Genomic DNA, 288,358 nt, shown 5'->3' on the forward strand with positions numbered 1-288,358 from the left:
ACTCCCAGAGAAGAAAATGACCAGAGGGCTCTGAACTCCAGTTCCATCAAGACCATGAAAATAAACAGAGTGGGGAATTAAGAAAACTTGGATGTAGCAGGTGAGACTTAGAAAGAAAGAGAAGGCAAAACTGTAGGAAAAAATGGACAACTATATATATATACAAATATAGATAGATAGTTATCGAAGTAATAGTCAACCCATATCTATGATCTTGAGAGAAGTAATGGAATTTCTAATGGAATCTGGTGGTGGAATTATACCCCTATTATTATAATTCTGTAAATAAATATTAAATCACTAATAAAAAAAGAATCAAGACAGACTATTTATATCATCTTGGATTGTGACACATACCCAGAAGCCACTAATAAAAAGAGCAAAACATTTGCCAACATAAAATCAGTAAAGCTCATGAGGCAGAAATCACCATCTGCCAAGTAAAACCACTGAGAGAAAACATTCGCAACTTCTATCAAAACCAAAGGGTTCATTGTCCTGTTCTAGAGACAAGTCCCATAAACCGCCATGGAAGGCTCGACAGAAACTTCCATAGTCTCTACACCTGCAGTCAGCCCTTCCCCAAATGTGTCATTCCTACAGAAACTGGTTGAATGAGTACTGACTAGGGATTGCTTTTCTTTGTCTTTTTTTTTTCCTATTGTCTTTATTTATTGAATAGAGACATCCAGAAATCAAGAAGTGAGGGGGATGTACAGAGGGAGAGAGATACCTGCAGCACTGCTTCACCACTAGCAAAACTTTCCTCCTGTAGGTGGGGAGCAGGGGCTCGAACCCGGGTGCTTGTGCACTAAAATGTGTGTGCTCAGCCAGGTGCGCCACCACCCGGCCCCTGGGATCACTGTTCTTCACAGCAGGTATGTACATTTAGAGTTTCAAGATCGTCTGACTGTCCCCACTTCTAGTTTGTAGAGCTCTCTGGATTTTTGTTTTGTTTTCCTTCCTTGATTTTTTCCCTTTTTGCTTGCTTGTTTTGTAATTGGCAGGGATTCACTGCTCTGGAATGGTTGTTTTTTTTTTTCCCTCAGATGGAGGCAGAGAAACCATAGCACTGAATCATCCTCCATTATGGTGGTGGCTGGGCTCAAACCTGGGTTGTGTATATAACAAAGCAGCACACTATCCAAGCAAACTTTCTTTTTCTTTTCTTTCTTTCTTTTTTTTTTTTTTTTTTTTTTTTTGCCAGCCCAGGGTTCCCTGTGTTCTCCAGCAAAAGTTTCTTGAACTTGTTTTCAATCTTGGAAAATCTACTTGGTGAACAAGATGTCTCAGTGTAGATTCCAAGCTTTACTTCTTTGTGGATCAAAATGAGTATCTGTTCACATTCTTTTTTTCTAAATTTTTATATTTATTTATTTTCCCTGTTTCCTTTTTTTTTTTATTGTTGTTATTTATGTCATCGTTGCCGGAAAGGACAGAGAGAAATGGAGAGAGGAGGGGAAGACAGAGAGGGGGAGATAAAGAGAGACACCTGCAGACCTGCTTCACCGCCTGTGAAGCCAGGGAGCCAGGGGTTTGAACCAGGATCCTTAAGCCGGTCCTAGCGCTTTGCACCACGTGTGCTTAACCTGCTGCACTACCACCCAACCCCCTGTTCACATTTTTATAGAGAGATGTTTCAGAGTTTCTTTTCAGTGAATTGATCTGAGAACCAAAGCCAATGACCTTGAGACAAAGCATAGACCTCAGGCGGAAACCACCCACATGGCTCTCTGTCACTGTGGAGTCCATGAAATCACGACTTTCTGTTCCATTGTCTTGCCTTGAGTGAGTCCAGCCCTCACTCACCACACTGAAGGAGGCTTCCGTGCTGTGGTCTCTTTCACTCTGTCAGGCTATCAAGAAAACAAAAAGAACTGGATTATTCATCATAGGAAGTTCCCTGAAATATCTATCAATTCACTGATAGAAATCACCAAAATGTTCATCCCTTCCAGCAAAAAAAGCTTTTATTTCCAAATCCTCACTTGGTTGCTCTCATCAATCCAAACTCTGTTAACTCCTTTTTCGCATTCTTCTTCTCCTCCTGTTAAACAACTTTTTTTTTTTTTTGCCACCAGGGTTATCACTGGGGCTCGGTGCCTATATAAGAAATCTACTGCTCCCTGAGACCATTCCCGCCCCCCCCTTTCTATTTTATTTGCTAGGACAGAGAAATTTAGAGAGCAGGGGAGATATAGATATAGATATAGATATAGATATAGAGATAGAGATAGAGATAGAGATAGAGATATAGATAGATATAGATAGACAGGCAGACAGACAGACAGACAGATAGACAGAGATAGACACCTATAGAGACGATTCACAGCTCATGAAACATCCCTGCCACAGGTGGGTAGTGGCAGCTTGAACTTGAGTCCTTGTGCATAGCATGTATGAGCTCAACCAGGTGTACCACTGCCCAGCCCCTGCCTCCTACTTAACCAGTCGTGCATCCCCCTCTATTGATGGACCTGCAGGAAACTCAACTTCCAGTTCTGGCAGGTTCTGCCCCACCCTGCTGAGCAAGACTCTCTGCCTTGGGGCCTCCACCTAGCTTTCTTTTTCTTTCTTTTTTTTTTTTTTTATTTTCCCTTTTGTTGCCCTTGTTTTATTGTTGTAGCTATTGTTGTTGTTGTTGACGTCATTGTTGTTGGATAGGACAGAGAGAAATGGAGAGAGGAGGGGAAGACAGAGAGGGGGAGACAAAGACAAACACCTGCAGACCTGCTTCACTGCCTGTGAAGCGACTCCCCTGCAGGTGGGGAGCCGGGAGCTTGAACCAGGATTCTTACGCCGGTCCTTGTGCTTTGTGCCACCTGCACTTTACCAGCTGTGCTACCACCCAGTTTTCCTCCACCTAGCTTTCTATGGTGCTGTTAGTTGCTTTGTTACTGATATGACAGAGCTCACTCATGAAGCTGAGCTATGACTCATCCCAGTGCACAAACCAGAGGAACAATTTGGGGCCTGGATTCATTTTTTCCTCCAGTGGAGAAGCTGGTGAATGGCAGCAAGGAGTTGACTTTCCAGAAGCTGTCACTGGTTCACTGGATGAAGGGAAGTGATGGAGGCAGATGGACCAAGGGTGAGGAGAAGCAGACACACTGGGGACGCATTTAGGAAGCAGACATAGATGTCTTCTCCTTATGTCTGTCATCCCACGGGGTTTGATCAAAAAGGAGGAGCCTCATAGGGCCTCATGTTCTTGGGTCCAGTTGAATAAATGGAGCTGAGATGGAGAGAACAGTGTGTGTGTGTGTGTGTGTGTGTGTGTGTGTGTGTTGGGGGGGTGTTTGTTGTTGAGGTAGAGGAGTGGGCGCTCTAGTGGTGGGTACAGCGCACTGCTACAGGTGCAGGTGAGTGAGAGGTGGTGGAGCCAAATAAGGACCAAGAGTGGTCCAGAAGAGACTGAATTGATGCTAAAATACCAGGTGTATTTCAGATGCTAAGGCTGGCAAGGTGACTCACCTGAGGGAGAGCCTGCTTTGCCACACACACGTGCCCCACCCTCCACATTCAATGCCCCCAGTATAACAGGGGGAGACTGGGGCACAGGGGGGAGGCTTCAGTGCTGTGGTATCTCTCCTCTCTCTCTTTTAAAGATTTTATTTATTTATTCATGAGAAAGATAGGAGGAGAGAAAGAAAGAACCAGACACCACTCTGGTACATGTGCTGCTGGGTGGGGATGGAACTTGGGACCTCACGCTTGAGAGTACAATGCTTTTTATTTTTTATTTTACTTTTTATTTTTGTGTCTCCAGGGTTTTTGCTGGGGCTCGGTGCTGGCACTACGAATCCACTGCTCCTGGAGGCAATTTTTTCCATTTTGTTGCCATTGTTGTTGTTATTGTTGGATAGGGCAGAGAGAAATCGAGAGAGGAGGGGGAGATAGAAAGGGGAGAGAAAGACACCTGCAGACCTGCTTCACTGCCTATGAAGCGACCGCTTGCAAGTGAGGAGCTGGGGGCTCAAACCAGGATCCTTAGGCCTGTCTTTGCACTTCATGCCATGTGCACTTAACCTGCTGTACTGCTGTGCTACTGCCCAGCCCCCATTCCAATGCTTTTTCCACAACACCACCTCCTGGACCACATTTGTTTGGTGTTTTTTTTTTTTAAATATAGATATTTGTTTTATTATATTATATTTTATTTATTTGTCAGATAGGGACAGAGAGAAACTTAGAGGGTGGGGGAGATAGAGAGGGAAAGAGACAGAGACACCTACAGCCCTACTCTATCACTCATGGAGCTTTCTCCCTGCAGGTAGAGACCAGGGACTTGAACCCGGGTCCTTGTGCACTATAATGTGTGTGCTTAACCAGTGTGCCACTGCCTGGCTCCCCCCCCCCACACACACACACACACTTTTCTAGCTGAAAAATTTACCCGAGTAAGATGACAAAACAAGAAAGAAAGTCTTCAGATTCTATACAGAGCTTGTGAGTCCCTTCCAAAGACATTGTCAGTATGGCATCCACCCAAGTTGCTGCTCTGAATCTAGAGATTGTACTTTATTTTGTGTGGCACTTGGGGCGCCCTCCTGCGGTACATTTCCCGAACCAGTACTGCTGGCTGCCTTCCTGTTCTGGCTCAAGGAGGCTCAGGCAGTGCTGCATATCTGTCATACATCTCTGCACACGGGATGAATAAGACAAGAAGAGACAGGTTGCAGAAAGGATTGAGGAGGGGTGGGCGGTAGGACCCAAGTTCAGGAGTGGTGGAGCAGGGCTGCTGGTGTCTCTTTTCCTCTCTCTCTGTGTCCCCCTTCCCTATAAATTTCTCTATCCAACAAATAAATATATTAATTAGTTAAATTAAGAGAGAAAGAAAGAGAGAGGGAGGGAGGTAGAGAGGGGAGAAAGAAGGAAGGGAGGACGGGAAGACGGGAGGAAGGTTGTAGACAGCACTGGGCAGAAGTGATCCCTGGTTAAAGCCAGGAAGTGCAGGGCTGCAGGTGTTTCTCTGTCTCTCTCCTTCCCCTCTCTCATTTTCTGTCTCTATCTAATAATAAATAATTAAATGAATAAATAAATAAGTTAGTCTAAAAAAAGCCAGGAAGTGGGAAGGCAGTTTGTGGGGAGTTTCCCGCTTTTTCTTGGCAGCCTGATTTTTGGAGCCAGGAGGCAAGATGGGAGCGCACCTGCCACATAGGACAGCAGCATCACAAGGCATCCTGATGCCTGGGGGACCCATCCACGACCAGCAGGCCTCTGATGCAGCCAGGGGGGCCAGAGCTCGTCCAAGCTGCTGGGTAGGTGGCATTCCTTTCACTGGCTGCTAGGATGGAAATGAACAGACACCATAATGACATCTGTGCCCGAGTGGCAGCTCCTCAGGGCAGGAGGCTGGTGCTCGGTCCCTTGTCTGAAGACACAGCCCGAGCCCAGGTGAGTCCCTCCTGCTCCACACACCATTGACAGGAGCCTCCTCAGTCCTCTCTCTGCTCTGTGACAGGCTTAAGTGACCAGCTTTGTGGGACACTGTCATCACCTGCCATGGATTTTGGAACTCCCGTGTTCAGGAATGCTTCTTACGTAATCTAGGAAGCACACAGTATATAATTTTTCTTTTCATTTATCTTTATTTTGCCTCCAGAGTTATCGCTAGGGCTTGGTGCCTGAACTATGAATCCACTGCTCCTGGAGGCCTTCTTTTTTGTTTTTCATTTTATTGGACAGGACAGAGAAATTGAGAGATGAGGGGGAGAGAAAGACAGACACCTGCAGACCTGCTTCACTGCTTGTGAACTGACCCCCCCTACAGGTGGGGGGCTGGAGGCTTGAACCAGGATCCTTGCACTTCATAATATGTGTGCTTAACCCAGTGTGCTGCCACCTGACCCCCCTTTTATTTTCTGTCTTTAATTTTAATATTTTAAATATTTTATTTATTTTTTATTTAAGAAAGGATAAATTAACAAAACCATAGGGTAGGAGGGGTACAACTCCACACAATTCCCACCACCTGATCTCCATATCCCACCCCCTCCCCTGATAGCTTTCCCATTCTCTATCCCTCTTGGAGCATGGACCCAGGGTCGTTGTGGGTTGCAGAAGGTGGAAGGTCTGGCTTCTGTAATTGCTTCCCCGCTGAACATGGGTGTTGACTGGTCGGTCCATACTCCCAGTCTGCCTCTCTCTTTCCCTAGTAGGGTGGGTCTCTGGGGAAGTGGAGCTCCAGGACATATTGGTGGGGTCTTCAATCCAGGGAAGCCTGGCCAGCATCCTGGTGGCATCTGGAACCTGGTGATTGAAAAGAGAGTTAACATACAAAGCCAAACAAATTGTTGAGCAATCATGGACCCAAAGGTTGGAATAGTGGAGAGGAAGTGTTAGGGGGGTACTCACTGCAAACTCTAGTGTACTTCTGCTTTCAGGTATATGTTTTGCACTAGTTTATGGATAAGTGTGAACATATGCACTTATTTATTAATGAGAAACACAGGAGAGAGAAAGAGCCAGACATCACTCTGGTACATGTGCTGTCAGGAATTGAACTCAGGACCTCATGCTTGAGAGTCCGATGCTTTATCCACTGCGCCACCTCCTGAACCACACTATTTATTTTTAAAGTTTATTTATGAGAAACATTGGAACCAGACATCACTCTGGTACATCTGGATTGAACTCAGGGCCTCATGATTGAGAGTCTAATGCTTTATCCACTGTGCCACATCTTGGACCACTCTTTTATCTTTAAGGATTTGTCTGGGATATGGACAAAGAACTTGAGAGAGGTGAGGTGAGGACAAAACGGGGGGTGGGTGAGACACATGCAGACATGGGGGTCTGGGGGCTTGAGAACCAGGATCCTTGCCCAGGTCTTTGTGCTTCACACTATGTGCCACCTGCCCCCACCTCTTGTTTTCTTCCTCTGTCATCACTGAGGCTTCACTGCTCTGGGCCACTTTTTTTTTTCTCTTGCCTCCAGGGTTATTGCTGGGGCTCAGTGCCTGCACCACAAATCCACTGCTCCTGGAGGCTATTTTTTCCCCTTTTGTTGCCCTTGTTTTATCATTGTTGTAGTTATTATTATTGTTGTTATTGATGTCATTGTTGGATAGGACAGAGTGAAATGGAGAAAGGAGGGGAAGACAGAGAGGGGCAGAGAATAGACACCTGCAGACCTGCTTCACTGCTCATGAATCGATCACCCCTCCCCCGCAGGCGGAGAGTCGAGGGCTCAAACCGGGATCCTAAGGAAGGTCTTCGCACTTTGCGCCATGTGTGCTTAACCCGCTGTGCTACCGCCCGACCCCCTCTGGGCTACTTTTTTCAGATAGAAAAAAATGAGATAGGGCCAGACAGTGACACACCTGGTAAAGTACACACATTACCACTGTGAGGGCCAGGGCTCAAGCACTGGTGTCCACCTGTGGGTGGGGCTAAGGGGGAGAAGCTTCATGAGCAGTGGAACAGTGCTGTAGGTTTCTCTCTCTCTCTCTCTCCCTCCCTCTTCCACTGACTACATTCTGGGAAGGAGCCCCAAAATGCCCTGGTAGTTCCTGCTCACACAGCAGACCTCACTAATCTAGCAGGCTCCTTTTCACTCTCTGTGGTAAAACCTGGAGCCGGCCTCACAGTGACCTAGTTATCTGGTGTCTTTTTGTGATGGGGGCACCTTCTGAATCCATTTGTCACCTACTTACACAACCACCTCGGGGGTCCTTTCAACAGAATATGTATGGTCACAGGACACAGCTTCCTCACTGGGCATCAGGCAGTAGGGAGTCAGGAGTTGGCTTGGTGCCTCTGTCCTCCCTCAGAGTGATCTTCTTAGCAGCCCGCAGAGCATGGGGTCCCGGCCTGGGAACTGCAAAGGCTTGGCAAAGCCCTGACAGCGGATTGGCTGTCTGTCCTCCTGCCCAGGAGCCTTTGCAGCGGTTAAGACTCTGCTGGACACACAACACCCTGAGCTCTTGGGCGTGTGCCTACTCACTGCCCTGGGGTACACTTGACAAGAAGTGAAGCAGGACTGCAGGTGTTTCTGTTTCTTACTATACCTCCCCCCCTCCATTCTCTCTGCTTTATCAAATAAAAAAAGTAGATGGCTGTTGATCATCTTCTGCATAGCCATTATGCTATCTTGCCAGCCTTCAATACAATTTCTAAAATTAGTCTCAGCAAACACATTAGGATTCTGACTCCAAACCATCCAGTAGGTTTGCTCCTCGGTCTCTGTATTTTGGGTGTATGAGGCAAAGTACTGTGCTGCTTTTAGCTGCTAAGTTTTGTGATTTATTGCACAGCAGTGTCTCACCACCACAGCTTCCCAGTGATCAGGAGAGTTCACACCTCATAGTGCCAGCCTAGGAGAGACAAGAAGCGGGATTTAAAAAAAAGAATTATTTATACATCAGAGAGGAAAAGGGAGAAGGGGGAGAGGGTGAGGATGTTGGAGTATCACTGGCTCATGATGCCAGAGATCCAGTTGATCCAATTCAGGGCCTCATGCTTGAGAATACAATGTTTCACTCATGGCACCACCTCCTAGGTCTCGGTTCCCTCCCTTCTTACTTTCTCCTTTTTCTCCCTCTTTCCTTTTCTTTCTCCTTCCTTCTTATAATGTTGGTTGATTGAAACCGGAAGGAACAGAAAAGAGTGAACAATCATAGAACAAGAGTTTTGTGGCAGGCAGGGGTGGATAGCCTAATGGTTATGCAAACACACTCATGCCTGAGGCTCCGAATTCCAAGTTTCAATCCCCATGCACCACCATAAGCCAGAGCTGAGTAGTGCTCTGGTAGGGGAAAAAAAAAAAAATTGTGGCAATCTTCAGAGAGCAATTGATTTCAACGCAGGAACATTTCCTCTGAAAGCAAAAACTCTCTGCAGTCATGCAATGCTCACCCCATCCTGGGTGTATGTGAACAAGAAAAGCAGCCTCGTCCAGCAGGGGAATCCACAATTAAACTGAATTTATTCAGTTGCTTGTCTGGCCTGGTAAAAGTGGAAAAAAAGGGGGGAGGGGGACACATTTGGAGGGTGTCTCTGCAGTTTCCATGGAAAACTGAGGACCAAGCACTGGGGGGGTGAGGTGGGGTAGGAAATGGGGTAGGGTGAGTGGTTTATCAAGATCCATCCTAATTTAATCCTCCTCACATCCTGTTCTCTCTCCAGTCTACAAACTGGTCACCTTTTGATTTATTTGCTGTGGCAGATACATTGTTTCCTCACTGATGTAAAATGCTTGCTCTGCATTAACAAGGCATGGATTCAAGTAACCCCATCAGCCAGAAATGTGATATTACAATTCTTCAAGCATGATTGTTGGGGTGGCCTTCGTTGTTGGTGACTCAGTCACCTTACAGACAAGATGCATCATAGGGGAAGAGTGCTTAGGGTTTAAAGCAGGACTGTTAGCTTAAGGCAAGTCGTGGGCAGGGCTGCAGTTCCTGGGCCTTCTAGCACACCACACCACTTGACAGTTATTAGCACTTGGGGAGCTTCTGGACATAAGACCGTGACCTCTGGGGCTGAGGAGAAAGTACTGTGGTTCGTGCACCAACCTTTGCTGCACCGTGGCCCCAGAGATCCCAGGTTCAATGCCCAGTAGTATCAGTAACTGAGCAGTGCTCTGGCCTTTCATTAAAAGAAAATATTAACAATGAATGGTACTGCCCTCTGAGGAATGAACCCTGTGGAGAGGACAGCCTGTGGGCATACTTGAGGGTGACAGTATAACAGTACTCCACCACCAGATCCCCGTATACCAACCCCTCCCGATAGCTCTCCTATTCTTCAACCCTCTGGGAGTATGGGCCCAAGATCATTGTGAGATGCAGAAGGTTGAAAGTCTGGCTTCTGTAATTGCTTCTCCGCTGAACATGGGCATTGACAGGTCGATCCATACTCCCAGCCTGTCTGTCTCTTTCCCTAGTGGGGAAGGGATCTGAGAAAGTGGAGCTCCAAGGCACATTGGTGGGGTTGTCTGAACAGGAACATTTCAAGACCAGTGTAGGCTGCATTACCCAGACACCAGGGTGTGAACTCATGACATTTCAAGATTCTACGCATCCCCTCCTTCAGCTTCCTTGTTCCCCTGCAAGGCCTGGTAGAGAGCAAACCTTATAGGCCAAGGAAAGACCCACAATCACACACTGAAGCTAGGCGGCTTAAAATCCCGCTGGAGGGCTGCCATCTTGGGAATCTGTAGTTGATGGTCTGGAACTCCCTGCGCCAAGCAGGTTGAACCTGCTTCCGGTTAAGCCCAGCTCTTTTGTCAGCTTCTGTACTGCCACTTGGTTGCAGGATCTATGTAGGAGGTTGTGGATTGAGTACCTGTATACATACTTTATTCACTTTTTTTTTTTTTTTGCCTCCAGGGTTATTGCTGGGGCTCAGTGCCTGCACCATGAATCCACTGCTCCTGGAGGCCATTTCCCCTCCTTTTGTTGCCCTTGTAGCCTTGTTGTGGTTATTGTTGTTGTTGATGTCGTTCATTGTTGGACAGGACAGAAATGGAGAGGGGAAGACAGGGAGGGGGAGACACACCTGCAGACCTGCTTCACCGCCTGTGAAGTGACTCCCCTGCAGGTGGGGAGCCGGGGGCTCGAACCAGGGTCCTTCGCCAGTCCTTGCGCTTTGCGCCATGTGCACTTAACCCGCTGCACTACCGCCCTACCCTCTTATTCACTTATTCTATTGTGAATAGTATCACAGCACAATCAGACATTCTCCTAAAATAAGTTGTAAAAGCTTCCAACTCCCTTTAGTTTTCTGAATCAGTGCTACTTTGTTTCTGTGGACTAGACTTGGACATATGTCAAGAGCAGAGCAGTCATGAAAACTAAAATGGTGATGTCCCAGTGCCCAGAGCACTCAAACAAGAGTAAGCAATTCTCTTCAACACTGAAGGACTAGGGCCATCTCTTTAAAAAATCTATTCTCTTAACACCACTCACCACCATCTGCCTCTACTAAGAAAATAGTACTATGCTACTTACCCCAAACAGGAAGCTTTCCAAAGTCACTCATACATGTATGCCACCGCTGAGAAGATCCCTCTAGTTGTATATGATTTAATAAAACTGACCATGTAGGATAATGCTGTTTTATTAAAAATATATTCAGGGAGAAGGAAGTCAGTGCATTTATGCAATTTTACATACATAACTGTAGTTTGAGGTTCCATTATTCCAACAGTTCATATAAATCACTGTTTTCAGATAAAAGAAAAAATGGTTTACACAGGATATCAGTAATTGGTTATAGGTTTGGTAATGAGTAGACTTGTAAAAATAAAACCACCTCTTCCATTATTAAAGAATGTCTCCGTTATGCAGAACAAGTGTGTAGAGTTAAGAACTTTTTCTTGCATAAATCTTGGAAAACAGCCAATCTTCTGTTTTCTATAAATATAAACACTGTGTTTTGTCTGGAATTTGTATGAGGTAACAAAGGTAACAAAAATCATTTTCAGTGGTTTGTTACCACGTCGCCTTTCCTGTGTATGCCAATACTAAGACATCAAATCTAAGATTCACACAAAAGCACTTCTCAGAATTAGAAATACTAGAGTATGACATTTCCAAACAATGTTCTCAAACTGAAAATAATGGGTTTTTAAAAAAAAGGAAACAAAAAAGCCTAAGACAAATTAATTCAAGGCTTTGATAATCTTTGCTACTGGAGAATCAACAATTGCATTCAGAACCCTCCATAAAGTACATACTTTTTCTGAATGCACTATCTTTTCCCAGAAAGTCTCTTTTCTTAATGACCTTTTTCTTGGAATCTCAGTGGCATTCTCATTTCCTGAGTTTGTACTCATGGACAGGGATCAGGTACCTAGCCTCAGTACCTGAGGAACCAGAAGAAAGACAAACTTACAAAATGCTCACAAGAACCCTCGTGGCAAATCAAGGTCTGGGTCTAGTATTTGGACGTGTACATTGGGGTTTTGCCTCTCAGCCTCACTATAGTCTTTATGCCATCAAGATGCCATGGGGAGGCAACTCCAGAAGTGACTAGTCACATCTGGTTACATGGGCCACTGCTTCTTCACATGATGCCCCCAACTTACAAGGGCAATTGCATGTCAAATAAAAGGATACTAGTTTAAGATACCACTTCTTTATAGACCAGAATGCTAAGATAAAGTTCTATATGCTACAAACACAGAGCTGAAGTCCAAGAAGAGAGGAATCTGTATCCTGATGAGCAGCTAGCTGTGTGAAAGTTCTGTTGGGTCTGGCTAAGGCATCTATAACTCTGTATGTCTGTCCCAATCCAGACTAGCTAGAACTCAACACTTTTTTTTTTTTTGGGGGGGGTGTTAGCTATGAAATGGTCACAACTACCTCTTCTTTCCTTGTAGTCAAAACAGTTAAAAAAACATGTTCTCATATACAAAGTGAATCAAATTAGCAATTGGTAAAGCCATACCTGGGACTCATCCGATTCCACCTCAGCAAAAATGCAAGGACAACTAAATCACCACCACTACCTGACTGTGTATAAATCACACTTTACGAAGTAGTGCTGGACGGCATTAGAAAGCAACTAAATTTAAGGCATAACTGGAGTGATAACAAATGAAATGTCTGCTTTTCCCGTGATGCACTATTAAGGCTTCTGCCAAAAAGAGTTTGCTTTGAAATGGGAAAAGTCTTCTCGTCCCTGGCTAACCAAGGGTCCCACATTATGGAGGGAAGGAGTTAAGCTAAAGACAAAGTGTTTAAATAGGCAATTGTTAACTTTGAAACACTCAAACTTGAGTTTCATTCAAAACCATCTTATGTATGTACTCATTAGATGCTGAAATGAATGAAGCCAAATCTGCCAGGGCCACAACATGGATAAAATGTCAAATACATATCTTTAATATGAAACATTACTTCGTTTATACAAGTCTACATTTAACAAAGAACCCTTTAAAAAATGAGGAACAAAAGTTATGTTCACACAAAAAAGTCTTTGTGCTTAGTTTGTTAAAAATTATCAACATTAAAAGAAACTGGTTCATTCTTGAATACTCATGTCACTTGATCCAACCACTCTGGTCCTAGTTAGGCCTTCAGAAAGGCAACTTCCTTCTTCAATCTCAAAGTGAGGCTGCCTGTGTGAAAAGTCAGGGCGACGGGTCCCTGACCTGAAGCCCTCTCACAGCTGCTCCATCCCAGTGCATGGATAGAGGTCCCTGGCCAAATTTACCATGCAGAAGGGGTACTTCCAGATAAGGCTATTCATTCACATGGAAACTGACAAAGTGACCAAACAAATCCCTAGGGTTTCTTTGGGGTGTTGGGGGGGGGGGGAGAAACACAGGGGCTTCTACACCAATTCAGTAAGACTTTGGAACAGTCAGTAAAAGACAGTTGATTTCTCAAAGTTCAATAAGAAATGAGCTCATCTATCATTTCTGATAAAGATGAGTTGCGGAAATTCTCAACGTTGTGAAACAGGTGCAATTTTGAACCAATGGAAGGAAGGAATCACCTCCCATTTTCTCTCATTTTCATATTCCTCAAGTTGCTATCAGAAAGTCTCTTAATAGTGAAATCAGCCATGAGGTGAGTCATGGAGATGTGATGATTTGCTTGCAGTGAAATACATCTAACACAATAGAAAGTTATGCATACAGCACAAAACTATAAACAAAAAGGTGAAGCAAACTTTTATTTATTTTCAGGTAAAAACATTTAGCCTGATGGATTATTGCAGATTTGAGAAATCAGCACATAAAACAACTGGACAGTGCATGGCTTACAGGTGCTTTTATCCGTGGAGACAAAGCTGAACTGTCTGTCCCAAGTCAGCATGGGGTGGAGGTGAGGGTGGGGGTGGGGAGGAAAGCAGCATAAAGCAAGGAGACTATGGACAAAAACTTCAAACAAGAACATGGGAGGAAAAAACTTGTACTCCAACAGGGAACGAAAATGGCTATTTTAAAACTTTACATCAATTCAAGATGCTCTGGCCACAGAGTAATAAATACTGGCCAGCCCAAGCTGCAGACTTTGCTACCTACACAAAGGAAAAGAATAAGCCTTCCTGGCCTCCATTCTGGAGGCTGTTGCTGCCAATTCACCATGTAAACAGTTCTAGTGTGTCACTGGGGAAGGCCAGTAAGACCCTACGACTATGTAAAACTAAGCTGTAAGAAAAGCCTACCTAGTCACAAAGGCTGAATTATATTGACAATAATTTCAATTTAATGAATTTTAAATTATATCTTAAATCTTAAAGAGAACGTGAAACAACAAAAGCCCGTGGCTAAGGAAAATGTAACAACTGAGTACTTATACAAAACAAAAACAAAAGTGCATAAACTGCACAGACAATACATGAATCAGGGCAAGAAAATTAGAGGGAAGTGAAAAGCACATAAAGCTAATCTACTAAACTGTATTTGTCAAATACATGTGAACTTTAATTTCTGTACTTATGTACAAGAGTTGTCTTTGGAGGAAACAGAACTGCAGACTTAGCTAGATGGATACACACAGCCCAGAATTAAACTGCACAGCGACATTTATTGTTTCAGCCTGGAAAAACATCCCTTTTTAAATTTCACACAGCAAAGCAAGTTAAAAACTTCACTCATCAAATAAATGATAATTTAAACAGAACTTGCTAAAGAAACCTCATCACAACAACATTTTAGGGCCTGATCACATTAAGTCCATAGGGCCATTAATGAATATCAACCAAGTGTCTCTTTTATAATCTGCAAGCCATTTTTCCTACAAGAAGGCGTAACATGTTTCCTTGACTCAGGTGATACATTTAGAAAAGAAATCATGATTTTTTTTCTTTTGCTGTAACAGGCAGATACTGCATTTCTCATGGTGATCAGGAGAGATGAAACGACTGCTGCCCCTCTCTTGCTGCTATTAACAGTTTCTCACGCATTATCTCAATGCTTGAATAGTCCGGTAGTTTAAGATAGTTCACACAAGTCATTACAGAGGGCAAGAAGTCATCTGGGTTTTCTGTGGACTCAAATGTCTTCCGAACAATTGTTAATGGTGGATTCAAACTCCGGAAACCTGGTTAAGGAAGAAGGAAGGAAGGTCAAAGAATTTAGTGTGTTTGTAGGGTGCCTCTTGGCTAGTTCAGAGAAAATATTTCTTAAACCCACAAGATCAGTTAGCTGGAATTACAAGTATACTTTCCCCTTTTTTATGCTGCCACCACCATTAAAAACAGTGCCCTGATGCACACTATCATCACATGTAAGACAACTAGACCTGCGAATTTAGTATCTCCTTTATTTACCATAAAGTCACTACAGAACAAGAGGGCAAGCCACTTTTTTTTTTTTTGCCTCCAGGGTTATTGCTGGGCTCAGTGCCTGCACCATGAATCCACCGCTCCTGGAGGCCATTTCCCCGCCCCCTTTCGTTGCCCTTGTTGTTGTAGCCTTGTTGTGATTACTACTGTTGTTGATATCGTTCGTTGTTGGATAGGACAGAGAGAAATGGAGAGAGGAGGGGAAGACAGAGAGGGGAGAGAAAGACAGACACCTGCAGACCTGCTTCACCGCCTGTGAAGCGACTCCCCTGCAGGTGGGGAGCCAGTGGCTTGAACTGAGATTCTCAGGCCGATCCTTGCGCTTTGCACCACATGCGCTTAACCTGCTGCGCTACCACCCAACCCCAGCAAAACACTCTTTATTTAGGCCTTTTCACTTTTTAAAGAAATTTTTAAAATATTTATTTTCCCTTTTGTTGTCCTTTTTTTTTTTTATTGTTGTTGTAGTTATTATTGTTGTTATTAATGTCATCGTTGTTAGATAGGAAAGAGAGAAATGGAGAGAGGAGGGGAAGATGGGTGGGGGAGACTTGAACCGAGATCCTTACACCGGTCCTTGCGCTTCGCTAAACCTGCTGCGCTACTCTCCGACTCCCAGGCCTTCTCACTTTTAAACAGTACCGAGGGGGCCAGGTGGCAGTGCAGCAGGTTCAGCGCACATGGCCCAAAATGCACAGACCGGTGTCAGGATCCCGGTTCAAGCCCCTGGCTCTCCACCTACAGGGGGGTTGATTCATAAGCAGTGATGCAGGTCTGCAAGTGTCTATCTCCCCGTCTTCCCCTGCTCTCTATTTCTCTATCTTATCCAACAATAACAGCAGCAATAACAACAACAAGGGCAACAAAAATGGGAAAAAATGGCCTCCAGGAGCAGTGGATTCATAGTGCAGGCACTGAGCCCCAGCAATAATCCTGGAGGCAAAATAAATAAAAAACAACATCAAAAACAAAACAAAAATAAAAAAACAGTAGCAAGTCAGGCTGGGGAGGCTGCATAGTAGTTGAAGCAACAGCCTTACACACCTGAGGTTCAATCCCTGGCATCAATGTGTCCTGGAGCTCTGATTCCCCAGAACCCCGCCCCACTAGGGAGAGAGACAGGCTGGGAGTATGGATCGACCTGTCAACACCCATGTTCAGTGGAGAAGCAATTATAGAAGCCAGACCTCCTACCTTCTGAGCCCCACAATGATCCTGGGTCCATACTCCCAGAGGGTTAAAGAATAGGAAAGCTATCAAGGGAGGCGGTGGGATACAGAGTTCTGGTGGTGGGAATTATGTGGAGTGGTATCCCTCTTATCCTATGGTTTTGCCAGTGTTTCCATTTTATAAATAAAATTTAAAACAACAACAAAACAAAAATAAAATAGCAGTAGCAAGTCAGGCCGGGGAGGCTGCATAGTAGTTGAAGCAACGGCCTTACACACTTGAGGTTCAGAGACCTCCCGTCCAATCCCTGGCACCACCAGAGTTCTCTGGTTAAAACAAGCAAGCAAACAACAACAAAAAAATACAAACAGTATCAACTCATTTCTAAAAAATTGAACTTCCGAACATATTCTCATGTACACATCTATAGTGTAGAGCTGAGCACTGAAACTCCTCTAGAAAAGCAGATCACATGTGCACTAGTAATCCAACTTCTGTGCTGCACAGAAATAAGAGGCACTGAGAGTTAAATGAAGAAGCTGCGGTTAGTGGGGTTTTGCACTCCCCCCGCCCCCCCCACACTCACTCACTCCCACAGCTTCAACAAACGCCGAGTACCAGCATTCTACTCACCTCCAACAGGCAATCTTGGGCTACCTGTCACAAACTGAAGAAATAATCTCTGCTGCTCATTATCAAAACTACTGAGAATCTCAAATAAGAACTTCACAGCCCGACTAAAACAGAAATAAAAAACACCCAAATTATTTCATATTATAGTTCTGAAACATACTACATTGCTGGCTCTCATGATTAGGCAGAGATAAATTTCAATGACTGAATGTGAATTCACATTCAAATGTACTTAGAAATCAAACGGGTGTCTGTAACAACTGGCATTGAAATGGAACTACTATTGCAGTAAATGAGGCTCGGCAGGGACTGTAGAGACGTTGCCACTTCCTGTAAATAGTGATGGGGTTACACTTCCTCTCCCACCCCCCGCCCTCCTTTCACCGCTCATTTTCACAGAATAGAAAGAACCATTTGCACCCTGAACTACTACGTTAAGAGAAGCCCAAAATTTAAGAGACCAGCCTGTCAACAGGTAGGCAATTAAAAGGTGAACCCCTCTATGGATTGACACGCCAACATCCATGTCCAGTGAAGAAGCAATTACAGAAACTAGACCTTCCACCTTTGGCACCCCAGAAAGATCTTTGATCCAAACTCCTAGAGGGATAAAGAATATGGAACCTTCCAATGGAGGGGATGGGATACAGAACGCTGGTGGTGGGAACTGTATGGAATTGTACCCCTCTTAGCCCACAATTTTGCCAGTCATTATTAAAATCAATCAATAATAAGAAAGCAAACCCCTCTACTTTTGTTGTTTACAATACCACCCCCCCACATTCCCAGTGTATGTAAACCGAGAAGCCAGCAGACCCCACCACTTGCCTGTCGTGTGTATAACCGTGATCAGGCCTGCAACATTCCATTAGTGTTTTTGCATCCCAAGTGTCTGCTTTGCTGCCGCACAGGAGCTGATCTAGCTGTTAAAAAATTGCCAACAAGTTACTAAAGATGAATCTGCATGACTGATCCAAAGCACATACAATGTCGGTTCTATTTAATTTCAATATAAACAGCACCCTACACGTGCCAAAAGAGTACAGGCTTTTTAATACAAAAAAAAAATGGCCTATGAGAGGTTGGGAGACAGCATAATGGTTATGCAAAGACTTTCATGCCTGAGGCTGCAAATGTCCCAAGTTCAATCCTCAGCGCCACCGTAAGCCAGAGCTGAGCAGTGTCTAGTAAAATAAACCAGAAAATGAAGAAAGCAAGTGAGCACTGAGAGAGAGAGAGACAGATGGGGGTGGGGGAGGCAGGCAAGTGAGAACTGTGTTAGGACAGGGGTTGCTCTATATGACTTTAAGGTCACTCATTTGAACAGCACAGGTCTTAGCTCACACAGACGCTCTGCTCACTCATTATACAGCCCCTACTCAAACAGGAAACATCTTCATTCTATCTTGCTCAGGAAATGATCTTGTCCTTCCCAGATTCTAACTTTGCTTCAAGCTCACGTTTTCCTGGCTTGCTTTTGCAGCAATGGGGTACTTGACTTGACAACACTGATATCATAAAGATGACTTCAATAAGACATATGCTACTTACTTCTTCTGGGTAGAAGTACTGGAGATGGCTAAGTGGAAAGACTGATTCAAACCCATCTCTGAATGAATCAAATTGTCTGGAAACACCTTCATTTAATGCCCAGAATATAACCAGCTGCAGAAAAAAAAAAAATCTTTTACTTTATAAGAACTATGGTACTTATTATAAGAACTATGGTGGTTATTATTCAAGGGAGAAGGCAAGAAACTTTGGTTGTGGGTACCGTGAGGAACTAAACTTCTGTAACTTTACAAACCATTATGAAATTACTAATAAAAACCACACTAAGCTTTAAGGCCTTTCAAAAATTGTACATAGCTGCAAATGTGCTTCCCACTCAGTTTATGAGACAGACTTTATTTTTTAAGGTTATGAAAAATCAGGTTAGGGGAGAAAGCACAATGGTCATTCCAAGTCCTTAAGATTTATTATGGGGAGTTGGGCAGAAAATGTCACAAGTGGTGAAGCAGGTTATCTTATCTGTCTCCTTTGCTATCTCACACTCTCCTCTCAAATTCTCTGTCCTAATAAGATGAAGAAAAAAGTAAAAAGATTTAGTATGTTAAAAAAAAAAATTTTTTTTTGCATAAAATTTCTACAGTACCAGGTTAGCAGGCAGGAATTTCTCAAGAACTAAAAATGTTTCCAGATTTACAATTACTAGCTCTTCAAACTTTATAATAAAGTTTTTATTTCTGATCCTGTTAAATCTTACAACCAAATCCTGCAGTATATGCTCCTTTTTAGAAAAAGGCAAACCAGGAGTCGGGTGGTAGCACAACGGGTTAAGTGCACATGGCGCAAAGCACAAGGACTGGCATAAGGATCTCGGTTCGAGCCCCTGGCTCCCCACCTGCAGGGGAGTCGCTTCACAGGCGGTGAAGCAGGTCTGCAGGTGTCCCTTATTCACTAACTTCTTTTGAAACTAAGAACATTTAACATTGTTCTTATTCTAAGGCTCATAAAGTATACAGTATGGTCAAAAACAAAGTAAAGGTATGGCCTAAAAAGTGGCTTTCATTGTAGTGGCCCCGAATGTTCAAAGTGTTGACCCAGACCATGCAGGAAGCTACCGGACATACAGCCCTGCTTTACTGGGCAGACCATCCACCTCCCTCAGGGCAGCACCAACAGGCAAAGCCTTATATATAATCAATCAAAGGACAACACATGACGTACTCTTAGATACTCCTCTAAATTGTGTATAGTGACTGGTATATCCTTTCCTCCTTTCTTCAGTTCGATGTTGGGAAACCCTGGTAGAGTGAAATCCAATCCTAGATCTTCAACAGAGCAGCCATTCATAGTCAGGGTCTCTAATGCATACTGTAGACTCTCTTTGGTCTAAAAAAAAAAAAAAAAAAAAACCACACACAATGAAGAGTGTCTTAAAAATACCTCAGAAACCAACCATTTTTATATGGGGGAAAAGATCGCCTGAGTTTCCCCATAAGATGCTTCTACTCAGTCTGGTTACATATCACACAATCAATTTTACAGAATGTGTGTGTAACTGTGCACAACGATTAACTTAGTAGGACTAATATAATTAGTCATCAAGAGCAGGGGTGGAGAACATCTGGCCTTTAGGTTGTACTACTTAGTCTAGTCCTACACCAATGTAACCACAAGTGGGAATCAAAACTTCAGTCATAAATCTGTAAGCTTTTTTCCTATCAACATTAAATGCTAATTTTAAACAGATGGTTTTGTAAGGCCCAGGAATAACTTTCTTACTTTGAAAATCTAAAATCTAAAGAGGGACCGGGTGGTGGTGCGCCTGGTTGAATGCACGTTACAGTGCTCAAGGACCTGGGTTTGAGCCCCCGGTCCCCACCTGCAGAGGGAAAGCTTTGCAAGTGGTGAAGCAAGGCTGCAAGTGTCTCTCTCTTTCCCTCTCTATCTCCCTTACCCACTTGATTTCTGGCTGTCTCTATCCAATAAATAAATAAAGACAATAAAAAAAAAATTAAAAAAAATCTAAAGAATACCTTGTCACCCCAGGAAGCAGGGTAGTGGTGAGCAGTGTTGCTGGACTCTCACGCACGAGGTCCTGGATTCGGTCCCTGACACTACATATGTCAAAGTGATGCCCTAGGTTTCTTCTACAAACACTACATATGTCAAAGTGATGCCCTAGGTTTCTTCTACAAACACTACATATGTCAAAGTGATGCCCTAGGTTTCTTCTACAAACACTACATATGTCAAAGTGATGCCCTAGGTTTCTTCTACAAACACTACATATGTCAAAGTGATGCCCTAGGTTTCTTCTACAAACACTACATATGTCAAAGCGATGCCCTAGGTTTCTTCTACAAACACTACATATGTCAAAGTGATGCCCTAGGTTTCTTCTACAAACACTACATATGTCAAAGTGATGCCCTAGGTTTCTTCTACAAACAATCCCCTGAAGACTCATCCTTTAAGACCCCAGAAGATAACAATTTTTTATTTCTATAATCATACTTAGATTTAAAAAAAAAAATCCAAAGAAGCCCCATGACATATACTGCAAGGATAAATTTTAAAAAATTACTTTGTATTATTCACTTAAACGTTTAGGATTATGAGGGCATTAAAAAGAATCACCACTGTTTCCTGTGCCAATGCCCAGCCCATTTTTAAACAACATGCAAAACTGTAAATTCTACCTGAAAATGAAAAGTACCCAGTAAGAGAAAGAAGGCAAATGGTTTTCCCATTCAGAGATGTTTTTATATATGAAATTCCTAGAAGCCCAATAGTACATTAATTTAGTCATTTAAAAAAAAAAGAAAAAAGGCTAGGTTTTGATTCCAGAAAATCCAAAATAGAGAAGATGCTGGTATCATTTAATATAAAGATTTTAGTGTTATAGTTACTGGGTATTATTCCTGTTTTATTTCTCTTCAAAAACCCATGGCCGAAGGTCTGTTTGAAGTCCATCTTTTGAAGACACCCACAAGGAAATTGTCACTAAACAGTAGAAAGGATCTTCAACAGAAAGATTAAACATAAATGAAAGCACTCCATGAAAATGTTCTCAATGCTACAACGATGGGAGATCTCTTCTCTCATAGTTGCTTGTTTGCAAAGGTTTGCATTAGAAAATGCTACTATTATTGACAAGAACCTAGAAATACAATATGTTCCTGTGATAAAAAAAAAAAAAGGTTGAACTGGGAGAGTCAGGCGGTAGCGCAACGGGTTAAGCACAGGTGGCACAAGAAGCAAGGACTGGTGTAAGGATCCTGGTTCGAGCCCCCAGTTCTGCACCTGCAGGTGAGTCGCTTCATAAGCGATGAAGCAGGTCTTCAGGTGTCTATCTTTCTCTCCCCATCTTCCCCTCCTCTCTCCATTTATCTCTGTCCTATCCAACAACAACAACATCAATAACAATAACTACAAAAGAGAATAAATAAATTTTTTTTTAAAAAGGTTGAACTATTGATTTTGCTAGACCTTATACATTAAAGCAAAAGCTAGATTTCAGCCAATTTCCCATGTATAAGAATTTAAGCTACCAAGCAGAATCTCAGTCAGGACAACTTGCTCCAATCAAGTGAGATGGTTCAGAACAGCACCAAACTTTACTCTGGTTGGAAGTTGGCTAATAATCAGGCATATACTTTACATGGTAATCAAGCTGTTTCTTCATCACCTGTTAGGACAGATTCTACCCAAAGGATTATGTTGCAGCCTTTATAAGAAAATTAATTATTCTAAAAGAAGATATTCATATAGTATAACAATTGAGTCAAATACAAACCACTTAAAGATCTCATCTTTATAAAATAGAGTTATATCCATTTGACTGTCTCCTCATCTTCTAGACCTACCTGGGATTTATCTTGTTCAAGTCTTTTCTTCTGTCTTACAATGTCTTCAAGGTGATATACTGATCTTGCTACAACCGGGTCAATATCAAATAAATCATGGGACGTCAGTGAAGTTTCCTGTCGTAGCATCCACTTATAAAAGGGTAAGCCAAGGGGAAGATCAACCTGAAAGAGCATACGCAGATATTTTCAATATTCACACTCAACTTTTTAATCCAATGAAATTGTATTACAAAGTATCTCAGAAGATGTGAGAAGAGGAAACAAGAGAAAATTTAGGATTATCCAAATATCTGTGAATACTGATACCGCTTGAGTCATTTTCATCCAATCACTCTAATGGCAATTTATTCCACTTTAGTTATGTGCTCTTCTTTTCCTATCTGAATTGCAAATCCATTAACAAAGAAAAATACATTATCCAAACTATTCTTGAGAGCTTGTTTGGACGTTCTAGCAGGGGAACCCAGCTAACTTGTATACCCTCGACCAAAGACCAAAGAATAGGTGTGGGTATGACTTACAGAGAGAAGGCAGGACCATAGAAAAAAAGTGCAACGGATAGTTAACAGAAATAATAGTCAGGGGCTGGGTGGTAGCACAGTGGGTTAAGCCCACATGGCACAAAGTGCAAGGACTAGCGTTAAGGATCCCAGTTCAAGCCCATTGTCTCTCCACCTGCGGGGGTGGGGGGTGGGGGGGATCACCTCACCACTGGTGAGGCGGGTCTGCAAGTGTCTTTCTCTCAATTTCTCTGTCTTTGTCATCTCTCTCAATTTCTCTGTCTTTGTCATCTCTCTCAATTTCTCTGTCCTATTCAACAACAATACTAATAACAACAACAATAAACAAAAAGGACAACAAAGAAGGGGGAAAAAATAGCTTCCAAGAGGGGGAAAAAAAAAAAGAAATAATATGAGTAGATTACTCATATCTGCAACCTGGAAGAACTGCTATAGTTTTCCATGGAAAGAATGGGACATAGAACTCTGGTGGTAGCCTACTAGGGAAAGAGAGAGGCAGACTGGGAGTATGGACCGACCAGTCAACGCCCATGTTCAGCGAGGAAGCAATTACAGAAGCCAGACCTTCTACTTTCTGCAACCCTCAATGACCCTGGGTCCATGCTCCCAGAGGGATAAAGAATGGGAAAGCTATCGGGGGAGGGGGTGGGATATGGAGATTGGGTGGTGGGAATTGTGTGGAGTTGTACCCCTCCTACCCTATGGTTTTGTTAATTAATCCTTTCTTAAATAAAAAAAAAAAAAAAAAAAAAAGAACTCTGGTGGTAGGAAAGGTGTGGAATTATACCCATTATCTTATGATTTTGTAAACCATATTAAAACACTAAAAATATTCTCCAAGAAATTTATACACATACACTAAGGTGTAAATTTTAAATATAGTATTAAGGTAAAGAAAAAAAGTGTGTGTAAGTTTTAAATATAGTATTAAGGTAGAGAAAAGCAAATAGTTCTGAACTTACCAATCTGAAATCCATGATAGCCTTGGCCATTAACTTTCCTAAGAAGCGAAATTTCATCTTAACCTTTGCAATGTGAGCTGGCTTTGCTGTTCTACCAAAGGGAAGTGCAAACAGGCCCTGGAGATTTTGGATGTACTTGATCCCTTCTTGGCTTCCTATAAAGGAAGCAATTAAGTCGGTTAAAATTGGTGCCACTCTCTCCAAGCTAAATTAAAAACAACAACAAAGGAAAAAAAAAAATCTGGTAACTGAGAACATTTTAAATATTCAGAATTTTCAACGTTCAATCATAAAATGAAGTCCATTAGAGGAGAACCTAGAAGTTAAATGTAGCTAATATTCAATAAGGGCCTTTTCATTGACTTGAATAGCACACAAATGACTAACTTATAGATTAATCTTACCTTTTGGATTGCTAAGAGTCACTTCTTCACCTCTCCAGAGACCTAAGTCAGCTCTCTGCAGTTCCTGAGATACAAGTGCATAAAACTCCAGTGTAGGCCCAAGACCAGTACCAACCTACAGAAGAAAAGAAGCAGAGAGGTTTCCAATTTTAGCATACTGGTGCTTTCCACTCCCCACCTCCACTTGTCAATCTCTTGGCGATGTGAATATAAAAGGCACTGTTAAAATGCAAGAGATTCCTTCCCCCTCAAACTGTCCTGATTGTACTTTGGTCATGGTCACTATAATTGGACACATTTTAAGCTGTCTGGATTTTCCAGTTTATATGCTGATGAAAGTGCAGGTGCAGCTGTCTTATTTATTTGCCCTCAGGAAAAAAGATGCCTATTAGTCCTGGTTTCTTGATGGTCTATTACCTTCAGTTCCCTTCTATAGTCTCTAGTGCCTGAGGTACATACATCAGCCATTTAAAGGAGGATTACTGGGGGCCGGGGGTAGCACATGGCGCGAAAGGTAAAGACCAACATAGGGATCTTGGTTCGAGCCCTCCATCTCCCCACCTGCATGGGGGGGTACTTCACAAGTGGTGAAGTATGTCTGCAGTTGTCTTTTTCCGTCTTCCCCTCCTCTCTCAATTTCTCTGTCCTATCTAACAACAACGTCATCAATAACAATAACAACCACAGCAACGATGAAATAAGGACAATAAAGGGGGGAGGGAGTGGCCTCCAGGAGCAAAGGATTCGTGCTGCAGGCACTGAGCTCCAGCAATAAACCTGGAGGTTAAAAAAAAAAAAACTAATAAGGGAGAGTTGAACTCACACAAGCACCCACAGGACTAACAGAGTCAGAGTATACTAGAGCGTTGGTATCTTGAGAGCTGAATCAACATGCACACCTTACGGACTTAGGTTTAGAGACCAGGTAATAGTATTTCTAATAAGTACCAAAGAAGTGGGGATGAAGTTTGTGTGTTGACCTCCAAAATGATTGAAACATTTTTGAATTTCCTGTTCTCCACTATATCTAGAATTCTGGAGCTCAGGGATGAACAGAGAAGCAAAGGGGAAAGTTGTAATAACACCTGGCATCCAGTAGGTGGTGCTTTAAGGCCAGTTCATTTGCATTCAAGCTGACAGAAATCACAAACCATATCAGTCTATTTTCTTCACACAAATACAGTTCTATTAACAGTAAGAGAGTTAAGTTAAAATATCCAATGGTAGGAGTCGGGCTGTAGCACAGCGGGTTAAGCACAGGTGGCGCAAAGCACAAGGACCGGCATAAGGATCCCGGTTCGAACCCCGGCTCCTCACCTGCAGGGGAGTCGCTTCACAGGTGGTGAAGCAGGTCTGCAGATGTCTATCTTTCTCTCCTCCTGTCTTGCCCTCCTCTCTCCATTTCTCTCTGTCCTATCCAACAACGACGAAAACAACAATAATAACTACAACAATAAAAAAAAAACAAGGGCAACAAAAGGGAATAAATAAATAAAATAAAATATTAAAAAAAAAATCCAATGGCATGGGTATCACTGTGAACACTTTCATCGCAGCAAAGTGTCAGGCTAAGAGCATCAGGGCCAATCTGTTCTGCTAATTTACTCACCAGCCCTAGGCTGCTCAGTGACAGATCACCCTGATCATTTTGAAGGCAAATGAGGGCCTTGTGCTAGGTGCCACAGAGTCAAAGGGTCACACCCAGCTTTTACAAAAAGGGAAAGCTGCTTTACTGCCATTTGAACCTGCAATCAGAAGTTAGAGCATATTACTCAAATCCATCTCCCCCAGCCCTTTTATATAAGTGGAAGAGGGCAGGAATACCAGAATCTGGCATTGCAGACCATCAGGAATGAATCTAAGATAGCCTCCAAATGTTCCCACCTCAGGACAATGGTCCCTCAAATGTCCCCCCTAGATCAAAGCCTACGTTTCTATAATCTCGCTTTCACAAGGGCAAGGGCAGCAAGATCTGAGTCCCTCGGTCTGTCCTGTTTCCAGACTTGCCTTTAGTATTTTAACTTCTGGAGTTAAGTTCAATCCAATTTACCAATCTCAGACCATCATCTCCCACCACACGTCATATCCAAGTCTAGTCCAAGTCCAAGCCCAGTCCTTCTGGGGCTTGGTTTCAGTTACAAAGAACTTTGTTCTACCTAGTCACTCCAATAAAAAAGTAAGCAATTATGTTGTGCTTTATTTCTGTCTTTAAATGGGAAGCATAAAGTTCTAGAAACAAAACCATGAAAAGGACTAAGTACAGCTTGTCTTACTTAGCACTTTGAAAGTTTATATATAGTTTACCTGTTCAATATAGCTTTAAGTCCATGACACTATCCCTTCACCATCCAGAAGCCTGAGCATTTATGGCCCCAATCCCTGGGGCCTTGAGACTTTGAGCCCAGAAACTGGTTTACCAGTCATCCCTACTCAGATGGAGCCCCCACTCTGATCATTTTGGATTAGGATTCTTCTGGAGCTAGACAGACATTGTTCCTCCATGGTTATCAACACTTGTGTGGTTGAATCTGATTAGTAACCTGAGGTCTTTATACATGTTTAGATAACACCCTCATCCCCTGCCCCAATGAAGGTAGCTCCTGGAATAGAAATCAGCAGAAATGATCATTGTGGATTCAAAAGAATATCCAACTTTCTAATCCAGCAGCCAAGACCTCCATTCCATACAGCCTCCCATGTTGTTTCTATCATCTTACAGAACAGTTTCTTACTTCAGTCTCTCCCCACCAAGCCAAACTTCAGTCTTTTTTGCTCTATACCATATACAAAAAAATCAACTCAAAACCAAAATAGGTCTAAAATATCAGAGCTAAAGATAGAAAAATGCATAAGAGAAATACTTAGAGAGCACAGAATAAAGAAAATGTCTTAATTTACAAATAAATGAGAAAAAAAATCATGAACTACTTTAGAATATTAGACATAAAAAGTGTGTTATGGCTTTTTTGATAACCCAATATTTGGGAGGAGCCAAGTGGTGGTACACCAGGTACAGCACACATATTACTGTCCTGAAAGATGGACGTTCAAGCCCCTAGTCCGGCCCTGCCTCCCCAGCAGGGGAGATGCTTCACAGCAGTCCTCTCACTTCTATTAAAAAAGGGGAGGGGGCTGGGAGTTGTAACAAAGGCACTAAGCCCCAGCAATAACCCTGGTGGCAATAAATAGAAGGAGGAAATGAAAAAACTATTCAAGGTCAGCAAGACAGCTCACTAGGATAATGCACTTGTTTTATCAAGGACATGACCCAAGTCTGTGGCATCTTTCCCTCTACATGTAAAAAATTTGGTCCGGGGGCCAAGTGACAAGGGAAAGAAAAACTGTACTTAAATATTTGATGAAACAAAGTTAACCAATCAAAATGTGGGCAGAATTACTGGACATTTCTTCAAAGATAAAACCAGTGGTTTTGAGTAATAAAAACAATTCATGTAAATATTCATCTGACATATAAACTAAAACTTAAAATACCTGTAGGCATTTTATATTTTTTGCCTCCAGGGTTATTACTGGGGCTCAGTGCCTATACTACGAATCCAATGCTCCTGGAGGCTCCCCTCCTTTTGTTGCCCTTGTTATTTTATCATTGTTGTGGTTATTATTGTTACTGATGTCACTATTGTTGGATAGGACAAAGAGAAATCAAGAGAGGTGGGTAAGATAGAGAGGGGAGAGAAAGATATAGATACCTGCGGACCTGCTTCACCGCTTGTGAAGTGACTCTCCTGCAGGTGGGGAGACAGTGGGCTCGAACCGGGATCTTTATGCTGGTCCTTGTACTTGGCGCCATGTGCGCTTTACCTGCTGCACTACCTCCTGAATCCCTCTAGTGGCACTTTTATTAAGAGCACAAGCCAAGCTAAAATTCAAGACTCAAGTTCTCTTCAAATATGTTCATAATAAAATAACACTGAGTCTACAGTCAGTAACTGACAATACCAAATGTTAATTAACACATGAAATAACTGAAAAGCACACAAGTGTGTGGAAATGAAAAATAGGCAAGTTACACCTGGAAAGGAGTTTAGGGTTTCAATAACGTTCAACTAAATATTGTCAAAAATTTAGCAATCCAGCCTCAAAGTATTTACTTAAGAGAAATAATATATCTATGTAAAAGCTTGTACCCAAGTACTTATAACAGGTTGGTTATTCATGAATGTCAATAGAGGAGATAAGTCAATATGCATCTACAGATTAGGAGAATCTACTGTGCTATATCCGAAGGGGGGAGTGGAAGACGCTAACTATCTAGTGGTCTAAAAGAATCTGTGGTGATGGAATTATTCTGCATGTTTCATATAAGCTATACTTCAGAGCACACTTGTTTCTTTACTTTTTACATCTTCTGACTTGAAAGAGTAGGAGAAAAACCTTTCTCATATATAACTGAGCCTAGAAAAAAAGGAGAGAAGCTCAGGATAGTTCAGAAGAAAACAGCTAATCTTGAGTTCTTAAATACATTTCCCAAGTGTCTTCTGTAATTTCACAGGATCAGGAATTCCTAACAACATCTTATTAAAAGCTAAAAACCATCAGTATCAAGAAGCTCACCTCATTTTCATACTGGATTTCCAACATGGCCCTTGAACTGCCAAGGTCCTGCATTACAGACTCGGCTTGTTTCAGCAATTCCTCTCTGTTCACCGTTCGCTACAAAACAAAAGTAAAATGTAAGGAAACTATGCTCATTCTATACTTGAGTAAGCAAGTGGCATATATTAAAATACAAACAAACACTCAATTGATAAGAAATGTATTTTTTCTTTTGTTTTATTTACCTATTTACTGGATAGAGATAGAAACTGAAATGGAAGGGATGACAGAAAGAGACACCTGCATATAGCACTGCTTCCCTGCTCATGAACCAGGGGGGCTTGAACCTGCTTCCTTGGGCACTGTAATGTGAGTGTTGCCACCACCTGACTCCAGAAAGTTTTTTCATTAAAAGAAAACCTGAGAAAAGTTTAAGAAGTAGCTACCTTGTTACCAAACAGTAGCCTCAGTGAACTATAATAATGCTGGATAGTAGCTCTAAGTGTAATTGGTATCTTGAACCTTTGGAAAGTTCACAGAACTCTCAACAAACATCAGTGAAGCATTATGAAATTTCCCTGGGTCTACCAACAATTACATGACGGGAGAATAGGTATGGAGGTGGCAGGTGAGACAGGCAAACTGAAAGCTCACAGGGCTCTGACCCACAGAACTGCTACAAGCATGCTACAAACACCCTTTAAATGACAGGATTTTGTTATGTCTTATAAAAAAAAGATTCATGAGAGAAGAAAGGTGGGAGGAGGGGAGAGAGGGAGGGAGAAAGCCAGAGGATTAATCTAGCATACAACGATGCCAGGGATTGAACTCTGGACCTCATGCTTGTGACTCAAACACTCCCTGCTTCACATCTCCTCTCAGGCCACTGTTTTACCTATTATTACTTCAGTAAGTATCAAATCCATCTTTTAATCTCATTGCTAAGGGTACTCATAAGAGTTTTAGGGACAAAGGATTATTTAGTCCTGAGTAAGTATCCTTAGGAAGAAAGATGCAGATGAGCAGAAGTCCTAAATGAAAAAGAAATTCAGGGCCAGGAGGTGGTGCGCTTTGTCCATGTACAAGGACCTGGGTTCAAGCCCCTGGTCACCACCTGCATGGGGAAAGCTTTGGGTGGTGAAGCATGGCTATAGGTGTCTCTCACCTTCTCTATCATCCCTTTTCCTCTCGATTTCTGGCCGTGTCTATCCAATAAATAAATAAAGACTAAAAAAGCAGTGCAGTGTCAGAAGTGCCTCAGATGGAAATGGCTCACTGGACAGTATGGGTAAGAGCTATGAACACAGAGCCCATATTAAAAGCATACAAAGATGAACTCAGCCAACACAGTGGCTGGCCAAGAGATGTAAAATTTATCAAGAATTTGCTTTCAGCATCTTCTGATTTCAGTTATCGGCTAAGACATGGAAGTAGATCTGACTAAATCCACCTATTTGCAAGTTATAAGTCAAAAGCTGATTTGAGCTGTTAATTTTGGGTTGTTGGTGGTGAAGGATACAGGAAATTTCTGTATTAAGAAGACAAAATTATTTTTTGGCACCCCTAGAGTTATGACAAGACGGGGGATGGTGGTGGTGGTGGTGGGTGGAGTAAGAACAGCCAGACACTCTTACTGAAAGATGAACAATGTATATAGCCAAGTTCCAAGAGATTGGTAGGAATATGTAGCTATCACAGTCAGTAAGCAAGATAAGCAGAGATGAGTGAAAGGAAGGTAGAACTCAAATCCAATTTACACAATTCTAGTTTTCCTATTCATTAGGAAAGCTTGGCTTAATTTATTTGTAAATGTTTTGGGGAAAGACTTACTTTTTTCCTATCCAGTCTAGGTGCAACTCTGCTATCTTGAGAATCAGACTGGTTGATTTCTGGGTTGGTATCAAGTAATCGTTGCATTGCACGGTCCCGATCAAATGCAGTTACATAAAACAGCATTTGTCGGGTATCAAAGGGGAAGAAAAATGGACTGTAAAGAAAATATAATAAAAATTTACTATTTGAATTAAAAAGAATCATTTAAAAAACCCTGTAAGAAACAACTTTAGAGATGATGCAGAACAAACACTAAATATAACACATAAAAATTACTAGGCAAACTAATTTTCATGACTTATATGAAATTTCTATGATAAAGTCATTATGCACTATGAAGTTTTTCACTGTGAATTCTAAAATTCAACTATCCAAATCCTTTACTTGAGATTAAATCTTACGAGAATAGTTTTAATCTACCTAGACCTTTAGGAATATGATAAGTGAAGGCTAAATCTTAAGATACAATTACCACTTCTTGAGACTACAAAGTCATCCCCAAACCAAGTATATGCAAGTAAAAGCTTCACAGTTGATGATTTTCCTCCCAATTCTGGCATTTCTAGGCCATTCAAACTGCCCGAGGAAAGGTTCTGATTTCCAAAGGACAAAACCTGTAGCAACATAGATCCTACTGCTTGTGGTATCTTGGTTTAGATCTGCCACGGGCACTTTCTGTCATCATCCAAACACTCCATTATTTGTATTATCAAATATTGTCAGTCAGGCAGAGATATGGCTTAATCGACTAAAAATCAGTATTTAATGACTGTAAATAGTCACACTGTAATGATAGCTACTGTATTCACCTCTTGAGGATATACATATGGAGTGAGGGAAATAATCAACCACACATTTGGATTCCAACTTATGGTAGAGGATATGAATCTACACAAGTCAAATATCCTTGCATCTTTTCTCATTTCATATGCAAAGACAAATATTATCAACTATATCTAAAAACCAGACCCAACTATCTGGTCTGCATGATGGTAAAACTACACTATTAAGCAAGCTGTGGTCAAATATGACAATGTTACTGAACAGATTTAAATAGACATATAAAGACTGTGTCTTTGTGATGACAGTACTGCCAAGGACAGTATAACAGAAGCAATTGTCTTACCAGGTTTTTCCTAGTTCAGTAAGCCATGTTGGGATGTTTCCTGTCATGATTACTAAAGGATCTTGAAGCTGTCTATTTGCTTTTGCTGTCAACTTACTATTAATAAATTCACTAGTTGTAATAATTTCCTTGCACATTGCATTCTGTAAAATGTAAAAAATAAATGGGGCATGTGAAACATTAGAATTGTACTGATTATATCTTTTATTTATCCCAAATATGTATCCAGAAAATATGAATTTCACCAGCTGGTTTTCACTCCATAGTAGTGTGTCCAGTCTAAATGGCAATACCTACACTGCACAGCTGAAATATCCCAACAGGTCACTAGAACTGTGCTCACTGATACCAGCAGCTACTGCTATATGCAAGGCTAAGGCCCTTCATCCAGCTTTCATCCAAGTGTTTCTTAATATACAACTTATACAAATCAGTATTTGGCAAATTTACCTGAAGAAAGTCATGTTCAATTCTCATGCAGTTGTTTAATAAATTTATAGATAGAGAGTATTTTATAAGTCTACAAAGACTATTTACCAAAATCTGTATCAAAATGGCTAGGAACCCTGCATTAAGTGGAATCATCACTTCTGTCCTGTAACAACAGGAAGTTCACCAACCATAAGGTAGAAATGAGGTAGCAAATCATAAATAGCACACATTACAGAAAACATTATAAGGAAGCAACATTACTCACATCATACAAGTAATACCAGTAACGACTGATGGCATGTAAAACTCTTAAAAGAAGAATCACATCTAATGATGGGTCTTCAAAGGTTATATTTTCAGGCGGTGTGGGTATGAGGTAAACTTCTAAAGGATTTGATACTGATGGACACACTCCATCTAGAGAGCAAAAGATAAAACTTACACTTTAACAAGTTATACAGCTTACGTCAGTCTTAATCATGCTTAAAATAGTAGCTACAAGTTAAGATTTAGTGTTTGGTATTTGATCAATAGAGTACTGATAACAAGTTTGTTTTTTTATCGTAAATAAATACGGCAATTACGAAAAATGCTTTTCACTCACATTTCCAAATAAACGTAAGAGGAAGCCAGACTCACGCAATTCCTTATAACATACAAGTCTTCCTGCTATACTATTATAATAACTGACAAAACTAAAGAGATAACCTACCAATGATCATATATTTACTTACTTACTGATTGGCTAGAGACAGAAACTGAGAGGGCAGGGAAATAGAGAGGGAGAGACAGAGAAACACCTATCTCCACCACTTGTAAAGATATTTCCCCCTGTAAGTGGGGACCAGGGGCTTGCACCCAGGTCCTTGCGCACTGTAATGTGTACACTTAAGCAGGTGCGAACCACCTGTTCCCTTGATCTTACATTTTTTTAACTGAAAGACACAAGAACCTACCACCCAAACCCAAGTCTCTGCACACAAAAAAACACTGCACTCTAAGGCTGCCACCTGCCAGCCCCAGCGTCCGCTTCAGTGAATGTACTCTACTAATGAAACTTATTTTTGTCTTTATGACTTCTTCAAGACATAAATTCTTCAAGAAGAGAAAATTACGTTAATAGTTTTGTCCCAATTTTCCTTTTCAAACAGTATTTCTTTTTCGTTTTTTAAAATTTCTTTATTGGGGAATTAGTGTTTTACATTCAACAGTAAATACAATAGCTTGTACATGCATAACATTTCTCAGTTTTCCACCTAACAATACAACCCCCACTAGGTCCTCTGTCATCCTTTTTGGACCTGTATTCTCCCCCCTACCCCCACCCCAGAGTCTTTTACTTTGGTGCATTACACCCACTCTCCAGTTCAGGTTCTACTTGTGCTTTCTCTTCTGATCTTGTTTTTCAACTTCTGCCTGAGAGTGAGATCATCCCATATTCATCCTTCTGTTTCTGACTTATTTCACTTAACATGAGTTTTTCAAGGTCCATCCAAGATCAGCTGAAAACGGTGAAGTCACCGTTTTTAATAGCTGAGTAGTATTCCATTGTGCATATATACCACAACTTGCTCAGCCACTCATCTGACACCTGGATTGCTTCCAGATTTTGGCTATTACAAATTGTGTTGCTAAGAACATAGGTGTACACATATCTTTTTGGATGGGTGTGTAGTGTCCTTAGGATATATCCCCAGGAGAGGAATGAATATCAGGATCATTGGGTAGGTCCACTTTGTAGCCTTCCAAGTTCTCTCTATACTGCTCTCCACAGAGGATGAAACAATTTATATTCTCCTAAGCAGTGCAGGAGGGTTCCTTTGACACCCAACCTCTCCAGCATTTGCTGCTGCTACCTTTTCTTGTTTTTTAAATGTTTTATTTTTTAAGTATTGATTTATTTATTATGTGGAAAAGAGTTCTGCCAATATTTTCCTCCAAGTATCTGATAGTTTCTGGTCTAACATCCAAGTCCTTGATCCAACTGGAATTTACTTTTGTGTTTGGTGAAATAAAGTGGTTCAATTACATTCTTTTGCATGCTTCAACCCATTTTTTCCAACACCATTTGTTGAAAGAGACTCTCCTTTCCCCATTTAATAGACTGGGCACCTTCGTCAAAGATGAGATGTCCATAGGTGTGGGGGCTTACTTCTGGGCTCTCAATTCTATTCCACTGGTCAGTGTGTCTATTCATGTTCCATTACCAAGCAATTTTGATTACAATACCCTATAATACAATTTGAGATCTGGGAGTGTGATGCCTCCAGTTCTGTTCTTTCTTCTCAAGATTGTTTTGGCAATTCTAGGTCTTTTCTGGTTCCAGATAAAACATTTGTAGCATTTGTTCTAGTCTACTAAAAGATGTCGTTGGGATAGTGATGGGGATAGCATTAAATTTGTATACGGCTCTGGGTAGTATATTCATCTTAATGATGTTAATTCTTCCAATTTATGAACATGGAATATCTATCCACTTCTTCTATTTCCTTGAGTAGTGACTCATAATTTTCAGTATACAAGTATACATTTTTCAGTATAAAAATCTTTCACTTCTTTGGTTAGGCTTATTCCTAGATATTTTATTGTTTTTGTTGCTATAGTAAAAGGAATTGATTTCTGGATTTCATCTTCTTCTAACTTAGTTCAAATAGTTTTTTCATTGTTTAGACCAAATTAAGTCAAGGGGTTGAGTCAAAGCAATAAAATGTTTTGTCTTAACTTTATTTTTTCTAAAAATCGTATTAAACGATTCTATTTCTGCCCCACCTGCAAGAGAGTTGCTTCGCGATGAAGCAGGTCTACAGGTGTCTATCTTTCTCTCCCCGTCTTCCCCTCCTCTCTGTTTCTCTGTCCTAGCTAACAACGAGGATATCAATAACAATAATAACAACAAAAACAAGGGCAACAAAAGGAATAAATTTAAAAAAAAAAAAAAAAGATTCTATTTCTGCATATTAGGCACTCCCCTTTGACCCATGATAACAGGAAGACTGCAGCCTGTGGTTATGGATTTCCTAATGGATCTTAACTTACCATGCCATAACTCATCATGCTTTTTTGCATTTCTAGGAGAAGTTTTTGTTGGAGCTGTTTGGGCTCTCCCTCTTTTACCACCAACACAATCTTTACTACTTTCTTCATCTTCTCTCACAGGCTTGTACCTAAAATGATAGAGAGCGTAAGCCAGAAGTAGAACTTAGAGATTCTTCTACAATGTGAAAGTGCAAGTCAAGACATCACAGCTCCCAAAACAACTATCTGGAGGTCTATTCTATCTCCCTCTTTCTGCAGTGGGAGAACCAGCACTGAATGGCTCCTAGAGAGGTGCACTGTCCTAGCAGACGCCACTGGAGAAATTCAGAGGTGGTTCTAAAGAAACACAAGCAAGTCATGATTTTGCCCATTAACATATGCTTTCTAGAAAACTTAATTAGGAAGAATACTACACAGGTGTATGCACACACCAAATTAAAATATTTGAAGTGACTTTTAGTAATAAAATGAAGGATTTAGGTTCCCATCTCCTATGAAAGTCAGTCACTAACATGGATTCCATAACACACAAATAACATCCAAGTTGTGAAAAAAGCAAACAGGATCATTTTTAGACTTGCCATATTGTATGAGTCTTTGTCCAGATACCAGCTCTTCCTAGAGGATTGCTCTCATCATCTGTGGATTCCCTCTCATCGTCAGCCTGTATACTGAACTGCCGTACAGCCTGGTACACAGTCATGTTATATGGTAGCAAATGTTCTCCAATGTAAAACTGCAGCCTGTGTCTTACATTTCCTGAATTTAAGAACTGAGCAGCCTGAAGGAGGGAGAGAGAGAGAAAAGAAAAAAAAAAAAAAAAAAGCCAAAATCCACTTATGTTATAGGCCCTGAACTTTATACAACACAACAAGGTGGGAATAATACCTTACCAGAGACTCATCTATTTCCTCATCAGAGCCATCATCATCGCTGTCTTCATCATCTTCTCTCACTCTTCCATACCCTAGAGATTCAAGAAGGTTGTTAATCAAATTATTTTGGTGGCACAGAAAAGTCTATATATTGCTTAAGTAAATACGATCTTAAGAGAAAAATGTGTGCATTATACTTTGATTTACAAAAGTAGAAATGTCTAAGAAAGTGCTAAAAATGAAATGTCACTTCTACAACATTCCAACAAGATTAAGGCAAACAAACAGCCCCTACAAAGTTTAACATTTCTTCATACTAACTATAAATGGCAGGAGCAAATTCCTCCTAAGCTTTTAACAAACAAAGCAACAATCACAGATGATGCATATATCCCTTAATCTTAACTGCTTTAAGTACACATGTTCACAAATAATATATATATATATATGTATATGTATGGAAAGTACCTCTAACTACTAAATATCTCTCGATAGCTTGTACCAAAGCCAAGGGGTCAATCTTGACAGGCCCACCCTTCCACTGTTTCACATTTGCACAGTCTGGATGTCTTTGTAACTGGCATTTTAACTGGTGTGTGTTGAAAAACTTTAAAGCCTGTGATCCTCTGTTGAGAGAAAAGCTCAAGATAATTTATGAAAAAAAGTTATTCTATTATTTTCAAGATCAATACAATAATTCAAATACAAGTACTTATACAAATTATATTTTAATTAGACATAAATTAACCAATTTCTTATTGCATATGTAAATAAGTACAGTGAACACGTCAGGTTACTTGGTATAAAAGACACTGGGACACTACGCAGTTATAAAAATTGATGAAATCATGTCATTTGTGAGAACATGGATGAACTTGAGGGTACTGTGTCATACAAGAAGGTAAGACAAAGACAAATAACATGATCTTATCTGCATGATAAAGAAATAAGGCAAAGGAACAAACAATTCTTACACATACTAGATTAGTGGTTGTCAGAACACCACAAGGTGAAATAGATGAAGAAGGCCAACTGTTTTGGTGATGAGCATGATGTAGTGTACATAGGTGATGAATTATGTTAGACATCGAAAAGTACATGTGATGAAACAATGCTATCTAAATAAAAATATTAAGACAAACTGTTCATGAATGCATATGAAAATATTAAATCAGTAGCCTGGGAAGTAGCACAGTACAGTGTTGGACTCTCAATCATAAGGTTCCAGGGTTTGATCGCCAGCATCACATGTCAAGAGTGATGGCTCTGATTCTCTCTCCCTCAAGAAATAAATCTTAACAGAATATAAATAAGCCAATAGCTGTTGCCTTTTTCATATACAAAGATTTCAAGTACAAAAGTACTTTAAAAAATATTGAAATTTACTTATATTCTTTTAAATGAAGTTACGTCGGCTTAAACCTAGTATTGATAGTTAATCAGCTTAAACCTAGTAATGATAGTTCATCAACTGCTTCTGAAATAAGATTCCAAATAACATGCAAACAAAGAAATAAGAAGACACCATGATATTGATACATACACCTCTAAACCATATACATTTTATACAAGAAAGCTTCATGATTTTCTCAGTCTTAGTTGAAAATGTCTTTCTTTCAATAAAGCTTTCACTCTACTACAATTATCAAAATTGTACACCGAGTATGCAGTCTATTCCAAAGTAAGCCAAGGAAAAAGGCAGAACAAAGCGATCACTTTATCAAAGAGAGCAAATTTTAATTCAACCAAGTTTTTAGATGTTTTAAAATGTTAAGATTGTATATTTAATACCAAACTAATTTCTGTATTTCTACACTACACACATTAAAAACAAATTCTGTATTGTTGAAAAAGTTTTATTAAGCAGTAAAAACAGTAAAACTTAAAAACATTCATTTCAACTATCAAAATAAGTTGGGAGTCGGGCGGTAGCGCAGTGGGTTAAGCACAGGTGGCGCAAAGCTCAAGGACCGGCGTAAGGATCCGGGTTCCAGCCTCCGGCTCCCCACCTGCAGGGGAGTGGCTTCACAGGCGGTGAAGCAGGTCTGTAGGTGTCTATCTTTCTCTCCCCCCTATCTTCCCCTCCCCTCTCCATTTCTCTCTGTCCTATCCAATAACAACCACATCAATAACAACAACAATAATAACTACAACAACAATAAAAAAAAGACAAGGGCAACAAAAGGGAAAATAAATAAAATTTAAAAAAAAATCTTTTTAAAATAAGTTATAGCCACTTAGAATATATATGAAGTCACATTACTGCAAATATTTAATATGTATGCAAGACGTTATAAAATTTATGTGTAGTATATAGTGAGAAATATTATTAATTTAAGAAAAATCAAACCTACTAAGGCTGTCAACACAGTTATGAGCTTATATATATTTTTAATAACAGTATGTTAAAGGTGATATAATTTAATAAGAGAAAACATTTGATTCACTCTTTAGAGTACCCAATTTCATGAACTAGATAAACACCTTACCAGATCTCTTGCCACTTTACCACAACAAAATTACACATCACGTCCAATGGCAAGAGCACAACCAGGCAATGATCCTTACCTGCCGCCTGTCCCATTTCCACTGGGAAAGTCATGCACTTTGACTGGAAATTGTTCCATCTGGCTAAGGCAGTTGTTCATCTTGTGAACTAGTGCTAACAAAGGTGCATGACCCACTGGTTCTACTCTTCCAATGGGCTCTTCTCCAGGAAGCTAAAGTTATAAATAAACAAATAGTTAGGCTGTCTAAAATGTAGTAGGTAACTTTACAAAGGAAAAATCATTCACGTCTTTTTATCTTACTGACAAATTCAGATGCTTTCCCCAGTGAATATAAAGTGAATATATACACTTTATATATAAGCCTACAAATTAATCCCATATGCCCTAAGTGTGAAAAGTTTGAAATCAACTCATTTGATGACAAAAACCCAAGTTAGAGAGCCATGGGACTATTTGTGTCCCTTATTCAGTAGGATTCTTTCTTTTTCTCTGAAGTAAGTTTTTACTGTGCATGTGGTGTTCTTTTAAATCTACTCAGGATTTTAGAGGTAAGGAAGGTACTACAGGGCTGGGGAAATAATAGCTCAGCCTGTTAGGAGTGCTAACTTGTATGCCTGAGACCCTAGAGGTCCCAGGTTTGATCCCAGGCACTACCTTAAGTCAGAGCTAAGCTGTGCTCTGGTCCTCCCTGATTTTCTCCTTTTCATAATAAAGAAATCATAAATAAATAAATAAATAAATAAGAAGGTATTACACACCTTTTGTAAGCTATAAAGCCCTAAGGAGTTTCACTTTAGAAAGTACATGCTTACACATAATCAAATGTAGGTGGGGTATATACATGCTACAGTTGATAATGTTACATCTAGCCCAGTCTCTAATAAAGATCAGTTGTTTTGGGGGCTGGGTGATAGTGCAGTGGGTTAAGGGCACATGGCATGAAGTGCAAGGACCGGTGTTAAGGATCCCAGTTCAAGCCCCTGGCTCCCTACCTGCAGGGGAGTTGTTTCACAGGTGGTGAAGCAGGTCTGCAGGTGTCTTTCTCTCCCTCCCTCTCGATTTCTCTCTGTGCTAACCAGCAACAACAGCAATGGCAACAATAAAGGGGGGGGGGCAACAACAATGGGAAAGGTCTTCAGGAGCAGTGGATTTATAGTGTAGGCACTGAACTCCAGCAATAACCCTGGATGGGCGGAGGAATATCAACTGTCTTAGGTGGTCTGACAAGTTAGTAGAGTGGTCTGGGAGGTGGTACAGCTGGAAGAACACCCAAATTACAAGCATGAATTCTGTCCCCAGACTACACATGCCAAAGTAATACTCTAGGTTCTTTCTTTCTCTTCCAACTCTTATTAACAAGCAAACAGTAGTCTGCCAGCATTGAAAAGGCATGAAGAAATAGTCACAAACACATAGGAAAGTTCTCTTTGGCCTGATTACAGATGATCCAGAAAGAAACTTCCCTAGATACCTTCTCTTAAACTGCTGTAAACAAATGACATGGTGTCAAGTGCATATTGTCCAATGAAGATGGTTACTTTCTTGCTGTCACTCACTGATGGAGAGACACTGGCTTTTATTGCGATCCACATTAAGAATGGTAAATAAGCCCCCCTGGATGACCGTGGTAACATGTATGTTTTTACAAACAAAAAGCTCTTTCTACTCTCTCTTAGATCTGTTAAGCTATAATCAAGATATTCCAATCTTAGAAAACTGTTATGGGTTTGTCAAACTATTGGCTGATATATATACTACATATAATGAAATCATGAAATTCAACTGTTTATAGGCAAGTAGTTTGAATCTTTAGATCTTGAGCAAGACTTAGGATTAGCACACACACAGGCCATGTTTTTATAAGAGGCATAACATCATTTGATAACTTACTGGAGAAGAAAAAAACACATGAAGGAATCTCTTTAATCTGATCTCTCTGCTGACTGCATCCTTTTCACTTTTAGATGTCAAATAAAGTAACAGTTGCTTCACAAATCCACTATGCTGAATCTCAAATGATGAAACATCTGACTCTGAGACTATGCTACGGATTTCTACAAGGCACTCAGCTCCACCATCCACCTGTAAGAGAGTTGGAAACACAATTTCTATATTGCTTTACACAATTCCCATTACAACAAAAGGCATGAAAACAGATTTTCACTTTTAAAAGAAGGTGCAATCTATGTTGATAGTTCCCTTAGACACACACATTCACAAAATGCAGTAAGACCAGAAAGTGTGGCTTTAAATTAGTTGTTTTAAAATCTTTAAACAAACCAAACAATTTCTCAAAGACAAGTCCTTTTCAATTTGCTCAAAGTGCATCAGAAGATAAAGACTAAACACCAAATGAAATAGAAAAGGCTTAATATCATGCTGGAAAGTGAGTCCCACCCTAGAGGTTCCCCCTAGAATAGGGGGAAATTTGGGCTTTATAGAGGAAGTGGGAGGTTCCTGCTGCCTTAGGGTTTAAGAAAGCAATAGATGTGGTTCTCTCTCTCCTTTCTTTCTCATCATTAAATAATAAAAAAAAAAATCTTTAAAAAAAAGGAAAAAAAGAAACCAAATAAATAATATTTAAAAACAAAAACAAAAAAAATCTCTCATGCTTCGAGGAAGCAATTACAGAAGCCAGACCTTCCACCTTCTGCATCCCACAATGATCTTGGATCCATACTCCCAGAGGGTTAAAGAATACAAAAGCTAACAGTGGAAGGGATGGTGTACAGAGGTCTGGTAGACAGAACTGTGCAAAGCTGTACCCCTCTTATCCTATGGTTTTGTCAATGTTTCCTTTTTATAAATAAAAAATTTAAAAAAAGGCTTATTAAAATTCTGTTGTTTCTAATTATTATCAGGCCAGAGGTACAGAATGTAGTTGAAGGTTTAAACAGGAGACATGAGAGAAAACTCTTAAGTCTCTTCATTAGTCAATAAATAGGGTATATGGAGTGGGGGGTATATAACATAATGGTTATGCAAAGAGATTCTCGTGCCTCAAGTTCCGAAGTCCCAGGTTCAATCCCCCATACCACCTTAAGCCAGAGCTGAGCAGTGCTCTGCTATGTGTGTCTGTGTGTGCGTGTGCATGTGCATGTGCATGTGGTGGGAGGGAGGGAGTTTGGGGGGGGGGAGGGTGTATGAAAGTCAAAGATGAGACTTCTAGTACATCTAGAAGTGATGAGCCATAGTAGTCCTAACAGACGAGTTAGAGAAATGTCAGTGCTAAAGATCTGGTTCAAAAGTTGATCTACAGCATTCCAGGTGACATGGTAGAGGAAGTATTGTGCCTGCAAGCACTAGGTCCCAAGTTTGATTCCAGATGGCACATATGTCAAAATGATACTCAGATTTTCCCTCTCTAGTCATTAATGGCTTTTTTGTTTCTAAATTGGGGGGGGGGTGTTCTCTTTATGGTAGCTAAGCCTGGGGAAAGCTAACGATGAAAGAGATGCCAAAGGAGACTGGCAGGATGCACCAACGCTGTACCTGGAGGTTGAGTTGTTCAGTTGCAGCACAAAGTCTCTGAAGGACATTCAGGGCAGGGTTGCTTCCATCCATGTTTTCAGAACTGAAGTAGCGCTCTACAAATTGATGTGCCTGTTCCTTAATCCAACCTTTAATCTTTTCTCTGAAACAAAAAAGGGAGAAGATATTAAAATTTCAACTATAACTTGTGACCAAAAGCAGTAGTTGCTATACTTTAAATTAATCCTTTTGGTTTCTACTTGTATAAAACTTCAGGTTTCACATTAAGTTTCGTCTTGAAAATGTGACAAAATAATTATGAGAAATATACAAGAAAATACATTTCAAGAGAGAAATGAAGAGTAAACAGAATATACTAACTTCTTGAGACTCTATAACCTAACAGTTCCCCCATCATGTTCAAATAAAACCAATTTCATAGCATTAGGCTGAATTACAAACACATCTGTATTAAGAGGTACCTGGAGATCTGATAGAAAGCATTACAGGGATGAGCCATGCATAACCTTTCCATCCCAAATGTAAACAACTGCCATTATGACATAGCATTAAATTTTCTTATTTGCAAAGTAGGTAATGTATGTTTTTGAAGTTTTAAGGGAATAGTTTTTTAGAGCCCTACCCTACCTTGATATGAAATAGTTTAGACCTAAGTAACTAGAAAAGGGGATAAAATGATTCCTGTTCTAAAACCCTCATTCCACTGTAATGGGTAAAGAAAGCAAATGATTTAATAGAGTAATGCAGGCTGGGCAAGCAGTGGTGTACCTAGTTGAGTACACATGCACAAGAATTCAGGTTCAAACCCACCAGTTTCCCAGCTCCACAAGGTAGTGAGGCAGTGCTGCAGGTGTCTCTGTCTCTCTTTTTCCCTATTTCTTCTCCCCCTTTTAATTTTCCTTTGTCCTACCAAATAAAAAGTGTACAGACCTTAAATAAAAAATAAAACAAAATAAGAGAACTTAGGATGAACCCTTAAGCAAAAAAAAAAAAAAAAAGTGGTCTGGGAGGTGGCGCAGTGGATAAAGCATCGGGCTTTCAAGCATGAGGCCCTGAGTTCAATCCCCAGCAGCACATGTACCAGAGTGATGTCTGGTTGTTTCTCTCTCTCTCCTCATATCTAATAAATAAAATCTTTAATAACAAACAAACGAACAAAAACCTACTTCACTTTAACTGTGCCATGTCTCAGCACAAAAGTTAGAAAACATTGCTGCAACATTTTAATTAGTGAGTATTCAATTCCAATTTTGTGCTTATCATGTATCACAAAGCAGATACAGGTAGAGGAAAGTTGAAAAATAGCTTGTTGTCCAGTTATATTACAGTACTAAACATCAAGTGTACAGCTTATACAATGATCAGATTGACTGATACAGTATCTTTCTAATCTGAAGATAAGACAATAAAGAACTATTCTACTTTACCTATTATTGGATATGGTGTCTTTTGAGGCAGCCCTGGCAAGACCACTAACTCCTGCAGTTCTTGCTGGTTCGATATTGTTGCTATTGGACTGTGCACTTAATCTTCCCCATGTTTTTGGATTCAAACTTGCCAGGAAAGAGGATTTAGGTGACTGAGTAGTGGTAGGGCTTTTAGCTGAAAGGAAATGACAGTTTAATCACTTTAGCATAGTTGACAGAAACCAGTGAATTTTTAAAAGATATGCATTTTTAATTGATTATCAGAAGAAGACAGAACATGGGGCATTCACGAAACTCAATTGCATTTCAATGCCCTTAGCTGTCTCAGTGCAGTGCTTTATATTTGTAGCTGTTTTTCATTTTTCCCTTTACTCTCCCCCACCCCCCACTTTCAGTAAAGGAGTCACCTTGATTGTCTACTTTGTCATCATCTCTTGGAGGTGAATACTTTGGCCTTCGTGGCCCTCGCTTTGGCAATCTTTTTCTCTTGAGAACATCACTCAATCGACTATCACATGGAAAGAGAAGGGGTCAGTTGAGCAATTACTACAATTATCATCACTCAACAAGACTACAATTATCATCACTCAAAAAATTCTAGCAGTAATGGCAGAAACACTGTGTTAGAAAACATAGCTATGACAAGGTATTTTTTAATTTAGTGAGTATTCAATGCTAAAGACATCAGTCATGTACTATGGGAACAGACACAGAAAATAGTTGAAAAATAATTAGTTGCTTAACTCTGCTGAGCCATTAAAAGATCAAACCAACTAGAATATCTGAATCATCATATGTTAAACACGACTACAAAATAAGGGCAGAGGGCTAGCATAATGGATATGTAGAAGACTCTCATGCCTGAGACACCAAAAGTAATAAATTCAGTTCCCTATACTACCATAACTAGTGCTATAGTTTAAAAAAAGAAACTATTATATAGTACAGAGAAGTTATTAAGAAAACTATATATTGCAAAGACTAAATAATTAGAGTGTGATTAATAATAATAAACAAATGTGAGACTGAATCGGTTTCCCCTTATTTAAAAAAAGTGATAGCGGGAGCTGGGCGGTAGCGCAGCGGGTTAAGCGCACATGGCGCAAAGCGCAAGGATTGGCTAAGGATCCCGGTTTGAGCCCTCAGCTCCCCACCTGCATGGGAGTCACTTCGAAAGTGGTGAAGCAGGTCTGCAAGTGCTTATCTTTCTCTCCTCTTCTCTGTCTTCCCCTCCTCTCGATTTCTCTTTCCTACCCAACAACAACAACAACAGCTGTAACAATTACAAGGGCAACAAAAATGGGGAAAGATAGCCTCCTCCAGGAGTAGTGGATTTGTAGTGCAGGCACTGAGCCCCAGCAATAATCCTAGAGGCAAAAATAAATAAATAAATAAATAATCCCCCCAAAATATTTTTTAAAAAAGTGATAGCGATTTTTCATTAGAAACCACATTTGAAGGGAATAGAACAATTTAAATTAATAAAGTTAAATAGAAAACTCTAACTTAGACGACAAGTAAACTGTACACAGCATTGAGTATTAATGCTCTTTCTAAACTGCTTATGGTAAAATAGTCAAAATAATTTCAAGGTGTTTTGCAACAGAAAGAAACATCAGTTCTACAGTGATAATTAAAAAGAAAAAACATTAGATTATCTATAGGCAAAGTCTGCAAGCTTCACTGTAAATAACCTGTTTTGAATCCAAACAGGTAAAAATACAACATTAGCTTCACTATTCTATCACTGGGGCTTGGTGCCCGCACTATAAATCCACTGCTCCTGGTGGCCATTTATTCCACTTTGTTGTTGTTTGTTAGTTGTTGGATAAGACAGAGAGAAATTGGGGGGGGGGGGAGACACCAGCAGACCTGCTTCACCACTTGTGAAGTGACCCTCTGCAGGTGGAGAGCAAGGGGATCGAACAAGGATCCTTACTCTGGTCCTTGTGCTTCACACCATATGCGCTTTATCTGGTGTGCCAGAGCCCAGAACCCCCTAGAGTCACTATTCTTAGCAACACTAGACACAGTTTAAAGTAACAAAGCTACAAAGGATAGAAAAAAATGAGAAGGGGACAGACAGTGATGCACCTGGTTAAGCCCCTTGCCCCCATCAGCGGGGAGAAATCTTCATGAGTGTTGAAGTAGGCTGCAGGTATCTCTTTCCCAATGTATCTCCCCCCTTCCCTTCTTAATTTCTCATGGTCTCTATCCAATAATATATTTTAAAAAAATTTAATGAAAAAAATGTTCTGATTCAGGAGGTCTGTGTCTCAAATTAAAATTGAGAAAACTCTAGAAAAAAAAATCAAGTATTCCAGTATTTATTATGTCTAATGAAAACATATTGATATGTTCAAATATGTTTGATAATCAGAAAACTAAACAAATGTAACTGAATCATTTCCTCCCATTTAAAAACAGTGGTAGCAACTTTTCACTAAAAACCCCATTTGAAGGGAATGAAACCATTCAAAACAAAGTATTTTAAGAGAATGAATCTTTCCTCTGGTCTGTACATTGCTAGAGCCTGCTGCACAAACGCTGAACTGATTTGAGCCATCTTATATTTCATGGAGTACTTGTGATGACTCAGTCTATAAAACCTGTAAAACCCTGCAATCATTTTAGGGAGTAAAGAAGGCAAAGCTGAGAGGGAAAATAGCAAACCAATCCAACTGGAGAATGGGGAGGGTGGAGGGTCTTGGTATCCTCAGAATTAATCTGTTTGAATGAGAAACATGACATGATCATTACCTAACCTCAGTGACTCCCTAAAACTAATGGTCATGCTGCCCCAAGTGCCAGACTTATCAACACATCTTTATTAATTAGAGTAGAAAACTGCCACCAGATGGCAGCAAAGCAGCCAGCCCTCAGTTGACTAGCTAGCTAGGTTTCACAGGATAATACCTCCCTGTACTTTGGAAGCTTAAAAGTTGGGCTCCAGCCATTGTGTTACTATGATTTGTCAACATCTACTTTTCAGCTTTAAAAAGAATTATACTGAATATATTGTCACTTACAGACTTGAATGGTTCACTGACCCCTAAACAGATATAAGTTTTCTAACATCAAAGGAAATTTTTTGTTAATACTTCAAGAAAGCACAATGAAACTAGTAGTGTTCTCAACAGTAAAGTATAACTAAGCTGTGAAAAATAGTAGAAATTGAGAATTTTTCTTCAAGAATTCTCACTTGACTAAAAGTTCTCACTGGGCAATTAAAGATAGATGGGAAACTAGATACCCCTCCCTTTTATTCAAGCTCACTGGGACTTCAGTACTCTGGGTCAACATTTTTAGATAAGAGGACAGAGACAGAATGAGAGATAGAAAGATACAATAGCAGTGAAGCTTTCCTCTAGCATAGTGAAGGCCAGACTCGAACCTGGGCTTCAGATATGACAAAGCAGGCACTCTATCCAGATGAGTTATCTTGTTGAAACTTTTTTATACTTTTTCAAAAAAAAATTTATTGATTTATTACTGGATAGAGACAGAGAGATTGAGAGAGGGAGGGAGAGACAGAGAGACACCTGCAGCTCTGCTTCATCACTCGTGAAGATTTCCCCCTGCAGGTGAGGACCAGGGGTTTAAACCTGAGTCCTTGTGCACTGTAATGTGTGCACTTCACAAGGTACACTACTGCCTAGCCCCTTCCTTTTATACTCTAAAACTTCTAATTTTTAATTATCTTCATTGTATCAATACCAGACTATTTCAAAATTCAAACATATCCAGCAATGCAATAAATCATAAGCCATGGGATCAGAAATAGGATTAAAATTCTAAATTTGGAAAAAGTACAAGACACTAAAAAGTCACTTAACATCTCAGATTTAATTCTCCTGCAGTGTCAATGGATGTACTGTCTATGGGTCTTAACATGCCCCACACAGATCTCCAGGAAATGTTTGTTTTCTCCTCATAACATTAAGCATCGAATGAAATACAAAGAGACAAAATACACACTCTGGAATTGGAACAGGATTTTCAGTCTCAGTTAAAGACACTGAACACAGAGTCATTGTGAAAACTCCTACTTACCCTTGAGGGCTCAGATCTAAAGAATCGTCTCTGCTGTGCTGCAAGCTGGGGGATCCCAAGTCAGCAGAAGCATTACTGGCAGCGGTGGCAGCACTGCTAACTGATGTTGTGGATCCCAAGGATCCTGACCCATTAGTACATGCCTTTGGTGGACTTGTCAACACAGACTCTGATTCTGCTAAATGTTTCACTTGATGCATTACACCTTTATAGTAAATGAGAGTCAATAGAATAAATTGTAATCAGGACTGCCAATGTTGTCATTACAAAATCCCTACATGCTAACAATTATTAGGTAAGACTAGAAAAGTGGCTAGCAAAAGACAAAGAAAAAAAAAATTAAGTGTTTTTTCAAACTTTGCCCATTCAGAAAGAGCAGAAAAGCTCAGAAATTAAAGTTCGAAATTAAAGAACGATACTTATACACTATCTTCTAATATTCAAAACCAGACCATATGCAATTTAATTGGGACACAGGTCCTTCTGGAAATTAAAAAATATCTGTTTTATAAAAAAAACAATCAATTACTGAAACACAAGTGCCTAAAATAAGGCCATAGGTGAGAAAAATGGACATAGGGCCATTACTGGCTAGAAGGAAAGTTACATTTTTTGAAACATGATTTACTTTATGAGAAAAGAGTTCTGCTGAATGAATAGAGAAATATTTCAGAATCTAAAGATAAGAAAGTTTTAAGAGTAAGTGAAGTTTAATCAGGAACCTGAAATAGTGAACCTATTCACATGCAAAGCAACAGAACTATTCTAGGTACTTCTATAAATTTTACAATACAGCCAGTAAAATAGGAAGGGGTGCTGCTTCGCCCTGAGTGACCAAGGTCAGAAGTCTGTCCCCCACCCATCACGGAATCCTAGGATTCCCTATAGACATGATGGGTATAGACCTCTAATAGATCCCTCTCTCCATTGTCATTGGTCATATCCATCAGGTGTTAAAAAATAGTGATTTCACCATTTTCAGCCCATCCTGGATACAGCTTGAAGAAATCATGTTAAGTGAAGTAAGTCACAAACAGAAGGATGAATATGGGATGATCTCATTCACAGTCAGAAGTTGAAATACAAGATCAGAAGAGAAAACACTAAGCAGAACTGGAGTTGGTGTATTGCACCAAAGTAAAAGACTCGGGTGGGGGTGGGAGTGTTTCAGCTCCTGGAACATGATGGCAGAGGACCTAGTGGAGACTATAGTTATGTGGAAAAATGAGAAATGTTATGCATGTACAAACTATTATACTTACTGGTAAAACATTAATCCCTCATTAAAAAAAAAGAAAAAAGGTACAAGGTCAATTGCAGACCGAACACTATTCTAAACTCTGAACCATGCAATTATAGCCACAATGGGATATAAAATTACATCTTAAATTTTACAAAGTTCAGGTTTACCACTGGTGTTTACTGGGTAAGAAAGTGACTTCTGACTTGCTGAGCAATCTTTTTTGTGGACCCCAAGTTTCATGAATTCAATGTTAGTGCTCTAGGATGCTCTTTCATTCAGATGGAGAGATACCACAGTACCAGTTTCCCCAGTGTCATAATACCTCCCATGTGGTGTTGGGGCTCATGCCTGCAGTCCAGTGTATGAAAGGGTAGGTACAATGCCCACTGGCTCTAAGAGCAATCTTTATGACTAACCAGCTGGTTCTACATTATCAATTCAAAAGTTTGCTTCTGACCTTGAAACACTCTAGGCAGTAAAACTTAACTATGTATTCACCCACTGAGTGAATTTTATACAACATAGGTTAATGCATTTATAAAGCCGTGCACAATGAGGATGCAGATGACTTTACAAAAGGTAAGTTTAAATTTTTTTCTACAGATTAAAATACTACTGAAATACTGCTTACACTAACATCATGAATGATAAATGATGTTACCTTCTCTTCTGAAGTAAACGCTAAAAATATCAGGTAACTTTTGCATCAAGATTTCTGCCATCTGAAGTGCTCCAACTACTATCTTCAGGTCTTGGCTTGATAGCATGGAAGCAATGTGACTAGAAAAGAAAGTATTTGTATGTAAAACATTTGTCTAGATATGGTTATCAATTCTTGGCCAAACTAATTTAAATCTGTGAGTAAAACACTAGCTGTGAAACCAGTTCATTAAAATATTATTTATGTTGTATAGAGATGGAGATAAATTGAGAGGGAAGAAAGGATGATAGAGGTCTGCAGAGAAACATATGTAGCACTGCTTCACCACTTATAAAGCTTCCCTTATGCGGGTGGGGGTTGGGGGTCCCTACACTTGGATGACTGTGCACTGTAATGTTGCTCTCAGTCAGGCGCACCACCACATAGCCCCTATAATTTTGTTATCAAAGATGTGTGTGTATGTGTGTGAAATCAAAGGGCTCTAGATGCACCAGTGTTCCTCTATCTATTTTCTGAAATTATTTGCTGACTTGAGTTACCAATAGCGTTTTCACTGCTTTCATGAACACACCTCGAGACAGCATGATTTTTGAGGACATCCTTCAGAAGTTCTGCATCCGCAAAATAAATTATCCTAAGAATTGCTCTAAGGCACTTATGTCTGACCGCAGGTCCTGCTGAGGAACTATACACTTCATAAAGAACACCAAATAATGTCTTAATAAAAGACTTAGCCAGTTCCGGATCCTCTTTCATAAGCTGTGCTCGAGCATCATCCTTCTTTAACTCTGCATATCCACCTGGCATTAAAGAAAAAATCTTAAGTTAGTTTTGATAAACTATATATAGTAAAGCACTCAAGCCAATGTAATTATTTTAAAATGTGATCAAATTTCTTTGATTATGTAGCAAGCTGACATCTGTATGTAATCAACCAATTGAGCCAGCTGGAAAAGCAGTGACCATTTCGTCCAGCAGAGGAAAGCAAGATCTCTTGTATGGTTACCTTCTACTTTACTTATTCAATAAGAAGTAGGAGGCTATCTGTTTTAAGCAGATAGGGGTAAGAAGTAAAGTTTAAGAGGGAGTCGGGCGGTAGTGTAGTGGGTTAAGCGCACGTGGCGCAAAGCGCAAGGGCCAGCGTAAGGATCCCAGTTCAAGCCCCCGGCTCCCCACCTGCAGGAGAGTTGCTTTACAAGCGGTGAAGCAGGTCTGCTGATGTCTATCTTTCTCCCCCCCCCCTTTGTCTTTCCCTCCTCTCTCCATTTCTCTGTCCTACCCAACAATGATGACGTCAATAACTACAACAATAAAACAAGGGCAACAAAAGGGAATAAATATTTTTTAAAAATTTAAAATAAAAAAAAAAAGAAATAAAGTTTAAGAAATAAGCAATGAGTATTTAGCAAGAATGTTATGGGAGCCAGGCTATGGTGCAGCTAGTTCAGTGGACATTATTATGTGTGAGGACTCGAGTTAGAGCCTCTGTTCTTCACTTGCAGGGGGGACACTTCACAAGAAGTGAACCAGGCCTGTAGGTGTGATTCTTTGTCTCCTCCTGTTTAACTCCCAACCCCACCCCTCCAATTCTGTCCTATCAAAGAAAACAGAATTAAAAAACAAAAAGGACTGGTGTATTTGTAATACTGGCATCATGACCTAGTGAAAACCCTGGTGGAAACAGAAATATAAAAGAAAACAAAAACAAGGAAAATACAGAGTTATGTGAAAAAGCAAGATAACTGTTGTTGTTTGGAATAAAGTTTAAGGGAAGCTTAATTGATGAAACCAAGCTTTAGATCAGAGGTTGATCCACAGGCCCAAAACACCCCGACTAAATCCCTAAGGAAACAGACAAGTGTCAGAAACTTAAAAAGAAAATTATCATCTAGCAGTCCTCCACTAACTAAAGAGCATATTGGTAGCCAAGTAGAAAATAAAAACCTGGAGAAAACTGGGACAGTGCGTGTGGATGCACCTGAAGTTAAGACTAGGAATAGTGCTAGATTATGGGTCAGCTCTGACTGGAGTCCAGAATATAGAAAATTAAGAAAAACTATGAGAGAAGACTTCATTAAGCAATATTAGCTCATTGGTCAGTTAAAGCACATGATGAGCAAAACAAAGGAAGAAATGACTAGCATGCAACTATCTTAAGCTTAACAAGGGCATCCAACGCAATCACTGGAGATATCATTCTCACAATACATTGTCTTATCTCAAAAAGGTACTTACTAGTGTTAGTATTGGCTAAGGGATTAGGTTTTCTCTGAATGGCACGTGCTGTTCCTGTGTCCTCATTGATTTGCTGCATAGAATTAAAATCAATAGTATAAACTCGTCCCAGAGTGGACAAGCTTATCTCATCCTCACCGACCTGATGGGCTGCCTGAGAGTAAAGAGAGAGAAGTCTTGAATATAAACATGGAGAAATTTCCTTACTTAAGACACAGTGGGGACCCTCTATGAAGTCTCTCTTGCATATTTACTTCACCAGTGGTCAAGTACCAAAATATGGAACACAGAGTGAATATGATGTTACTCATTCATTCAGTTTGATGATCAATAGATCATTTTTACTCAAGACAAAAATATACTGACTTAACAGGTACCCTGAGACAAATATAGGCAAAATCCTGATGAAAACCCAAATCATGTAGTATCATTAATTGACATGGAGACACCATTTCTATTAAGACATTGCTGACAGAAAGAAAATGTAATTCACAAATCTTGGTATCTAGTTCCCAAGTTAAAAGGTTATTATTCACATTATGGATTCTTAGCATTCCATCAAAATCTTCTTTTAAATAAATCAGTTCTATTAAATTGTCTTTAGGTAAACAACAGACTCTATATAAGTTGAGATGACATTAGCTAGATAGAAAATGACATAAATGGAAAAATCTAAGAGAGCTGAGTAATACACAGAATACATCTGAAATGAGACAATTTCATATACATTATTTCCTAAAGTGTTAGATAGCAAAATAAATAAATAAATAAAAGGTGGCCGAATGTTCACTCTTCTAAGAGCCTGACCTACAGAATGTCTAGGTTGACTGAAAAAGGAACTCTTAGGAATAGCAGTGAACATGCAGATAAGGATAAAATGTTAAAAGAAGAATGTCAGAGAGACCATGATTTGTTTATAGACTGAGGCTAACTGCATAAAAGTATAATCTGTTAAGTTCCTGATTAAAGCTGACTCAATACAGATATATTCATTTGAAGTTTTCATTTTAAAGGCAAAAGTTTAAGAACATTCCAGAAAATTCATTTTAGAAAGAAAGTGAAAAGACATCTTTATAAAGACTAATATTGGGTTGGCAGAAAAGTCATGACACATTTTTCTATGACTTTTCTGATAACCCAATATATGTGGTGCTGGGGGATAGGTTACTCAACAGAGTGCATACTACCATGTGAAAGGACTACCACTACATGGGAGCACCATGAAAAGAGGAAGTTTCACAAGTGGTGGAACACTGCTGTGTTATTCCCCCTTCTCTGACTCTCACCCTGTTTCAATAAAGGGGTTGGGGGGAGGCAGGGAAAGGAAGGTCATGTAGGTGTGAAACTAGAGACTGGCAGCAAAAAAATAAATTGGGTTGTATTTCTGATAGTCTTAAATAAAACACTCAAATATCAGAAGTTAAAATTAGGGAGTTGGGCAGTAGCACAGCGAGTTAAGTGCACGTGGCACGAAGCTCAAGGACCAGCATAAGGAACCGGGTTCAAGCCCCCAGCTCTCCACCTGCAGGGGAGTCGCTTCATAAGCGGTGAAGCAGGTCTGCAGGTGTCTTTCTCTCCCCCTTTCTCCATTTCTCTGTCCTATCTAATAAGGACGACACCAATAACAACAGCAATAACTACAATAAAAAAGGGCAACAAAAGGGAAAATAAATAAATATTAAAGAAAAGAAAAAATCTAAGAGTTAAAATTAGAAAATACTTTGACAAGCAATCGAATACATTCAAGGCATTACTCTAACTTGAGCATTTTATATATTTCAGTGAATACTTCCAAACACTTCTAAAACTCAGGCAAATTATTTTCTTAACTGAAAAGATTTTCACAATTTCTATATAAATTTCAAGTAGAAGAATGGAAGTAAGGAGTAGGAGTAAATTGCATAATGGTTAACACAAAGAGACTCTTGTGCCTGAGGCTCCAAAGTCCCAGGTTCAATCCTCTGACACCACCATACGCAAGAGCTGAGCAGTGCTCTGGTTAAAAATAATTTAAAAAATAAGATAAAATAAAAATTAAAAAATGGAAGAACCACAAAATCTTTGCAGAAAATCACTTAAAGATGTGGGTATAGTTCTCTCCTTTGTATTGTCCATGCTTTCTCCAATTTGCTGAGTCTCCGAGAGCCAGAGTTGGTTTATACTGTGTTTTCACTGGTTGCATTCCATCTATACCACTAATTTTATTCCCCTAATGTCTGTGAGCCTGCTTATGAATCTTTCACCTAAAGCTACATTGTGTTTATGTTTTTTTTTTGTCTGAAAGCAGCTCCTTTACATATATAAATTTTAACTTTCATGAGATTCCTTTTGCATTAGAAACAGAAGGGACATCTAGAAACATGGAGCCTATCTCCTTCGAATGTTTCCTTTCAGAAATGAGGAAACTATGGAACAAAGAATTTAAGTTACGTGCTCCAAGTCAATCAGGTAGTAAGCAGCAGAAGCAGGACTAGAACACATGATGTTTTCTGACCTGAACAGAAATGAGGACCTTGTTCTCAGGAGACAAAATGAGAGAATCTTGAGTTAATTCAAAATTGAGCACATTGAAGGACACATACCCACCTCCCACTCCATCCCAAAACCCACTCTCCACCAAAACAGAATTACTTGAATGGTACAATGAAACTACTACCTCAATGATCCGGCTATCAATCCTGTTATAGGGATGCCAAAGGCCCCGATCGTCACGCCACTGCCATATTGCACCATCAGTGTTCTGTGCATTCCCCTTCTTCAGCATGGTATCAACTGCAAAAATGCCTTCTTTTGGTAAGCATGGCATGAGTTCACTAAAAAGAAAAAGTGCAATGTATTAATTGGCTTCTTTATTTAAAAAAACAAAAAACAAAAAACACGTCTCCAAAGTTAGACCACCCCCACCACCTTATATAAACTGGTCTTTATCACCCATCTTTACCAAATTAAAGATGTCAGTTCATATAGTTCTTGAGGACTTCGTGGAACAAGATCAACCTGTTCCTGACAACTTCCATTGGAAGCACCACACAGGAGGAAGTGAAGTGTCTCTGCAATATCTATAAAAGCAGCAGCAAGAAGCACAAGTCTATGAAACTCACATCATCTAATTTAAAAGGCAATCACTCCTTAGGCAGGAAACCAGGATTATTCCCCTTTATTTTATTCTTTGCTCCTTTTTCTACTGCCACGATTATCACTAGGACTTGGTGGCAGCACTGTGCACCCACTGCCCATGGAAAACACCACCCCCCCAACATTGTATTTGTTTTTAGTAGATAAAGACGAAATGAAAGGAGAGGGGAAGAGGAGAGACACCTGCCACACTGTTTCTTTCACCAGTTATGAAGCTTCCAAGTTGCAGGTAGGAAGCTGGCAGGGGTTTGAACTGGGGTCGCTGTGCATGGTAACGTGAGTTCAAACCAGGTATGACACTGCCTAGCTCCTAAATTATTTTCTGATACAACACAGTACCGCAATTATCTCTTTAATTAAAAAGATAATTAAAAACTCTCTATAATAAGTTTCCATTCCCAGAAATCAAAATCAAACTGAGCGCAGGAAACACTGAACCTTATGTAACCACCTAAATAGCTAAAATCTGAATACAGGACTGGGTCTTTGTTGACTGTGCTGAGTTTATGTAAAAAAAAAAAATATATATATATATATATATATACACACACACACACAAACACACAAACACGAAGAATGTCCTAAAATGTTTAGCTAGTGATTTAATTTGTTACAGGAAGTGTCCATTATTCATTGGGCAGAAAGTATAGTTATCTTGTCTTATAGAAATTTCACAAAATGGTAAGATTGGTTACTTTTATTTTGTGAAAAAGTAGTTTAACCAACTTAATCAACAACAATCACATATCGTTCAAATTCTGTGAGTTTAGAGAAAAGAGAATGACAAGGAGAAAAACCAAGAAAGTTCCAGTTTCCTTCATAATATAGTTGTAGCCAAGGAGGTAGTGCAGAAGTTAATACACTGGACCTCTTATGTGAGTCTCTATATTATCACATATACCAGAGTGATACTCTAGTTTTCTCTCAATTCTTTTTCTTAAAAAAAAAAAAAAAAAGCAAAAACTAGTAGTTTTAATGCCTCCAAATGATGCATGTGTGGCAAATGACCAGGAATACACAGAATTAAAAATGGTACTTATGGAATGCTGTGTCAAAAGTACTAAATGATGATTTACATCTGAACTTTCAGAACCTCAGGAAATGTTGAACTAGGTAAAATTCGAAGAGCTCTCCAGTATTTTAACCGACTATATTGAAGAGTTGGCTCATTTACATATCTGTCAAGCAGAGAACTGTTATTTGCATCAGATAAATAGCATTCTCTGAAATACTGAGTATGAAGATGACTCAGTGTTTTAAGAAGAATCATTTTGATAAATCATGTCAGCAACATTCTTCTAATATTATTAATAATATTATTCTAATAATAATAATTATTATTATTATAATTATTATTAGAATAATTATTATTCTAATATTATTCTAATAATATTCCCATGCTGATAGGCTAATTCACAAAATGGGCAACTATATGTTAAAACTGTGATTTAGTCTCTAAATTATATAGTACTTTTTTTTTTTTTGAGGCACTAGGACTCAAGGCTATTTGGTCAGTGAATACCATTGTTGACTTGCAAGGTTAGCATCCTCAGAGAATGGCAGTGTAAAACCACCCACAATTAGAGGTATTCCATACAAAGTGGGCAACATATTTCTGGCAAAAACCATGTCATAAACATCATTTACTGTCTCCTGGTATTAATTTGTAAAAACTAAATGCTAAATATGGGCCACAGATCAAATCAATGGGATTTATAGTTAATAATATTTATATACTTTTCCCATATTTAGGGCTACTCTCTTCCCTGACCCAGCTTTCTAGTCCTTCTCCTGAGACAATAACCTGTGTTCACCTGCATATAACATCAGGCAGAGGGAAAAACTAGTTAAGTCATGGGTCCTTTGGAATATACCTAAAATAGACCTACTAGCTCATTGCAAAATGAAGACCCCAAATTTTCATCTGCAATATTCTTGCCTTTAGGTTCATGATTAGTCAACAACTTGTTTGGCTTTATATCTTAACTCTTTTTCAGCCACCAGGTTCCAGATGCTAAAATGATGCCAGCCAGACCTCCCTGGGCAGACGACCCCACCAATGTGTCCTGAAGTCCCCCTTCCCTAAAGCCCTGCCCTACTAGAGAAAGAGAATAACAGGCTAGGAGTACGGATCGACTTGTCAATGCCCATGTTCAGCAGGAAGTCAGACCTTGGAAATCGGGCAGTAATGCAGCGGCTTAAGTGCAAGTGGCGCAAAGTGCAAGGTCTGGTGTGAGGATCCCAGTTCAAGCCCCCAGATCCCCACCTGCAGGGGAGTTGCTTCACAGGCAGTAAAGCAGGTCTGCAAGGTGTCTTTCTCTCCCCCCCCCCCCCCCCGTCTTCCTCTCCTCTCTCCATTTCTCTCTGTCCTATCCAACAACGATGACATCAATAACAACCACAACTACAATGACAAAACAACAAGGGAATAAATATTTAAAAAAAGGAAGAAGTCAGACCTTCTACCTTCCACACCCTAAAATGATCCTCAGTCCATACTCCCAGAGGGATAAATAGCAAAGGAATCAAGGGAGGGGACTGGGTATGGAGCTCTGGGGGTGGGCATTGTGTGGAAATGTACCCCTTATCCTATAGTTTCGCCAATTATTTCCATCTTATAAATAAAACTTTTAAAAAACAACTAAAATTTAAGAGAATGGTTAACTGCAATAGTAGTGTAATAAAACATTTCTTGCTTGGTAGGGGAGGCACAGAAATTAAGTAGCAAAGATCAAAGTAAATTATCTGTATAATTAAGTGCCAAGTTCTTCAGGAGGAAAAATTTTCTGGAACGAGATAAACTGTTCAAAAATCTAACATGGAAGGAAGAACCACCTGTAAGTGGAAGACAGTAGTCAGAGGTAACACAAAGCTGAGAATTATATGAACACAGGACCATCACAAAACTGGTATTGTGTACAAAGCAATAAATTTAGGTTTTTGGACCAAGACTCATCAAGGGTAAAAATTTTAAAATAGTATAGACCTTAAAAATTACAAGAAAGTAGTAACACACTGTTTCAACACAAATTCATTATATTTTAATATTTTGGTTGTCTTATTTTCAGCATTAATATTTAATCTCTTCTATTTAGCTTATCATGAGCTATGGAAATGAGGTGGTGGTGAAGGGAAGAATCATGTTTCCTGCTTAAAGATAACAAAATAGTACTTACTTTGCTTCATAAGTTGAACAGCTAATGTTGGACAGTTAGAACACATCAGAGAAAACATGCGAACTACCATTATAAACATCCCAGAACTTAAGATTGGTGGAGTCACTACCAATAGCTGTTGAACATTTGTAAGCAGATCTTTGGAGGCAACCTGCTGGAGCAGATTCTATAAAAAATTAAAAAAAAAATTGTGATTCAGCAATTTATAAATGTCACGAAAGTGACACTGAAGGCTAAATGCTTACCTCCTCATGTTGGAAGTTATCCACAAGACGTGCAAAACAAAGGCAAGTGCTTTCCACTGACTTTTTGTCCTGGATTTTTTTTTTTTAAACAAAAACAACAAAAAAAAAAAACCAGAATAGAGTTCATTAATATTTTCCACTGTTACACCTTACTACTGTTTTTCCCAATACCAAATTCTTCCAAGGCTAGCTTATAGACATATGTGACCTTTCAAAACAAAAGTAAACTGCACTGGTGTATTAGAGCCCATTCTCCACTATTAATATCCCAGCAGGTAAATGTAATTTTTGTGTTTCTTATTGCTAACACTTAAGCTAAAAATATAGTTAACATCTCACCCTTCTAGAGTAAAAGCCCTAGCAGAAATGTTTAAAGCACATATACATTAGAAAGTCAAAACAGTTACATGTCCCAGTTTGAAGCAGAAGTTTAATATTGTGAAAAACTAAACACAGATTTGCTACACTCACTATAAAAACAATACAGACCAAATAAGTGTGGTCACACTGTACACACACACACACAAAGAAAAAAAGTCCCAAAACTTAGTATTTTTGATAGTGTTTTTTACTAACTGATAAATAGGCTTAGATTTAAAACCTCAATCTATTTCTTCAAAAATAAGAACAAGGCTGAATTATAAAAGTTCTATAACTTTGTTGCTACTTAAGTATCTATACTGTTTCATTTAACTTCTCTAATTGTCATGCCTTATTTCCAAAATAAGGGGCTAGAATCATAGCTACCCACTAGAAAACATATCTTTAGTACTCAACTACTTTAAATTACTCATTGAAGCTTGAAAAAATAATCTGTACTGTTAATAGCAATCTTAAACTAAACGAGTTGTAAGTATGCAAATATAAATACATATAATACCTATAAATATAAAACTTATTATACTTCTGTATAGTAACGAGGAGTCACTTGCTATCTGTCCTCTACTACTTCATCAGAACATTCTGCTCCTTATACTACATACAAGGTTCACAGATTCTGATTATCTATTTTCAACCTAAGGTACATTTTTCACAGCTATTTGGATAGACTCGAATCTCTTCTGACCCTGATTCATATCCTCTCAGAAGAGGTGATATTTCCACATTGATATTTGGACTACATCAAAGTAAACACTGTTTGCTTAAAGAATAAATTAATTCTGGGGGTAGGTGGTGGCACACCTAGTTAAGCACACGTTACAATGCACAAAGACCTGGGTTCGAGCCCCACCTGCAGGGAGAAAGCTTTGCAAGTGGTGAAGCAGTGTTGCAAGTGTCTCTCTTACTCTCTATCGCCCCTTCCCTCTTGATTTCTGACCGCCTCTATCCAATAAATAAATAAAGTCAAAATAGTTACAGATATCAAATACAGTTCTCTTGGGTAAGTGTATCAAGATTTTGGGAAACAAGTTAATAAAGTATGTGATTGGGTAACAATAAAAAAAATGGGTCAGAATATATATATATATATATAAAATGTTTTTGCCTCCACAGTTAATGCTGTGGCTCAGTGCTTGCACTATGAATCCACTGCTCCTGGAGGCTATTTTTTTCCTTTTGTTGCCCTTGTTTATCACTGTTATTGTTGGTATTATTGTTGTTGGATAGGACAGACAGAAATTGAAAAAGGAGAAGACAGAGAGGAAGAAAGACACCTGCAGACCTGCTTCACCACCTGCAAAGCTGCAGGTGGGGAGCTGTGGGCTTGAACCTGGATCCTTACGTTGGTTCTTGCACTTTGAGCCATGTGTGCTTAACCCGCTGGTCCCCCAGGTCAGAATATTTTAAATGTAAATACCCAGTTGGAAAATTTAAGATGTTAGTTGAAACTGGCAAAAACAAATTTTAAAAAGCCACATACACTTACTAACAATGTTCTGTGATATATAAAATAGGCTCTATATTTTACCTGATGAGTTAGCCTTTGGGTAAGCAATGGGAGGGAATCAGCCACAAAATGGAATTCATCTGGTGTGATACTCTGGCAGCAATTTGCTGCAATCGCCAGTGCATTTCTTTGGGCATTTATGCTGAAGAACTCTAGATATAGTAAGCAGTCTGCCAAACCACCCTAAAAATATAGAAAACTGTTAAGATAAAGAGATAACCTTTTTATCAGAAATCTGAAAAGCAAAAGCCCACTAAAGGGTTCATCTCACCACATTGGAAGGCCTAAATGTGTCACACATACAGAGACTGCACCCTAGGAGCTAGTGGCTCTAAATTTCAACTTTAAAGATATTATTTTCCTACAGAAGTGACTTACCGCCTGTAGAATGGCTTTGCTGTGTCTACGGGATAACATTTCCAGGGCAGTCAGTGCTTGCTCTGCCACATCAATACACTGAATCACTTGCAGCTAGAAACAGGTAAGATCAGGTAACTTAGGTTATCAACAAATTGTTTTTGGGGTGCTTCTCTGGTACATGAACAGTGTTTTCTCTGATTTTTATCATCTTTAACATTAAAACACCCTAGGAAAAACGTAACTTATGAACGTAAATTATCACACAAAGCCAAAAGTTACCCTCTAGCTAATTAGTTGTTTTTAGGACAGAGAAAAATGCTTTATATGAGAATAAACTAATAAGCACAGTTATATTTTACTTTATATTGTTCAATTTTAAACAAATGGATTGCTTAACATGACATATTTTAACATCAGGCTATAAACTTTATACCATATTCCAAGATTCTAAGATAAAGCAAACTATTTTAGCATAAAAAAGGAGGCACCTCAAGACCAAAATTACAAACTGCAACAGATCAAATGCAAAAACTTCTATTCTCCAGACTTACTTTATGACCTTTAACAAGGCATTTTGTTTATCTCAGCCTTCTTTTAATAAAAAGCTATCAACCTCATAAGACTGTTTTCTATAACATTATCTAAAATAGCTTTTAAATTCTTCTCTGAAAGGCCAGTATTAAATAATTGCAACACTGGTTTGATTTAATATTTTATTAGCATCTGCTTTTAAGATACCAGTCTGCCCAATAAATATTTTTCTGGAATCAAGGGTATGAATGCACACATTACCATGTACAGGAACCAAAATTTGAGCCCCCAAGCCTCACCTACAGGAGGGAAGCTTCATGAGTGGGGAAGAACGTCTGCAGATGACTATTTCTCTCCCTTTCTACTTCACCCTTCCTTTATCTCGATTTCCCTGTTATGTCAACTAAAAACAGATGCTGCCAAGAGCAGTGGAAGTGTAGTGTCAGCACCAAGCTAGTGATAACCATGTGGCAATTAAAACAAAGAAACAAAAATAAAACCCTTATTTCTGTCAGTGTAGCCTTGTAATTTGATGTATGCTACTTTAAGGATCAAGAAGAACCAGCATATCAACAATTTTACTGTAAATCATTAACCCTCCCATAAAAAAAAAAAAAATCAAGAAGTCAAGGTGGCTTTTCAATGCTATTTTTTTTAATTGTGGATTAGTGGTTTATAGTAAATAAAGTGATAAATACATGTGTCAATTTTCAGTAAATACGTTTACACCCCCAGCCTAGGTCCTCATCCATTATTATGCACCTCCACTCCTAATACCAGTCCGGGTCTTTAGTGCAATACACTAGAAGTCAAGAATTCTTCTTGGTGGTTCACTTTCTAACAAAGTCCCAAAAGCTATATAGACCAGGTTCTGTGAGAAAGAGCATATGTTCACACGTATCCATAAACAAGTGCAAAATATATACCTGAAAGCAGAAGTACACTAGAGTTTGCAGTGAGTACCCTCCTAACGCTTCCTTTCCACTATTCCAACCTTTGGGTTCATGATTGCTCAACAATTTGTTTGGCTTTGTATGTTAACTCTCTTTTCAGCCACCAGGTTCCAGATGCCATCAGGATACCGGCCAGGCTTCCCTCCAACTGAAGACCCCACCAATGTGTCCTGGAGCTCAGCTTCCCCAGAGACCCACCCTACTAGGGAAAGAGAGAGGCAGACTGGGAGTATGGACCGACCAGTCAACGTCCATGTTCAGCCGGGAAGCAATTACAGAAGGCAGACCTTCTACCTTCTGCAACCCACAACAACCCTGGGTCCGTGCTCCCAGAGGGATAGAGAATGGGAAAGCTATCAGGGGAGGGGATGGGATATGGACTGGGTGGCGGGAATTGTGTGGAGTTGTACCCCTCCTACCCTATAGTTTTATTAATTTATCCTTTCTTAAATAAAAAATGAATTAAAAAAATTCACTAGATTTTCCTATATGTACTTTTGAATGAGTCAGACACAAGTCGAATTACCTTCTCTAAAAAGACAGGAATTGCATCTACTACTACAGCAGATGATCGAGGAAGTGCTTCCATCATGTATGTTAAGGCTCGGCAGGCATGGTTCATCTAGAAAAGATAACAGTTTTATTTTAAAAGAAAATTTAAATTTGAACTTGGGAGTTATTATAAAACTATAGACATACTTACAATATCAAAATTATGCTCCATTTGCAATAACGTTATCTGTTAAAAAAAAAAAAAAAGATTAACAGTATTCTGAGAAGTCCATGTCCAGTGAAGAATCAATTACAGAACCCAGAACTTCCATAAACAAATTTGGTCCAGTAGGAGCAGCAGTTGCAGCAATCTATATAATCTTATGGGGATGAGTCTGCCAGGAAAGGGGAGAAGAAAAGCCCAGAAAGAATCATTTCTTTCTCTATTTCATGTGAAATGGGAAGTAGTATTTTTTTTTCCTCCAGGGTTATTGCTAGGCTCAGTGCCTGCACCATGAATCCATCGATCCTGGAGGCCATTTTTCCCCCTTTTGTTGCCCTTGTTGTTGTAGCCTCGTTGTGGTTATTATTATTTGCCATTGTTGATGCTATTCGTTGTTGGCTAGGACAGAGAGAAATGAAGAGAGATGGGGAAGACAGAGAGGGGGAGAGAAAGACAGACACCTGCAGACCTGCTTCACCGCCTGTGAAGCGACTCCCCAGCAGGTGGGGAGCCAGGGCTTGAACCGGGATCCTTACACAGGTCCTTGCGCTTTGCGCCACATGCTCTTAACCCACTGCGCCACCACCCGACCCCCAGTAGTATTTAAAAAAAACAAAAAAACTTTTTATATTTATTTTTCCTTTTGTTGCCCTTGTTTTTTTTTTTTAGTTGTTATCATAGTTACTGTTGTTGTTATTGATGTCATCGTTATTGGATAGGACAGAGAGAAATGGAGAGAGCAGGGGAAGACAGAGAGGGAGAAAGAAAGACAGACACCTGCAGACCTGCTTCATCACCTGTGAAGCGACTCCCCTGCAGGTGGGGAACCGGGGGCTTGAACCGGGATCCTTATGCCGGTCCTTGCGCTTTGCGCCACCTGCGCTTAACCTGCTGTGCTACCGCCTGACTCCTGGGAAGCAGTATTTATCTAAGACTACTTCCACACAAAAAAACATGTATTATCAAGCTAAACCTTACCTGCACAAATAAATGATTATATGCAGGCTGGTATGACTTACACACTACTGCTCTAACTTGGGAACGTTCCCAGATAGTTATTACCTTGTGATCCAGGTCAGAATCAAAACCCTCTTCTATCAGGGAAGGGGATGGGATATGGACACCGGGTGGTGGGAATTGTGTGGAGTTGTACCCCTCCTATCCTACAGTTTTATTAATGTCTCCTTTCTTAAATAAAAAAAAAAAAAAAAAAAATCAAAGCCCTCCTGATGCTTATAACCCCTGTGAAAGCTCTAACCACCTATTAAGTTATGAAAACCATCAGCTATCAATAAATACTTAAAACATAAATAAACAAAAAACGCACTGCCATTTTGTCAAATTAAATATCAACACACACACATACACACACACAAAAAAAAAATCAAGATTATATCAAACTCTTGTGAATTAATTTCGATAAAAGTTTAACTCAGAAACATACAACCCAGCTATATATAAAAATAATTTACAGATAATTGTGACAAGAACTATTAAAAAGCAAGATAGTGCAATTACTTTACAAATGCACAAGGTGAGTCTTTTTTTTTCTTTTTGGTAGAAAAGGTCCGAGGGGGGCCAGGTGGAGGGACACATGGTTGAGCACACACATCATCATGTGCAATTTCCAGCCCCTACTCCCCCCTTCTGCTGGGGGGAGCTTCACAAGTAGTGAAGCAGGTCCTCAAGTGTCAATTGTTTCATCTCTCCCTTTCCTCTTCTATACCCCCCAATTTATTTGTCCTATCAAACAAAATAGAAATGTGTGTGTGTGTGGGGGGGAACACGACACTTATTCAGTGTAATAGTTTTTCATCACTACAAGTCCAATGCACCACAGAAGCACCTGCAACAGTTTTTCAAAAGAGAAAATGTAAAACTAATAGGGCAAGACTAATGCCATCTCCTGGAAGTGGTCTATAGTTTCAAAAGAAACTAGAAAAGCGGGGAGTCGGGCTGTACCTCAGCAGGTTAAGTGCAGGTGGCACAAAGCACAAGGACCGGCATAAGGATCCCAGTTCGAGCCCTGGCTCCCCACCTGCAGGGGAGTTGCTTCACAGGTGATGAAGCAGGTCTGCAGGTGTCTGTCTTTCTCTCCCCCTCTGTCTTCCCCTCCTCTCTCCATTTCTCTCTGTCCTATCCAACGACGACGACATCAATAATTACAACAATAAAACAACAAGGGCAACAAAAGGGAATAAATATAAAATTAAATTAAAAATTAAAAAAAAAGAAACTAGAAAAGCAATCACTCACTGTTTTCATTGATGTAAAATTTTAAATGTACTCAACTTAAGTTGTAAGATATACTTCAACTAAATGTCTAATCTATATTAAGAGACATTCAGGTATCCTACTACTCATTTAATAAGTGCATTCTCAGCTCTGAAATATGCTGAGTAAAGTGAATCTATATGGCAAGCATCCTGGCATTTTTGCTAACAAACGGTGATGACAAAACATACATGTCCTTGCTTCATTTATGTGTTGGACAGCATTCTGTTGCAAACACCTACAATCAGTCACATAAAACACCCACACAAAATTAAAAAAGGGATGTCATGGTAACAGAAAAAGTAACAATCCTTCCAATCCTTAGGAATGAACCTACACTGTAAAGACCATATGTGAGATGAAAGCTATGAGTAGACTCGTTTTCATCAAAAATGACTATTTTGATTGCAGATGAGTATATGGTGATAGATTCAACTGTCATGAAAAGAAAAACTGGACAACTCATTAACAGCAATAATCAGAAGCATGAGCTGATTTGTACCAGTTTATGAATTAAACTAAATCAACAAGCAGTGAATCAAGTAAATTCAATCATGTTCACATTTCTGCCTCTTTAATAAACAACTAAATTTTAATGGCAGTGTAAGTTGTCTAATTTTCACTGTTATTTATCTTTAACAAAGTCAACAACAGAAAATTTGATCCAGGAAAACAAAGCCTGCTCATAAAAATATCATTATATTGGGGGTCAGGCAGTAGCCCAACATGTTAATTGCACATGGTGAAAAGCACAAGGACCGGTGTAAGGATCCCACTTTGAACCCCAGGCTCCCCACCTGCAAGGGGTTCAGTTCACTTCACAAGTGGTGACGGTGTTTTTCTTTCTCTCCTCCTCTCTTCATTTCTCTCTGTCCTATCCAATAATGACATCAATAACAACAATAACCACAACGTTAAACAACAAGGGTAACAGAAGTGGGGGAAAGGGAGTTGGCGGTAGCGCAGCAGGTTAAGCGCATGTGGTGTGAAGCGCAAGGACCAGCTTAAGAATCCTGTTTTGAGCCCCTGGTTCCCCACCTGGAGGTGAGTCGTTTCACAAGTGGTGAAGCAGGTCTGCAGGTATCTTTCTCTTCCCCTCTCTCAATTTCTCTCTGTCCTATCCAACAACAACAATAATAGTAACCACAAAAGTGATAAAACAAGGGCAACAAAAGGGGAAAAAATGGCCTTGAGAGCAGTAGATTTGTGGTGCAGGCACTGAGCGCCCAACAATAATGCTGGAGACAAAAATAAAATAAAGAAATTTGTGGTCTGAGAGGTGGTGCAGTGGATAAAGCATCAGACTCTCAAGCATGGGTCCTGAGTTCAATCCCTGGCAGCACATGTACCAGAGTGATGTCTGGTTCTCTCTTTCTTTCCTATCTTTCTCATCTTTCTCAGTAATAAACAAATAAAATCTTTAAAATGAACAAACAAACAAAAAACCCCATTATATTAATATTAGCATAAAGGCTAGTATTGTTCCCATTAAAACTTTGGGAAATCTCAAAAGCCTTTTAAAAAACTGTATTTATTTATTTTTAGGAAAGATAAATGAAAGGGAAAGAGGTAAAGGGGGAGAGAGAGAAAGAGAAATACCTGCAGCACTGCTTTGTTGCTTGTGAAACTAACCCCCTACAATTGGGGACCAGGAGTTTGAACCCAGATCCTTGTGCATGGTAACGTGTAGTCAACTGTATGCACCACTGTCCAACCCCTGCAAGCCTTTCTTGGAAAGGAATTCTTAAGAGCTATCTTTCATTACTGAGGGGTCTAAGTGGCAGAATGTCAGATGTATTCATACATGAACATGTCTTAAAAGATTAGCTATCCAATCACTAAGAAGAGGCAAAATAAAGACTATATCCTTTTTCTGTCTTCCCAATAACTGTCACATGAGATAATCTGACATATGAGCCATAACTTGTCAACTTTATTAGGTATTAATGAGATGTGACACATTCATTCATTACAAAAAGTAAAAATATACTTGTTAACTATTAAATATTGGGCTAAGAAAATTAACAAGGCACTATTTAGAGTGCTAGTATGTGGGAACAGCAATTTCTCTTCTATTGTTTTCTCAAAACTTAAGCAGTTAAAATGTTAGTAAGTTCTAAATAGCAACTCATAACACTATTAAATAGAATTCATCTTCACCCTTTCTGTGGGTATCTGGGTTTTGGACTATCATTTCTGTTATTCTTGCTTAACAGAAAACTTTCAAATCGCCCAGATTTATTTGGTATTGTGACTTGATTGCTTTCCCTTGCACATAATTATCAAACATGAAATATTTATGGCACATGAATACAATCCCAGAGTACGCGACTTGTTATTGCATTAAGAGTTTAAAAAGGATCTAGGGGGCCAGGAGGTGATGCACCCGGCTAAGTGCTCACATTACAGTGTGCAAGGACCGGGGTTAAAGCCCCTGATCCCCACCTGAAGGGAGAAAGCTTAAGAAGTGGTGGAGAGCTGCAGGTATCTCCCTCTCTATCTCCCCCTCTCCTCTCAATTTCTGTCTTTACTCAATAATAAATAAATAAGTAAACATACATTAAAAAAGAAGGTATATAAATTTTGGAATAGCTAGTCAAGGTATTACATGATTAAGCAAGCAATATAACATGCAAAGCCTGTCATTTAAGCATGAAGCGGGGTAACCATTCATTAAGAAATGGTTTAAAATATTAGTTCACAATTCATTGTATCTATAACCAGAGAATAAAAGTACTAAGTCACTGCTGAATCCTCATTCTATCATGTTTTAAAACACAAAATGACCACAATCGCTCTTCCAGTGGTGGAGAAAAAATTAGCAGCATTTAGAAGACAAATGAAGTAAAAGGAGGGGACAAACTCTTTTCTTACCAAAGCTGGGACGACACTCTTGACTGGAAACCCTCCCAGAGTCTCCTCATTTCCCATGACCAGTAATTGACACATTTCAATAACAGCCTGTAGTTGCTGACTTTCATCACTGGCTTGCAATCCTTGCAGAAGCTGCTGGGCCTTAGAACCTTCAAAAGGAAAGATATATATTGGTGGTTTAACTTCTTTGGATCCCAATTATAGGCTACATCTCTATCAGGGTTGAGACAGGCTGTTGACATTTTAAGACACTGACCCTTAGAAAATGTTCTGTTTATATAGTACAAAACACCTGCACAGTTGAAAATCTACAGATTACTTCTGATCCTGTTCTCCCACACCAAACTTATTTACTAATAGACTGGTACTGAACAAAGCTGTACCAGTAAGTCAATGGAGACACGTTTTGTATGCTACATACACCACATACTGTATTTTTATATTGAAGAGAAGAAAAAAAAAAAAAACAGCTGAGAATGGGGGGGGGGTTTTTTACTGCTTAATGGTTATGCAGAAAGACTCTCATACCTGAGACTCCAAAAGCCCCAGGTTCAATCTCCTCACCACCATAAGCCAGAGCTGAGCAGTGCTCTAGTTTAAAAAAAAAAAAAAAAAAACTGTTAAGAATGCTGTGGTGAAGTTTGAACCCAGGTCCTTGTGTGTGATAACACACAACTGGGTACAACAATGCACAGTGCCTCAGTTTAAGAAGAGAATGTCATAGGAGTTGGGCAGTAGCACAGCGGGTTGAGCGCAGGTGGTGCCAAGTACAAGGACCAGCGTAAGGATCCCGGTTTGACCCCCCAGGGCCCCACCTGCAGGGGAGTTACTTCACAAGCGGTGAAGCAGGTCTATAGGTGTCTATCTCTCCCCATCTTCCCCTCTCTCCATTTCTCTCTGTCCTATCCAACCAAAACGACATCAACAACAATAGTAACTACAACAATAAAACAACAAGGGCAACAAAAGGGAATAAATAAATAAATAATAAAAAGAGAGAATATCTTGTGGTCCAGAAGATGGTGTAGTAGATAAAGCACTAGACTCTCAAGCATGAGGTCCTGAATTCAATTCCAGGCAACATGTGTACTAGAGTGATGTCTGGTTCTTTCTCTCTTCCTTTCTTATTAATAAAAAGAGCTAATTCTAAGACTAATGCAAGATTTAGAAAATGATAAATTACAAGGGAAAACACAATAAAGGAAGGACATGTACTATATATTTCCAGGGCAAGAAGTATACAATAATGCATGACTGAACAGCTAGAAGAAAATGATTACCTTATGTAATAGGTAATAACTCAACAATTTTATTATAACCTCCTCAGAAATACATGAATTTGTTAAATAAAATCTACCTTCTCTTTAAAAGATAAAAGACCCTAAGGAATGTTACCTGATGACAATGTAAAGGTAACTTAATCATGATTTATCAAGAAATTAATATTTTCTATCTGACTTCAGAACAGATAATAGTCAAGATAATTTATAATAATATTTTCTAAAAGAAAAAAAAAAAGGATGGTCTTACATTTATAACCATAAATTCAAATACATGCAAATGAATGATTCCTAGAAGTAGTTTCAAAATCATCTTTGGAGAAAGGGGAATGGTTGAGGATATAAATAAAAGTACCATGGATTGATAATTATTGATGGGATAATGGAGGTTATCATCCTATTACCACAGTCTCATCTTTTGTCTATGATGTATCATTCTCATAACAGAGACCATGATACTCCCCATTTTCTACTCCTTCAACGGTTCCTGGTGACTTCTGAATCAAACCCCTTATTTGCTGCTGCTTCCAGCAAGTGCTAGCACTTCTCAGAGTCCACCTATACTACTTTCCTCCCACTCTTGCTATTTATGAAATACTGCAAGCTAATTCCTCAGCCTAGTGCTGTACCTCTCCTTTCTCACAGACAGTGCATAGCTAATTTCCATGTTTCATTTGAACTTCTATAAAGCCATCATGCCTCCAGCATTCTCTAACCAACTTATCTGCACCACTACTATCCAACCTGTTTCATGCCCGCTTTGTTTTCTTTCAGTGCACTGACATCACACCACCTGAACTTGTGCTATAGAATACTTACTTATTTCAATGTTATCATCTATTATGGAATCCCTAAATTGGGAGCTACTATCTTGTTCATGATTCACCACACTCCAATATTTATTAAGTGACACTAAAATCTTTATTAAAGAATCTATGAAAGTTATCTGAGAGCTGGAAGCCCAAGCAGAAAACAAAAAGAGAATATCAAATGCTCCTTAGGACTTCTAGTGTAAAGACCAAAAAACTTGAAACAAACTTCAAGTACACATATATGCATATGTTGCTTTTTTTTTTTAACTTGGATTCTTTGGTGAAATTATAGAGCAATTACTAGTGAGGCCAACCTTTACAGCCTTGAGCAACATTTTAGAAATCTGAAGACTTATGTCTACAAATAGTTTGCTGAATCTATAAAACTATCAATTTTCTTAACTCTTAAATTTAAATTTTGATTAATGAAGCTAAGAATGACTTGAATTGTATTTTTTTTTTAACTGAGCAGAAGTTTTCCTTAATCATAAATTGACACTCAGTGGCACACTCAGCTGAGTGCATATATTACAATGCACAAGAGCCTGAGGTTCAAGCCTCCAGTCCCCAACTACAGGGGAAGCTTCATGAGCGGTGAAGCAGTGAGGAAGGTGTCTCTCCCTCTCTTCCTCCCCCTTACACCTCAATTTCTCTAATCTCTATAAACTTATAATTACTACTATATTTACCACATGACAAAATTTCAATTTGATTCAAAGAATTTAGTCACTGGAGATTTAGAGTAACCATTCCTCTCAAGGCACCTATTATAACTGTATACCATTAAAACAAAGACAAGACTCAAATTAATGCATGACATAACCAAATGTTATCTATCACTAAACAATTTATTGTTCCACAGTCCAAACAAAACAAAGAAACAATATTGTTATAAACTTAAGAATGGCTCTAATGGTTCCAAAATGAAAAATAAAAGTACAGAAGACCTTAAGAACTGTTGTATTCAAGTCAACAAAGTCCTATTATAAAAACCTTATATCAACAAATAGCTAGTGAAAATACCACTCAACTAATTATTAAGGGTGGGAGTGCAAACCTTCAAATATTCACTTACTAGCTCCGCTTCCAATTGTTCTATGGAAAAGCTGTGACATCCGCGGACCAAGGGGGCCAAACAGGTGAGGAGGAAGACCTCTGGCCTCTAACAGAGCTAAGGAAAAAAGAAGGGCAGGAATAGTCGAGTTGTTAATGCAACTTGTCTTATCTAAAAATTCAAGACCTTTACTGAACTGCTTAAATGTTATTTCCATTCTAAATTTTAAGAGACACTAAACTTTCAACGACACTCAAGTCTAAATGAAATTATTACAAGTTACAACACCCAGGTGCCAGTGTCAAGGCAAACTAAAGCTTTAAAGATATATTAAGTTTTGTGCCAGCAGGAACTGGGTAAATGGTCCAAGAATGACCCAAAAATAAATATTCATCTGAAGAGGTTTATTAAGCATCCTTGTTCTGTTTTCTCTGATACCGATCAGCTGATTTTCAAAACAAATTATATACATAAAACCACATTATTAAATGCTCAAAAAAAGTGAGCCAAACTAGTCTTTACTCGTGAGAGTTCAGGTTAAAGGGGTCGGTCTTTCAGAACATTAAAGCAATGGGAATCTAGCATATGTATGTACACGTTTTTGTAAATTTTTATTATATAAAACCAACCATCCAAGGATAACAAACACATATTCATACATCTGTTACGAGCATATGAGAGGCTACATTTTAAAAAGGACTTACAATAGTAAGATATGGAGTGTATTAAAAACTTCACAGAAAAAAGCACCCACATACACACATTATATTATTAGGTGCCAGAGAATACTGTACAAGGCATTTTCTTTTTAAAGATCTTCTTTATTAATTCACTCAGTCACATAGGCAACCATAATAAATTTCTTAATGAAAATTCAGTATCTCAGATCCTGTCTGGTTATAAAGTAAAAAAATGTAGTGCCATCCAGACTGTGTTCCAATTCTGTATCTCAATGAATACGAAGTTTTGTACATTTGTATAATTATTGGCTGCCAGGAAAGTCATGACACATTTTGGACCAAAAAAGGGGGGAGGGATTAGGGAGAGCACATAGTGGTTATGTGAGCGAATTTTGAGCCTGAGCCTCTGAGCTCCCAGGTTCAATCACCAGCACCACAAACCAAAGTGCTATGGTAAATAATAAAATAAGTAAAAGATTCAGCAGGGAAGCAATTATAACAGCTAGGCATTCCACCTTCTGTACCCCATAATGATCCTGGGCTCATACTCCCAGAGGAATTAAGAATAGAAAAGCTATCAAGGGAGGGGATTGGATATGGAACTCTGGTGGTGGAAACTGTGGAACCGTATCCCTCTTATCCTATGGTCTTACTGATATTTTATAAGTAAATCATTAACAAAAAAATAAAGAGCGAGAAAGAAAAGAAATACAGAAAGGGGAGGGGAAAAATTCTTGGTTTTCCCTACACCCAAATATATTTCAGGATATTTTTTTCTAAAATAATTTCAGATCAGTCTAATAGGCTGCCACAGTAATAGTTTGTCAGCTCAACAACCATCTTTACCTTGTAATCGTCCCATCTCCGAATCATCTGATTCACTTTCCCCAGAGGTGGTCATGCCCACAGCCCCTGCAACAGAACTAGAGGCTTCAAGGGGAAGGGGTGGGGAGGAGGAGGGAGGTGGAGAAAGTGTGGTTAGGAGAGAACACAACTCATTGGCTTTTTACCTTAAAAAAAAAAAACTTTTTTGCACCACCACCAATAAAAGCAGTAAAGGTGTTTTCCCATTGCACACTCAACTGTTCATAAACAAATCGATGTGATCCTTGTGATTATGTCTGTTTTCTCTACTTTTAAGTGTGCAAAGACATTTATTTTAAGGACAAAACAATTCAGGGTCAGCAACACAATGAACAGGTAACTAGTTTAAATATAACTAGTTTTAAAATATTGGAGTTCAGAAGAACTGAAACAACTATAGACTAAAACTTCAGAGTCAGAAGACGTTTAGCCCAAATTATGACCCGACTGATGATTCAGTCTAAGTCGATAATGATGAAACATCATTCCTATAAAACCAGTACTTTTACTACCCATCCTCTCAGTGTCTGTAGAAATACAATGAATTTTTTGTTGTCTCTGGGGCTATGCCACTCTGGACCAACTGTTATAGACAAAGAGAAGGAGAAACATGATCTGAAGCTTCCTCAGTTTTCTAGTACTCCCATGTGGTGTGGTGAGAACTCAGGCCTGGATTGTGTGCATAGGACCTCCCTGGTAAGCTATCTTACTGGTCTACAGAGCACTTTCTTAAAGATAATTAACCTATGTATGATCACAAAAATCCTATGCATGACAGAATGTGATAGAATGCAAGCCAGGAAGAATATTTTGTTGTTATTTTAAAGAGGTATATAGAAGTAAAATAAGCGTAGTTTTTTTTTTAATGAAATAGGATGCCAGAATCAACTCTTATTCTTTCAAAATACTTTTTCCACAATGTAAGTTTTGTTGTTGTTGTTGTTGTTACTTCACAAGGGATAATCAATTCGTAGGAAAAAGCATAGTTTAGAGTAGGAACCAGCACAATACAAAATTCAGAAGTGGTGGAATTTAGTCCAAGCCTGGCACATCACTTGGTTAATAAAATGCAATCAGAACAGAACCACACTCATTGCTTCATATTGTCTGTGACTGTTTTCATAATAGAAACAGAGCCAAGGAGTTCCAACAGTTTTATGAAAACCTGAAACATTAACTATCTAGCCTTTCAAAGAAAATTGTAGCAATGGCATCATCCAAAGTGAACAGAAATGCTTATGTTAGGGAGTCGGGTGGCCGTGAAGCAGGTTAAGCACAAGTGGCACAAAGCACAAGAACTGACATAAGGATCCCGGTTCGAGCCCCCGGCTCCCCACCTGCAGGGGAGTTGCTTCACAAGCGGTGAAGCAGGTCTGCAGGTGTTTCTCTTTCCCTCTCTATCCCCTTCCCTTCTCAAATTCTGTCTCTATCCAGAATAAGTAAAATAAAATTTTAAAAATTATTATAAAAAAATGCTTATGTTAAATGAGTATCAGACAGGCAAAAATTTACACTTATGGTAAAGAAAAAGAAAACAGGTAACAAGCACTTGAGCACACATTACAATGTGCAAGGACCCAGTACCCAACTGCAGGGTGAAAGTGGTGAGGCAGGGCTATAGGTGTCTTTCTGTCTCTATATCTCTCCCTCTTTCTTTCTTTTTTTTTTTTTTAATATTTATTTATTTATTTATTTATTCCCTTTTGTTGCCCTTGTTGTTTTATTGTTGTAGTTGTTGTTGATGTCGTTGTTGTTGGATAGGACAGAGAGAAATGGAGAGAGGAGGGAAAGACAAAGAAGGGGAGAGAAAGATAGACACCTGCAGTCCTGTTTCACCACTTGTGAAGCGATTCCCCTGTAGGTGGGGAGCCGGGGGCTCAAACCAGGATCCTTACACTGGTCCTTGTGCTTAGCGCCACCTGCGCTTAACCCGCTGTGCTACCGCCCGACTCCCCTCTCTCCCTCTTTCTATCCTCCATGTTGATTTCTAGCTGTCTCTATTATATAAAGATTTTTAAAAATTAACTTTAAAATCCTTCAAATTATACAGAAAGCAAATTCCAAGTTTGACAACTGAAATATTTGTTTTTTATTTTAAAGCAAACTCTAAAAAAATTGTTTTAATTTAAAAAACTTTATAAGGCCATGCTTGGTTTTAAATCTTACAGGACTGTAAGATTTGAAAATCTACATCTGACCTACAATACAGACTATGACATTAATGTTTTAACTTTTAAGTTACTTGTAATATGTACCATTCTAATGGCCTGTTATAGCATGAATAAAGAATATCTCAAACCACATAGAGACATTAAGATAGAAACATTACAAAAACAAAACATTAACAATGCTGTTAAAAAAAAAAATTAAAGACTGTTTAAAAAGATAATAGGGGGGCAGGGGTAGACAGCATAATGGTTATGCAAAGTGACTCTTGAGCCTAAGGCTCCAAAGTCCCAGGTTCAATCCTCTGCATCACCATAAAACAGAGCTGAGTAGTGTTCCCGTAAAAAAAAAAATATATATATATATACACACACACACACACACACTGACTTTTGGGGCCAGGTGGTGGCGCACTTGGTTAAGTGCACACATTATAGTGTGCAAGGATCCAGGTTCAAGCCCCTGGTCCCCATCTGCAGGGGGAAAGCTTCATGAGTGGTGAAGCAGGGTTGTAGGTGTCTCTCTGTTTCTCTCCCTCTCTATCTTCCTCTCTCAATTTCTCTCTGTCTCTATACAATAATAAATAAAACATCAACAACAAAAAAAAAGATAATAAGGCACCAAAGTCAAAAGAGCTAAAGAGCAAGTAAGTATAAAAGGCTGGGTCATTCTGATGTTGAATGCCCACATTACTGTACACAAGGACCTGGTTCAAAATCCCAGTCCGCATCTGCAGGGTGGAAAGCTTCACAAGTGGTGAAGCAGTGCTGTAGGTCCTTGTCTTGCACTCTCTTCCCTGCTTACCTCTCAATTTGTTTTTATTCAAGTAATCTGTTTTTTAAAAAAAGAAGCGATGTTTGAATTTCTGTAGGTGACACAAGGGATGCACTTACTTCAGTGTTTCCACTGCAAATCACATCACAAATTCATCACAATTGAGAATGCAAAACTAATTAGTAGATTAGTAGAATACTAACTGAGACAGAAAAATGAGGAACAAGCACAAAACATGTACAGTTGTGAGCAAAACAAAAGCTGCACTGAAAACTAGGACATGTCATCTGTTTAGTAAGAACCAAACTAGGAACTATTCTAATATGCATGTTCATCTCTATAATGATGAATCATAACCTGTTTATATCTGTTCTTAACATATGCATGTGTTCTATATATGTCAGAAATAAGTTACATTTTTAAATCTGTTGGTTATAAAGAACTAACCTCTAAAGTTAGCAGTTTATCCTTTTGTTACTGGCAAAGAATAGCAATTAAATATGAAAGGGGAGGAGCTTAAGTTTTTGCTGTGCTAAGATATACTTAAACTGTCTTAGACTCAGTAAGTTCTTATTTTTTGGTTACAAAGTAAAAAATCAAACATTGAGCTGTTGGAAAAGTCCTATTTATCTATGCAAAAATGTCATGACTTTTCTAACAACCCAGTATATAGGAGGCAATCCCTTAGCATTACATTTTTTTAAGGATTACAATTTATTCAAACAATGAATGGACAGTTATTCTATGGAGTCATCTTTTTATAGTATTATTCTATGTAATTTATGTAGTTTATGGTGGTGGTGGCAATCTGGGACTTTGGGGCCTCAGGCATGTGTCTTTGCATAACCATTCTGTTATCTACTCTACCCTATTCTATGTAGTTATCGAAGTATAGATGACTTAATCCCTCAAACAAATCCTTTTGAACATAATTAGCACAAACTATTTGTACAAAACTACAAATAAAGAGAAATGAAGGACAAAAAGGAAATAACTAAGTTTGTTGCTAATATCTGGTATGTTTCTGTTTTACCTCTTCCACTATAGCTGATATGCCACAAGGAAATTTATCTCAGTATAAGCCTGTAACACGCAAACATATTTCAGGAGAGAAGAGTCAACATACCTGCAGCTCCTTGGGGAGTTTCATCCGTCCGTGCAGCTGAAGAATTCACTGTCTCCTGGTTGCTCTCAGGGTCTGCCATTTTCTCCTGTCGACGAGCTTCAGCTGCTCCTCTTTTGCCCAGGCCAGAGCCTCGCCGACTGTAACAGAAAAATGCCATCACAGAGAGCACTACCAGTGACCAGGAGCATCTTCCAATTAGCACAAAGTTCTAATACATTAAGCACAAAAGCAATTTTTCTTCTTCTTTTCCTCCTTTCTTAACATAAAAACTACTCCAGATAATCACTATGCATAACAACCAGGACTTTGTATACATAAAATTCTTCCATGTTACATGTCACATTCACAAAACAAGCTTTTGTCTACTAGAGTGTTGTCATCCTTTCAGATAGAAAACACACTTCCCAGCTTCTGCAGACAATTATATTCATTTAAAATTGATTCCTAGGGGCTGGAATATTCCTAAATAGTAGAGCACATGTGTCCTATGTATGAGGCCCTGGGTTCAATCTTCAGCATCCTCCAAATTATCAATTAAGTCTCTCCTTGCAGGATAAATAGTGGATCAATAAAGAAATGTTCAGACTGATAGCTAATGAGGGGTGGGGAGGCACACAGAGGGAAGGAGAACTAAGATGAACAAATTCCCATGACCTAAAAACCAGATTACTTAAATCAACAAAAAACCCCAATTATTCTAATAGTGGCCTATCTTTGAAACCAATTATTTGGGTGCTACTTGGGAGGACACTTGTTTAAAGTTAATGTACAACTTAAAGTACAAAAAAATAAAGATCATTTATTTCTCATGAAGCGAATTAAAATTTATTGATTTCCCCCCCACACATGTATTTTACAGGTCCAGGTCCTGGAAAAGGATGACAGAGGACCTAGAGGGGGTTGTAATATTATGTGGAAAAGTGAGAAATGTTATGTATGTGCAAATTACTGTATTTTCTGTCGAATGGAAAACATTAATCCTCCAATAAAGAGAGAAAAAAAAAAAAAGGTGGCGCAGCAGGTTAAATGCACATGGTGGAAAGCACACAGACCGGCATTGAGATCCTGGTTCGAACCCCCAGTTGCAGGGGGTTCCCTTCACAGGCAGTGAAGCAGGTCTGCAGTTGTCTATCTTTCTCTCTCCCTCTCTGTCTTCCCCTCCTCTCTCAATTTCTCTGTCCTATCCAATAAAAACAAGTCACACACACACACACACACACACACACACACACACACAGGGAGAGAAATGAAGACTTGCTTATAAGTTATTACAACTTGATACTGCTTTTAACACTAATTCCCAACAATTAGGAAATACAAAAACAGAACAAAAAAGGTTTAGAGACCTAAGAGTTCACTCTTTCAAATAGTTTTAAAAAATAAATAAATAAATCCTACCTACATAGGAGTTCACAGAAAATAGCTTATTTCAAGCCCAATTCTCTAAACTATTAAGTTGGTCAGATTCAGATGACTTCATTAACATTTAATCTGCACCAGCCCTGTGAAAAACACTGCCCTCAGAAAGGTGTTAGTCTAAAGAGACTAAGACACACCTATAGTAATACCATTAACACACTAAATCTAAGGAAAAGTATGAGATGAAGAATATCTCAGGCAGGTTTGCTGATACCTATTTTGGGGGAAATAAAAAGTAAAAATGTGGTGACAAATTCTATGAGTGAGCATTTCCTTAAAAAAGCAGTTTAAGGACAGAGAGGATGTAGCTGGTTGAGAGCACATGTTATAAAGCACAAGGTCAAGCCCAGTCCATACCTGCAAGGGTAAAGCCTCACAAGCAGTGAAGCAGTACTGCAGGTATCATTCTCTCTCCCACTATCCTCACTCAATTTCTATCTCTTATCCAATAAAATAAACAAAATATTTAAAAATAAAATAAAGTAGGAGTTTGGTGGTGGTGTGCTTTTTTGAGTGCACATGTTACAATGCATAGGGACGAGGTTCAAGCCCCAGTTCCCCACCTGCAAGGGGAAAGCTTTGCAAGTGGTGAAGCAGTGCTGCAGGTGTGTGTGTTTCTTGCACCTAGGTGCTGAAGGTGGAAGGTTTCTTGCAATCTATCTCCCCATCCCTTCTCGATTTATGACTGTCTCTATCCAATAAAGGTAGAAAACAACAACAAAAAATAAAGCAGTCAAAAAAAAAAAAAATCAGATTGGGGCCGGGTGGTGGCGCACCTGGTTGAGCGCACATGTTACAATGTGCATGCACCAGGGATAAAGAATAGGAAAGCTTTCAAGGGAGGATGTGGGATGCAGGAGTTCTGGTGGTGGGTACTGTATAGAATTGTACCCCTTTTATCCTATGGTTTTGTCAACATTTCCATTTTATAAATAAAAATTTAAAAAAAATAACAGATCCCCTCTAACCTTACTATGCTAATTGCAGATATTTTGAACAAGCCAGCTAAAACTAAAAAAATACTGGAAGTTTTGATCAATGGAAGATTTTCATCTTTAACCCAAGTTTTTTAATCAGTGAATAAATGAAATGTGAAATAATAAATCTTAACTTCAAAAGTAGCAAATTTTCTAGAAATGACGTTTTTTGTTGTTGTTTTTTTGTCTCCAGGATTATCACTGGGGCTTTGTGCCTGCACTTTGAATTCTCTGCCTCCTTGAGGCCATTTACCTGATTTTGTTGCCCTTGTTGGATAGGACAGAGATATATTGAGAGGAGAAGACAGAGAGAGGGAAAGGTAAGACACCCACAGACCTGCTTCAGCACCTGTGAGATGAACCCCCTGCAGGTGGGGAGCTGGGGGCTTGAACCAAATCCATATATTGGTCCTTGTGCTTCACGCCATGTGCATTTAACCTGCTGTGCTACCGCCTGGCCCCCAGAAATGAGATCTGAAACAATGACTTGGAGAAGCAGGGATTAGAGGCATAAAGGTACAGCACAACACCTACATTCTTCCTTGAGGTGCTGCAATACAAAGTGATACCTAAGGACATTTCCCTTTGTATTAAAATCAGCACCTAGAGCCAATATTTGTATTTTTAAAAAGCCATCAAAAATCAGGCACCGTTACATTCATCCCTTTGATCCTATAACACCACCTGTGGGAAATTTGCCACTTTTTAAGAAATAACCTAAATCTATATAAAGGTGCTCATTAGATATTTATTTGGGAGACTTGAACTCTGAAAACCAGATACCCAAGCACTAGCACTAATACGGGAATAATGTAGCAGCAGCAACAACAAAAAGCAGCATAATTAAAACTTAGCAAAAACAAGTAGTGGAACAAAGTCACCAAAACACAGTAGTATGTATACAATATCAAAAAAAAAGTTGTTTAGTCAATTTTAAGCTCTAACAGTTAAAGGTCTTGGTGAAGGATGACAGTGCTGACCACCCACCATGACGTACTGAAGACGTAATATCAACACGTTACCTGGCACTAGCGCAGGAGCCCGTGGTCTTTTGGCGTGTGCTCCGCCTCAAACTGGGGAGCTCAGCAGGCGGGGATTCACTGCGCTTCTTGGTAGATTTTCTTAAGCCTACAAATGTGAAATGTGAAAGTAAAACTTCACAGAGAAGTTCTTGTAAATTAAAAAATTACATGTTTGTTCAGGTCAACATCCACGTCAAAAGGCCATTTTCAAACAGCATCCCAAGCAGTCTGATTTCCACAGTCCTTTGCAGTCTATCACATGGGCAAATTCATATGGGACTTGGCAGACTACGTGAGGATAAATTTTTCACTATGACTATATCTTGCCTGAAAGTATCTCCCCTTTGTTCCCTTGTAAAAGGTTCCCTTTATGGATTGTGTACATAGCATTTACATCTTCTCATTACTTTAAATCAAATTTTGTGTTTGTGTATATATGACTTATTAGTAAGATTGAGAGAATAAAGGTCTTGAACAGTCAATCTGCACAATACAACTATACAACTGTTTTTGGATGGGGGATAAAACAATCAGTGAATGAGATGTTATTCTGGAAGAAAACTATCATCTTTTATGGACAAGAGATTCAAAAGAGGTGGAAGGACCCCAGTTCTAGCCCGCAGCTCCCCACCTGCAGGGGAGTTGCTTCACAGGCAGTGAAGCAGGTCTGCAGGTGTTTATCTTTCTTTCCCCCTGTCTTCTCCTCCTCTCTCCATTTCTCTCTGTCCTCCCCAATAACAATGACATCATTAACAATAATAACAACAACAACAACAAGGGCAACAAAAGGGAAATATTTTTTTAAAAGAGGCATAGCAACTAAGTTTATATAATTTATAAACTGAGAAATCATGAATCTTAAATCAAGTCATCATACACAATGACACACTGGATAGTGTGTTCTACCCAAACTCCTCCAATCTCTATGTAAACATAATTATTTCCATGAAAACTACAGTGTTATTTTAAACAGATGTTAAACTTATTAATAACCACTCCACCAAGTCATTTGTTTTTTGCCACACTACAACAAATTTGTGATTTTGATAATTTGTTTTTTACTCTAGGTAATATGAATAGTACAGGTTGAGAAAGAGGAGATAAAAGAGATTACAACTGGATAAAGAAGTAATGGGATATATATCCAATGGAATACTACCCTGCCAGTAAAAAAGAGTATTATATTATTGATGGCAATATGAATGGAACTTGAGGTGATTATGCTCAGTCAAATAAGAGGTAGTTTTGGGAGTTGGGTGGTAGCACAGCAGATTAAGTGCACTTGGTGCAAAGCGCAAGGATCGGCGAAAGGATCCTGGTTTGAGCCCCGGCTCCCCACCTGCAGAAGAGTCACTTCACAGGCGGGGAAGCAGGTCTGTAGGTGTCTTATCTTTCTCTCCCCCGGCGACTGCCCCTTCTCTCTCCATTTCTCTCTGTCCTATCCAATACTGACAACAATAATAACTACAACAATAAAAAAGGGGGCAACAAAAGGGAAAAAATAATTTTAAAAAAAAGGTAGTTTTACCAAAATAACTTGTAAAATACTATCTGCACTCCTTTAATCTAAGAGTAAAATGAGAAAGAACAAAGACTGCCTCAGATACCATTTAGTCTATCAGGAGATACATCAGATGAACTGAGAGATGCGTATGGCATGAGGACAAGAAGTTTCAGTGTAATTTCTAAAAAAGTATTTCAGAGGTGGCTGGGTACACATGGCGCAAAGTGCAAGGACCGGCATAAGGATCCTGGTTCCAGCCCCTGGCTCCCCACCTGCAGGGCGGTCGCTTCACAAGCGGTGAAGCAGGTCTGCAAGTGTCTATCTTTCTCTCCCCGTCTTCCCTTCCTCTCTCCATTTTTCTCTGTCCTATCCAGAAATGACAGCAATAACAAATGATAAACAACAAGGGCAACAGAAGGAAAAACAGCCTCCAGGAGTAGTGGATTTGTAATGCAGGCACTGAGCCCCAATGATAACACTGGAGGCAAAAAAAAAAAAAAAAAATCAGAAAGTAAACTGTAATATTACATTTGCCTTTCTATCTGAATTTTGCAACTCAGATTAAAAAATGTGCCTGCTTAGTGGAAAGACAAGGAAAATATATATCTGTTACATAAGATGATCCAAAAAGGGATGAATGGGATGGGTAGACAGTATAAGTGGCTATGCAAGGTTTTCATGCCTGAGTCTCGAAAGTCCCAGATTCAATCCCAAGGACCACCATAAGCAAGAGCTGAGCAGTGCTCTGGTCTCAACATGTGTCTCCCTCTGTATCTCTCTCTCTCATTTAAAGACAGTCCAGAAAGTACTTTTACTGTAACTAATGCTATTTATCTCATATAATACTATAGTGTCTTTATGATAAAGGAAGTTTATATAATTATGTAAGGTGTAAAGTTGTATACCCTCCCCAATTAGTCTCATAAACAATATGTAAAAATCAACATAATTTGTTAAACAGTGTAAATATATACAATGATATAGAAATGTCGACCTATCTGTTGACATTCAAAAAAAAATATTCAACTTAATGTATTCATGGGGCTAATCTGAAAAGACCGTGTAATTTTTACCCATTTTTAAAAACTTTTTATACAACGTAACTTTGGCTTAAACTTTGTAAAAACTCCATTAAAATAAAGATTTTAAAATGAGTAAATATATTTGAAATGTATGGGATTCAATGAGTTTGACATATTCATCCATCTAATCACCACCATACCACCAACACCTGATTTACTCTACAATGCACCTGCCTGTCTCTTGCTCTAAGCCCCTAACAATCACTGGTGGACTTTTAAGCACTATATCCTACTGTAAATATCATATAAATGTGACCAGGTCGTGTGTGGAAATAAATTCAAGTTACTACAAGGTTAGTGACCATTCCCTCTTGATGGTGCAGAAGGAATCCTTTGTATGGATGTGACACAATCATTTCTTGCCTAGTGTTCAACTTTAATAGAATCTTCTATTTATTTTATTTTGGACAGAAAGAGATGGGGCGGCAGGGACAAGGGCATGTGAGCATTACAATACATGCACTCTACTGAGTGTGCCATGGCTTTGCCCTTTTGTACCAGAAATGTAAGACACGGGGAAAAAAAATACCACACATGAGAAGTTCAACTTAAAACCATGTAATATTACTTAAAAAATAAAACAAAATTAATGACGGTGAATGTTTTCAGTACTTCTTTCAGTCAGCACAGAATCATGAGAGCTTGATATTATTTAAATGTCTGTCTACATTCAAGTTTATGTATCTTTATTAATGGTAATTTTGCTAAAAATAAATTTAAGAAACAAAGTAGGGAGTCCGGCGGTAGTGCAGTGGGTTAAATGCACATGGCAAAAAGCACAAGGACCAGCTTAAGGATCTCGGTTCGAGCCCCTGGGTCCCCAACTGCATGGGGAGTCGCTTCACAGGCGGTGAAGCAGGTCTGCAGGTGTCTATCTTTCTCCCGCCCCCATCATCCCCATCTCTCTCCATTTCTTTCTGTCCTATACAACAATGATGACAACAATAATCAAACAACAAGGGCAACAAAAGGGAATAAATAAATATTTAAAAAGGCCATATGGTTTATTTAAAAAATACTAAATGCAATTTTAGAAGCTGTTTAATGCACAGCTGATTCATGAAATGACTTGACAATATGAATTAAACATATCAGAAATATTTAATGAGAAAATAGAAGTGTTAACTGTTCAGTAATATGTAATGGTTAAGCAAACATTAATATAGTCACATAAACTGCAGAAGTGCTAGTTAATGATAATACACAGTAGCATTTTTACTTTGTGACAATGTACATTCACATGTTTCTAGGATTAATTACAAACTATACATGAATATTCTAAAGAAACATAATCAGTGGCCTAGCAAGAAAGCTGTCATAAACTAAAACTCACTATCAATTAAAAGTTTAGAATGACATAAATGCCCGTTAGTTTGGGAGTAGGTTAAATTAAGGTATAGCCTTATAATGCACCATATGGCATAATGTACTCTTTAAAAAGAAAAATGAGTATGTATTTAGGCAGATAAAGCACTGACTTAGATTAGCATCTAAAACAAATAATACTTCATCTGCCATCTTAAAAGGGATACTACATGCCATATGTCTAATATGGAGCCTGGTTTATATAATAGGCACTCAAAAACCAATGCCTGCTGCCATAGAGGCCCTACATTTGACAAACTTAAGTGCACATACACAGAAAAGTCCTTGTCTTCTAAGTAAAAATACAAGATTGAATATATGCATTTACTGTTACATTTACTGTTATAAACCCCCACTAAAGTAGCATTAAAAAATGCTGAAGCACAAATCCAAAAGGATGGGAAGAATGGAAGAGATTAGAATTTTAACACAATTTTAGGAGATGAAAAGTAGAAAGCCCTGAGTTAAATGGGCCAGGTAGTCAGAAATCTCAATGTTGAAAACTGAGAAACTGCCAATTTAAATCAATACTGGAGAATCCCACCAAAGCTCAGATGATGGTGACAAATATCTTTGGGATGACTGAGGATTGTCGCTGATGGCCTATTTATGAAGCAATCAGTTCCCCCAGGCTCCCTCCTCCACATGCACAACTGGGTAACTCTCCCTCTCTTGACCAGCAAAACACAAAATTTATTCTTAATACATTATAAAATAAATTCTCAAAGTACACTGCGGCAAATAGGTGCACCACACCAACATTGAGAGGGGGTGGGGATCAAGTATAAATAGACATACTAAATGACACATCACTTTTCTAGGCTTCTTCTCTTAATCTGCCTCCAGAAATCTGGCAGTCAGGGCTTCACCTCCAGGCAGGAGTTTCAAAGAATCTTCCCTGTGGAATTTTACCAGCCAAAGAATAAAAGATCTAAAGATAATGATAGAAGCAGTTTCCTAATGAATTGTCAAACTAGATCACTACATAGTGAGTTGTAGTCAAATTGCATCTATGTGGCTCTGAGCTTACAAATAAAGATTCTTGGTCTCACCTATATTCGAGTATGAAGAGACAACCAAAAATGACCAGAATCTGGAAGTTGCTAGTATGAAAGTCAAAACCAAGTACAAATTAACTCATTGTTCTCCATGAAGTGAAGGAAATAAAAATACTCTCTAACGAACAAGACAATATGAAAAAACAGAAGAATACAAACAGGTTGGGAGAGCATGCTTAACAAATTTACTAGGAAATAGTGCAAAGGAAGCAGAGCAGAATCTTCTATAGCTAACAAACCCCAATCACTGAAACTAGAAAAGAGAAAGAGAAAAGAAGCATGGTCTGTGTGACCAGCAATTCTGATTTGTCTGGGATTATCCTGGCTTTAAGGCTGAAAGTCCTAAATCTTGGAGAAAGTCCTTAGGCCAAGGAAAACCAGTGCTGGCTGGCATTCACCTTCTATCAAGGAATGCAAACAAACCCATAACTGTAGCAACATCAAAACAGTTCTAAATAGTGGAGGTAGATCTGCAAATTTCCAGAAAAAAAACAGTTATAAATACAAGCTATCAGGAATCAGAATCACTGCACTGTATCAAAAACTAAAAGATAATATAATCCTTCAAGATTCTTTAGGAAAACAATTCTGAATCCAGACTCTATTGTCAACCAGTTTTTGGCACATCAAGCTATTTATTTGCAAATATTTAACATCTGAAAAAACAAACTTTTAAAATATGTCCCAACAAAACTAGTAAACCAAGAAAGAAGGTGCAGAGCTGTATCAGGAAGAAGAGCAGGAGAAAAACCACCAAGGATAAGGGGGCTAGGCAGTGGTGCACCTGGTTGACCATTCTTGCTACCACGCTAAGGATCCAGGCTTAAACCCCTGATGCGAATATCTCTGTCTCTTTACCTGTCTATCATCACTCCCCACCACCACTACCACCAATTTCTCTGTACTTTGGGAAGGTGAGGGGGAGGTGGAGGAGGAAGGCTACTTGGAGAAGTGGATTCATTATGCAGGCACCATACCTTTTGGTGGCAATAAAAACAAAGAGAAGAAAGTCAGACACTTAGGTGATATCATGGAGTTGAGTGATAGATTCATAGGAAAGGAAAACAAATAGTTATTAAATTTAAGGTTATGTTGAATGAAGAAAATATTCCTACATGATTCAGTGGACATTTATGTACCCATACAATCTTTGTTCAAGACTGGGAAAAGTAGGCAACATGCCATCTAGTAGGTCAAAAGGTGGAGGCTAACCTTCCATATAGGATGACACAAAAGTGTTATGAATTTATGGGGGGTTGCAAATCGACAAAAAAAGAAATATGAGATAATTTAGACATGTGGAAACACACCAAAAACAATTCTCTATGGGGAAGAGCAGTGTCAGAAGATTAGTGTTTTACAATAAAATTTTAGACTGCACATCCGTTAATACGGGGAAAAAATGTGGGGACACGAACGGACGTACACACACCCTTAGTGGTCTTTAGTAATGAAAAAAATATGATCTTATTTCTTTTTTGTATACCTTGGTATTAGTAGGCATTTGAGAATCAGCCAGAAGTGTCAAAAGATGACAGAGTAAAAGCTGGGAGGCAGTGCAGCGGGTTAAGTGCACATGGCACAAAGTACAAGGGCCCGGCGTAAGGATCCTGGTTCAATCCCCTGGCTCCCCATCTGCAGGGGCGGTTGCTTCACAAGTGGTGAAGCAGGTCTGCAGGTGTCTTTCTCTCCTCCTCTCGTCTTTCCTTCCTCCCTCCATTTCTCTCTGTTCTATCTAATAGCTATGACAACAATAACATGTCAAAAGTGTCAAAAGATGACAGAGTGAAAGTTGGGAGGCAGTACAGTGGGTTAAGCGCATGTGGCACCAAGTACAAGGACTGGTGGAAGGATCCTGGCTTCAGCCCCAGGCCTCACACCTGCAGGAGAGTCACTTCACAGGTGGTAAAGCAGGTCTGCAGATGTCTTTCTTCCCCCCTGTCCATTTCTCTCTATCCTAATCCAGCAACGACGACATCAATAACAACAATAATAAATACAATAAAACAAGGGTGACAAAAGGGAATAAATAAATATTTAAAAAAATAAAAGAAAACCAAGTACGCTAGTATTCATTGTGGGAATTTTCCAGCAGTTACACAGTAGAACTACTGCCAGTTGCTAAATTATTTTAACAGCTGTCTTATAGTATCAAAAATTCTTATTACTACTAAGCCTTCTTCCCTTTACTCTCTTCACCCATGAAGGCAAAAAGAAAATTTCATTTTTTAAACTCAGTAAAGATGACCCTATAGGATCCACCTAGGTGAAGCCATCAGTTTTTATATTCGCCTGTCCTGCTCAGCTCCCCCTTACTTCCACCCATCATGGTAATGGTGGAAGGCGAGGTGTCTTGGGGTAAACTAAAAGAAGGCTTGTCTAAGAACTACCTCCCTGCAACTGCCACCTGCCTGGCTCTTGTTTAGTTCTAATAACAGTCACAGTACATGCACATCACTAAAAGAGCATGAAACTAAAGCCAGAAACAAGCTGGTAACTTCCAGTGGTTATTTTATTAATAATGTGAACATAGTGTCCACTTTAATGCAGAGGAAATTACATCTACAAACAGACACATTGGAATGGAAATATAATTTTAACAGTTTCCTAAAAATAACTTCCATAAGTATCCTGATTTTGATCACAAACTGTTCTATGCCATCCACTGCTTTATGCTATAATGACAGTACCCACTTTGAGATGAACAAGTTAAAAGTCCCAGGTTCAATCCCAAGCACCATCACAAGCTAGAGCTGAAAGGGGAAAATAATAAAAATAATGAAAAGAAACAAGGAAGACAAGAAACAGGGTCAAATTTGGACTAGATTTGGTTTACTGCAATAGAGTCAATGATTCTACAGGGAAGAGTTGGGAAGGCATTCAGTGTTTGGGATAATGTATAATGGTGGAAGATGTCTTGTGGAAGGGGAGTACAGACAGGTTATCACAGGAAAATTGGAAAGTATACTCCTGTAGCAACTGTCTTGCTCCCAATAAAGTGATGTTTATTATACACATACACTCCATTATCTTTTATCACTTGATCTACATTTGCTATATGAATCTGTCAGATCATCTGTTTGCTTAAAGAACATATAGTAAGATAATGTTCTCATGTCTTATTTAAATATCTATTTATAGTATGTGAGGGAGAAACCAGAGCATCAACATGAAGTGCTGGGAATGAACCCAGAGTCTCACCTAAGCAAGCCCTGTCACATAACACTCTCCTTTCTTGAGCATTCTTAAGACCTCTACTGAGGGATAAAGGGTGACCTCTGTCCCAGAGCTATTTTGATCAGTTGCAGCTGGCAAGCCATGGGGTTCAGGAAGCCCATCACAAAAGTAGCTGTTTCACTAGTTCTTCTGTCAGCCCTAGTTCCTCACAAGGAACCACTGCTCTTCATTCAGTCTTTTAACTGTTGCCAAAACAGCACACTGGAAAGGAAAGGTCTTCCTGATTCCCTGTCCTATCTAAATACTACAGTATTGCTTAAAAGAAACTTTTTTTTTCTAACCAGAGCACTGCTCAGTTCTGGCTTATGGTGGTGATTGAACCTGGGACCTTTGGTGCCTCAGATCTGAAAGGCTTTTTGCATAACCATTTTGCTATTTCCCCAGCCCAAGAGAAAGTCTTTATTGAAGTGACATTAAATCGTGTCTAAAGGCAGGGGTAGATAGCATAATGGTTATGCAAAGAGACTCTTGTGCATGAAGTTCCCTAGATTCAATACCCCACCCTACCACAAGCCAGAGCTGAGCAGTGCTCTGGTATTTTTTTTTTTTTTTTTTAAATCATGCCTAAATAATCTTCAAGAAGAAGCCATCCTAGATTTAGTCATCCATTCTATTCAATCCTCTACATCCTATGCTGAGGCTGACTTCTGGAATCATACAAGTCTGGATTTGACTCTTGGCACTGTATCTTTGTGCCTCTGGACAATAAGTGGCCAATGGCTCAAATTTCCCTATATTTAAAGTAGGAATAGTAGTGTCTGTCACTTAAAGCTGTTGTGGAATAACATGTCCATGTAAAAGGTAATCAAGTAATTTTGTGTTTTAATTATTATTTTGAAAAAAAGTATATACTGTAGTGAATGGCTTAATGAGAACCCCAGGGTCAAAGATTATTTACCCCTAAGGATTAGTCAATTATCAACGAAGAACAAATAAAATTGTATCTCTTCCAGTGTCTCAGTAATCCAAATACCCTAAAATAGTTAACACAGAGATCTAATATGAATTTGAAGTGATAGCAAACCCTCAAAATGTCACACATACTGCATTCTTCAAATTCAAACTCTACTATTTGAGACCTTTTTTTTAACGCAGTAAATTATGTCACCTCTTTGAAATAAAATTCCTTTTACTACTAAGTACCATTTGAAGAAAAAAAGAAAAAGAAAGAAAAACACAAATATACTACATATACCAAGTAACAGGCACTGCAGAGGTGCACACAAATACTGGTTTTCCACTTCTTTTACTAAGAGCTTAAGCAATTAAAAGAGTTTAGAAACTATGGTAAGAAACAATAAACATGGAAAAGGGAAATAACGGACACAGAACACACTCAGATTTTCTGGAAGTGAGGATAACAATAGACTGAGCTTAAACTAAACTAATCTGTAACATGTGCATAGTGAGTTTAACAATATCTGAATGGGTTTAGTTATGGTACATGGTGTAGTGTGGCTGAGTCTGTCAGAACTCTCAGTGCTTCCAGACTGAGAACCATAGAAAAAAGGAGACACCATGGATCAGTGCCTGGGGGAGTTAAGGTCATCATACAATCTGCTCTCACTTGATCTTACACCTCCTTCTCCAGAATTAAGATTTCAAAGAGAAAGAAGATGAGGGAAGGAGTGAATCTCTTGCTACAAACTTACCTGGCCCATAGGATAGAGACCATAACAGCGCACACAACACATACACACATTTCTAATTTAACTGAAAAAAGCAGATGAAGTTGCTATTCCTTTTCAAGCTGGCATTTTGACTTTAAAAATATTAATCTTACTTGGTACAGAACCTAACAAACTTTAAAAGAGTTCAAAACTAAGATAAAAGCTGTCTTTCTCAATTGGAAAACTTTACAATTCTGATTATAAATGTTAAACATCCAGTCTATGAAATGTCTATTAGTATCGTGTCAAAGTAAAGTTAGTATTCACTCAGCTGAAAGTAGTTAAAGATGGTAGGGTTAAACAGCAGTTAGATCTTATTCAACATCAGGGTTGACCAATTCAGTATTAGCTAAATTTGGCAGTACGAGAAAGACTCTAGTCCTAAAAAATGTGATCTGAAATTTTCTGTGAGGACCACAGGAGAAAAAGATGGTTTAAAAAAAAAAAAAAAAATCACTTCTTGGTTGAAACTTCCTCAGTTTTCTTTTGGGAGGTAGGGTGGGGGTGTGGAAAGTGGGAATAAGGAGAGGCAAGAAGAAATAACTCCTAAAATTCCTTTTCACCACCTATTAAATAATTTTTTGTTTGTTTGAATGTAATGTTTTTAAAGGTCCACTGTCAGCTTCAACATTAATGCTGGAAGTGGTGCTCTGGTCACTCTCCCATATGAAATAAATCTTTAAGAAAAAAAAAAATTGGAAAAAAAAATTTACCTAGAACCCAGAGCCCAGGATGTGGACTGTCATTTTTCAGAGTAAGCTCTTTAAAGGCTATAAAATAAATGTGAGATTTAGTTTTATACATGAGTACATTTGTTTCTAAAAATGTAACTTCAGCTGTTTCTATACATCAAGAATGGGGGAGGGGAAACCAAGATTTAAAAAAAATTACAACTAGAATTCTGTAGCTGGTGAAAAAGAAAATCCAGACTGATGTCCTAACATTAGTTATTTTCTAACGTAGGAGATATTTCAGTAATAAAAAGTCATGAACACAAAACAGATTCTTTATTACAGGAAGGCAGATTCCTTATCTGTCTCCACAAAATGCTATGTGCTATCAATTATCTACCATTATGTGATACCAGGAAAGGAATAAACCTCAAACTATTTCAAACTGGGGGAAAGAAACACACACTTCACTACTTTGACACATCCAGAAAGACTTTACTTAGGAGAAAAGGAAATTGGCACAAACTTACTTGCTAATTTGGCCTGTAATCCAGAAGGTCCAGGTTTTGATGTTTCTGACTTAGAAGACCCTGGAAGAGACAGTTTTGTTTTAGGAAGGCTAACTTTAGGGCTGAAACGAGCAGCCCAATCAAATTTTGAGGAGCCACCAGTTTTACTCTGTTCCTTTTCCCTGCTACTTCTCCTGGGGCTGGGGCTAGATGCTGAACGAGACCGCCTGGCCTTGTTCTGATCTTTGCCTTGTTTCACTCTGGCACCTGGTGGTACAGTGGAAGAAGCTGAGGCTACAGTAGAAGACGAGGAGGAAGTGGAGGCAGCAGAAGAAGAATCAGTGATGGTGCTACACCCAGCTTTGGCTGAGGCGGCTGATTTTGAAGCCAGCTTGGTGGGTTTTGCAGATCTCTCTTCGGCACCAGTTGACTCAGACACAGAACCACTCTTTATACAAGAACTCTCGGTCCTCTTTCTTTTCTGACTCCGTGAATTCCCACTGGCCCCACTCTTTCTGGTATGAGCCTTGCTTGTTGATGGTGATGGTGCAGACTTCAGCTGTTGCTCCTGGTCTAAATGCCTCTTCTTTGACTTACTATGTGGCTTATTTGCTTCAGAGGAAGATTCAGTATGCTGAAGTGCTTTGGGCTTTTTAGCAGAGCTAGGAGAATTGGTACTGTTGTAGTCTGGACTAGCACTGCGCTTCACTCCTCGAGAATTGTCTTTTTTAGGCACCTGTCCCGTTTTTTGCCTTTCTGAAGTATTGGCTCTGTCTGGATCCTCTGGTTGTGGAACTATGACAGCAGATGATGAACTGCAGCTTCTAAGAGGTAATTAAAGAAAAAAGTTAGTATCGGCCTGCCATGTATGACTTATTTCTTCTCAAATCTTTGAAATCAGTGCTTAAAAGAAATAATACCTCTGGTGGCTCCAGTATTAAATAAAACTAGGCCATAATAAAAGGTAATAGGTATGTTGCTGGATGACAAACTATTAGATGGGCCAATTCTTCAGTCAAAGACTGCTGAAACTAACACCCCTACTCATAAGAATTACAAAGGAAGGTTTAATAATACAGAACCAGATGAAACTAGAGTACTGTCCCTTATTCAAGAAATGTAACTGCTTTATCAAAGCTGAAAATAAAAAAAACCTTAACATACACACTTGCAAAATGAAGATTGGAAATTTGTGTTGTAGTATCATTAAGGATTTCATTCCAAAGACTTCAACCAATTAGAGCTTAAGAAAGCACTGAACTTTAACTGACGGAAGGAGGGAGGGGAGAAGGAGAGAGAGAAAGAATGGGAAAGGGAGAGAGACAGGGAGAAGGAGAGGTGTATTTCAAGTGGTTTGTTAATCAACAGGGAGAACATCAGCTCTCTAAGGAAGGAAACAAAGTCCCTGCTAAGGCACATAACATTGACATCACCATAAAGCCAGTGACTGATAATAAAGTTAGAGTCAAAGCATAACAAAAACACATAGCATGACATTCTGAGATATCCTGTTAGTTTCAGCATTATGCTATGATTCAAATGCAAATAATTTTGCTTTGAAATACATATAAGCAATGAAGATTTACCTTTTAGAAAGGTGTCCCCTTGACAGTTCAGTAGTATTAGACTGCACTTTGGGTGCCTTAGAATTAGATTTTCTACTCTCAGGAGGGCTATATCCCTTATGTTTTGCCTGCCCTAAATGTGACCTGTCAGCAGAAAACCAAAACAGAAATCTATCAGGAAAACGAGATGCAAATACTGAAAGTGAAATGTTTATTCATTAAAAATTTCAGTTCTTTATTATCAACCCTATCCTTTCCCCAGCGTTTATCTTTATAACAAAAATATTAGCCTATCAAATGATCTGGTAAATGAAACTGCCTATTTGAACACCAAGAGTTAAACTAGCATTTGGTTGTTGGAAAAGTAATGTCTTATTTTTCTACATCTTTCTATGTACAAAAATGTACTGAGACTTTTCTGACAGCCCAATGTCTGTATTACCATAGGAGCAGCATGGTCAGTTAAGTAATAATGAACTTTTCACCAATTTTACCGCAAATTTCAAACATAATAACTTTTTGCAAAGTAGATTCAGATTTTAGATCTACTGAAAGATGAATTGCAATGAAGTGAATAGATTAAAAGGCTTACCAAAAAAGGCAATGTGATTCCTAAAATGATGGTGGTTCAACTTTTACATATATTCAGGTTACTACAGTAAATGTAAAAGCAGATTAAATCTTTTTTAAAAACAAGAGATTTAATCGGCATTTACTAGATTATAAGATCACAGAGGCACAGTTCCACACTACTTCCATCTGAAGTGCTGAGTCCTCCACCCTCTCAATCAATTCTCAAATTCTATAAAGGAAATCATTAGAAGCACTAAACAGTAAAAAATTATATGGATTCAAGAGTGGCACATTCACCAGGCATTTAAACTCTTGATCAGTGCAAAGTATACCAAAACATTTCCTAGATATAAAGAAATTACAAGAAAAGTATTCCAAATACAAAGGATTACAACACTGATACCGGGTTGGGTAAGATTTTAATAAACCAAATGTTTATGACAGTACTATTCTAAGTGCAAATTAGAGGTGACTGAAAAAAGCAGTTCTGGTCTGTTAAGATTTTCTTCAAATCTCTGGCAATGGTTACATGAGATTTAGTTCAGCAATAAAAAGAAAGCATGCATCTATATATCTGTCTTAAATAAACTGTTAACAGAAGCGAAATGTTTACTGTCATTTTCAAGTAGCATCCATCCTTCCTGTGAGTAGCATGTTCTAAATAAAACAAAGCTTCATTAGTAACAAAGATGTTTGTCAAACAAGTCATAAAGGATTTCACTTTTACCATCATCTCAAAAGAACTTAGAAATAAGTGATTAGGGAGTCGGGCATAGCGCAGTGGGTTAAGCGCAGGTGGTGCCAAGTGCAAGGACCAGTGTAAGGATCCTGGTTCGAGCCTATGGCTCCCCACCTGCAGGGGGGTTGCTTCACAAGTAGTGAAGCACGTCCGCAGGTGTCTGTCTTTCTCTCCGTCTTCCCCTCCTCTCTCGACTTCTCTGTCCTATTCAGCAACAACGAAAATAACTACAACAATGAAAAACAAGGGCAACAAAAGAGAATGAATAAATAAATATTTAAAAGAAATAAGTGACTAGGGGACAGGTGGTGGTGCACCTAGTTGGGTGCACATGTTACAGTACACAAGGACTCAGGTTTGAGGCCCTGGTCCCCACCTGCAGGGGGAAAGCTTCACAAGTGATAAAGCAGTGCTGCAGTTGTCTGTCTCTCTCCCTATCACCCCCCTTCTCTCTCAATTTCTGACCGTCTCTATCCAACAAATTATAAAGATAAAAAATTAGAAGTGATTAAAAACCCTTAGAAATTAATTCTACTTGAATCTGTAAGGATATAATACAGTTCTTAGACATATAACAATTCTACCTCTAAAATATTGGTCTAAGGTTTTGAATCTCAGTATCTATTTTATTCTTTTTTTTTAGAATGTAACACTGGATTCTTGAAAGAAGTTAGCTTCTTACTAAGTAAATTATTTCTCTTTTCTTTCTTTGTTGGGGGTGGATTTCATTTTTGACTAATGGTTATGCAAAAAGACTCTCATGTTTGGGGTTCTGAGGTCTCAGGTTCAATCCTCTGCACCACCATAAACCAGAGCACTGAGCATTGCTCTGGTTTAAGGGGGAGAGGGAAATGGAGGGGAAGTAGGATGGGAGGGGAGGGGAGGGCCTGGGAGGGTTGGTAAGAAAGGTGGGGAAGGTGAAATGAGTCGCTCTGTGTGCTGTTTTGCCATCTGTGTGGCCCAAGTTTAACCCAGTCCCCCAACCCCTACACTGAAGGAAGCTTTGGTGCTGTGGGTTCTTTCACTTTCCTTGTCTCTATCAGAAAAAAAGGCAAAGAACAGCAACCAGATGGTACTTGGGGACCTAATTTGGTTCTTCCATGGGGTGGGGGGGTGTCTATTAATCATGTCCATTTATAAACTAGTAAAAGCCAGAATCCTGCAAATTAAATCTATACAAAATAATCAGTCAATAATGTTAGTGTTCAGTGCTAAATAAGCCTTTGATGTGTGACAGCATTTTACCAATTCCAATTTTAGAACCTAACACTAATTTTTATTAAAAAGTATAAATTTTTGTTAAGATGAAGTAAAAATCATATCCATTATAAATGAGAGCAGAAAGAAGAATGCAGTGTCCCAGCCTTTAGTCAACAATTTGTTTGGCTTTATATATTAACTTTTTTCAGTCATCAGGTTTCAGATGCTAACATGATGCCATCTGGACCTCCCTGGGCAGATGACCCCATCAATGTGTCCTGGAGGCCCGCTTCCCCAAAACGCCGCCCAATTAGGGAAAGAAAGAGGCAGGCTGGGAGTATGGATTGACCTGTCAATGCCCATGTTCAGCGGGGAAGCAATTACAGAAGCCAGACCTTCCACCTTCTGCACCCCAAAATGACCATGGGTCCATACTCCCAGAGGGTTAAAGAATAGGAAAATTATCAGGGGAGAGGATGGGATGCAGAGTTCTGGTGGTGGAAGCTGTGTGAAGTTGTACCCCTCTTATCTTATGGTTTTTGTCCGTTTCCTTTTTATAAGTAAAAAGGCAAAAAAAAAAATTCCTGGCAAACTAAGTAGAACCAGAATGAGTCCCTTTAGTGAATTACCCCTAAGGATAAGTTGGGTGGGCAGGGAGCTGTGTCTCTCTAGGAGCTACTGCATCATCATCCTATTCTGGGAAATGTATCATACAAGAAAACAACAGTAATAATAGTAAATAGTAAAAATAAGACTGTTCACTCAGTGGTTAAGCCTATGTTATTTTATAATGACAATTTTAACAAATTATACAACTGCAACAAAAAAATAGATTTCTACTAACATTATAGTAATAATCACAGTTGGCTCACTCTTTGGCATTTTATCTTTGTACTTTCTTGATTAATGTAAGCTTCAAAGGAACCCCTCACACACAACATTTCACAGTTCTCTGGCTTATGGTGGTGCTGGGGATTGAAACTGGGACTCCAAAGCCTCAAAGTGCTTTTGTATAACCATTATGCTATCTCCCCTGCCCTTTTTTTTTTCCAGTTTATTTTACAGGGCAAGGAAAAATTGAGAGGGGAAGGAGGAAATAAGAGAGGAAGGGAATAGAGAGAGGAAACAGAAACCTGCACCTCTGCTTCATAGCTCATGAAACTTCCCCCATGAAGGTGGGGACTAGGAGCCTGAACCTGTGTCCCTGAGTATGGTATTATGTGCACTCAGCCAGGCACACCACAACCCAGCCCCAAGGCTTTTTTTTTTTTTAAACCAACTTCAACAAAATTTAAAACACACCTAATTCTCAGTAAGATGTTCCTTTTTTAGTCATTTACCATCCTTATAAATATAAGTTAAATGGCTCTGAGTTTCTATAAACTATGTCAACACAGTGGAACATGGTTCTGACAGATGTTCTTTAAATCATCTGGATGAGTTAGGCTTTGCATAAAATATTCAGACTACCAAATTTCGCTCTTTAATCAAAAGGCCTGGTCATTTCAGCTCTATATTGCAGAGAAAAGTGCCTATTAACCAAAACTACTTCTCATAGCACTGACACAGGTTCCCCACTTACAAATGTATGTAGGACAACTGACAGTAAATGAACTCACGTTACAAAAGGGCAGAATATAATCCAACCCTGGGAATCTATTCTCAAGATTAACTCGAAAGCAAGTCTCAAATGTTCCTTACTGATTTTTAGTCACCACAGTGACTAGTCTAGACATTTAAACTTATTTTCAGGGGCTGGGTGGTGGTGCACCTGGTTGAGCCCCCAGTCCCCACCTGCAGGGGGAAAGCTTTGCGAGTGGTGAAGCAGGGCTGCAGGTGTCTCTCTCCCTCTCTGTCCCCCGCCCCTTCCTCTTGACTTCTGGCTATCTCTATCCAATATATATATAAAGTATTTTCACTGCTATTTATCAAAAATTCTATTAATCAAAAAGGTTAAAAACTTTTTTATTTTTTAGGAGGGAGGGAGTACCTTGCCATGCACAAAGATCTAGGTTAAGAGTCTTCAACTACCACAAGGGGTCATTTACACAGGGGCAATTTCAAGAGCAGTGGAACAGTGCTAGGGTCTCTGCTTTCTCCTGACTCTCAACCTAGATTAAACAAACAAACAAATAAAAATGTTTGCCAGAATGGTGGAATTACACATGTAAACAACTCCCAGCAAGAATCCTGTTGTCTGTGGTAATTGGGAGAACCATACTCAGTGCAGAGAATATCTAAAATAAGCCCTATTTCATTTAAAAGACACATTCTCATTTACTTTATTTATTGCCTCCAGGGTTATCGCTGTGGCTTGGAATCCACTGCTCCTGGAGGCTATTTTTTCCACTTTTGTTGCCCTTGTTTATCATTGCTGTTATTATTGTTATTGCTGTTGTTGTTGGATAAGACAGAGAGAAATCGAGAGAGGAGGGGAAGACAGAGGGAGAAAGATAGACACCTGCAGACCATCACCGCTTGTGAAGCAACTGCCCTGCAGGTGGGGAGCCAGGGACTCGAACTGGGATCCTTGAGCTTCACACCATGTGCCCTTACACAGCCCCCACACATTCTCATCTTAATGTTAGGCAACATAGGAATAGTGACCACACTGATTAGCCTCTATTTTGAGGCACAGCTAGAAATAGATGACAGTAATTTTTGGTTTATAATAAGCTTAAATTAACTCTCCACTTTAATTATTGAAAACTGGTGCTTTATTTAAAACATTCATTTTAACTCTCTAAACAAAACATACAGTATCTGAAAGGTGAGATGTTAATGTCATACCTATATATAAAACGCACACAATCAAAAAAAAAACATGTTTACATGCATCCACATAAACAAAGACATTTGGAGACGCACTTAAGTTCTGGTTTATTTACATTTGCAATAATATACTTTGAGTGGTAAGCATGTTTGACATATAATTAACTTAAATCAAAAGTTAATACCTGCATTATAAAAAACAATGAACTACTTTCAACTGGTCGTTTTCCTTATTTTGTCTAACTTTAAAGCAAGCATGTATGGTACAGCAAGGCAAAATAATCATTCTGACCTCTTGGAGGATAGAGAATAAACTTTGCTTATCTGTATTTTTATTTTGTTGTAACTTGTATATGTCTGAGTCATCTAACATAACAGATCCATTAAAAGAGTAGTTTGATACAAAGGTTCTCAACTGTTATCAAGAGCCTGTGCTCCTACTCCATCATATACAGCACAAATATTTACTATCTTTACATGGATTAAGATATGTAGATAGTTAATTAAGATATGTAGCTATCTTAAGATGTAGATATATGTAGATATGTAGATTAAGATATGTGGGAGGGTACAGGTCCAAAAAGGCAGAGGACCTAGTGGGGGCTGTATTGTTATATAGAAAACAGAAATGTTATGAATGTACAAACTACTGTATTTACTGTCGAATGTAAAACATTAATCCCCCAATAAAGAACTTAACAAAAAAAAGATATGTAGATATCGGCATACACGGTTCAGAAACACCAATATAATGCACAAATATTTTTTCTAACTTACGATTTTGTTTATTTATTTTAATATAAGAGATACAAAGAAACAGTACTGCTCAGCTCTGGCTTAAGGATGATGCTGGGACTTGAATCTGGAACCTCAGAGTCTCAGGAAGTCTTGCACAGGCGTTATGCTGTCTCCCCAGCTCTGCACAAGCATTTTATTTAAATTTATTGAATGTGACAAAAGTGGCATCTGAAATGATTCTGTAACTTCTAAAGAACTTATTTATCTTAAAACACAATTTTCAAAGAAATAAGTTTCATAATCTTTATTTATTGGATAGGGACAGCCAGAAATCGAGAGAGATGGAACAGAGGCATCTGCAACCCTGCTTTACCATTCATGAAGGTTCCCCCTACAGATGGAGGCTGGAGGCTTGAAGCCAGGTCTTTGCGCATTTTAATGCATGTGCTCAACCAGGTGCACTCCCACCTGACCCCTAAACACAGTATTTCTTTAAATATCTGTGGTTCTTCCTCTAGGGAAGATTCTGAAAATATACTGGGGCACAGGGGTGCTGTTTTCATGGCCTATCAAAAATGCCACACAATATAATGGACAGTCAGATACAATGAAAAACTGTCTCCATGAACCATGTATTTCAAAAAGCCATGGTAAAACATGAAGACCAAACACAGAATTTGAAATCTGGTCATAATCTAGATAGAAATTAAGTTAGCTTAGGTTTGCTTTTGCATGGTGTTTATTAATTAGGTATTTTTCACGAGTTCATTGGTTATTTTTCTTTTGTACAGGGAAACTATAGCTTGTTATTTAGCATTAAATCCAAGGCCTCACATACATAAAGCACTGGCCAGATTGACTTTTAAATTTATTAAATTTTTCAATTCACCCTGGTATAACAACAGTCAGCCATGTTTCATACTGAAAACCTACAATTAAAGGTACTGCTTATATAGCATTTACGTCTGTTGTAGATTTCACATTCAGTAAATTCAGATACCAATCATCCAAAGTGCCATCTGTGTAATGCATCTAATTACAATAGGTTTTAAATTTAAATCATTTTTGTTCCTTTCATTTTTATATTATTATTTTATTTGCTGTAATTGATCTGGAAAGTCGGGGTTTTATACATTTGAAGTTTCACAATCTTCTTTCACTCAGAAAGACCAAGGGAGGTTGTAGAAGGGAGTGGGAAAGAAAACTTAGTATACAGAGAAAGACACATGCTGTCCCTGCTGAGCTCTCTCTAGCCCCAGTTTCTTATCTGACATAATACTCATGCATTTTACTTATGTTTTTCAATGGTGTGTGAAGGCATTTATGTTATCTTAATCCATTTAAAAAACAGCAAAGGGATTTCATAGGAAATATATACATTACATGATAAGCACAGTTGAAAACCTTTGTACTAAACTACTAATTTCAATAGATTTCTAAGACTAGATGACTCAAAGGAGTCAGGTGGTAGCACAGCGGGTTAAGCACATATGATGCACGCAAAGCGCAAGGACTGGCGTAAGGATCCTGGTTCGAGCCCCCGGCTCCCAACCTGCAGGGGAATTGCTTCACAAGTCGTGAAGCAGGTCTGTAGGTGTCTATCTTTCTCTCCCCCTCTCTGTCTTCCCCTCTTCTCTCCATTTTCTCTGTCCTATCCAACAACAGTGGCATCAATAACGACAATAAAAATATTAAATAAAATATATTTTAAAAAAGATTAGATGACTCAAACATGCAAGTTACAACAAGACAAAAATATGGATAACAAAACTAGTCCCTGTCCTGAGTTTCACAAGGAAAAAAAAAATCTACTAGGTACTGTAAAGTTCCCAATAAAGAAATTACTTCTAGTAAGAAAGCACACTGATATTTTTAAACCATGTCCTGAAAAATGAAAAACTATGGGAAATAATTTTCCAGTCAAAAGCAGAAGCAGGAAATTGCAAAATATACACAGTACCTGGCAAACAAGAGGAACTTTCCTAAACACAGAGACACAGTAGGAAGCATGGTTAAAAGTTCAAGGTAAGGGGCTGGGGAAACAGCATAATGGTTATGCAAAAGACTTTCATGCCTGAGGCTTTGAGGTTCCAGGTTCAGTCCCCAGCACCACCATAATCCAGAGCTGAGCAATGCTCTGGTATCTTTAAAAAAAAAAAAAAAAAAAAAAAAAAGTTCGAGGTAGGATCTAAATGTCTTATGGAAGGATCTCATCTAGATATTGTTCTTAACAGTTTGCAGTAAAGACTATCAAGAGTTAGAAGCAGTGAGATGAAAGCTAAAATGGCTCTTGGTTAACAATCTGGGTATTTACTGAGAGTGGACAGCAAACTATAATGCTTACTTAACATTACTAAGAGGGTGACAGACTGAATCAGAATCCTGGGAAAAGATGCTCCCACAAAGGGAACGTCACAACTCTTAAGTGCTTTCACCCCTATAAAGGAGCTGGGTGAGGATGATAATTCTGAGATAATCAAAACTAAGTCAATGATTGGTGTTAATTTAGAACTGCAGGACTTACAATTTCATGACTGTACTAGCTTCTCTAAATGACTTAAGATAACAATAAAATAAATATTTTTAAAGGTGTGATATAATTAAAGCATCACAGCAATTCTTTTATTGTGTTTGTTTTGTTGCCTCCTGGGTTATCGCTGGGGCTCTGTGCTTACACTAGGAATCCACTACTCCAGGAGGCCATTTCTTCCATTTTATTGGGTAAGACTGAGATAGGAGATAGAGATAGGAGAGATAGAGAGGAAGAAAGAAAGAGACACCTGCAGACCTGCTTTACTAACGCTTGTGAAGCAACCTCCCCTTGCAAGTGGGGAGCTGAGGGCTCAAACCGGGATCCTTGCACATATCCTTGTGTTTTGTACTATGTACAAAACAGGTCTCCCAGTCCCCTCATAGTAATTCTTTAAAACTCATTATCCAAGTTAGTTCTCAAGCATGTGCACAAGGTTATATTCACTTTTTTTTTTTTTATTGTAGAGGGAGGAAATAGTTCACCAGGTGGAGAGCAAGGGAGCAAAGCCCTAGATTTGAGTTCCAGCACCACATGGGACACAGTACCAGAGGGACTCTAGAGTTGGCAGAGGAGTGCTACGACATAACTACTCTCTTTTTTCCTCCCTTTCCGTCTCTCCCAAGTAGGAATGAAAACCAGCCAGGGGAGGTTGCTCAACAGTGTTATTTTACACATGAGGTCCTATGTTTTTTCCCCCATAACTTCAAAATACAACCCAAAAAGGCCCCCCAAATTAAAAAATGATGCTATCATAAATCTCTAAGTAGTAATGGCCTAGCTGAAGTGACATAGGCAGGACGCCCTAAATCTGAAACTCTGCAGCTATAACTACATGTTAGTGGTTTAAGTAAAAGGTCTGTATTTTCTTTCTTTTTTTCCCCCCCTTATCTAAAGTGATGTTTTTCTCCCTAACTATACATAGGTCAAAAAATAAATGGCTTAAGAGTTTGGACACAATGTGAGAAAAATAGAATGCTGTTTTCAGTCATTCTTCTAGTAAGGAATCTTCTTACATTCTTTTAAAAATATATATATATATATATTCCCTTTTGTTACCCTTGTTGTTTTATTGTTGTAGTTATTGATATCGTCGTTGTTGGACAGGACAGAGAAATGGAGAGAGGAGGGGAAGACAGAGGGGGAAGAGAGAGACACCTGCAGAGCTGCTTCACTACTTGTGAAGTGACTCCCCTGCAGGTGGGGATCCAGGGGCTCAAACCGAGACCCTTATGCCGGTCCTTGCGCTTTGTGCCATGTGCACTTAACCCGCTGTGCTACCGCCCGACTCCCCCTACATTCTTTTATCTGTTTTACAAAACAGCAGCTCCCTATCTGTGGTATTAAAACCTGTTTCTGCTAGCATATAGCATACTGACAGTGTGCTGTTTTGCCATGTGTGTAACCTAGACCTGAGCCCTGTCTCCAACACACTGAAGGAAGTTTCAGAGCTGTGGTGTCTATATATATGGGGGGGGGGGGGGGACCAGTGTCAATGTACAAGTGACTAATTACTGAAGAAGTATCTTGATGTCTCCATTAGTCTTCTCCAGCACTGCCAAAAAAGCACTCTGGATGTGTGAGTGTGTATGCTCATGTTTCCGCTCTAAAGTACAAGATGCAAATGTCAAAGCAGTTTCAGGATGATCATTCCTGAGAGGGACAAGTTCCCTGTACAAGTCTACTTAAAAAAAAAATTTTTTTTTTTGCTCTTTCCCCCCCTTCTTTAGTTGCCCTTGCTGTTTTATTGTTGTTGATGTTGTCATTGTTGGATAGGACAGAGAGAAATGGAGAGAGGAGGAGAGAAAGACAACACCTGCAGACCTGCTTCACTACCTGTGAAGCAGCTCCTTGCAGGTGGGGAGCCAGGGGCTCGAACTGGGATCCTTACGTGGTCCTGGCACCTGGCTCCACATGCACTTAACCCGCTGTGCTACCGCCCAACCCCTAGTACAAAATTTCTAAGTTTTTTCAATTTAACCTTAGGAAACAGTCAAGTCATTTTCACATCATGCCAAGTCTCCCCTTTAACACTCTCTCCTCCCAAAGAAGAGTTTGAACGTCCATCTGATCTAGCTAGAGGTAAGTGACCAAAAAATGCCATATTTATTATTAAAATAGGATAGAGAAAACACAACATATTTATGGCTACGCGACAATAAGTTTAGGGAAACAGCCTGTTATATAAATGATTTATTAAAAAAAAAAAAAAAAAGCAAGGTGGTAAGGTAACTCACCTAGTAGGGTGCCTACCTCACACTGCTGACACCCTAGGTTCGAGCCCATGACACACCACATGGGAATACTATGGAACCTTCGGTGCTGTGGTGCACCTCCCTCACTGATGGTTTCTCTGGTAGTTAAGTCTCGAGCAGTGAAATTACACGTCTGAGTCCCAAGAGTGCCAAAAATAAAATGACTTTAAAGTGTGTAAAAGTTTACAATGTGCTGTTTACAGACATTCTGTTTCTGCTCTTTCCAAACGCATGATACTTGTGTACAAGTACTTAAGTACTTGCCAAACCAGTTGGAAGCTACATGACCAGTTAATTGAAAGTCACAGGAAGTCAAGTAAACTGACTGCTCTGGTCATAGTAATGTGAGTAAAAATGAATTACTTCTGTGCTGCCTTGGAGTAAGAAGGCCAATCCACTTAACCTGCCAGCAAAGATGCCTGAATAGCTGTGTGCAGGCATGGAACAGAGCCTGCAGCTGACCCATAATGGCAGTTTTCTAATAGTGATATTGTCACTACTTAGGAGATGCTGTTACTGCAGCATAATCACCCTGTTTCACAGCTGATTTAATCCATACTCTTGCTCCAATCATGTCAAATGACCATTTTAATCAAAGAAAACCTATTTGTTAATCAATATTAAATGACTGGAGGCAGGGAGGAAGAGAGAAGCTATATAATGTGCAGACAGGAGCAGTTTCTAGAAGAGTAACAACCATTTCAATTTCTGGATGAAAATTTGGCAAATATTATTCCACAAAAAAATATCACTATAACAAAAGTGGGACTAACTATAACCATAAATAAATAAAACTAAGTATTTAACTTATAATAAATAAATAAAACCATTCTATTCAACTTCTCTAAGTTGAAAGAGAATGTGCTGGCATGCAAACTTAGTATATATCAAAAATACTTTCATTCAGTTCTCACTCCTCAAGCCTGTTTTTTCTCATGTATAACCAAATTATTATAGATTAGTGGCCATTTCCCTAACAAATTAGCAGTGAAAAAAAGTGTTAGAACAAATAATGTAGAACAAGAAAAACTTTTGACTAACAATGATCAATTGCAAGGGGAAAAATTATGTGGAATAAGCTGACCATAATAAGCTCCCTTTCAATTTTATTTCTGAAAACCTAAAGAGATACCTGAAAGGAGCAGCTGGGAGGTGGCACAGCAGGTCAAGTTGGACCTGTGAGTTTGATGCCTGGTGAGACAGATCATGACACAAGAAAATACTGAGTGTGAAAGGAGGATCTGATTTTTCCTTTACTAGGCAATCAGCTACATGCTAATTTACTCTAGTAACAAAAACCAAAATATTCAAAGTCTTCTCTTTGAATCATATTTATTTTCTTTGTGTTTTCTCTATATTCCACTTCTTTGAAATAGTTGACCAAAATGATTTTTTTCTTTCTGTATAATTAATACTGGCTTAAAGAAAATCCCTGCTTTAACAATATTAGCAAGCTATTATACAATGGGCAAAATATCTCACTTGGGTAGTTAGCTTGCTTTACCACAAGTGCAATCCAGATTCAAGCCCAGCTTCAGTAGAGTCCCACTGTCTGCTCAACTTTTTTTTTTGTTTTTAAACCAGATCACTGCTCAGTTCTGGCTTATGGTGGTGTGGGGGACTGAACCTGGGACTTTGGAGTCTCAGGTATAAAAATCTCTTCACATAACTATTATGCTATCTACCCCCACCTCAACCTTCTATCATAAACTAACTGGAAAAAACTAGTTTCAAGCAATGACACACTACTGGTAAATTAAAAAATAAAGCTATAAACCTATAAACCTTAGCAGACAAGAAAAATTAATGGAATAGATGGAGCTGATTTAGATTTAAGCATTTACTCAACATTAAAATTTTTGTCAAATTACAATAAAAGAGCCATTAAAGGAAAAAACAAAGTACTGATAGATTTCATCAGTCATACTCAAAATACTGGCATAGTAAAAAAATAGAAATAAAAAGAACAGAGAGAAAACTAGAGGCCAAAGTTTAAACATGGGCATTCAAACCATAGGAAATCTCAGAGCAGAAACAGAAAGCATAAATAATAATAATCATGGTTCCCACCTTTTCCTAAAGCATTCCAATATCATTTTTTTTTTCCTCTGGCAATATCATTTTTTGATAAACACTTTTTTCTTCCTTTCGTAGAAAAGGTCATTATTGCAGTCTTAACCCAAAGTGCTATAAAATTGAATTTGATCCAATCACTGCCATTTCAGAAAAGACAGGAAAAAAGACACACAATAAAAATGAAGATGCTACGGCAAGGTCAAGAGGAAGGGGTAGCCTACAAAAACTTGTGCTAGTAATAGGAAAGGCTGGGAAGTATCCCTGAGAGAAAGCCAATACAGAGAAACAGTGCAAGGGAGTGATTTCTTAAAGAAGAAAAGAACAGAAGAAAGGAAAAAATTATGGAAGAAATGGGAAAGAAAAATAATAGGAAAGCAGTAAGGAGAAAAAGAACAGAGGGTAATAGGAGCGACTACAGATTCAACTTTCTTTAATCTGAATAACTACTCTTTGTAAGTGACCTTGATTTGGGCGAAGGGCAGCAGTGGTCAAAGGAAGGAAACTAAGCATTCAAGTTTAATTCATGTTTGAAGAAAACAGTGGATTAAATGAATGAACTAACCTCTAGGGGAATTTGAAACTGAATTAACACATTTCAATTGTGTTTCACACCTAACTTCCTCTCAGAACTTCAGCATACAGATCAAGTGGTTTCTACACTGACAAGAATCACTCATTTTAGAACAGAAAATCAGACATAAAATCCTAACGACACACTAACTGAATATACTTAAGCAAAGAACCACATATAGAAAACAGCAATTATGCACTTAGCAGTTCTATTTCAATTGAAATAAACATTCAACTAAGGTACAGATGCTATTATTACATTATCTGAATCACTGTATTGCTATGAACACATTTCTGTGATGGCGCTGCTGGTTTTAGCAAACAAATACCATAAAAGCATGTCACATAGGAAACCTAGGCAAATAAGAATTAAAGAAATGTTGTCATTGCTCTCAAATTAGCCTCAATCGTTTCACTTCCAAAAAAGCAAGTAGGTCTCTTAGAAGATGTGATGCATTTTTGTACAGAAAATGCACATAATACAAGGTCTCCAGCAAATTTAGTTTAAAAACAAAATCAAAACAAAAAAAAAAAACTCCCTTCCTGTTCTGATATTTTATCACAATCACAAGAAACTGTCAAATTAAGTGAAATGAAATTCAAGTAACTTCAAATTTGCATTCTAGATAAAATGTTAATATTTAGGAGCTAAAGTTCTGTTTTGATCATAGTTATATCTACCCACATTAAAATAAAAAATCTGTATATTTATAGTTATATGACACTGGATTCCCAAGTACAAGGTTGGGGTTCAATCCCCAACCATGCCAGTGATGCTTCGGTTCTCTCGCCTCCTCTCTTATAGATACATAAATCTTTATTTATTTGACCCCAGCATTAGATCACTGGGGATTGATGCTTACACAACAGCACCACTGTTCCCAGTGGCCTTTTGTTTTTTCCTTTCTTTTCTGCAAAAGATGGAGAACGACAGAGGGACCAGGAACTTGGTGGACCGGTCCTGGTGCTTTGTAAATATGTGTACTTTACTGAGTATACAATCCTCAATCCCTTAAATCTCTTTTTGTTTGTCTGGTCATCACTGGGGCTTTACCACTCCAGGAGAACAACTCATAGAAAGACAGAGACAGAAAGAAGCTATAGCACTGAAGCTTTCTTCAGTGTGATGAAGGCTGTGCTCAAACTAGGGTGGTGTACATAGGCATATTATTATATTAACCAAGAAAGTTATCTTGCTGGCCCTCTTAACAATTGTTTCATAAAAATTGTAAGCAAATTTTAATGATTTGGAAAATGACACTTATGATACTAAGCTGGGCCCCTCCATCCCCTACTCTACTCCCAAGGCCCTATTTCTTGTGCTACTTTTGTAGGACAATAGTGTTAAACATAGGTAAAAGCATAAATTCTGAGAGCTAGTTTATTATTACTGAAGGCAGGGCATTAAAGCTATAAAAACACTAGAAATATTCTGTCTTATATTCTTCAGCATGTTTACCGCTATTCCAGAAACACTTTAAAAATTTATTTTTAGGACCAGGTGGTGGTGTACCTGGTCAAGTATACAAATTATAGTGCACAAGGACCTGGGTTCAAAACCCTAGTCTCAGTCAGGGGGATAGGGGGAAATAGTGTGTGTGTATGTGAGTGTGTGTTTGTGTGTGTGTGTGTCCCTTTCAATTTCCCTGTCTCTACCCAAAATAAATAATATTTTTAAAAAAATTCTTGGGGAAGACACAGAACTTTGGTGGTGGGTATGCAACTATACACCCCCATAATTTTCTAATCTTCTAAACCACTTTTTAATTACTAACAATTTTCTTTATTCTTCTTTTTTAGGCAGAGGAAAATAGGTCAACTTGTTAAATAACAGTAATTATATGCCTAAGGTCCTAGGATCACTCCCTGGTACAGCAAGCCAGAGCTGAACAGTGCTCTGGTGTGTTTTTTTTTTAAAAAAAAAAGGAAAAAAGTCAAAGTCCTACATTTTACCCCACTATACCACCCCCATGCCCCTAAATCAGTGTACATGTATTTATTTTAGATAGAGAAATTGTGAGGGAGAGAGAAATACCTGCGACACTGCTGCACCACTCATGAAGCTTCACCCTTGCAGGTGGGAACAGGGGCTTGAACCCAGGTCTGGCACATTGTACATTTAGGCTTTACTTGATGTGCTACCACCTACCTCAAAACTGACACATCTCAATCACTAGTATTAGTTCCATTTGTTTCCCACTAGTATTTAAAAATACACAACCATGGGAGCCGGGCAGTAGCACAGTGGGTTAAGCACACGTGGCGCAGAGTGCAAGGACTGGTGTAGAGGGTCTCAGTTCCAACCCCCAGCTCCCCACCTGCAGGGGAGCCTCTTCATAAGCAGTGAAGCAGGTCTGCAGGTATCTGTCTTTCTCTCCCTGTCTGTCTTCCCCTCCTCTCTCCATTTCTCTGTCCTATCCGACAACAACGACAACAACTACAACAATAAAACAAGGACATCAAAAGGAAATAAAATTATTTTTTAAAAAAAGAAAACAACCATTATATTATGATTATATAAATCACTAGTAATTATTTTAATACTAGAATGGGAAAAAAGTTAAAATGTATAACCATAATATTCAGTAACTTTACATATACAGTACATATGATTTTGCTGTCACAGAGTAAAGGTAATAGTGCTAAAACACTGTGGACTTTTAGAAGCAACTTTCTGTGGACAGTCCAAAATGTCTGTCAGTTATGTGTCAGATTCCAAATATAACCTGAGGATTAACATGTATAAAACAGCAGTTGTTCAGAGGGTCTGTCATTTATGTGCACACATCTACACACTTGTATTATAAAAATGTATATGCACTACTAAAAGGCCACGGAGAAATAGTCCAGTGTTAACAAGGTAAATTAATGGACTGTGGATTTTTTTTTTCCCACACTCTTCCCTATTTTCAAAATTCTCTAATGCGTAACATTTTATAATGGGAAAGTGAAGTTATTAATGAACACCATAAAAAGTAAGTGCCAGGGGAGACAGCACAATGACTTAAGCAACAGACTTTCTTACCTCAGACACCAGGTCCTAGGTTCAATCCCTGGCACAGCCATAACCTAGAGTATTCTGGTTTGGGGGGGGGGGGGAGACCCAGGTTGGAGCAAAGAAGCCATGGCTAAGATGATATGGGCTCCTTCCATGAATAATCTGAATAGTGAAAAAGCAAAGACCATGGGGCCAGGCGGTCACGCACCAGGTTGAGCACTCTCATTACAGCATGTAATGAACCAAGGTTCAAACCCCTGGTCCCCACCTGCAGGGGGAAAGCTTCACGAGAGGTGAAGTAGGGCTGCAGGTGTCTCTGTTTCACCCTTCCCTCTCAATTTCTGGCTGTCTCTATCGAATAAATAAAAATAATAAAATTAAAAAACGACTAACTTCAGAGCAGAAGTCTGTATTAAGTATTGTGCTAAGAAATAGATATTAATAATGAAGTTAGCCAGTAACCCCTTGAAATAGGTACCCACACCGTGTGGACTAAGAAGCTGAGGTTTCCTGGGGGGGGGGGAAACCGACAAAGACGACAGAGCTAATTAATGACAGAGGCGTTAACTGTATTCACACTGTTTAGACCAAAGTCTAGTCTGACTTATTTCTACTTACTCTTTTCATATGACAATTTAATCTTATAATTCACCAGACCCCACACACACACACATACACACATACACACATACACACATACACACATACACACACACACACACACACATATTCATATAGTCATATGCTGTCAGGTCACAGGGTTAGAATTAAGTCACTGCTTTCTAATGACTAATAGAGAACAAGGCCTTGCAAATAAAGTTCCAATTGTTTCAAAAATAAAATGGTACTTAGTTAAAGCAGACACTGAGTTTTACATTCAAAAGACACAACTGATTCTTCCCACAACCTATACAACTCCAAGTTAAAAACAAACAAAAACGCTGAACGCCAGACTAAGAAGATGAGAATAACTCCAGCAAAATCAGACTGTTTAATCAACCTTACAACATCCATACTGTAAATAAGATGAGGAAAACACCTCAAAAGCTAGGTATCACTCATATTCTGAACATGATGGCAGAGTAGGACTTAGAGGGTGTTAAATTGTTACGTGGAAAACGGCTTGAGAAATGTTACATGTATACAAACTACTACATTTTACTGTTGACTATAAACCATTAATCCCCTCAAAGAAAAAAAAATAAGTTTAGAAAAACTCAAATACTTATAATAGGGCCTGCAAGATAGCTCACCTGGATAGTAAGTTTGTTTTGTCATACCGACAACCCACATTTGAGCCTGGACCCACCACACTGAAGGGAGCTTCAATGCTATTTTGTCTCTGCCTCTTTATCACTTTTTTTCCATCTGGGGAGAGGGTGAAAAGTTGCTCTGTAGCACTGAAGCCCCAGAGACATAAAAAAACACCTAGAACAAGCGGTTTCCTTTCAGTAGTGCAGATGAGATACACATAAAAGGAACACACATGGTTGACACGGCATTGCATATGTACTGAGGTACTGAAAAGGGCAAGCAAGAAACCATTATGTACTAGCAAGCTGTAAAGTACAGTTTCAATAATGCCAATGACTAAGAGCTACTTCATGGGCCTCAAATATTTGGTGGTTGGTTGAAGAACTGCTTTTAATTCAAGCTTTACTTGTATTATTACCTGGTTCAGAAACTAGGAAAAATGACCTATCTATAAAGAGCATTAAAGTTTTAGTTATCATAATGTTGTGTTAAAGTATTTCCTTCTATTTCCAATTTCCTTTCAAGTCATTATGAAATAATACATACCTCCCTCCTATCGTGTCGTCTTGTGGCTGGGCCCCGGCGGTGTTCCTCTGTGAACGTCGCAGTGACCCCCCTGGATTGTTATTAGGCCGGTTGGACATTGGCACCTCTCTCTTGAAGGGACATACCCTTTCTAGACACTACCATTCACTGAAAGAAATAAAGAAAAAAATAAATAAATGAGATATACATACAGCAACATAGAAAAGCAAGGAATAATCCAGATTTTGTGTAGGCAATCTCAATGAATAACTTTAATACATAGTTTAAGGGCTGATTTTTATGTTACTAAAATGTAAAGAAGACAAGTATAGAGAGTGTAGTCTACAAGCTGATTTAAACTTCTTACGGATGACCATAAACTCCCAACTCAAAGAAAATAGCACCTGTATCTGTCATGTCTCCACACTTCTATGGCTGTGTTTGAAAAAGCCCTGGCTCAAATCTAGTAACAGTTACTAAAGGAATCTGCCTTGGTACAAATCAGTTTAAACCTCAGTCCTCAGCCACAAAATTAAAAACAGCAAATGCCATGCCTACTCAGAGCATTGTTGTGAATAAGTGAAATGAAAAATACAAAGTAAATTGTCAAACTGTGACTCAATGGAGAAGTGAGAAAAGCATCTCAAATACAGAAAATTTAGTAAATGGCACTAGATAGCCTGGAATTTCATCAGCAGCTGTTAGCTGTGTGACCTTGAATGAGAGACTATCTAGATTTCTGTTAACATTCACAGAAAGTCAGTATGGTGGGAGTAGATGGCATAATGGTTAAGCAAAGAGACCCTCCTGCCTGAGGCTCCAAAGTCCCAGGTTCAATCTCCCACCACCACCACACCACAAGCCAGAGCTTAAAAAAGTCAGTATGCTACATACCTCACAGGGTTCTTAACTACAAGAAATTGAAAACAAAATCATTTTAACTGATGGGGGGGGGGGATAAGGGTTACAAGCCAATATAAGTATCAAAGAAAGATGTATGGAGCTAGGGAGATAAGATAGCACCATCAGTATCAAACAGTATTTATTAGAGCGGTACTGCAGCTGGTGCCCTGTGCACCAGCAGTTCCAGACTTGCACCCTAATGGCAAAGATGTAAAACAGTCATCTCCAGCAAAGAGGTCAAGAATCCAATCCATGGCAATGCATATGCTAGAATGATGTTCTGATCTTATTCTAGCACCTCCGAGACCACTTAAACAGGGTTTTTAGATTGCAATCAGCTACTTCCTAGATTGAAGTTGTTAAAGTTCTACTGTTTGGTAAAGGGGAGTTGTCATGCAAATAAACATTTGTCAAACAGGTTATCTGACCACAGTAACATTAAGAAAGCTCTCAACACCTTCACAATTTATCAGCCTGCTATCACCCAATAATGCCCATAATTCAGATGACCTCACCAATGAACCCTGGAACCCCACCTCACCAGAGCACTATCCCACTAGGGAAAGATAGAAACAGGCTGGGGGGGGGGGGGGGTAAGAGATGTATGGATCAACCTGCCAATGCCCATGTCCAGTAGAGAAGCAATTACAGAAGCCACACCTTTCACCTTCTGCACCACACAATGATCCTGGGTCCATGTTCCCAGAGAGATAAAGGATAGGTAAGCTTTCAAGGGAAAGGATGGGATATGGAACTCTGATAGTGGCAACTGTGTGGAATTATACCCTTCTTATCCTATGGTCTTGTCCATATTTTTTATTTTATAAATAAAAATAACCCCCCCAAAAAATAGTGCCCATAATTCTTGAAATCTGAAGAATAGCAAATGAAAAGACAGTTGTTTATTGATGTGTTACCATCTGCCTTTAACATATTCATTTATCTCTAAGGCTGGGGCCTTGACTGAGTATATTTTAATAAAACATGCCTACCGTGTTTTTATTAAAATTTGTATTTTGAGTCACTGAAATTTAAAATATACAAAAGTTAAGAAAACATAAAAATAATGCTAGAATTATTTTAACCTAAAGAGAATGTAAGCAGAGTTCAACCTAAAAGACTCTCAGAATGTTTAAACTAGAAACTAAGTCCAGTTAATAATGCTGGACAATCAAGTCCCTAAAATACACTTCTCTTCCATGGATAAACCTGTAATTCTGTGAAAGTAAATGCCAGTGTTTTGCTCCCCCCCATATAAAGCCTTTGAGCAAGAGCATAAAAATGAACATTAAAGTAGAAACCATTAACTCAAGTGTCAATCTGTATCAGAGGTAACTGATTTATGGAAGAAAAAGTCCTCTTCCAGAGAGTCAGCTAACTGCTAAGAGCACATATCTATTTAGGGACACACCTAACAGCTGAACTCAACTCTCCAGAATGTCAAAGGGAAGAATACCTTTCACTATATGATTCTACTCCAAAGCATTAATTCAACCATTCTCTCTGCTTGTTCTGCTGACATCTAATCCTTTTAAAGAAAAAGTTGTAAATAGTTAAGTGAGCAATTAGAGCCTGAACTCTGAATAATTTCTATTTGTATATTTACAAATTTACATTAAAAAAATGAAATGCCTAGAATACTTGATCTTTCAAGTGTCACCCAACACTAAACTTAGTTCAGTACTGAGACTATAAATTGATGCCAGCACTCACTACGTTATCACTGTAACATGCCTTAAGAATCTAGAGTACATGCCATCTGGAAAGAATGAAATCAATTTTGGTATTGTTTTCACAAATTATATTATTCTGTATATGAAACCTAACAGTTACATCTTTACAAATCATGCTGTAACTCTCAGAAATGTCCTTTTTCAACAAAATTTGAAGTTCACAACTGTTTCTGCTAATATGTTTAGTAACAAAACAGAAAAAGACACCAATATTCCTTGAGTATTTGTAGATTTGTAGAAGGTGGGGGCGATAGCATAATGGTTATGCAAACAGACCCTCATGCCTGAGGCTTCCAAATCCCAGGTTCAATCCCCTGCATCACCATAATCCAGAGCTGAGCAGTACTCTGGTGTTTGGTGTTTCTGTGTGTGTGTGTCTCTCTCTCTTTGCATCTCTCTCAAAAATAAAATAAACAAAATATTAAAAAAAAAAAAAAAAAAGATTTGTAGGAGAAATAGAAGAAAGCAAAGACCTTTTTCTCCAGTCAGCAAGAAAGCTCACCTGGAAGGTTGCCTGCTTTGTCATTTGTCCTGAATGTGACCCAAGTTGAAGCTACCATGAGGGAGTGCTCTGGCACTGGTCAGTTTCAGTGCTGTATATCCCTCCCTCCCCCTTGCCCTTCTCTCTAAAGATCAGTAACAAAGTTATAGTGATGACAACCACAACCCCCATGACCACCATTTTTCTCGAATCCATCCTGAAATAAAATAAAACAAAAACTTTAATGCAAAAACATAATCTCATCAAACTAGAGAAAAGTTCTAAACCATACAAGAAGTTTATACTCATGTATAAGCTTAGTACAAAAAAAAGGGGAAACTGAATTTTTAAAAATGAAAAGGCTAAGAAGATAATCCCTTTAAAATTTTATAACTCCTTCCTTGAAAAAAATTCAGAAATGTGGAGCTAGGCCAACAAAGGATTAAAGTACTCCTAGGGCCCAGTACAGGCTCCAGAATGACAAAGTGTGGCTACTAAAAAAAGAAGACAGAAACACCATCTGTACTTAATTCCCTCCCCTGACTAACCTAGAGAGAGAAAGAGAGCGCGGGGGGGGGGGGGGGGGGAGACCCACACAGGAGGAAGCAGGTAAGAGAAACAGCAAACCAAAATTAGATCAGGTGGCAAATAATCATTAAACCAAGCAGAAAGTACAATGACCTGTCATGAAGATGATCTTTTCCACTGAAAGGGAAAATAACCAAAAATTAACTCCAGGGTGCAAAGGGAAAAACTCAAACTGCTGGAAAGTGTTCTAAAACAAATCAAAGGACAAAAGTCAAGGACATGACTAATATACAGAAGGAAAAATTACAATAGAGATGTTAAAGTTATCTACAGTAAGTTTAAAATGCTCTGTTCATTAAAAAAAAAAGTAGCTTGTCAAATTTCATTATGTGAGAAAGCAGACATAAAATCCTGGATACACATTATGAAACAGCTACACATATGAATATATCTCCTTCAAAAATTATTTAAATAATCATGTACATTATAATTTTAATTTAAAAAAAAGGGAACACTTAGCAAAATATCACCAAAATAGCGGTCATTTTTAGTATGCTGTTTTCTCAAATGCATGTTTTATTTATGTGGTCTAATTAATAAGGACTGGAGAAAAACTCAGAAACTAGTTATTAACAAGTGTTGTTCTAACTATTGGGTTATCAGAAAAGTGATGCCACATTTTTGTACAGAAAAAAATGTCAAGAACTTTCCAACAGCCCAATATAATAACCTTGTTTTTTCCTGAGGATATATTTGTGTGTAAGAGAGAAGGAACCAGATCATTCTGGCACACATGACCTCGTGCTATTAAGTCCAAAGCTCTAGTCACTGTGCCACCTTCCAGACTGGTGTAATAATTGTGTAAGTCACCATCATGGATTTATCATAAAACAGCTACAGCCCAAGTCCTGCTACTTCTTTTAAATATAGAGCAACTCATTCATAATATAAATCCTGTCTTAGCTCATATTATCCTTCAGAACATTAATGAAGTTTTTTTCTTCTTAAGGTCTCAAGTATCACAGCCTAGAGTCAGCAACTTTTGGTCCATGTGACAAAGATGGTGCAAAGACCAGGCTTAAATATGCCAATCCTGCTGGCTACCATTAACGACTGGCCAGGCAATAAGAGTAGTAGTTCATCAGGTTCTCTTTAAAATTTTCTTTTAAACCTACCCAGAAATGAAAAGATAAAAGATGTTAAAACTGGCTAGTCTCTAATCTAATCCAGATCTAGACTTTTAAAGACTACAATCTAGTATTTATTCCACTTTTCTTGAATGGATTACTCTGAAAAGTGTTCCTCATGAAGCGGTAATGCTACTGTGATTAACAAAGGGAAAAGGTATCAGGGGAGGGAGAATGGCTAGACAGGACATTCTCTCTCCAGCAAGGGGCAGACCTATAAATCTCAGTTGTGTTCCCTCAGTTGTGTTCGAACCCAGAGATTTTCAGGAACAAATTGTAGAAGATTAAAAACCTAAAGACAAAGTTAGAAAATAAAGACACAGATTAACTTTAACAAGGTCAACAATGCACAGTACTGATGTGGTTTTTTTTTCTCAAAAGATCATGTATGCTATATGAAGTGCAGCAAAATTTAGAAATACGATCAGAAAATATTTTTCAGAAGTTAAAGAAAAACACAGAATACCATGCTCTATAACCAGTGCCCCATTTTGCTACAAATAGCAGTATTTTTAGTAAAAATAAGTAGGTGTAATGAAAGCCTCTATACTAGGCAGGGATATGTACAAAACCATCACTAAGAAAAATACTAGGGAGTCAGGCAGTAGCACAGCAGGTTAAGCGTGTGTGGCGCATCCCAGTTCGAGTCCCAGATCCCCACCTGCAGGGGAGTCGCTTCACAGGCGGTGAAGCAGGTCTACAGGTGTCTCCACTGCTCCTGGTGGCCATTTTTCCTATTTTATTGGATAAGACAGAGAGGAATTGAGAGAAGAGAAGAGGAAGAGAGAGAGAGAGAGAGAGAGACATCTGAAACCCTGCTTGACCACTCGTGAAGCTTTTTCCCTGCAGGTGGGGACTGGGGGCTTGAACCCAGGTCCTTGTGCATCGTATATCTTTCTCTCCCCCTCTGTCTTCTCCTCCTCTCTCCATTTCTCTCTCCATTTCTCTGTCCTATCCAACAACATCATCATCAACAATAACCACAAATAATGTCTTTCTCTCCCCCTCTCTGCCTTCCCATCCTCTGTCCTATCCAGACGTCAACAACAATAATAATAACCACAACAAGGCTACAATAACAAGGGCAACAAAAAGGGGGGGGGGGAATGGCCTCCAGGAGCAGTGGATTCATGGTGCAGGCACTGAATCCCAGCAATAACCTGGGAGGCAAAAAAAAAAAAAAAAAAAAAAACTAAAGTCATTATTTCCAAACCTAGGTTTTTCATTTTTATATACTGCCAGAAGATGAACCCAGGGCCTCACATGTGCAATGTCATTTAGTCATCTCGATTTCTGCTCTGTATTTTACGTAGATCAACTTCTAACCTCTATTTTGGACCAATATCTAGTCTATGTTTGGAGAAAGTGATGTGTTGCCAGAAAGGAGACACCATTCAGAGTCATTGTGGTGCTGTCCACAGTGCTCTCTGCTGATCCCAGGACTGAACTCTCATGAATGCTAAGCCATGCACTTTAGCCACTAGCCAATACGCTAGTCGTTATGACACAGATTCCTGGGCCTGCCAGGATAGGGTTGTGGAGAAGTTAAAATATTTTTTTAAAAAACAATTTACAGAGGACTAGGAGATGGGTACAGTTTTGGATTCTTAAGCATGAGGCTGAGTTTGATACATGAACTCAAGTACCAGAGTAATGTCTAGTTCTCTTTATCTCCTCCTGTTTATTACTTCTTTGTTGTTGTTAATAAGTCTTTAAAAAAATGAACAAAACTCATTTATTTACATCCTTAAAATCCAGTAATTCCACTTCTAGGAATCTAAAGAAACACAAGCATAAATATGCAAGGGTATATGAAATCAAAACAGTTGCTGTGGCATATCAGTGGGAAAACTAGAGAAACCAAATATTTTCAGGAGAATTTAGAGGACCTTAAAGACAAAGCAGGTTTTCAGGTTTTGGTGCTATGCCAATACTGAAGAAAACAGCACTGCTAATTCCTTCAACAAATATGAGTCTACTTGACAAGTATCAAAAACATAACCTTCAGCAGGGAAGCAATTACAGAAGGCAGACCTCCCACCTTCTGTATCCCACAATGACCTTGGGTCCTTACTCCCAGAGGAATCAGGGGGATGGGATGGGATGGGATACGGAGTTCTGGTGGGGGGAATTGTGTACCCTATGGTTTTGTCAATGTTTCCTTTTTATAAATAAATAAATTAAAAAGAAAATAAAGAAAACAAAAAAATTAATAACTGGGGGCTGGGTGGTAGTGCACAGGGTTGAGCACACATAGTGTGAAGTCCAAGGATCCTGGTTGAGCCCCAGGTTCCCCACCTGCAGGGGGGTTGCTTCACAAGCGGTGAAGCAGGTCTGCAGGTATCTTTCTCCCCGTTGTCCCCTCCTCTTTCAATTTCTCTCTGTCCTATCCAGCAACAACAGCAATGGACAAAAGATGGCCAGCTGGAGCAGTGGATTTGCAGTGCAGGCACCGAGCCTCAGCAGTAACCCTGGAGGCAAATGAATGAATAAGTAACCATCAGGAATGGTGGAATTGAAGTACAGGCACTGTGCTCCAGTGATAACTCTGGTGACAGTAACATCAACAAGCTCTTTTTAAAGATATCATATAATAAAAACAGGATAATTCTTTAGTATCAGTATATATGTACATTCAGTGCTTATACATTTCACACTTGCTTTTTGTTGATAGTCTCTTAAAACTTATATCTAGATTCCCCTTTCTCTTTTATTCCCTGTAGTTAGCTTACTATATGTTCTAAATGTTTAGCTTTCAGTTACTTTGCATAACTTAGTGGTGATTTTCTGGGTAAAGAATTTAAGATAAAGTCGGTGTTGTTGGAGCTATTATTTGAACCACCTCTAGAGGTTGGTCCTTTTATCAAGGAAATTTTCTGGAATTTGTGTGTACAGACTTCTGTTTTATTCCTTCTTTTCTTGTCATTTAGGTCTCAGCTTAAAATACCTTTTCAGAGAGGTATTATGATGACTCAGCCAAGAGTAGCCTTTTCCTTCCCTTTCCTGTTCTCTACTTCCCACTTTTCTCCTGGGCCATCAGGGTACTCAGCATCATGTGTTAAATAGCTCAGTCATTTTCTTCCCATTTGAATGTAAGTTTCACTGTGGGCATTGACAGGTTGAGCCATACTCCCAGTCTGTCTGTCTTTCCCTAGTAGGGTGGGGCTCTGGGGAAGTTTGACACATTGGTGGGGTTGTCTGTCCAGGGAAGTCTGGTTTCTTTATTTTTCTAATAGAAGTGGCAAAATAGGGAAAGAGGGAGAGTGGAGGAGACATCTGCAGCACTGTTGGTCCAGTGCTCACGGGGTTCCCCCCCAAAGGTGAGAACCAGGGACTTGAACCTGATTTCTCATTCATGGTAATGATGACACTCTACCAGCTGTGTCCAGCTCTAAGAGCTCAACTTTAAGAGAAGCAGGCTGAAATATTTACCAATAAATTAGCAAATTATGCTTCAAAAGATTGGGGGGAGGGGGTGTGGGTCAAAAAACTGCCATGAATCACTTTCTAACAAAGTCCCATAACCTAGATATACACCAGTTTCTGTGAGAGAGAGCTTATGTGCACACGTATCCATAAACTACTGCAAAATATATACCTGAAAGCAGAAGTACACTAGAGTTTGCAGTGAGTACCTCCCTAACACTTCCTCTCCACTATTCCAAGCTTGGGATCCATGATTGCTCAACAAATTGTTTGGCTTCATATGTTAACTCTCTTTTCAATCACCAGGTTCCAGATGCCACCAGGATGCTGGCTAGGCTTCCCTGGATTGAAGACCCCACCAATGTGTCCTGGAGCTCAGCTTCCCCAGAGACACACCTTACTAGGGAAAGAGAGAGGCAGACTGGGGGTATGGACCAACCAGTCAACGCCCATGTTCAGTGGGGAAGCAATTACAGAAGCCAGACCTTCTACCTTCTGCAACCCTCCATGCTCCCAGAGGGCTAGAGAATGGGAAAGCTACCATGGGAGGGGGTGGGTTATGGGGATTGGGTGGTGGGAATTGTGTGGAGTTGTACCCCTCCTACCTTATGTTTTTGTTCACTAATCCTTTCTTAAATAAAAAACTAAAAAAAAAAAAAAACTGCCATGAATTAAGGATGTCTTTGTTGGGGTATAGTAAGCTTCACAACAGTTCTGTTTCATTGTACATATTTAAAATCCTCCATTACAATGTCTTTTATTTAAAAAAAAAAAAGCATAATTACTGTTATGTCTAGAGGAAGGTGGTTGTTGCTTCTGTTTTCTAAGATATACCATTTGCTTTAAAAAAATGAAAAAACGATGAGCAGAGTTTACATTTATCGGATATAGGTCAAATCATCTGTGACCTGAATGTGTCAGCCTACACTTAATTCATTATTTAAACCCTAGTCTACCAACTCTAACACAGTATAAGATTATTAAGAAAAATACCAGGCCTTTCAAAGAGAGGGTACAAAAGTAAATCCTGCTCCCCACCTCACCCCCACTGGTGGAGTGACCATAGTGACCTAGCCTTCTTATGGCTAGTTCTTGAGCATAGAAATATTTCTCCCTCATACATTAAGAAATTGGACCCAACTCTTCTGATGACAGATGCAACTACTAACGGTGAACTTTAGGACACAGAATCAATCCAACAGTTCACTCCACTCTGCAGTAGAGCTAAACCGCTAATACTCATGCTAATCCTTTACTCCTATCAAAAAGTGAAAGACAACTCTGGCTGGTCTCACTCATTTGTAAAATCAAGACAATTGAGGCAAATGCAACAGCAGAAGGAAACAAACAAACACACACACAAAACAGAAGAGTAACCAAATTGTAATTAAAGTTAGGGGAAGAGAGGAGGTGAGGGGATAATTAGAGAGGAACAGGAAGGAACTTGAGTAGTGGGTGCAGTATGTTGCATGTACACATATAGGTATGAAACTACTCCTGAAATTACAATTTCTGTTTTGTTTTTAAACCAGAACAGTGCTAGGAACTTATAGCCACAGGCATGAAAGTCTTTTTTATAACCATTATGCTATCACCCCAGTCCTACAAATGCTTTAAAAACTCAGTACTAGGTATTAAAAAAAAAAGTGCCTTTATTTGCGATAAAAGGTCCAAAAATACAATAATTTTTAACCAGTCTTTAAGGTCATATAAAATGGGGGGTGGGAGGAGAATTGACAAAACACCGTTATGAGGAGAGTACATGGTTTTGCCATGTGCGTCAGCCAGGCCTCCCACTGCACTAGAGGAAACTTCAGTGGTCTCCTCTCTCTGCCTTTTTCTGGGAGGGAGGAAAAAAAAAAAAAAAAAAAAAAAAAGCCTAGGAACATGAAGCCCTAGTAATGCAAAATAAGAAAAAAAGGTGGTGGTGGTAGTGGTGGTACTACAGAGAATCTTAAAACACCACTCAAAAACTGGTATTAACAAGACAAAAGAAAATAGATTAGTAAGGGTACAAATAATTTGAACATGACTCAACAGACTTAATGGACAAATACTAACACTGGAAATACATATACTTTGTAAACATAATTAGAATATAACTAAAATTAATGTACTATACATACACTCATAAAATGAACAAACTGAACTGAAATACCAAAATGAGGAGTCCCACAGTTGCAAAGCATATTCCTAGAACAGTATCTCTAGTTATCTCTTTACTATACCAGTTACATGGCAGTTAACTCAGTTCATTATCTGTCCACATGAGCTAGTGATTTCCTGACACTACCTCCACACTAGTTTACCTGAAATAAACTACTTCATCTCTCCAAATGTTGTCAAATCTCCATGCCTTAAACTTCTCAAAGTTCCTTCGTATTGTAACCCTAAAAGGCACAGTAGAGTTCTGCAAATGTAAGCATTTCATTAGATACTGCAAGTGTACACCTGCATTACAGAACCATATTTCTTTCACCTCTTTGTAACCGCTGTATTTCCCAGAGATTCCTATACATCGCATGCATGACAGTATCTCATATGCTCAATATCTGCCACCACAAGTTTAATAAAAATTTTGCAAAGACCTTAGATGGGCCAATTCATAGTCCTTACCTAAGACTCAAAATAGGTCAAGTATAAAGTTTGGCACTGTAATAGCTATTTTGAACAAAGAACAGTAGAAGACAGAAATATAGCAATCACAGGGCAGAAACTACAGGTAAGAGTATTAAAACTTAGGGGGCCAGGTGGTGGTGCACCTGATTAAGCGCTCACATTACAGTGCACAGGACCCAGGTTCAAGCCCCTAGCCCCCAACTGCAGAGGGAAAGCTTCAGGAGTGGTGAAGCAGGGCTGCAGGTGTCTCTATCTCACCCTTCCCCAGGTGTCTCTATCTCACCCTTCCCTTTCAATTTCTCTCTCTGTCCAATAATGAATAAATAAAATATCTGGGGGGAAAAAGAATACTGAAACTTACTGGTTTCAGTGTATTGTTCTCTACTGTCCCTAGGGCTGGCCAGCCTAAGTTAAAAGGTTTCATTATACACATAGGACAGTCACTCTCAATGTCCAATTAATGTTCTTTTTAATTCCTACATTTTTATGCCTCAAAATTAAGCTATATTTTCTTTTGTCTAATTCACATATGGTGATTGTGTTTTCACCAGCAAATCCTTGTATGCCATTTTCTATGTAAATACTTATTCTGATTTACTTCTTTAGTACTAACAAGCCCCAAACTATAACAAGATCAAACATTACTCCTATTAACGGGATGAGTTAGGTTCAAAAGAAATTCATACATACTCCATTATTGATTTTTTTTTACATTTTATTTAATAATAAGAAAGATAGGAGGAGAGAGCAAAAGAACCAGCCATTACTCTGTTACATGTGTTGCCAGGGCTCTAACTTGGGACTGAGATCAATGTGCCATCTTCTGGACCACCACACTCCATTACTGATCATTAAAATCAGATTAGAATGGTCTGGTTCTCAGGACAATTTATATTCTTGTTCTTTTTAAAAATATTTTCATTTATTGATTATTGGACAGAGATAGAGAAACAGAGGAGAGGGGAAGATAGAGGGAAGAGACAGACACCTACAGATGTGCTTCACCACTTGTGAAGCCTCCCCCTGTAGGTGAAAACCAAGGTCCTGAACCCAGGTCCTGTGTGTTTATCCAGGTGCACCACTGCCTGGCCCCAGAACTATTTTCTTATACACTGCTGTTTAGATGGATAAATTCATAGCCATCAAACCCAATTTATAACTTTCCACGTATAGTATAGAACCAAAAAAAACTGTATTTAGTGATAACATACATGAATCATTAAAAGATTCCATTCTAAAAACTGTTCCTATAGGCACTGTTGAATACATCAAAGTAAAAAATCAAAACACAGAATTTAGAGTATTCCAACCTTTTACTGAAATATAAGAGGAAAATACTGATAAAGCGTATTTAATGCAGTTCCAAATGTAGTTCCGTCAGGACTTACAAAGCACTACAATCCATAAAGTACTAGCATACCTTTAACAAAAACTAAAGGCTGATATATGTGTGGACCAGAAAAATTTCTTTTTACTCAACAGATGTTGTTGCCTTCCAGCTGTAAGTGTACTAACATCTTACTGGTCTGCAGGTGTCTTATCTTTCTCTCCCCATCTTCCCCATCCCTCTGGATTTCTCTCTGTTCTATCCAACAACAACAGCAACAACAGCAGTAACAACAACAATAAACAACAAGGGCAACAAAGGGGAAAACTTAGCCTCCAGGAGCAGTGGATTCATAGTGCAGGCACCGAGCCCCAGTGGTAACCCTGGAGGCAAAAAAAAAGAGAGAGAGAGAGAAAATAATGGCCACTCATGGGGGGGGGGGGAGATATTGCAGTGGCACCACTATAAAATGTTGATGCCAAGAATGCTTAATGTCCTTAGATTATAGCTCTTTACTGAGAATTATTTTCTTTTTAGTCCTTCCATACCAAAAACAAACACCTTTGCTTTTCGTTTAGAGATACATGCACACACTGGAAAACAGAAAGGAGAACCAAATAAACTCAACCATCATCTAACTATCTACTAAGGAAAAGACATTTGTTCAGCACTGATTTTACAAATACTGTCCTCTCCCACATTCAAGCCTTTATGTCAACTGCACCAGTAGAAGCTGGAAGTGGAGAACAGGGGTTTCCAAGTTCCTGTCTGACTAGCTGGTATTCAGGAGCACATGGTCTCATTCAGTCACTTACTCAATTACTTAGTAGACATTCAATTAAGTATCTGCCCTTGCAGAACTTCTGAACAACTAGACGAAACAAATAATAACAGCACTACAACGGAAGTTAAGTAGTAAAGAGACAGAAGAAACTGAATGGGGGACTACAGACTGGAGAATATAGAAATAAATACCCCCCATGCAAATGTCATCTTCTTGCTGAAAAGAATCCTACCTTATAGAAGCTAGAATCCCTTGAGGTCTAGGGGGTAGGTGAATCAATACTGAGCTAAAGTCAGTATTTTCCCCAGACTGCAAGATTAGAGCCTTGAAATCATTTTAGGTTCATAATCAGGAGTTCAAGAACCTAGATTGAAAAAAAGGGTAATTTCACTAACCTGTGATTAAATTATAACATTTCCATGGCTGGGTGGTGGTGCACCTGGTTGAGAGCACATGTTACAATATGCAAGGACCCAAGCTTAAGCCCCCATTCCCACCTGCAGGAAGAAAGCCTCACAAGTGGTGAAGCAGTGCTGCAGGTATCTCTCTTGTCTCTCTCCCTCTCTATCTTTCCCTTTCCTCTCGATTTCTGGCTGTCTTTATCCAATAAAAAAAAAATTTTAAACAATTTTTTAACATTACCTTCTATCAGCAAACCACAGAATTACTGTCAGTAGGTTTGACACAGCACAGAGAAATCACAGATATCATCCTATCACATTACTATTGTTGTAGATACTTCAAAATATCATTTACAGTCATCACAGCTTTAAACGGCTGCTAGATTCTGTTGTTGAACATGCCAATAAGGAAACATTATGTTACAACAGACTTGTTTAATGGTTTCACTAAGACTAGAGTTCAACATTTTGTCTTGGGCATTCAGAGTTTAAAATTATTTAAGAAGTTCACAACTCAAAGGTGCTGAAGAATGAACACACACAATGGCAGCACACCTTGTTGAGCAGTTACCATGCACAAGGACCAGAGTTCAATCCTAAGAGGTGAAGCAGATCTACAGGTGTCTTGTCTTCATGCAGCTGTCTCTAACTCCCCTCTCAATTTCTATGTCCAAATAAAAAGTAAAAAGAGAGAAAGAAAGGAAGGACAATTGGACACCAGGGAAGAAAGAAAGAAAGAAAGAAAGAAAGAAAGAAAGAAAGAAAGAAAGAAAGAAAGAAAGAAAAATTGGACACCAGGAGGGCTGGATTCATGGTGTTGACACAATGCCCCAGCAATAACCTTGATGGCAAAAAATAAAAGGTTAGAAATCCTGATTTTTTTATATAATGCTATAAGATAAAATATTTAAATTAAATAATGTATAAAAAGCAGGGGGGCAGGCAGTGGTGCATCCAATTAAGTACACACAGTACGAAGCACAAGGAACCACACAGGGATGGGGGTTCAAGCCCCCAGCTCCCCACACTTTACAAGTGGTGAAGCAGGTCTACAGGTGTCTGTTTTTCTCTTTCCATCTCCCCCTCCCCTCAATTTTTCTCTGCCATATCCTATAAAAAGAATGGGAAAAATGGCCTCCAGGAGCAGTTGATTTGTAGTGCCAACACCGAGCCTCAGTGATAACACTGAAGGCAAAAAAAGTAGCTATATGGTATACATAGAACCACAACACATCCAAAGATGAAAGGAAGTGATGAGCAATCACTGTACAAAGCAAGCAAGTTAGTTCCTTAAAAAGCTAATCACTTAAGAGTCCAACCACCAGTGAGGGCATTAAAGATGGCTAACAGTCTGGATCAAACATTACAAGGCTCATGCCGAAAAGTCAACAAGGGTCTGATGACTGTTACAGAGTCACATGAAGGAAAAAAGTTCACTATATTGATCTCTTTTCAATCGATTTACCACATCTACTTCTTTAAAAAAAATCTTTTTCATAGATTCAATTTTTTTAGAGAAAACAAATTTATACTCTAATAACAAAAGAAAATTGACCTTAAAGCTGGGTAAAAGGAATACAGAATATTCCTTAAATGGTTTTTACATTAAAAATCTTTATCAATATAATTAAATTTATTTTTTACTGCCACCAAGCTTATCACTGAGGCTTGGTGCCTGCACAATGAATTCACTGCTCCTGGCTGCCCTTCACCACCCCCCTCTTTATTTGATAGACAGAAATAAATTGAGAGGGGAAGGGGAGAGAAAAAGGAGAGACCTGCAGCACTGCTTCATGACTTCTGTTAAGCTGCCCTTACATTTTTATAATGCCTAACCCTATATCAAAATGATCAAAACAACTTAAGCCACATATTCTTCATTACAAGAAAAATGAAATCTTGTCTATAGCTCTACAAGGATAGAATTCAGAATAATGTTAAGCAAAGTAAGTCACAAGGACAAAGACAAATACTGGATGACCTCATTCAAACCTGGGGTACAAAGAAACAAAGCAGAGAATAGACAAAGCCAAACTAAAACTCTTGCACTCTGACAACAAAATTGAGATTACCAAAAAGGGAGGGAGGAGTCAAAAAGATTGGTCAATGGATACTGGTACTTGTGCTGTGGGTGTGTTTGGCTGCAAATAATCTAAAGAGGTACAAAAATGTTCCCCTAAAATAAGTGGTCTTGTAAGCCAACATCACCTCAGTAAAAGAAAACAACTATAGTACAGTAACTACTTGGCCACTTACAGCAGGTATTATGCTAGCACTCATGGAAAAGTCACAGGAATTCTTTAAAGTGTGTTTTCCTATCATTTATACTAAGTATCTTGCCCAAAATCAAACAACTAGAAAACTAGATTCACCAAATGCATCTTGGTATAGAGGCCACCAGTAGGTTCAGTTCTCTTTCATCATAAAGCTTTATCATACAAGTTATCTCAGATTCTATCAGAGAAATTCCTCTTACCAAGCCATCATGTCAGGTAATAAAAAATAAAAAAGAATGGTTACTAACAATAGCAATTAATAAATACACTGTGTAGTTACCCAGTATCAGGGATAATAATAAAAGTTTTACACAGTGAATTTAGTCCTCGCAACAAACCTTGAATTTGGATGTATTATTATTTTTCTCACTATACACAAGAGAAATTAAAGTCAAAATAAAGTGACTTGACAAGATCACAGTTAATTAACTGCTCTTAGCCACTTAACTCCCTTAGACCTTAAAAGATATATCACTGGTGGTCTGGGAGGTGGCTCAGTGACAAAGCTTTGGACTTTTTTTTTAAATTTCTTTATTGGGGAATTGATGTTTTACATTCAACAGTAAATACAATAGTTTGAACATGCATAACATTTCCCAGTTTTCCATATAACAATACAACCCCCACTAGGTCCTCTGCCATCCTTCATGGATCTGTATTCTCCCCATCCAATCCACCCCAGAGTCTTTCACTTTGGTGCAATATGCCAATTCCAGTTCAGGTTCTACTTGTGATTTCTTTTCTGATCTTGTTTTTCAACTTCTGCCTGAGAGTAAGATCATCCCATACAGTTTTGGACTCTCAAGCATGAGGTCCTAAGTTTGATCCCCGGCAGCACATGTGCCAGAGTGATGTCTGGTTCTTTCTCTCCTCTCCTATCTTTCTCATCAATCAATAAATAAAGTCTTTAATATATATATATATTTAATTAAAAAATGTATCACTGGGCAGGGGTAGATAGCATAATGGTTATGTAAACAGACTGTCATGCCTGAGGCTATGAAGTCCCAGGTTCAATCCCCTGCATCACCAGAGCTGATCAGTGCCCTGGTAAAAAATTAATTAATTAATTAAAGAAAGATATATTATCTAAGATTATATACATATATATGAATGATTTCAAATTCTTGTGAGCAAAGTAAAGTCCAGAGGTAGTACTCTAGAGCAAGGACTGGAAATATATAGTCTACAGGCCAAATATAACACAGATCTCATTTTCTAAAATACTGTTTTACTAGAACACCCTCAGTGGTGGCTAGCACTGCACAACAGGCAGACTAATTAAGACACAAACTGAATAAACGACAAAGTCAAATATATTTATGATCTGGCACTTTGCAAAAAGTTTACTGACCCGTTCTGAAAACTACTACTCTGTAAACCCTCTATCTGCTAGTTTTTTACAATTCTATAACTAAAAACAGCAACAGCTACCATTCAAACACATACCATTAATACAAGACCCTGACAGTCATGCCTTAAGAGAGCTAAAATGACTTGCCCTACATCACGTCTAAAACACAGAGGATCTTGTATAAAATGTCAGACTGCAAAGTCCATGTTCTTTCTATATGAAGTTCATAACCTTAGAAGGGCAGAAATTTCTACACAAACTGACTGAAGTGGCATGATCAAGCACCGAGTTCAAGGAGAATAAAATATTCATAGAAATGTATGCATAGATTAACAGGATCATGTCTGCCTTATTTTTCACATTTATGTTTTCCCTGTTACTATAATTAGATTTGAATAACCCAGAAGTACTCAAAGCACAGAAATAAAATGGCAGATTTTCCTTATGAAAGGCCACAGGGTAAAGAAATCATTAATGTGGGAGTTGGGTGGTAGCACAGCAGTTTAAGAGCACGTGGCGCAAAGAGCAAAGACCAGCTTAACCATCCCGGTTGGAACCCCTGGCTCCCCACCTGCAGGGGTGTTGCTTCACAAGTGGTGAAGCAGGTCTGCAGATGTCTATCTTTCTCTCCCCCTCTCTTGTCTTCCCCATCTCTCTCCATTTCTCTCTGTCCTATCTAACAATGACACCAATAACAATAATAAAAACAACAAGGACAACAAAAGGGAATAAATAAATATTAAAAAAGAAGAAGGAAAAAAGTCATTAAAGTTGGTGGTGTAATGCACCAAAGAAAGACTGGGATAGTGGTGGGGTGTTCAGGTTCTGGAATATGATAGCAGAGAGAACCTGGGGGACCAGGGTTAAGACTGTCATGTGGAAAACTAATGAATTATACATATACAAACTACTGTATTCTACTGTCGAATGTAAACCATTAATCCCATCAATAAAGAAAAATAGGAAGTCAGGCAGTAGCACAGCGGGTGAAGCGCACGTGGTGCAAAGTGCCAAGGACTGGCATGAGGATCCCAGTTGGAGCCCCGGCTCCCCACCTGCAGCAGAGTCGCTTCACAGGCAGTGAAGCAGGTCTGCAGGTGTCTGTCTTTCTCTCCCCGTCTTCCCCTCCTCTCTCCATTTCTCTCTGTCCTATCCAACAATGATATCAATAACAACAACAATAAAAACAAGGGCAACAAAAAGGAAATATTTTTTTTAAATCTTTAATAAAAAAAAGAAAAAAGTTTTAAAAAGAATATAGTTAATTTTGCTCTTTATCAACCTTCTTATGAGACTGGTTATACAAAAAGACTCTCGTGCCTGAGACTCCAAGTCTCAGGTTCAATTCCCTGCACAACCATAAACCAAAGCTGAGCAGAGCTCTGGTAAAATAAAGGTAAACAAAATAGAAAGTTTCTTTTTTTTAGTAATACATATCACTTGTATACTGTTCATATAAATTCTATGTTCAATTTCTGAAGTGATTATTTCTCTAAATTTGGGGGTAGTGCAATTCAAAAATACCTTTAGAGGGAAATGCAGTGTGACCTGGGACAGAGTGCAGTGGTTCAAGTGTTGGGTTTTAAGTATCGGGTCCTGCATTCCATATGCCAGAGTGATATTCTCGCTCTCTTTGTTCCTTTCTCATAAATGTCTTTCTGACAGGAGAGAAAGAGGATAGATAGAAGATAGCATAGCTGTTCATTTACTCCTTTATGTCTGAGGCACCAAAGGTCCCATGTTCAATCCCTGGCAAGAATATAACCAGAGGGGGCTGGGTGGTAGCACATGGCGCAAAGTGCAAGAACCAGCTCAAAGATCCTGGTTCGGGCCCCAGGCTCCCCACCTGCAGGCGATGAAACAGGCCTGCAAGTGTCTTTCTCTCCTTTATCTTTTCCTGTCCTATCCAACAACAGCAACAACAATTATAATGACCACAACGATAAGGGCAACAAAAGGGGAAAAAAGTCTCCAGGAGCAGTGGATTTGAGGATGGATATGTATATGTATAAACACATACATACATACATACATATATATATATATATATATATATATATTATATATGTTGAATAATGCTGGGGGTGGGGTGTCAAAAGAACTGAAATTAGTAATAATTAAAAAGGATACATTTGGGGGAAAAAAGGCATCAGATTTTAAAGAAATTCGACAATTGCAGAAACCCTGCTAGCCAATAGACTAGAAATGCAGAATTTTTTTGTACTGTTTTGCTAAGTCCATGACTTTAGAGTCCTTAAGTATAAGTTAAACTTTTCCTAATTTTTTTAAAATTTAATGACCCCAAGAAAGCCATCTCTTTTTTTTAAATGTGGTATTGGGGGATGAACCAAGGACCTCAACCACATGCAACATCTATGAGCCAGCTTTTTTATTCTATTTACTTAAGAGAAAAGGGGAAAGACACACAAACCACTCCACCATCCCCTCTGATACCAAGAATCAAACCCAGGACCTCATGCACATTAACAGATGTGCCCTACTCACTGAGGTATCTCCCAATTCCTTAAAATTTTTAAATTGAGGTGTAACTGACACATTCTTTTAGTTTTCAATGATTTAGTCTATGTATATATTCTGAAATAACCACCACAATCAGCCTAGTTACAATTTTTTAAAATTTATTTTCCCTTTTGTTGCCCTTGTTTTTTTTTTTCATTGTTGTTGTAGTTATTGTTGTTGTCACTGTTAAGACAGAACAGAGAGAAATGGAGAGAGGAGGGGAAGACAGAACGGGGAGAGAAAGACAGACACCTGCAGACCTGCTTCACCGCCTGTGAAGCAACTCCCTTGCAGGTGGGGAGCTGGGGGCTCGAACCGGGATCCTTTTGCCAGTCCTTGCGCTTTGCACATGTGCTTAACCAGCTGGCTACCACCCGACTCCCAGTTACTTTTTTCCTGTGATAAGAACTTGGAAATTTCTCAAATCCTTTATTTAAACTCGGCATTGATACTTAAACTCAGCAAGCATCCTAGAAAAGTTCTAAGTACTTTTAAGTAAGACTCCCAAAATTCGGCCTTGAAGGTGGCACAATGGATAAAATGTTGAAACCTCAAGCATGAGGTCTTGTGTTGCATTCCTGGCAACACAAGTGCCAGAGATACTCTGTTCTCTTTCCTACTCTCTCATTAAAGAAATTTTTTTTTAATTAAAAAGTCAAACCTTGGGCGGAGGGTAGATAGCATAATGGTTATTTATGCAAAGAGACTCTCATGCCTGAGGCTTCGAAGTCCCTGGTTCAATCCCCCACACCACCATAAGCCAGAGCTGAATAGTGGTGTTAAAAAAATTAAAAATTTTTTTAAAAATCAATCCTCCCCAAAACTCAATTGTGCCATTATGAATCATCTAACTATTACTTTTTGTAACAAGAAACAAATCATTATTAGAAGCTGAGAATTAGTAAATATCCACTAAGTGGAAGGTCCACTCCACAGAAAAGTTGCTATTCCAACAGAGAACATTTACCGATTCTTTAGCTGATTAAAAAAAATGTGAACTAACAAGAAGTTTTACTATAGTTATCAAATGGACAAGTTGATCACAAACCATATGAAATAACAGCACTCAGGACAAGAATTGTGCCTAAAGTCCTTTCGACATTGCTCCCAGCTGTCCTGGTGGTATTCAGTAAGCAGTTGACAAATACGTATTGATCTGTTAAGCCCGAGACTCCAAAGTCCCAGGTTCAATTCCCCACACCACTATAAGCCAGAACTGAACAGTGTTCTGGTTTAAAAAAAAAAAATAAAGAAAGAAAGAAAGAAAGAAAGAAAGAAAGAAAGAAAGAAAGAAAGAAAAAATATATAGATAAATTTTTTTTCTTTTTGCCTCCAGGGTTATCACTGGGTCTCAGCGCCTGCATTTCCAATCCACTGCTCCTGGAGGCCATTCTTCCATTTTGTTGCCCTTTGTAGCGCTTGCTATTACTGTCATTTTTATTGTTGTTATTGTTGGATAGGACAGAGAGAAATCCAGAGAGGAAGGGAAGACAGAGAGGGGGAGAGAAAGATAGACACCTGCAGACCTGCTTCACCCCTTGTGAAGTGACCCACCTGCAAGTGGGGAGCCTGGGGCTCAAACCAGGATCCTTACACCGACCGGTTCTTGCACTTCGCACCATGTATACTTAACCACTGTGCTACCACCCGGCCCCCAGTATTGATAAATTTTGACCCACTCATAAGTATAATCTCTGAGTGTTAAACCTAGGGTGACCAAGTTACTAAAACAACCTAGTGCCTAACAATGTCTTGAAGTAGATGAATTTAATGCGGCCAATTCTAAAAAAATGTGTATTCTAGATTCTACCCTCAGTTATCAAAGCCTGAGAAACATAAGCCAAGTCATAGAAAAAGACAATGGCAAAACTGTATTAATAACATTCATAATATAATTTCTCAATGTTACCAAAACAAACTACCACTACCACGTGTTGACTGCAGACTTGTAGAAGCTACTGTGGAGATAGAATAAGAACTCTATCCAAGCGAAGAAGTCAGAGATTGAGTTAAGAGACCCAAACAACTAATTACAGTGAAAGCCACAATCAAAGCAAACAAAATGTCATAAAAGGAAGTAGAAAGACCAGCGGTTCAAGCCCTTGGCTCCCCACCTACAGGAAGGCCACTTCACAAGTGGTGAAGCAGGTCTGCAAATGTCTTATCTTCCTCTCTCACTCTGTCTTCCCCATTTCTCTTAATTTCTCCCTGTCCTATCCAACAACAGCAGCAATAACAACGGCAATAAAAGGCAACAATAGGGAAAAAATAGCCTCCAGGAGCACCGAGTCCCAGCAATAACCCTGGAGGCAAAAAAAAAAAAAGGGGGGGGGGATAGAAAGGAAGAAAGAAAAAAAATCTTACTAGAGCTATTGGAAGAAAGCTAAGTAAGGTGGCACAGTGCATAAAAGCACTGGTCTCTCAAGCATGACAAGGTCTTGAGTTCAATCCTCGGCAGCACATGTACCAGAGTGAATGTCTGGTTCTTTCTCTCTCCTCCTATCTTCCTCATTAATAAATAAAATATTTTTTTAAAAAAGTAGCTACTAATGGGCTAAGAAGAGATAGTTCATAATGATTATCTATAGTTTCATGCTAGAGGCATCAAAGGTACCAACACCACCATAAACCACAGCTGAGTAGTGCTGGGAGTAGGGGGAGAAAATGCAGCTGCCAGCAACACAAGATGGAAGGCGGAGGATCAGTTCAGGTAGACAAAACAATAAAAACCCAGAAAGGCGCCTTAAACTCTTGGGTATGCACTGAGGGGAACAAGCAGCTCAAACTGTATGCATCCAAGAGGGGGTTGCAAAATACAAAAATTGAGGACATAGCAGAAGCTACTGTATTTTCACAGACTTGCTGTTTATAGGCAACTAAAAATTCAGTGTTTGAGAAAGTTTAAAGGGGGGTGATGCACCTCCATATGCTCTCCATGAACCTGCTCTCTAAGGACACAAAGAAGCTTCAATTACAACTCAACAGTAAATTTTAGATGGGTTGTCTGTAAAAACTTACTTTGGGTTTCCAGAGCATCACATATGTTTGCCAGAGTAAGGACTTCAGATTGAGTTAATTTGACCTTAAGAAGACAACACAAAGTACATCTATTTATTCAGAATGCTGCCCATGGATAGAATGAGTAAGAGTTTAAGTCAGGGAAAAGCTCATTGGTTATGACAGCCAACAAGCTGATTAAAATACACATTGAAATACTGTAACTTCCAGTCTTGAAGGCCTGTTGACAGACACTTCTGCTTATAAATAGCCTTTAAAATCCCTGTATGGACAATAATAAGACATTCATAGAAATAAATATATCCTTTCTAAAAAGAAAACAGATAAACTAAGATGCTTAAGACATATTTAGGCGGGCCAGGGAGATATTTTAGCCTATAGAGCACCAACTTAACATGGAAGCACTAGGGATCTATGGTTCAATCCGTAGCACCACCATACAGCAGAGCTAACTACTGCCCTGCAACTCTCTCCCCTCTGTCATTCTCAAAACAAATCTTTTAAATTTTCTATTTAGGTTTTTAGGCAGGGGTGGATAGCATAATGTTCATGCAAAGAGACTCTCATGCAGGGGTCAGGTGCTGGTGTACCTGGTTGAGTGCATGTTACAGTGTACAAGGACCTAGGTTCAAATCCCTGGTCCCCACCTGCAGGGCGAAAGCTTCATGAGTGGTAAAACAGGGCTGCATGTGTCTGTGTCTTTCCCTATCTTCCCCTTCTCTCTCAATTTTTGTTGTTGTTTCTTTTAAATTATCTTTATTTATTTATTGGATAGAGACAGCCAGAAATTGAGAGGAGGAGGGGAGACAGAGAGGGACAAAAAAAGAGACACAGGCAGACCTGCTTCACCACTCACAAAAGCTTTCCCCCTGCAGGTGAGGACCAGGGGCTCGAACCCAGGTCCTTGTACACTGTACATGCGCTCAATCAGGTGTGCCACCACCCATCCCCTCTTGATTTCTGGTTGTCTCTATCCAATAAATAAATAAAGATAATTTTTAAAAAGTAAAAAACAAACAAAAAACTCATGCCTGAGGCTCTCTGAAGTCCTATGTTCAATCCCCTGCACCACCATAAGCCAGGGCTGAGCAGTGCTCTGGTTTTAAAAAAAAAAAGTCAAGTTTTTGGCCTCACATTTAAGCCATTACCTATTATACTGGGTTGTCAGGAAAATCATAATACGTTAATCTATGCAAAAGTCCATCACGGCTTTTCTGACAACCTAATGTAAAAAAGGAAAAAAAAAAAAAAACACTGCGGAATATAAAATGGCTTCTATTTTTTAATATGACTAAAGTAATCAGTCTCATAATTACATGCCAATGATTTAAGAAATGCATTCAATTTAGCATTAACAAATGCCAAAATGTTTATCAAAATAAAATGGCATCAAACTCTTATAAAGTATCTGTTTTCATTATCATTTGATTTGCACAAGACTTATTTCTTCAATAAACATTTAAAGAATCCCTAATACAGGTCAAGCACTGTGCCATTAGAGACTAGGGATGAAAAAGTGGAATACTGGCTTAGAAATCATAGTAGCTCCCAAATATGGGAAAGGTGTATAAATACTGTTGACTGTAAACCCCATCGATTTGATCTGATCTGGGGCCCATTATCAGCTTAGGAGCCTATGTGACCTCTGCATCCATGTAGATCTGAGCTCACATTCTGTGGTCATCAGTAGGGACATTCCAAGCTGCCCCAATATGGACCCATCTTCCTCAGGTGTAGTAGAATATGTTGTCCAGCCTCCCTTCAGAGGATGGAACATTCTCTACCATTGTTGATCCAAGTTGAGGGCAAGGTCCTGTGAAATCATAGTAGACTAAAGAGTTCAACAACATACTCTATTAACAAACCTGCATATAAATATATATACGTATATATAATAGAGGCAATGTTCAAGGTAGAAGGCAAGGAATGAGGCAATAATCAATCTTGCAAAGAAACACTGGAGAAAGGGTCCAGTGTTCTATCTGACTCTAGGTTAGATAGTAATGACCTTATGAAGGTCCAAGTCTTCCAGTTCCATTATTAGATACTGGGTAAAAAGGTGGTATTCACTAATGAAAGAATAGCAGAGGCAGCTTTTCTTTAATACTAGATATCTACTGATAAGAGTGACTTTTTCTTCTTTTTTTTTTTTTTTGCTTCCAGAGTTATTGCCTGGACTAGGAATGCACAGCTCCTGGAGGCCATCTTTTCCATTTTGTTGCCCTTGTTATTATTGCTGTTGTTGCTGGATAGGACAGAAAGAAATCAAGAAGAGAGGAAAACAGAGACGGGGAGAGAGAAAGACACCTGCAGGCCTGCTTTCACCTCTAGTGAAGTAGCCCCCCCACCCCGCAGGTGGGGTGCTGGGGCTCCAACTGGGATCCTTATGATGGTCCTTGTGCTTCACACCATGTGCGTTTAACCCACTGAGCTAGCTACCTCCCAGCCCAGTAGAATGACTTTTTACACCAACCACTGTCAAACTACTAGCTACAGCTTCTGAACACTCAAGACAAAGCAGCTAAGTCTGGCTGATGGACAAGTTTCTTTTTCTTCAAGTCAGTCCAATTTAGTGAAATGCCAACAATCAAAATCTAAAAGGTCTCAAAGACAAAAATATTGAACAGATTTCCTTGCAATATAGGAAACTATATTTCTGCCAGTATCCTGAAACTATCATATGAATCTACCACCAGTAACAGTATGCACTCTCCATGTAGAGAACCCAGTGGGATAGGTAGAGGATGTAAAGAACAATTTGTTATGGGTTTATGCCTTCAAGGACTCTGTAACACAGCTTGAACTACACACTGGCACTAAAAGAAAACACACCGATGTAAAGCTAGCAATACTTAAGTATCTGCAAGTGCCAAGCTTACATAACAATACCACTTGTATTTACTGTTTATTATCCATCAAACTTTTACTCTACCCAGATACAGATATGCAAAGAGGCTAAGATCATAGAATCAAACAGCATCCTGAAATATTTGCTGTGTCCAAGAACCTCTCCAAGAAAGAATCAGATTCAGCAATCAGGCAGATACTAGTGGCTTGGAGTAGGAAGTTAAATGGTATTATTTCAACCAGGCTTATGAAAGCGCCTTCATGCAAAAAACAGTGATATTAGATAATCCTTGAACTTAGAAAGCCCAAAATCCAGTTGAAGGAATGAAAACAACACCTGTCAACAAATTAACATGTGTAATTCAAAAATTAACACCAGTGAAATGAAACACAAGAAAAACATCTCAAAGCACAAGTTCTTTAGTGATTTGAAGAAAAGAGTTCAAGTGAATCTGAAACTATTTAAGTAAATCAGATGTATTTAACAAGAACTTTAGTGATAAAAATCAATAAGCAAGGTGATTTGTCAACTTGAGTTCACCATGGTAGCTCAAGCCAACAGAAAAATAATGAACTGGTATATTTGCTCAAAGACACCCCCCCACACACACACACACACACACACACTCATCCACTTAAAATAATTAAAAAATTAAAAACCCTCCTTAGATGCTCTAAAGAACAGATCGGGGGCAAGTGGTGGCCCACCTGGTTGAACACTCATGTTACAATGCACAAGGACCAAGGTTCAAGCCCCCACTGCCCACTTGCAGGAGGAAAACCTCACAACTCGTGAAACAGTAATGCAGATGTCTCTCTTCTGCTCTATTTTTCCCAATCCCTCTCAACTTCTTTGTCTCCAATACAGATAAAAATATTTAAAAATAGTAATTATAAAGAAAACAGATAAAGATTTAGAAATGGTTTTTCTTAATTGTAATCTGATTAGAAAAATCAATTTAATAAGTATCATACCCTAGAATTGGTACACATTTTCTTTCTAACAAAAAACTGTCTGAAGTTTCTCTAAACAGTTTTAACAAACTTATTCAGTGGGAAAAAACAAATAAAGAAATGCCTACCATGGGGATGTACGGGGTTGGGGGGCTTGGGGGTGGGTGGGAGGTGTTGGCAACATATTGGACTCTCAGGTTTGGAGGTACTGAGTTTGACCCCTAGCATCAAATGTGCCAGAGTGCTGCTATGGCTCATCTCCTCCTTACTCCACTAATAATCTGTTTTTAGTCATATACCAAGCAAATGGGGGAAAATTGTTAACATAAAATGAGCCTAAATTCTGCTAGCAATTCAGCAGTAATTTCAAGTAATAAAGTGCTATACGTCTGATATAACTAATGTAATATTCTTAAACTAGCATCCTATTGTTACTCAGTTGAGGTTTTGAGTCTGTATACACAGGTTTCACAAACACAGTGAAAGATAAGGATTACCCACTCCCATTTGACAGAGTAACTGGAGACCAGATAAACTAAGTGAACAGCTCAAGGTCACACTGCAAAGTGGCAGAGGTAAATTCCTAAACCAAGGAGTCTTCTTTGCAAGCAAGGTGTCTTTAAAAATAAGATCACAAAACTGTATCAAGCTAACATCCCTACAGTAATCTTAGAAGTCAGAACGAATAGTAAAAATCAGTTTGCCAAATGAAAACGTTACTTTACCCTGGCCTAGAAGCCATGCATTAAAAAACAAAACAAACAAACAAAAAAACCCCACTATTTTAGTGTAGCACCATATGAACTCTAACAGCCAAAAAAGTGCTTGAAAAACTGGAACAAAAAACTTATTGTTCATGGGCACAAACTAAAAGTATCATTGAACAGATTTAAAAAAATACAAAACTCCCGAACAAGCCAGGAAAGAATGGAAACAAGGGTAACCTCAATTACAGTTCTTCAACTCTTCAGGACATTGGCCCATTCAGAAAGGCAGGCAGAGGTGAACAAAGCCAACACACCCCAACCATGTTAATATGCTCTCTTTTAAGCTCCAGATAGCTGAAATGACTTCTAAACGATCTGGCCAGGACAGTGCAAAAGGCGAAGCAGTTCAGACATCTGCGGGGCTGAACAAGGAGCAGGACTACCGAAAGGAAGAATCTGAAATTTCTGCTGACTCAAATCACGTAAATCTGCTCTCTCTGCCGGCTGGGGTCCCGAAAATGGGCCTCCGCACCCGCGCGTGTAGAGCTGCCCCCCCCCCCCCCCCCCGTGAGTGCGACGCGGCCTCACTTGCAGGCCTCTGCCTCTTCCCCAACAACTAGGACCTTTGTTCCCAGCTCGGTTTTACCCCACTCAATAGCTCTTTCAACTTTCTACCCCGTGGTTTTTTGTTGTTTATTTGTCTTGTTTAGAGGAGGAGGAGGAGATAGAGCATTTACTTTCCCAGACAGACAGCGAGTGGGGCGAGCACACCTGGCCCTCGAGAGCGAGCGAGGAGCGGAAAGTTGGGCAGCAGAGGGGCCTAGGCAGCGAGGAGCCCGGGGATCGGGTGATCCGCGGGCCGGGCCGGGCCGGGCCGGGCCGAGCCAGGCGGGGAAGGAAGGAGGCCCAGGTGGCGGACGAGCAGGAGAGGCCTCGGCACTGACCCCCCCCAGCCCCCAGGGGTCGCCGTAGCCCCCCACCCCGCACCGACTCGTCCCTTCCTCGCCCCCAGCACCCCCTCGGACCCCAGGGCGGCCTGAGGCCCAAGTCCCCTCCCCCTCCCCATATCAAAAGCAAACATCTGCCCCAGGGCTTCGGAGCAGCCCCTCCCTCACGCGCCTCTCGCCCCTGGGGGGGCCGCCCCCTCCCAGCCAGAGTCCAAAAGCACCGGGGTTCGCCCCCGATGTGTGTTTATCCAACCTCACTAACGCCCCCCACCCCCAGCAGAAGGTTCTTTATTCTGAAGGGGAAAAAAGGGGGAGGGAGGGAGAGAGAGAGAGATCTAGGCGGAGGGGGCAGGACTGGGGGTGTCTCTCCTCCTCCCCATTCGGAACTAACTTGACTCGGGGCTGGAGCCCCCAGTCGCCCCGCGGGGAGGGGGGGGGCTGCGGCCCCGCGCGCTAATGGGTTTTATGTAATCCACCTGGAGAGGAGTTAATCGCCCTGCTCGCCCCGGGGGCCCCCACGTCGGGGGTGACAGCCGGCGCCCCCCGCCCCCCGGGAGGATGCTCGTTCCCCCGCGTCCCCGGCGTCATCCTCCCTCAGCCTCGGCCAACCCCCCGGGGGAGCTGGAAACAGCTGCCCCCGCGCGGAGCCCCGTCGCCAACCGTCCCCACCCCCACCTCCGCCGGCCAGGGCGCCCCCTTACTGCGCTGCCCAGTCGCTCCGGCCCGGCCAGCCCCTCCTCGGACTCTCGCTCCCCGCCCCCCGCAACTGTTGTCACTCACTCGAGCGCGGCTCCCTACTTTCCATTTCCGGGCCGGCCCCGGGGCCCCCGGAGCCTCCCCGCTCCCGGCTTCCGGGCCCCCCATCCCATTTCCGGGGAACCCGGGACGTCTCCACACACCCCCCACCTGCACTTCCGGCCCCCCACTTTGCTCTTCCTAGACGCCCTCCCGGGCTCCGGGAACCCACTTCCGGCCCCCCCACCAGGACCCCGCCGCCGCGGCTCCCCCGTTCACGGGCCCCGCACCCCTCACCCCAGGGGTTCCAGCGTCCTCGTCGCAGGAGGCCGCAGAGACGCGGCGGCGGACCGACCCCGTCAGGGCCGCCGCCGGGTCTCCCTCAGAGCGCTGCCCCGCCGGCAGGAGCCTGAGGAGAGGCCGAGCGAGGGCCCGCGACCCCGGGACTCTCGGGGACTTGGGGCTCAGCACCCCCCCACCTCCTCACACCCCACTCGGCGCCCCCGGCCGACCCCCGCCCCGGTTACCTAGTCAGGCCCCAAAGTCTGCGGTCCGGACTCGGCGGCGGCGGCGACGCGACGGGCTCCACAGCCGGCGGCGGCGGCGGCTCGTCGGGGCCTCGATTATCAGCTGAGCCGCAGCACCGGCCCAGGTGCGCCTCCGCGCCGCTCCCCGCCTCCCGCCCGCCGCCGCCCGGCCCCCGGGAACTACTTCGCCCCCGGGCAGCGGCCAGCCGCGGGCACGTGCGCGGGACCGGCCCCGCCGCCCCCGGGCTCCGTCTCACATGACCCCCGCAGCCCCCGCAGCCCCAGCCGCCCGCTCCGCTCGCCCCCCGACTCGGCCTGCGCTCGCCCGCCGACCCCTTGGAGGAACCAGGAAGGGGACGGCGCTGCGGCGGCCGGTATCCCTCCGCCGGGGTCACCCCCGCCCCTGCGAGCGAGCAGGAACTGCTTCCCCGACGGGTCACGGGGCTCCGCGGCGCGAGGCCGGACGCCCGGGCTGCCCGGGGAGCCCTGGGGACGCAGAGACTGGGGGGACGGGCCCCCCCACAATGAGAAAAAACCCCCGGGCCGCGCCGAAGCCCGGCTCGATTTCCCCTCCGGCTGCGGCCCCCTGACCCCGGGAAGCCCCGCCCCTTCCTGGTTGTCCTGGCGACGGCGGCGGCGTCCCAAGATGGCGTCGTGGCTGCCGGAGACGCTGTTCGAGATCGTGGGCCAAGGCCCGGCGCCCAGCAAGGACTACTACCAGCTGCTGGTCACCCGGTCCCAGGCAAGTGCCAGCCGCCGCCGCCGCGGCGCACCCTCGCTCCCGGAGCCCCCGGGGAGCCCGTGACGCCCCGACGAGCCGCGCAGCGCCCTGCGCCCAGCCCGGAGGGGCCCCTGGCCACCGCGGAGGCCGCCCGGCCACCCCCGCCCAGGCTCCGGGCCTCCCCCCAGGCCGGCAGCCACCCCGCGGGGCCCGCTCCTCTCGGCGCGCACGGACACGGGCGTGGACGGGAGGCCGAGTCAGGGTCCCGGGGAGAGGCCGGCGGGGGGACGGGGACGGGGTTGGCGTGGCCGCCGGGGAGGGTCGCCCGGAGGCCCCCGGGTGCGGCTCGGTGCCGGCCGGGCGGGAGCGACGGGGAGAGCCCGGCACTTACCTGTGTGGAGCCCCTTCGGTCCCATGGAAAGTGCGCGGGGGGCGGTAACGGAAGGTCTCGGCGGCCGGGCGCGTCAGCCCCACCCATAATGACATCGGCTCGTCCACAATCGGGCCCGGGAAGAGCTGATCGCCCGGGGCCGGGAGCCCGACTCGGGCCTGGGCCTCCCGCCGCCGCCGCTTGTACCCGGAGGAGCCGGGCGGGGGAGCACCGGCTGCGCCCCCGGCGACGCTCGGCCCGAGCAGCCTGCACGTCTCTGCTGCCTGGCGGGGAGCTCCGTGCACCTCGCAGCGCGAAGCGGAGTAGAGGGTCTCCAAAACAAATCTTAAAAAAAAAATTTTTTTTTGTATATACGTCTGCATGCCATTTGGAACTTTGCACCTCTCAGCGTGTGATAGCCCCCAAGGGCTCTTGAAGATAAGGAGAATTTCTAATTTCGTTTCAAAGGCCTCTTTCAAAAAATAAAGATTTCTCTCCAAAAAATAAAGATTATTTAAAAAAAAATTTTTTAAGTCTAAACCTCAGGTGGATAAATATTAACAAACATCTGTGTTAAATGTGCGAGCCCATCTGATTCAGACTGTGTAATTAGATGCTTATTTTTCACACGGTTGCTGTGTGGGGTTGCTGGACCTACTTTTATGTATGATGTTAGGATGATTGGCTTCTTTCCATTTGCTGTAAAGATGTATGATGCTAAAAATCCTAACGAGTGATTAAAAGCACTGTGACCGAATCTGACTTTATTTTCTGTTTATTTATTGTCTGTCTCGTGTCAGGTGGAATGTTCTGTTTGTTTTTGTTGTTTATTGTTTGGTTTTGTCTTTGCTCAGCTCTGACTAGTGGTCATTGGGGGATTTGACCTGGGACCTCAGAGCCTCAGGCATCCATGTCTGTTTGCATAACCATTGTGCTATCTCCAGGCCCCTAGAATGTTCTGGTTTTTATTTTGCAATCTTTCCATAATTTGCCTGTTAGGAGGGGGAAAAATTCTTTGATTTTTTTTGCCTTGAAGGTCTGGTATTATAACTGTAGGGAAATATAATGTAGGCTGTAACAAGTTGAACACTTACTGACCTTTTTATTGTAGTAAATAACCATAAGAAGCTTCTTGACATCAGCTTTCTCCAAGAATGCTATTGTTGATGTTCTTCAGACTTTGATCGCTAGACTTGGGCTCCTTTAGCTACTGTTTTATGAAATCTACCCTCACCAGTATTAGTTATTTCCTTTCCTTCTATTTTTTCCCCCCACAATTCAAAAACTCCCTTGTTACAGCTCTTATTCTGTCAATTGCTACCATATAAAATCTTTTTCACAGTCTAATTCATTTTCTTTTTTAAGCAGAGTTTAAAAAAAAAAAACCTATTACAGTCCTACCAGTGGAGAGATTTCATCTTAAATCTGATTAATTGATTCAGTATTTAAAATAAAATTTCTAGTAAAAAATAATAAGTAAAAAAAAAAAAAATCTTTGCAGTCAGCCATCTTGAGAATATGCTGTTTCCTAACCACAGGATAATTTTCCTCATCTCAGACAGGAAACCAACCAAGCATCCAATAAGAAGTGGCCTGACATAAATAAGTATTCAAGGAAGAGGGTGAAAATGTGTCTTTAAAATTAGATTTTCTGTGGGGAAACTTTCTCTAATTGACTCTTATATTTTGTGTGTGCTTTCTTGCACTTTATGCCTTTATTCCTCTAAATGTTGTTTACCCCCAACACACCCCTGATTTGGATGGATTCTTCTACTACAATATTATTATATTATATTAATTATATTATATTTGTCTTTGAATGTTTTTAATTGTATTGGCTTTAACTTCAATTCCACATTGGACATGAATTTGTAGGCAAATCCCCTCATTAATATCATACAGCCATTACATGCTCCAGAATTTAAATGTTATATGTAAATATTTCCTTTGCCTTCCTCCATATACAGTTGAGTTGAGAAAGAAATTATGCTCAGGGAAGCTAGGTAGTGGTGCACCTGGTTGAGTGCTTGCAATAATGTGCATGGACCCAGGTTCAAGCCCCTAATCCTCACCTGTGTGCTCTTGACTTTCTTCTCTTGCTCTTTCCCTCTCCTTCTCCCCTCCCCCTTTCTCCCTCTCTAATTCTCCCTCCCCTTTCAATTTCTCTCTGTCCTGTCAAATTAATATATATGTGTACATATAGAGAGAGGGAGAGAGGGGCAGACAGACATTCTTAGTTAACGACATGATGCCATTTTGGTTTTGTTTCTTGTGTCAAGACTTGAACTGGGGGTGAGAGGGAAATAGCATAATGATTATGCAAAGACTCTCATGAGGCTCCAAAGTCCCAGGTTCAATCCCCCGTACCACCATGAGCCAGAGCTAATCAGTGCTGTGGTAAAAAAAAAGACTTGAACTCTCATGTTTGAACTTTGTAATGAAGGCTTAAAAAATGTATTTCTTTCTCTCTCTTTCCTTTCCTTTCCTTTTCTTTCTTTTTTTTTTTTTTTTTTTTTTTGCCTCTAGGGTTATTGCTGGGGCTCAGTGCCTGCACTATGAATCCACTGCTCCTGGAGGCCATTTTTCCCATTTTGTTGCCCTTGTTGTTATGATTGTTATTGCTGTTGTTGGATAGGAAAGAGGAGGAGAAGACAGAAACAGGGAGAGAAAGACACCTGCAGACACCGACTGTAAAGCAACACCCCCTACAAGTGGGGAGCCAGGGTTTTGAACCAGGATCCTTATGCCTGTCCTTGTGCACATAACTTGCTATGTTACCACCTGACCCCCTTGTATTGCTTTCTAAGTCAAAATTTACCCAATTATTGATCTTGGGTTTGGTTTTTTTTGCATTATCTTTATTTATTTTAATTGATAGAGACAGCCAGAAATCAAGAGGGAAGGGGGTGATAGAGAGGGAGAGACACCTGCACACTTCACCATTTGCAAAGCTTTCCCCCTGCATGTGGGGAGCAGGGGCTCGAACCTGGGTCCTTGTGTATTGTAACCTGTGCTCAACCAAGTGCACCACCACCTGGTATGTATATTCCCTCGTATTGAATTCTGATCTTTTGAGAACTGATTAAGTTTAGGTTAGGGAGATAATAAAGTGGTCATGTATTAGATTTGGATTCCTGGAACCCCAGAGATCCCAGGTTCAAAACCCACTACTACCATATGTCAGAGCTGAGCAGTGTTCTGGTCTATGTCATGAAAATAAATCAACTAATTATGTCTCTGAGAAAGAGAAAAAGAAAAGAAACAAACCAGCCCAGGAAGTAGTGTAGTAGATAAGATATTGGACTCTCAAGCATCATGTCCTGAATCCAAACCCTAACATCACATGTGCCAGACTGATTCTTTGATGCTCTCTCTTTCCTTCCTTCCTTCCTTCTTTTTTTTCTCTCACTAATAAATACATTATTGGGGTTTTGGGGTTTTTTTTCCAAAAAGAAAAAAAATTCTGATAGGTCCACAGTACGTTAGTGTTGGAAAGGATCAGGAAAATATTTTTTATGCCAGGGCTATTTCACATTTGAATTCAAAAAAAGTGTTAAGTTACTTCCTGAATGAAGACCCTTTCCTTAATTTTAACCAGAAACTTGATATTTACTGTGGATGTGCAAAATAACTCATTCACCAGAGAGATGTGTTGATTAAAGCTTTGTATGCTTCTAGATGCTGACGAAGTATTCGTGAGTCAGTCTCCCCTCTCATGGAGCTTGTAATTGAGTAGGGGGAATATAATTAGTAAGCTTGGTTTATACAAACTTTTTTTTTTTTTGGCATACACAATTTCATATTCTGAGCCTTTTCTTTCCCTTTCAGGTACAGAGAAAGGGAAATATACCCCAGGGTGACAGCTTCCTCTTTTGCTGTAGTGCTTCCTATGTGGTGCCTGGGCTTAAACCTGGGTCATGCACATGGCAGTGCATGCACCCTTCCTGCTGAGCTATCTCTCTGGCAGTATACAAACATTTAAACAATTAACTTTTGTATCTCTTTTTTAATCCAAAGATGTTCCTGAGCAGTTGCTTAATGAATAACACAGACACTTTAGAACCTGAGTTTCACTTTAGGAGATGGGGGTGAGGTGGGGTTTGTGACTGTCATCTGTGGTTTAATCTGGTTTTGTCATCGCTGGGCCCTCACCACTTCAGGGCAACTTTTTCAGACAGAGAGGCAGAGACAGTGATCCAGGAGGTGGCGCAGTGGATAAAGTGTTGGACTCTCAAGCATGAGGTCCTGAGTTCCATCCTTAGCAGCACATATACTAGAGTGATGTCTGGTTCTTTGTCTCCTCCTCCTATTCCTTTCATTAATAAATGAATTTAAAAAATGAAAATATTAAAAAAGGGGAAAGAGAGAGAGTATACTAGCTCCCCCAGTGCCATAGTGCTGCCATGTGCTGTTCCAGGAGCTCAGACCTGGGTTGCACATATGGCAAAGCGGCACCCTCCCAGGTGAACTATCTCACGGGGCCATGTTATCTGTAGTTTCCTCTTGAAATTCTGTCTTCTTTGTCCTCAAAATGGAAGTGTTGCTTTAAGATGGCCAAAACCAGTGACTGAGACAGGAACTGGCAGAGAGGACTCTTGAAGCTAATGACAGGTGGTTGTCCCCAAAGCGCCAACATGTCAGACACTCCGGCAGCTAAGAGGAGGAAGAAGACTGAAACAAAGGATTGGGATGTTGTTTTATCTTTCTTAGCAAGTCCTACTCACAATGTTAATGTTAATCCAGAAATAACCAACCTGAAAATTTAGTCTCTTAGACATACTGTGATCCTGAGATATATATATATATTGTTTAGGGGCTGGTGGTGTCGCACGCACATTGTTAAACACACACATTACCATGCACGAGGATCCAGGTTTAAGACCCTGGCTCCCACTTTCAGCGGAGGGGAGCTTCATGAGTGGTGAAACAGTGCTATGGGTATTTCTCTCTCTCTCAGTTCCTGTCCTATCAAATAACGTTTTTTAAAAAATCTTTAGGGAGTCGGGCGGTAGCAGAGCAGGTTAAGTGCACGTGGCACAAAGCGCAAGGACTGGCATAAGGATCCCGGTTCGAGCCCCCCTCCCCCCGGCTCCCCACCTGCAGGGGAGTCACTTCACAGGCGGTGAAGCAGGTCTGCAGGTGTCTGTCTTTCTCTCCCCCTCTCTGTCTTCCCCTCCTCTCTCCATTTCTCTCTGTCCTGTCCAACAACGACATCAACAATAATAACTACAACAATAAAAAAAGGACAACAAAAAGGAAATAAATAATAATAATAAATTAAAAAAAATATATTTAAAAGATACATGTACACACACATGAACATGCATATGCACACATATACATAGTTTTTATTTTAAATAAATGTGAATGAAAAACAATTCACGCTTAGGAAGAGTTATATAATTGCACTAACTTTCTGCATTACATATTTCTGAAAAATCTGAATATTTCTACAGTGAACACTGTGTGTGGGGGTCGGTGAGCAGAGTTTGCTGCTCTTTCCTTCAGATATAAAGGAGACAGGGAGAGAGACCACAGCATTGGAGTGACCCTTTTTGCCCTCACCTCCCATGTGGTGCCAGGGCTCAAACTTGGAATGCATATGTGGCAAGGAACTCACCTTTCTGTGAATCATTTCTACAGTCCTTATTTTTCTGATCAGAGAAGCGTAGGAAAGACTGAAAGTGCACATGTAAACAGAGGGGGCTTCTTCTAGTCCTGCTTTACCTGGCCACGCCCACCTGAGATGATGGCAGGTAAGGAGCTCAGCATGGGAGACCCTTGCAATTCCACAAGTCCACAAGCCTCAAAAATGGGCTAATGGTTACTTGTGACATTTTAAGGAGGTTTCAGTGTCTAGGAACTCCTGGCGCCTTCTGTTTTTGTTTGGGATGTAAGTAATAATGACTTTAGAGACTGAAGGTGTGCCTGCTCTTGCCTGGTTAGGTGTGAGATAGGAAAGTAATGAGCTTGCCAAAAAGAGACAGAGAGTAGGCTGAGGCATTTACTTAGTAGCCAGGAAAGCTTAGAGAACAGAATTTCACATGGCTGTTGAAATCACATTAAGGGGCCGGGCCGGCGCATCTGGTTGAAAACACACACACACACACACATACACACACACACACACACACTACAATGTACACCTGTAGAGAGGGAAAGCTTCACAAGCGGTGAAGCGGTGCTGCAGGTGCTTCTCTTCCCCTAAATAAATATTTTTCTTTTTTTAAAATCACATTAAATGTACGCTAATTGCACATCTGTGGAGCTGGGTGGGGTAGTGTCAGCTTAATGGTGTGATGACGTTTGCCCCGGGGAACCCAGGACCCCCTAAATCATGTTCCACGCCAGCCCTTCCCCCCCACACACAGTAGGGTTGCACGTGGAGATCCCTCAGGAGACCAAAGGGACCTTGTCACTAAAGAGTGTGCCCATCAAGGGGAATTCAGGCTCCCATGCCCCACCCTGCCACCTGGCTGCCAGTCACCAGCCCCATCCGAGAGAAGCTTCCACCGCACCACAACTGCGCCTCTGAGACCAGTCAGCACAGAGAGTCGCCTTCCTCCCTTCCTCACCGCTCCTCCCCACTTACGGTCCTCCTTTGGCTGCCTCTTTGTCTCCTCCTCCAGGCACAGAGCTCACAATTCCCTTCTTCCATGCACCCTCGACCTTTAGCCTGGCGCCCCAGGCCCTCATCAAGGTGTGTTTGGGTTGCCCTTGCTGCTGTCATCCTGAGCTGTAAACAGCCCCTGCCCTGCCCTACAGGTTCTCCAGGTGTTTCTGCCTCCTGGATCATCCTGTCTCTACCCCTCAGGTCTGACACACCTCTCCATCTCCTGACACCACAGGAGATGCCCGACTAGAGTTGCAGAATCCCTTTTAATCCATTTCAAACCCTTTTCATTCATGAATGGGTGGGGGAGCGGGTCCAAATCTGAAAAGCTGCTTCAGCTCTTCACAGAGAACCACAGTACATACTCAGAGCTTTCCCCTACTTTGTCCCATTTTCCCCGCTGATACCCCGTGGAGTGAGTAGCTCAGCTCCTAGTCCCACAGGTTAGAGGGCAAGACAACCTGACATGATGGAACCCCGGTGTCACCTCTCCCCCAGATAAATGGTTCCTCCAGGACCTCTAAACCTCTTCTGTCTCATCGCCACAGGTTTGCCTCCATATTATGTGGGGGCACTGGAGCACTTAATTGGGAGTCGCTGAGTCTGGCTATTTCTCTTCCTCTTTCCAATCTGCCAGCATTTGACCATGGCAGGGCACTTAATTTATCGAGGCCCTGGTTGCCTCATTGGCATAATAATACCTAAGCTATAACTAAAGTTTATTCTACCTGTAAAGTGCTCTTGAATAGGAAAACTTGTGTTTCACCCAGGAAAAGGCACTGGCATTCTCTTTTTGCTGCTTTTGTAGGAAATTTGAGCTTGCACAAAGATTCTGTTATAGCAGCCATATGATCCAGTATAAATTTTCTCCTGCTTGGGATTCTTTTTTTTTTCCCTGAGATTCCATTTCTTCATGTGTAAAATGGACAGTCCAACAACCCTGGGCTGCATCACAGATCTGCCAAAAACCAAATAAAGATGGGGGGAGCAAGTGGTATTCCTCAAAGACAGGTTATGTGATCAAATCTGGAATTTCTCCAAACCTTTTAAAAAAATCCTGCTGGGGCCAGGTGGTGACGCACCTGGTTAAGCACTCACATTACAGTGCATGAGGAACCAAGTTCAAGCCCCTGGTCCCCACCTGCATGGGGGAAGCTTCACAAGTGATGAAGCAGGGCTGCAGGTCTCTCTCTCTCTCTCTCTCTCTCTCTCTCCTGCTCTATTTCCTCCTCCCCTCTCAGTTTCTCTCTGTCTCTATTCAATAATAATAATAGTAAATAATCCTGTTGAGGACTGGGCAAGTGGTGCCCTCAGGTTCAAGCCCCCAGTCCCCACCTGCAGGGGGAAATCTTGAGTGGTAAAGCAGTCTTGTAAGTCTCTCTCTCTCTCTCTCTCTCTCTCTCTCCATACCCTTCCCCTCTCAATTTCTCGCCTATCCAATAAAAAAATAAAGTAAAAAAAAGTTAATATAAATAAATGCAAAAATTTAAGTTGGCTGTTTTTCTCCAAATCATGAGATCGTTCTGAGCTATTTCTTTTTACTTTTTTTAAATATTTATTTATCTTCCCTTTTGTTGCCCTTATCGCTTTTTATTGTTGTTGTAGTTATTGTTGTTATTGATGTCGTCATTGTTAGATAGGACAGAGAGAAATGGGGGAGGAGACGGGGGGAGAGAAAGACAGACACCTGCAGACCTGCTTCACCATCTGTAAAGCCACCACCACCACCCCCCCGCAGGTGGGGAGCTGGGGGCTCGAACTGGGATCCTTATGCTGGTCCTTTGTGCCACGTGCACTTAACCCGCTGTAATACCGCCCAACTCCAGGTTCTAAACTATTTACTTCCTGATTCCAGACCACCATGCACTCTATACCTTAAGTAACGCCCATCACAGAGGCCTGCAGGTGGCTCATGTGATGAAGTGCACATGTTACCATGTGCAAGGACATGGACCCAGGTTTGAAGCCCCGCTCCCCACCTGCAGTACTTCCTGAGTGGTGAAGCAGGTCTATAGCTATCTCTCTTTCTCTCTCCTCCCCCATTCCCTTTTCACCTTATTTTTGTCCTAGCAAATAAATAAATAATAAAGGCTGTCAGGAGCAGTGGATTTGTCATGCACCGAGCCCCAGCAATAACCGTGGTGGCTACTAAAACTAAAAAAATAAAATAAAACTTGTTTATGTGTCAACTACTGTATTGTAAATATTAACCACCACCTCCCCAGGAAGTAAGAAAAGAATTGCAATACAAAAGAAATACCTACAGCTGTCAATGTGTCATATGTCAGGTAGTCACAGTGTCTTAACTTGTGCTTCCAAAACCTAAGAGAACATGTTTGGGTGCAGGCCACAGGGAATGCCTCTGAGTACAACAGAAGTTCAGACAGATGTGTCATTGTTTGGGAAGGCTGGGCTCAGACCAGCCCTGTTTGGACTCCTGCCTACGCCCGCCAGGTAGCAGCAGAGCAGAGTAGACCTGAATACTAGGAGGCTCACAGAAGTGCTAGCTCAGCACAAAACCGTGGACCAATGAGTGTCTGTTCACAAGAACACACTGACCTCCCTGGAACAGTAGCATCAAGCTTGAGGATTTCATTCCAGAGTAAATCATTGTCTGATGTGTTACCTGCATTAAAGAGACAAGAAATTGGCAGTGATTGTCAATGATCCAACTCAGAAAAGAAAGTCTAAGTAAGACTCGCATTTCTGGATCTTTTGAATCCTTAGAATTGAATAATGTTCCAAGGAGGGCTGGGAGACAGTATACTGGTTCTGTAAAGACTTTCATGCCTGAGGCTCTGAAGTGCCAGGTTCAATCCCCAGCACTGCCATCATAAGCCAGAGCTGAGCAGTGCTCTGATCTCTCACTCACCCTCTCTCATTAAAATAAATTATATATATATAAATTATATATATATTATATAAATATATATATAAATATATATATTTATATATATATATATATAAATTATATATATATATCCCAAAGGCACTGCAAGGTGAATTTTAGCAGCACTGGAGGTGACCCAGTATATAAAGCACTGGGCTCACAGGCATGAGGGCCCAAGTTTGATCCCCAGCATCATATATGCCAGAATGGTACTCTGGTGCACTCTCTCAATAAATATTTGAAATGTGAAGTATAAAAAAATGTCTGTTCGTCCATCCAACAAATGTGTGCATGCCTTCTGCTTTGCCAAGCTTCAAGGACACAACAGTAAACGTACACACATACTCTCACCTCCTCAGAGCTCGATGATGATCAGTTAAATACAGAAGCCAAACCAAGATGGCAGCTGTGATAAATGCTGCCAAGAAGAGACATCCGGATGCTCAAGGTTTTGGCCTGGTCTGAGAGGTCTGGGAATGTTCTCCAGAGAAAGTGAAGCTTGATCTGAGATCAAGAAGATTAACTGGAAAGGAGGCCAATGCAACAGAGTGGTTAGTCCCTGCAGGTGTCTAGAATGCCATCTAGAGCTTTGTCCTGATACTGAGAGAACCAGGAGCTGTTGGATTTTAGGAGGATGATGTGACTGACATGTATCATGCCTGCTACTTTTTTTTTTTCACCTTAAAATCTCCAGAATCAGGACCAGGTAGTGGTGCTCCTGGTTAAGCGCACAAGGACCCAGGTTCAAGCCCCTGGATCCCACCTACAGGGGGAAAGCTTCCCGAGTGGTGAAGCAGGGCTGCAGGTGTCTATCTCCCCCTCCCCTCTCCATTTCTCTCTATCTCTACCCAATAACAAATAAAAATATTTTTTAAAAAATCTCTAGAATCATGATCCAGTAGGTGGCACAGTGGATAAAGCATTGGATTCTCAACCATGAGGTTCTGAGTTCAATCCCCAGCAGCATATGTACCAGAGTGATATCTAGTTCTTTCTTTCTGTTATCTTTCTCATGAATAAATAAATTTTTTTTTAAAAAAATCTCCAGAATTAAAGTTTAATTAGCATTTTCCCTCTGGGCGGTACATAAAATAATAATGCAAATTACTTTCTTGTTTGTTTTACCAGAGCACTGCTGAACTCCAGTTAGTGTGCTGCTAGGGATTGAACCTGAGACATTTGGTACCTCAGGCATGAAAGTCTTTTTGCATTAACCACTATGCTATCTCTCCTTACTTTTTGAGGTATTTTAGAGTTGCTGGAATAGGGAAATCAGACTTTCATTAATGAAAGGTTACTTTGGGTGTAATGAGAAAAAAAGTGATACTGTCTGCATGGATCAGAGTTTTTCTATGTTTTTTGGTTTGTTTTTTACTGGAGCACAGCTCAGTTCTGGTTTATAGTGGTATGGGGATTGAACCTGTGACAAGGCCTCAGAAAGAGTCTAATCATGCTATCTCCCCTGGCCTCTTAAAAAAATTTTTTGTTGTTATCTATTTATTTGATAGAGACAGTCAAATCAAGAGGAAAAGGGGAGATAGAGAGGGAGAGAGACAGACACCTGCAGCCCTGCTTCACCACTGGCTAAGCTTTCCCCCCTGCAGGTGGGGAATGGGGGCTTGAACCTCGCACCCTTGTGCACTCGCACCCTTGTGCACCCTTGTGTGCCACCACCATCCCCCCCCCATAGTATTTTATGATAAAATGCTGAAGTTAACTGACAACAGGTGCTGAGTAATGCTAACGTTAATTTTTAGCCATATCTCACAGACTAACTTCCAAGTTCTCTTTTTATCCAAGTAATTTCTTTATTCTCAATGATTTGATGACAATCTGAACTGATAAAAAATCTGTTTCACAAAATATAGTAAACTGGGTGGGGGTGGATAGCATAATGATTATGCAAAGAGACTTTCATGCCTAAGGCTCCAAAGTCCCAGTTTCAATCCCCTGCACCACCATAAACCAGAGTTGGTTTATGCTGGTTAAAAAAAAAAAAAAAAAAGTGAGTTGGGCAGTAGCGCAGCTGGTTAAGCACAGGTGGTGCAGAGTGCAAGGACTGACGTAAGGATCCAGTTCGAGCCCCCAGCTCCCCACCTGCCGGGGAGTCACTTCACAGGCGGTGAAGCAGGTCTGCAGGTGTCTATCTTTCTCTCCCCCTCTCTGTCTTCCCCTCTTCTCTCCATTTCTCTCTGTCATATCCAACATCGACATCAACAACAATAATAACTACAACAATAAAACAACAAGGGCAACAAAAAGGAAAAAATAAATAAGAAAATTACAAAATATAGTAAGTAGACTTCAACTGATATAAATGATATCTGTGGCAAACTTCCCTTACTAATAGGGTTCTTCTATTAAAAAAAAACTGGAGCCTGGGGAGTGTGGCGGTAGTGCTGCGGGTTAAGTGCAGGTGGCACAAAGCGCAAGGACTGGAGTAGGAATCCCGGTTCGAGTCCCCTGCTCCCCACCTGCAGGGGAGTCGCTTCACAGGCAGTGAAGCAGGTCTGCAGGTGTCTGTCTTTCTCTCCCCCTCTCTGTCTTCCCCTCCTCTCTCCATTTCTGTCTGTCTTATCCAACAACGACACAATAATAACTACAACAATAAAACAACAAGGGCAAAAAAAGGAAATAAATAAATATTAAAAAATTGGAGCCTGGTATTGTAAGTAATGGGAAACTATCAAAGATTTTTGGCAGGCATTTCAACATCTGAAGGAAGGAAGGAAGGATGACATAGAACTATGACTCTGGCCATATCAATAGGAAGATTTGAAGGAGAAGGAACTAGTTTCCAAGAGAATAGAAGAGAGCAAAGAACTTTTACAGTGGTCTTTTTCTCATTAAAAAAAAAAAAAAAAAGCATGGGGATAACATTTCTACCTCTTAAAAAGTACTTGGGATTTTATGAATAATAATTATCAGCACAATTTTTTAAAAGAATTTAATTATTTATTCATGAGAAAGATAGGAGGAGAGAAAGAACCAGACATCACTCTGATACATGTGCTGCAGGGGATCGAACTAGGGACCTCATGGTTAAGAATCCAGTGCTTTATCCACTGTACCATCTCCAAGACCACTCGGCACAAGTTTCTTCCATCTTTTTATTTTGGTACATCTCAGCTGTAGTATATGTTGACACTAGGGATTGAACTTGGGACTTTGGAACCTCAGGCATGAAAGTCTTTTTGCATAACCATTATGCTACTTCCCCATCCCAGACCTTTTTTTTTTAAATTTTTTATTTATAAAAAGGAAACACTGACAAAACCGTAGGATAAGAGGGGTACAACTTTGCACAGTTCCCACCACCAGACCTCCGTATACCAACCCCTCCCCTGATAGCTTTCCTACTCTTTATCCCTCTGGGAGTATGGACCCAAGATCATTGTGGGATGCAAAAGGTTGAAGGTCTGGCTCCTGTAATGCTTCCCCGCTGAACATGGGTGTTGACAGGTCGATCCATACTCCCACCTTGTCTCTCTCTTTCCCTAGTGGGGAAGAGCTCTGGGGAAGTGGAGCTCCAAGGCATATTGGTGGGGTCTTCCAGGGAAGTCTGGTTAGCATCTGGAACCTGGTGGCTGAAAAAGAGAGTTAATATACACAGCCAAACAAACTGTTGGACAATTATGGACCTAAAGGCTGGAATAGTGCAGGTGAAGCGTTGGGGGGGGGTCCTCCATTTTGTAGATAGCTAGTAGGCATATTTTAGTTATATTTCAAAGGGCCTGTAGCTATACTAGTTTTTGTTTTGTTTTGGTTTGGTTTTCTGTCTGTTTTTTTGCCTGAGCCTGAAATCTGTATGCAGGTGAATCCTAATTATTGACTGGGGAGATGATGTCATGGCTGGGAGAAGGACCAGAAAGCTGGATCAGGGAATAGAGTAGCTCCCAATATGGGAAAGGAGTATGAATATTACTGTAAACCCCATCAATTTGATGTGACCTGGGGCCCATAGTTAGCTTATGAGTCTGTGTGACCTCTACATCCCTGTAGATCTGAGCTCACATTCTGTGGTCATGAGTAGGAACATTTCAGGCTGCCCAGTATTGACCCATCTTCCTCAGGTGTAGCATAGAGGATGTTGTCCAGCCTCCCTTCGGAGGACGGAATATTCTCTACCATTGTTGATCCAGGTTGAGGGCAAGGTCCTATGGGGACCCACAAAGGAGTTTATTTTGTTGTTCCTCCCAGACTTTATTTATCAATGGTGGAGGGAGAGAGAACCAGAGCATCACTCTGGCACATGCAATTCAAGGACTGAACTCAGTACTTCATACCTGCAGGTCTAGCATTCTAGTTACTAGGCCACCTCCCAGACTGGGAGGGAGGTTGTTGAACCAGGAATGTTGTATAAATAGCTCAACTAAGAATAGCTGATGAACACACAAAGGCACAATTATCATTTCCTAGTAGTAATACCCACTGCAGTGCTCAGTGCCTTTTTAAAAAACATATCTATTTATTTATTCCCTTTTGTTGCCCTTTGTTGTTGTTATTGATGTCATTGTGTTGGCTAGGACAGAGAGAAATGGAGAGAGGAGGGGAAGGCAGAAAGGGGGAGAGAAAGACAGACACCTGCAGACCTACTTTACCACCTGTGAAGCAACTCCCCTGTGGGGAGCCGGGGGCCCTAACCAGGATCCTTACACCAGACTTTGTGCCACCTGCACTTAACCTGCTGCACTTCCACCCGACTCCTAAGTGTTAGACTCTTAAGCATGAGGTCCAGAGTTCAGTTCCCAGCATTACATATGCTAGAGTGCTGGCTCTGGTTCTCTCTTGCTTAATTTCACTCTCTCACCTCTCTCTACCTCTTTTCTCTCCCATTAATAACTTTTTAAAATAGAAATAAGGTTGTTGTTGTCAATATTATTAATTGAATAAAGTCATCCTAGTGCTGAGTGAACTCCTGGCCCGAGATGACTGGTATATTTATTTATTATTGAATAGACAGAGAAACAGAGTGGAGAGGAAGAGAGAGATAGGGACTGCAGCACTGCTTCACCATCTGTGTTCTGGCCTCCAGAACTCAGAGAGGGTACAGCTCTGTTGCCTGAAGCCTCCTAGTTTGCAGTCATTTGTTAGGACAGTCCCATGAAACTAAGACAGTAGGTGGGATGGACAGCTATGGCCCACTTACTTGATTCGTGCCTCACTGGAAAAAAGCATAGCTTCTGGGTATTCCAATCATGGTGTCCTTTGTATAGGCCCCACCTGAGACAAGTCACCATGCACTGGGTCATACCCCACCCCATTCCGTCCCCTCGCCACAGTTAATGGGGCCAAGATGAACACCGGTCCCTAGGCTGGTGAATTCATTGGCAGGCCAACATCCATAGGATTTGTGTGAACTGGTGTAAAATTCAGGTGAAGAAGGCCGTGGAGACAGCATAATGGTTATGCAAGAGAAATTCATGTCTGAGCCTCTGAGGTCCCAGGTTCAATCCCCAGCACCACCATAAACCAGAGCTGAGCAGTTTCAGGTCTTTCTATTTCTGTACCTTTTTTTTTTTTTTTTTGTATCTCTCACTAAAAAATAAATACAGAGGGACTGGATGGTGGTGCATCTGGTTGAGCACACATGTTACAATGCTCAAGGGCCCAGATTCGAGTCCTGAGCCCCTCCCATTTTTTTTTTGGCCTCCAGTGTTATTTCTGAGGCTCGGTGCCTGCACCATGAATCCACCGTTCCTGGAGGCTGTTTTTTCCCCTTTGTTGCCCTTGTTTTATCATCATTGTAGTTATTATCATTGTTGTTATTGATGTCATTGTTGTTGGATAGGAGAGAGGAGGGGAAGACAGAGGGGGAGAGAAAGATAGACACCTGCAGACCTGCATCACTGCCTGTGCAGCGACTCCCCTGCAAGTGGGGAGCCATCTTGAACCAGGATCCCTACGCGGGTCCTTGCATTTTGCGCCATGTGCTTTTAACCCGCTGCACTACCACCCAACTCCCCCCTTTTTTATGATTTTTTTTTCCTTCAGGGTTATTGCAGGAGTTCTGTGCTGCACTATGAATCCATTGCTCCTGGAGGCCATTTTTTTCCCCATTTTGTTGCCTTTTGTTGTTGTCGTTATTGTTATTGTTGCCATTGATGTTGTTGGATAGGACAGAGAAATCGAGAGAGATAGGGAAACAGGGAGAGAGAAAGATAGACACCTGCAGATCTGCTTCACAGCTTGTGAGGCGACTCCCCTGCAGGTGGAGAGCCAGGGGCTTGAACCGGGGTCCTTACACTGGTCCTTGGGCTTTGTGACACATACGTTTAACCCACTGTGCTACCAACTGATCCCTGAATCAGGCTCCTTCTGTAAGTGGCGGTGATGTAGATGCATACATAGTACTTCCGAGTCACCCATAGAGGTGGGGATGAGACATGACCTTGGAAGGGAGCCAGGATGCTGGCCTTCCAGCTCCTCGTTGCACTCATGCCCATCTCTGTGGAAGATGCAGCCTTCAGTGTGGCAACTCGGGGTACCCCAAACCAGAGCTTTCAGCAGCTGCTAATGGAAGACACACAGAGTTGAAAACAAAGCATTATTCTCCTTATTCCCTACCCTCTCAGCCCCCTCACTGAAATCCCCCTAGGGACAGGGGTTTGCCTGTCTGGCCCAGGATATAGCCCCTGGGCTGTGCAATGTGGCATTAACAAGATACTTTGTGACATCTTAGCCTGCCAAGCACACACTCACCCAATGCAAGCAGAAAACCCCCATCAGTACAACATACTGGTGCTTTGTGAATTTGCAGCCTTTGGATTAAAAACAACACTGCTTCCCTCTGCCATCAAAGAGTGCACAAGAACAACTGCACTGAAAAGGAAGGGGTTTGTTGGCTTGAAAAGCAACTCAAGTTGGGAAGCCTGGTGATAGGCTTCCAAGAAGAGATGGTGGATTCTGGTTTTTCCACCCCGTATAGCTAGGGTGATGTAATTGTCTATGTAGTGTCATTGCCGTTAGATAGGACAGAGAAATGGAGAGAGGAAGGGAAGACAGAGGGGGAGAGAAAGATAGACACCTGCAGACCTGCTTCACCGCCTGTGAAGCGACTCCCCTGCAGGTGGGGAGCTGGGGGCTTAAACCAGGATCCTACATATGTAGTGGTTTTCCGGGAGAAATCATGCATATTTATGAAAGGGAGAGACAGTCATGTGCAGTTGAGTTACACACAATAATAAAACGATGCATGTAGGAAAGTGGTGGCCAAAGCATCATCAGTGGTGTGATTTTTACGATTAAAGATTAGAGTAGGTGTTACTGGACAAACTGGCTCACTGCCCAGTTCTCTCCCATCAAGGGCTTGGTGTCCTGATCCCCACAGAGATACCTACAAGAATCTGGCTTGGTCCAATCAAAGCCAAAAGAATGTCACTGGGAGTTGGTTGGTGGTGCAGTGGGTTAAGCGCAGGTGGCGCAAAGCACAAGGACCGGCGTAAGAATCCAGGTTCGAGCCCCCGGCTCCCCACCTGTAGGGAAGTCGCTTCACAAGTGGTGAAGCAGGTCTGCAGGTGTCTGTCTTTCTCTCCCCCTCTCTGTCTTCCCCTCCTCTCTCCACTTCTTTCTGTTCTATCCAACAACAACATCAATAACTATAACAATGTTAAACAACAAGGGCAACAGAAAAATAAATATTAAAAAAGGGGAAAAAAAAGAATATCACTGTATGACTTCTCCCAAGAAAATGTTGTCACACTTAAACCTGAAGCTTCACACCAGTTGGACATTTCTTTTCTTTTTTTTTTTCATATTTATTTTCCCTTTTCTTGCTCTTTTTTTTAAAATTTACTTATTGGGGAATTAATCTTTTACATTCGACAGTAAATACAATAGTTTGTACATGCATAATATTTCCCAGTTATCCATATAGCCCTTGTTTTTTAAAAATTTTATTTATTTATTTTCCCTTTTGTTGCCCTTGTTGTCTTTTTACTGTTGTTATTGATGTCGTCGTTGTTAGATAGGACAGAGAGAAATGGAGAGAGCAGGGAAGATAGAGAGGGGAAGAGAAAGAGGGACATCTGTAGACCTGCTTCGCCGCTTGTGAAGTGACTCCCTTGCAGGTGGGGAGCCGGGGCTCAAACCAAGATCCTTACGCTGCCCTTGTTTTTTTATGGTTGTTGTAGTCATTACCGTTGTTGCTATTGATGTCATTGCCGTTAGATAGGACAGAGAAATGGAGAGAGGAAGGGAAGACAGGGGGAAAGAAAGACAGACACCTGCAGACCTGCTTCACCGCCTGTGAAGCGACTCCCCTGCAGGTGGGGAGCTGGGGGATCAAACCAGGATCCTTAAGCTGGTCCCTGTGTTTAGAGCCACGTGTGCTCAACCCTCTGTGCTACCATCGGACTCCCAACTTTGCTTTTCCAAGTTAAAGAGTCCACCTCTGTTTTGTTGGGGGAAAAAAAAAAAAAAAGCAAGTGTGCAAAAGTTAGCACTTCTACTATCTGGAAAGGTTCAAGTTTTTGTTATTCCAATGAGTGAGGCAATAAGGCGCTGGACGGGTTTAGCCTGTTTGAGAGATACACATAGGATTTGTGTTCATAGATATGGATTCAGATATTCACGGACAGTGAATGAGTCTGGGCAAGCTTTTCTAGACGTTCTTGATTATTAGTTTATCCATTTGTAAAATGGATACAAAACCTCTGGTGGCTTGCTGGTCACAGAAGGTCAAACACTGTCACACTAGCTTCTGCAGGAAGGGGAAGGCCTTTATTCTGGTTGAAATACAGTGGAGGCTGGTGTCCTGCTCAAACTTATCGTCCCACCCTCTTTTGTTTTCAGGGAATGTTTAGAGTAGAAAGAGGGGCTGGAAAACCAAGAGGTGAATTCCTAGGCAAACAGGATGGGGGCCTGGGACCATCAGGTCATACTTGGGTTTTCTGTGAATTTCTTCCTGAAAAGAAATTTGTAACAGGTTTGAACTCTACTCATTGTTCTCAAGGACCAAAGGCAAGCAGGAACAGGAAGGAGAATGGGCTTCTGGTCAGAGTCCTTTGTGCAGTAAATTCAGATGTAACATTTTAAGTGTTCTTTGCAAAAGAATAGTTTCTGTCAACGCAGTGCCAAGAGTTATCTTCTGCTAAGCCCAAGGGAGCAATCTCAGGTCACCTTGCCCTCTGGAGTCATATTAGAAAGTGACAGCCCTCGAGAATTCTGGAGGGCGCATTGAAGGTACTGTGTTGAACTCTAATGAATGTTGTGTGAAGTTACACCTTCTAGTTCTCAAAACCCAGGAGAGGAAGCAAAGTAATAGCTACCACCTCTGGTGTAAATAACTCAATTAAAATGACAGACACTAATCAGTCACCTCTAACATTTTGATTTCAAGATTTCAGCCCAAAATTATCAATGTTAAATGCATGCCAATCACTGTCTTTCTTTTTTAAATAATCTTTATTTATTTGTTGTATAGAGACAGCCAGAAATCGAGAGGAAAGGGGAGGACAGAGAGGAAGAGATATAGAGAGACACCTGCAGCCCTGCTTCACCACTTGTGAAGCTTCTCCCTGCAGGTGAGGACCAGAGGCTTGAACCTGGGTCTTTGCATATTGTAACATGTGCACTCAACTAGGTATGCCACCACCTGGTCCCAGTGTCAGTCACTGTCAGTGTGGGATTATTCAGATTCCTGTGCCATTTTCTAAAATGACAATGTTTTTGTTATTGCTGTTATTATCATTATTATTTTTACAGATTATTTATTTATTAACGAGAAACATAGGAGGAGAGAGAAAGAACCAGACATCACTCTGGTACATGTGCTGCAGGGGATCGAACTCAGGACCTCATGCTTGAGAGTCCAAAGCTTTATCACTGCACCACCTCCTGGATCACTTATCATCATTATTATTTAGAGGTTATTTTCCAACTCCATTTTGCTCAAGGTATTTTTTCCCCAAAAGTAAGTTGGGAACCATGGTATAAAGGAGAAGCCCCTTCCCACCAGAAGCTAAAGGTAGGTGTTTCTGGTGAGAAAGAGAAAGAGGAGAGAGAGAGAGAGAGAGAGAGAGAGAGAGAGAGAGGAGAGACCTTAAAAACAGGGTGACAGAGCACAAGGGGAGGAAAAGAAGGAGAAAATGACTTTAGCATGCTCCCAAGGATGGAAGAAAATTTAAAAAAGGAAGGCTGGAATCCATCACTGTTCATCAGGCATCTTCCTCCTCCTCATCTTCATCTTCACAATCACTCCATTCTTCATCAACATCTTTTAAAAAAATATTTATTTATTTATTTATTTATTGGATAAGACAGAAATTGAGAGGAGGGGAAGAGAGAGACAGAGACACCTGTAGCACTGCTTCACCACTCGTGAAGTTTCCCTCTGCAGGAGTCAAGACCAGGGGCACCTGGGTCCTTGGACACTGTATGTGCGTGCTTAACCAGGTGCGCCAACGCCTGGCCCCTTGTTTCTGTTCTGGTTTCACAATAATCGGCTTCTTCATTAAATCAGTCTCTTTCCCTTTGTACTTCATCAGTACGTCCAGTTCCTTCTTGTTGCTCTTTTTCTCTGGACCCGGATATTTGGCTGATGCCTCTGCCTAGGGGACAGCAGGCAATCTTGGTTTCTTCATTTCAGTGAAGACTGACACTTGGGGGTCATGTGGTAAGGGAGTCTAAGGTACTGTTATTTTAAATTTTATTTATTGATGGATTATTGGGTAGAGATAAAGAGAAATCGAGAGGGAAGGGGGAAGTAGAGAAGGAGGGAAAGAGACACATATAACACTGCTCCTCGACTCATGAAATGTGGTTCCCTGCAGGTGAGGACAGGGCTTTGAACCCAGGTCCTTGTGCATGGTGATATGTGCTCTCAGTCTGGTGCACCACTACCTGGCCTCCATTATTATTATTATATTATTATTATTTTGACCAATGGACTGTTCTGCTTGGGCTTATGGTGGTGTGGGGGATTGAACCTGGGAATTTAAGAGTCTTGGGCATGAGAGTCATTTTGCATAACCATTATGCCATAACCCCAACCCCTTACTATTTTTAACCAGAACACTGTTCAGTTCTGGTTTATGGCGGTCCTAAGGATTGAACCTGGGGCCTTGGAGCCTCAGGCAGGAAAGTCTTTTTCGTAACCATTATGCTATCTCCCTGATCTTTTATTATTATTTTATTTATTTAAAATATTTATTTATTTCCCCTTTTGTTGCCCTTGTTGTTTTTTATTTTTGTTGTTGTTATTGATGTCATCATTGTTAGATAGGACAGAGAGAAATGGAAAGAAGAAGGGAAGACAGAGAGGGGGAGAGAAAGACATCTGCCCACCTGCTTCACTACCTGTGAATCGACTGCCCTGCAGGTGTGGGGCGGGGGCTCAAACCGGGATCCTTCTGCCGGTCCTTGTGTTTTGTGCCACATGCACTTAACCCGCCCAGCTCCCTATTATTACTTTAAAGGTACTTAAATAACTTTTCTAAAATTTTCTTCTGTTAGTTTTTGCAGACTAGTCCATCTAGATGTTATATTTGAATGTAGTTGGAGGTAGGAACTTACATTTTTTTCAATTAAGTAGATGGTGTATGCTGTTGATGTTACCTTTTAAATAGATTATTCTATTCTTTCCAGATTTAAATAGTTCCGTCACTATTTGATAGTTTCCTATATGCCTCTAATTACTTCTAAACTACACACGAGATAGAGACAGAGAAGGCAGAGAGGTAGAGAGCGAAAGATACCATAGCACTGAAGCCTCAATGCAGTGAAGCCTTAGATCACATAAGTCTTTTTGCTTAATCATTAAGATATCTCCCTGGCCAGAAAGACAGAAGATGTATCTGTGTATCTTGGTCTTTTTTTTTTTTTTTTTTACCAGGGCAGTGCTCAGCTCTGGCTTATGGTGGTACAGAGGATTGAACCTGGGACCACAGAGCCTTCAAAATTCTAGGTTCAATCCTTTCTAAAACCATGATCTAGAACAGAGTAGTGCTCCAGCAACAAAATAGCTTACTAACTACTATAAATAGAGAGAGCTGTTCTGCCTTATCTCATTCTCATGCAGTGCTCTGTCATTTTTTTGTTTACTATAATTTATTTTTAACATTGTTTATATTTATTTTCCCTTTGGTTGAACTTGTTTTTTTTGTTGTTGTTGTAGTTATTATTGTTGTTGTTATTGATGTCGTCATTGTTGGATAGGACAGAGAGAAATGGAGAGAGGAGGGGAAGACAGAGAGGGGGAGAGAAAGACAGACACCTGCAGACCTGCTTCACCACCTGTGAAGCAACTCCCCTGCTGGTGGGGAGCCAGGGGCTCAAACCAGGATCCTTCCACCAGTCCTTGGGCTTTGTACCACGTGCGCTTACCCCACTGCGCTACCACCCGACTCCCTATAATTTATTTTTAAACTGAAATTCATAGAACTAAATCTTTGGGGCTAGGGAGACAGCACAATGGTTATTATATTTCACAGAGAAAACAAGCGAGCAGAGACTGAATTATTCTGGCATATGTGGTGCTAGGTAGGGATCAGACTCCTGGGCCTTGAAAGTCCAGAGCTCCACCCACTGTGTCGCTTCCTGAGCTTTGTTTTTCATCCAGAGCACTGCTCAAGGTTTATGGGGGTGCTGGGCATTGAACCTAAGAACTTGAAGGCTCACGTATGGAAGTCTTTTTGCATAACAAGTATGCTAGCTCCCTAGCTTCCTAACTCAATCTTTTTAAAACTCATTTTTATTTTTATATTAATGGGGGGGGGAGAGAGAGACACACACAGTATTATTCTGGCACTTGAGACTCTATGGGTGGAGCTAAGGATCTCTTGTTGGAAGTTTGACACACCTTTTCCATTGTGCCGCTCTTGGGCTGCCAAAATCAGTCTTTAAACAGTGATTTGAAACTAGTGTGGAGAAAGAGGGACCCTCAGACACTCTTGGGGGGTGGTTGGTTATAAACTGGGCAGCCTCTGTGGAGCACAGTCCTTAGTCCCATTAGGCTAGCAACGTGTGCGGCGGTGGAGTGTGTGTGCTGATGTCTTCAAGGGTTGAACATCAAGCCCTCATGAAGACACGTGCAAACCAAAATTTGCACCAAGAAGCACAGGTTGGTGGGGTCCAGCTGCCAGCCCAGCCTCACATGTCCTCTTGCATATATAAGCAATCCATCGAGGTAGGAAGTGGGGCATTGGTGGTATAGTGGTGAGCACAGCTGCCTTCCAGATAGAAAATGAGCAAAAGATAAGAAACTTCTTAGCAAAGAGAATAGATAGATGGTGGACAAACACACAATGAATATCCAGCTTTTCCGAAGAGCTATACATGGCCCACAGACATATGAAGAAATGCTTTGCTTCACTTATCCTTAGAAAATGCAAAATTACAGGAGTTCTGCAGTAGTGCAGCAGGTTAAGCGCACGTGGCGCAAAGCGCAAGGACCGGCATAAGGTTCCCAGTTTGAGCCCCCGGCTCCCCACCAGCAGGGGAGTCGCTGCACAGGTGGTGAAGCAGGTCTGCAAGTGTCTGTCTTTCTCTCCCCCTCTCTGTCTTCCCCTCCTCTCTCCTATCCGACAATGACGACATCAACAACAATTTTCTCTTCCCCTTCTCTCTGTCCTATCCAACAATGACAACATCATCAACAACAATAATAATAACCACAGCAATGTTGAACAAGGGCAACAAAAGGGAAAATTTAAAAAGTTTGTTTTTTAAAAAAAAGAAAGAAAATGCAATTTATAACTACGCTGGGATTCTACACACCCTGACCTGTGAGAAAGGCCTCTGTCAACAAAACGGAAAATGGCAGGTGTTGGAGGTTGTGGGGAAAAAAGGAGCTCTGCTCCACTGCGAGTGGGGATGCAAAGTGCTGTAGCCCCTTTGGAAGACTGTATGGAGAGTCTTTGAACAAACAAAAATGGAATCGCCTTATGATCTAGCAGTACTGCCCTTAGGCATTTATCGAAAGGACACTCCAAGACTGATTAGAAGATACAGATCTACCTCTGTGTTCATAGCTGAATTATTCACAGTAGCTAAAGAGTGGAAGCAGCCTAAATACTCATCAACAAATGACTGAATAAAGAGGTTATGGGATATATGTTCCATAAAATACTACTCTGCAATAAAAAGGAAAATATTGTGTCCTGTAGGACAAATTGGATGGGGCTGGAGGTGATTATGCTTAGTGAAATAAGTAAGGAGATGAAAGACAACTAGCAGATGGTTTCACTCATGTGGAATCTAGAGAACTTAAACTCGTGGATACAAAAACCAAAACAAAAAATAAGCGGAAGCAAGCAAACAGAATTGTAGTGGTGGTTGTTGGAATGGCGAGGGCATGGAAATGTGGGGGTGGGTGCTTTGTTGAACTATCTACCCCATAGTCTTGCAATCTTGTAACCCACTATTAATCACAAGTAAAAAAAATGGCTTGGAAAAAAAAAGAATTAAAACCATGGTGAAGTGTCACTGAAGGATTGTCACTCAGAATGACTCGAGTAAAAAACAGTGATGAGGGGAGTCGGTCAGTAGTGCAATGGGTTAAGCACACATGGCACGAAGTGTAAGGACCGGCATAAGGATCCCGGTTCTAGCCCCCAGCTCCCTGCCTGAAGGGGTGTCGCTTCACAGACGGTGAAGCAGGTCTGCAGGTGTCTATCTTTCTCTCCCCCTCTCTGTCTTCCACATCTCTCTCCATTTCTCTCTGTCCTATCCAACAATGACAACATCAACAACAACAATAATAACCACAACAACAATAAAAAACAACAAGGGAAAATAAAGAAAAAAAATAAACTGTGATGGGGCAAGGTGGTGTCACACCTAGTTCAAAGCCCCTGGCCGCCACCTGCAGAGGGAAAGCCTCACAAATGGTGAAGCAGTGCTGCAGGTGTCTCTCTCCCTCTCTATTCCCCCCTCCCCTCTCATTTTCTGTCTCTATCAAATAAATCAATAATATTGAAAAATCATTTTTAAAAAGCAGTGACAGGAGTCGGGCGGTAGTGCAGCGGTTAAGTGCAGGTGGCGCAAAGCACAAGGACCAGCATAAGGATCCCGGTTCAAGCCCCTGGCTCCCCACCTGGAGGGGAGTCGCTTCACAGGCGGTGAAGCAGGTCTGCAGGTGTCTGTCTTTCTCTCCCCCCTCTGTATCCCCCTCCTCTCTCCATTTCTCTCTGTCCTATCCAACAACAACGACATCAATAACAACAACAGTAATAACTAAAACAATAAAACAACAAGGGCAAAAACAAAGGGAAAATGAATAAATAATTTTTTTTTAAAGCAGTGACAACGCCAAATTTGAGGAAGAGGGAAACTGGATCACTCATAAGTTGTTGACAGGAGTGTAAAATAGTATTGCCACTTTAAGTGCTAAGATTTTGACAGTTTATTAAAAATTAAACAAACAATGATCATATGACCCAGAAACTGCATTCCTGGGCACCTAGCCCAGAGAAACTCGGACTTATGTTCACACAAAACCCCCAACGGAACTCTTATTCATATTAGCAGAAACCAGAAATGACTTAGAAGATCACAACCAAACAGCAGAGTAGGAAGATAGCTCTGAAGTTTATGCCAGAGATTCTGAGGTCCCAGATTCAGTGCCCAGCACCACCACAAGTCAGAGCTGAGCAATGCCCTTAAAACAAACGAACCTTTAGGAATCACAAGAGAGCATAGCTTTAGTCTAGGACATAGGTGGCAGGCGTAGATCCGAGTCTGCGGTGCTGACAACTGTCCCAAAGTAGCTGCTAGCTCTACAGAAATATAACATCAACTTGAGGACCCCATGCCATATTTTCACATGGTCCTTCTTCTGAGACCATTATTCTTTTTTTTTTTTCCCTTATACTTACCTTTTTATATTTATTTTCCCTTTTGTTGCCCTTGTTGTTTTACTATTGTAGTTTTTATTATTGTTGTTGGATAGGACAGAGAGAAATGGAGAGAGGGGGAGAGAAAGACAGACACTGCAGACCTGCTCACCGCCTGCGGGTAGGGAGCTGGGGGCTCGAACCGGTATCTTTACACCCGTCCTTGCGTTTCACTTCTCGCTGCCTGCGCCTAACCCGCTGCGCTACCGCCCAACTCCTCTGAGACCATTCGTCTACGTAAATCACTAAACACTTTTGAGGGAGTGTGTGCATCAACAGAATAGAATCCAGGGACCTTATCCATGCAAAACATGCACTGTGCCACTGAATCACATCCCAGCCCTTGAGCACTTAAAAAAAAACATTTACTAGGGAAAGAGAGAGAATATTCTATATGATACAGAGGAGATAGAGAGTTCTTTCTGAGACAGAAAGAACAGAGAGAAAATCAAGAACACCACTCTAGTGCATGCATTGCCAGAACTGACTGGGAGCCTCAGGCATGGAAGTTCAGATCTTCACTAGTTAAGCTATTCCCTGCTACTGCTCTGAACACGTTTGTTCCTGATTTGATCCAGATGACTTGGACTCTGGAGATGGAAACATTTAGGGAATACCTTCCTAAAAAAAGATTCTAGGAGTACTTTCCTCTTTTTTTTAAATAAACACTTTCTTCCTTTCTTTTTAATATTTTACTTATTAATGAGAAAGATAGGAGAGAGAGAAAAAAAACCAGGCATCACTATGGTACATGGGTTTCTGGGGATCAAACTTGAGACCACGTGATTGAGAGTCCAGTGCTTTACCCACTGCACCATCTCTCAGACCACTGCTCTCCTCTTTTAAGTGTATACAGGAATAACATAGATTTATTACATTACAATGAATATGATGTATGCATTAATACAATTAATAAAGTTAGTGAATTGATTGCTAAATAACAAAAATATGCAAGTCTGGTGAGGAATGGTCTCACCACTCCGGGTCACTTTTTCATTCAAATAGAGAGACAGAGGAGAGACTCCACAGCACCAGAGCTTCCTCCAGTGCCACAGCACCTTCTATGTGGTGTCAGGGCTCAAACCTGGATCATGTGTATGGCAAGGAGGCAAGGCATGTGTCTTACCTGGTGAGCTATTTCTATGATCCTTCTTTCTACCTTTTGGAATATCTGTGTTGTGTACATTTATTTTATTTAATTTATTGTTGTCACTGCAGCTTCACTGCTCCAAACTGACATTTTCATATAGAAAAAGAGAAACAGAGACAGAGAGATAAAGGATAAGATATCACATCACTTGGGAGTCGGGCTGTAGCACAGCAGGTTAAGTGTAGGTGGCTCAAAGCAAGGACCGGCCGCCAGCTCCTCACCTGCTGAGGAGCCACTTCACAAGTGGTGAAGCAGGTCTGCAGGTGTCTGTCTTTCTCTCCCCCTCTCTGTCTTCCCCTCCTCTCTCCATTTCTCTCTGTCCTATCCAACAACAACGACACCACCACCACCAACAATAATAACTATAACAATAAAACAACAAGGGCAACAAAAGGGAATAAATAAATATTTTTTAAAAAAGATATCATCACTGAAGCTTTCTCCAGTGCTGTGGGCTTGCTGGCTCTATCATTTTTTTCTGTATCTCTGCTCTTATTATTCTATAATACATATATTTATACATTATATCTATTATATATATATGTATGTATAGCTTTTGTATACCATCAAAAGGTGAACTTACAAGTAGTTGCATCCCTTACTTCTCCATTTCTCAGCAGACTGTTCAGATAATAGAATCTTTCTTCACCTAACAAAAGATCCAAGTTCATAAGCTTTCCAGAACACAATATTTCAACCCCACCCTGTGAAATCCCGAAATAGTATGATTTCCAAAAGGAAGAAATTGGATCTCATAGAGTGAGAATCACCAGCAGATTTGGACCTGTTGTTTCTCACTTTTTAGTTTATTGTTTTACCTAAGCATAGTTCAGCTCTGGCATATGGTGGTGTGGGGAACTGAACCTGGGTCCTTGCAGTCCCAGGCATGAAAGACATTTTATGTAACTATCATGCTATCTCCCCAGCCCTTAATAATAATCGTCTCTCTTAGGGTGTTTTCATGCATTAGACAAAGCCTAGAGATGCTTCCTCTGGCCCTGCCTTTGTACCTATCACTCTCTAGAAGGAAGACCATCTTGTCTGCCCTGTAGCTGGGGAAGGGAAGGAGAGAGGCGGCAGTTCAGTTTGAAACTGATTTCCTCAAGTTAGAACATTTCTTTTTTTTTTTTTTAATTTCTTTATTGGGGATTAATGTTTTACATTCAACAGTAAATACAATAGTTTGTACATGCATAACATTTCTCAGTTTTCCACATAACAATATAACCCCCACTAGGTCCTCTGTCATCCTTTTCCAGGACCTGTATCCCCCCAACCCCAACCCCACCCCAGAGTCTTTTACTTTGGTGCAATACAGTAACTCCAGTTCAGGTTCTACTTGTGTTTTCTTTTTCTTTCTTTTTTTTTTTAATTGGGGAATTAATATTTTACATTCAACAGTAAATAAAATAGTTTGTACATGCATAACATTCCCCAGTTTCCCATATAACATTACAACCCCCAGCAGGTCCTCTGAATCCTTGGGCCTATATTGTCCCTACCCACCCACCCCCACCCCAGAGTCTTTTACTTTGGTGCGATATGCCAATTCCATTTCAGGTTCTACTTGTGTTTTCGTTTCTGATCTTGTTTTTCAACTTCTGCCTGAGAGTGAGATCATCCCATATTCATCCTTCTGTTTCTGACTTATTTCACTCAACATGATTTTTTCAAGGTCCATCCAAGATCGGCTGAAAACGGTGAAGTCACCATTTTTTTACAGCTGAGTAGTATTCCATTGTGTATATATACCACAACTTGCTCAGCCACTCATCTGTTGTTGGACACCTGGGTTGCTTCCAGGTTTTGGCTATTGCAAATTGTGCTGCTATGAACATATGTGTACACAGATCTTTTTGGATGGATGTGTTGGGTTCCTTAGTATATATCCCCAGGAGAGGAATTGCAGGGTCATAGGGTAGGTCCATTTCTAGCCTTCTGGGAGTTCTCCAGACTGTTCTCCACAGAGGTTAGACAAATTGACATTCCCACCAGCAGTGTAGGAGGGTTCCTTTGACCCCACACCCTCTCCAGCATTTGCTGCTATTACATTTTCTGATGTATGACATTCTCACAGGAGTGAAGTGGGATCTCATTGTTGTCTTTATTTGCATTTCTCTGACAGTCAGAGACTTGGAACATTTTTTCTTGTGTTTCTCAGCCTTTTGGATCTCTTCTGTGGTGAATATTCTGTCCATGTCCTCCCCCCATTTTTGGATGGGATTATTTGTTGTCTTGTTGTTGAGTTTGGCAAGCTCTTTATATATGTTGGTTATTAAACTCTTGTCTGATGTATGGCATGTAAAGATCTTCTCCCATTCTGTGAGGGGTCTCTTGGTTTGGGTAGTGGTTTCTTTTGCTGTGAAGAAGCTTTTTAATTTGATGTAGTCCCATAAGTTTATACTTGGCTTAGTCTTCTTTGTAATTGGATTTGTTTCATTGAAGATGTCTTTAAAATTTATGCAGAAAAGAGTTCTGCCAATATTTTCTTCTAAGTATCTGATAGTTTGTGGTCTAACATCCAAGTCCTTGATCCACTTGGAATTTACTTTTGTATTTGGTGAAATACAGTGGTTCAGTTTCATTCTTCTGCATGTTTCAACCCATTTATTCCAACACCATTTGTTGAAGAGACTCTGGTTTCCCCATTTAATAGTCTGAGCCCCTTTGTCAAAGATTAGATGTCCATAGGTTTGGGGGTCTACTTGTGTTTTCTCTTCTGATCTTGTTTTTCAACTTCTGAGTGAGATCATCCCATATTCATCCTTCTGTTTCTAAGTCAGAACATTTCTATTCTCAAAGAACTTCAAGAAATAGCCAGCTGGGGGTTGGGCAGTAGCACCCTGGGTTAAGTACCACATAGTACAAAACGCAAGGACTGGATCGAGGATCCTGGTTCGAGCCCAGGCTCCCCACCTGCAGGGTGGTCACCTCCCAAGCGGTGAAGCAGATGTCTATCTTTCTCTCCCTGCCTCTGTCTTCTCTCTCAATTTCTCTCTGTCCTATCCAACAACAATAACAGCAACAACAATTGGGGGGAGGGTTTGGGAAGAAAGGAATAGCCAGCCATTTACCTCCAGGTCATTTGTTAACATCAGCTGAACAGAGATGGAAGGTTTCTTTCCACACTTAGGCTTTGTGACCCCAGTCTCCAAGGAAAATGTTCACCGTGCCACAGATCCCCAGCTGCAAACTCACAGCTGCTGATGGACATATGGCCTGTGTGCCTCCCACAGTAATTTTGCAAACACCTCAACCTAACTGGTGGTTGGCATTGAAACCAGCTTTCATTCAGTTGGCCCGTTCACTCACAGGTAATCTTCAGGTGGTGGAAAATCTCTCTGAGGAGTAAATATCGATCAACAAAACCTGGAGAAGCAAAAGAAAATCATGAGAACTTCCTAGAGAATTCACATCTTCAAGGTAAGGAAAGGGCTATTCTGCACACTTCTGGCTGGTGAGTTCTCTTAGATTAGTGATAGACTTGTCAGGGGGTCATCAAATCCACTATCATTTGAAATACTGACATGTAAATATATACTTAACTGGGCAGATATATGAGAACACTGGATTCTTCCCAAATAGAAAACTGTTAATATCATTATAAATATATATATATATGTTGCATAATATTTGATTAAAATAGGATTCCTTTAGTTGAAAATTAAAGGATGTACAAAACATATTAAGAACAATTTAATAAGCAAATGATGGAATTCTTGAGATGTTGCAGCTTGTTATTGCTTTAAAATAACTAGATTTTTCCCTTTTCTGTTTTAATTAATTAATTAATTAGTTGATTAATTAATCATTCCAGAGCTCTGCTCAATTCTGGCTTTTGGTGGCAGTGAGGATTGAACCTGGAAGATCAGAATTTCAAGCATGAAGGCCTTTTGCATAACCACTATGCTGTCTCCCTGACCACAGCCTTTTTCTTTGAATATCAAGGTTTGCTTGATATTGGACCATCTTGATATTGAATATTGGATGTAACAATAGAAACCGACTGCAACTTCCCCTTTGCTTTATTTCTTAGCCAGTGTGAAATATTCAAGCAAAAAGTCATTAAGACTTTTATTTTACTTATTACATGTGAGAGAGTTCCAATAAGACACAAGTCAGAGCTCCACTCTGGTACATGCAGGACCAGGAATCAAACTCAGGTGTGCAAGTTCATTGCCCTGCCCGTTGAACCATTTCTCTAACTGTGACATTACGCTATCTTAACAAGGCCCATATGCCCACAGCTCCTCTTCAGCAGTGCTCAGTGTGGCCCAGACTTATATGCCAGCTCACTTTTCTCATTGGAGTGCTTTGATACAAATCTCACACAGATCTCATCATGTTGGGCTAGGCTGCTTCTATTCCTTTTCCTTCTTCATTATCCCTTTCCTTCTCCGCCTTTTCTACTCCTCCTTCTCCTTTTTTAGTTATTTTAAGTTTATACATGAAAAAGAAAAGGAGAACCAGAGCCTCACTCTGGTACATGCGATACCAGGGATCAAATTCAGGACCTCATGCTTGAGAGTCCAGTACCGTATCCATTACACTACCTTCTGAGCTGCCTTTACATTTTCAAAACTTTTTTTAGTGAGAGAGAGAGAGACTCTTGAGCAGGGTGCCATTATATGCAGTATTTCCAGACCTTAATTTCCTTCCTCTTTTCTATTTCTCCTTCCACTTATTCCTTCCTTCCTTCCTTCCTTCCTTCCTTCCTTCCTTCTTTTACCAAAGCATAGTTTTGAATTTTTACTTATTTATTTTTATCTCCAGGGTTATCACTGGTGCTCAGTACCTGCACTAGGAATCCATTGCTTCTGGAGGCCATTTTCCCCATTTTTGTTGCCCTTGTTGTTATTTTATTTATTTATTTAGCCTCCAGAGTTATTGCTGGGGCTCAGTGCCTGTACTACGAATCCACTGCTCCTGGAGGCCATTTTTTCCCATTTTGTTGCTGTTGTTGTTGTGCTTGTTGTAGTTATTATTGTTGTCATAGCTGTTGTTGTTGTTGGATAGGACATAGAGAAATGGAGAGAGGAAGGGAAGACAGAGTGGGGTAGAGAAAGGTAGACACCTGCAGGCCTGCTTCAACGCCTGTGAAGTGACTCCCCTGCAGGTGGGGAGCAGGGGGCTCGAACCAGGATCCTCACACGGGCCCTTGCGCTTTGCGCCACGTGCGCTTAACCTGCTGCGCTACCACCTGACTCCTGCCCTTGTTGTTATTGCTGTTGTTGGATAGAACAGAGAGAAATCGAGAGAGGAGGGGAAGACAGAGAGAAAGATAGACACCTGCAGACATGCTTCCCTGCTTGTGAAGTGACCCCCTTGCAGGTGGGGAGCCGGGGGCTTCAACCAGGATCCTTTGGCCGGTCCATGCGCTTCAAGCCATGTGGGCTTAACCTACTGTGCTACTGTCCGGCGTCTAGTTCTGCTATTTTATGTCATATTTATTTGTCATTTTATTTTAAAAATTATTTACTTATTTATTTATTAATGAGAAGAGAGGGGAAAGAGAACCAGAGCATCACTTGGACACATGCAATGCCAGGGATTCTCTTGTCTGAGAGTCCAGTGCCTGATTCACTGCATCACCTCTAGGGCTGCTGTTCTTTCTTTGTAAAGATTTATTTATTTATTTATTTATATGAAAGAGATTTACATGTGTGAGAGAGAAACACTCAGGCCACTACTCTAGTGTGTGTATGTCCAGAGACGGAACCCTCAAGCCTGGGGTCCCAAGTTTGATCCCTGGCATCACATATGACTAAGTGATACCTGATTCTCTCTTGCTGTTAAACGGATAGATAGATGATAGATGATAGATAGATAGATAGATAGATAGATATTTTTTAAAGAAGGCCTTTAGACATTTCTGCAATATTCTTTCTGCCATGTAAGGTCACATATTCTGTCTCAGGTTCTGGATCATATATAGATATATGGGTATAGATCATCTTGGGGGCATTATCAGTGATACTATGTTCTTAAAGATGTGTTAGCACGAGAGAGAGGAGGAGGGGAAGAACCAGAGCATCACTATAGCACAGGTAGTGCCCAGGGATTGAAATCAGAACCTCAAGCTCTGACATCCGACATTCAAGCCACCACACTGCCTCTCAGACCACATGGGAGGGACACCATTTTGCCCTTCTTATTGTCAAGAAGGCTGCAGCCTAAGTTGCAAAAACAAACAAATAAAAAAGAAATGAAAAGAAAAAAGAGAAAAGCGAAAACATCACTGAAGTATTTTTTCAAGATTTGCTTGTGGGCTGAGCTGAAGGGTGTTGAAGGGTGGATGGAGGTGGAGCCTGGGGCCCCCTCTAAGCAAAATGTGAGCGCCAGATTCCAGGCCCACACACTGTGGAGTCCAGAGAGTGGAGAGCCTGCCAGTAAAGATCGGTGCTCCAAGCACAGCACCTCTTTCCCTCAATCCACCAGCTCCTTGACCCGGCAGATGACTTACTCTCCGCAGCTGAGCATCCCCCAAGCCACAGGCTAATTTCTTCAGATCTCAGTTTCGTCAATTGTTGACCATAGAAATAATCACAGTAGCATCTACCATGGGGGGGGCCTTCTAAGGATTAACTAAAGGACCTTCTTAGCAGAGGACACTCCTGTGATAGCCACTCGGTACCTTCCAGCTCTTGCGGTTGTTCAAATACAAAGTAAAAAGGCCTTCCCTCTTCCCCCAGGCTTCCTTCTCTGGAGAGAGCTGCTATACACAATCTCATCTGTGTTGGAATTCTGTTTGGATTTCAAGGATCTTACAAAAAGGATTGTTAACTCTCTGGATCTCTGTACTTTAGCACACTGTGGCTTCTTCTATTCCTCCTCTTCCTCCTTGTTCTTTTTCTTCTGACACACGTAAAGAATCCTTTTCCAAACTTGTATGGCATTCCATTGCATACATGTGCGGTCCTTAATCGATGGGTATTTTCCATCAATCCCATGATGTCTTTGAACATTTTTTGCACACTTCTGTGAGAATTTTAGTGACACAGATTCCTTAGACACAGAGTTGCTAAGTTGAAAGATAAGTTCTTCACACTAAAAATTTCAATTGGTATTTTATTTCAAAAGATTTATTTTATATATTTTATATATTTCACACAAGACAGAAAGAGAAATGGTGAGAGACAGAACTAGAGGATCACTCTGGCATGTGGGATGCCAGGACTCAAAGTTGGAACCTCATGCTTAAGAGTGTAGAATTCCACCACTGTGCCACCTTCAGAGCTACTGAAGAATTTTCCTTAATAGGTGAATTATTGGAAGCCTGCATATATATATATATATGTGTGTGTGTGTGTGTGTGTGTGTGTGTGTGTTATATATATTACAGATAGGATTATTTTTTTCTGTTTTTCTTTTCTTTTTAAAAAATATTCACTTTTGTTGCCCTTGTTGTTTTATTGTTGTAGTTATTATTGTTGTTATTGATGTCATCGTTGTTGGATAGGACAGAGAGAAATGGAGAGAGGAGGGGAAGACAGAGAGGGGGAGAGAAAGACAGACACCTGCAGACCTGCTTCACTGCCTGTGAAGCGACTCCCCTCCAGTGGAGAGTGGAGGAGCTGGGGGTGGGGAGCTGGGGGCTTGAACCAGGATCCTTATGCCAGTCCTTGTGCTTTGCACCACGTGCACTTAACCCGCTGCGCTACTGCCCAACTCCCTGTTTTTTCTTTTCTTGAGCTAAAAATATTTTAATATTTTATTTTTATTGGATAGAGACAGAGATAAATTGAGAAGGGAGGAGGGAAAGAGACAGAGAGACACCTGCAGCACTGCTTCATTGGTTGGGGAGCTTTTCTCCAGCAGGTAGGGACTGGGACTTGAACCCGGGTCCTTGCACACTGTAACATGTATGCTCTTCTGGCTGTGCCATCACCTGGCTCCTCCTGGGAGATTTTCAAGGGGAGTGTTTTTGTTATTTTTATCTCTTCATAAAACAAGACTTCACTAATATTTTGATGCCACAAACTACTTCAAAACCTGCTTCCAAGCGGATGGGAGACAGTTGTTTATGCCGCCCACTTTCATCTTCCCAGTCAGCTGGTGAAAACAGTTTCCTGTCTAATTAGCATTTTCCGGTTAACCAGTAAGTTGAAACCCTGTCGTGTTTAATTAGACTCTTCCTGTAATTGGCCTGTTTATAGTCTCTGTTCATTTGTCTATAGGGTTTGACTGATTTTCTTCCTGAGACCTTTAACAACCTGAGGAAACATCTGTGGCTACTTTCCTAAGTTAAATAAATAGGGGTAACCAGAAAATTATTTCTTGGAATTATTAAAAAAAAATCTAGGTGAAGGGACCTGGGAGATTGATTTTCTAGTATAGCACATGATTTCTGGGGTTGAGCCCTGACACCACCTGGGAGCACCATGGAGGCACTGAGAGAGCTCCACAGATGGTGGGACAGTGCTATGGAGCCTTTCCTCTTGTTCTCTCATTCTGACTGTCTGTCCCACTCTCTTACTCTTGCTCTCTCTCAAAATAAATAAAATAAAATAAAAGTTGGACCAGGAAGGTCACTTGGCAGCATTGCCCTGTGTTCATTTCTTGGTGCCTCATAAAATAAAAATGTCGTTTTAAGTGGCCTGGGAGGTGGTACAGTGGTAACCCATGTTGCTTGCAGGTCTGAGGTCTCAAGTTCAGTCCCTAGCACAACATATGCCAGACTGCTCCTCTGGTTCTCGTTCTCTCTCTCTTTCTCTGTCATTACTAAAAATAAACATGCATATATATACATATACATCTGCATCTGCATCTGCATCTGCATCTGCATCTGCATCTACATAGATATGATGCAGTTTATAGAGTAGCAAATGCAACTCTATGAACTCAGTATGAAGTGCCATTTTATGGGTTGAGGTGGACTCCAACCTAAAAATAAGTTGTTTTCCAACTTGCGTCCACTTTAAAGCTGGCTGCTTACACCTCTGAGTGGATTGTAAGTGTTGGTTCAGTGTTGAGACCAGTTCACAAAAATCTCTGTGCTAAAGCCAAGTGATGATAACAACCACATCTTCTGAAACAAATAGCAAAGAGCCATTCCTTTTTTCTTTGTCCCCCCCCCCCCCATCTCTGCTATTACGTGTGAGGAGAAAGGTGGGAGAAATAAATTGGATGTCCAAGTATGGAAACTCCCTTGGCCATTTAGACAGTTTATGGGGGAAGCAGAACTTGAGTGTTTGAAATGGGGACCATAACAGAAAATTGACAATACTAGTAAACCTTGTTATACTGACTTGAGTTCTCAATTCTGCAAGTGTGAGCTCCAGGAACCAGGAAGTGGGAAAGGATAGTTCTCACCCCCTCCACAAAGTTGGGCTAGTCCCAAGCCTCAGATCTGCATTCTCTCCTCTACACCATTTCCAGGGCCAGTGTTGAAGCTGGAACTGGAACTTGGTCTCCTCATACCTGGCCACCACCTCTTCCCCGATCTTCTCTCTGCCTCTCTGGTCTGCAGCCCAGATCTCTGGGGTTTCTGCCCACCTGGGAGCCAGGTGGGTTAGGGGGAGTCACAGAGGCAGGAGCCCTGGGAGACCATCAGGGTGCGTAGCTCAGGCCACAGCCACTGCAGGAAAGCAGAGAGCCAAGCAAGACTCTGTGACAAAACCAGACCACAATGAAATACTTCTTAAACTCGTTTACTTTTCCTTTAAAAATATTGATTTATTTTTATCTGTTAGGACAGAGAGAACTTGAGAATAGAAGGGGAAATAGAGAGGGAGAGAAAAAGACACCTACTTCACTGCTAACAAAACATGTTAACATTTTCCATATTTGTATCGTTTGATTCAGATGATCCCCCCATATATTGGTGTAAGTTTCCCAATCCCTAGAGAATATCTTTTTAAGACGTAAAAGGTATGCAGCAGCCTGGGAGGGATGTAGTGGTGGAGTACAAGACTTGTGAGCTCGTGTACTTTCCCTCACTTATCAGTCAATTCATCTATCAATTAATCAATCTTTAGGAAAATTATCTAGGTAGTCAGATTTCTACTCCTCACCTATCTATGTGCTCCCCCCACCCCACCTCTTTACCAGAGCGGTGCTCAGCTCTGGTTTATGTTGGTGCAGGGATTGAACCTGGTACTTTGAAAGCTCAGGCATGACAGTCTCTTTGCATAACCATTAGGCTATCTACTCCTACTCTATTATCATTTATTAACTGTTGTAAATTAAATGAGTATAATTTTCAAGCATATATATTTACAAATACATAAATAACATATTGTATGTCTTTTTAAAATGTTTATTTGTTTATTCCCTTTTGTTGCCCTTGTTGTTTTATTGTTGTAGTTATTATTGTTGTTGTTATTGATGTCGTTGTTGTTAAATAGGACAGAGAGAAATTGGAGAGAGGAGGGGAAGACAAAGAGGGGGAAAGAAAGATAGACACCTGCAGACTCCCCTGCAGGTGGGGAGCTGAGGGCTCGAACTGGGATCCTTATGCTGGTCCTTGCTCTTTGTGCCATGTGCGCTTAATACACTGTGCTACAGCCCGACTCCCCATTCTATGCCTTAAAATTTCTTCTAAAGGACATCTTACTATATTATTTTCCACTTAATTTTATTTAAAGTTTTTTAAAAGTTATTATCTTTATTTATTTATTGGGTAGGGACAATCAGAAATAGAGATGGAAGGAGGAGATAGAGAGGAAGAGAGAAAGACACCTGCAGTCCTGCTTCACCGCTCTCAAAGCTTTACCCCTGCAGGTGGGGTCCACTTCATTTCATCATCATCTCTTCTGAGATGTGGCCATACATGTAGATTTGGTGCTTTTATTTCAGGAGATTGCATTGCAGTATGATTCTAATCTAAACCACACTTGATTCAGTCATTTCCCACCCTGAAATTAGGTGGTTTCCTCCATTATGTAATAGTAAATCTTCATGAATCCTAGGGAGTGTGTGAGAGTTTCTCTGGGTGTGTGAAAATACACCTTCAATCTTACATGACATTAGACATATTTCCTTTATTATAGGAGTCGTCATGGTTGAATATATAGTAAACATTACACTTGCAATAAAGTTCACCTTTGTTGATTGATTATCTACTCACCATCTGAAAAGCAGAAACCCCCCCGCACAAAAATAATCTCCCCTAAGTAGGCATTGACAACCTGCTTTCCAAATGAATTAAGTCATTGTGTATTCCCATCAACATTTCTGAGAAATATTACCACATTCTCACCAACTTTTGGCATAATCAGAGATGCACATTACCTCTTGCCAAGGTTTGTGTATGGATTTCCTGATTATTCATCATACTGAGTATCTTTCCTTGCATATGTTGGCCATTTGGACTTTCCCATTTATGAACTTTCTTTTTTTTAAATTTATTTATTTATTCATGAGAGAGACAGGAGGAGAGAAAGAACCAGACATCACTCTGGTACATGTGCTGCCGGGGATCGAACTCGGGACCTCATGGTTAAGAATCCAATGCTTTGTCTACTGCACCACCTCCCGGACCACTTATGAACTTTCAATTCATTTATATTTGCTGATTTCTTCCAGTGGCTGTTTGTCATTTTTAATGTATTGATAGAAAGATATATGTGTGTGTGTGTGTGTGTGTGTGTGTGTGTGTGTGTGTGTGTGTGTGTGTATGCCAGTTCTTTGATTTAGTTATCTGTGCTACAGCTATTTCTCCCAAGTTTTTGGTCTCTTTTCTCCCCATTTACTATCATTATATCGTTTTTCCCAGAGTACTGTTGAGCTTTGGCCTATAGTGATATGGAGATTGAACCTGGGACCTTGACACCTCAAGCATGAGAGTCCTCTGTAGTACCACTGGGGCTGTCTTACCTTGCCCAGAATTTAACAATTTTAGTGTAGCCCACATTTCCAGTCTTCTAGTATATGAGTTTTACTTTTGCATTTTATTTTTTAAAAGATTTCTCATGGCCTGGAGGTGGTGCAGTGGATAAGGCAGTGGACTCACAGGGATGAGGTCCTGAGTTTGACCCTTGGTATTGCATATTCCAGTGGTGCTCTGGGTCTTCCTCTCTCTCCGGTTGCTCTCATAAATAAATACACAAGTGTCTCTAAATAATAAATCTTCATCTACTTTGACTTCACATTTTATTTAGATATCTATTTTATGTACTTTATATGAGCTAGAGAATGTTACATAAGAGTGGGAGAGTATCCACAGTACCACTCTGTACACGAGGTGCCTAGGAATGAACTGGCAGCCTCAAGGCGTGCAAATACTGCACTTTACCGCTTTGCTAGTCAACTTATTTCCCTGACCGCTCTAGCCAGATGCCATAAGGATACATTTCTATATTCAGTTCTAAATATTTCATGACTTGTTTGTCAAATATTTTTTTGCTCGCCTCGAGGGTTATCGCTGGGGCTTGGTACCTGCACTATGAATCCACAGCTCCTAGCGGCCATTTTTCCCCCATTTTATTGGATAGGACAGATATAAATCAAGAGAGGAGGGGAAGACAGAGAGGGGGAGGGAAATAGAGACACCTGCAGACCCGCTTCACCCCTGCAGGTGGGGAGCCGGGGGTTCCAAATGGGATCCTTTCGCGGGTCCTCGGGCTTCGTGCACCACCGCCCGACCCCTATATTTTTGTTTTTAACTTATCTCACTTTATTTTTTTAAAAATATATTTTAAAGTATTTTGTGTGAGAGACTTTCCACATGAAATAGAGAAACCAGAGCACTACTCTGGTACCTGCAGTTCAGGGGACGGAACTGGGAGCCACAGTTGTGCCAACCAGACTCTTGGACAGAGGAATCATTTACCAACAACTCACCTTTATTTTTGACTTTAATGAAATGAAGGTAATACTTTATTTATTTTTTATGTATGACTGTTCAAAGTTTTCAATATCACTTATTTATTATTATTATTAAATTGCTGCTAGGGTTACTGTCGGGGCTTGGTGTCTGCAGAATGAATTGAGTGTTCCTGGTGCTCTTCTCTTCTCTTCTATTCTCTGCTCTTCTCTTCTCTTCTTTTTTCTTTTTTCCTTTTCTTTCTTTCTTCTTCTTCTTTCTTTTTTGATAGGCTAGAATGGAAAGGGAGCCGGAGGGCGGGGGGGCGGCGGGGGGGGGGGGCGGAGACAGACAGAGAGACTAGAGCTACATCACTGCTTGTGAAGCTTTTTCCCTGCACGTGGGGACCAGGGACTTGAACCCTGGTCCTTGGGCATGATAGAGTATGTCTTCAACTGGGTGTGCCACTGGCTGGTCCCTATAGCATGGTTTTAATCAGTCCACACTGTTTTGTAATCCCATCTCTTGACAGATTCCATGTTCCAATAGATACACTCTCCAGGAATATTTTCTTCTGTTGACTGTCTTCCCACAACTCCACACAGCTTTCATTATATCCTTAGAGTACACGTCTTATTACTTGTTTAGAGGAAGGTTATCTTCTTCCTACTTATCACCAGAGCTGGTCTTAATCTTTTGCTCCGCATTCATGTTTTAAGATCAGAGCCCTGTATTCAAGAATTTGCTGGTCCATTGGATTCAATTTTTCTTTCAGATTTCTATTTCTTCTTTAGTCAGAATTTGTAAAGTATCTCTTTCTGGAGAATTTCCAGTTTATTACTTTTACAATGTGCTGGTGCAATGCTTTTTCCAAGTCTCTAATGTAATTTCAGTTATATTCCCTCTTTTAAATTCTACATAGCATTGAGTTGTAGCCTTCCATCTTGTTTATTCTTGCAGGCTTAGCAATTTTACTTATCTTCTGTTGACTTGATATTTTATTTGCCATTATATTGGGTTGTCTAGAAAGTCAAGATGTATTTTTCTATGAAAAAATATGACATAACTTTCTTGACAACCCAATACAAATCTCAGATTGAAGACCAGCATGTGGATATACCATGGTATTGATACATACCAAAAAAAATACCTTGATTCATCTTAGAAAAAATAATTTATCAAAACAGTGATATTAAAATATTCTGTAGTTTATTATTATGCTTTTCTCTTTGGTGTGTCAAGTGTCAGTAGAACTATTAAACGTCATCTCTTGCTGTAACAGATTTATTTACTTATTTTAATTCCATCTGTGCTTGGTTCATGTGTTTTGTTAAGGACTTGCTAGTTTAGAAATATTAACTTGCTGTGGTCCGGGAGGTGGCACAATGGATAAAGCATTGGACTCTTAAGCATGAGGTCTTGAGTTCGATCCCTGGCAGCACATGTACCAGAGTGATGTCAGGTTCTTTCTCTCTTTCTCCTCCTATCTTTCTCATAAATAAATAAAAATCTTTAAAAATATATATATTAACTTGGGGCTGGGTGGTGTTTCACCAGTAGAGTGCACACACTATCATGTGTAGGTACCTGGGCTCAAACCTCCACTCCCCACCTGCAGAGGGTCAGTTTCATGAGTGGTGAAACAGTGCTGCAGGTATCTCTCTGTCTCTCTCTCTGTACCCCTCCCACTTCAATCTCAGTTTCTCTCTGTGTCTATCAAAAAAAGTTATTAGAAAAAAAAAAGCTGTCAAGAGTAGTCGATTCATATCATAGGCACCGAGCCCCAGTGATAGCCATGGTGGTAGGGAAAAAAAGAAGTATTAACTTTTCCTGGTTAAATTCTTCTTTCTTCTTCTTCTTTTTTTTTTTTTATTTGTTTGCTTCCAGGGTTATTGCTGGGCCTCAGTGCCTGCACCATGAATCCACTGCTCCTGGAGGCCATTTTGTCCCCCTTTTGTTGCCTTTTTTGTTGTAGCCTTGTTATGGTTATTATTGTTGTTGTTGATGTCATTCATTGTTGGATAGGACAGAGAGAAATGGAGAGAGGAGGGGAGGACAAAGAGGGGGAGAGAAATAGAGACACCTGCAGACCTGCTTCACCACCTGTGAAGCGACTCCCCTGCAGGTGAGGAGCCGGGGGCTCGAACTGGGATCCTCACGCCCGTCTTCAAGCTTTGTGCCACCTGTGCTTAATCCGCTGCGCTACCACCCAACCCCCCTAAATTATTCTTTCTTCTATAGATAGTGCTTCTTCTTGCCACTGAAAGTAAGTTTTACTTTAAAGTCTACTTTGTCTGGTGTTAATATAATTATATCCACTTTCTCTGGCTCAAACTGGTCTTTTCCCATTTTGTTTCTTTCATATTTTCATGTCATGTCTTTCCCATCTAGCATGTCTCATTAAGTAGCACAAGGCTGGAGCTGTGTGCATGCACACGCTTTCTGGGTGTCCTTGAACTGGCAAGATTGGCTCATTTATACTTGTGATGACAAAGGTGTCTGCAGTTTCTGTCAGCTTATTGTGCTTTTATCTTCCCAAAGTGCTGTTTTACTTTTTTTGTTTCCATTTCTTCCTCATTATTGTGTTTCATCCATTCCACTGTTTCCCTGCGAGAGAGACTACATCCCGTACAACACTTATTATGACCAAATGACCCATTTGTGGAGTACAGTGTGAGCTGATGTTGTTCCACAGAACCTTCCAGAGGACTTTGGACAGGAATTTCCATGCCTATCTTTGTTTCCTGCCCAGACCTTGACCTACTAGGCCCTGGTTTTGATGCTTCAGGGACAGGACCCATCTGCAAGTGACCCCCAGGGTGAGAACCACGGCCTGAGAATAAGGAGTGAAAGATGATGAAAGCACTCGGGTCTCTGATAACTGTGTGGAGCTCCTGCACCAGCCTTTACAGCCCAGCTCCAGATTGATTCAATGAGAAAATAAATATCCCTACTTACTAAATCGCCTTGCATTGGATTTTTTCTCTCTCCCTTTTTAATATTTATTTATTTCCTTTTGTTATCCTTGTTTTATTGTAGTAGTTATTACTGATGCCGTCATTGTTGGGTAGGACAGAGAGAAATGGAGAGAGGGGGAGAGAAAGACACCTGCAGACCTGCTTCACCACCTGTGAAGTGATTTCCCTGCAGGTGGGGAGCCGGGGGCTCAAACCAGGATTCTCATTCCGGTCCTCATGCTTCGCGCCGCGTGCACTTGACCCGCTGCACTACCGCCAGATTCCCGGATTTTCTCTTTTGTTCAGTTGTTGCCCCATCCCCAGTGGAAGAGCCATTTTGGAAATTATCCCTATCACCGCCCTTTCTTTCCCTTCCCTTCCCTTCCCTTCCCTTCCCTTCCCTTCCCTTCCCTTCCCTTCCCTTCCCTTCCCTTCCCTTTCCTTTCCTTTCTTCTTCTCCCTCATTCCTCCCTTTCTTTATTTGTTTCATATGACAGAGAGTTTCATATGAGTTAGAAAGAGTTTCATGAGAGAGAGAGAGGAACTAGAGAATCACTCCTGTACATGCTATGTTGGGGACTGGGCCAGGAGCCTTGGCCATGCAAGTCTGGTGCTTTATCAGCTGTACTGTTTCCTGGTCACCCCCTCCTGCCTCCCTTTTCATTTATGGCACCACAATACTTGGTGAGGGGAATCCACCCAGGACCTTGTGTATGTGTGGGACTGCTGAGAGGACTCCCTGACCCAAAATTTGTCTATAATTTTGACAGAGAAAAAGAGAGAGAGAGTGGGGGGAGGAGAGAGAGAGAGAGAGGGAGAGACAGACCAATGCACTGCTTCATGATCCATGGAGATCCCTTGGTGCTGTCCATGGTACATGTTGTGCTGGGAATTGAACCCAGGATTTCATTCATGGTAAGGCAAAACACTTTACAACTAAGCCAACTCCTCAGCCTAACTTTTCCCCATTATTTCAAACTATATTAATATTGATTACAAAAAATATGAACAAGCCACTTTTTCTCCATGAAATATTCTGATGCTCACACTTTGAGATGATGACATTATAGATCAAGGTGTATTTTTATTTTATTTTATTTTTTAAATTTCTTTATTGGGGAATTAATGTTTTACATTCAACAGTAAATAAAATAGTTTGTACATGCATAACATTCCCCAGTTTCCCATATAACAATACAACCCCCCACTAGGTCCTCTGAATCCTTCTTGGGCCTGTATTCTCCCCCCCCCCCCCACCCCAGAGTCTTTTACTTTGGTGCGATATGCCAATTCCATTTCAGGTTCTACTTGTGTTTTTTTTTTTTTTCTGATCTTCTTTTTCAACTTCTGCCTGAGAGTGAGATCATCCCATATTCATCCTTCTGTTTCTGACTTATTTCACTTAACATGAATTTTTCAAGGTCCATCCAAGATTGGCTGAAAACGGTGAAGTCACCATTTTTTACAGCTGAGTAGTATTCCATTGTGTATATAGACCACAACTTGGTCAGCCACTCATCTGTTGTTGGACACTTGGGTTGCTTCCAGGTTTTGGCTATTACAAACTGTGCTGCCAAGAACATATGTGTACACAGATCTTTTTGGATGGATGTGTAGTGTTCCTTAGGATATATAGATAGGTAGGTAGATGGATGGATAGATAGATAGATAGATAGATAGATAGATAGGTATCTCACACCTGGAGACAGATGCCTCAAAGCTGGATTGACCTGCTGGTCCCCAGGCAGCTTGGAGAATGCAGGAATAACCCAGCAACACCCTTTACACCAGCCAGATGGTACTGTCCCAAAGCTCAAAACTTTCTCATGGTGCTGGGTTTCTGTGTGCTCACAAGTGCTAACCCTATTGGTTTATTGGTCTCTTTGAATTACAGTCCAGATTGCCTTAATATTTGGTGCCCGAATATTAGACTATGTCTTCAATTTATGCGAAGGTAAATTTGACTTCCTTGAGCGGCTCTCAGACAGATTGCTCCTGAATATCATATCTTACCTGGATCTTGAAGATATAGCCAGGCTTTCACAGACGTCACACAGGTTTGAAAAGGTAATATTCAATTGTTTTGCGTCACTATAGGATTTTCTGTGTGCATTCTTAAAGTTTATTATTAATATTATGACGATCTAGTGGTGGCTTCTTATTTGCAGTTTTTCCAGCAAACATTTGGTGAATACTTGCTTTGGGATGGGCACTTGCCTAACTAAGCACAGAAGTTGAACATAATTATTCCTGCCCTCAGGGAACTTACAGTTTAATAGCAGAGACTCACACAGGTACAAGTCATTATGCCGCAACATGAGCAATTCAGCAAGGAATGCCTGAGGCACAAAGTCAATGCAAAGTGATTTCTTTTGTCTGGCTTTAATAAGTGGGTTGTGGGGACTGGGGGTTGAGTGCACACATTATCATGCACAGCGTCATGGGTTCAAGCCCTCACTTCTTCATCTGTAGGAAGGATCTTTCATGAGTGGTGAAGCTGGTCTGTAGGTGTTTCTCTTTCCCTATTCTTCTCTATCTCCCCTTCCCCTATCAATTTCACTCTGCTTATCAAATAAAAGGGGAAATATGGCTGCTGGGAGCCCCAGTGATAACCCCGGTGGCAATAAAAAAGTTAAAAAAGAAAAGTGGCATATTTGGTCAGGTTTTGGGGAGGGGGGAATAAGAGTTTGTGAGGCAATCGTTCAGACAGGAGCATGGTGACCTAAAAACATAAAGTGAGTAGTAACTACCTTTCATTTTGATTTTGAAAACCAAAGCACCTGTTAGCTCTGACAACTGGTGGTGCTGGGGGTCCGAACCTGGGACCTCCCACATGCAAGTCCTGTGTGCTGTTGTTGTACTGCCTCCCCAGTTCTCATCTCTTTGGCACATTACTGCTCTCCCAATAGAGGCGCCTTAGGAAACTGTCCTGCATGGTGCCGTGCCTTCTCCTGGGTCTAAGCTCACAAAATGAATTCTCTCCCATGACTGAATCCTCAGCAGAAAAACTTGAGCAAACTTAGCCAGTGCTAATTTCACTGAGTGTCAGGACTTCACTGTGACTCTTGGCTCCACTTCCCAGGAGGTGCCTTGGCTCTTGTCCCTTCAGTTCTAGAGTCCTTCCTGCCCCCTGCTCCCCTCCCCTCCCCCCCACCATCATCATCTTTAATGAGATGAGAGGCAACACTTACCACAGTGATGCCAGCCATAACCTTATCACAAAAAAGTCTGCAATTGGGAGGCGGGCTGTAGCGCAGCGGGTTAAGCGCAGGTGGCGCAAAGCGCAAGGACCGGCATAAGGATCCCGGTTGGAACCCCGGCTCCCCACCTGCAAGGGAGTCGCTTCACAGGCGGTGAAGCAGGTCTGCAGGTGTCTATCTTTCTCTCCTCCTCTCTGTCTTCCCCTCCTCTCTCCATTTCTCTCTGTCCTATCCAACAACGACAACAACAATAATAACTACAACAAGGGCAACAAAAGGGAATAAATAAATAAATAACATAAATATTTTTTTAAAAAGTCTGCTATTTTTTAGCAGTAATGTTCTGCTTTATATATGAACTTTAAGGATCTGTATACTTAATCTATCCATTTTTAGTATAAATTAATTTTTACTGATTCTCTGATAATGAAGAGCCAAAAAAAAAAAGTTTGAGGAATTGCTAAATACCCCCCCCCCCCTTTACCAGAGCACTGATCAACTCTGGCTTATGGTGGTGTGGGGGATTGAACCTGGGGCTTCAGAGCTTCAGACCTGACATCTCTTCACATAACCATTATGCTCTCTCTCTACCCCTGCCCAATATATTCTTTCTCTTTTCCTTTTTCTTTCTCTCTTCCTTTCTTCCTAACATATTGACAGAGGTGCTGAGAGAGTGAAAGAGATCACAGCATTGAAGCTTCCTTCTGTGCTATGGGGCCTGGGCTTGAACCTGGGTCACACACAAGGAAAAACAGTGCACTATCCAAAGCAACTTTTTCACCAGCCCTGTATCCTAATATTTATTTTTGCAGTTGGGATTTGAATACATGTGATTTCACCACTCCAGGCTTTTATTTTTAATTCACATGGGGGGGGGTGGGGTGGTTATGTATGAAGAGAGACGGAGACAAAGACAGAGACATTCTGGCCCCAGGGCTGCTCCCAGCGCCATGGCGCTTTACATGTGGTCCCTGTGTTTGAACCTGGGTCCTGTGCCTGGCTAGCGCCCTACCAGGTAAGCTAGCTCTGCAACCCCTGCAAAAATGTTTACAGCTAATGTTTTATATTTGTTGCTGATAAAAAGCCAACTTGTGATGCTGTATTTTTTCCCCTCCCTATAATACATTTTACTTTACGCAGTACTGGGGAATCAAACCTGGGGCTTCCTGCTTGTAAGTTGGGCACTTCAACTGCAGTACAACTTCCCAGGCTACTTATTTATTTGAGAAAGAGGGAGAGAGAGAGACCAGATATTGCTTAGCTCTGACATATAGTGGTGCTGAGGATTGAACTTGGGACCTCCAGGACCTTAGACATAAAAATCAGATGTGCGACTATGTGTTAACTCTCTGGTCTGTTGCTTTAGAAACAAAACAAAAGTTTCACTGGTGGGCTGGGAGAAACAGAATATTGGTTTTGTACAAAGACTCTCCTGCCTGAGGCTCTGAGGTCCCAGGTTCAATCCTCTGGAACCTCATAAGCCAGAGCTGAACAGTGTTTTGGTAAACAAACAAACAAAAAACTTCCCACTGGTACATCATTTTAAATTTATAAAAATGTGACATAGATAATATAGAAAATGTATGTACCCTCCTCCCCCTCTGCAGCCACCCCCACTGCTCACATCCTATGGAACTTGCTCCCACAAGCCCTGGGGATCAGCGGAGGACTCTGAAGGAAGCCACCAGTGGTATTCGCTTCTCCACTCACGTCCCTCTGCTGACTCAGGATCCAGTCTGGGCCACGACACTGCATTCAGCTCCTTATTTTTACACCCTTCAATTGTGTGCCCCCCTCCCCAGTACATTAATTTTCCCAAATTGGTCTCATCCATCAGGGAACAAAGTCTCTTGACTCTATTCCTTCTCTCTTTCCTTCAGCTTACTCAGCGGTTCACACTAGCACACCAGCACCTCAGATCTTGGCAGGGGTGGTGGTGGTGGTGGTGGTGTTTATGACCCATGGTGACAGGGGACCATGACAGTGGGATAAGAAGAAGTGGCCACCAAGCTAGATTTGTACCCCCGAAGGTGACCATGAGTTTTTGGAGCCTGGACCTTCCTCTCTGGGAACGAGTTAATAAATACGCCCTGGTTTTTGGTATTAAGACATGGCAATTTTTTTTTTTAAAGAGAAGGAAGAGAAATGATTGGGACAAGAAACAGAGACACAAAGAGGAGAGACATCACACAGCATTGCTCCACCATCCACGGAACTCTGGGTGCTGTCCATGTGGAGCTGGGACTGGCCCTCAGGGCCTGACTCATGGTGAGGCAATCACTGCCCACTGAGCCATCTCCTGGCCCCTTCATGATAAATGATTCTCATGGTTCATGCAACTAGTTGCATGGACAAGCACTTTTTTCCTATTTGTTTATTTATTTTTTAACTTCCATACCACTTTATTGAGGAAATGTTGATTGACAGGATTGTTTCACAGAGCTACACTTCCACATGACCCCAACACAGGTGTCAGTTCACCCTGCCCTTCACCAAACTGCCCTTATAAGTTACTATTTAATCACTAATAAGAGCGAGAGAGGGAGGCCACAGCAGCATTCTGGCATATGTGGTATTAGGGATTGAACTCTGGAACCTCATGCTTGCAAGTCCAAAGCTTTACTATTGTGCCACCTCTCAGGCCGCCATGATATATGTACATATATTTTTCTTTTTGTGAGAGAAAGAAAAGGAGATAGGCCGGAGCACCACCCCACCATTTTTAACTTTCTATATGTTTTTTTGTCTTCCTTGTTTTCCTGTGCTGAGGCTGGAATCCAAGACTCCAGACAAGCAAGGCATGCTTTGTGTGCTCAGTTACCCTTCCAGCCCAAAACAGGATACTTTTTTTTTTTTTTTTTTGCCTCCAGGGTAATAACCAATAGGTGGGGCTGAGTGCCTGAATCCACTGCTCCTGGAGGCCATCTTTTTTTTTTTTTAAATCTTTATTTATTTATTTATTTATTTATTTTGCTTCCAGGGTTATCGTTGGGGCTCAGTGCCTGCACTACAAACCCACTGCTTCGGATAGGACAGAGAGGAATCGAGAGAGGAGGGGAAGACAAGAGAGGAGGAGAGAAAGATAGTCACCTGCAGACCTGCTTTACTGCTTGTGAAGCGACTCCCCTGCAGGTGGGGAGCCAGGGGCTGAAACAGGGATCCTTGCGCTGGTCCTTGTGCTTCAGGCCATGTGCGCTTAAACCCGCTATGCAGCTGCTGGGCCCGCTCAAGAGGCTAGAAGTTTGGGGTGGGAGGAGGGGCTGATTTTCCATGATTGCTGTGTATAGGCCCTTTGAGGTGTTTACACCACGGTGAGGCCAGAGAGTGGGCCTGTTCTCTGGATCCCCATGGGGCAGTACCCCTATCCTCTTGAGTCTTAACTCTCCTACTTGGCAAAAGCAGAGGTTTCAGCTATATACAGAACTTGTTTCAATTCATGTGAGTCAAGTTCACTGCACCTCCGCTAGGGGGAGCTCAATCCACGGATGGCTGCTCCTTTTTCATTCATTTTCATATTGGATCAAGTCTCTGGAAACAGGGTTAATGCCTGGAGTTTTGCAAACTGCCACCTGCCAAGCAAGAGAGCCCAGGTCCTTAGTGAGAGAGAAAGAGCTGAGACAGCACAGCACTACTCTAATGTGCATGGAGTTTCCCTCCCACCCCGTGCCATGCATGGTGCTCCCATGTATCGCCAGGGACTTCAGCCCTCGTCCTAATGCCTGGCAAAGTGTGTACTTTGCCAGTGAGCTATCTGCTGGCCTTGGAGATTTTGGTTTTCTTTTGAGAATTCTTTCCTTTTTTAAAAAGAGTATTTTTAAATTTCTTTTTTAATTATCTTTATTTATTTACTGGCTAGAGATAGCCAGAAATTGACAGGAAGGGGGATACTGAGAGGGAAAGAAACTTGCTTTAATATTAGGAATAAAAGAGAAGACTTCATTTTCTCATTTAATTTTTTTTATTTATAAAATGGAAATATTGACAAGACCATAGGATAAGAGGGGTACAAGTCCACACAATTCCCACCACCAGAATTCTGTATCCCATCCCTCCCCCGATAGCTTTCCTAGTCTTTTTTTAATATTTATTTTTATTTATTCCTTTTTGTTGCCCTTATTGTTTTATTGTTGTAGTTATTATTGTTGATGATGTCGTTGTTGGATATGACAGAGAAAAATGGAGAGAGGAAGGGAAGACAGAGAGGGGGAGAGAAAGACAGACACCTGCAGACCTGCTTCACTGCCTGTGAAGTGACTCCTGTGCAGGTGGGGAGCCGGGGTCTCGAACTGGAAACCTTACGCCGGTCCTTGCTTTCCTATTCTTTATCCCTCTGGGAGTATGGACCCAGGATCATTGTGGGGTGCAGAAGGTGGAAGGTCTGGCTTCTGTAATTGCTTCCCTGCTGAACATGGGTGTTGACAGGTCGATCCATACTCCCAGCCTGTCTCTCTCTTTCCCTAGTGGGGCAGGGATCTGGGGTGGTGGGGACCCAAGACACATGGTGGGGTTGTCTGCCCAGGGAAGTCAGGTTGGCATCATAGTATCATCTGGAACCTGGTGGCTGAAAGAATTAAGATATAAAGCAGAACATAAAGACTATAGCAGATGAAGATTTGGGGTCTTCATTTTGGAAAAAGCTAGTAAGTCTATTTTAGGTATATTCCAAGGGGCCCATGACTTTACTAGTTTTTGCCTGAGTCTGGCAGCTAACATCCAAGGTATTGCCTGGGGAGATGGTGCCATAGTTGGAAAAAAAGACTAGGAAGCTGGATCAGGGACTTTTTTTTTTTTTCTGTTTCCTGGCACCATATTTATTTCTTGGTGGGAGGAATACTAGGGGATGAGCTTAAGATTTCATGAGTTACATTCTCAGACCTTATTTAAAAAAAATTATATTGTGGCTTGGGAGATATCACAGTGACTAAGGTATTGGACTCTCAAACATGAGATCCTGAGTTCTATCCCTGGCATTGCATATGCCAAGATAATGCTCTGATTCTCTTTCTCTGTTCTCCTGTATTCATAAATAAATAAAATATTTCATAATGTGGGTGCCAGTGGTAGCACACCAGGCTAAGTGCACATAGTCCTAAGTGCAAGGATCCTGGTTCCAGCCCCTGGCTCCCCGCCTGCAGGGGGGGTCACTTCACAAGCAGTGAAGCAGGTCTAGCAGGTCTGTCTTTCTCTCCTCTCCTCTCCTGTCCTTTGTCTTCCCCTCCTCTCTCAAGTTCTGTGTGTTCTATCCAACAAGAACAACAATAGCAGTATCAGCAACAACAACAGTAACAACAACAACAATGGAAAAAAGATGGCCGCCAGGAGCAGTGGATTTGTAGTGCAGGCACTGAGCCCCAGTGATAACCCTGGAGGCAAAGAAAAAAAAATTAATATATATATTTATTTAGTGTAGGGTCTCACATATGTGTGGCCTTTCTAGTCCAACATTCTCTTCTCCCCTTCTTTTCTCCCTTCTCCTCTTCCTCCCTTTTTTTTTTCATTCTTTAACACTGTAGCACTGCTCCACTATCTACCACACCTCAAGCTTTCCAGGTGCTCCCTTGTGCTGTCACTCAAACCCAAGTCCTCACAGGAAGATGTGTGTTCACTGGGTGACCGCTCTTTCTTGCCCCCTCCCCCCAGACCATGGTTTTGAACACATGCCTGGTATTGCAAGAAGAACCCAGCTCAGCTCTGAGAGCTCCATTATTGCTGACATTATCAGCAAAAGCAGGGGCAGCTGAAGAGAGACGGAGGGCTTTCATGGCTAGAAAAGATTCTTGTTGGGAAGCTGTAGGGCAAGCAGTGCCACAACCTATGAATGTGTACGAGTGTCCCAGGAAAACTACTCATATTTATGAGGGGAGAGGTGAGCATGCTCAGTAGAGCAACCTCTGGTACTTGTGCAGAGAACAACAGAGAAGCATCAGCAAGGCTGCATTTCCCAGTGTGGGTTGTGGGATGGAGTGAAAAGTTATTATAGGTCGAAGTGGACTTCACAGCTCAGCCTCCCTCCACCAGCTCAGCCCAGAGAGGATCTGGGGTCCCTCAGACATTTGTAAGGCCTTTGTCTTCTAGCAAAGACAAAAGCATGTCTGAGCCCAGGGAGGGGTAGTCACAGCCTGGAGGGCTTATCTCAGTTTTGACAAGAATGAAATGGGGCAGAGTTGCCCAAGGTTTTGGTGCTCTGACTACACCCCTGAAATGCCTTTTGTCTGAGGAACTGAACTTGTTACTCTCTTTTGCTCTCCAGAATGTCTAGTTTGCACTCCCTTGCCCCTTGTTCAAAAGATCTTTGGCGTCCCTCTCTCTTGTTCGTGATTGACAGTGTGGTTTCCAGTTTTTGTGAGTCTGGGCCTTGATTGTGTGTGATTTCTCTGCTGTGGGATGATTTTTCATTGTGACAGAAAGGGAGGGAGGAGGAAGAAGGGAGGGGGAGGACAGCACTGGAGTTTACTGGAGCTTCCTCTGGTGCCACAGAACCTTCCATATGGTGCAGACATTTGGATCTGCACTGTGTGTGCATGGCAAGGCACATACCCTCCCAGTGAGCTATTGCTCTGGTCCCTTTTAAAAATTTTATTACTTAAAGTGTGTGTGTGTGTGTGTGTGTGTGTCAGAGAGAGACACTCATGAGATGGAAATAGATAGATAGGGGCCCAGTGGTGGCGCACCTGGTTGAACACACTTGTTACAGTGTGCAAGGACCCAAGTTTGAGCCCCTGGTCCCCACCTGCAGGGGGAAAGCTTTGCGAGTGGTGAAATAAGACTGCAGGTGTCTCTCTGTCTCTCTCCTTCTCTATCTCCCCCTTCCCACTTGATTTCTGGCTGTCTCTATCCAATAAATAGATAAATATATTAAAAATAATTAAAAAAAGAAATAGACAGACGGGCAGACAGAGAAAAGGCAGAGCACTCCTCTGGCTATGCATTACCAGGCATGGAACTGGGAGCCGCAGGCATGCAAGTCCTGTGCTCTACCAGCTGAGCTCTCTCTCAGTAAAATAAGAAGCCCCAGAAGGGGAAATAGCCGGTGACAGGCCAGTGAAGCGCTAGTTCTCCCCCCAGTTCCAGGTTTCTGTGCCGCTTCCCTCCTCCTAATAACTGTGCTTGGTCACACTTCTGCATGAGCCCTGCACTTCTGTTTACTTGCTCCCTCCCCTCTACTGGATCATCCCATCAGCACATAACTAAAAAAAAGTGCCTGGGGACCATGAAACAGTGCACTCAGTAGAGAAGATGCCTTCCCATGGGGGAGACCCTGGATTTGACCCCTGGCATTACACGGGAGCACCGAGGACAGTACTGAGGGAGCTCCATGAATGGTGGAGCAGTGTCACACAATGGTGTGTCTCCTCTCTGTCTCCCCCTCAAAAAAAAAAGGCAAGTTGCACTTGGGGGACTACTGAGTGGTGTAACAAAATGTATGAAGCTCTGGGTTCTTTCTCCTGAGACACACACACACACACACACACACACACACACACACACACACACACACACACACACTATGGGGGCCGGGTGATGGCGTACAAGCCCCAGTCCCCACCTGCAGGGGGAAAGCTTTGCAGTCAGTGAAGCAGTATTGCAGGTGTCTCTGTCTCTCTCCCTACCCTCTCAATTTCTCAATTTCAAAGTCTCTGTCCGATAAATAAATATAATAAAAATTTTAAATAACATTTATTTAAAAAAATTTCCTATGGTCTAGGATAGGTGGCAGGGTGGAAAAAGTGTTAGCCTCTCAAGCATGAGGACCTGACTTAGATTCCAGGTATTACATGTGACTGGCCCTCTCTCTTTCTCTCATTATCTGTCTTTAATTTTTTAATTATTACCTTTATTTATTTATTGGATAGAGACAATCAGAAATTGAGAGGGTAGGGGAGATAGAGAGGGAGAGACAGAGAGACACCTGAAACACTATTTTCAAAGCTTTCCTCCTACAGGAGAGGACCAGGGGCTTGAACCTGGGTCCTTGCACACTGTAACATGTGTTCTCAACTAGGTGCACCACCACACCAGCTCCTTATCTGTCTGTCTATCATCTATCTATCTATCTATCTATCTATCTATCTATCTAGTTATTTTACCAGAAAACTGCTCAGCTCTGGGTTATAGTGGTGCTTGGGATTGAACCTAGGACCTTTGCTGCTATAGGAAAAAGCCTTTTTGCAGAATTAGTATGCTCTCTCCCTAGTATTAACAGATAAATAAAACTTTGTTTATACAGCCTAAGAGGTGGTGCAGTGGATAAAGCATTAGACTCTCGATCAATCAATCAATCAAGCAAATAAACCAAAGAACTAACAGTCTCTGAGCTCAAGAAATAGCTTATGCGGTAGGGTGTGTGCCTTGCTATGCCTGGCACCACATGAGAGATGCCATGGCAGGAAAGGAAGCTCTGGTGCTGTGCTGTCCCTCTCTGTCTTTCTGCCTGAATGAAACAGAGATGTGGCCCCATAAAACCAACAAGTGAAGCCTGTCTCTATCCCACTGCCCGTTCTGCTTTCCAGTGGCACGTCTTCCCCTCTGTTCTTCCTGGAACTCACGAGAGCTCAGCGCTGGCTCCCTCTAGGTCACTGGGATTGCTCCATTCAGTCACTGCTGTGCGCCCTCCTGCAGAAATCCAACCATTTCAAATTCCCATGTTGGTCAGCAGCATTTGATACATTGATTACACTTTGAGTTGTCCTTTCTTTCTTTTGTATCTTTATTTAAAAATATTTATTAATGAGAGCGATCGAGCACCATTGTGTCACTCTGGCACATGCAATTCAACTTGGAACCTCATGCTTGATGTTTTATCCACTGTGCCAACTTCTTTTTTTTTTTTTTTTTTTTTTTTTTCCCTCCAGGGTTATTGCTGGGCTCGGTGCCTGCACCATGAATCCACCGCTCCTGGAGGCCATTTTTCCCCCTTTTTGTTGCCCTAGTTGTTGCAGCCTCGTTGCGGTAATTATTGCCATAGTTGACGTTGCTTTGTTGTTGGATAGGACAGAGAGAAATGGAGAGAGGAGGGGAAGACAGAGAGAGAGGGGAGAGAAAGATAGACACCTGCAGACCTGCTTCACCGCCCGTGAAGCGACTCCCCTGCAGGTGGGGAGCCGGGGGCTCGAACCGGGATCCTTATGCCGGTCCCTGCGCTTTGCGCCACGTGCGCTTAACCCGCTGCGCCACCGCCCGACCCCCTACTGTGCCAACTTCTACCCATGCTTTCTTCTTCTCTCCTCTACTGGAAATATTATTATTATTATTTATTTTTTTCTGACTGCTGAATGTTGGGATGTCCTAGAAGTCTTCCCTGGACTGCTGTTGTATCTCCGAATATACCTAGATGATAGCAGCTAATACCCCGGCTTTGGATATTATTTTCTTTCTTTCTAAAAAAAATATTGGGGGATTAATGGTTTACAGTTGACAGTAAAATACAATAGTTTGTACATGCATCACATTTCCCAGTTTTCCTTATCCTCCACCAGGTCCTCCTCTGCCTTCATGTTCCAGGACCTGAACCCTCCCCTGAATATTATTTTCATGCTGATAATTTTTAGACTTGTTCTACAGAACACTCACATGCCCTAAGTGAGGAAGTGAGGTCCCCTTCCACCATCATGCACCAGGACCCCCAGCCTCCCTGCCACCCCTTCTTCGCTCCTTCCCTCCTTCCACAGAGTGCTTAGCTTTGATGCAACACACCATTGTGCTTTTTTTTTTTTTTTCTTCTTTTTTTGTCTTCAGGGTTATTGCTGGGGCTCTGTGCCTGCACTACAAATCCACTGCTTATGGAGGCTATTTTTTCCCTTTTGTTGCCCTTTTTTATTGTACTTATTGCTGGATAGGACAGAGAGAAATCCAGAGAGGACAGAAAGACAGAGGGGGAGAGAAAAACACTTGCAGACCTGCTTCACCGCTGGTGAAGGGACTCCCCTGCAGGTGGGGAGCTGAGGGCTCGAACCGGGATCCTTACTCCCCGGGACCCTTACTCAGGTCCTTGCGCTTTGCGCCACGTGCGCTTAACCTGCTATACTACTACCTGCCCCTCGTCCCCCCATTGTGTTTTCCTTCCCTTCCGTTTTCCTTTCTTTTTCTAGAACCCTGCTCAGCTGGCTTATGGTGGTGAGGGGGACTAAACCTGGGACTTTGGAGCCTCAGGCACGAGAGTGTCTTTGCAGAACCTTATGCTGTCTCCCCTGCCCACACCAGCATTTGGATCTTATGAGTTCAGGAGCAGGGCTGCCCTGTGTTTGGGCCACCTGTGCCCCAGCTCTTTTAGCCTCAAACTGGAGGTGTGGGGCAGGGCCACCGCAGCTTGAGTCACCCCAGTGGGGCAGTGAGGGCGCGGATTGACTGGCTCCTCTCGCCCGCAGCTGTGCTCGTCCGAGGCGCTGTGGGAGGAGCGGGTCCGCCTGGTCTGCGACGCCATCACCCCGGACATGCGGGCGCTGGCCAGCGAGATCGGCTGGAGGCGCCTGTTCTTCACCAACAAGCTCCAGCTCCAGCGGCAGCTGCGCAAGAGGCGGCAGAAGCAGGGTCCCCCGAGGAAGAAGTTGTACTAGGACCTGCTGCTTCTCTTTGTTGAAGGGCGGAGAGCCCAGGCCGGAATACGGGTGGTTTTGGATGATGTGCAGGTGTGCTGTCCCAGAACAATTTATGAAGCACTGCAAGTTGAGTATCTAATTCATACACGAATAAAATTGTATTTTACTTAAATTGCTTATTCGGCTTTTTTTCCCTCCCCCTTCAGTGCTGGGGCCACACATATACATGTGACTCCACCGTCCCTGAGTCAGCCTTTTCACTTTTTATTACTGGAACTCACGAGAGCTCAGCATTGGTTCCCTCAAGGTCACTGGGATTGCTCCATACAGTCGCCGCTATGCATCGTCCTGCAAAAACGCATCCATTTCAAATTCCCATCTTGGTCAACTTTTCATATAGGAAGAGGGGGAGGGAGACTGAGAGATATCACAGTGTGTGGAGCTTCCCCAGTTTCTTAGTTCCCCCATGTGGTGCCATCTCAAGCATGGTAAGTGTGAAAGGCATGCAACCTACCAGGTGAGCTATTGCCCAGTCCTGGTTTATTCAGCTTTAATCTCAAACAGGTTGCCATATTATGTACATTCATATTTGGGAATCCTCAGTGTTTTAGTTTGTTGACATAATTTTTTTTTTTCCAGAGCACTACTCAGCTCTGACTTATGTTGGTGCAGGGGGGGGGGGGTGTTTAAACTTGGAACCTTGGTGCCTCAGGCATGACAGTCTCTTTGCAGAACCATTTATGAAGATATCTGAGAATTTTACCTGAGATGATGACATGAGGAGTGGCATGGGACAGGGATTAGAACAAGTTGTTACTTGTCACTGTGTATTTATTTTTATTTTATTTTATTTTACTTTTTTTTTTTTTTTTACCAGAGCACTGCTTAGCTCTGGGTTCTGGTGTGAGGGATTGAACCTGGGATTTTGGAGCCTCAGGCATGAGAGGCTTTTTGAATAACCATTATGCTATCTACCCCTGCCCTTGTCATTGTGTTGTTATCCACTTGGGTACAAGGTAATTCTCAGCTTTCAGGATGCCAAACTGACTCCCCACGCCATGCTGAAGAATAATACAAAGCCACTTTCCTGAAAATATGATTTTTGCTCTCAGCTTTCCTGTAAGGACCTTTATCTTCAATTTGTGTCAAGTTATAGTGAAATAGGACCTATTCTCTTCAACTTAAAATAGCTGGTTCAACTAAAAGTGAACGCCTTTGGTTGAACACTATTTTTTTTTAAATTTATTTATTTATTCCCTTTTTTTGCCCTTGTTTTATTGTTGTAGTTATTGGGTTTTTTTTCAGCTTTTAAAAAATATTTTATTTATAGATATATTTTAATGAAAGAGACAGAAAGATATAGAGAGCGAATGACCAAAGCACTGCTCAGCTGTGGTTAATGGTAGTGCTGGGGATTGAATTTTAGTCTCAGCTTTTACATCAGGTGGTAACTTTATTTTTATTGTTGACTAGAGTGAAAACAGTAGAAACAACTTGAAGGTAAAGGAGCAGGCAATTGAGTAAAATAGTGAAGGTACATCTCTATAATAAAGTACTGTGCTATTGTAAAAAAGTGAATGAGATAGCCCAGAGATTCATTCACAGGTTGTGTAGGAAAGGCATGGTTTACTTAAACCTAACACATTCCCAAGAAAGACCTGTGTTCAGGACTGTTGTAGTTATTGTTGTTGTTGTTGATGTCATCGTTGTTGGATAGGACAGAGAGAAATGGAGAGAGGAGGAGAAGACATAGAAGGGGAAAGACACCTGCAGACCTGCTTCACCGCTTGTGAAGCGACTGCCCTGCAGGTGGGAAGCCGGGGGCTCCAACCAGGATCCTTATGCCGGTTCTTATGCTTTGCGCCACCTGCGCTTAATCCGCTGTGCCACCGCCTGACTCCCTGAACGTTATTTTCTACTTATTTTATTACTATTATTTTTTTGTATTTATTTATTTACTTTTTTTTTTTTACTATAGCACTGCTCAGCTCACACACTTCTTGTGGTGTGGGGGTTCAAACATGGATCTCAGAATCTCAGGCAAGAAAGTCTATTATATAAGTACTGTCCTATGAATCCATAAATCTGCATTTAAGATAAGTTTGGGTACAAGATAATTTATTTATTTATTTATTTACCCAGAGCATTGCTCATCTGTGGCTTATGGTGGTGCTGGTGACAGAATTTGGGGCCACAGAGCCTTAGCTGTGAAAGTCTTCTTGCAGAACTCTTATGCTGTCTCCTCAACCCAGATACATTTTTAAAAAATCTTTATTTATTTATTGAATAGAGACAGCCAGAAATTGAGAGGGAAGGGGGCGATAGGGAGAGAGAGACACACACCAAAACACTGTTTCACCACTCACGAAGCTTTCCCACTGCAGGTGGGGACTGGGGACTCGAACCTGGGTCCTTGTGCATTGTTTTTTTAATTTTATTTTTGAGAGAAATGCAGATACACACAGAGAAACACCAGAGCACTGCTCAGCTCTGGCTTATGGTGGTGCAGGGGACTGAACCTGGGACTTAGGAGCCTCTGGCATGAGAGTCTGTTTGCATAACCATTATGTGGTCTCCCCTGCCCGAATTGTCTTTTTTAAAAAACATTTATTTATTTATTCATTCCCTTTTGTTGCCCTTGTTTTATTGTTATAGTTATTATTGTTGTTGTTATTGATGTCGTTGTTGGATAGGGCAGAGAGAAATTGGAGAGAGGAGGGGAAGACAGAGAAGGGAAGAGAAATATAGACACCTGCAGACCTGCTTCACCACTTGTGAAGCAGCTCCCCTACAGGTTGGGAACTGGGGGCTCGAACCAGGATCTTTACGCTGGTCCTTGTGCTTTGCACCACCTGTGCTTAACCTGTTGCGCTACCGCTGGACTCCTGCCCTTGCGCATTGTAACGTGTGCTCAACCAGATGCGCCACCACGTAGCCTCATAGATACATGTTTTAAAGTAACAAAAGTTCTTTTCCATTCTTTCCTTCCTTCATCCCATCCATCTTTCCTGCCTGTCTTCCTTTCTTCCTTCCTCCCTCCCTCCCCCACATCCCACCTTTTACTGGAGTTCTGCACAGCTCTGGTTCTGGTGGTGCAGGGGATTGAACGTGGGACTTCAGAGCCTCAGGCATGACAGTCTTTTTGCATAACCATTATGCTATTTCCCCTGCCCAAAGAGAAAAGTCCGACTCTACAAAGTCTCCAAATTTTCTTCTCCAGAGATGATCATGGTTACATTTGCTTCTATTTCCTTCGAGAAGGAAATCATATGGATAACTGTTGTTCTTTACAACATAGGTGGGAGTACTGAAGACACTTTTTTCCCCTTTTCTTAGCAATATATCTTGAAGACTGTTTGCTATTTTTACTTATGAATCTATCTTAATAGTTCCATTAGTTCAACTGCATGTTTAGACCATACATTATTTAAACAGCTTCTTATTAATGGACATTTTGATTGTCTCCAGTTTTTTATATATAGAAAAACACTTTTTCTTCATTTGTCTTCTTCAGCTGCTTTTAGAAAAAACAATTGTGGAAATGAGAAAGGTGTACGAGGTTTTTTTTTTTTCTTTCTCTGGGATTTGGTGCCTGTGTGGTGATCACTCCGCCACTGCAGGTAGCCATTTTTTCTCTTTTTTCTTTAAGAGAGAGAGAGAAGAAGAGACATCTGCAACACTGCTCCACTGCTTGTAAAGCTTCGTCTCTGGGGGTGGGGGCTAGGGCCTTAGACCTAGGTCTTCTCTCACGCTGACATGTGAGCTCTACTGTATGAATCACCACCCAGTCTTCTGAGTTTCAAATTTTAATAGCTGGACTTGGCACTTTGAATAACTATCCTTGGTGATTGTTTACTGGGAGTTCAAGGACTTTTTCCAGGGGAAAGAACCCAGCATCGTCTACATTTTCAGAGTTTCCTCCTTAAGGTCAAGAAAATTGAGAATGTATACACAAGCTCATTAATCATCTTTAAAGAGAACAAACTTTATTTGGTTGTATGTAAATAAAGATTATTTGGGTACATAAATGAAAAAACAACAATAAAATACACGATATAAATAGACACTTAACCCTTTATAATATCTTCAAAGAACTGCTAATAACTACCTACTCTCAAGAGAGTGAATGTATTGATTGCAATTTTTAATAGCATTTCCTTTTATTCTGCTTTCAACGTGAATATTGCAAGTAGATCCTGCTCTATTTTTGTAAAATGGGGATGTCTTGTTTGGTAGAAGTCATCACTTCCATAGAAACTGTGAACCAACAAACAACAATACAGACTAGATGAAAGCAAGTCTTATCAGTGCCTGGCTGCTGGATAAAAAGTTCACACAATGCACAACCAGCAGCAGCATGGGCATCGTAATACATATACCAGAGCACCATCCAAAGGGTTGTACACCGCCTTCTGTTGACATGATGCCAGAAAGATGAAGTCATGAAACAGTGTGGTCACTTTAAAAACACACACTATTTTTTTTTTCAATCTGATCACTCTCATTTTCTGTTAAGTACATATGTAGAAAGATATAGCATCACCTCAGCACTAAGATTGCCTTCATCCAAACAGAGAACTGGGTTCTTTCATGGGGCTCCAGAATGGTGAGGGCCACAAACAGGTCATCCTGTGGTCAACTAGATGTATGACATGCAATTTATTGTCTGTAATGATTGACAGGCAATTCTTGGATGATTGGAGGTAATAGTGAGTGTTCATAATTGTCATGCTTCTGTTTCTCCTTGCCCTTAGCTGTCTTTTATAATTCTTTGATTGTTACAGTTGTTTTGATGTTTCCTTTCATTACACAAATCCTCCCACTAGATACCAGAGCAGGAAATGGTGGAGAAGGAACTTACAGGACATATGGCCAGGTTATCATTTGTTAATAGCTTGGAATGCTCGCTGGGGTGAAAGACTGAACATGCTGGCTACAATTAGACTAGGGGTGATGTTCTGTGATTCCAGTGACTAGGACACTTTCTACCTTTCACTGCCAAGGTTGAGTGACAATTGTCTGGACTCACTGTGGGTAAATTTGACCCAAGACACTGGTAATGCTTTCAGAGACAAGCAAATTGTGAGCTGATATTTAAGCAGTTCTACGAAACATGTAAGCAAGTAAGGCAGCCAGAGATTGCAAAAACGATTCTGGGAAGAACATTCTGCAGCCTGGAAAATGTTTGGCTTAGAAAAATAGAGATTTCAGATCAAGAAAGAACATTCTTATTTAATGTCATGAATCACAGTTATCTTTGGGATGGAACCAATTGAAGAACTGTGCTGAGCTCAGGCCTACTGACTGTGTAACTGGAAGCATGGAGAGGGACTATGTTACCAGTTGCAATGCCAGGGGCCTTATTTATTTATTTTGGATAAGGAATATGCTTTAAAATGGCTTAAGTACCAACTTTATATATCAACCAGCAATGACTTCTCTATTTATTGGGCAGGAGAAATGGAGAACAATTATTACTGGCCTGAGATCATGCTCACAAGTTTAAAGGCCAGTGATATGAATAAAAGTGCCTGAATCATAGCCCTTGATTCAATGGTCATGCACACACACAGGATTTTCACTGAGAAAATCATTATTGTTACTTATGATGGTTTTGTCTCAAGACTTGGTTTCTCTCTGGATCATAATGAGTTAGAATTGATGGCAAATGCTACTGTGAGAAGATTTAGAAACTATTGTCTCTAGTTGCAGAATTCTTTCATAAAAATATAGACTATGTTTTGTTGATTGTATTGAATATCTTCCCTCTGAAATTAGAGTCTGACTTCTGCCTTTGTTAATACCAGTAGTGGATTCCTGGTCCCTTATAATAACTTCAGAGACAGTACTATTCATGCACTTAAAATCCATTAATCTTCAAGATTTCCAGAAGCATGTAGATACCATTACTTCCACCTTAGAAAAAAGGTATTGGGTTAAAAAGCTCTTATTCTTTGTCTTTGTTCCAAAAACTGCCATCTATAATCCTAGTTCCAGTGGCTGATGAGAGAGTCTAGTTATTTTTATTTTTTCTGAGAGAGACTAGTGTTTATTTTTAAAAAATTTTATTAGTGATTTAATATTGATTTACAAAATTACATGTCAGCAGGGGCATAAGTCCACTCCATTCCCACCACCAGGGTTCTGGATCTTCATTCTCCCCACTGCAAGCCACCACATGGACCAGCCATCAGAGAGACTAGTTTTTATAAGGATATTTTAATCAGTTATTTAACAGCCTGTTTTGAAGGACACTATCACCTCTAAAATACCCCAGATACAGTCCTTAATATCTGCCAGCATTGCTACTCCTCAAATGGAAAAGCAGTAATAATTTCTTTTAATTTTTTTTTTGTTTATTTTAACTAGTTAATTAGTTAATTTTACCAGAGCACTGCTCAGCTCTGGCTTCTGGTGGTGCTGGGGATTGAACCTGGAACCTTTGGTATCTCAGGCATGATAGACTCTTTGCATAACCATTGTGCTACTTCCCTCAGCCACAGTACTAACTTCAAAGGGAACAATGACAGTGACATTTACAAAAGACAGTACTGGCTACCACACAAAACACTTCCCCACTATGTGTCACAAGCTCTCCACAGCAACCATGGGAGGTAGGCACGAGTCCAAAGGAATCTGACATGAGACACAACACAACGCTAAACATGGGCTCCATCTGTGTATTTTTTCCTGGACTGTTCTATAATTTGAAGACATGGCTGAATGAGTAAAAAGAGTATTCCTACCATGTAAAGCAAGCCACATATATAGAAGGAAAAATCATACTTTTGCGTGATGTCGTAGATCCACCCTACAAAAAATAGAAAAAGAATGTATGTAGTGTAACATTGTTGAGAGAAGCCAAAAACCAGAAAGTAAGCATCTCTTGCTGCTAGAAATAGTTCCAAAAGAATTAATTTACATCCCATTGACTGCTCCAAACATTTATCTCTGCCATTTCAAAGTGAGAAAGCTATAAGCCAGAGTTCTCCATCTCTTATTTTTTAAAACCATTAGTGGGGAAGGTCTTTAGGCTCTCACTCGTTAAGGTAACCCTCAGGCTCACAAAGTCTGCAGTGGTCAGGCTGTTCAGCATTAATACACAGGACTCCTGTGCTCGAGGCCCCAGAGAACCCAGGTTTGACTCCCAACACTACCATATACTAGAACTCATAAAAATAAATAAAAAATAAATCCAGTGTTATCTTACAAATATAACCACAACCTTCTTTAGTTATTATTGTCATTAATACTTTCTCTTTTTTATTTATTGGGGGGGATTAATAATTTACAGTCAATAGTAAAATACAGTAGTTTGTACATGTGTAACATTTTTCACTTTTCCATATAACAATTTAACCCTGTCTAGGTCAATACTTTCAAAGTTCTTCTCAAGGGTGTACCAAAAGTAGACATCTGGTGAACTTATGGTCATTCTGAAGTAGTTGAGAATGAATAGTTGCTCTAGAAAGAATAGAATTTTCAAGGTTTTAAAAAAAATTCAGGGCAGGGTGGTGGCACACTCTGTTAAGCACACATACTACCGTGTGCAAGGACCAGGGTTGCAGGGGGGCCTCTTTCTCCCTCCCTCTCTGTCTTCCCTCTCTTCTCAAATTCTCTCTGTCCTCTCAAATAAAAACATAGGGGAAAAAATGGAAGAAATGGCCACCAGGAGCAGTGGATTCACATTGACAACTATAAAACTTTAGTATTAAAAAAATAATAATTTCATTGTATAGCACTGGACATGAAGTCCTGAGTTTGATCCCTGACATTGGGTGTGCTGGAGTGATGCTCTGTTTCTCTCTCTCTAGCTTAATTGGGGAAAATACACACACAAAATTTTTTTTTATTTTATATAAGGAGAGAGAGAGAGAGAGAGAGAGAGAAGCTAGGCCACTTCTCAGTGCATACAGTACTGCGGATTGAACTGGGAGACTCAAGCATAGGGTCCTGTACTCTTCCAGCAGAGCTATTTCTTTTTTTAATTTTTTATTTATTTATTTTTGGATAGAGACAGAGAGAAATTGAGAAGAGACATAGAGAACACCTACAGCCCTGCTTCATGTGTGAAATTTACATTCCCCCTGCAGGTGGGGACCAGGGGCTTGAACCTGGGTCCTTGTGCACTATAATGTGTGTGTTTAACCAGGTGTGCCACCGCTGCCTGGCCCCTCAGCTGAGCTATTTCTCCAGCTGCGAAATTTTAATATTTGTCTTTATGACACTTGAAATGGCCAAAAATAAAGCCTTAAATGCTAGTTAAGTTATCAGTTCTTACAAATAATATTTTATTTCATTTTAAGGATTCATTTATTTACTAATGAGAGTGAAAGAGGGAGAACCACAGCATTACTCTAGCACATATGATGCCAGGAATCAAACTCAGCACCTCATGCTTGAAAGAGTCCAACACTTTGCTATATATCTATCTATCTATCTTTCCCTTTTGTTGCCCTTGTTTTTTTTATTGTTGTTGCAGTTATTGTTGTTGCTATTGATGTTGTCGTTGTTGGACAGGACAGAGAGAAGTGGAGGGAGGAGAGGAAGACAGATAGGGGGAGAGAAAGACAGACACCTGCAGACCTGCTTCACTGCCTGTGAAGCGACTTCCCTGCAGATGGGGAGCTGGGGGCTCGAACCAGGATCCTTAAGCCAGTCCTTGCGCTTTGTGCCACATGCAACTAATCCGCTGCACTACCACCAGACTCCCTTTTTTTTTTTTAACTAGAGCATTGCTCAACTCTGGTTTATGGTGGCATGGGATGGGACTTTGTAGCCACAGGTATGAAAATCTTTTGTATACCCGTTATGCTATACCCTTCATAAAGAATATTTTAATGTGATAACTCTTTTTAATTTTTTCTCATTTCTTTATTTTATAGACAGAGAACAGAGAGAGCTTCCTTCAATACTGTGGGGGTAGGGCTTGAACTTGGGTCACACAATTGGCATCATAACATCGTATCCAAATGAGCTATTTCAGCAGCCTTATAACCTAACACTTTCACATAGTTGTTTCACGAGGTTCTCTGTAAAAAGTCACTCTATCTCATGCATCCTAAGAATTACATGGTGCTTCATCATTGTGGGAATCAATAAGCAAGAAGCATCTTGACCTATTAAAAATGACTCGGTGTTCCCTGAGGTCTTCGTAAAAAACCTGATTTCAAAGATGTTAAAATATTTTAAGAAAGTCTCAGGCACTATGAAACATGACTTTTTTTTTTTTAACTTGACTGAGTAATTTTAAGAATCAGTCACAGGGCTGAGTAGGTCCCCCTGTGCCATGCCAAAAAATAAAAACCATGGCTTCTGAGTAAGAACTTGTTCCCGTCTATAGCCATACCACCCTGAACACGCCCGATCTCGTCTGATCTCGGAAGAACTTGTTCCCTATTAAACTGCATTTTCCTTTCACTGGAGCCTGTCAAGTGAAAATTGATAACTGTTTTTCTTATTTTTAAAAATGTTTTCCCAATTCTTAGTGAAAAAAAATACAAAACACTGTTAAGTGTTGTCTGAGTGGTGTGTATGTGTGTATGTGTGTTTTTAACCAGAAGAGCACTGCTCAACTCTGGCTTATGATGGTGCCTGGGGTTGAACCTGGTACCTCAGAGCATCAGGCCTGAGAATCTTTCGCAGAAGCATTATGCTATCTCTCAGGCCTCAGAGCGTTATGTTTTATGTGAGGAGATGATGAATAGATTCTCTGTCAGTCGAATATGGTCACAGTATTGCTGTGTTTTACACTGGAAATGTCTAGAAAGAATATCTTCTGTTCTGAAAGAGAGAAAGTGACTTGCCAGCAATATTATAAATGCATTAGGCCACGAAGGGCACATTGCTAAATGACACAGTTGAAATGTCTGTTTAATACTTTTTGACTGTTGTCCAGAATGAAAATGTGTGATTATGTAATACAACCAAATTATAACCCAGGTGCCTCAGGGTTCTTCATGCCCATAGAAACCACTCTGGAAAATGAAACACATTAATTTCTGACCCCATTAAGAAGGGAAAAGGAAAAAGAAAAAGGTATTGTGAACAGTTCTTTTCCTTGTAGCAAACTCACATAAGGAGTAATTTTTAGCCCACTGTGCATTTCTAGTGGGAGTTTAATGTGGTTATTAGTTTCTCTCTCTGAAACCTAGGGCATAAAGGCTGAGCTGGCATCTCATTGCAGTGTTGGCTCCTTGACCTGAAAAGTCAGTGTATTAAACATCATGCCACCAGAGGGTCGAACAGACAGGTAAGTGTCAGAGTACAGGATTCGCATGTCTGGAGGCCCAGGTTTGCTACCCATCACTGTCATGCCAAAGCTGAGCAATACTCCAGACTCTCTCTCTCTCTCTTTGTGTGTGTGTGTTATCACTCTCACTCTCTCTTGACACAACCAGTGATGTTGTTCTGCATCCTTTGATGCCTAGGTTCAGTAAAAAATAAAGAGAAGAAATAGCAAACCCAAAGGAGGAAAGACTGTTTAGGTTGCTCATCTAGAAGAGGCAGCTTTTGACACGCTTTCGTAGATGACTCTGTGGGGCACATCCAATACCAGAATCCACCTCTAGGTGGAGGAACCTGGAAACAGGAGGACTGAGGGCTGCAGACAGAGTCCCTGTCTTCTAGCTGTAATCCTTTTCTTTTCCTTCAAGAAAACGTAGCGTCTTGCAAATGAACAAGGGCATCAGCCTGGGTGTGGGATAAGGCTCATGAACTTGGGTGCTGAATTGACACTGATCATGAACTTCACACTGAGGATGCCACATCTCACAGCAGTGATGAGATTCTGCTACAAAATCTGGTGAACCAGTACCCAAACAATCCTAGACAGACAATTAGAAGCAGAAAGATGGATTCCACCCCCAAATTAGGAGGACCTCCAACAAGAAGGCAGACAAGCCATTAAAAACACATTCCCAACTCTTGACACTATCTTCCCAGATAATACTTTTAACCCACCTGCATGTTATCTGTGGGACTCAGGCAAAAATTAGCAAAGTCTTGGGCCCCTTAAAATATACCTAAAATAGACTTCCTAGCTTCTTCCAACATAAAGACCCCAAATCCCATCTGCTATATTTTTAACTTTAGGTTCCTGATTATTAAACAGTTTGTTCTGCTTTATATCTTAATGCTATTCAGCCAACAAGTTGCAGATGCTATATGACACCAACATGACTTCCCTGGGCAGACAACCTCACCACTGTGTCCTGGAACTCCACCTCCCCAGAACTGAACCCCAGTTAGGAAAGACAGAAACAGGCTGGGGCTGTGGATACATCTGTCAAAGCCCATGTCCAGTGGAGAAGCAATTACAGAAGACTTTCCACCTTCTGTACCCCATAAAAATCTTTGGTTTGTTACACAGGCTCCTGTGCTGAATATGGTCCCCAGATCAAATCAATGAGGTTTACAGTTAACAATATTTATATACTTTTCCCATATTTTCTCTGCCCTGATCCAGCTTTCTAGTCCTATTTCCAACTCTGACATCATCTCCCCAGACAATACCTTTAGTCCACCTGCATGTTAGCAGTTGGGCTCAGGAAAAAATTAGTAAAGTCATGGGCTCCTTGGAATATACCTGAAATAAACCTACTAGCCTTTTCCAAAATGGAGACCCTAAATCTCATCAGCTAGTCTTACCTTTATATTCCTGATCATTAAACAATTTATCCTGCTTTATATCTTAATGCTTTTCAGTCAGCAAGTTGCAGGTGCTACCATGACGCCAACCTGACTTCCCTGGGCAGACGATCCCACCAATATATCCTGGAACCCCACCTCTCCAGACCCTGTTCCACTAGGGAAAGACAGAAACAGGCTGGGAGTATGGATCAACCTGTCAACACCCATATCCAGAGGAGAAGCAATTACAGAAGGCAGACCTTCTACTTTCTGCACCCCATAATGATCCTGGGTCCATGTTCTCAGAGGGATAAAGAATAGGAAAGCTTCCAGTAGAGGGGATGGGATATGGAACTCCGATGGTGGGAATTATACCCACAATCTTGTCGATCATTATTAAATCACTGATAAAGAAATGTCCTTGTCCCCTCAGTGGGCATTCAGGCTCACATCTCTAGAAAGAACCACTGGTTTGTTGATCCAGCTCACACTCCCAATTCTTTCCTCCTTTCCTGTTGGTAGTATGGCTGCTAGAGAGCAATCTATGCTGAGTCTCATGTTGCTTTGAGACTTGGACTAGCTATGTGGCACAGTCCTGGCCACCCAGATGCAAATGGAAGCCTGCTGGGACAGAGCCTTTCCTTTCATCCTCTACTTTGTGATCAGTGAGGGCTTGAACTACAGCAGCCACCGTGTGACCATGAGGCAATTCATATGAGGAAGAAGCCACAAAGATCTTGAAAACATTATATCAATATCATCCATCTCCCAAACTCTAGATTTCTGGTTGTTTGACACAATAAAATCTATAATTATTTTATTTTATTTTTGTGTGCATCAGGATGAGATGCACTGTAAGACATACACTCTTTCCAGCTAAGCTATCTCCTGGTCTCAGTGCCCACGATTTATGGATTGCAAGAAGAAAATTCTCCTTGGGGCTAGGTGAGCACACGTTACAATGCTCAAGGACCCAGGTTCGAGATTCCAGTTCCCACCTGCAGGGGGAATGCTTTGCAAGTGGTGAAGCAGATAATCTTTTATTAAGAGAGAGGTAGGGAGACAGAGAGACACCTCAGCATGGAGTACAGAGTACCATCCTTGGACCTCCCCTGGGTGCTGTCCATGGTGCTCCCATGTGGTGCCAGGATTCGAACTAAGGGCCCTTCACTTGGTAAGGTAAGAACTATTCTCCAGCCACCCCCCCCCTTTTTTTTAACTAGAGCACTGCTCAGCTCTGGCTTATAGTGGTGTGGGGGATTGAACCTAGGACTTCGAAGCCTCAGGCACGAGAGTCTCTTTGCAAAACCATTATGCTACCTACTCCCCCCCCCAACCCCATATACACCTGGGGCTTCAGAGCAGGGCGCCTGCACCCCACCTGCACACTCTCGATGCTCCCTAAGCTCCTCCCACCCGGCACAGCTTACCTGCGAAAGGTGGCCCTAGCAGGGCGGAGATGCCGTTGGCGCAGATGATAATGCCATAGGCATTGGCAAGGTTCTCGATGCCCACCAGGTCCTCGGTGACCACGGGCATGAGGGAGAAGTAGCCGCTGGAGAAGCCGATGAGTGCACAGAGCACGGCCAGGCCCGTGTAGGTGCGCACGAGCGGCAGGATGAAGATGCTGAGGACCAGGCTGAAGTTGGCCATGAGGAAGACGTTCCAGACCCGGACGCAGGGCAGGTCAGCCACGAAGCCCAGGCTCACCTTGCCCAGGATGTGGACGATGGCGATGATGGAGGTGAGTGGGAACACGTCGTTCTGCTCGGTAAGGCCGTACAGGTGCACGATCTCGGGCAGGTGGATGAAAGGGATGACGAAGCTGCTGTAGGCAAACAGCGCCCAGAAGACGAAGGCCACGAACCTGCGGTTGCTGAAGAGCGAGGCTGGCCCGAAGTAGCCCGAGGCCCCATCGTGGAAGCCCTTCCTCACCTTCACGCCCAGATGGCTCACAGTCTTCAGGAGCCGCAGGGCCGGCGGGTCTCTCCCTGGCCCCGCCTCCTCGGGGTGCCCCTGTGTTGGGGAATCCCCCTGGGCATCCTCGGTCCGGGGTGCGTCACCCTCCCTGTCCTCTGCTCTGTGCAGGTGTGCGCTGGGCTTGGCCGAGTCGGGGGAGTGGGCCTCCGGGAGCCCCGCACCTGGCCTGCCCGAGTGGCCCCGGGGGGTGCTGGTGGAGAGGGGCCTCATGAGCGCCCCGCAGACACACAGGTTCAAGGACACGGCGCCCTGGATGATCATGGCATTGCGCCAGCCATACTCAGCACACAGGTACTTGAGCAGCACCGTCATGAAGAAGGTGCCAAAGCCGGTCCCGGTAGTGCTGAGACCCTGGGCCAGGGCGCGGTGCTTCTGGAAGTACCTGCCCACCATGACCACGGCAGGGAGGTAGACCATCCCACTGCCCAAGCCTGCAGAGGGCAGGAGGGGAACACACAGCACAGTGAATGGCAGCACCAGACACTGGGCATGGCACTGTCCTCACCTCCAGACTCTCTGGGAGAACAAAGCATAAAGGGACAGGGGGCACTCTAGAGCCTTAGAACTGAAGGGCAGCAGTAAGGCTGGGAGATAGCTCACTCGGTAGGGTGCACCCTTTGTCATAAGTAAGGAAACTGGGTTCCAGTCCCCAGCCACCCACCACATGAGAGCTCGTGCTGGGCACAGGGGCATCATGAGAGGGGCTGTGGTACCCTCTCTGGACCTTTCCTCTTCTCTATTTGTCTATTGGCCTCTATGAAAGACAGAAAGAAAGAAAGAAAGAAAGAAAGAAAGAAAGAAAGAAAGAAAGAAAGGAAGGAAGGAAGAAAGGAAGAAGAAAGGAAGGAGGAAAGAAAGGAGGAAAGAAAGGATATAAATAAAGCAAGAAAGGAAAGGAAAGAGAAAGGGGGAGGGGAAAAAACAAAGAAAAACAGGGACTGGGGAGATAGTTTAATGGTTTAGCAAAGACTTCCATGCCTGAGACCTGAGACTCTGAGGTCCCAGGTTCAATCCCCAGCACCACCATAAGCCAGAGCTGAGCAGTTCTCTGGTACAATAACAACACCGCCAATAATAAAAACCCTGATTTGCCTATTTATTTGCGAAGAGAGTAGAGAGACCGCAGAGACCAGAGCACTCTTGGTACATGCAGTGCTGGGTGTTGAGCAGGGCGTGGGGTGGGCTCTCATAGTCTTACACTGCAACACTGAGCCTCCTCTCCTGCTTTAGTTTTTTTGTTTTTCTTTCTTTTTCTTTTTATTAGTGACTTAATATTGACTTACAAGATCATGAGATAACAGATCAGAGTTCTGTGTCCCCATTTCCTCGACTGGAAACTGCAGTAGTTCTCCCAAGGCCACAGACATGGGCTGACTATTTCTACAAACATCTGTTTATATATATTTGTATACTCGCCCATTTTTTTCTATGGTCCTGCCTTCTCTTCCTTTCTAAGTCACACCTACTCCTATTGCTACTTCTGAACATCTTTTCTGTTTTCCTCTTCTCTCTCTGGGCCTTGATGGAGCCCTAAGGTCATCTTCCCCTCACATTTATTCCCCCTAATTTTCTGCCCTATTTTTTTTTTTAACCAGAGCACTGCTTAACTCTGGCTTATGGTGGTGTGGGGGGTCACTTTGGAACCTCAGGTATGACAGCCTCGTTGCATAACCATTATGCTATCTACCCCTGCCTCTGTCTTCATTTTGAACCAAACTCAGAATTAACCTTCATGACTTCTAAGTTCCAATAGGTAGAGATTCTCTGACTTTTTTTTTTTTTTAATATTCAAAGGAACAAAGAAAAATAGAAATAGTTTATCCTATTTTTCATTGTCATTGGATCTTCACAGCTCCAAGTGTCCATTATCTATCTACTTCAGAGATAGATAGACAGACAGATAGACAGACAGACAGATAGCTAGAGATTATAGTACCAAAGCTTCTTCTAGTGTGGTAGGGCCTGGGCTTGAACCTAGGTTGTACCCATGACCAAACATGTAAGCTATTAAGATACTTTGATGGCTGCAAGGACTGGTGTAAGGATCCCGGTTCGAGCCCCTGGCTCCCCACCTGCAGGTGAATCTCTTCACAGGCGGTGAAGCAGGTCTGCAGATGTCTGTCTTTCTCTCCCCCTCTCTGTCTTCCCCTCCTCTCTCCATTTCTCTCTGTCCTAGCCAACAACGATGACATCAATCACTACAACAATAAAAACAACAAGGACAACAAAAGGGAATAAATAAATATTTAAAGAAATAAATTTAAAAAGATATTTTGCTGGCCTAATATCCATAGTCTAGTACCTAGGCTTACATCTTGGTAATTAGTTGACTCTTAATTGCCTGAACTACGGCATACGTTGGGTGGAGAAAATAGAACTTTGAGGTCAAAACGGAGAAATTACAAATACTTGCTAAATGAGTATATGACCTTAACCAGAATCCTAGTTTGATAAGAAAAATAATTTCTGAGAACTGTAGAATCTCTACAGATTTCTATTCTGAATATGAGTCTGGGGGATCTCACCCCTTTATATAAATTGCTTGTTCCTGTGCTGGAATATTATCACCCTCACATACACTTAGTGTTCAGCTCTCCTTTTCCTATTCAAATCTCACCTTCTCAACCAGGACCACCTTTCTTTAAAGTTGAGCCTTCTTTTGCCCACTGCCCACATTCTCAGCCCCTCTTAGCTTCCCCCCCCCCGTAGAAAGTACCTAGACTTGTTTATGCATTACATGTATTGCATGCAGTCTGACATCTCCCCATTTGCTAGACTATAAGCCCTGTGAGAGTTTTGTTCACTGACCTACCTCTCCAAGTACCTAGCACATAACAAAGAAATGGAATGAATGAAAGGAAGCTCTCTGGGAAGATGAAATGGCTGTCTTTTGAAATCAGGACTACCCTTTTCATAGAAGATAAAAGTTTATATTTCCAAGGTTAAGACCCAAAACTCAGCAGCAAAGTAAATGAACAGATGACTGTTTTGGAAAAAAAAAAAGTTAGAGAACCAGGAAAATCTTTGAAATTCCTTATCATGGCACTTATTGTTGATAATATTATTGTTGCCCTCATGTGGGTGTTGGAAGGGGTAGTAACAAGAGAACCCAGCAGTCTTGGGCTTAAATCCTGGCTCTGCTTAGGTGAGCACTCGTTGGGATCAAGCCAATTAAACACATAGTGGCTCTCTCAGTGGTGAGACAAAGACTACACCTGATCAATTACAAGTGTAATAACCTGAGTCATAGCATACTGTCAATTAGTGTTACCTTCTTACCTCTTATAACTCATTACTGACTAATGGGACAGTTTACATGAGATGCAAAGCACACCTTTATAAAATAAAATGGGGGCCAGGGAGCTAGCTCAGGGTTAGAGTATCAATTTGCATGCCCAAGGTCTCAGAGGTTGCAGGTTTAATCCCTGGCACCAGATTATGCCTGAGATGAGCAGTTTTCTAGTCTTTAATCTCCTCTCAGATTCTCTTTCTCATAATAAATAAATCTTTAAAAAAAATTAAAAGCAGAATGTCCTGTGGCCAGGGAAGTGTCTTAGTTGGTAGAGCTTGTGAGTGTGAGACCCTAGACCCTAGGTTAGATCCACAGCACAACACATTTATTTCACTGATGAAATACATTTTTTTGAGGAAAAATAAAAGCAGAATAGCATTAATGAACCCCCCCCCGGGGGTGTACCCACCACCCATCTTCAACAACCAACAACTCCCAGCTATGCTTATTACTCCTATTCCCTCTTCCATATAATTTTAATCTAGGCTTTTTTCTTTTAATTTACTATCCCTGGTTCAGATTTTTTTTGTTATTATTCTTTTCATTTCAGAGATGGAGCTAGAGGGAGGAGAGATATCACAGAACAGTATCACTCCATCACCCACAGAACTTTCTCCAGTAGTACTACCATGTGGTGTCACAGCTTCCTACTTGGTAAGGCATGCACTGCACTATATGAGGTAATCTATTTCACAACTCCTTTTCATATTATTTCAAAGCAAACCCTGAACAAGTCATTGCATGTGGGGTTATTCAGCACAGGTCTCCAGTAGAAACAATATTATCAATCTGTCGTCTCACTGAAACAAAGAGATCAGTTCCTTGGTATCAAGAAATATCCAAAGAGGTGTTCCAATCTCTATGTGTCTCAGAAAAAAGTGTATTAAAAAACTCAAACTTGTTTATTTACATCTGGGTCTGAATAAATTTCATACATTGCTGAAATGTAATATAAGTCCCTCTCATTTTCTCTCTTTTAATTTTCCCTTGCAATTTATTTGTTGAGAAAACTGGGTCATTTGTCCTGTGACATTTGTCAGAGTTTGGACTTTGCTGGTGGCACAAATTAAGTTTAATTTGAAAAGAATCTGATTTGTCATTGTCAAATGCCACTATTCTAAAGTGAATGTGGTCATGGATATCAATAGGGGCAGAATGAAATGACTGGAAGAAGCAGAGCAGAGCACCACCTGCATAAGAAAGCATCCATCTAACAGAAGGATGAATATGGGATGATCTCACTCTCAGGCAGAAGTTAAAAAAACAAGATCAGAAGAGAAAACACAAGTAGAACCTAAACTGAAATTGGCGTATTGCACCAAAACAAAAGACTCTGGGGTGGGTGGGTGGGTGGGGAGAATACAGGTTCAAAAAGGATGACAGAGGGCCTAGTGGGGGTTGTATTGCTATATGGAAAACTGGGAAATGTTATGCATGTACAAACTATTGTATTTACTGTCAAATGGAAAACATTAATTCCCTGTCAGGAAATTGTGAAGAGCCTCACAAAGCACCCTGCATTTTTCTGCCTCCAGGAGCCTGGCATTCTTTTAAAGCAGGGGCCTACCAGCTCCCCCTGCTCCACCCTGCATTCCTGATACTATGGCCTATCTACATAATCATTGTTTTGCCTGAAAGATCCCCACCCATTCCATTCCTTTGATCTATCTTCTTTCTACCCTCAAGACCCTCCCTGCCTGCAGGGTATTATTAATCCCACTAGTTGCTAAGGAAGTTCCTACCTTTCCAGCTCTCTTTTGCCTGTCTCTGCCTCTTTCCTAGCCATTTCCATTTCCGACTTGCCTTTGCTCTCTGATCAATAAAGAACTGCATTGCCTGGCCACCACGAGCTTGGTTCATGAGTCATCTCCCTCATGTTGCTGAGTGAGTAGCAACCCAGGCTCTGGTCATGTTCTCTCCAACCCAGAGAGCATGCACCCGGGAAGAGGCACCCCCACGCTAGCCCAGCAATTCCCCAATAAAGAATTTAAAAAGAGAGAGAAAGAGAGAGAGAGAGAGAGAGAGAGCCCGCATCTAACCTAGAGCACATATTCCATGCTCTCACAGGCAAAGAATGCAAGCTGCGGCCAATGTCACCCCAGGGATGGCAGTGATAATAATGATGAAAATGGTTCCTCCTTGTTTCCTTGTTTTACCAAAGCATCATTCAGCTCTGGCTATTGGTGATGCTGGGGATCAAACCTGGGACCTCGTGTGTGCAAGTCTTGTGCACTCTTACTAAACTACCTCCCCAGGAGGACCTCTTTTTCAATATGACTTTGCTGTTCACAGTCAGCGTAGTTGTGACACCAGCTGATAGGACTGACCTTGGGCATTTGTGGACTCAAGCCCAGCAGTCAGGCAATGTCCTTCTAATGTGTGGAGCCTGGAACTTTTGTTTTTTATTTTCCCTTTTGTTGCCCTTGTTGTTTAACATTGTTGTGGTTACTGATGTCATTGTTGTTGGATAGGACAGAGAGAACCAAGGGCACAAAGACACAGGCTGGAAGTGGCTCACTGAAATATGACTGTGCAAGGAACACATGACTCTTTGCTCCTTCCTTCCTTCCTTCCTTCCTTCCTTCCTTCCTTCCTTCCTTCTTCTCCCTTCCTCTCACTCTCTTATTTATTTGTTTGTTATTTTTGCCAGAGACCTGTTGAACTCTGGCTGCTAGTTGTTCAGGGAATTGAATCTGGGACTCAGTGCCTCAAGCATGAGAATCATTATACTACCTCTCCTGCCCAAGAAATGACTTCTAATCCAAGTGAATCCTGTTACCTGTTGATAAAGGAAATTACTTCAGGGAATAGATTTTGCAGAGCGGATACACAAACTGAGCCGCCTGACAGACAATTTCCACCTGTCGATGGGGCAGCACCTCTCTGGCTGTGATCTGATTCTGTTTTGAGAGTCCCTGTATATGTGTGGGTTCTGCTGCTGCTCCAATAATCTGAACAGGGATGAAGGAGACATGTTTATTCTGTGATTCATGCTACCCCCCTGCTGCTATGAAATGAATGTTATTAATTTCCTTAATATTCAGTCTAAGCCCCTGAGTCCACATTATCACCTTCTGCTTCCTGTTTCTCACATGAGCAAGGACTTGGAACCAGGCAGGGGAAATTTAATTCCATTCCATTAGGGAGGCCAAGTGCAGTTGTTAGGTTGCTCGCTCCACGCACAAGGCATGTTTAATAGTTTGCATTAAAAAGAATGCCCTGGAGTATAAGGTGAGGCTGGGGTGGGATCGAGATGACAAAAGGACAAAATTTTTTAGAGGTTCTCTTTACTCTAGAAATAAACTCATTGTCCAAATGCCCAATAAGAATAACTGAAATCAAGTTTGTGGCTCAGGAGGTAGCATAGGGGGTAGAGCACAAGACTTGTGAAAGTTAGGTTCTGAATTCAATCCCTAGTGCCATATGTCTCCAGAGTGATGACCTGGTTATCTCTCTCTCTTTCATAAACAAATCAATAAATACATTATTGTTTTTAAAAAGGTATTTATGATGGGAAGGCTCTGACATATGGCAGTGTTGGGGCTGAATGTAGGGCTTTGGGCAAGCAAGCCTGGTGCATTATAACTGCATTATCTTCTTGACCCTAGATAAATCAATCTTTAAAAACAAAAAACAAACAAACAAATAAAGGCTAGTTGGGGGGAAGAGGCCTGGAGATAACCCACCCAATAAAGAGTGTATCTCACCATGATCAAGGCCCTTGGTTTGAGCCCTGGCACCATACTGGTGTACTAGGACCAGCTCTACAGATGGTGGAACTATGTCTCTAGTCTCTGTATCTCCCTTCTCTCTCTCTCTTTCAAAGTACTGCTCAACTCTAGTTTATAGTGGTGATTGAACCTGGAACTTTGGAGCCTCAGCCATGAGTCTCTTTGCATAACCATGATGCTATCTATCCCCCATCCTTCTCTCTAAAATAACAGAGTGAAAAAAAATCAGCCTGCGAGACTACCTAGCAGTGGTATCATGTATGCACAAGGCCCTGGATTCATTCCATATGGCAAATACAAAAGAAAGAAAAACATCATGCTTGGCTGGTAGAACACATAGACTGTATCATGTTCAAGGACCTAGGTTCAAGACCCCACACCCTTCCCCCCACCCACAGCAAGGAAAGCTTCATGAGCAGTGGGGCAGAGCTGCAGGTTTCTCTCTCTCTCTCTACAAGACAATGAAAGAAAGAAGGAAGGAAGGAAGGAAGCAAGGAAGGAAGGAAGGAAGGAAGGAAGAAGGGAAAGGGAAGGGAAGGAGGAAGGGGAAGGGAAGGGGAGGGGAGGGAAGGGAAAGGGGAGGGAAGGAGAGGGAAAAGAAGGAAAGGAAAGGAAAGGAAAGGAAAGGAAAGGAAAGGAAAGGAAAGGAAAGGAAAGGAAGGGAAAGGAAGGGAAAGGAGAGGAGACAAGAGGAAAGGAAAGGAAAAGAGAGGGGAGGGGTGGGGAGGGAAAGAAAGGGAGGGGGAAGGGAAATGAAAGGAAGGGAAAAGAAGGGAAAGGAAAGGAAAAGGAAAAGGAAAAGGATAAGGAAAAATAAAGGGAAAAGGAAAGGAAAGGAACGCAGCATGCTCACCGGCGGCCACTCCGAAGGTGACGAAGAGGTAGTGCAGGCTGGCGGCGTAGGCGCTCAGCACCCAGCCCAGCGCGTTCACCAGCCCGCCGATGATCGCAGTGCGCCGGCAGCCGCAGGTGTTAATGAACAAGCCGATGAATGGTCCTGTTACACAGCAGGGAAAGACACTGAGCAGTGGCATTTCACAGACAGGCATTCTTAGCAAACCCTCCTATGAAGACGCAGAAGGAAGCTTCTAGAGGTGTTAAACAAGCTGCTTCCTAGGCAAGAAAACGAAACAAAAAAATGACTTGGAGCATGCAAAGATGTGTAGTAATTTCAGAGCAGGCAATTTGCAGAGCAGGCAATTTTATTCCCTTTTGTTGCTCTTGTTTTATTGTTGTAGTTATTACTGTTGTTACTGATGTTGTTGTTGGATAGGACAGAGAGAAATGGAGAGAGGAGGGGAGGACAGAGAGGGGGAGAGAAAGACAGACACCTGCAGACCTGCTTCACTGCTTGTGAATCGACTCCCCTGCAGGTGGGGAGCCGGGGGCTCGAACCAGGATCCTTATTGCCAGTCCTTGTGCTTTGTTCCACCTGTGCTTAACCCGCTGTGCTACTGCCCTACTCCCAGGGCAGTCAACTTTTAAATGGACAAATAAACTTCTCTTGTTTCCCATGGCAGTACTTAGCTAGTGTTTTAGGGCCCTGTGGACATGTATTATTTATCCAGAACAAAGTTTGCAAAGCATTCATGAAGTTTCCTTCTCTCTCTCTTCTTTTTTAAAGATCTATTTATTTATTTCATGAGACAGAAGGGAGGGAGGGAGAGAGGGAAAGAGAGAGAGAGAGAGAGAGAGAGAGAGGGAGAGGGAGAGAGAGAGAAGGAGGGAGAGAGAGAGAGAAAGAGAGGCCAGAGCTCTACCGTGGCACATGCAAACCCAGGGATTCACCAGGACCCCATACATATAAGACTCTAGCTTCTACCTGCTGAGTCACCTCTCCAGCGAAGCTCTTGTTGAACTCTAGGCAACTTCTTCTTTTAGCCCAGACTGAGACAGTTTCCCTTTTACAGTTCTAACTATATTCCATGTGTGCATTTGGGTGCATAGTTTTCTCATGACTTTGTTGTTTAATAATTTTTAGACAGCCTAATCCTAAAAAGCATGAAGCTAAAGACCTAGTCATTTTTTGGATTACAGAAAACAAAACAAATAAGCAAACAAACAAAAGACACTTCAGTGGATAAACCTCTTACAATAGACTTAATGTAAAACCTCTTATAATAGACTTAATGTAAAACCTCTTACAATAGACTTAATGTAAAACCTCTTATAATAGACTTAATGTAAAACCTCTTATAATAGACTTAATGTAAAACCTCTTACAACAGACTTAATGTAAAACCTCTTACAATAGACTTAATGTAAAACCTCTTACAATAGACTTAATGTAAAAAACATTATTTAAATGTACACAATGCATATCATATGCAGCACATAAGAATAAATAACATACAAGCTAAGCACAATCATGGAAACACCTGAGAGGATTATGAAGACATCTGAAATTTAGGACCAAGATGTTGCAGGTAGGCCTTTGAACTCTTCATTTTTTACTCTTCTAAACCCCTGGCCACTTCTCAGATAAACCTTAGATGAGTGGATAAAAAGAAACAGCCTGGGATAGTGTTGGCCTTGTTGTTTATCATTGTTGTTATTGTTGTTGCTATTACTGTCATTGTTATTGGATAGGACAGAGAGAAATCAAAAGAGGATGAGAAGTTGGAGTCAAGTTCCCACCATATTGAAGGAAGCTTAGGTGCTGTGGTATCTATCTAATCTATCTATCTAGAAAGAAGAAAGTATCAACTTAAAAATTAGCACTTAGTGAATTTTGAGTCCCAACTGCGGGTGCCTTGGCAGGCAAATGATTTTTGAGACTGAGCATGTTCAGGGTGGTCAATGGCTATAGACACTAAATGATTTCTAGGCTACATAGGGTCCACAGGATGGACATTCTCCAGTTATATGGGGTCTACTGGAGACAGGTGGGATAGAGTGAGTGCAGATATTCATATCTGGAGAAAGGTCACTGATGAGCCAGAAAGGACTTCAACCTTACTGATAAAAGCACTAAGCTTCTAAACTATCTGGCGTTCATTTCTCAATGTCGGCTTTGTGAGTGGAATTGCTCAGGATTGGCAGGTGGGCCAAGTCAGACCTGGATGTGGTGTGAAACCACCACAGCTACAAGCTAATGGAAGAAGGAAGTCAGACCCAGGCTTTCATTTTCTCATCATTGTCTTGCTGTCAGCTGGCATCTCCCCAATGGAACGGCCACTCAGCAGAATCAAAAGAACTCTCCACACAGACCAGGGTGGGTCAGGCGGTGTTGGGACTATGTGTAAGCCTGATAGAGCTTAGGGAGAACCACCCCCGTACTTGGATGGAGGTCTGAGAAGATAACCTCTTGGTAAGTCTCTCTCAACCGAGGTGAGCAAAAGGGGGGAAACTCAGACTTAGTTCTTTCCTTCTCGACTCTCAGGCCCACAGAAACCCCAATACTTCTCTCCATTAACTGCAGGCCACATGGCCGCAGATTCACTTATTCAAAGTCACCTTCTGATCACAGAAGAACACACCTTATCACACACTTCATCACACACCTCAGACCCCAGACAAGAGAAATTCCAAACTATATGGCTTTTTGATATCCATCTTCTCTCTGTCTCACCCTTCTGGTTTAACCCCTATGCTTCTCTCAAATACCTTGGGATAATTAAGTTGCTTGCATCATGGAGAATAACTGTCTTGTATCTCAATAAGTCCTGTCATACCAGCTCCCTACCTTAGGGGCATGCCAACCATTAAGAAACCTGTAATTTCTGACATATTTCAGTAATAATTCCCTTCATTTGTTTTTCTATTTAACTCATGTCCACCTTGCTGAGTTCTGAGCACGCTGGAGAGCTCCGCGGTGTCTTTTACTTCGTGTCACCCCTGTCGTGAGCGAGAAAGAACCGGTCCGTTACCTTTCCCCTGGAGATCACCCCGCCAGAGACCCGACAAGGCGGAATGAAACAGATACCACCCTTTCACAAAGATTCCCATTATCTAACAGAAGGATTCTCTGTTTTGAAATAAGATTATACATATTGTCATAATTTTTAAAAATCTGGTGCCAGGGGTTCACACTTGGCCAATACCACCAGCAGTCATTTTTTTTCTTTCCTTCCATTTTTTATTTTAGAGAGAGTGATGAGAAGGGGGAGAGGAGAGGAGAGAAAGAGAAAGAGAGAGACAGAGACTACAGAATGGCTCTACCATTTGTGGAGCTTACCCTGTGCTTCCCTGGGCATTTCTATGTGGTAGTGGGGCCCAAAACTACTACTTTGTGCACTCTACTGGGTGAACTATTTCCCAGTCCTCAGACTGCCAAATTTTCCTCTCCAGAAGGAGTCTAGATCGCCCCACTGCTGATTGTCCCACTTTGTAGGGAGCATGCCTTGAAAGGCATATTCTTGTCTGTGCCTGTCTGCATCTCATCAGTTGGAAGAAACTCAAGTGAGCAGGGACAGAACCTGAGGTGAGCCTTGACATGCAATCCCAGGTAGAAGCAGGGAGTTCTCTGGGCTCTGGGAGTGATCCCTCACTGTGAGAGGGTTAAGAGCCTCTCCACCAATGCCTCTCTGTCCTGCTGAACATTAGTCATTGAAGAACTTAGAAAAACATTCTTGATGACAACGTCTCAATGGACGTTGATTTACTGGCCAGGAAGAGTCCGGGGTAAGAAAAGCTACCAGGTGGTTCTGATTGGTCAGAGACTGGCAATCGTGGTTCTAAATGACCTTTTGCGTTTACAGATTCTTGTAACAAGGCGATTTCCTCTAAGAATTATTTCCAGGTCTACCTCTCAGTTAATTAAAGATGAAAGTCAGATTTTGCCATCACTTTGAGTGAGGTGTTCTTATTTTGAGGATCCTCTTCAAAACCATGCCCCCACAATTTTAGGACTGTTTTCTGTTGCCAATTTTCAATAGAGCTTGCAAAACACAAAATGATATCAAGGAAAACATATAGGATGGTCTAAGAGGTGTTGGCATATTTCATATCCTAGCCTTTTGCTAAATTTCTTCCTTTTGCAGACATACACTACATAGAAAAAGTTTGCACAGGCTCTGTTCTGTTCTTAAATTTTTAAAAGGAAAATGCTATGTGCACATGGTTTGAGCCTGGCCCCCACCTCATTGAAGGAAGCTTTGGAGCTATGGTTTCTCTCTCTCTCTCTCCTTTTACTTCACATTCTCTCTCTCTCTTTCTCTTTCTTTTCCCCCTCCCTCTCTGTGTCCATATAAAAGAAGAATGTGTCCATTGTCAACTAAGTGAGATGGTGAGATCACATGAAACTGGAAACTTGCACATAGCCCTCACTATCTGCCTGAATCTTTTCATAAGACCCAGAGCTCTGGTTTCAGCAAGAGCAACACCTGGTAGAAGGAGTCATTTCACTGATGGTACAGATGAGAGTGATGCATCAATATTCCCCTCAGGCACATGGGGGCGGCCTTATTCAATTGAAAAACTAGGTTAGTACCAATTCCCTTTAGTAAGTATGCATACTCTATACACATTTTGAGAAGTAACCCTCTGCCCTTATTTTCTGTCATCAGTACAGTAGTTAATGTCTCTTGTATCATCTAAAATAGCATGAACTGAATGCCAGTCAAGATCAGCAAATGTCTGAATTGGATTTAACCAAATAGTAACAATTAGTTAATATGGAAATCATGAAAAGACACAGACTCTCATCACACACACACACACACACACACACACACACACACACACACACACACACACTCATGAAATCAGAAAGAGATCTGTGACCACTTAATCTTGGTACAAAATATGTTTCAAAATTTTAAGTAAAAATAAATAAAAAAACTAAAAAAGTTTTAAATAAAAAATACAAGGTGTAAAAGTGAAGCAAGTGGACATTAGGATACAGCTGTAATTCTAGTTAAGAACATTAAGTAAAATTAAATGAAATAATATACGAGGAAGTATCTGGCATATAGTGGATACTTATTAAACATAGGTTGATGGTTCTGGGCAAGAATTGCTTCCACAGGCATTTATGTGGTTAGGTTTGAGTACAACAAGTAAAAATATATCATTACTCCTTCCTGTTTGCTACATCAGTAATTTATTTTAATGAGTGAAGAGTGGCTGGGTGACAGCTCAGTGGTAAAAAGTAGGACTTACATGTGTAGGTCTCAAGTTTGAGTCTGGTACTGCATATAGCAAGTGGTCCTCTAGTTCCTTTCTCAGAAAAAAATAAGTAAGTAAATAAACAAGAGACCAGGAGGTGACTCAGTGGTACACTCTGGGCTTAGTAGTATGAGATCCTGAGTTTAATCCCCAGCAGTACATGTGCCAGAATACTATATGGTACTAGCTTCTCTCTCTCTCTATCTCTCTCCACCTCTCCCTCTCTTTCATGAACTAAATAAAAATGCTAAAAAGAGAAAATAACGCAGGGATTAGAGCAAAAGAATTTTAAAAGTAATATCCCAAAGGTTTCCAATGTCCAAATAGTCATATTACAGAGAAGGACGAATACTACATGGTTCCACTCCTATCAGGCATGTGAAGCAATCAGATTCAGAGAGACAAAATGCAAGGATGGGACTGTGTGTGTGGGATGGAGTGGGAATGGGAAGTTACTATTTCGTGGGTTCTAGTGTCAGTTGGAAAGGTGAGAAAGTGCTAGAGATGAATGTACCCACTGGCACTGAACCATGGACCTACCCATGACTAAAATGGGTAACTTTCTGTCATGTATGTTTTACCACATGTGAAAGAACCATCAGCTAACATCCAGTGTTTAGAGAGCATCAAACAGTACTTCCTGTCAGGACAGCCATGTTACCACAACGGAGTCGTGTAGCAGGGTCCACATACCCACAATCAAGGTGATGCCCATGCTCAGGGAGCTGACCCAGGCTGTCAGGCCTCGGCTCTGATGGAACTCCTCCAGCCACTCCACATTGAGGACGCCCAGGGCCATCTGGGAGCCCATGATGAGGATGTGCACGAAGAAAGATGACAGGACCACCATCCAAGCCCAACCGCCATCAACGTTTGGGTGTGGCTTAACTGTCTTCTTGTCTTTGGGGCCGTCTTCGAAATCATACCCAATGTCTTCATGACTTGTGTACATTTTCCAAGACTTCCTGAAAGACAGAGGACACATAATTTCAATGAACATCAAAAAAGAAAAAAAAAAAAACTCACCTCCTTTGTTCTATCTCCCCGTTCTAACCAAAGCGGCATCACTGGATCTTCAGATGAATCTTCATGAAGACTCAGGTTTGAGGACACTCTTCACTTAAAAAAAAAAAAATTCAGTCTAGGGCATGGGAGATAGCATAACTGTTCAGGAAGTCTATTAATAATCAAGATGACTGAACTGAGGTAGGTGGAGGAAGAAAGGAGCCTTTTATTTATGAGCAGGCCAGGAGCTCAGATGGTTCTGATAAGTCTGACACTGAACAAAGGGATGGTACCAGCTTATACAGGCTGTGCAGGCTTGAGAGCAAAGAGCATCATTACAGAAGCAGAGGCTGCAAGGTTAAGGGGTGGGACTTGGACCCATTGCTCAGGGTTGGGTTGCCTTAGTTACTGTTATCTATCCTGCACAGCTGTGTCTGGGAAAACAGCCTCAGCATAAGATATACCACTGGGGGTGTGGGGGGGCACCTTTTAGGAAGGCAGAAGCAAGCCAGGGTTACAGAAGCTGCTTTCTCAGTAAAAGTTCAGTCTGATCTTCATCATCTCTCCTCGTTCTCACTGGCTCACCCAGTGAAGGGCAGCCTGCACTAACAACCTGCACCATCTCAGACTGTCTACACATTCTTTTTTTTTTTTTTTGATTATTTTTTATTTTATTTTAAAAATTTTTAAAATTATTTTTATTTATTTATTCTTTTTGTTGCCCTTGTTTTTTTTATTGTTGTAGTTATTATTGATGTCATTGTTGTTGGATAGGACAGAGAGAAATGGAGAGAGGAGGGGAAGACAGAGAGGGGGAGAGAAAGACAGACACCTGCAGACCTGCTTCACCGCCTGTGAAGTGACTCCCCTGCAGGTGGGGAGCCGGGGGCTCGAACCGGGATCCTTATGCCGGTCCTTGTGCTTAGCGCCACCTGCGCTTAACCCGCAGCACTACCGCCCAACTCCCTATCTACACATTCTTAACCCTTTATTATATTTTTCAGTTTTTCTGTCCTGTATTGAAGCTTACTTACAAATGCATCACAATCATATTATAAAGCATATCCAGGGGCTAAAATCTGGAAATTTCCTATCATAGTGATTATGCAAAAAGAGTTTCATGCCTGAGATTTCAAGGTCCCAGGTTGAATCCCTGTTTATTTAAAATAAACCAGAGTTTATTTTAAATATATATATATATATTTACAAACTGTTATATTTATTTATTGGATAAAGGCAAAGAGAAATAGAGAGAGAAAGGGGAGATAGAGAGGGAGAGAAAGAGAGACACTATTTCACCACTTATGGTTTCCCCTCTGCTGGGGGAACTTCTGCTGTGTCCTTGTGCACTGCAAGATGTCTGCTTTACCAGGTGTGCTACCCCCTGGCCCCTGTTTTAATTTTTTTTTTTTTGTCACTAGGGTTATCGCTGGAACTTAGCACCAGCACTATGAATCCATTGCTCCTGGCAGCTGCTTATTTATTTTATTTGATGCGGAAGAGAGAATTTGAGAGGAAAGGGGGAGATGGAAAGTGAGGGAGATAGCACCTGTGGGGAAAGCTTCACTAGTGGTGAAGTAGAGCTGCAGGTGTCTCTCTCCCTAGCTCCCTCTCCCCTCTCAATTTATCTGTTTCTTTTTTTTTTTAATATTTATTTTATTTATTTATTCCCTTTTGTTGCCCTTGTTGTTTTATTGTTGTAGTTATTATTGTTGTTGTCGTTGGATAGGACAGAGAGAAATGGAGAGAGGAGGGGAAGACAGAGAGGAGGAGAGAAAGACAGACACCTGCAGACCTGCTTCACTGCCTGTGAAGCGACTCCCCTGCAGGTGGGGAGCCAGGGTTCGAACCGGGATCCTTATGCCGGTCCTTGTGCTTTGTGCCACCTGCGCTTAACCCACTGCGCTACAGCCCGACTCCCAATTTATCTGTTTCTATCCAATAATAAATAAATAAAAATTAAAAAAAAAGAAAGTGAGGGAGAAAGAGAGACACGTGCAGACCTACTTCACTGCTTGTGAAGCATCCTCCCTGCAGGTGGGGAGCAGGGGCGTGAACACAGGTCCTTATGCATTGTAACGGCCACCACCGGCTGGCCCCCCACCCCCACATTTTAATTTTTTAAGTGGAACATGTTCTTAATCATTTAAAATATCAACTTATTTATTTTATTTGATAAGACAGAGAGAAATTAAGAGTGAAGGACAGGGAGAAAGAGAGAATAAGAGACAACTTTACCACTGCTTCACTGCTGCAGGTGGGGACTGTGAGCTTGAAACGTATCCATGTGCTTGTAATGTGTGCACTCAACTGGGGGCACTACCACCTGGCCCTCATTTGATTAGAGGGCTAATGGTTTACAGTACAATGGTTGTTGACACCTGGGGACAATTTCTCATCTCCTCATGCTATTTACTTCTTTTGAACCAAAGCACTGTTCAACTCTTGATTATGGTGGGTGGGGAGTTTGAACATGGGCCCTTGGGGTCTCAGGCATGGAAGTGTTTTTGCATAACCATCATGCTGTGTTGTTGACCCAACATACTTCACTTTTGTCCAGGATCAGGTGCTGACATAAAACCAGTTTCATCTCTATAGTCATCCTCAATCCTCAGTATAATCATTCTCATCTTTATTAAAAAAAAAAATGAAAAGAGACTCAGGAAGTCAAGTGGCAGCCTTAGGCGGCCCTCCAGTGTTACTTGGCCTTGGTGAAATTCCTGGGAGAGTCTCTGGGTTTCAGGTTTATGGACCTAAGGGTTTAGTTTGTTTAGCCAGGGTAGATTAACCTCAGAGTACTGACTCACTCAAAGCCAGCTAGGAGACTGATGAAGGGGAGGCACTTTCATGTAATTACAGAAGGAGATATGGATTTCTAAGGAAAGTGACAGTGAAGTCTGATAGATGTTTGGCTGCGATGGAAGGATGAAGGGAAGCAGACTGGGTTGCATGCTTAGTGTCCACGGCCTCTTTCTGCACAACACTGAGCTAAGGCTTGTTTCTGCCATTCTGTGTGGCACTGGGGAGTGCGCCCAGGGCCCCACACATGTGCTATGCCATTGCTGAGCAGTGTCCCTGGCGCATATTTTTTAATTCTCTTTTTAAAAAATGTGGTGATGATGATGATGATTCCGGAGCACTGCTCAGTCTGGCTTATGGTGAATTGAACCAGGGACTTATCTTGAATTGAACCAGGGACTTACACTGAATTGAACCAGGAACTTTGGAGCCTTTGTGTCTTTTTTTTTTTCTTTTTTTACATTTGTCTCCTAAACAACTTCCCATCCCTTTTTCAGTTGCTCCATCTTAGACCTACGTCACTGCTCTCTGCCGAGACCCCTCTCCATTTCTGCTTCCCTCTACCTTGCCATCATCCACCGTTGGGAGTGATTTTATCATGTATCTCTGGAAACAAGTGCAAACACCAACTTGCTCCATGCTCTGGACACTGCCAGGTTCACATCTGGAGTTACCTGCCACCCCTGTTGGGTGCCTCCTGTGCCCACACCCTTGTCCTAGGCTCTCCAGCTGTGGAAGCACCTGCAGCTCCCTGAACTTGAACCCAGTTCTTACACTTTCATACAAGACCTTTTCTTTTCTCTTTTGGCAAAAGACTCCTCTCCTAATCTCCTGGTTCACTTCTGCTTACCCTTCAAAATTTAACTACATTACCATATAAAGCCTTGGGATAGTGAGAAGAAAAAAAATATATATATATATATATTGATAAGGGATAGTGAGAAGAAAATTTTAGAGGCTGGGTGGTGGCACACCTCATTAAGCACATATGTTACAGAGCACAAGGACCAGGGTTCAAGCCCCTGGTCCTCACCTGCAGGGGGGGAAGCTTCATGAGTGGTGAAGCAGGGCTGCAGGTGTCTCTCTCTCCCTCTCTATCACCCCTTTCCCTCTTGATTTCTGGCTATCTCTATCCAATAAATAAATAAATAAAGACAATTAAAAACTTTTTTAAAAAGGAAAATTTAAAAAAATCCTAAGGACATCTTTAACACCCAACAGTAGAAGGTGTGTGAAATGAATCAACCATGGCATAGCTATGCAAATCCCTGTCAAAAGTACAACTGTACAAAACTCTCCTGAAGATATGACTTATGTATAGGAGTCACACGCAGTAACCCCTTTGCTGGTGTCGTTGTCAAAGTAATGTAGGTGGGGTGGCTCAGGAGGTGGCAGAGTACATGGGATCTTGGGTGCTCAAGCATGAGATCCCAAGTTTGATCCCTGGCATTGCATGTGCCAGAGTGATGCTCTAGTTCTCTTTGTCTTTCTCTTACTCTCTTGCTTGTTAGTAAGTAAATAAATATTAAAATGTATGTGGGGTCTGGTGATAGCTCAGCTATAGGGCAGATTCCTTGCATGCATGAGATCTTGGTCCAATCCCTAATACCACAGAAACACAAACACCAAAATAGAACATCAGAACAAAAGATAGAGTGGTACTTGGGTGGTACACACAATAAAAAAAAAGTGGGGGAGGGGAACCATGTGGGCATGGGCTGGAAAGATTCAGTTAAAAAATGTTGATGGAGATTATTTTTTGGTTGTTGATCTCTCAAATATTTTCCCCTTCTTTTTATTTCTCTTACAAGTTAACTAATTCTTAGGGGCTGGGAAGTGGCTTACTCAGTTAAGCACACATTACAAGTAAACTAATTCTAAATAAGCACACACTTGCTTTATTCTAAGAAAGCAAAGATCTTGCTCTATTGTTTAACATGCTGAAAGATTTTATTAATTAATGTAGAATTACTTTAAAGTTAGAGCTCATTGCCCTACCACACTAAGGAAAGATAGAAACAGGCTGGGTATATGGACTGACCTGCCAACGTCCATGTCCAGCTGTGTGTGTCTGAGTCCACAACACTCCTCTCTAGCAGAGGAGTCAGTCTTGCTGGGGAAAGAAAGCAATGGGGTGACCCTTCTCCCTCAGCTGTCAGCCAGGGAAGAATTGCACTGTCTGGTGGTCTCAGGGATGAACTTGGAAAGGATTTGTGCTTTCAGAAGCGTTGGCTGGCCAAAAGATGTGACTGGTCTACAGGTCTACAACCTGGGGACACTGCACAGCTCTGTGTCATAAAATGTGATAACACAATTCAGTCTCTACAGTGAAGAAAGACTTTGCAGCAACAGTAATGCCAAAGTTAAAGTTTTAACCTACAAATTGGACTCAAAGTACTTTTCTAAGCCACATTAGGGAAATTATGACCATATTGAATTATTTATTTTATAGGCTAAGAGATACATACAATACATTCCATTTTGCAATACATTCCATTTATTTGTTCATAAATAAATAACACTGAGTAGCATTTAATGGAGAAGTGTTATTCAAGAGGCATAACTGTGTGTGCAGCCCAGAGGATCAGATGGGGAGCACTGCCGTCGGTGGGGCTGGGTAATTCCAGCAGATCCTTAGAAGGTTCCTGAAGCTCTACCAGGCAGCAGAGGCCTCTTGATCTCCCATCTAAATCTCAATGGAAGTAATTCCTGTTAGCATAATCAAGGCTAACTGATTGACCAGCCAGGTTAATTAGCTAGTATTTCTGAGGACTGTGGGTCTAATGTAGATCTCCTTAGGTTGCTAGTTTGAATCCAGTGGAAAGGATGAGAGTTTGGGAAACTGCAGACTACTAAAGACAAACCCACTCATATAATTTGGGGCCAGGAAATAGCTCACGTGGTAGGGCCTCAGGTTTAAACCTTAGCACCACAGTGGGAGTACCATGGCAGGGGGGACTGCTGTGCTCTCTTGTGTGCCCTCTTTGACTGGTTCTATCTGAAATTTAAAAAGGGTGAAAAAAAATGAGCTGGGAGCAATGGAATTGCATATATATGCACAAAGTCCTGGCACTACACACAAAATAATAATAAATAATAAACTGGATGAAAGACAAATGTCTCTCTGCAATCCAGTTTGCCATTAGCATTTATATAAAATACAAAATCATCAGCTGAATATTATAATCTACTTTGTATCTGGAGAGAGGAGAGTAAGGGGAGGGGGGTTTTGGAATATTCTCCCCAGGCTCCAGGTCTTCAGACAGGTATGTCCTTCAAGCTTCTCCACCTTCTCCGTATTCTGACACAGGTTAAAGTGACAACCCAGTGCCAATGGGGGCAAATGGAGTTGGTGAGTGTGAGGCCTCAGCTAAGGACCAGTGTGTAACTGACGAACCCACACAGGCAATCAGTATGCAAACTCATTGTAGGCTGCTCAGTGTATAACTGATGAAGACATTCTGGGCAAATCAGCATGCAATTGGCAACTGCATTCTCGGTGTATCTGAAGGTTCAACATTTAGCATTAGTGTCTGGGTTAGAGAAGGCAAAGTAAACAAAGGAGACTGTTACTGGGGCCAGCAGTCACCCTCCCAGTGTCCCCAAAGTGAGTTCATGGAGGGGGGGGGACTTCAACAGGGGGGTAGGGACAGGGAAGAGAAATAGCACCTGGAGGCCTGCAGAGGAAAGTCACCTACACATCAGGGGCTAATGGGCTGAATGGAAACTGACTTTGAGGTTGCTGAGTGGAGATGAAAATCAAATTAACACTTCCCTCTCTCTCTTAGTGGAGTCTCTTTTATTATCACACTGCTCTTTTAATTTGGCTGTTGAGGTCATGCCTGCATATGGTGAGTTATAAATGAGAAAAGGGCGGGGAGGGGGAAGCTCACTTGGATAATAGTGCTACTTTGTCATGTGTATGACCCAAGTTCAAGCCCAGCCCCGGCTGCATTGAAGGAAGTGTCATTGCTGTGGTCTCTCTTAGGCTCTCTCTCTGCCTCTGTTTTTATTCAAAACTAAACAAAAACAAACAAACAAATAAATGGTCACTCCCCTTCCCTCCCAGGTGGGTGGAACATGTCAGCAGTTGTTTCTCTATCAGAGACCCCTTTCATTTGACCTGCTAGAAGCTTCTGCACACTGCACCATGTGTGCACAGGAAATAGCAAGTGATTACAGGGCAAACTTGAGACCACCAGGCTGGAGAAGCTGGAGCTGAAGGTAGCCCAGTAGGAGAAAAGGGGGAGCTCACTCTGAGTTAAGGGGGATGACACATAACTTCTCCATGATGGTCTTCTCTAGGTTTTTTTTTGTTTGTTTGCTTGTTTTTTTTTTTTTTTGTCATTGTTGCTGTTGCTAAAGGATGTGTGTGTGTGTGTGTGTGTGTGTGTGTTTGTGTCGGGGAGAGGACACCGGAGAATCACTCTTGGTACATAGGGTGCCAGGGATGGAACTCAGGACCTTATGCTCACAAGTGCACTTGGTATTAACGTACCATTTCTCAGATGGGGAAACAGATTATTTGTGACATGAAGGCAGCAAAGCTTTGGAAGGTCAAACTAGCAAGTGGCGCCTCTCAAACTTGAACTCAGGACTGGATTCCAAAACCACTTGGACTCTTTCCCCCATCTTCTCTAACCCCCCAACCCCCCTCCATCACAAAGAAGCCAGGCAAGGCGAAAGGGACTCTAATCCTCTATAATAAATAGCCCTCCACGTATCCTTGCTAATGAGACCTCAGTAACTTTTCCGGGAAGAAAGCGGTCTAATTGACAAGCAGAGCTGAACCCCAAAGACACCCCCCCATAGCCTCCAGGATCCCCAGTCCCATTCTCGCTCCTCTCCCTGGAGGAGCCTGGATCAGAATCGCGGGGTGGGGAGCGGGGGCAGTATCTGCAGGCGCGGGTCTCCACGTTTCCCGGGGCACCCAGTTCTCCCCACCTCCAGACCTGCTGTCCCCACCCCTCCCCCAACAGTCATCCTGGGGTCCTGGGAACCCACCCCCTCGGCGGGGAAGCGGGGCGCCACCTGCGTGGGGCGGTACTCAGCACCCTCAATTGTCCCCCAGCCTCAGTCCCCCGCGCCCCTTCTCCCTCCATCGCCCCTTAGTCCCAGTCCCAACCCGAGCGGCGAAATGGGGAGTCGGCCTGGAGGGGGGGGCTCTCGGGCGCGCGGTGCTCCGCCCGGGACCCGGGTGGGGTGGGGTGGGGTGGGGTGGGAGTCACCCCGACGTGGCCACCCTGCATCCCGGGAGCCCCGCGGCGGCCTTGGTGACTCCAGCTCCTGGGCGCAACCCTCTTCGACCATGTCCACAGCCTGGCCCTCACCGCCCCTTCCCTTCCCTTCCCTTCCTTTCCCATCCCGGGGAGCAGGGGATGCAATTCCCAGGCACGGGGTGCAACTCCAGGCTCCCCGCGCCCACCAGCGCCGTGGCCTCAGCCACTCTGCGCCCGACCGGCCGCCCGCGGGGTTCCTCCCCTCTTGGGCCCCCGCCCGGACCCCCGGCCCCAACCCCCGCCGGCCGTGACTCCGACCCCCGCCCGGACCCTCGCCCCGGAGCCTCTGCGGCAGACCCGCCGCGGTGCAGCCTCTCATCCCCGGGCCCTGCTCCGTGCGCTCCAGCCAAGCTCGGGGCCTCGGTCCAGGCGGGCCCCCAACTCCTGGGGGTGGGGGTCTCCCCAACCTAACCTGAGCTTCCTTGTAATCCGTGCAATTGCCAGTCTCCGTGCTCCTCCATCCCCATACCGGCTAATTCTGGTTTAGCAGGAAAAAAAAAAAGATTGCAGTCACTCACGTGCACACTCTGGTGGCCGGTGGAAGTTTAGAGTCTGTGCACATTTTGCAGCGCGGGAGGGGGACCCGCAGCCCTGACCCAGGAGGAGGAGGAGGCCAGAGGGGATTTTTGCCTCAACAAATCTGGGCCACAAAACGTGGCTTTTTGTGCATGGGAGATCTGGGCAAGGCCTGCAGGGTTTCTCACCCAAGAGGACTGAGACTCCGTCTATTTACTTATTTATTTATTTATAGTGGCTTAGTATTGATTTATAAAAGTATAAGTTAATAGGAGTATAATTCCATATGGTTTCTACCACCAGAATTCTGTGTCCCATTCTGACAATAGTTATCCCAAGGTCACCCATACGGGCTGGCTCTAAAACTATCTACCTATACCTCTGTATATGTATGTATATATACCTCTGTATATATGTACACACACACATTCCAGGTTTTCCAACTTTATTAATAGTCTTTGTCTCAGCTTGGGCTTTCCCTCCCACTGCTCTTTCTCCAGCACCTTCTCTCTTCCACTCGGATGGGTTTCATCTCTTGTGCACCTGCCTAAGGACGGAGGGATAGTTTCAGTCACAACACCCAGGAGGTGGAGCAAAGGATGGACAGTTGGACCCCAGGTTCTATCCCTGGAAGTGCCTGTGACAGAGTGATACTCTAGTTCTCTCTCTTCCCTTCTCTCTTTCTCATCAATCAATAAATCTTTAACGATGAGAAGAGGGGGAGGAAGAGAAAGGGAACTAGAATATCACTCTGGCAAATGAGATGCCAAGGGCCGAACTTGGGACTTCATGCGTAAGAGTCCAAGCTTTATCCACTGCACCACATCCCAGGTCACAATAAATAAACCTTAACCAAAAAAGTCTCTAGTCCAATGGAGGAAAGAGGCTGAGATCCAGGATGCAACCTGAAGTTAATCTTTTGCTACAAAAGCTTCTCCTTTCTTCCTTCCTTTCAACCTTCCTTCCTCCCTTCTTTCCTTCCTCTCTTTCTTCCTTTCTTTTAACTCCTCCCAGCATGACTCAGGATCTTTTAAAATCAGAATTCAGCTTAGACATATTTACTTCAAGATGACTAAGAAGATTTTAGTTAAACTTTATTCTCTTCTTCTCCTCCTCCCTCCTCCTCTTCTCTTTCTTTCTTTCTTTTTCTTTTTTTAGATAGAGACAGAGAGGGAGAGAGGCAGAGAAAGAGCTTGAATGAGATCACAGCACAGAAGCCTCCTTCCACACAGTAGGGCCCAGGCTCCAGCCTGGGTTGCACAAATGACAAAGCAGTGCTCTAGCCAAGTGAGCTATTTCTTCAGTCAGTTCTTTATTCATTTACTTATTTATTGACAGTAGGCTTATTGCTGAGGCTCAGTGCCTGCATGACAAATCCACCACTTCCAGGGCTATTTTTTCCTTTTTTTCCCCATTTTATTTGATAGGATACAGAGACAAATTGAGAGGGAAGGTGGAGACAGAGCGGGTGAGAGGAAGATAGACACTTGCAACCTGCAGGTGGGGAGTGGGGGCTTGGGTCCATGTCTCTGTGCATGGTGACGTGTGCACTCATCTGGGTGCACCACTACCAGGCCTTCTATTTTTTTTTTTTAATTTCAATTCCAGTATGTTTAAGAAGCCTGATTCAAGTGTTATTTATTTATCTATTTATTTTTGTCTCCAGGGTTATTGCTGGAGCTCAGTGCCTGCACCATGAATCCACTGATCCTGGAGGCCATTTCCCAAACCCCCCCCCTTTGTTGCCCTTGTTGTAGCCTTGTTGTGGTTATTGTTGTTGTTGATGTCATTTGTTGTTGGATAGGACAGAGAGAAATGGAGAGAATAGGGGAAGGCAGAGAGGGGGAGAGAAAGACAGACACCTGCAGACCTGCTTCACCGCCTGTGAAGCGACTCCCCTACAGGTGGGGAGCCGGGGGCTCGAATCTGGATCCTTATGCCAGTCCCTGCACTTTGCGCCACGTGCACTTAACCGGCTGTGCTACCACCCAACCCCTTATTTATTTATTTATTTATTTCAGCACATTTCAGCTGGAGGTCAGCCAGTCACTTGGCATCTTTATGTCTGTTGAGACAATGCTCTGTGTCAAAGTTTTCTACAACTGTCAAGTGCGTGTGTGAATCAGGCAGTGGTGCTGGGTTTCCTTGCAAGGAGGATTTGTGGTCCTTTTCTATTGTTGATGTAATAGTAGCCCTAAAAAGTCAGTGGCTGGAGGGGAGAAATCTGAAATAGAGAAGTCTGAGAGGCCAGAGGAAAAGGTCTGGGAGGCCTGTTTCCTGTTGGCAGCTCTGTGGTTTCCATGGTCCCTGGCTCCTAGCCACTTCCTGTCTCCACAGCCAACAGCAGTGTATCCTCCTGGGTTTTTCTGCAGCCTCTCAGCACCCTCTCTTCCCACTTCAAATCACCCTTGGGCTCACAGATTCCAGAGACTAAGCTAAGGATGCCTTTGAGGAGCCATTATTCTGTCAACCACAGATTTCCTTCTTTCTTTTTTTCTCTCTCTCTCTCTTTTTTTTTTTAAAAAGATGGTTTGGGGCTGGAGAGATGGCTCACTGGGTAGGGTGCATGCCTTGCCCAGAGGTTCTAACCTCACATGAAAGTGACACGGCACTGGAAGAAGCTCTGGTACTGTGGAGTCTCTCTCTCTCTCTCTCTTTCTCTCTCTCTCTCTCGGCCATAGCTAAATTAACAGTGAAATCACATGTACACGAAGTCCTGTTTCTGAAAAAAATAAAAGGATTAAAGCTGGGACTTTTGGAGCCTCAGGCATGAGAGTCTCTTGGCATAACTATTATGCTATCTTCCCCCACCCTATGAGTTCTTGTAAGCAGAGACAGACTAGAGCACCACTCTGCTCAGTTCTGGCATATGTAGTGCAGGGGACTGAACTGGAGTGGCTGGCATGCAAGTCTTTTGTTCTGCCACTGAGCTAGTTCTTCAGTTTATGCTTTCCTTGTTTCCTTTCTCTCTCTCTTTTCTTTATTACCCTCTTTTTTTCCCCCTTCAGGGTTATCATTGGGCCTTGGTGCTGGCACTATGAATCCACTGCTCCTGGTGGGCCATTTTTTTTTTTTCTTTCTGTTTTTATTTGATAGGACAGAGAGAAACTGACAGGAGATGGGGAGATAGAGAGGGAGAGAGAAAGATGGATACCTGCAGACCTGCTTCACTGCTCACCAAGCATTCTCCCTGCAGGAAGGGAGTGGGAGCTCAAACCCAGGTCCTTGTGCATGGTGATATGTGCGCTTAACCAGGTGCATCACCCCCACCCCCTACTATATTTTATTTATTGGATAGAGACAGAGAAAAATCAAAGGGAAGAGTTGAGAGTGAGAGAGACAGACATTTGTAGCACTGTTTGATCGCTTCTCCCCTGTGGGTGGGGACTGGGGCATTGAACCTGGGTCCTTGTGCATGGTGGTAGCATGTGCAATCAACCAGATACGCTACCACCCAGACCCAATAAAGTCTTTTTTTAAATTAAGGTATGTATATTGCTATCTTACACACAGTGCTATGATATGCTTAATAGACTGTTGTATAGATACAACTTCTGGGCATTGGGAAACACAGAAAAAAAACACTTGTGTGACTCCCTTTATTTTGACATTCATTTTATCACAGTGGTCTAAAATCCAGCCCATAACATCCCTGCATTGCACCAGTGTATATAATCATACTTGTCAACTGGAATTCAGTAAAGCTGTCGGGGGGAGGATAAGGAAAGTCTTCTGAGGGCATTCTAGATGTAAAAGATTCAGAATCCAGAGTAGAAGATCCCCAGAAAACCCATCAACAGTTTGTCTAGTAGTGTGGGGCCAGGGTGAGGACTAGATTCCTCACTGCCCAATGATAATTTTGAAGTTATTTCATTAAGGTGCTGGCCCCACTGTTTCTCTTTTTAACTTCAAAATCATTTTGTTGAAAAAAAGTTGACTTTGGGGCCAGGTGGTGGTGCACCTGGTTGAGCACACATGTTACAATGTTCAGGGACCCAGGTTCAAGTCGCCAGCCCCCACCTGCAGGGGGAAAGATGTGCAAGTTGTGAAGGAATGCTACAGGTGTCTCTCTGTCTCTTTCTACCTCCCCCACCCTCTCGTTTTCTGTCCAAGAAATATAATAAAACATTTTTAAGTTGACTTCTAGAATTATTGTTGTCATAGGAGTGCATTTCTACATTTAACCAAGATAGAGATCTATAGGGTACTGGGTCCCCAGTCACCCCTTTGCACCCCTAGCCCCTGTCTGAGTCCCCAGATATTCTGTGATAGACCACAGTCCACTGAGGTTCCACCCTACAGCATCCCTGCTTTGTGTCTGAGGCAGGCCTCTTCAACATGAGGGACTTGCCAGGATCCTAGTCTGGACTTGCTATCCAAAGCCTGCTTAGATGGTAATGTCAGAGAAGGCCAGCCTGAGGGAGCACTAGTCATCCACTTGCTCATGTTCTCATCAGCAGAGCCCATCACCCTGACCCCTAGTCTGTGCCTTGCCAACGTGTCCTCACTTGACCATAGTTCCTCAAAATGTGCCCCATTTGATTTTTATCAAAATTTGATATAGAAAGTGGCTGCGAGTGACTCTCAAGCCTGAGGCTCTGAAGTACCATGTTCAATCCTCTGCACCACCATAAGCCAGAGCTAAGCAGTGCTCTGGAAAAAAAAAATCACTTCAGTGACTTATATGGAAACAGTGTGTAGTACCCCAAACAATGATAATATTAATATCAAATATTGCTGGTCATAAATCACCACAACATATATAGTACTATGAAGAAGCTTGAAGTATTGTGAACACTTCTAAAATAGTGACAATGAAACATGAAGTGACCCCAGACTGTTGGCAAAATGGGGCCCATAGACTTGGCCAATATGGGGTTGCACAAACCCTCAATTTGTGAAAAACACTACTTTGGAAAACAGTTCCACAACTTATCAAAATTTAAATATAGAATACCACATGACCCTGAAATTCTTACGTAAATACTCAAGAGTAATAAACCATTTGTTTACAGAGAGACTTGTACATGGATGTTCATAAAAGGAGTGTTTGTAATATTCAAAAAATGGAAACAAGCTCTTAACATTGATGAACAAAATCTGAGGTATCCATAGCATGGAAAACTATTCATTAATACAAAGAGATAAGCACTGACATGGGCCGTAACACTGAGCTAAAAAAAAAAAAAGGTCAATTACTAAAGAGCACAAATCACATAATAGATTATTCTACTGACAGGAAATGCCCAGAATAGGTAAATCTGTACAGACAGGAAGTAGGTTAGTGTCTGTCTAGGACTGAGCATGTTGGGGAGGGGACATAGGACAGCTGATGGGTACAGTGCTTGTTCCTGGGTGATGCAATGTTCTAAAAGTGAGTTTGGTAATGGTTGTGTGAAGTATATATGACTATGATTATATATATATATATATATATATATATATATATATATATATATATATATCAGAGCACTTGCTCAGCTCTGGGTTATGATGGTGCAGGGGAGTGAACCTGGGGCTTCCGGAACCTCAGGCATCTCTTTGATTAACCATAATACTATCTGTCCCTGTCCTGACTATGATCTAATTATAACAATAAACTCCCTTCTGTACACTTGATGTCCAAGACAGAATGAATTAATTCTGCCCTTTAACACTATCCTTAGCCTCATGGGAAGCAACAACAGCCACCAACAAACATCCTGGCTTTGATGAGCTCGTTACAAATTTGTAAGTGGCTATCAGTGGAAAACCTGAATTATTTCGGACTCCTCCAGCCTAGCACTTGTTCTATACTTCCTCCATAAGCCCAAGCCTTTAGCTACCTACCAGCATCATCCTGGCTGGTGGGCCTACTGCCACAGAATCTCAGCACCTGTTTATTTGCAGATCTGTTTCATAAGATCCCATGAAAAGTCCATTTGCTTCTCCAATGGGGAACTATAAGCAAGGGCACTAGAGAAATCCCTAGCACTTTGGGTCTGAACATCCTTCCTGGTCTGGGGTTTCTGACTTTCAGAATTTGTCACAAAGCAGCAATACACTTCTGCCCTTCAAGCTTACGTTTGCCTTGAATTCAAAGTCAGGTAACAGACCAAGTGTAGAGAACTTCTGCCTTTTCAAGAGTGTTCCGAGTTTCTTGCACTTTTCCGTTCTGATAAAAATCAGCACTATCCCTATGTGGTAGCATATGGTTTCATAAGAGTAGACGCTCTAAAAATACTAGTTCTGACATAAATTTAGACATTAAGCATGTTCTCACACATGGGTCTTAAGAGAAGTAAACTTGGCTCATAGAAGTTATGTCATATTTTTGTTGGCTGTGATTATGCAGTTTTTGTCTTAGTTTTAATGAAATTAGTGACGAACAGTCATTGAAATGTTTCCTTGCAGCTGGAAGATTTTCCTCTTTTATTTAATACCTTTTTTTTTTTTTAAAAAGTTGCTTATTGATTAAATCTTTTTCTAAATGCTCCCAGGGTGTTTATCAAAGGAAATCTCTGGTGAGTCCTCTAGAGACTATGAGAATGCACAAGCTCTAGAGACTAGGAGAATGCACAAGACTAGGAGAATGCACAAGTATTTATGTACTGACATTTCTGCTTTATAGGAAAAGGAACACTTTTCACAGGAAAACAAACACAAGGGCTCTGTTACAGCATGTCCACCAGGCAGGTTTGGGTTTAAATGTTATTATTTCACTTAAGGCAGAGCTCACTTAGCACTAAGAGCCAGATGAAGAAAAAGAAAAATAGAGAGCAAGAGAAAGAGAGAAAACCAGCTTACTCATATGGTGACCTAGGCAGAGCGTGGCCATGCTCATAGGTCTAGCTTATAACACCCAGGCCCTGCCTCCACCTTCCAAGCCACACCTGTCACCATTTGCTGAGCAACAGTTTCCTTCCCCCAGGCACACAGGCGTGTCTGGGGATAGATGTTCCAGTGTGTCTGCATAGGTACTTCCTGTCCCTCAACAGTAGGACATGTTATATTTGCTGAATCAGGGCCTCCTACTTCTAAGCTGGAGAAAATTACTCAGGAAGCCTATTAGTTACTGAAAAACCAGAAAGAACATTGATCCTGTTGTACACCATATAGAAAACTCAACTCAGAGCATAAAACTCCTAGGAGGAAACTTTTGGGAAAAGATCCTTGACAACGATTTTTTTTTTTTTAATTCAACATCAAAACAAAGGCAACTAAAGCAAAAATAAATAAGCAAGACTATATCATGTTAAAAAGTTTCTGCATAGCAAAGGAAAGCATCAACAAAAAGAAAATAAATCTGCAGAATGGAAAAAGAATTGCAAATCACATATCTCACAAGTATTTAATATCTGAAATATAGAAAGATGCCGTGCATTTCATTAGGGGAAAAAAACAATAAAAATGGGCCACAAATCTGGATAAGCATTTTATCCAAGGAAGATAGACAAATGCCCAAAGGTGCAGAAGAAGGTGTTTGACACCACTAGTCATCAGAGAAATGCAAATAGAGACCTCACCCCGACATCACCTATTAGAATGACTATCACCAAAGAGATAAGAGATAGCTAGTGTCAGCAGGGGTGTGGAGCAAAGGAAAGTTGTGTTCACTGTTTGTTGATAGGAATATAAGTTGGTAAAGACATGATGGAGACTAGTGGAGAGACTCCTGAAAAAAAAAAAAAGGCCCAGTGAGTTAGTATAGCCGTTTATACAACAGACTTTTCATGCCTGAGGTTTGCAGGTCACAGATTCAATCCCCAGCACTGCCCTAGACCAGAAATTACTCTGTACTCTGGTGAAAGTAAAATATAACCACTGTATGATCCAGCAATTCCACTTCTAGGGTATTTATCTGAAGAAAATAAAATCACGTGGTCTGGGAGGTGGGGCAGTGGCTAAAGCACTAGACTCTCAAGCATGAGGTCCTGAGTTCAATCCCCGGTAGCACATGTACCAGAGTGATGTCTGGTTCTTTCTCTCTCTCTCTCTCTCTCTCTCTCTCTCTCTCTCTTATCTTCCTCACTAATAAATAAATAAAATCTTTAAAAAAAGAGGAAAAGAAAATCACTATCACAAAAAAATATTTTCACACCCATATTTGTTGTAAAAATATTTACAATGGTCAGGACATGGAAACAGTCTGTCCTTGGAGAGTGGATGAATAAAGAAAATGTCCTATACTCCTTGGGCAGATGACCTCACTGATGTATCCCAGAATCTCACCTCTCTAGAGTCCTACTCCGCTAGGGAAAGACAGAAACAGGCTGGGGGTGTGGATCCACCTGCCAATACCCATGTCCAGTGGAGAAGCAGCCAGAACTCCTCCTCCCTTCCACACCCGAAAGAGATTATTGGTCTATACTTTCAGAGGGAGAGAAATGTTAGGGGAAGATGACCAAAGGGCTCTCAACTCCAATTCCATCAGGACCCAGAGAGAGAAGAGGGGGAAAAGGAAGGACATTTGGAAGTAGTAACAGGTGTAGGTGTGACTTAGAGAGGAAGAGAAGGCAGAACCATAGGGAAAAAAGGGGGAGGGCAAATATATACAAATATAGACAGATAGCTATAGAAATAATAGTCAACCCATATCTGCACCCTGGGGAGAACTGCTGTAGCTTTCAACAGAGGGAATAATAGGGATACAGAACTTTGGTGGTGGGAATGGTGTGGAATTATACATCTGTTATCTTCTAACTTTGTAAATCAATATTAAGTCACTAATAAAATCTAAAAAGAGAGAAAATATCATATGTAAATTCAGCAAACTATTATACAACCATTAAGGAAATCTCCCCATTTTTAACAATATGTGTAGAGAGCACTAGGCTAAATGAAATAAATCAGATGGGGAAAGATGAAGCTATATTAATCCACTGCTCTGTGAAACCTACACATGACAGTAACAAATGCTTAAATCAGAGAACAGATTGCTTGAGCTGGTGACCAAAACTGGTGAAGACGATGAAAAGGTAAGGTACAAACTTCAGTCCTGGGAAGGCAATGTACAGCATGGTAAGTGTAACTGAAAATGTCTGATATTATAATTGAAAGTTGCTAGGAGAACAAATCTTACACATTCTCAGTGTAAGAGAGAAATCTTAACTATGCTGAGAAAAAGGAGTGAATTATATTTATTCAGGCCTGTCATAGCGATGGTCCTGAAATCTTTTGCTTTGTCCTGCTTTGGTCTTGGGTCTTCATTCATTCTACTTTATACCTGATTGTTATTTCCAGTCTCCAGTGTCTTGGTGACAAGGTGAATGTATCATGCACCCTCTATGTATCTTCCAACACTAAGCCATTTCTGCAACTCAGCTGGGCTTCCCCTGGCTCTTCTGTAAAGTTGCAGCTAGTCTATTGTAAAGGCTGAAGATTAGCATTAGGAAACGCTTAGGACTGTGCAACCAGTGATTATGAAAACCAGGGCGCTTTCTTTTCCTGGTTACAAGCAGCAGAACATTTGAGGGGTGGGGTGGAGTGGAGACAGGGTAGGGTGCACAGAGCTCAGATATGTGTTCTAAGATGTCATACTTGAGCTGCAACTCCTGCTCCCCAGCACCGTGTCTCTGGGCTGGGCACCAGCTGTATTTAGAGGACAGGTCTGATCATTGCTCCACACCAAGGGTACTGTGCTACTGAAATAAGAGAGTGCCTGCAGAGCAATGGGTCTGCCATTATAATTCAGGGACTTGCTTCTCAAGTGTTGATACTCATGTCATCGAAACCCTTTCTTCCTCCTAGAAAAGCTGCCTCACAGAGGGGTCTTCTGAGAAGTAGCCTAAATTAATTGTTTCTAGTAAAAACCCAGGGCCTCCTTACTGGGATTCCAATCCTAATTTTTATCATTTATACCACTTGAAAGCCATTTGTTTATTTATTTATTTTGTGAGAGGGAAAGGCCTGAACACTGTTCAGCTCTGGCAAATGGTGATGCTGAGGATTGTACCTGGGACCTCTGGGGCCTCAGGCTAGAAGTCTGGAGTGCTGTCTCTGTGATATCTCCCCGGTGTACACACACACACACGCACACGCACACGCACATGCACATGCACATGCACGCACGCACACACACCCATGATACAAAGTCTTTAATTTAAAAAATATTTTATGAGAGCTAGAAGAACATTTCTCACCTCTGGCATATGGCAATGCTGGGGGTTGAACCTGAGCCTTCAGACATACAAGTTCTGTGCACTACTCACTGAACAGTTTTCCTGGCCCTTGGAGCCCCCAAATTAGAACTAGGCCACCTGTATCTAATAGGGAGGAACCAGCAGGTAAGTCTGAATTGAGGGAAGGCTAAAACCCAACTATCCTCTCCTCTTTAAGAAGCTAGCCTCAAGACAGTCAAGGTCACAAAGGTCAGAAAAGTCAGAGGCAGGTTCAGGAATGGTTTAGATGGAAGGGACAGAGAGCTAGCACAGTTGGACATATGACGTGGAGGGTGGCTTCTGCCAGTGGTGGTGGGGCTGGAGAGGGGGGTGTCAAACCCTGATCTGGTTTGGTTCTTCAATAACAGCACCATGATCTTGTTCAGCTACTAATTTTGAAATTGGTACTGAGCTTGCATAAGAGCAGGCCCTTGCTTTTTGGAAATGTCTTTGGAAGAGAAACAAGACATTTAAGAGACCTCAGAACAATGCTTGGCGTACAGCCCCGGGCGAGAGAGTGAAAGCTCACTGAGCTTCTAACAGCCTTTTTCCTGTGCAGACTTCCCCTGAGCAGCAAAGGTGTGGCCTTCACCAACAATGTTGCAGGCCAGGGCTAACCTCACTCCTTCTCGCCCGCTAAACCTCATTCCTTCTTGTCCTCTGTCCCAGATTTTGGTTTGAGCTCTTACACAGCCCTAGAAAACAAAGACATGCTCCATGGATTTCCTTTACCCTCAGTAGCTCTCTGTTCCTCTGGGTCTCTTTTGTTTTCTTTAGCACTCTTTTCAGTTTGGCGCTTTTTAAAAAAAAAAATATATATATATATATACACACACACACATATATTTATTTATTTATTTATTCCTTTTTGTTGCCCTTGTTTTTTTATTGTTGTAGTTATTATTGTTATTATTAAGAGAAGTGGAGAGAGGAGGGGAAGACAGAGAGGGGGAGAGAAAGACACCTGCAGGCCTGCTTCACCACTTGTGAAGCTACCCCCCTGCAGGTGGGGAGCCGGGGGCTTGAACCGGGAGCCTTATACCGATCCTTCACCAGTCCTTGAGATTTGCGCCACATGTGCTTAACCTGCTGTGCTACCGCCCGACTCCCAGTTTGTTGCTTTTGACTGTGAAGGTGAACCCACAGGATATCTGGAGCAGAATGGGGTGAATCAGACTTGTCTGCTCAGTAGAGCACTTTGAGCTTGGTGCTCAGCCTCAAGAAGTGGGATGTGTGCAGATAAGGCCATGTCCCACTTTTATGCAGTGCCAGGAGTTATTCAGAGCTGAATCATATCATGTTTGAGGTGGCTGAATCACCCTCTGATTTACTTCTTGTTCTTGTTAATGCTATATTTACACACACACACACACACACACACACGGCATGATTCTTCATTTTATTTTTATGGGGGGGATTAATGATTTACAGTAAATATAATTATAGGCACATGTGTAAAATTTCTCAGTTTTCTGCAAAAACACAATCATCCCCAGGCCAGGTCCTCCTCCACCATCACCCACCAGGACCTGAAAACCCTCTGTCCCCCAGAGAGTGTCCTTTACTGTGGTGCAATACACCAAACCCAGTCCAAGTTTCCCTTTCTGTTACTATTTCTCAACTTATGTCTATCAAAAAGATCATCCTATATTCATCTTTCTCTTTCTGGCTTATTTCACTTACTATGATTCCTTCAAGCTCAATCCAAGATGAGGTGAAGGTGAATTCATTATTCTTAATAGCTGAGTATTTTTGTGTATATAGATCACAACTTTTGTTGGATAAAAGTTTTGTTGTTGGACAACTAGGTTGCTTCCAGGTTTTGGCTATTATAAGTTGTGCTATTAAGAACATAGGCACCTAAATGGTTTACAATGCCCTTTCTCTTTGTGAGAGGAAATGACCAGGTAGAATGTGAGGAAAGTGACATTAAAACAAAAATTCAAATCAAAACCAGGGACTTGAACCTGGGTCCTTGCATACTGTGATGTGAGCATTTAACCAGGTGTGCCCCTGCTCCCTACCTGTAGGAGGAAAGCTTCCTGAGTGGTGAAGCAGAGCTGCAGGTTTCTCTGTCTCTCTCACTCTCTACCTCCCCTTCCCTCTCAATATTTCTGTCCCTATCTAATAAATAAATAAATAAATAAAAATACCTCCCTAAGCCATAGTCTAGTTCTTCATTCATCCTGAGAATAGCATTGCAGGAACCTTTATGGCCAGAGAAAAACAAAAGAACTATCATTACAACCCTATCATGCATATATGGCTCAGTCCTAAACTGTGACTTTGACCCTGGGGAGGAGTGAGTGGCAGGAGTGGCTTTAGTTACTTGGCTGCTCTTGCATAAATCTTAAGTCACCCAGGCTGCAGTGTAGTTGAAGCCAGCATTTTCTACACATGTATATATAGCTGGGGTCCCCACTCATTCAACAGCAGTCAAATCTTAAAGAGTCGTGGGGCATTATTCTATGCAAAAGTGCATAATGACTTTTCCAACAACCCAATATTTTTACGGTGGAGTCTGGTTCTGGTGCTTGTAGGATCTCACTGCTCCTGGGCTGCTTCCCCCTCCCGCTGCCTCCATTCAGATAAAATGAGAAAAGGAGAGACACCACAGCACTGGAGCTTCCTCTGGTGCTATGGCATCACTCATGTGGTTCGGACTTGCACTATGCACATGGCAGTGCATGCACCCCACCAGGAGAACTATCTCTCTGGCCCCTGTCATGTATTTTTGGGACTGTTAAGTAATATGAATTGCAACTATCTTGTCTATAGCCAGTGCTCAAAGCCATCTGGGAAAGATGGATCAATGGACTGTGCTTATTTCACTGGTCCTGGCACCTTTACCTCACAGAACCCAGGAACAGGTGCTCCTGGAGACCCAGGCCCAGTTTACTTAGAAGGTGGAACATTCCCTTCCTTCCCAGACCACAGCTTTTCTCCCCTAAGAGTACCTTTATGGAACCCTGTGAGTGTGTCTTTTGGGAGCTGTTGACAGGAGCTCTGACCAGGTAGGAAGGGGAGAGAGTGCACTCAGAGCTGCCGACTGCTGCAGGCAGGGGTGGGGCACTCAGCCTCTGTCCCTCGGTGGGACCCTGTGTTGGCCCCAGACTGCACCAGCCACCAATGTTCTGGGTCTAACTTTCCATCCTAGAATTGAAGAGCCATTTCTTATTTGATTTACTTTCTTATTTATTTATTTAGAGTAGAGGCAGAGAAATGGAGATGGAAGGGAGAGACAGAGAAGGAGAAAGACAGAGAGACACCTGCCGAAATGCTTCACCACTCATGCAGTTTTCCCCCTGCAGGTGGGGCCTGGGGGATTGAACATGGGTCCTTGGACACTGGAATGAGTGCCCTCAACCAGGTGAACCACCACCTTCCCCCCTTAAATTGCTCACTTATTTTAATGAGAAACAGGGGGTGGGGGAGTACACATCATCCTGGCATGTTCAGTGCTAAGGATCAGACTAAGGATCAAGTAGAGCAAATTCTGTGCTCTGCCATTGACTGTCTCCCCAGATGATGGGCAGCTATTTTCACTCTCTTTTCTTTGGATAGACAGGGCCGGGCATATATGTGATTTCATTTTTCTGGAATATATATATCACATGGAGAGAGAAGGAGAGAGACAGATAGAGGGAGAGACACCACACCTAGGTTTCTCTTCGTGGGCCTGGGGGTGGTAGTGGTGACTTGAACCTAGGCTGGTGCCCTGGTGAACTATCGCACTATCCCAGAGCTATTTTCTTGATTTTTATTTCAAGTCTAGGTTCACTTTATCGAAGAGATACTGGTTTACGGGACTGTTGATGTCATAAGAGTCCATTCGCACATTCCTCCCCCCGTGAGTGTCTGCACACCTCGTCCACACCTAACCACTAGCCGGCCCCACCATAGGGTGTCCCATTGCCCTGCCTCCCCTCACTGTCCCTCCTTTCTCCTACTGAGCCCCCAGATCTGTTGTAGCAGACCTCAGTCCATCAGAGGCAGTTCACCCAGTGAGCAAAAGTTTCCTTTTGTTCTCAATGTACCCAAACATGATTTGCATGAAAATCACTGCAGGTGTTTGCAGAAGCAAAGCCTTCCCAGTGCCATGCCCTGGCCCCCAGATCCTGACATAGGAGCTCTGTCTAGCTGGGCTCAGGAATCCTGTGACTGAACTTTGCCAGCTCCCCACCTCTGGGCACACTGGCTTTCATGCCCCATGCATCTTATCTTGAAGGTCTACTTTTCCCTAGATTATGTCCCAACTGTTTTCAAGAGACAGAGAGAGGAAGGATGTGGGAGATTAAGAGAGGAAGAGATGGGGATTAGGGGTGATAGAGATACCGTGTGTGGGGGGGGCTGCGGTGAGGGAGAGACCTGTGGGCAGACATTAGTCAACATTTAGTTGAGCATAAGCTTGATTTCTCAGGCTGATGGGCACCCGGTCAGGGGTGCGAATTGGGCTAAAATGAGTAGCCAGTCAGAACAGCCTTTCCCTCTCTCCATGGGGAAGTTTGAGTGAAGTATTTCACCTTTCTGAGTTCAAAGGGAGGAATCAGGAACCTCTTGACAAAAATTTCAGTGGAAGCTTGGAATTTCTCTCTCTTTAAAGATTTATTTATTTATTCATTTGTCTCCAGGGTTATCGCTGAGGCTCAGTGTCTGCACTACAAATTCACTGCTCCTGGAGGCTATATTTTCCCTTTTGTTTATCGTTGTTGTTGTTGTTGGATAGGACAGAGAGGGAAGTCGAGAGAGGAGGGGAAGACAGAGAGAGGAGAGAAAGACAGACACCTGCAGACCTGCTTCACTGCTTCACTGCTTGTGATGCGACCCCCCTGCAGGTGGGGAACCGGGAGCTCGAACCGGGAGCTGATCTTTGCACTTGGTGCCATGTGCACTTAACCCGCTGCTGACCTTGGTCCCTGCATATGGGAATGTGCGCACTTTACCCAGTGTCCCACCTCCCAGTCCCCCACCAGGAAATTTCTTGAGCCTTCAAACTGCCTGGGATCTTGCTAAGGTACAGAGTCTGGTTCACTGTGCTTGGAGCAGGGCTAGAACCCCTGCCATCCTGCCAAGATCCTAGGTTGTTTAGAAGCTTCCAACAGGCTCAGGGACTGCACATTGAGGAGTGAGGGTGAACAAATACCAGTCTTCCTTGATACTGGGGTCAAGTGCATGCCAGGAAGCCCTGTCCTAAATGGCCTGTCAAACAGAAGTGTGTTCCTGTGTGTGTTGGGGGGGAGGGGTTTGAGGTGGGAGTTGTTGTGGTGTTTGAATAAGTCTGAGGACTGAAGTTTCTCCAGAAATGAAGTAGGCAAGAGATGTCACAGGACCCAGCCAGCAGGTCAGTACAGGGAAGAGGCTAGAAGAGGGAGGGCTAGCTCCACAGAGACTTTTTTTAAAAAAAATTATTTATTGGATAGAGACAGAAAGAAATTGAGAGGGAAGGGGGAGATAGAGAAGAAGAGAGAGAGAGACACCTGCAGCTCTGCTTCACGGCTTGTGAAGCTTCCCCCTGCAGGGGAGGACTGAGGATTTGAACCTGGATCCCCACACATTGTAATATGTGCATTCAACCAGGTGTGTCACCAGCTAGCCTCTTCCATGGAGACTTGTCACCTGCCCCATCCAAAGGGCTCACAATGGGCCCAGGGTACCACTCTCCCAAGGGCTCTACCTCCTGGTATACAGATGCCAGAGAGAGTGTGTTCTGCCAAATCTGGATTTCCTCTAGATAGACAATGGATATGTGTGTGTGCGTGTGCATGTGCGTGTGTGTGTGTGTAATGTGTCTGAAATCTTGCATGGATTATATTTATGTGAAAACATTCATTCATTTATTTTTGTTGTTGTTGTTGCTATTTGGATAGCATTACTTAGTTATAGAAAGGAGGCATGAAAATGACTTAAGTGATGGAATGTTTCAAAACTTGCATGGAAGAGGCAGCTTTACTACTTCCATTCAGTCTGCACACTCCCAAGAGTGTCAGAGTATCAGCCTCTCTTAACAAGAAATAATCCTTGGCATCTAGAACTACTCTGGTGTCTCCACATTCTGGTAGAAGAACTTGATCTCCGAATTTCCACACTAACTGGCTGAATCTCTTCACCTTTTCCTTTAGAGCTAGACAACTGCTCTACTGTTGCTTGTTATCCGTTTCCTGCAGGATTTTCTGGAAGGATAATGCCTCTTTTGGTGATAGCTTGATCTGTGCTCCTTCCAGTGAAAGTCAAAGATAGAAAGAAATGTTCTAAAGGTTTCTCCTGCCAGGATTGACTGCTGTTATTTTGGATTCTGTTTTTATAAAGTTGCAGAAAAATGAGACTAAAGATTCATTCCCGCACCCCTCTTTCATATTTCTTTCTTTCTATTTATTAGCTAGGACAGAGTCATTGAGAGGGGAGGGTGAGAGAGAAAATTAGATAGACAGAAAGACATCTATAGGCTTGCATTATCATTCCCAAAGCTTCCCCTCTGTAGGTGAGGAAGGAGTAGAGGCTTGAACCCAGGTCCTTCCTTGCACATACATAGTAATGTGTGTGTTCAGCCAGGTGTGCCATTGCCCAACCCCTGAAGAGTCATCCTTTTTTTTCTTTCTTTCTCTTTCTTTCTTTCTTTCTTTCTTTCTTTCTTTCTTTCTCCCTTTTTTAATTTTTATCAGAGCACTGTTCAACTCTGGCTTATGGTGGTGTGGGGGATTGAACCTGAGACTTTGGAGCCTCAGGCATTAACAGTCTTTTTGTATAACCAATATGCTATCTATCCTGACCCAGGATTCATTATTTACCTGCATTTCTATTTACCCAATCTAGGCCACCCTACCTCTGTCCCCATACCCTCCCCTTCCCAGCCCTGAGTTGGGTGTCTACCACCTGTATCTATCACATCAACACACTATGAACTAAATCACTCCTTCATGGTCTCTCTGTACCTCCCACTCCCACTGAACTATAAATTTAAAAAGAAAAGATTTATTTATGAGAGAGACATGGAAAGAAACGGTATCACTTTTCACTCGGATACATGTGGTGTTGAGGCTCAAACTCTTGACCTCCTGCAGGCAAGACCTGCATTCTTACCACCATACCTCTTCCCCAGCCTCTGAACTGTGAACTACTGAAGGCAGCTCTCCTCTCAATCCCTCATGCATTGAACGTCAAGTGGGTGACAGATTCTGGCCTCTGCTGAATGATAAAGGCTTAATTCCCCCTCTCTCTGTGCCCATAACCTGTCCCAGGTGGGAAGCCATTCCCATAGCAAGAGCAAACATCTCTTACCTGAACCCTCAAGTCCTAGGCTTGGAGTGAGGACAGCAAGCTAGAAAAAGGCTCCTCAGTGGATCTCAGAGCCAGAAGGATCAGAGGCTGAGAGGCAGAGCCAGGGACAGGAAGAGTAGCAAGAAGGAGGAAGACTGGGAAGAACCAGGAAGTAGATCTGCAGGAGGTTGTGGTGCTGACTTTACTGTGTTGGTGTGACTGGGTGGGACTGTTGAGGAGCCAGATGCTGACAGACACTCTTGACTCTGCCTGTGGCCAGCAGAAGCAGGAACATCCTTCTGAAGTTCTGAAAAGTCTACCTGTTGGAAGAAAAGGCTGGAAGAAAAATCAGGTTCTCCAGCTTGGGAAAACCAGGCAAGGGAGATTTATTTGTTGACAGGAAGGTTAGATTTTCTAACCCACTGAAAACTGGAGAGAGAGAGTGAGAGAGAGAGAGACAGAGAGAGAGAGAGAGAGAGAGAGAAGAAATGTTTTGATACTCTTTGGTATTCATGTTTGAAATGAGTGACTAGGAGGAAATAGACTTTTGTTTTATTCTTGAGGGTTATTTTAGCAGGAGCCAAGGTAGCAAACAGTACGAGCTGACTCAAGATGCATTTGTAATAGCTGGCTGTCTCTGGAGAGCTAATTTCCTATCATTAGCATAAAGTAAGTAAAGCACGGCTGACACTTGTAGAATGTGGCTCAAATGACCACTGTTTCTGCTGACTTCACAAAATTATTTATTTTAGAAAATATTTTATTTACTTTTTAAAGGATTTTAAAATATTTATTTATTTATTTATTAGATAGAGACAGAGAAATTTAGAGGCTAGGGGGAGATGGAGAGGGAAAGAGGCAGAGAGAGACACCTGCAGCACTGCTTCACCACTCATGAAGCTTTCCCCCTGCAGGTGGGGATCAGGGGCTTGAACTTGGGTCCTTGTGCATTGTAATGCATGTACTTAACTAGGTGCACCACCGCCTGGTCCCTATTTTATTTACTTTTAAATTAATTTGGGATAAAAACAGAGAGAAATTGAGAGGGATGAGAGAGGTAGAGAGACAGACACCCACAGCACTGTTTTTTTGTTTTTTGTTTGTTTGTTTTTTTACTACTTGTGAAGTTTCCCTTCTTAAAGGTGGGGCCTGAGGGCTTGAACCTCGGTCTCTGCAGTATTATAACATGTGCACAGTACTGGGTGCATCACCATGTAACCCCTTCCTTGTTAGAGATAAAAAGTAAACAAGAGGCTATGAACGATCCTCAGTCAAAAAGATCCTAACAATGAAGGTTTTCAAATATGTCAGGCCAAGGATTAGGCTCAGAGGGCTGATGGGAGGTGGTTCAGGGGGGGTGAGGTCCTTAGTTCTTCTTCTTCTAGCGTTTGCCCTTCTTCCATAGCCAGCCAACAGCATCAGGTTGAAAGCTGTCAGGAGCTGCTTGTTGCTGGCTTGGAAAGTGACTGGGATCCATGTGGATTCAGTCGGCTAGGAAGGATCGTCAGTTTCCCCAATGAATGGGTACTCACGGGATGCACCACGGGAAGGTCGATCCAATGCATCCTTAGTAAGAGAAGCCATCAAAAGTGGAGCAGGTGAGAGCCAGAGGCTGCAGACTGCTAGCTAGCTCCTTTTACTGTTTTCCAACAGCTGGATCACATCAAGTGCGTCACATCGTTTACCTCAGGAGTAAAAGAAGCCATGTGGGGGTTGGGCGGTAGTGCAGTGGGTTAAGTGCATATGGCGTGAAGCGCAAAGACCGGAGTAAGGATCCCGGTTTGAGTCCCCGGCTCCCCACCTGCAGGGGGTTGCTTCATAAGCGGTGAAGCAGGTCTCCAGGTGTCTATCTTTCTCTTCCCCTCTCTGTCTTCCCCTCTTCTCTCCATTTCTCTCTGTCCTACCCAACAATGACATCAATAACAACAACAACAACAAGAGCAGCAAGGGCAACAAAAATGGGGGCAATATGGCCTCCAGGAGCAGTGGATTTGCGGTGCTGGCAGCAATAACCCTGGAGGCAAAGAAAAAAACAAAAAAAAGGAGCCCGGTGCAAAACGCAGACTTAGAGCCAAAGCTAAACATGCACGAAAAGATATAGTTATTAATCCATTTCAGAGTCTCTTATTTGTTGGTCTTAAAACAATCAGTAACATCAAATGAATTTAAACACAACAATTGTACTGAAGATGGTGTCAAGGCCAAGGGTCAGGCCAAAGGCAGGCTCAGAGGCCTGAGGGGGAATGGTCCAGGAAGAGCGAGGTCCCCAGCACTCAAAACTGTCAAGGAGCAGAGGAGTCAGCGGAAAAAGACGGATACCTCAGGAATGCTGGCTCAGCGTCCACTTGCCAGCGTCTCCAGTTTGTTGTCTTAATAGGGTCCACATTCAGCATCAGGTGCAAACATTACATTCATCAGTATCAGGTGCAAAGGTACTGTGCGTATAACACGGGCCTTGAGCTAGCAAAAGGCAAGGTTTGAGTTACAGCTATCATAAGCCTCAAGTCATAAGTAATCCTGTCCTGACAGGTGGGGTCCTCTAAAGAGGTTTCGCTGCCATTTTCTGTACATGCATTGCATGATCATTGTATGGAAGGTAGCTTCACAATTGCTGCAAGTGTCTCTCTGTCTTTCTGTCACTGTCTCTTTTACCCTCTATCAAAACTGACAGGAAAAAATGGTCACCAGGAGTGGTGGAGTCATGCAGGCACCAACCCCCAGTGATAACCCTGGTAGAAAAAGAAAATTGGATGACTTCTGATGCGAACCCACCTTCCCTGAGGGGCTGCTTCCATGAGAGAGGGAGAGGGAGAGGGGGAGGGGGAGGAGGAGGGGGAGGGGGGGAGGGGGAGGAGGAGAGAAGGGGGGAGAGGAGGGGGAGGGGGAGGGGGAGAGGGAGAGGGAGAGGGAGAGGGAGAGGGAGAGGGAGAGGGAGAGGGAGAGGGAGAGGGAGAGGGAGAGGGAGAAGTTGAGCAAAGAGGCCAAGCAGAGGCTGCAGCCCAGCTGCTCTTCAAGGGTGGCTAGTTTGCCACCTGCTGGGGCTTTCATCCTTTCCTTATTTACTTGTGGTTTAAGTGAGGCACAGATCCTACAATGCCTGAGCCAAGTGTTTTGAGCTGGCTTTGGGGATAAAGGGCTATTTGATCATCAGGATTTGGAACAAGAACAGCCTGGAAGGTGTGCTCTCTGGCTGGGATGCTGGCATAAGAGATGGAGCCTCATTCAGACATTCCCTAGTTGGATGGCACAGGGCTCTTCATAGATGTATCTCTGGATTTATTTATGAAAGACTGTATTGAAATAAGTGTTTGGAACAATGTTAAAAACAGAAAGAAAGGGAGTCCGGTGGTAGCGCAGCAAGTTAAGCGCATGTGGTACAAAATGCAAGGACTGGCTTAAGGATCCAGGTTCGAACACCCGGCTCCCCACCGGCGAGGGAGTCGCTTCACAGGCAGTGAAGTAGGTCTGCAGGTGTCTGTCTTTCTCTTTCCCTCTCTGTCTTCCCCTCCTCTCTCCATTTCTCTCTGTCATATCTAACAATGACGACATCAATAACAACAACAATAATAACTACAACAATAAAAAAAAAACCAACAAGGGCAACAAAAGGGAATATATATACTGTTCCCACTTAGATAATGGAGATTTATTTAAAAAAATAGAAAGAAAAAGGAAACTGGATTTATTGATATGTGATTTGCATTTAAATAATACTGAGACATCAATTCTCAAAGTTTTCATTTTTTCACACATGCTTAGAGTTGCATCACTGCCCCACAGTCAGGACACGGGACAATTCCATCAAATTGAAACAGTTCCTCTGTGCCCTTTGCAGTCATTTCTTCTCCACACCACAAACTCCTGGCACAATTGAGCAGATTTCTCTGTAGATTTGACTTTTCTAGAAAATCATATAAGTAGAATTATGTACCTGGTATCATTTCATCTCTGGTTTGTTTTACTACGTTTAATTTTTTTTTTTTTTTGCCTCCTGGGTCATCACTGTGGCTCACCTGCACTATGAATCCACTCCTCCTGTAGGCCATTTTTTCCATTTTGTTGCACTTCTTCTTGTTGTTATTGCTGTTGGATAGGACAGAGAGAAATGGAGAGAGGAGGGGAAGACAGAGAGGGGGAGAGAAAGATAGACACCTGCAGACCTGCTTCACTGCTTGCTAAGCGACCCCTTCCCTCCCCTCGGCAGGTGGGGAGCCAGGTTCTTGAACTAGGATCCTTCACTGGTCCTTGTGCTTCACAATGTGCACTTCACCCTCTGCACTACTGCCCAGCCCGATGACATTTAATGCTTCTAAGGTTTACCCACTCACTGTGTGTCAGTGTGTAAGACTATAACTTTGCTTATCCCTTTTATTGCTGAGTAATATTCTCACTGACTATAGCAATACTTGTTTGTTCACTCACCTGTAATACATTCAGATAGGCTTCCTTACTTGGGGCACTGTGTATAAATCTGTAATGAATATCTGTGTATAGGTTTCTGCATGAGCTTATGCTTCATTCTTCTTGGGCAAATACCTAGGAATAGAATGATTGGATCATGAGGTAGTTATATAAAGTTAAACTAACTGTTAAGCTATTTTCCAAATGACTTACACAGTATCCCACTGTAAGCAGCATGGAAATCCCTGGAGTTGATGTACATACTTGTGAGCATTCAGTACTCCGTTTTCCTCTCTGCAGATGTAGACATTCTGATAGGTATGTGCTAGCCTCTCACTGTAGTTCAGTTTCTGTTCTTTTAGTGGCTAGTGATGCTGAGTATCCTTCCACACACTCATTGGTTTTTCTATTATTTTAGTGCAGTGTTCAAATTGCTGTTTATTTATAAAATTGTTGTTGTTGAATTAAATTGGATTGTTGAGTTTTTATTTTTTAAAAAACATATACATTTCTTTCAGGCAGGGCTTTTGCTGGGGCATCACACCTATGTTATTCCACTAATCCTAGTGGGACTTTTTTTTTATATAAAAAGGAAACACTGATGAAACCATAGGATATGATGGTTTTTGGGGTACAACTCCACACAATTCCCACCACCAGAAATCCATATCCTATCCCCTCCCTTGATAGCTTTCCTATTCTTTAACCTTCTGATAGCATGGACCCAAGGTCATTGTGGGATGCAGAAGGTGGAAGGTCTGGCTTCTGTAATTGCTTCCCTGCTGAACATAGGCGTTGTTCCATTTATTTGTTTGTTTATTTATTTATATTAAGGGATTACAGTACAGTTGTTGATACATGGGCACAATTTCTCATCTCTCCAGAACTGCATCTCTGAGTGTATTGAACAATATGGGAAGGGCGGGCATTTTAACAATATCAAGTCTTCAGCTTTGAAAACAGATAATTTTCAGGAAAGTTTATTGTTCTGCTCAGTTCCTGCCCACTTTTCCTCCACAGTTGGTGGCTAGTCTACACTATCTCTCATCATTAAATCACTCATTAAAAAAAAGAACTATCTCTCTTCTTGGCACAGTTGTCTCAGGCAAGGCGCATGACTGAATTCTAGACCTTGAATTTGGTGTGAAATCAGTTCTAGAAGTTCAGGGGAAAGTCTCTGTCCTAAGTAGAACATACAGGAAGAGAGGCCTTTTCTTTCTCTGGATGGTGCAATGTCTAGCCTTGATGCCAGAAATTATTGTGGTTAGCTGTGAAGGGAAATAGAATAGGGCCAGCAGCCAGTTGTAGGGATGACAAAGCCAGACTTCAGACATCTGGGCCTGAGCATCATACTGAGCCCCAAGCAGCCAGCATTGGGGTCTCCAGGGAGATTCTTTGTTATATAACAAAAGTCCATTGATCTTCTGATTTTGGCCACATGAATGGAGATAATTTTATCTAATATACTCATACTTACCAAACAGTTAAAACACACCCCTAGGAACACAAGTTGTGAACTTTTCACACAAAGATGGTTGTTGTAACTTGAAACTTAAAAGGGGCTTTGGGCTGCAGCACAGAGAGGATTGACTGTGGGGTGCTGAGAACGGGTTTAAACAATTAGAGGCTATATTTGAGTGAAACAGGTAAAAGACAAATATCTAGGAGCTACAAAATAAGCTTCTCCATTTAAGGTTAAACAAAAGAGAGGTTTATTCAATGAAATCACTGAGAATGTGAGGGGAGAAGTCTAGCTAAGAAAACAGGCAAAAGTTCAAAGTCCACAAACTAAGTTACCCAAGATCACCATGTGAAAAGACCAGGATCGATCCGGGAGCCATAGCAAATGGAGAGTCCATGGTGGAGGTCATAGGATCAAGAGAGCAGTCTGCTCCAAGTCTGTCCTTAAATACATCCCTGTCAGTCTGCCCTGCCTCAGGCTGATGTCATTCGTATGCTAACTGTCCCAAACTCCTGTTGGGATCACGACAGATGGTCTTCAATTAATTTTCCCATTATTTAGGATATATATTTCAAATTTATGTATATTGAATATATGCATTCAATTTATTTTCCCTCCTTTCTTCTCCCCCTCTCTCCTTCTCCCCTTCCTTCTTTCCTTCCTTCCTTCCTTCCTTCCTTCCTTCCTTCCTTCCTTCCTTCCTTCCCTCCTTCCCAGAGCACTGCTTAGCTCTGGGCTTTGGTGATTCTGAGGATTGAATCTGGAACCTTTTTTTTTTTATTTTTTATTTTTTTATTTAAGAAAGGATTAATTAACAAAACCATAGGGTAGGAGGGGTACAACTCCACACAATTCCCACCACCCAATCTCCATATCCCACCCCCTCCCCCGATAGCTTTCCCATTCTCTATCCCTCTGGGAGCATGGACCCAGGGTCATTGAGGGTTGCAGAAGGTAGGAGGTCTGGCTTCTGTAATTGCTTCCTCACTGAACATGGGCGTTGACTGGTCGGTCCATACTCCCAGTCTGCCTCTCTCTTTCCCTAGTAGGATGGGTCTCTGGGGAAGCTGAGCTCCAGGACACATTGGTGGTGTCTTCAATCCAGGGAAGTCTGGCCGGCATCCTGATGACACCTGGAACCTGGTGACTAAAAAGAGAGTTAACATACAAAGCCAAACAAATTGTTGAGCAATCATGGACCCAAAGCTTGGAAAAGTGGAGAGGAAGTATTAGGGAGGTACTCACTGCAAACTCTAGTATACTTCTGCTTTCTTACTTTGGTGCCATACTCCAAACTCAGTCAATTTCTGCGTTGCGTTTCTACTTCTTTTTTTTTTTTTTTACATGCATAACATTCCCCAGATTCCCATTTAGCAATACAACCCCCACTATTTCATTCATCATTTTTCATGGACCTGTATTCTCCCCACCCACCCACCCACCCCAGAGTCTTTTACTTTGGTGTAATACTCCAATTCCATTTCAGGTTCGACTTGTGTTTTCTTTTCTAATCTTGTTTTTCAACTTCGGCCTGAGAGTGAGATCATCCCATATTCATCCTTCTGTTTCTGACTTATTTCACTCAACATGATTTTTTCAAGGTCCATCCAAGATCGGCTGAAAACGGTGAAGTCACCATTTTTTACAGCTGAGTAGTATTCCATTGTGTATATATACCACAGCTTGCTCAGCCACTCATCTGTTGTTGGACACCTGGGTTGCTTCCAGGTTTTGGCTATTACAAATTGTGCTGCCAAGAACATATGTGTACACAGATCTTTTTGGATGGATGTGTTGGGTTCCTTAGGATATATCCCCAGGAGGGGAATTGCAGGGTCATAGGGTAGGTCCATTTCTAGCCTTCTGAGAGTTCTCCAGACTGTTCTCCACAGAGGTTGGACCAATTGACATTCCCACCAGCAGTGCAGGAGGGTTCCTTTGACCCCACACCCTCTCCAGCATTTGCTGCTGTTACCTTTTCTGATGTGTGACATTCTCACAGGAGTGAAGTAATATCTCATTGTTGTCTTGATTTGCATTTCTCTGACAATCAGAGACTTGGAGCATTTTTTCATGTGTTTCTCGGCCTTTTGGATCTCTTCTGTGGTGAATATTCTGTCCAATTCCTCCCCCCATTTTTGGATGGGGTTATTTGTTGTCTTGTTGTTGAGTCTGGTAAGCTCTTTATATATGTTGGTTATTAAACTCTTATCTGATGTATGGCATGTAAAGATCTTCTCCCATTCTGTGAGGGGTCTCTTGATTTGGGTAGTGGTTTCTTTTGCTGTGAAGAAGCTTTTTAATTTGATGTAGTCCCATAGGTTTATACTTGCCTTAGTCTTCCTTGTAATTGGATTCGTTTCATTGAAAATGTCTTTAAAATTTATGCGGAAAAAAGTTCTTCCAATATTTTCCTCTAAGTATCTGATAGTTTCTGGTCTAACATCCAAGTCCTTGATCCACTTGGAATTTACTTTTGTATTTGGTGAAATACAGTGATTCAGCTTCATTCTTCTGCATGTTTCAACCCATTGTTTCCAACACCATTTGTTGAAGAGACTCTGCTTTCCCCATGTAATAGTCTGGGCCCCTTTGTCAAAGATTAGATGTCCATAGGTGTGGGGCCTCATTTCTGGGCTCTCAATTCTATTCCACTGGTCAGTGTGTCTGTTCATGTTCCAGTACCAAGCAGTTTTGATGACAATGGCCCTATAATATAGTTTGAGATCTGGCAGTGTGATGCCTCCGGTTCTGTTCTTTTTTCTCAAGATTGTTTTGGCAATTCTAGGTCTTTTCTGGTTCCAGATAAACATTTGTAGCATTTGTTCTATTCTCCTAAAAAATGTGCTTGGGATCTTGATGGGGATAGCATTAAATTTGTAGATGGCTCTGGGTAATATATTCATTTTGATGATGTTAATTCTTCCAACCCATGAGCATGGAATATCTTTCCACTTCTTTGTGTCTTTTTCAATTTCTTTGAGTAGTGACTCATAATTTTCAGTATACAAGTCTTTCACTTCTTTGGTTAGGTTTATTCCTAGATATTTTATTGTTTTTGTTGCTATAGAAAAAGGAACTGATTTCTGGATTTCAATTTCTTCTAACTTAGTGTTTGCATAGAGGAATGCCACTGACTTTTGAATGTTAATTTTATAACCTGACACATTACTGTATTGCCTGATGATTTCCAAAAGCTTCTTGCTAGATTCCTTAGGTTTTTCCATGTCTACTATCATGTCATCTGCAAATAAGGAGAGTTTGACTTCTTCTCTTCCAATCTGTATTCCTTTAATTCCTTGCTCCTGCCTGATTGCTATGGCAAGAACTTCCAACACTATGTTGAATAGTAATGGTGATAGTGGGCAGCCCTGTCTAGTACCTGATCTGAGGGGAAATGCTTCCAGTTTTTCACCATTCAGTATGATGTTGGCTGTAGGTTTGCTATATATAGACTCCACTATCTTCAGGAATTTTCCATCTATTCCTATTTTTTGTAGTGTTTTGATCATAAAGGGATGTTGTATTTTGTCAAAGGCTTTCTCTGCATCTATTGATATGACCATGTGGTTTTTGGTCTTGCTTTTGTTGATGTGGTGGATCACATTGATTGATTTACGTATATTAAACCAACCTTGCATGCCTGGGATAAACCCCACTTGGTCATGATGAACAATCTTTTTGATATACTGCTGTATCCGGTTGGCTAGAATTTTGTTCAATATTTTCGCATCTATGTTCATCAGAGATATTGGTCTGTAGTTTTCTTTTTTGGTTGTGTCCCTGTCTGCTTTTGGTATCAGGGTGATGTTGGCTTCATAGAAGCTGGCAGGGAGTATTCCAGTGTCTTCAATCTTCTGGAAGACTTTTAAAAGTAGAGGTATTAGTTCTTCTTTGAAAGTTTTGTAGAATTCATTTGTAAAACCATCTGGTCCAGGACTTTTATTTTTGGGAAGATTTTTGATAACTGTTTCAATTTCATTAGCTGTGATGGGCCTGTTCATGTTATCCACTTCCTCTTGATTTAGTTTTGGAAGTTGGTAGGTATCTAGGAAATCATTCATTTCTTCCAGGTTCTCTAACTTGGTGGCATATAGTTGTTCATAGAAGCCTCGCATGATATGTAGAATTTCTGCAGTGTCTGTTGTGATATCTCCTCTTTCATTTACTATCCGATTTATTTGGGTCTTCTCCCTTTTTTGTTTTGTGAGTCTGGCTAAAGGTTTGTCGATTTTGTTTACTCTTTCGAAGAACCAACATTTACTTTCATTGATCTTTTGTATGGTTTTCCTATTCTCAATGTTATTTATTTCTGCCCTAACTTTAGTGATTTCTGTCCTTCTGGTTGCTTTAGGGTTCCTTTGTTGTTCTTCTTCTAGGTCTTTAAGATGTGCAATCAGGCTGTTTATTTGTGCCTTTTCTTGTTTCCTAATGTGTGCTTGTATAGCTATGAACTTCCCTCTTAGGACTGCTTTAGCTGTGTCCCAAATATTTTGATAGCTTGTGTCTTCATTTTCATTGAACTCTCGAAACATTTTGATTTCTTCCTTGATTTCCTCTTTGACCCAGAAGTTGTTAAGAAGTGTACTGTTGAGCTTCTACATTTTGGCACTGTTACTAATCTTTTGTTGATTGTTAAGTGTTAGTTTAATTCCACTGTGGTCTGAGAAGATGCTTGGGATGATTTCAGTGCTCTTGAATAGGCTGATGCTGTCTTTGTGGCCTAACATATGGTCTATCCTTGAGAATGATCCATGTGGATTTGAGTAAAATGTGTATTCCAGTTTCTTGGGATGAATGACTCTGAAAATGTCCAATAGTTCTAGTTTATCTATCTCTTCATTTAGCTCCCTTATGTCTTTACTGATTTTCTTCCTGGATGATCTGTCAAGTTGAGATAGTGGGGTGTTGAAGTCCCCTACTATGATTGTGTTACTGTTAATATATTGCTGTAGCTCTTTCAGTAGAAGTTTGATGTATTTAGATGGCTTCTCATTGGGTGCATAGATATTAATAATTGTTAAGTCCTCTTGATTGACTGATCCTCTGAGCATTAAGTAGTGTCCATTCCTATCTTTTTAAATCTTATCTATTTTAAAGTCTATCATGTCAGATATGAGAATAGCTGTTCCTGCCCTTTTTTGTGGGCCATTGGCTTGAATGATAGTTTTCCATCCTTTCACTTTAAGTCTGTTTTTGTCTTGTTGCGTTAGTTGAGTTTCCTGTAGACAACATATTGTTGGGCTGTGTTTTCTGATCCATCTTCCTACTCTGTGTCTTTTAATAGGTGAATTCAGGCCATTCACATTTATTGATATCAAAGATTGAAGATATTTTAACGCCATTCTTGTAGAGTTTTAGAGTGTTTTGATATATGTTCTATTTGTGGTGGTCTGGTTGTTTATAGGAAACCTTTCAGAACTTCTTTCAAGGCAGGCTTGGTGATGGTTGCTTCCTTCAACTGTTGCTTGTCTGAGAAGGTTTTGATGCTTCCATCTAGTCTGAATGACAATCTAGCAGGATATAGTATTCTTGGCTGAAAGCCTTTCTCATTGAGCACTCGATAGATATCTTGCCATTCTCTTCTGGCCTGTAGTGTTTGTATGGAGAAGTCCGCTGCTAATCTTATGGGTTTTCCTTTGTAGGTGACTCTTTGTTTTTCTCTTGCAGCCTTGAGGATCCTTTCTTTATCCTTATTCCTTTCCAATCTAAGTATGACATGTCTTGGTGTCTTTAGGTCTGGGTTAATTCTGTTTGGGACCCTCTGGGCTTCTTGAATCTTTATGTCTTTGGTGTTGTCTAGACTAGAGAAATTTTCAGCTATTATGGCCTGGAGAACGCTTTCTTCCTCCCCTTCTCTTTCTTCCTCTGGTAAGCCAATAATGCGTATATTGTTTCTTTTGAAGTCATCCCATAGGACTCTGTTGTTGTTTTCAGCATCTCTTAATCTCTTTTTGAGATCTCTTACTTCTTTTTTAGTTGTCTCTAATTCATCCTCAATCTTGCTAATTCTGTCTTCAGCCTCATTGATTCTATTCTCTCTGCCCTCTACTGTTTTCTGGAGTTCATCTATTTTATTGCCCTGCTCTGATACTGTTTTAGCTTGTTCAGCTAGTTGCCTTCTTATCTCAGCAATTTCAGCTTTCAGCTCTCTAATAACCATGCGATTATTAGAATTTTCTTCCATATTCTCATTTGTTGTTCCTGCAGTTCTGATTACAATTTTTTCAAATTCTTTACTCACTCCTGTTATTATTTCCTTAGCTAATGTTTGGATGTTGAACTCGTTGTTTTGTGCTTCGCCCTCTGGAGGACTTTTAGCTGGACTCTTGTCCTGGTTCGAGTCTCCATTATTTTTTCTTGTTGTTTTAACCATTTTATATAAGTTAACAGTTTTTTCAATCCCTGAGTTGGAGTTCAGTGGTGTAAAAGCCTTTTTTTTTTCCCCTGTAGGCTATGGTAGCCTGAGGGCTTTTAAACTATCAATAGGCTTCTTGGCTTAATCACTGACTCCTGACCAAGAGATAAAGCAGGGTGTGGCAGAGATAATCCAGTGGTTATGCAAAGAGACTTTCACAGCCCTTCAGCTATGCCACCGAGGTATAGGTCTTCTCCTGAGTTTCCCGGTTAGATCTCTGTGCCCTGGTGTCCCTCCCTGTTGCTGCTCCAGATTCTGAGGGTAGTAGCAATGGAGACTCAGAGTTGTACTTGGTGAGTCTCTGGGGAGTCCTTTCCTCCCTTCAGCTGTCCCCTTGTTGGTGGAGCAGATTGGAGGTGGTGTCTCCACTGACAAACTGTCGAACTGTTAGCAGTCACTTAATCTCTCCTTAGGCCCCTCTCTCCTCTCTGTCACCAGCCACGCATGTTTGTACTCACGGGTGATTTACTGGGTTTCTGTGGTCATTCTAGTCCTGTCTTGTTTCGGTCCGGGTGGTCACCTTTGGTATTCCTAGTTGATCCGGGAGAGGAGAGGAGAGAAAGCGATCTGCTGCTCGTAGCTCCGCCTCCGGAAGTTTCCTGAATCTGGAACCTTTGATGCCTCAGGCATGAAAGTCTTTTTGCTTAACCATTATGCTGTCTCTCCAGTCCTTAAATTCAGACTCAATATGAATGTACAAAGAATACAAATGTGGGAGTCGGAAGGTAGTGCAGCGGGTTAAGCGCATGTGACATGAAGCGCAAGGACTGGCGCAAGGATGTTGGTTCGAGCCTCCAGCTCCCCACTTGCAGGGAAGTTGCTTCACTAGCAGATCTGCTGGTGTCTTTCTCTTCCCCTCCTCTCTACATTTCTCTCTGTCCTATCCAACAATGACAACAACAACAACAACAACAATAATAACTACAACAACAATAAAAAAGGGGCAACAAAAGGGAAAATAAATAAATATTTTTAAAAAATTAAAAAAGATTTGTTAAAATGAATACAAACATGATTAATATGGAATGCCAGAGTTTTCTTTCACTTCCTACTGGAAAATAATCATTATTGCATGATTATCAGTGTTATGGATCCTTCAAACCATAGGAATCACGTGCCTTTACTGGGACCCAGGAGGATGCTTGTATAGCCTGATTTATGTCTGGCCTAGGCGCTTGCACTAAGGAACACTGTGCCCAGGGAATGGCATCTGTGCAATTGAGTTCAGGCAACTGAGTAACTACACAGGAACTAGTCATTGGCTAATCACATCTCTACCTCACCCATCTTCCAGAGTGGTCGGGGTGGGATGGAGGTCAAGAGGCTCATCCCAACACACGCGCATGCGCACACCCACCAAAGGCTGAAAGGGGACATACTTAAGTGCCAACATTGTTGTAGTTATTGTTGTTATTGATGTCGTCGTTGTTGTATAGGACAGAGAGAAATGGAGAGAGGAGAGGAAGACAGAGCGGGGGAGAGAAAAATAGACATCTACAGACCTGCTTTACCGCCTGTGAAGAGACTCCCCTCAGGTGGGGAGCCCAGGCCTTGAACCGGGATTCTTATGTCCTTGTGCTTTGCGCCACGTGCGCTAAACCTGCTGCGCTACTGCCCGATTCCCGGGATATTTTAACTTTTTTTCCTATGCTTGTCTATATTTTGCACTTTTGACAACAAGCACTCATGACTTGGATAATTTTTAAAATAACCCAATATTATGTACAGGAGAAAAAAACTGGTAGATAACACACAAAATGCAGTTAGCAGCTTGAGGAGTTTCGAGCAGACATGTTGACAAACAGGAAATCTGAGCTTTCAGCATGGTTCCAGCTGTGCCTTGCTGAAGCTTCCAGCAGCCTCTCTCTTGCCTGTTGTGAAACTGTGGTCATTTCGAGGGCGTAAGCTGAGGTCTTTGGGAGATGATCTGGCTTACATCCATGGGGTGCTGTGACTTGAATTTCCCTCTTGTATGAGTGTGGGGCATTCCCCCCCCAGCTTTTGCTAGAGACATTTTGTGATATTTAAAAGAGACAAGGGAAAATCTCCCTAGAGAAAGTAAAAAAAATAACTTCCCCACTGGCCTCTTTGCAGAACGACCCCTTGGGGGCTCCCAAGAAGGGGAGGGGCTGGCTCTGTGCTCTTCCACTTCCTCCTTGTAAGACAGTGTTCTTTCAGGAAGTGGCACCCAAAGAGTCTTCAGCTTTCTCTGAAGTCCTTAGGCTCTTTCGTTACACCATGTGACTCCAGCTGCAGACATTAGAGATGGGACCTCAAACCTGAAGGCTCAAGATCTAGAGAGGTTACCAAATGAGGGATGTCTTTTGCCTCCTTTCTGTTCCATGCTGGTTTTGAAAATTCTTCCAAGGATTCCCGAAGGAAATTCTGCTGCACTTATAGGTATATTTTTACCCTGGAAAAGAGAACACATTCCACTGGCTGAACAGACTTCCTCCGGTAGAGTAAGGTAAGGGGTTCCCTGGTCAGTCTGGGCATCACAGTTCTCACTTTCGTTTGTTTAAAGTTGATTTTTGGCTCTACGTTTTCTGAGACATGACTTTTTATCTGATCAAATCTTCTGGGATTATTTTGTTGTGATGGTGAGCCATATACTGGCATTTCACTTCTACTTTCCAGTATTATTTTTTATTAGTAATTTAACAAAGGTTTATGAAACAGAAATAATTTCATGAGTATAATTTCACATGGCACCCACTACCAAACTTTACCTTTCCCCAGCCTCCAGAAAAAAAAAATCTGACCATTTGGTTACTTTTTTCAGTTCTCTTTCTCGCTCTCTCTCTTTTTTGCAAGTTCATATGTTTCAATTAGCTATATTCCAGAAAAGAGTGTAAACATCTGGTAGTTGCAGTCTCCTCTTTGCTCATCTCACTAAGCATAATTACCTCTAATTTCATCCATTTGTACCAATGGACACATATCATCTTTTTTAAATTGCCAAGTAGTATTCCAGCCACCTTTTTCCAGTTATCCTTTGATGGGCATTTCAGATGCTCCCACTCCCAGGCTATTGTGAATAATGCAACTAAGACCTTAAGGATGCATATGTCCCTTCAAGTTAATGTTGTCATCTCTTTTGGGTGTATGCCTAGGAGAGGTATTGCCAGGGTAAGCTATTTCCATTTTTTTTTTTTTTTGTTTACGCACTCTTCACACGGTTTCCATAAAGGTGGCTCTGATAAACTGCATTTTAGTTCTGTGAGAAGAGCTGTCCTTACCAAAAGGACTGCAATAATCCAGGTTGAATGGTCCAGGCAGGCTGCTTTCAGCAGGGAAATACATGTAGGAGAGAGAAATTGAGGTCAGAAGGCAAATTCTCATTGACTGTCCTAAGGAACCTAGGTCCTTGAACATCATAACATGTGTACTGAGCCAGGTGCACCACCCAGCCCCCATGTGTATGTTTCTTTAAACTAGATTATTCCTTGTTCAGATCTGCCCAGAGTGTCAGCCTTTTTGTGTGTAGTTGTTGTTGTTGAAACCGCCTTATTTATTTATTTATTTATTTATTTTTACCAGAACACTGAGCAACTCTGGTTTATGGGGGTGCAGGGGATTGCATTTAGGCCTTCAAGCCTCAGGCATGAGAATGTCTTTGCATAATCATTATGCTATCTACCTCCACCCCTATCTGCCTTCTTGATGATGCTCACTTCAATGACTACTAGTAATCACAATCCCAGCACAGTTTAAGAGAGAGAGAGAGAGAAGAGAAAGAGAAAGAATTTTATTCTATTGGCAAAACCTGCACTCTCAACCTTCTTTTCAGTTAAATAGTACCATTGTCTACCCACCTGCCAGGTCAAATAAACAAGAATTCAGTCAAGATGACAGCTCAGTATTAGCGAATAGGACTTGCAAACTTGAGACCCTAGAGGTTCCAGGTTTAATCCCCAGTACAACCATATGCCAGAGTTTGTCAAATTGTCAGAGCTAGAGGCTCAGGATACCTTCCAAATTACTTAGACTTTGCTAAGCCTGACCTAGAGATCGTGTAGTTATTTATAGAGAGATATAGAGATATAGAGATCGTGTAGTTGTTGTTTTATAGAGAGACTCTTTATCCCCTTTTGTCTGCAGGAGTCTCCCTCAACTTTGTGCTGCCCTTGTTTTTCCCTCCCTCCCTCCCTCCCTCCCTCCCTTCCTTTCTCTCACTCTCTCTCTCTCCCTCTTTCTTTCTCTTCCTTTCTTTCTTCTCCAGGAAGAGTCTCCTACTTGAGACTCATCTCCACACTACCTGTCTTAGTTTTTTAAATAAGACAAGGAAGAAAATCTTCCCCAGATTCTCTTCTTGGATAAAGGAGAAGGAACTCACCTTTCCACAAATAAAGGTTTTTGTTCTTCTCAAATTTTATCCAATTCAAAGAAATATGAAACCAATTAATTCTGGCCACCTCTCTCATAACCTCTACCAGTGTTCCTCCTTGTCCCCATATCCAGATGAATGAAGCACTGATAGATTTTTCAAGGATAGAGACCTTTTATTTATTTCTTTAGGCCCTACACTTAGCACAGAGTAGTTGTAGAATGCACAGGCGTTAAGTAGATGAATCAATGTACAAATGGAGGAACTGGGATGTGGGTGTGGATTTAGAGTTTCTGATTACGTAGCCAGGGAGGCGGCTCAGTGGGTATTGCACATACTTTGTGTATGTGAATGAGCTTCTAGGGTCCATCCTCAGAGCCACACATACCAAAGAGATACTCTGGTCTCTGTTTTCCCCCCAAACTCATTAAATAATGACCCACAAACAAGCAAATAAATCCTAAAGTGGCAGTCAGGGAGGTGACTCAGTGATAGAGCACTTATGTGTGTGAGATCCTAGGTTTGATCCCTGGTAATGCATGAGAGAAGAATAGTTAAGAGAAAAGAATACAGCTCTGCAGATGATGGAATACAGCTTGATGGGCTCTCTCTCTCTCACTCTCTCATACAAAAATAAAATGCAACATTGCACCAGGGTTTGACTCAGCAAGAGAACATGTATAAAACTCTGAGCTCACACTCTGATACTGCAGAATGAAATGAAATAAAATGAAATGAGAATTAAAATTTGCATTATAGACTTTTGATCATTTGAAAGTGGTTTAGTGATAACATAGTTGAAGTTTCAAAGTTAATAGCTTCTTGTCACTAATACTAAAAATGAGTTTTCTTGAAAAAATAAATCATAACAAATTCAAATTACAAAATAACATTAATTAATCATGATAATTATGATAATACCAATTATAATTATGATTAACAATGATAATATAAATATAATGGGCATATTTTAAGAAATCACAGGCCTCTGGTACCACCCTGAACACTCCTGATCTTTTTTAAAATAAATATTTATTCCCTTTTGTTGCCCTTGTTGTTTTATTGTTGTTATTATTGTCATCGTTGTTGGATAGGACAGAGAGAAATGGAGAGAGGAGGGGAAGACAGAGAGGGGGAGAGAAAGATAGACACCTGTAGACCTGCTTCATTGCCTGTGAAGTGACTTCCCTGCAGGTGGGGAGCGAGGGGTTCGAACCGCGATCTTTACACAGGTCCTTGCGCTTTATGCCACATGCGCTTAACCCACTACGCTACTGCCCGACTCCCGAACACTCCTGATCTTAAGAGTAGGCATTGAAATAGCCAATTGCTCTGTAAGTATAATTCAAATTCTCTGCAAATTCCCAGAGGCAAATATCAATACTAACGTAGTAAAGATAACCCAAAATTTAATAACTTAATATAAATGGACTTTGCTATAAAAAAACAAAATTCCATCTAAATGGTAATAAAATTTTCTGTGATAAGTATGTGTATTTTACCAGAACACTGCTCAGTTCTGGCTTATGGTGGTGCCAGTGGTTGAATTTGAAACTTCAGAGCTTCAGACATAAAAGTCTTTTGCAGAATCACATATCTCTCTGGCCCAGGCTTATATATTGTCAAAGGAACTGAATAAATATAGGTTCTCACAATTGAGATAAATCAATTATATGACATATAAGTAGAAGTTCAAGTAAGTAATTAGTGCAAGTTAATAATCAGTCAAGTCCCTAGAGTTGTCAACAGTTTAAATACTTCATGAATTTTCACTTTCAACTATAGGATTTACTTAAAATAACTCTGTTTTTAGGTCTAGAGAGTTGAGTTTGCACCACCTTTATCATTAAGTATTACATGTATCGGATAAAGACAGCAAGCAGAGATGGAGTATTTAATCAAGCAACTACTAGCAATGCCAGGCATGTTATAATATATATACATAAACATTGAAACAAAGGGAGTCACTGCTCATCAGTGAAGCAAACCACAGAATATTACCCCAAAAGCTTGGTTAAAAAACTGTAATTAAATCATATCTTAATTTGAGGCCCTACAATTAAAGCTGGGGTGGTGGTCACAAGGCAGAGTGGACTATCTTCAGTAGATTGGTAGAGTTCATCTTTGAAGCTTGTGTGAGGAGCGAGGTTTGAGCCTCCAGCTACCACATAGGAGCACCTGCAAAGGGGAAGCTTTATGAACAGTGCAACTGTGGTGTTTCTCCTCTCTGTGTCTCTCATTCTTCATCTGGAATAAAGAAAAATAAAAAATTTACCCAGGGTGGTGAAATTTTTTATACATGAAGCTCTGGTGGCAAAAAACACAACAAAACAAAACCTGAAAAATAATCACAAACAAAACAAACAAAAAACCCAACAAAAGATAGCTTTAAATCTGACTGAAAGTTTATGATTATTCCTAGAGCTGGAATCAAAGAGAGAAAGCAGCAGGCCTGCAAAGAATAGGCCGATTTCAGTTTGACACAGGTGTACGGGTTAAACACTGGGATTACGGCTAAAGGCTAAAGCCAGGTCTGACTGACAGAGACAGAAATTCCTTGTTGCTTAGGATGTCCACCGCCCCCCCCCCCCACTGTGTGCTGACTCTGCAGTACAAGCCACCTGCTGAGCGAGACACACACTCAGCACCTGGGCTGCTGTGTGTTGTCATGAGTTTTACTAGGGTCAAAGTCACCCCCAGGCCAGTGAGCTGTTAACCAGCGTCAAGAGTGTAATCACCAGCCAGTATAATAGCTGCAACAGGTTTCAAAGGCAAACGCTGCCAGATGAACTCAGTAGAAGCAGACACACCAATCGACCTAGAGACAAAGCCCTCCCAGATTTTGGAAAAGCGGTCTGTCGATGAGTCACGTGCTTAGGAACAGGGCACTGTCTGCTCTTTGTGGTTTGTGTATTGCAAGGTGGCCTTTGGCATCTGGAGAAAGTGGGGGGGGGGGAAGGCCATCTGTTTACTGCCTAGTGACTGAAGACTCAGGATTGTGTAATCTGGTGATGGCACAGTCTTGGTGAGTACTGGTTTGTGATTTCCCTAGTCCTCAGACCCATGCTCGGGACACAGGAGGAATTCACCAAGTGATTAAAAAAAAAGTTCACCTTTTGACCTGCCACTTTTGTTCCTTAATCTGTAAAAGCAGACAGTCCATCCGAGTGAAACTGAACACCTGCTTTAGTTCAACTAGTACACCATCATTTCATATGAATTTACTATTTTTAAGAAATTTCTTTCTTTCTTTCTTTCTTTCTTTCTTTCTTTCTTTCTTCCTTTCGTCTTTCCTTCCTTCCTTCCTTCCTCCCTCCCTCCCTCCCTTTCTTTCTTTCTCTCTCTGTCTCTCTTTCTTTCTTTCTTTTTTTTTTTTTTCTGTCTCCAGGGTTATTGCTGGGGCTCAGTGTCTGCACTATGAATCCACTGCTCCTGGAGCTCATTTTTTCCATTTTATTGCCCTGGTTGTTATTATTGCTATTGTTATTGCTGTTGTATAGGACAGAGAGAAATTGAGAGAGGAGGGGAAGCCAGAGGGGAGAGAAAGATAGACATCTGCAGACCTGCTTCACCACTCAAACCAGGATTCTTATGCGGTCCTTGTGCTTTGCACCACTTGCGCTTAACCCACTGAACTACCACCCACCTCCCAAAATATTTCTTTCTAAAGTGAGTGAAATATCCAGAGAATCATCGGCACATTCTACACTGAGGATTGATCTTGGGACCTCAAGCGCGCATACCTCTCTGAGCAACCTTCTTGGTTGTTAACTTCATTGTTTCTATCAAGAGTCGTGGAAAAGGTTTTTTATTAAGTATGACACTATGACAATTCATTCTGAACAATCTCTGAAATTCTCTAATGACTCCTATAGTTTATTTCTTTCTGCAAATATCTATCTAAATATCTACCTGTCTCTATGTATGAATGTGTAGGAGATTAGGAAATGTCATTAAATTGTGACCTCTTCTTCCTAAAGATATCATCATTGTACTATGTTGATCACACACATTTATCATTATCTAAATTATAAAATAAAAAAAATCTCACTATTTGTATTGGTTTCTTTCTTTCCATTGCCCATTTTTGGAATATTTATTTATATTCTAGCTTGGGGATATGGTTCTATTTATTTTAATTTTATATAGAAGTAGAGAAGTTGGAGGGGGAGACAGGTAGTGTGTGTGTGTGTGTGTGTGTGTGTGTGTGAGAGAGAGAGAGAGAGAGAGAGAGAAAGAGAGATTGCTTGCAGCAGTGCTTCACCACTTGTAATGTCTCCCCTCTTACAGGTGGGAACTGGGGTTTGAACTGGGATCTTTCTGCTTGATAACATGTGTGCTCAATTGGGTGTACCACCTCCCAGCTCTTGGGGGTATGTTTCATCCTGCCCCTTGTCTGTAGGAAAGCTGACATTCGGAATATCAGGATGCTGTTCACACAGATGCATGGACACGGTGTTCCTAAAGGTGTGTTTTAAATTATTAAGTGTCTAGAAAAGGATAAGTTTCTATTCAAACAAGATGCTGAGTCTTTAGATGAATGATTCCTCTGAGCACTTAGAAAAATGTAGAACTGGCGGAGGGTAGATAGCATAATGGTTATGCAAACAGACTCTCATGCCTGAGGCTCCAAAGTCCCAGGTTCAATCCCCCCACACCACTATAAGCCAGAGCTGAACAGTGCTCTGGTTTAAAAAAAAAAAAAAAAAAAAAAAAGAAAGAAAGAAAGAAAGAAAGAAAGAAAGAAAAAGAAAAGAATGTAGAACAAAACTTTTCCAGAAAACACTGGGGAAGGAAGCTAGAGAATATATATATATATATATATATATATATATATATATATATATATATATATATATATATATTTAAATTTTTTATTTAAGAAAGGATTAGTGAACAAAAGCATAAGGTAGGAGGGGTACAACTCCACACAATTCCCAACACCCAATCCCCATAACCCACCCCCTCCCCTGATAGCTTTCCCATTCTCTATCCCTCTGGGAGCATGGACCCAGGGTCGTTGAGGGATGCAGAAGGTAGAAGGTCTGGCTTCAAAAATATGGAACGCTTCACGAATTTGCGTGTCATCCTTGCGCAGGGGCCATGCTAATCTTCTCTGTATCGTTCCAATTTTAGTATATGTGCTGCCGAAGCGAGCACGAGAATATATTTTTAAAGACAAATTTTTATTTGTTTTAATGAGAGAGACAGAGGGAAAATACACAGAAAAAAAGACCAGAGCACTGCTCAACTCTGGCTTATCACCATCAGTGCTGTGGATTGAACTTGGAACCTCAGAGCCAAAATGACATGAAAGTCATTTTCATAAACTTTATGCTACTTCCTAACCTAAAAGTCAGAGGATTCCTTTTACATTACAAACAAAAACAAACAATCCTCCCCGCCCCATGGGAGAGCACTAGTTAGAAAGATGTGTGATTTTTCTGCCTTTAGAAGTCACAGGCTGTCTCCGGAGAAACTTTGTGATGAACCCAGCTCTGCATGTCACTGTTGCCTCTGACAATCTCACAAACACAGCTAATATCGAGTGAGTGCTTATTCTTGGTGTTGGGGCCTGGTGCTCAGTCAATAAGGCTCCCTTCTTTCTCACTGGCCACTTTTTCTTGAAGAGATTGCAGCGGCTTCATGGGCTGGAGTGATGTTTAAATACCACCAAAGTTAGGTCAGTACAGAGCACAGAGGAAGGCAGCAGCTTTATGCTGGGAGGACATGATCTGATCATGTGGGAGGGTCTGAAGAGGCTTTCTGGAAGCTTCTGTCTCTCACTGGCCTTCTGCCAGTAGTCTCTTGTAAAGGTTTTTCTCAGCTGATGAATACTTCCCATTGGCAGTAAGTCAGATCTTGGCCTTATAAGCATCCAGGAAAGAAAGCCCTCTTCCCTCTCAAAGTCCAGGGAGTCTTCCTCTTTCAGAATTTCCAGATGAAGCCTCTGAGGGGTGCCAGGCAGGGCCCAGAGGAAGATGCTCTCAGCTCCCTGGAGATAAGGTGATCTGAAAAGAGTCAGTCTCATTTTTGCCTGGAGTGCTGATCTGTCCCTGCTTCTGACCAGAGGGGCACAGAATGGAGAGGAAGAACAGATGCCCACCAGCCCTTTATCTTCCCAGAGAAATGGCTCCAAGCTCATGTCCTGTTGTTGGGTCTCTAGCACCATCTTCTTATGCTGATGTGGCGATAAGGACCAGCCCATGGCAATAGTGGAGGCCAGCCATGAGAGCTTTCAACACAGCTGCGCAGTCAGCTGTCATGGTCATTTGCACTGCCCCCTCCCTCCCCTTTTGTCGGAAATGTTTCATCTTCCCCCCTCTTCCCCCCTCTACCCCCCTTTTTCCCCTTCTCCTCCCCTCTTCCCCCCTCTTCCCCCCTCAGACTTACCTCATCGACTTACTTGAGAGTAGAGACATCCGACTCAAGGGATTCGATCAGGGGCCTCTGGCTTCAGATCCAGCAACTTAACCACTCACCCATGTTCACACCTGACCCTGCTTTGCTCTGATTTTCACTTTTGGAGGACTGGATTCATGTCATGTTTCATCTTTTTTTTCAAGTCAATTTCTTTTTTCGCCTCTAAGGTTATTACTGGGGCTCCGTGTCTGTACTATGAATCCACTGCTCCTGGTGGCCATCTTTTTTTTTCCCTTCTTGTTGTTGTTATTGTTGTTGTTGGATAGCACAGAGAGAAATGGAGAGAGGAGGGGTAGACAGAGAAGGGGAGAGAAAGATAGACACCTGCAGACCTGCTTCCCTGCTTGTGAACTGACCCCTCTGCAGGTGGGGAGCCCGGGCCTTGAACCAGGATATTACTTTTGTGCTTCACACTATGTGTGCTTAATCTGTTGCGCTACAGCTTGCCCCCCCCATTCAAGTCTCTTTCTTTCTTTCTTTCTTTCTTTCTTTCTTTCTTTCTTTCTTTCTTTCTTTCTTTCTTTCTTTTTTCTTTCTCTCTTTTTTCTTAATTTCTTTATTGGGGGATAATGGTTTATAGTAAAATACAATAGTTTGTACATGCATAACATTTCTGTTTTCCACATAACAATTCAACCCCCACTAGGTCCTCCTCAGCCATCATGTTCCAGGACCTGAGCCCTCCCTCCCACCCCCAGAGTCTTTTACTTTGGTGCAACACACCAAAGCCAGTCTAAGCTCTGCTTTGTGTTTTCTGTTTCAAGCTGATTTCTTGGTGGTCCCAGGCCACAGTGAGGCTTTTGGTCGCAGGTAGTTCTTCTAGAGCACAGACTGCACGGAGGGTGAGTTGCAGTGAAGTTTTGAGTCACTCTTTTTCTAGTCGACTGCATTTGGTTCCTTTCACAGTCAGTATCTGCACATCAACAACTGACTGGTTTTTCCCACCGTTAACCCCACTGCTTGGGATTTTGCGCCACACACTTTGGTGGGCAATGAAGATGGGATGTGTGTAGTGATGAAACCACGTTGATTACTGAGTTAAATGTACCAGAAAATGAAAGGAATCACTCCTTGCAACGGATAATTTCCTGAAAGCATTTCAGATCTGGCGGTAGGGGCTGGTGGTTTAGCTTTTATTATAACTGCAGCTGCAGTAAATCAAGAGGAAAAAGGACAACTCTGAATGTCTTTTAAAAAGAAACACAGCGGCTCCCCACCTGCAAGGGGAGTTGCTTCACAGGCGGTGAAGCAGGTCTGCAGGTGTCTATCTTTCTCTCCTCCTCTCTGTCTTCCCCTCCTCTCTCCATTTCTCTCTGTCCTATCCAACAATGAACAACATCGACAATGGCAATAATAATAACCACAACAAGGGCAACAAAAGGGGGAAAAATGGCCTCCAGGAGCGGTGGATTCATGGTGCAGGCACCGAGCCCAGCAATAACCCTGGAGGAAAAAAAAAAAAAAAAAAAGAAACACAGGCCAGGGAAATAGCTCAGTTGGTAGAGTTGGGGACTTCCATGCCTGAGGCTCCCTTCTCATCCCCAAGTGTGCATCTTTTTTCTTTCTTTCTCTCTCTCCCCTCCATTTTCTTGTGAAGTTCTCTATATCTTATATGAAATCAACCCAAAAAAAAACTTTTAAAAAACATTCTTAGCATCTTTATTGTGATGGTTATTTAACACTTAATGAGCTGACTTAAATTATTAACATTCTCAAGTGTGGTTATTGACTTTCTTTCTTTTGGAAATATATTTTTGGATTAAAGAAAGTTGTGTGTGTCAGGGGAATTAATAATTTACAGTACAGTTGTTGACACAGGGATACAATTTCTCGTCTCCCAGTCCATGACTATGGAAAAGGACTTATGTTGGGGTGGAGGGAGAATTTTTTTGCAAGCAAAATATATATATTTTTAATTTCTTTATTGGGGAATTAATGTTTTCCATTTGAAAGTAAATACAATAGTTTGTACTTGCATAACATTTTCCAGTTTTCCATATAACAATACAACCCCCACTAGGTTCTCTGTCATCCTTCTTGGATCTGTATTCTCCCCACCCACCTACCCCACAGTTTTTTACTTTGGTGCAATACGCCAATTCTAGTTCGGGTTCTACTTGTGTTTTCTTTTTTGATCTTGTTTTTCAACTTCTGCCTGAGAGTGAGATCATCCCATATTCATCCTTCTAATTCTGACTTATTTCACTTAACATGAATTTTTCAAGGTCCATCCAAGATCGCCAGCCAAATATTTTAAAAATAACCAAAGCACAGCGAGCAGTTGGCAAAGTGCCTTAGGGATGGGCTGTGTATGGGGGGTAGGGCTCACACGCATGAGGCTCCCGGCTTGTCCCTGCACAGCATACAGCAGAGTGAGTGTGTATGAGCAATGCTCTGTGTTCTTTACTTCCCTTTCAAAAAATGAATGAATGAATGAATTGTCGTATTAAAGGAAGTGTCGTGGGGTCTGGGAAAATGGCTCAGCTGTGGAGTGCAAGACTTGCCAGCATGAAACCCCAGGCTTGATCCCTGGAACCACATACCTCAGAGTTGAGCTTTAGCTGAATAGTCTCTCTCTCTCTCTTTCTCTCTCATTATCTTCTTAATAAGAACAAATGCACAGTGGCTGGAAAATATCTCAGCTAAAAGAGTACAGGACTTGCTTGCTCAAGACTCTTGGTTTGACACCCCTCCCTACCCTGGGCCACATATACTAGTGGTTCTCTCATCTCTCTCTCTCTCTCTCTCTCTCTCTCTCTCTCTCTCCCTCCCTCACTCCCTCCCTCTTTCCTTCACTTCCCCTCACCTTATATAGCTCTCTTGTGTGAAACAAGTAAAATGGGTCTTTAAAAAAAAATAAATGAAGGAGTCGGGCGGTAGCGCAGTGGGTTAAGTGCAGGTGGCACAAAGCACAAGGATCCCGGTTCGAGCCCCCGGCTCCCCACCCGCAGGGGAGTCGCTTCACAGGTGGTGAAGCAGGTCTGCAGGTGTCTATCTTTCTCTCCCCCTTTCTGTCTTCCCCTCCTCTCTCCATTTCTCTCTGTCCTATCCAACAATGACGACATCAATAACAATAATAACTACAGCAATGAAACATAAAGGGCAACAAAAGGGAATAAATAAATAAATATTTAAAAAAATGAAGATAGGGGCAAGGTGGTGGTTTTATCAGTTGAGTGCACATGTTACCACATGCAAGGATACAGGTTCAAGCCCCTGTCCCCCTCCTATAGGGTGGATGCTTAATGAGTGGTGAAGCAAGACTGCAGGTGTCTTTCTTTATCTATCTCCTCTCTCCATCTTGATTTCTTTGTCTCTATTCAACAACAAAAACATAAATAAGTAAAGTTAAAAATAAGAAAAATACTTAAAAAATAAGTGAAATTTTTACAAAAACAAAAGAAGTCTATTAATAGTCACGTGCACTTTGTGCAGGGTTTAAGTCTTAGAATTCAGTTAGCTCAGGGGACTGGGCATTGGCACACTTGGTAAAATATACATATTAACATGCTCCAGGACCCAGGTTCAAGCCTCTGGCCTCTGTCTACAGGAGGAACGCTTCATGAGTGGTTAAGCAGTGCTCAAAGTGCATCTTTTTCCCTTACATTTTTCCCTTTCCTCTCAGTTTTTCTCTGTCTCTCTCCAAAGAATGAATGATAGAATGAAATAAATTAAAAAATAACTGTGAATTGTTAAAAAAAAAAATCCAGCGAGCTGGGCATTGGCACAGTGGGTTAAGCACACATGGTGCGAAGTGCAAGGACCGGCGTAAGGATCCTGGTTCGAGCCCCGGGCTCCCCACCTGCAGGGGGTTCGCTTCACAGGTACTGAAGCAGGTCTGCTGGTGTCTATCATTCTCTCCTCTGTCTTCTCCTCCTCTCTTAATTTCTCTCTGTCCTATCCAACAACAACGACAGCAATAACAACAACAACGACTGTAAACAACAAGGGCAACAAAAGGGAAAGAGATAAAAATAAATAAACAAAGTTAATGTCTCAAAAAAAAAAAATCCAGCTAGCTCTTGGGACTAGGGGGTGGAGCTTAGTGGTGGAGCACATACTTGACATATATGGCCTTGGGTTCTGTCCTTGGCACCAAAACCAAAGCAGAAGAAACAAAAATAACCAACAAGAGAAACCTCAGCTAACCCAGCTCACTGCCATGGGAGAGGGAGCTGTCAAATGAACAGAGTGGGGGTGTGTTGGGGGTGGGTGGAGCCAGCCTCCCTAAGGCCTTGTCTGGGAATTGCTCAGGCTCTTGCCAGTTTCCACTGCATGAAAATCTAAGAGCTTAAATCTGAGAATCACATAATTTCCTCCTCAGTCCAAGAGCTCCAGATCACTGGGGTTTTCCTGCAGTCTTCCTTGACTCCTCCCCTATTTCAATATGTATTTTTTTTAGCGTTTTCATTTCATTTTTAAAAAAATTTTATTTATAAGAAGGAAACACTGGGGAGCTGAGCAGTGGCGCAGCGGGTTAAGCACACATGGCGCCAAGTGCGAGGACCGGCGTAAAGATCCCAGTTCGAGCCCCCAGCTCCTCACCTGCAGGAGGGTCGCTTCACAGGCGGTGAAGCAGGTCTGCAGGTGTCTTTCTCTCCCCCTCTCTGTCTTCCCCTCCTCTCTCCATTTCTCTCTGTCCTATCCAACAACAACGGCATTAATAACAACAACAACAACAACAACGATAAACAACAAGGGCAACAAAAGGGAAAAAGTTTAAAAAAATTTTTTAAAAAAAGGAAACACTGACAAAAACATAGGATAAAGAGGGGTACAACTCCACACAATTCCCACCACCAGAACTCTGCATCCCATCCCCTTCCAGATAGCTTTCCTAGTCTTTTTTAAACTTTTCTTTTTTAAATATTTATTTTATTTATTTATTCCCTTTTGTTGCTCTTGTTGTTTTATTGTTGTAGTTATTGTTGTTGTTATTGATGTCGTCGTTGTTGGATAGGACAGAGAGAAATGGAGAGAGGAGGGGAAGACAGAGAGGGAGAGAGAAAAATAGACACCTGCAGACCTGCTTCACCACCTGTGAAGCGACCCTCCTGCAGGTGGGGAGCTGGGGGCTCGAACCGGGATCCTTACTTCAGGTCCATTAACGCTTTGCGTCAGTGTGCTTAAGCTGCTGCGCTACCTCCCGACTCCCCTGCTTTCCTATTCTTTATCCCTCTGGGAATATGGACCCAGGGACATTATGGGATGCAGAGGGTGGAAGGTCTGGCTTTTGTAATTGTTTCCCCACTGAATACGGGTGTTGACAGGTCTATCCATACTCCCAGCCTGTCTCTCTCTTTCCCTTGTGGGGTGGGGGTGTGGGCTGGGAGCCAAGTCACCAAGGAGGAGGCATTTCACATGGGCAGATGTGATTTTTGCAACTATTATGGAGGAGTTCCTGTGTAAGGCTTGAATAATAATAATAATAATAGTAATAATAATAATAATAATAAGTAGTAGCAGCAGCAGCAGCAGCAGCAGTTAAAAGAAGACTGAGAGTGACAAGCACCATTACAATTTCTATTCCTCTCTGTGAGCTGGAGAGCAGAGAATATGCCTGGGCTTCAGTGGTGTGTGATGCAGGAATCTATCAGAAAGGAAGAAGCCCCCACAACGGGCTACAATACACTCAAGGAGAGACGTGCCTTCAGCAAGAATTTCTGGGAGGAACACTCCACTGTGACATGTCCTTTTTGGTGACTCTTCAGGATCTGTTTTCTATTTGACTTCCAGGAGCTGGGAGAAAGGGGTGGGAAGAGAGGTGCTTGATATTCTTAGACTCCAATGGTCATTTTTATTGTTAATAAAAGAAAGAAAAATTACAGCAACAGCTGAATGGAAAAGAGGGATGGGCTATTGACTTGAAAACACCTTGTAATTTAGGGAAGATGCCTGTATATTAGAGACTGTAGAAGAAGCCTCAAAGAAGAGGAAGTGGGAGGGAAAGATAGAAACAAACTGGGGGTATGGATCTACCTGCTAATGCCCACATCTAGTGAAGAAGCAATTACAGAAGCCACAACTCCCACCTTCTGCATCGCAAAAAGAATTTCGGCCTATATGCCCAGAGGGGGAGAAATGTTAGGGAAAGATGACCAGAGGGCTCTGAATTCCAATTCCATCAGGACCCAGAGAGAGAAGAGGAAAAAAGGAAGGACATTCAGAAGTAGCAATAGATGTAGGTGTGAATTAGAAAGAGAAAGCAGCACAATAGAAAAAAAAAGGGTCTGTGAATGTAAATACAGATAATTATAGAAATAATAGTCAACCCATATATGTGAGCTTGGGAGAACCACTGTAGTTTCCAATGGAAGGAATGGGGACACAGAATTCTAGTGGTTGGAATGGTGTAGAATTATACCTGTTATTTCATAGTTTTGTAAATCAATATTAAATCACTAATAAAACAAAATAATAAAACCCTGCAACATAAATAGAAATAAAGGACTGGTAAAATTGAAAAAAAAAAGAGTAAGTGGGGGGGATACTGTCTGAGTCTATAATGAGCAGAGTTAGGGTGACATTGTAGTCTGTATATTGTGAGTTTTCTGGGCAATTCATGCATATTTATGAGAGGGAAAGGTGGGCTTGCTGAGCAGAGGAACATTCAGTGGTCCTACAGTACATGGGTAGAAAATGGCAGTGAACGCTCTCAGAAGTGGATTCTCAAGCTCTAGGAAGGCACCATCATGCAGCCTCTACTGACCTGTTCTGCTCAGCCCAGGCTCTGGAGTCCTTGCCAGGCAGAAAAGCCTAAAGAATAGGACAATATGGCTATTCCTAGGGAAGGATTGTTACACCCTGTAACTCCCAAGTTTCAGGTCACTTTGATTTTGGTTTTCTTGATTCCAGAGAATCCATCTTGACTTTAAGGGAGAAAAGAAAGGGGCATAAAAATCATACAAATTTATGATCATCTGAGGGCCTTTTCTGTACCTTGCTCTCTAGGACCTTGTGATCTCCTGGGTTTTGTTTTGCTTTCACCTTTCTCTCTAAGACACCAAACTGCCTGCCAGGTCAATCTAACGACCTGATAGACTCCACTCCCTGTGAGTGTCCTGGGGCCGGGTTCTAACAAGAGAGACTCTGAGAAACTGAGACCTCTCTACAGAATGACTTTCTATGAGTCACATGTCTAACCCGGGCCTGATCAGCTTCTCTAGTGAGGAGAGCTTCTTTAGATCATGAGGAAATTAGGTTCAAGATCAGGTGGGCTTTATCACCTGGATGGGGTGTAGGTGTGGAGAAGCACTTGATCCCTCTACAGTAGGTTTTTTACCGAGTCAACACCAATATTATAATCTGGGGATTCCCCAGGCGGGCCCAGTGTACCATTTATTCACTGTTACAAACTCTTGAGATTTTTCTATGGGGCCGTTGTTCACAGCTTAGCAGCTTAGTGGTCATATGCCCTTAGCCATTTTGGGATTCCAGGCCCCACTGGGTTTGCATGAAAACCTCATTTCACAGGTGTAGTTGGTGAAATCATTGGCCACTGGTGACTGATACAGTGTTCTGCCCTTCTCTTACCTGGAGGTTGGAGGTGGTTGAGGAATAGGTAAGGATGGGAAATGAGACAGGAAATTCCAATCCTCCAATTGGATCCCCTGTCCTTGTCCTGTGGTGACCTTGGGACATTACCAAAGTCATCTCATTGGGGCTGGAGAAATAGCTCACTAGCATCAACATAATACAGGGCAGTGGCACATCCAGTAGAGCACACATATCACCAGGCATGAGAACCTGGGTTCAAAGCCCTTGTCCTCACCTGTGGGTGGGGGGAGGAGCTTCATAAGCAGTAGAGCAGTGCTGCAGATCTTCTCTCTCTCTCTCTCTCTCCTCTTTCAGTAAAAGAAAGAAAAATGAGAAACTGGCCACTGGGGATGGTGGTATTGTGCAGGCATTAAGCTCCCATGGAAACCTTAGTGACAAAAAGAGAGAGAGAGAGAAGAAAAGCAAAGAAAAAAAAAAAAGAAATATAAAGGGTTTAGGAATATCTGTGATGGAAATAGGATGAAGGCTAAACATACAGGGCTGGGGAGATAGCACAATGGTTCTGCAAAAGACTTTGGTGCCTGAGGCTCTGAGGTTCCAGGTTCAATGCCCAGCACCATCATAAGCCAGAGCTGAGCAGTGTTCTGGTGAGACAGAGAAAGAGAGAGAGAGATATTGAGAGAGATATTGAGATACAGATATTGAGAAACAGAGACTAAATATATGCACTAAAATGAACCTGTTATACCACCATGGACCTGCCTCCCTGAGACAGCTTTTCATTATTTTGGAGGGAGAGGAAGAGACAGAGAGGGAGAGACAATACAGCACTGCTCCATCACTCACAGAGCTCCCTGGGTTCTGTCTATGGTGGTGCTAGGGATAAAATCCAGGGCTTTGAACATGATAAGGTGTGTGCTTTCTAAGGTGACTTGTCTCCTGGCTCCTTATAATTCTCTTTCCTTTTTTTTTTTTTTTTACAAGATGTTTTTAAACATCTATTTACTTATTAATGAGAGAGAATTAAAAGGAGCATCACTCTGGCACATACAATATTGGGGGTCAAACTTTAGACCATGAATACGAGTCTGGTGTTCTACTTGCTGTCCCAGCTCCCAGGTTGCAATATATTTCCCCATCTCATTATAAACCAGAACATCACAATGCTCCACCATGAAAATGCTCCGCCATGAAATTTATTTCATGAGATTCTATACAGGGCCAGAGAGCTGGAAAACCACATGAGAAGCTCCATCACAGACTCACATCTCCTCTGCTCCTTGCTCCCACCAGGAACCGAGTTGGCCCGAAGATCATGAACTTGTCCTCTGTGTCCTGCAATATCTCAGACTGGCTGAGGCTCGAGGCCACAGTGAAGGCCTCTATCTACACGGGCACCTTCTTCTTTGCCACGGTCATCACGGTCCTCATTGTCTCCACCGTGTTACAGCATTCGAAGCTGAGGCGAGAGCTCCGCTATGTCCTGCTGTGCCAGCATCTGCTGTGCATCTCCTGCTACTGTGGCCTGGGGGTGGCCTTCCAGGGGATGCGAGCCCTGAGGGCCCACAGCCCCTTGTTGCTGTGCTGGGTGGTGTTCGGGGTACAGCTGAGCGTGGGGGAGGGCATCCTCTTCACTCTCGCCTTGATGGCTGTCAACACCTACCTGGTGATTTGCTGGCCTTTGACATCTCTGTCCTTTGTCGACTCAGTGAAATATCGGGTCATGGCAGGGACCTGGCTGGTCATTGTAGTCAAGAATGTTAGCTTGTTCCTCATAGAGTCCTCCAGTTCCACACCAGTCGCCGTTTTCCACTCTGCACCCCTTTGCCCTGTCACCTTCAACGGGACTCCCACCAGAGCCATTGGCATGGTGTTCCTTCTCCTTCCCCTGTCTGTCATTCTCATCAGCTATGGGCTCATCTACCAAGAAGGGAGACGGGCCGGCCACTTCAATCGCTTAAACATCAAAGCCAGGAAGACAGTCCTCATTCATTTCCTGCAGATGGCTTTACACATCATCCCAACCCTGGTCTTCATAGGCCTGGGGAAGGTGTGTGGAGTCTTTTATTTTGCCTTAAATATGGTGCTGTTTGGAGTCTTTGCATTTGCCCAGTGTTTCAACCCTTTGATCTTTGGGCTATGGAGCCGAGAGCTGAGGAGCAGGCTGTGCTGTAGGCCAGACTGTTAGCTGTGGTGTGGCCACACGGCTGATGGTAGACAGCCAGTTTAAACCCAGTTCTACCACTGGAGTCAATTGCTAGGGTTGCCCGTGACTCAACCTGAAATTAGTGCCTTGCTTTGAAATTTGGAATCTTGTAGAGTAAATCAAGACCATTCAGCTGGATTGCTAACTTCTGTGTGAACACTGAGCTGGCCTCATTGAAGTCAGTTTATGACTTTAATTCTAAACTTAGATCAGCATTTTCTGGTAGCCTGTAGATTTTGGGAATGCATTTGTTTTTAAAAACTGAAAATTGTCTATGGTTCATAAAGAGAAGTTTGACTGTTCCCTTTGTATTAATGTATTAATGTATTAGCATTTGGTTTGAATATAATAACAAACAACAAGAATATAACAGTTATTTGCAAGAGTTAGAATATCTTTTTGTCGAATGCAATAGTTAAAAACATTGCTTTTGTGTAAAATTCTTTATATAAAAAAATAATTCCAAAGGCACACAATCTAGGCATCCACAGTCAACAAGTTCATTCTCTTTTCTGCTCTGACATGATCAATATGCTACCTCATTACCCAATAGGGCTGCTGGTGCTCTCTTCATTACATTCACATCCCAGCAGTAAGATGGAGTATGGGTCTGAAATCAAGAAAAGGAAAAAACTATGGTGGTTATCTTTGGGGGGGTGGGAGGGTAGGGATACAGAACTTTGGTTGTGGGTATGGTATAGGACTCGACATTGTCATCTCACAATCTTGTAACAAATCATTAATAACAAATAAAACTACTAAAAGTAAATTATATAGTTTAATAACACTAAAAAAAAAAAGAAAGAAAATGATAAAAAGGTTTATCTCCAAGCAATAATGGAGGTGCTGTGGTGGTGGTGGTGAACAATGTATTTAGTTGAAAGGACAGGTAGTTCACACTTGAGAAAGGAAGGGCAGGCAGGAAACTGGACCATGCCAAGGTAAATTGGTGGTAAATAAGTTCATGATATCACGACCTGGTATCATCTGATTTGCTGATCCAGCTCAGGTAAAAATGTGTGGTCGCTTTTGCTGATCTCTCAGGTGTTTCTTGTGATATGTCACAGGTAGGTGGCCTCACACCAGCTGGACGTCCACTATCTTGTCTCTTCATTGCTAACTCCTGTTTCACGGTCTCCACTATCTAAGGTGCTTACTATTATTACCCTAGCAATATATGACTGGGGATATATTTTATTTGTGCCACAATATCTCCAGCTACAAATTGATGTTTTTAGTACTAAGAAAGGAAGAATGGAAATCATAGACTATTTTCTTCTCAACTAAACAAAGCATAAAGAAAGACAATGGAGGGCTTATGGTCATCACAAAAATCTGCTTTGTCTTTCAGTATGTGTAGTTAGTTATTCAGGAATCCAGAAAACTGTTATTGTGTTATGTTAATAGATGACACAAATTATAGCATAAGTAAGAAAAACACTGAATGTGTTTAATCTTGAAACTTCACCTGTGCTTTAAATTTAAGAAAGTTCAAGGCAGCATTTGGAAAAAGTTCTTCCACAGATGTTGATAGATGGTATTTCTAAAGGTGAATGCTTGCTTTTGAACTAGACTGGAATCAGCTTTAGAAACAGGCATAACTGCTCTATGTATTTTAAACAGGAAGGATTTAATGCAGGAAATAGATGCTTACAAAACTACAGGAAGGACTTGAGAGGTGGAAATTAGGAACCTCTCCTGACTTAGGTCAAGTGCAAACCACTGCAGTTGTGATTTGAAGGTCAAGCAGCTGCTTCCACTACAACCCCTTGTGCTTGGTGCCCTTTGTGACTTTGTTTACAAAGGAAGCAGCAATAAGTTGGCTTCTACTGAACCCCATTTTCTAATTCTCATGTGATTGCTTTCAATTGGTGAAACATACAGGCTTATCAAGAGCAAATGAGTCTGGGAAATGTAGTTTCTAGTCAAAGATGTGGCAGTACAGGAAGTTAAAGAGGTAAAGAGGGTGAGGAGATGGCATAATACAAAGAGACTCTTCCCCCCCTTTGCCGTCAATTTACCTCAGAGTAGAGACTTCCAACTCCAGGGATTTGATCACAGGCCTCTGGCTTCAGATCCAGCAACCTAACCACTCAACCACAGCTGTCAACTATGCTGAGGAAGGATTCTAGTACCTTAGCTCATATAAATAATAAAGAAAACCTGCAATGACCCACTTCCTGCTTCCGATCACACCTTTCAGATGTTTTCACTTCTCCATCTCACTCTTGCTGTCTTTCTTCCCTTTCTATCCCTTATCTCGACAAGGACCAAACCATCCCCACATACCCGACTTTCCTTTACGTGGCCAAAGGATAGAACAATGCACATATAAATGCACCTTTCCCCTTCCACCTAGGACACACGAAAACCTTTCCCTTGCTCTCCCTGCACCTCCACATGCACACACTCCACACCTTGAGACCCCATTAATTCAACAGTCTTCTTCCAACACGAATCCTACATACATATTCAATCTCAGTTGTAAGTCATTCTAGGCTAATAATAATTATATATGCTGCTCCCAGGGTTTTGGAGTTTGAATTGAATGAAAATTGTTTTGTGTTAGAGACTATAATTTTTAATGTAAAATGAAAATGTATAGGGAGTCGGGCGGTAGCACGGGGGGGGGGAGATAAGCGCACGTGGCACAAAGTGCAAGGACCGGCTCAAGGATCCGGGTTCGAGCCCCCGGCTCCCCACCTGCAGAGGAGTCGCTTCATAGGTGGTGAAGCAGGTCTGCAGGTGTCTATTTTTCTCTCCCCCATCTGTCTTCCTCTCCTCCCTCCATTTCTCTCTGTCCTATCTAACAACGACGACATCATCATCAACAACAATAATAATACAGCAACAATAAAAAACAGGGCAACAAAAGGGAAAATAAATAAATAAAAAAGAAAATGTATTGAGCTTAAATCAGAGGGTTCGTCATGAGGATTACAGATTTCTTTGGTGTTGAGTTGATTTCAGAAAAGTATATGTATGGCTGGAGGTAGATAGCATAATGGTTATGCAAAGAGACTCTTATGCTTGAGGCTCTGAAGTCCCAGGTTCAATCCCCTGCACCACAGTAAGCCAGAGCTGTACAGTGCTCTGGTCTTTCTCTCTCTGTTTCTCTCTCAAAAATAAAATAAATAAAATATCAAGAAACAACTCATTCTCTCTCTCTTTTGCCTCCAGATTTATTACTGAGGATCAGTGACTACTCTTTGAATCTACTGCTCCTGGAGGCTATTTCCCCCCCTTTTGTTGCTCTTGTTTATAGTAGTTATTATTGTTGTTATTGCTGTCTTATTGGATAGGACAGAGAGGGGGAGAGAAATTCACCTGCAGACCTGCTCCACCACTTGTAAAACAACCTCCCTGCAGGTGGGGAGCCAGGGGCTCCAACCAGGATCCTAACGTTAGTCCTTGCACATTGTGCCATGCTCCCTTAACCTGCTGTGCTACTGCCTGACCCCCTTCAGTTTCCTTATCCTTATTGTTGGAGGGTAGTTGATAGACTGTTGCTATTACAAAAAGTTTAAATATGATGTGATAAAGACCTTGCTAATTTTAGATATGTAAAGATTCTCCAGTGAAAGAGCAAAAACCTCTATACTGTACATGATAAAGTCTGCGATGAACAAAGGTGGCTTCATTTAACATTTCGGCCAGCAGTGCATGCCAGCTCTTGTATCCTCTTGGCTTATCTAAGATATATGGTGCCTTTCAACCTTTGAATATTTGTGCAACTTGAAAAGTGACAAATGAAAGTTTCAAGGTCCTCTCTTGCTTTTTCCCACTTCTGGTAACCCCAGGCATCCTCTGGCTGATGCATTACTCAAGTTCTTCATTTTCCCGTGGCCATTTCCTGTAAAGGCACAAGGCATTTTGGGTATTAGATATGTACTCTGCACCAATGTGAATTCATCTTAATTTTTTTCATTAGTGATATATATATATATATATATATATATTTTATTTATAAAAAGGAAACACTGACAAAGATCATAGGACAAGAGGGGCACAACTCCACACAATTCCCACCACCAGAACTCCGTATACCATCCCCTCCCCTGATAGCTTTTCTATTCTTTATCCCTCGGGGAGTATGGACCAAAGGTCATTATGGGGTGCAGAAAGTGGAAGGTCTGGCCTCTGGAATTGCTTCCCTGCTGAACATGGGTGTTGGCAGGTGGATCCATACTCCCAGTCTGTCTCTCTCTTTCCCTAGTGGGCAGGGGCTCTGGGGAAGCGGGGTTCCAGGACACATTTGTGGGGTCATCTGCCCAGGGGAGTCCAGTTGGCATCATGTTAGCATCTGGCGGCTGAAAAAAGAGTATATATATATATATGTATGTATACACACACACACACACACACACACACATATAGCATTAATGCTTTTCCAGTGCAGTCATTGGCACATGCATACAATTGTTTTTATGTAACAGGCCCCTAAAGTTTTCTTTCTTCCCTCTGTTTCCCTCTCTCCCCAGAGTCCTTTGGGCTGGTGCGATACACTGTTTCCAGTTCGTGCTTCACTTTGTGTTCTCGCTCCCTGTCCCTTCTCGCTCCCTGTCCCTATTTATGAATTCCCGCCAATAAGT

At 41.5% G+C, this 288,358-nt stretch overlaps 4 protein-coding genes and 1 non-coding gene across 23 annotated transcripts; 2 read left to right on the forward strand and 3 right to left on the reverse strand.

The window, feature by feature from the left end:
* Positions 1-11,048: 11,048 nt before the first annotated feature.
* Positions 11,049-140,422, reverse strand: TRIP12 (thyroid hormone receptor interactor 12). Of its 16 annotated transcripts, none has more exons than XM_060193736.1 (42): positions 140,285-140,422; positions 111,032-111,178; positions 92,802-92,924; positions 91,237-92,039; positions 80,120-80,225; positions 76,702-76,838; positions 72,618-72,701; positions 71,113-71,208; positions 67,946-68,094; positions 62,786-62,821; positions 62,609-62,704; positions 60,617-60,709; positions 60,260-60,421; positions 58,351-58,419; positions 58,106-58,271; positions 54,736-54,853; positions 54,448-54,607; positions 51,795-51,948; positions 50,131-50,359; positions 49,560-49,678; positions 47,656-47,860; positions 44,010-44,110; positions 43,603-43,777; positions 42,176-42,317; positions 40,574-40,765; positions 38,742-38,893; positions 36,642-36,814; positions 36,192-36,265; positions 35,880-36,079; positions 35,299-35,426; positions 32,528-32,679; positions 31,831-31,973; positions 30,702-30,858; positions 28,890-28,988; positions 24,315-24,429; positions 23,911-24,065; positions 22,425-22,589; positions 19,780-19,944; positions 18,601-18,714; positions 17,878-17,972; positions 17,050-17,153; positions 11,049-15,002 (listed from the first exon to the last, which is right to left on the reverse strand). In XM_060193736.1, the coding sequence occupies exons 2-42, from the start codon at positions 111,127-111,129 to the stop codon at positions 14,806-14,808; spliced, it is 6,201 nt and encodes a 2,066-aa protein (XP_060049719.1). In that variant the 5' UTR covers positions 111,130-111,178; positions 140,285-140,422; the 3' UTR covers positions 11,049-14,805. The 16 variants fall into 16 exon arrangements, with proteins under 16 accessions (XP_060049719.1, XP_060049720.1, XP_060049721.1 ...); XM_060193737.1 differs by lacking the exon at positions 140,285-140,422 and adding an exon at positions 139,724-139,851; XM_060193738.1 differs by lacking the exon at positions 140,285-140,422 and adding an exon at positions 139,821-139,840.
* Positions 140,365-197,470, forward strand: FBXO36 (F-box protein 36). Its single transcript, XM_007520160.3, has 4 exons — positions 140,365-141,026; positions 171,176-171,284; positions 185,458-185,630; positions 197,128-197,470. The coding sequence occupies exons 1-4, from the start codon at positions 140,931-140,933 to the stop codon at positions 197,314-197,316; spliced, it is 567 nt and encodes a 188-aa protein (XP_007520222.1). The 5' UTR covers positions 140,365-140,930; the 3' UTR covers positions 197,317-197,470.
* A 3,792-nt stretch (positions 197,471-201,262) lies between these two features.
* Positions 201,263-233,633, reverse strand: SLC16A14 (solute carrier family 16 member 14). Of its 2 annotated transcripts, XM_007519377.3 has the most exons (5): positions 233,536-233,633; positions 224,734-225,005; positions 218,786-218,929; positions 210,360-211,340; positions 201,263-204,109 (listed from the first exon to the last, which is right to left on the reverse strand). In XM_007519377.3, the coding sequence occupies exons 2-5, from the start codon at positions 224,990-224,992 to the stop codon at positions 203,958-203,960; spliced, it is 1,536 nt and encodes a 511-aa protein (XP_007519439.2). In that variant the 5' UTR covers positions 224,993-225,005; positions 233,536-233,633; the 3' UTR covers positions 201,263-203,957. The 2 variants fall into 2 exon arrangements, with proteins under 2 accessions (XP_007519439.2, XP_060049735.1); XM_060193752.1 differs by lacking the exon at positions 218,786-218,929.
* A 31,625-nt stretch (positions 233,634-265,258) lies between these two features.
* Positions 265,259-284,142, forward strand: LOC103110958 (rhodopsin-like). Of its 3 annotated transcripts, none has more exons than XM_060193754.1 (2): positions 265,259-265,713; positions 282,854-284,142. In XM_060193754.1, the coding sequence occupies exons 1-2, from the start codon at positions 265,631-265,633 to the stop codon at positions 283,746-283,748; spliced, it is 978 nt and encodes a 325-aa protein (XP_060049737.1). In that variant the 5' UTR covers positions 265,259-265,630; the 3' UTR covers positions 283,749-284,142. The 3 variants fall into 3 exon arrangements, with proteins under 3 accessions (XP_060049737.1, XP_060049736.1, XP_060049738.1); XM_060193753.1 differs by having other exon boundaries at positions 265,262-265,780; XM_060193755.1 differs by lacking the exon at positions 265,259-265,713 and adding an exon at positions 271,942-272,107.
* LOC132539578 (U6 spliceosomal RNA) lies at positions 272,694-272,800 on the reverse strand. Its single transcript, XR_009550919.1, has one exon. It is a non-coding gene; the product is annotated as a U6 spliceosomal RNA (small nuclear RNA).
* Positions 284,143-288,358: the final 4,216 nt, after the last annotated feature.

The sequence above is a fragment of the Erinaceus europaeus genome, chromosome 7, assembly GCF_950295315.1.
Source record: "Erinaceus europaeus chromosome 7, mEriEur2.1, whole genome shotgun sequence".
Taxonomy (NCBI): Eukaryota; Metazoa; Chordata; class Mammalia; order Eulipotyphla; family Erinaceidae; genus Erinaceus; species Erinaceus europaeus.

What these genes read in the sequence shown, in the direction of transcription:
- TRIP12 (XM_060193736.1), bottom strand. Translation starts at nt 111,129, where the DNA reads ATGTCCAACCGGCCTAATAACAATCCAGGGGGGTCACTGCGACGTTCA. An exon ending in GACACCATATCCAATAATAG is followed by an intron (nt 42,318 to 43,602) that starts GTAAAGTAGAAT and finishes TTTTTGTTTCAG; the next exon opens with AGAAAAGATTAAAGGTTGGA. An exon ending in AGTACTTCTACCCAGAAGAA is followed by an intron (nt 17,973 to 18,600) that starts GTAAGTAGCATA and finishes ATTTTTTAACAG; the next exon opens with CTAGATCAGCTCCTGTGCGG.
- FBXO36 (XM_007520160.3), top strand. Translation starts at nt 140,931, where the DNA reads ATGGCGTCGTGGCTGCCGGAGACGCTGTTCGAGATCGTGGGCCAAGGC. An exon ending in AGAGAATTCACATCTTCAAG is followed by an intron (nt 171,285 to 185,457) that starts GTAAGGAAAGGG and finishes TTTGAATTACAG; the next exon opens with TCCAGATTGCCTTAATATTT. An exon ending in CGTCACACAGGTTTGAAAAG is followed by an intron (nt 185,631 to 197,127) that starts GTAATATTCAAT and finishes TCTCGCCCGCAG; the next exon opens with CTGTGCTCGTCCGAGGCGCT.
- SLC16A14 (XM_007519377.3), bottom strand. Translation starts at nt 224,992, where the DNA reads ATGTACACAAGTCATGAAGACATTGGGTATGATTTCGAAGACGGCCCC. An exon ending in GGGCATCACCTTGATTGTGG is followed by an intron (nt 218,930 to 224,733) that starts GTATGTGGACCC and finishes GCTGTGTAACAG; the next exon opens with GACCATTCATCGGCTTGTTC. An exon ending in CACCTTCGGAGTGGCCGCCG is followed by an intron (nt 211,341 to 218,785) that starts GTGAGCATGCTG and finishes TGCCCTCTGCAG; the next exon opens with GCTTGGGCAGTGGGATGGTC.
- LOC103110958 (XM_060193753.1), top strand. Translation starts at nt 265,656, where the DNA reads ATGCTGGTTTTGAAAATTCTTCCAAGGATTCCCGAAGGAAATTCTGCT. An exon ending in ACTTCCTCCGGTAGAGTAAG is followed by an intron (nt 265,781 to 282,853) that starts GTAAGGGGTTCC and finishes TGCTCCCACCAG; the next exon opens with GAACCGAGTTGGCCCGAAGA.